The sequence below is a fragment of the Cajanus cajan genome, chromosome 5 (assembly GCF_000230855.2).
Source record: "Cajanus cajan strain Asha chromosome 5, NIPB_CcT2T_4, whole genome shotgun sequence".
NCBI classification, from domain to species: domain Eukaryota; kingdom Viridiplantae; phylum Streptophyta; class Magnoliopsida; order Fabales; family Fabaceae; genus Cajanus; species Cajanus cajan.
Genome location: NC_138521.1, coordinates 69,029,285 through 69,300,367, shown reverse-complemented (window position 1 = coordinate 69,300,367; position 271,083 = coordinate 69,029,285). Strand labels below are relative to the sequence as shown.

Genomic DNA, 271,083 nt, shown 5'->3' with positions numbered 1-271,083 from the left:
AAAACAACCATCAATTGATCCAAATTATACTATATGAAATGAAAATCTCCACATAAAATAGCATATTAAAATTATACTATTCCTATCATGGTCATACGCACTAGATTAATTTTATAAGCACTACCCTTACTTAGCATACTAGATTAATTTTATAAATGCCACCCTTACTTAACATACTAGATTAATTTTATAAATGCCACCCTTACTTGTATGAACCTGAACTGAAACTCGGGCAGAACCTCCACCTCTCTCCTTAAACAGGAACCGAAACTCGGGCAGAATCTCCTCTACTGGATTCTTCTTTCTTCCTCTCCTCTTTCCTCTCTCTTTCTCCCTTTCTCTCTCTAGGAATTTTCTCTCTCAAGGCATACATTTCCAACACCCCAAGGCCCCTATTTATAGCAAATTTTCGCCACCTAACCAGAACGGCCCGTTCCGAAAACGGAACGCCCGTTCTGAACCCTTCAGAACAACGTAAATTTTTCGACTGGAACGGCCCCGGAACGGCCCGTTTCGAAACCCAGCAGAACGGCCCGTTCTCCTTTCGGAACGGCCCGTTCTGCAAGGAGAACGCCCTGTTCTCCAAGCAGAACGGCCCGTTCTGCAAGGGGAACGCCCCGTTCTCCAAGCAGAACGGCCCGTTCTCCTTTGGAGAACGGCCCGTTCCGGCCCTGTACTGCACAAACCCAGTACACACATTTTTCTCTTTTGGAACGGCCCGTTCCGCTTTTGGAACAGCCCGTTCCAAAATCCGAAAATGCCCCAAAAATTTTAATAAAAATTACGAAAATGCCACCGATAATTACTAAAATGCCATCCAATAATAAAATTACAAAAATACCCCTATACCTTTGAAAATTTACGAAAATGCCATAATAATAAAATGGGTATTACAATTCTCTCCAACAACAAAAATTTTCGTCCTCGAAAATTCACTTACTCTAAAAGAGATATGGGTATTGATCCTTCATCTTTTCCTCCAACTCCCAAGTAGCTTCATTAGTAATCTCATCCCAAATAACTTTCACCAAATTGATAGATTTACCTCGCAACTGTTTAACTTTCTTATCTGCCACTGAAACTGGCTGTTTCTCAAAAGTTAAATTTTCCTTAACTTGTACTGCCTCTGATTCCAAGACATAACTTGGATCGTGAATATATTTCCTCAGTTGTGAAACATGGAACACATCATGCAGATTAGAAAGGAATGGAGGTAATGCAATCTGATATGCCACTGGTCCAATCCTCTTGAGAATTTGATACGGTCCAATAAACTTAGGATTCAACTTCTTAGCTTTGATAGCTCTTCCCACACCTGTGGTAGGAGTTACTTTCAAAAACACATGTTCTCCTTCTGAAAACTCCAAAGGTTTCCTCCTTTTGTCTGCATAAGACTTTTGCCGACTCTGAGCAGCTCTCATTCTTTCCTGAATTTGTTTCACCTTTTCAGTAGTCTGTAAGATGATCTCTGGCCCCACCATCACTGATTCTCCCTCTTTAAACCAACACAAAGGTGTTTGACATTTCCTCCCATACAGAGCCTCAAACGGTGCCATTCCTATACTTGCATGAAAACTGTTATTATAAGTGAACTCGACCAAAGGCAACATCTCTTCCCAATTCCCTAGATGATCCAAAATACAAGCCCTCAGCAAGTCCTCCAAAGATTGGATAGTCCTCTCAGACTGCCCATCAGTTTGTGGGTGATAAGCAGAACTGAGCCTCAACTTAGTCCCTAACGCTTGATGCAAACTTTGCCAAAATCGGGATGTAAAACGAGGATCCCTATCAGAGATGATACTGGAGGGCACACCATGTAATCTAACAATCTCCTTAATATACAATTGAGTTAACTTTTCCAAGGACCACTTTATATTCACCGGAAGAAAATGAGCACACTTAGTTAATCTATCCACGATCACCCAAATAGAATTACAATTCTTAGCAGACCTTGGTAATCCAACAACAAAATCCATGGTTATACTATCCCATTTCCATTCTGGCACTTCCATCATTTGTAACAAACCTCCTGGTTTTTGATGTTCCACTTTAGCTTTTTGACACACAATGCAAGATGCAACATACTCAGCTATCTCCCTTTTCATTCCATTCCACCAAAACATTTTCTTCAAATCTTGATACATTTTTGTCATACCTGGATGTACACTTAACTTACTTTTATGACCTTCCTCAAGTATCAACTTCTTCAACTCCTCATCTTGTGGAATACAAATTCTACTCTTGTACCTCAAAATTCCATCTGTACCTTGTTCAAATCCTTCAGCTTTCCCAGAACTCATCAACTCCTTAACCTTGTTCAAACTCGCATCCTGAACTTGTTTTTGTTTCACCATCTCTAAGAAATCACTAGTAATGGTAGTCATACCACAACTAATAAAATCTGAGGCAATCACAACATTAAGATTCATATCCCTGAATTTCTCTACCAACTCCATCTCTTTAACCATCATGTAAGATATATGAAGAGATTTTCTACTCAAAGCATCTGCCACCACATTTGCTTTACCTGGATGGTACATTAACTGAAAATCATAATCTTTCAAAAACTCAATCCACCTCCTTTGCCTCATATTTAACTCTTTCTGATCAAACAAATATTTCAAACTCTTATGATCACTGAACACATCAAACTTTGCTCCATAGAGATAATGTCTCCAAATCTTCAAAGCAAAAACCACCGCAGCCAACTCTAGATCATGCGTAGGATAATTCCGTTCATGAGTCTTTAACTGCCTAGATGCATAGGCCACAACCTGTCTATCTTGCATAAGAACACATCCTAAACCTTGATGAGATGCATCACAATAAACCTCAAAAGATTTATTAGGATCTGGCAGAATCAACACTGGAGACGAAGTCAACTTTTCCTTTAACTCTTGAAAACTACTCTCACACTCCTCCGTCCATATAAAAGGATGATTCTTCCTAGTCAGCTGTGTCAAAGGCATAACTATTTTAGAAAATCCTTCTATAAATCTTCTATAATAGCCAGCCAATCCCACAAAACCTCTAATTTCAGTAACTGATTTTGGACGCTCCCACCTCAAAATCGCTTCCACCTTAGTAGGATCAACTGCAATTCCTTGTGCAGAAATCACATGACCCAAGAACTTAACTTCAGATAACCAAAACTCACATTTTGACAACTTTGCAAATAACTGTTTCTCCTTCAATACCTGCAAAACTACCCTCAAATGTTCTCTATGTTCTTCCATAGATTTAGAATAAACCAGAATATCATCAATGAACACCACCACAAACTTATCCAGAAAGGGTCTGAAAATCCTGTTCATATAATCCATGAAAATAGCTGGAGCATTCGTCACTCCAAAAGGCATGACAACATACTCATAATGACCATATCGAGTCCTGAAAGCAGTCTTTGGTATGTCCTCTTCCTTTACCCGAATCTGGTGATACCCAGATCTCAAATCAATCTTGGAGAAAACAGAAGCTCCCCTCAATTGGTCCATCAAATCATCTATCCTTGGCAAAGGATACTTATTCTTGATTGTCAATTTATTTAACTGCCTGTAATCCACACATAACCTCACACCACCATCCTTCTTCTTTACCAATAATACTGGTGCTCCCCACGGAGAGACACTTGGTCTGATCATCTGCTTCTCCAAAAGCTCCTCAACCTGCTTTTTCAATTCAAACAACTCCGCTGGTGCCATTCTATAAGGAGAAATGGACACTGGTCCCGCCCCTGGTATAAGATCAATACTAAACTCTAACTCTCGCTTTGGTGGTAATCCCGGAACATCATCCGGAAAAACCTCTGGAAATTCTCTAACAACATCAATACTATTCAACAACTTTTCATTCTCTATACTAATAAAAGATAAGATCATAAACCCAAGAGCTCCATTCTTCAACAACCCATCCACCTGTCTATTAGAAATAAATCTCTCCTGTTCATCAGTAGGAAAGATTAATTTCTTCTCTGAACAATCTATCAAAATCCTATTGGCAGAAAGCCAATCCATCCCTAAAATCACATCCAAATCGGATAGAGGTAAACAAAACAAATTCACTTTATAACAACGCCCTTCCACCTCCACTGGACATCTCAAACAAACCTCAAAAGTCAAAATAGACCCTGAAGCTGGGGTAGAAACAACTAGATCCACACACAAGGAACTCACAACCAAATTTAACCTTCTCACACATTCATAAGAAATAAAAGAATGTGAAGCACCAGAATCAAATAAAATAGAAATATCATTACCATCAGCTTTGCCCTTTCCTTTTACCAGCTCAGATGTCGTCTCAGCTTCAGCACCTGTTAAAGCAAAGACACGACCTGCTGCAGTAGGCCGATCCACTTTCTGGTTCTCTCTAGCTGGAATATTTTTGACATTGCAATCTTTAGCCATGTGACCCACCTTGCCACATTTAAAACACGTATAGTTCTTTGTAGGACAATCCCTTATCATATGTGGGCCTCCACATCTATAACATCTAACAGCTCCTGTAGTAGTCCCCATTGGTTTCTTATTAGCATTCCCAATTTGAAACTGAGATGGTCTCTTTTGAAGATGTTTCCCCCTACCAAATCCAGATGATCCCTCTGGACCCTTTTCCATTTTATTTCCTCCTTCAAATCTTTCCACTGTTTTTGCCTTTTCAACTAAAACTGGAAACTCCATAATTTCCATAGGGACAATAGTCTTTTTCAGTTCAAATCTTAAACCCTCACTAAACTTCCTGCATCTCCAGGCTTCAGTGATAGCTTGAGAATAATATCTAGCCAAGTGTTCAAACTTGACCACATACTCTTGTACTGACATATTTCCTTGTTGCAGTCTCAAAAATTCAGCTTCTTTAGCATACCTAGCACTATCTGGAAAATATTTCTCCAGAAACACCTTTTTAAAGTTATCCCAATTTACCGCTTCACCTCTAGCCTCCATCATAGCTTGAGCACCCTTCCACCAGAAGCTAGCCTCACCCACCAACATATAAACAGCATAAACTAGCTTCCTCTCCTCGGGACACTGCATCACCATGAAAATTTTCTCCATCTCCTCAATCCATTGATCAGCAACTTCAGGTCCATTAACACCTGTAAATTGAGGAGGATTCCCTTTTCTGAATTCTGACAAGCCCCTATATTCATCAGGTACTTCAGTCCTAGCTGCTTCAGCTGCAGCCCGGTTAGTCTCCATCTGAGCCAACAAGGTATTCTGTTGTCCAATAGCAGCAGCAATTAACTCCATAGCTTGAGCAATTTGCCGCCCATCCATGCTTGAAGAAGAATTAGAATGATTTCCCCTACCAGCCATCCTAAAAAGGTCAAAGAACTTTATGAGTTTACACGAAACTCAATAAGAAATTCCTAATCAAGATTAAGAAACTCATGAGTTACTCATGAAGTTCCTTTCATTTCCACACAACGGAAATGCAACAAGACCATTTCCCACAAACCCTAAAGAGACTTGACCAGCTTTGATACCAAAATTGTAACGACCCGCCCTAGGCCGTCACATCAATAACCAACCAAAATAAAATATATAAAATAAAGAAAATAGAGCAAAAGCCAGCTACGCTAGAGTGTAATTATACAATAACATATAAATTGTTTCCAAAATATATAATATAATCTGCTACGGCAGAGTCATCATCCTTATTAAAGTTATACAGTAATCCAAAAGATAATATAATATAGACACCCTAGGTGCTGGTCAAGCTCTAAACCTTGCTACTACTCAAAGTAGCTATCAGAAGACTTCTTGCTATCCCAAGCCTCACACCTGATCTGCTCCCCCACAAAGTGAGATCATCACAGTCCAAACCACATGGAAAACATGCAAGGGTTAGCACATATAAAACCAACCATAGTACATGATAAAATATCATTAAACAGATATTTATCCATAATATATATATATATCCGCACCAAGGAAATAAACCTTATAAATAGTTATTTCCATGCCAAATATAAATCAAATCTAAAATCCAATGCATACAATCCACACCATTTGTATACATATTCCACATCCAGAAACAAAGTCACACCACTGTATAATTATTCCATGATCTCACACCAACATATCCTCACAATGTTGGCCTCAACACCATCCACCAAGTGTTGACACGCACGCTGAAACATATCAGCAACACAGGAATCACACCTGACCTCTCATGGAAAATATACAGCTGGAATTACGTCGTCACGTAACCCTGGTGATCATGGCCACTTCATCCATCGGTATGACTCGGCCTGGCCCCCATACCGGTAGCAAATAGAATACTTAAAGGAGTACTTCAGAATCCACCTAACATCTGAAGTGGTTTATCATATAACCTTTGGAAAAATTCCACATTGGAATCCTCACCATGGGATTCCCAATTTCCTATTTTTCCAAAGATTATATCCTGATCTCACCAAGAGATCTAATCCATACCATAACCTTACTCCTTTAAGTCCTATTTACTTTTCCAAACCACATACACAGCATATTCCATAATTAAACATAACCATAACCATGCCAATTTGTCAATATAATAATAATATAAATATCCAAAACAACCATCAATTGATCCAAATTATACTATATGAAATGAAAATCTCCACATAAAATAGCATATTAAAATTATACTATTCCTATCATGGTCATACGCACTAGATTAATTTTATAAGCACTACCCTTACTTAGCATACTAGATTAATTTTATAAATGCCACCCTTACTTAACATACTAGATTAATTTTATAAATGCCACCCTTACTTGTATGAACCTGAACTGAAACTCGGGCAGAACCTCCACCTCTCTCCTTAAACAGGAACCGAAACTCGGGCAGAATCTCCTCTACTGGATTCTTCTTTCTTCCTCTCCTCTTTCCTCTCTCTTTCTCCCTTTCTCTCTCTAGGAATTTTCTCTCTCAAGGCATACATTTCCAACACCCCAAGGCCCCTATTTATAGCAAATTTTCGCCACCTAACCAGAACGGCCCGTTCCGAAAACGGAACGCCCGTTCTGAACCCTTCAGAACAACGTAAATTTTTCGACTGGAACGGCCCCGGAACGGCCCGTTTCGAAACCCAGCAGAACGGCCCGTTCTCCTTTCGGAACGGCCCGTTCTGCAAGGAGAACGCCCTGTTCTCCAAGCAGAACGGCCCGTTCTGCAAGGGGAACGCCCCGTTCTCCAAGCAGAACGGCCCGTTCTCCTTTGGAGAACGGCCCGTTCCGGCCCTGTACTGCACAAACCCAGTACACACATTTTTCTCTTTTGGAACGGCCCGTTCCGCTTTTGGAACAGCCCGTTCCAAAATCCGAAAATGCCCCAAAAATTTTAATAAAAATTACGAAAATGCCACCGATAATTACTAAAATGCCATCCAATAATAAAATTACAAAAATACCCCTATACCTTTGAAAATTTACGAAAATGCCATAATAATAAAATGGGTATTACATTGTTTACATGCCTCGGCCACAATCTGTGCTTTTTCCCGTGCTTCATCGAGGACATCAAGCTCGGCTCGGAGCGAAGCATTGTTAGACTCCTCATGGAAGTGCTGTCTTCGGAATGATGGCTCTCCGACTTCAACCGGGATCATGGCGTCTGCGCCGTAAGTCAGGCGAAAGGGTGTCTCTTTTGTTGTTGATTGTGGTGTACATCGATACGCCCAAAGGACCTCTAGCAACTCTTCGGCCCATGCCCCTTTTGCCGAACCGATCCGTTTCTTTAATTCGGTGAGGATAACCTTATTGGCCGCTTCGGCCTGGCCGTTCGACTGGGGGTGTTCAACTGATGTAAACCTATGCCGGATGCCAAGGTTTTCAAGGAAAGAGTTGAACTTTTTGTCCGTGAATTGTAGGCCGTTATCCGAGATGATGGCATATGGGATGCCGAAACGGGTAACTATGTTCTTCCAGACAAATTTCTGGACATTAGCGGCGGAGATGCAGGCAAGCGGCTCGGCCTCAATCCACTTTGTGAAGTAATCGACAGCTACGAGGAGAAACTTAACGTGTCCCTTCGCCACCGAAAATGGGCCGAGTACATCAATGCCCCATAAAGTAAACGGCCATGGAGAGCTGATGCTATGCAGTTCAGCAGCTGAAGCATGGATGAGGTTCCCGTATTTTTGGCACTGAACACATTTTTTGACAAAGTCGGCGCAGTCCCCCTTCAGAGTTGGCCAATAATAACCGGCCCGCAAGACTTTAGCTGCTAAGGTTCGTCCTCCGGAATGGGAGCCACAAATACCCTCATGGACTTCCCTCATCACGTAATCTGCTTGGTGACTATCTATGCATTTGAGCAGCGGGGTGGAGAACCCCCGTCTGTAGAGGTCCTCGGCTATCATGGAGTACCGAGCCGCCTGTGTTCGCAACTTCTTAGCTTCCAACGGGTCGGCCGGTACTGCGCCGTTAGTGATATAGTTCCGAATGGGTGTGGTCCATGAGGGTGATTCATCTATTGCCATGCACTCGGTTGTTACGCTTGGGGAGGGAACTTCAAGATGAATAGTGGTGCGCAGCTGTCCCGGCTTCCGGCTGCTGGCGAGCCGAGCTAACTGATCAGCTCGTTCATTATTGCTACGCAAAACATGGCGAACCTGAACCTCGCTGAATTCATCCTTCAATTTTTGGAATAGATGATAGTATTGTAATAAGTTCGCATCTTTAACTTGGAAATTATCATTGACCTGCTCGGCCACTATCTTTGAGTCGGTCCAGCATATGACTCGCTTCACATCCATCTCGGTTGCCAACCGCATCCCAGCTAGTAGGGCCTCGTATTCCGCTTGGTTATTGGAGGCACGAAAACCGAACCGAAGGGACTGCTCAATTGTGACGCCTGAGGGACTAGCCAGTATCACTCCTGCTCCGCTGCCTTGGGCGTTAGAAGACCCATCGACATGCAAGGTCCATGATTCGTCTTCAAAACGCCTCGAAGGGGTAAGCTCGTTAACAAAATCAGCCAAGTGCTGCGACTTGATTGGACCTCTCGGCTCAAAGGACAAATCGAACTCTGACAACTCGACCGACCATGCCATTATTCGGCCGGCAATCTCTGGTTTTCTTAATACTTTTGCCACTGGACAATCGGTCCGAACAATTATCTTGTGGCTATGAAAGTATTGTCTCAGTCGACGAGCAGTGTAGATGAGTCCTAAGGCTACCTTTTCAATTAACTGGTATCGTCGTTCGGCCTCCTGCAAAGTCCGACTGATGAAATACACTAGTTGTTGCTCTTCTCGGTTTTCTTGTATTAGCGCAGCGCTAATTGAGCTGTCGGAAACCGCTAAGTATATAATCATGTCAATGTTGGCAACTGGTTTGGAAAGGACTGGGGGTGTACTAAGGCGCTCCTTGAAATGTTGGAATGATGTTTCACACTCCTGGGTCCATTGGAATCGCTCGGTCTTCTTGAGCAAGAGGAGGATGGGTCTAGCTATCTCAGCTAGGCAAGGAAGAAAGCGGGAGAGCGAAGTGAGCCGGCCTGCCAACTTCTGAACTTCTTTCAGGGTACTTGGGCTTTTCATGCTTAGAATGGCTTGGCACTTGTCAGGATTTGCTTCAATGCCGCGACTGGACAACATAAACCCTAAGAACTTGCCGCCTGAGACCCCGAATACGCACTTGTCGGGGTTGAGTCTCATTTGGTGGTGCCGAAGCGCGTGAAACACATCAGTCAAGTCCTGTGCGTGTACAGATACGCTACTTGACTTTACTACCATGTCATCAACGTACACCTCCATACATCGCCCAATGTGGTCACTGAAAATTTTGTTCATCAACCGTTGGTAAGTGGCTCCGGCATTTTTTAGGCCGAAGGGCATAACTCGGTAACAGTAATTGGCTGTTTCGGTGATGAACGCCGTTTTCTCTTCATCCTGAGGGTGCATTCGGATTTGGTTATATCCGGAATATGCATCCAGGAATGACAGGAATTTGTGGCCAGATGCCCCATCGACGAGCCGATCAATGTTTGGTAGCGGATAGGCATCCTTCGGACAGGCTTTGTTCAAATTAGTGTAGTCAGTACACATGCGCCATTTCCCATTCGGTTTCTTGACCATTACTACATTAGCTAGCCAAGTTGAGTAGTGTACCTCCCGGATGAACTTGGCTTCTAGCAACTTACTCACTTCGGCCTCTATTGCCGCCTTCCTGTCCTCCCCAGCCTTTCGACGCCGTTGAGCGATCGGTCTTGCTTCTTTGCTTATGGACAATTTGTGACAGAGGAAACTAGGGTCAATGCCGGGCATGTCAGAGGGATGCCAAGCAAATAGGTCACTATTTTTGAGGATCACTTGGCTGACAGCCAATTGTTCCCGCTCGGACAGGTTGGCTCCTATATAAGTGACTTGAGACTCCAACACCCCTACTTGAATCGGTTGCTTGTCATCAACAGGTTCGACTCTTTCGTCCTGATCGATCCGGGGATCAAGGTCCACAGTCGAATGATGGGACACCGAGTGAACCCCACTCGGCCTCCTAGGTACCTCGTCTTTTATTCTTGCCAGTCGCAAACTAGCGAAGTAACATTCCCGCGCCGTCTTTTGGTCGGCATGAACCGTGACGACTCGTCCTGACTCGGCCGGAAATTTCATGGCCAAATGAGGGGTAGATACGACTGCTCCGAGCCGATTCAGTGATGGTCGTCCAAGGAGAATGTTGTAAGATGTGCTGGCGTGTACCACCACATATTTAACTGAAACATCTCGGTATTCGGCGCCTTCAAATCCGAACCGAGTCGACAACTTGATGTATCCCTTGGTCTTGACCCGTTCGCCGGAGAACCCGACCAAGGGTTCATCATACGGAACTAGCTCGGACTCCGGGATGCCCAACTGCTTGAACGTATTCCAGTAGAGGATGTCGGCCGAACTTCCTTGGTCGACCAGCGTCTTGCGTACGATACAATTGTGAATTTCGACGCTGATTACCATTGGATCATCCTGGTCCGGATCGATGCCTTTAAAATCAGCTTCTGTGAAAGTTATAGTGGGAAGGCGGCGACGAGCGGATTCGATGGCATGAACATGCCGGACAGCCCGCAGGTGTCTTTTTTGTGCAGATGAAGACGAGCCACCTCCAGCGAATCCCCCGGCAATGGTATTGATGACTCGTCGAGGCTGTGCCGAAGGCTCATCCTCTCTTCTATCTCTAGACCGACTACGTTCTCTACGAGAACGTGTTTCTGTCCTTTGTTCGAGTTGGTCGCGTCTCCGTGACCGGTCTTCGTATCTCGATCGGTTTGGACGCTCAACGAAACCTTGCAGCTGTCCCTGCTTGACTAAGTCTTCAATCTTATCCTTCAAAGCCAAACAATCGTCAGTTGAATGCCCACGGTTGCGATGATATCTGCATGACTTGGTTGTATCGGCCCGGGGAGGGGTTGATGCTCGTTTTGGGATGACCAGTATATCCGAGGCCAGTGCTTGTTCTAATACTGCTGACCGGCTAGTATTGAGGGGCGTGTATTGTGAGTACCTTGGTCCTCGAGGAGGCTTCTCGCGGGGAACCAACTCTTTCGATCGACTCCGAAAACTCGGCTCGGCCAGCTTGTCAGGTTTTGTTGACACTTCTACTCGGGCTTGGTTCCGGAACTCGGCCAATTCCTCCATCTGCATGTACTTGTCGGCTCGCCGACGCAAATCATCCATGTCTGTAGGGGGTTTCTTACAAATGCTGTTGGCAAAAGGCCCTGGCTTCAAGGCAGTGGTAAGGTGGTGTAGAGCTACAGCAGGGTTTAAGTCTCGAATTTCGAGCGCCGCTTTGTTGAATCGGCTCATGAATGTCCGAAGAGATTCCTTCTTCTCCTGACGAATGCTGATTAGTGCCAACGAGGTCAATTGATGAGGCCGACTGGTAGCAAATTGAATTGTGAACTGGGAAGCCAACGTACTGAACGAATCGATCGAGTTGGCCGGAAGCCGAGTAAACCAACTCAGTGCTCGTCCCTTTAAGGATGTTGGGAAGATTCGGCATAGAGCAGCATCATCGTTTGTGCTTAGAGTAACTTGAGTCAAGAACACATCCACGTGTTCGTCTGGATCGGTAGTGCCATCATACTTGTCTAAGGGCAAAGACTTCCAATGGTCAAGGAGTGCCATCTGCATGATGTTCGGGGTAAAAGGATGCCGATGTGCTCCAGCCGGCAAAGGCTGGATCGGTCGGCCGACCGAAGCATGCGCAGCTGGAGCGGCGACGGAGGTGTGGGGAAGAGAAGAGTGAGGGCCCTGCGAGTGGAACGACCCCTGTGTGTGAGTTGTCTCAGATGGTTTCCATGTGGGATCCCGGTATTGATTTTTCAGCGCAGCATTCTCTTCTCTCAATGCAGCCATCTCGGCAGCATCTCTCTCTCGCTGTTGTTTCATGGCGATCATTTCTTCCTTCATCTGGCGCACCATATCGGTCAAGTTTGTCTCCTCAACCGTCTCGGCCCCGGACTGATGTTCGTCTTCAGACTGTTGCCCTTCAAAATTAGTATTCCTTGTCTTTACCATGATTCTTTTACTCGTAAACTTTCAGTGCTTCTGCAATGCTATCGGTTCGGCCCCACGGTGGGCGCCAAAATGTACCTGCTTAAGGATACACTCGTAGTCTTCTTGGTAAGAAGGGCCGAACGGATACTTCAAACGGATTCTTCAGAGGGGGGAGGTACCTGCAAAAGGCACTCCAACGCTCAAGTCAGGATAAGCACGATATTCTAGGATAATTAATGAACAGTGACATACCTTGTTGTGTGTGACCTATTTATAGCATCTGACATGGGCCTGAGCGTGATGGGCCCTCTCAGATATTTACCAAATTAGGTAATACGGTACTAATTGGTTGTTAGGCTTTAATCATGTACTTACCTTTCTTAATTGTGATTACCGTTATGACTTGTTTAACTCTTCGGCAAGAGGCCGAGCCGACTATTCAATACTAGTCGGAACGGCAAATGACCGAGCCGTCTAGTCCGTATACGGCAGCTTGTATACTTCCGGTACGATCTATGTCGGAACGGTACTTGACCGAGCCGACTCGATGAGTGATGATGGTCCATATTGGCATTAACCAGACTGATGTCGGTTCTCGACCTCATGCCGAGCCGACGTTGATGGTGATGCTTGTACATGGCTTACTATGCATGAGTGTCTGACGAAATGGCACGTGTTGGCCCACGTGACCGATACGGTCTCTCCGGTACAATTATTGTCTCATGTTGGACTGCACCATGACCCAATAATTATTATTATTATTTTTTTAAGAATTTAATCAAGGGTTGGTAGGCCAACCCGGCTCACCACGGGTTCAACCCGGGTGAGCCGGGTTGTTAGTGAGCCGGGTTCAAATTTGACCCGTATTAAAATTTTTTAATTTTTTTTAACCCAACCCGGCTCGAACCCGTGGTGAGCCGGGTTGGCTCACCGGGCCAAACCCATTTTGACAGCTCTAGTGGTGATGTATCCTATAGCGACTTTAGAAAAATCACTCCAGCCTATAGCGACTCTGTTTGGCTAAATTTTAGCCAATCGTAGTTACAAAAAAAAAAAATTCACGTGTCAATGGTGTCGCTATATAGCGACACCATAGTAAAATGTCCCAAAGGTGTATATAGTTTCAAAACAGCCTCATTTACGTAAATAGTTTGTGAAAGTACCCCAAATTGATCAATAAACCAAATTATACTATAAACAAAGAATATTATCCTATTATGTATACACGTTACTTAGGCATATTATCTCCATAACCTTATCTTAAATTACCCTTTTTTTTCAATATTTTTCAAAAGATATATTTAAAACAACTACCAAAAAATTGCTCACACCTCTTATTATTAACTACTCACTTATTTTTTTCAAAATCTATACCAACACAAAATATTTTTTTTACATTAATTAATAATAATAAAATTACTCAATTTCATGTACAATTTTTTTAAATAATTTTCTAACTATAACAATTTCCCAAATTATTCATTCTTTCTCTATTCATTTTTTTTTTACTTTTTAAAAATGTCAAAAACTAACCTTACAATTAATGCTATGGGAGAGCTCAATTGTTAATGGCTCAATAATGCACGACAATAATTTGAAATTTCTTTCTGCGCATCCATATCTAAGCATAGTTCAAAAAATGGCGTAAACACTGTGCTTTGATCAATTATATTGAAATTTTCCGTCTATATATAAGTTTGTACCTCTTTAATTCCCATTTCCGCATATTAAATTGAACCTGGCAAAATTAACTTCAACTCCCGCCAATGAAAGAATCTCAAACGCCTCAGAAAACCTATGTTCGTTCATCGGTGAAGCGCAATCGCAGATTGAAGTATTCGCCAAACTTCAATAAGGTACAACACAATTCGCAAAACCTTACTCACATTTTACGCTTTGCTTCCTTCATATTCATTTTTTTCATGTTTATTTTTATTTTCATCTTTGGCCAGATTACAAGTAAGAGCTTGAACGCAGCATTGACATTCGTTTCAGAAGCTTATGAGGATTCCTCTCCGATCTCCGAGATATCGTATGCTAATCGCAGTGAAGACGATAATGTAAGTTTGAATTGAATTGATTATTCCGATTTTCAAGCTCAAATTTGATACGATGTGTCTGTACATTTTCTTTGTTTTATTCGGCTCGTTTCGTTTTATTCTGATAAAAATATATGATCTACGCAAAATTTGAATATGCATCGTGGTTTAGAGAATCACATTGATCACATATCTAATTAAGCTACAAGTAATTTCTGCGTGCTATTCACCATCACTGCTTATTCAAGAAAATTCTTAGATCTGATTAGAAGCAGAGCTTATGTTAAGTTAGGCTGATTTATAGTTAATAAACGCCTCGAACTTCGATTTTGGTGCAAATCGTTAGCAATTATGCTTAGTTTAGTACAATTATGAACCGTGTTTGGATTCAGAGAAAACAAATTAGATAGAAAAAATGCTTTGGAAAATAACCTTAAACGATTCAACTGATTTCATTCAAACTGCTGTGGTCTTCAACTCACACAATGCTGCTCATCAATATAAGAAGCTTGTGGATGAAATAACCAAGTATGTCATAGAGGATCGATACAAGAATACCGTGTTAGAGGACATCGATCGGTCCTATCAAGTGCTTACTGCAAAAAATAGAATAGTGATTCTGTTTCTGCATTTGGTTTATCGGAGTATTGGCTATATTTTTTTTTCACTTCCGATATTCATTGCCCTCTCAGTTGTCCATTGCCAACTTGAACCGTTAGTTGAACTATGGTACTTGATATACATTTAGACCTCAGAAAAAGAGGTTAGATATTCTGTTAAATGGCTTTGTAAATATATATCTCGAAAGTGAAATTCTTAGACAATGTGATGTCCTTGTTACACTCGAGTTATGTTGAATAACTGTAAACTCGTATAGTTTCATTGGAGTTGATATAAATGTATAAATATTTGAATGTTCCCCGTTGTTTCTACTTACTTTCGTAGGCGACTTATACCTGATACCTCACGTCTTGTGGTTCTGATATTGTAATTTTGAGCGTGTATGTATACATGATTTGTCTGGCCTCTTAGAATTAATATTCGGATATTCAATTGCCATCCCCCAGCGTCTGCAACATAAAAGCCAAAATTGTCATAGATTCCGGTGGTTAGCTGTAGAGATTTTGTTAGTCTAGTTAGGATGTATGGGTTTCCCTTGCTTGTATTATAAGCAATTTCTGTTAGAATAAACTCTTATCAGTTATCACAAAGGAAAATATGCTTATTGATGGGCATGTAAAAAAGAAGAAAGCGAGGGTAAAGAACAGAAATAGCTTCATTACATGCAATGCATCACAGGCGTGCCAATTGACACTTCTTTTGGTTGTTGTTGCCTTGTTGGTATGTAACCACTCGCTCATTTAGCTTCATATACTAAAACTCTTCACCCATGATCATATTTCACATTTAGTTCTTGCTTTATCTTCTAGATCAGCTTTTACTTTTCATCCCTCACTTAAAGGATTGGAAATTTTATTGTGTAGCTTTATGTTTTGGTATCTCTCGAGCCCCGAGCTTTCATCCAATGACGTAGGGGCAAAGCACTGGTCCCTTAAATTTGCACAAGCATTATGATATCACAGAAGAGGGAATACTAGGAGAAATATTTCAAAAAAAAAAAAGAAAGGAAAAGAGAGAGCGAATAGGAACATGTTGGGAAGCCTGCTCCGGAACAAGAAATTAAAAAGGGGCAGAGATGATATTGGTTATGATGAGGTAAATATGAAATGATTGAGAATTGCATTATAAAATATGTATTTGTGAGTGAGAGTAGGGCCCTATGATTTGAGAAAATGTGGAGCATGAGTGTGCAGAGGGTGAGGAAAGAATAAAAATCCAAAACCGCGACAAAAGAACAAAAGAGAAACACTCCAAAACACTCACCTTTTTGCTTATTAAATGTTAATGTTAATGGAAGAACAATATATAATGATTGCACCGAATGAAAAGAAATGAATTGTGGGGCCTTATTCTTCTTCAGTCAATGTGAGGATGCACCCATCCAATGCGGATCCATTTTCCTCGAAAATTATAATGTCATCGTTCATCCGTGTCAAACAAGTAGTATGACTTATTATAGCAGACAAGGATCTTGGTCCTTTCCTTGAAATTTCACCAGAAGAAACGACTGGGCTTCTCATCCTGCGCAAAAAATACTTGCTCTCTAATGATATCTATATAAGCAGTTAGTTCTCTGAGTCTGTGAAAGCAGTTGTTGCTCACTTCCGAGGAATATGACGTTTTTGAGCATCCAACTCAGGAGATGGCTGACGCAGGAAGCAGTATGGAGATTTGTTGGTTTTGTTTCAACCATTGTTGGGCTTCTTTGTTATGCTCTCAGCTCCTCCTTCGACTATCTATTCGGAGAGTGGAGCTTGTTGAAAATCTTCCTTTACAGTATTGTTAGTCTTTTAATCTGTCTCGGCAATATGTTTGCTAAGGCATGTCGGCACTCAACCACTCTCCGGTTCAAAGCTCATTCCTCATTCGTGGTTTTGACTGTCACATCTGTGTATTCCTATTTCGCTGATAAACTTGTGAATGGGAAACCAGATGCATATAGTTTGGTCTCGTGTGCTGCCTTTGCTATCATGTCACTCAGTCTCTCAAGACAAAGTGAGTGTGGATTTGAAGTTGATCTATTTTATTTTTTCATGGGATGTTTAATAGTACTACTCATGAAGATTACGTTGGCATTGGCAATTGTTGGAATAGGTTTTAGCTATGGTCTTGTTATTCTCCGTTCGTCCTTATCATACCCAAATGTTGGAGTTGGAGTCCAAGATGACGAACTCGCCCTCACCGAAACTAATGCAATAGTGCTTTACGTGGATCAACTGGCACTGGAACTGGCGCGTACCAATATCGATGCAACAACTCATGACTTATCTGAAAGAACTAGTAGTACGATGCAACAACTCCAATTAGGCATGGCAATCTAACCCGTCCCCGTGGGTACCCGCCCGAACCCGCCCCGATTTGGACGGGGAAAACCCGTGTTTATCGGGTTCGGGTTCGGGTTCGGGTTTTCCCCGATTGATAAAATCGGGGGCGGGGGCGGGGTCGGGGATGTTAATACCCACCCCGCCCCCGCCCCCATACCCGCCCCCGCCCCCGCCCCGCTTAATAATATAATTAAAAAATTATTTTTATATATATATAAACCAAAATTAAAAATATTTATATGTAAAAATTTATATTATTTTTCTTTTTTTTTATTTTTTTAAAATTATTCATATTTATTTAAAAGAAAAATAGAAGAAAAAAAAAAGAAAAAAATAGGAGCGGGGGCGGGGACGGGGCGGGGAAACCCGAACCCCGCCGGGGGCGGGGATGGGGACCTAGATTTTACCCCCGGCGGGTATCGGGGGCGGGGGCGGGGGCGGTTTAAATTTGCGGGGGCGGGGGCGGGGAACGTAAAACCCGCCCCCGCCCCGCCCCGTTGCCATGCCTAACTCCAATATTTGGAAGAAGGCTCCTCCGAGATGACGCCAAGACTTGGCCAGAGTCAACCTAGGCTGCGCGCGAAGAAGCCGCGCTTCACCGTTTACCGGCTGACGGGGAAGAGCGCGCGCGTGCAGAGAAAAGTGAGGCTCCTGAAACTGTTAGTTCCCGGTTGCCGCAAAAAGCTTCTGGCGGATATTTTGGAAGAAGCCAATGATTACATATCCGCGCTTGAGATGCAGGTTCGAGCCATGAGCGTTCTCGCTGACCTTCTCCGCGCCACCTCCTAATAGAGGAGAGGACGAGATTGAACAATCAAGGGGTTCGAAAAATTCTAGAGTAAAAAAATCTAAAGAAATAAGTGTAAATTGCAGCCTTCATATGTCATTCATGATTCAAGACAACTACTGCATAAGGATTTTAGAAATTATGATTCTCACATACATTCATAATAGTAAGAGAGACTTATCTTGATCCATGACAACCGTAATGAGAATAAGTTATTCAATCACGTTTCTTTATCTATCTCTTTCCATACTTCATATCCTCGTGTCACTTTCTTTGATGGCAAAAACGAGAGTCGTTTCTATGGCAGAGATAGAACCCAAAAATTCCTCTTATTCAACCAACTTCCATCAAGTTGGTTATCGGCGGTTATAAGATTTGAAAATAGTAACTTCCCATATTTGCCAATAGGTCCTTTTATTTTATTAAATCACGTTTAAGCTTTTAATTCACATGAGTCACATTATAATATTATTTAAATTTTTTCTAACATTCTCCCACTTGACTCATGTGATCTCATAACACTTCATGATTTAATAATTACATAAATCATAATGCGCATTAAAGACCTTAGATAAATTGGCTCCATCATAATCATAATTAAAGATACAGAAATAATAAGAGTCATGGCGGTTACATGTCATTTAATCAACACATTTCCTTCCATGTACTACTATATTATCCTTCTCCTTAATATGACCGTAAAATGAGAAGTTCATAATGGGTTCAAACATAAAGTCACTCTTTCATTAATAAACACATAATATGTTTTCCACATCATAATTTGCATGCATATACATAAAGTAGAAAACACAAATTTCAGAAACTTGCATATTAAATGAGCTCAGAGTGTCAAATAGGCATTAATAACAACATTAACATTCAACATTCACTGGTAGAAAAAATGCCCATATTCTCTACATGGCCAGTAAATACTTTGGGCGGTAACCCTTTTGTTAAAGGGTCAGCAATCATAAGATTAGTGCTAATATGTTCTATTGACACTCTATGTTTCTGAACTTCTTCTTTAACGGCAAAGTATTTCAATTCCATATGCTTAGCACCTTTGGAATACTTGTCGTTTTTAGAAAAGAAAACAACTGCGGAATTATCACAATAAATTTTCAGCGGCCTGGCAATACTGTCAACTACTCCAAGTCCTAAAATAAAATTCCGCAACCAATTAGCCTGAACTGTGGCCTCAAAGCATGCCACAAATTCAGCCTCCATAGTGGATGCAGCAATGACTGACTGCTTCGCACTCTTCCATGAAATTGCTCCTCTGGCTAAAAGATACACATAACCAAATGTAGACTTTCTTGTATCTATACAACCGGCAAAATCTGAATCTGTATATCCAATCACTTCAAGATGATCAGATTTCTTATAAGTAAGCATGTGATCCTTTGTCCCTTGCAAGTATCTTAAGACTTTCTTTGCAGCTTTCCAATGGTCCAATCCTGGATTACTTTGGTATCTACCAAGCATACCAACTGCAAAGCTAATATCTGGCCTTGTACATGTTTGAGCATACATCAAACTCCCAACAACAGATGCATAAGGGATATTTTCCATCTGTTTCCGTTCCAAATCATTCTTTGGACATTGCATAAGACTAAATTTGTCTCCTTTCTGTATTGGAACGGGAGATGCTGAACATGTATCCATTCTGAATCTCTCTAAAACTTTATTAATATAGGCTTTCTGAGACAAGCCTAACAGTCCTTGTGATCTATCACGAAATATTTCTATTCCTATCACATAGCCTGCCTCACCTATATCTTTCATTTCAAAGTTGTTAGAAAGAAACTTCTTAGTCTCACTTAATAGACCAAGATCATTAGTTGCAAGCAAAATGTCATCAACATATAGAATTAGAAATATAAACTTGCTCCCACTGACCTTCAGATATATACACCGATCAACAGTGTTTTCCTTAAATCCAAAGGACATAATAGTATCATTGAACTTAATATACCATTGTCGGGAAGCTTGTTTAAGTCCATATATTGATTTCTTAAGTTTACACACCATGTGTTCCTTTCCTTCTTCAATGAATCCCACTGGTTGATCCATATAAACATTCTCTTCTAAATTCCCATTCAAAAAGGCAGTTTTAACATCCATTTGATGTAACTCAAGGTCATAATGAGCTACTAATGCCATGATAATTCTGAAAGAATCTTTCTTAGAAACCGGAGAAAAGGTTTCCTTATAATCAATGCCATCCTTTTGAGTAAAACCTTTGGCAACAAGTCGAGCCTTGTGTCGTTCGATATTGCCATGAGAGTCACGCTTAGTCTTAAAGACCCATTTACACCCAACTCTCTTGCACCCTTCAGGCAATTCCACAAGATCCCATACATCATTTTGTGTCATTGATTTAAGCTCATCATTCATGGCATCTAACCATTTTCCAGAATTATCACCATTAATAGCTTCTGAAAATGAAACTGGATCATTATCAATGCTTAAGTCATTTTCTGACTCTTGTAGATAAACCACATAGTCATTTGAAATAGCAGATCTCTTTTCCCTTAGAGATCTTCTTAATATTATTTCTTGTGGTTGTTCTACTATAGATTCATTGTTAACCACAGGATCATTAATTTGTTGTTCTTCTTGATTGTTGTTTGGTTCAACAACATGGGGAACAACAATTCTTGAAGTAAAAGCACTAGTTAAAGGAACTTGTACTCTAACTTCCTTAATCTCCACATTTCGTGAAGTTTCACTCCCATTGATTTCACCATTTTCAATGAACCTGGCATTTCCAATTTCAACAATTCTTGTACTATGAGTAGGACAGTAAAACATATACCCTTTTGATTTTGCTGGATAACCAATGAAATACCCACTGATTGTTCTTACATCCAGTTTCTTTTCTTGCGGATTGTATATTCTAATTTCTGCCTGACAACCCCAAACATGTAGGTGTCTTAAACTGGGTTTCCTACCTGTCCACAATTCAAAAGGTGTCTTTTGAACCGCCTTACTAGGAACCCTGTTTAACAAATACATGGCAGTTTTTAAAGCATACATCCACAATGATATAGGTAAAGATGAATTACTTAACATGCTCCTAACCATATCCATTAAGGTTCGATTACGCCTTTCTGAAACACCATTTTGTTGTGGTGTACCTGGCATTGTGTATTGAGCACAAATACCATGCTTTTCAAGGAACTTAGCAAATGGACCAGGATGTTGTCCACTCTCATCATATCTTCCATAATACTCACCACCTCTATCTGACCTGACAATTTTCACCTTTTTGTCTAATTGCCTTTCCACTTCAGTTATATAAATTTCCAAGGCATTCACTGCTTGAGATTTCTCATGCAGTAAATAGACATACCCATAACGTGAAAAGTCATCAATGAAAGTGATAAAGTACTTTTCTTTATTGAAAGAATTAACATCAAAAGGTCCACATATATCAGTGTGTATAATTTCAAGAAGCTGAGTGCTTCTTGTGGCTCCTTTCTTTGTGTGTTTTGTTTGTTTACCTTTAATACAATCCACACATACATTTAGATCAGTAAAATCTAAATTTGAAAGAATTTCATTCTTTACTAATCTTTGTATCCTTTCTTTGGAAATGTGTCCCAAACGCTTATGCCACAAGTAAGCAGAACGTTCATTCACTAAACTACGTTTAGTGCCAACATTATGATGCAAGGTCATAAGAGTTTCAGCATATAAATTATCAAGATTCAATTTATATAAACCATCACAAAGTGTACCAGATCCAATCATACAAGTACACTTATATAAACTGAAACAATTATTTCCAAACCTAAAAGAGTATCCAGCAACATCAAGTTTAGACAAGGAAACTAAATTCCTAGAAATACTAGGTACATAAAAAGTATCAAACAAGTCTAAATGAAATCCAGTGTCAAGGATTAAACGATAAGTCCCGACGGCTTCCACTGGAACTTTCACTCTATTCCCCATGAAGACAAACTTCTCATTTGGGCTTATGGTTCGGGTTGTAAGGAATCCCTGCATCATATTAGAAACATGAGTTGTACATCCAGAATCAATCCACCAAGTATTATGGGGAACTTCAGTTAAGTTAGATTCGAAACATACATAAGCATTATGCTCACCTTTCTTTTCGAACCAAGCTTTACGTTTTGGGCAATCCTTCTGGAAATGACCAGACTTCCCACAGAAATGACATTTGTCAGTTTTCTTCTGGATTTTAGTAGAGGACTCAGCAATCTTTAATGGTCCCTTTCCCTTTCCATGTTTCTTATTAACTTTCTTTTCAACTCCTTGATTATTCACATAATGAATGGAGTGATTTCCTTGATTCTTAAGTCTGGTTTCCTCCTGAACTAACATACTGTGCAATTCATGCACATTCCATTTGTCTTTCATGGTGTTATAGTTCATTTGGAAAGGACCATACTTAGACGGTAATGAGTTCAAAATAAACTGCACAAGGAAATTTTCATCTACTGCCATTCCAAGAGACTTAAGTCTTGCTGCAATGTTTGTCATCTCAATGACATGTTCATGCATAGTACGAGAACCATCAAACTTCATGGTGGTTAAGGTACTCATTAATGTCCCAGCAAGAGACTTATCAGCAGTTTGGGAGCGCTCTTCTACAAATTTCATAAACTCTTTTGCACTTTCAGTTTTGGGAAGAGCAGACTTAATGTTATTTGCTATGCTCATTCGCATAAACATCAGGCTAAGTCTGTTTGATTTTTCCCAAGCCTTATAATGGGTTTTCTCTTCATTGCTACTATCATCAGTAATAGCAGCAGGTTTTTCAACTTGAATAGCTAAATCAAGATCCAAAACACCTAAGTGAAATTGGACTTGTTCGCTCCAATCAGAGAAATTCAACCCATTAAAAACCGGAACAGACATAGCATGAGAATGCAAAGATACAGGAACAGATACTGCAATTAACACATGCTTAACATTATTACTTTGAGTCATAAATTAAACATACGATACAAATTCAAATAACAAACAAGCATTCTATGCATACTAATGTTCTCCTTTGGGTGATACATTAATACACAAAACATAATGATGCTAATAATATTAACATTATTTGGCAAGACATATGCACTAATTAGAAATATTTATTATCTTTGGATAAATAAATAAAACTAATAATGCATACTCACTACCAACAGTCATATCCATTAATTATAAGAACAATTAATCAACCTTTGGGTGATCCATAAATGTCTTATAATAATAAACTTCAATCAACCCATAAATCAATAATTTATAATTTAGCATCCATTCTATGGGTAATTGAAATAAAATTTGTTATTAATTTGGAATTAACTAAAACATAAAGATTTGACCACTTTGGTGATTACAAATCTATCATACATTTAATCCCAAAATAAATACAATCTTAAGCAAAATACACACACATGTTTTCTCTTGATATTCATTTCAAAACATTCCAAATTGAAAACAATCTCGAGAAGCACAGCGAAAACATAATAGCATGATTCCAAACAATTTCCAATTAAAATTAAAATTCATAATAAAGAAAACAATTTGGCAATTCCATTTCAGTTTCATCATTTCCATACGCATAAGCTATAAATGCAAATTGAAATTGACATGACAGGGAATATAGGAAAGCATTCGGGATTTGTTTTTAATGCAATATTTTATTTCAAATCAAGTGGATTGCATATTGGAAAGCATTCGGGTTGCACACTTCATTAATGTTTTGTACTTTTATCAACTTATTTTAATTCGGCACCCAAAGTCATGGTGTTGCTACTTTAGCATGATTTATCTTAAAGTTAGGGAAAGACCAATTCGTCCCCAGAACATGGTTTCATGCAATAATTCATATTACAAATTCAAGGGTCATTCGAAATTGAATTCATAACATTTTCCAAAATCGAATTCATTCTCAGTATGTACAGCGGGAAAAATTGTTCCAATAAATTTCCAATTAAAATTAGGGTTCATGAAATTGGAAAACATTATTCATGGAGAATCATAAATTCAACAACCTAAAGCTCTGATACCACATGTAAATTGCAGCCTTCATATGTCATTCATGATTCAAGACAACTACTGCATAAAGATTTTAGAAATTATGATTCTCACATACATTCATAATAGTAAGAGAGACTTACCTTGATCCATGACAACCGTAATGAGAATAAGTTATTCAATCACGTTTCTTTATCTATCTCTTTCCATACTTCATATCCTCGTGTCACTTTCTTTGATGGCAAAAACGAGAGTTGTTTCTATGGCAGAGATAGAACCCAAAAATTCCTCTTATTCAACCAACTTCCATCAATAAGCAGTTAAGCACTGACGGTTCGTCAATCACATACCACGTTAACAAATCATTTTCTCTATCCCAAGCAAAAAAGAAAGAAAATCCAAATCAGAGAGCAAGCAGAGATAAAAATGAAGATATCAGATTCCTTTTCTTTTCGTGTGGACCCTTTTGTCTTTTTTCCTTTTTATTTATGCAATTTTTTTCTATATTAATATGCTTTTGTTTTATGGGCCGTTGCATTTTTTTTGCTCCACATGGGCTAAGCATGTTTAAATTGGACAACTGTTTCATTTTAGGCAGATGATAAACACACCTTCACTCTCGTATAAACACACCTCTTTTTTTAAAAAAAATATATAAAATGTCTAAATTATCCTTTTAAAAAAAATGAAATTCCTAAATTTACACCTCCTTTCCCCGCACCCCCTTTCCCCGCACCCCACACTCCACACCCCTCTTCTTCCCAAAGTCTCTTTCCGCTCAATGTCATTAAGCAATATACTTTTACAATCATTCTGAATAAAAAAAAGGACTAGTCCCACCATAACCAGCATAAGAAAGGTTCTTTTACAGTCATTAGCATTCCGGAAAGTACTTTTACAGTCATTAGCATTCTGGAAAGTACTTTCCGGAATAGTAAAATTATTGTTCATATAATTCCGGAAAGAACTTTCCGTAATAGTAACTTTAATATTATGGAAAGTACTTTCCGGAATTATGTAACAAAACATTTTCAGAAAATACTTTCCGGAATAAAAATTTAATATTATGGAAAGTATTTTCCGGAACATTTTTATATAATTCCGGAAAGAACTTTCCGTAACAGTAAGAAGAAGAAGAAGAGGAGTGTCAGAAAGAGAAAGAAGAGGGGCGTGCGAGGTGCGGGAAAAAAAAGAAGAAGAGGAGAGTGCCAGAAAGAGAAAGAAGAGGGGTGCGCAATGTCAGCAGGTGGTCTTGTAAGAGAAAGACTCTTACTTGTTTTATGGAAAGACACACTAGTACAAAAATGACTTTAAAATCGGAGTTTTAAAATCAGTCATAAGGTAGCCATTTTAAAAGTGACGCGGTGGCCTGTACTGCAATAGAACGGCCCCAGAACAACCCGTTCTGCAAGCAGAACGACCTGTTCTGCTTTTAGTACGGCCCGTACTGCAAGCAGAACGGCCTGTACTGCTTGCAGAACGGGGCGTTCTGCAATCAGAACGGGTTGTTCTTCTTGCAGAACGGCCCGTTCTGGTGCGGGGAATGGGGGTGCGGGGAAGGGAGGTGTAAATTTAGGAATTTTATTTTTTTAAAAGGGTAATTTAGATATTTTATATATTTTTTTAAAAAGGGGGTGTGTTTATACGAGAGTGGAGGTGTGTTTATCATTTGCCTTCATTTTATATAGGCTAATAGGCTAATACACCTTTTTTTTTTAAGTACACCTTTTTTTTTAATACACCTTTTTTTTTTTATATAAGTACACCTTTTTTTATTTTTTTTAAATTCTAAAATATTCATAAATTTTTTTAATTTTTAATTTTACATCTCTAATATTTAATCTACTATTTTTCTTTTTACATACCTTTTTCCTTCTCTTTTCTAATTTTCACATATACTATCTTGTCTTTCTCTAATTCCTTACATATTTCAATGGGTAGTTTTAGTTCTCTCATTTTTTTATATATTACTCTCTAATTTTCTTGCCTTTTTCACTTTTTCATATGTATTCAAATCATAAATTTGGTAGGTGACAACATTATAGGTATGTATAGTTTTCTTGACAGTTTCTATTAAACTAGATGCACATTTTTTCTTCCAACACTTCCTTTTCTTTCACCCTTCTAAAAACTTTAACATTAAATTTAGTTTATGAAAAAGACATTTTCACTATTCTAAAGTACTATGCAGATAATGAAATCAGTGAGAAAACTGAAAGAGGAAGATAAAAAAATAATATAAAACTAAAAGAATTAAAATTATCTATCAAAATAGGTGGGGGTGAAGAAAAATTAAGGAGGTGCATGTGAAAATAAGGGAAAGAGATATGTAAAAAAAAGTGTTAAATTCAATGTTAGGAGTGTAAAATTAAAAAATTAAAAAAATTAAATTAAGGATATTTTAAAAAATTTATTAATTTTTTTTTTAAAAAAGGAGTGTACTTATAAAAAAAAAAAAGGAAGTGTATATATCATAACCCTTTTATATATTAGCAATCAGGCCTTTTTTTTTAAAAAATTTGAACTATAGCAGAAAAACAAAAGGCACGTTTGTTTTTGAATAAGCATGCATGAATTGGATTATGAAATAGAAAAACAAAAAACAAAACGAGACTGTATAATTCTATTCTGGGATTGCTGTTATGGTTGGAACTGAGTCTTTTCAAGCGACAGATTTTCTGGTGGAGAGAGTTATGGTTGTGTCAGTGGTCATGGTTAACTGATGTCTGCAGGATCGTTAATAAAGTGACAGCAACAAATGATTAGGAAGTAACGGCGTTAATTTTGTTGGTTGTTAAAGTTGATAATTTAATTTAACTTTTATTGTGCTGTTGTAATAGAGAACTGATAAAGTTTACAGATTGTATTGAAGTGTTTTGGGCGTTAAGCCTCTTTGATCAGGACAAAGAAAAAAGATTTTATTGAAGATAATATCATAAATTGACTTTCCCAACTTCAATCGGCAAGATAGAAAATGAATTAAAAGTGACAGGTGGTTTTCGTCAACCTAGACGTGTTTTTCTTTAGTTTTGTGATTTCATTTTACACTCAATTGGCCCACTGCTTACACTCCTTAATTTGTTAACTTATTTCTTTTTCTTTTTGTAGGCATATTTTCTTTCACCTAATCATATGGAAAGGTACATCTATGCAAATTCTGATTCATACTAGGCCGTATTAATATATATATTCTTCAGTTGGTGAATTTGATTTTTTGGGGCCTCCCAATCCCTGTAGAAACTGAAACCAGGGATCCTATTATTTGTTGGGTCAACTAATGATGGTTTCTTGATAGAGCAGTACTCTTTGTTTGGGCCCAGAAAAGTAGGTCCAACATGACATATATGGACAACTTTTGGCATTGGACTCTAGTGGGGGTCAGTAGCAGCCCAGCTAACAAGCTTTTGTTTGTTATAAACCTTATTTCCAACTGGCGAACTCCATATAATAGATGGTGACGTAGGCAAACTCGTATTCCAGGTGGCTTCCATGACACTTCAGCTTCCAGCTTAGTCCATGTTCCATGATACTTTTGGAACTTGGTGGAGGCTGATAGGTAACCACATCTACATATCTACCCACTTAACTTCCATTTTGTTTATTTGTTCTGTGGTCAGGATTATATTAGTGATATTTTCACAACCCATGAAGAGCTTAATTGGTGCCCTATATGCCAAACAAGAAACTGAAAGACGTCGTGTACTTAAAGTCAACTCTTAGGGTTAGGTAATTTAGCTAGGGCTATTTCATTCGTGTAGGTTAATTTTGTGATGAAAGGATGCAAGCCAAATGGGTACATAACCAAATATCTTGTCTATTGCGTAAAAGTAATAAATATGAATATAATTTCATCTTGATCATCTTAAGAAGTGCCTTTGTGATAGAAAAAGGATAAGAATGCTTTTTAATTCATGTTATAATGAAATGTAAATCACTTTTTATCTTCCATGTCATTTTGTGCTTTTGTTTAATTTGCTCCTTAACTAATTGGCGTGCTCTTTGATTAGGTTTCTTTCTAGTGGATCATTTGTTTTTGGAACTATTTCGCTTCCTACTGCTTTTGCTTGAACATTTTTACTGCATTGAGACTCACTCATTGGATGAAGATGAGCAATTACTGTTGTAGTTGTAAAAAGTAACTGGCATCATAACCCAACCCGAATATAATAATACTACTATAATCAATTTTGTTCGTCTTATGATTTTTTACCCCCCATCTAAAACTATATAAAAGAGTGGAGCGCAAAGTTTAAGACCACTGAAGTTTTACACTAAACTCATATGATCATATTTGTTCATTCTCCACTGTGTCTTTATTCTTTTTATATCTCACCAGAGGTGCCAAAACGGACTATACGTACGCTCTAATATGGGTTGTGAACTAAAACTAACAAGATAAAATAAATATAAATTTAATTCATCAACCCTCTAAAATGAAATACAAGTCTGATAAAGGCCAGATTGTTAAGGTATTTTTTTCTTCATGTTTTTTAAGGTTAAACTCAGGCTATGCCATAATTTAATTGCGTTAAAATTAAGGACCAATGTTTAATTTGCATTTAATATTTAAATTCTGGGTTTTACATTCGGTTTGAGTCAGCTCAATTGGTCTAACGCACTTTTCCACCTTTATATCTCACCAAGTCCCTTCATATAAAAAAGCTTTGTCTTTTTTATGTCACCAAAAGCCTTATTTATGACTGTGCATTTTTATATATGTTACTTTGAGCTCAAAATAAATAAATAATCAGGTTTTATCTTAATGAAATGATTTGCAAGAAAACAAATAGAAGCAATTTTTTTGCCAATCAATTATTTGAATTATAAAATGCTATCCACTAAACCCATTGAATCGGATAACATCTACCCTGTTGGTGATTTAATTTGCGCAATTGGTGGCTCGTTTGTTCAGCAAGTGTCGAGTTATGGTCGCAAGAGTTAGGGTTTGTTTACGTATTGGTTGATTCTTAAATATTTGAATGATTTTGCCAGAGGTGTGTCCATAGATATTTTTTTTTATTAAAATTTTTAATTAAATTGAACTGATTCATTTTATGAAAATAAATCAGTTAATCAAATTATTTTATAAATAGATCGATTTAATTTTTTTAAAATATTAATCAGTTTGATGTGATACAGATTTTATACAAATATATGGATTGATTTTTCTGAAGAACTGGTCCATTTTAAAATGGATCATTTTATACAATTTTTTTTTTTAATTCTCTTCAAAATACATATTGCAAGATTGAACTTCCTTTTTTTCCTTTTCCAAACTCACATAATCTTCACTGTGCTTAGGAACCTAATTCTAAAAAAAAAAACACAAAAAAACCAAAGCAAATATTTGCACCTAGCTAAATACCAAGATAATACGATAAGTATCGTTATTATACACATATCTTTAATATCAGATCCATTTGACGGGATCCAACCTTTTAATTATCTTTGAGCTAGGCACACATTAGGTCAGTGTCCGAAAATTTTAAGTCAGTTTTAAATTTTTACACAAAAATCTCAACCACTTAATTAATAATTTTACGGGCTATTTATGAGACATATATAATTTTATTGTACATGTAGATATGTGTCATTTATTTTTAGCTAGTTTTGGATTACCCTTCACCGCTGATGTGCACTTATTATTATAAGTACCTTGTTTGTTCTTTTTATTATCCCTTCTCTTTGGTGGTCGCTGTCTTATTGTGTCTCACACAAGGTTAGCAACCTCGCTGGCACCTCATAATGCCTTGTAGTGATCGTTAAGCTTTTCAAAATATGGTTACTCTACATTATCCCTGTTGGCTGTTGTCACACACATGGTACCATGATTTTAACAAGAATGATCGAGGAGCATGCTTATGATTGCCAATTACTATATATAAACATAAACTAAATCATCCATGATTATATTGATTATTGGCATTTGGTTCTTGTTTTATCTTCTGGGTCAGCTTTTACTTTTCACCCCTAACTTAGGGTTGGCAATTTTATTAAGTGTGTAGCTTTATTTTTGTTTTGGTATCTCTCGAGTCCCGAGCTTTCATCCAATGACGTAGGGACAAAGCACTGGACCATTAAATTTGCACAAGCATTATGATACCACATATAGGAGAAATATTTTTTTTAAAAAGGAGAAAAAAGAGAGGGAATAATATTGGGAGGCCTGCTTTTAAACAAGAAATTGAAAGGGGCGAAGATAATATTGGTTATGATGAGGTAAATATGAAATGATTGAGAATTAAATTATAAAATATGTATTGTACGTGAGAGTAGGGTCCCATGATTTCAGAAAATGTGGAGCATGAGAGGATGAGAAAGGAATAAAAATCCAAAACCGCTACAAAAAAACAAAAGAGAAACACTCCACACAGCTCATGCATGATGCATTCACCTTTTTTTTTGTTTATTGTTAATGTTAATGGATGAAGAATGATTGCACAGAATGAAAATAAATGAATCGTGGGGTCTTATTCTTCTTCTTCAGTCAACATGAAGAATGAAGATGCAGCGCCATCCAATGCGGATCCAGTTGCTCAATGCTCACATATCATGAAACCAATGTACTCGAAAACTCTCGGAAATAACTATAGTTTTGGATAGCAATCGCGTTGATTGATATTGTGTACTTGCAACACCAAAGTTAGATCCGTGGGATATGCAAAGGCTTGGCTTGGGTATATTAAATAAACTATATATCACTATTCGCCATGTTAAAAGGACACATTCGTTTATCCGAATGAAATCGGATTTCAATTTTCTAAATAAAATTTTAAAAGTATAGTTTAGAGGGAAAAAAACATGTGATTCAAGTTCTATGAAAATTAATTTCGTAAAAAAATAAGTGTATAAATAGTCTAAATGGAAGTTATTAAAAATACAATCAAGCTCTAATAAAAATATTAAAAAAAACTTTTGAATTAAGCTGAATTGGTTTTATGAATTTATTTATTAGAACATTACGATTACAAGTAGAAATAAGCAAATTACTATAGCCTAATTTACATGTTCCGGTACAAGAGAATAATTAAGTGGTTTGAGACTATTATGATTTGCATTAATTTTTACATGATATGTAATAAGTATTATTAATTCTGTCTGATAAATTGGAATTTTTGAATACTTGTTATATAGAAGTTGGTCAGGTTGAGAGACATGTGATATACTTTTGAATTACCTAATAAATTTTATTGAGTTAATGAATGTAATTTTTAATGAATTTCGATCTAATATAAAGTTTAATTTAAATTTAAATAACGTGTTAAAGGATGTGTGATACTAGCTCTAGTAAACTATTCGCATGCTACAGTAACATATTAAGTAACAATTTTTTAAATAAATAAATATATATATATATATATATATATATAACTTATATACAATTTTATATTATCTTTTAAGTATGGTTAATATTTTTTTACAATCAACATTATATTTTTATCTCAATAATTAGCATAATCAAAATATGTATTAAAGAATTATTTGAAAGCAAAACTTTTAATTTAAAAAAAAAACACTAAAAGTACATAAAAGAGTTGTATGTAATTTTTGTATTTTTTTTATTATTGATTGGATCTTATTATTTTTTTATAAAAAAAAAAGGTTATGGCCACACACTAATTTAACGACTCTGTATAGTCACGAATTAGTTTGAAAATTATTAGTATGTATTTCATTTTTTTAATTATATATATTTTTTATTTTAAATTGATTTTTTTTAAGAAATCTGTAAAAGAAAAAATATGATAAAATATGCCTTACTAACAAAATAAATAAAAACTAGGGTAAAGACGTTTATTTGTGACTACAAAAATGTTGGTTGTGACTTTAGTATTTTTTATTTTTTATTTTTTATTTTTTGTATTTTTAATCTCAGATAAATTTATATTAATTATAGACTGTACGTAGCAGTCGATATATAAATGATAAATTTGATAGCTTAAATTGTTTTTATTATATTTATTATTTATTTCAAAGTTTATTATTTACCCATTGTCACATATTAGGCTATAGTCCATCTTATTTTATATGATAAATTTCACTTTACTAATAAAAAACAATAATCAAAGTCTTTTTACTAACCCATAAAAATATATTAAATTCAAACCATTTTAAATTACATTAGATATATTAGATAAAAAATTTTTAAAATGGAACTATAAAATGGATAGATGATAAAATAAGAGAGATGATGATATTAGATCAAACATTGTCCCTTCCAAAACCAATTAAGTACAATATATAAACACTGTAATGTTACAAATATTTTAATTTGTTTTAGTATAAAAAAATACATCTTATGTAAATTTTATGTTTAAATTGTTTTGACAAAGAAGCAACAAATAAATGAAAAATATTTTTTGACATAATTCCTTTAGGATCTATTATTATTATATATAAAAAATACATCTTATGCTAATTTTATGATTAAATTCTTCTGACAAAGAAGCAACAAATAAATGAAAAATATTTTGACATGATTCCTTTAGGATCTATTTAACTTATAATTAAGCTAGTTAAAAACTCGTAAACTATAAATCAGGAGATAAAAAGTAAAAAAAATAAAATTTATTTATTGAATTAAAAACATATGATAAGACTAAACATAAAATGAATTTTATAATGAGAGAATAAAAAAAATGAAAAGATAGATAAAAGACTTTGTAAATTAAAAAAAAAGGTAAAAATAGAATATAAATAAATTAATTTTTAAGGTTTATAAGTTTTTAATTACTTCAATTAGTTTATAAAAATAATTTATAAACTTTTTGAACAATATCTCATGTTAAATAAATTTATTTTAGTCAAACTAGTATATAATTTTTTTTTCTGATGAATGACACTAACTTAAGTTTCATAAGTGTATACACTCTATTAAATCCTAAGCGTATTTTCAGACACACTCAGAAGTTATATTAAATCCTAATTAATCTAAATTAAGTTGAATGAACTTGCTTAATGAGATAAAGTTTGTATAGTTTTTGTTTTTATACTCAAACTTAATATTTTGTTTTAAAAAATTTGCATTGTCTCTAACTTGGACCAGAGTATTATCCTATAATAACATAAATTTAAAGTTTTTACATAATTTCTATTTCTTTCTGTAACTTATTATTCAGTAGACAATCATATGTGATTTTTTTTTGGTAGAATTAATATTTTTTTTGGTAGAAATCATATGTCATGTTTGAAAACAAGTAGTTAAAAATATTAATTAAATTCAATTTTAATTTAATGTCGATTTAAAAAAAAACTTCATTTAATAATTTTATTAATTTATATAATTATCGATTATAACATATCAAAATTCTAAATTAGTGGAGATAGTTAAAAAAAAAATATTATCATCATCACATATACAAATAACAAAATATAAATGTTAACAATAATCATCGGTGAATTTAATATATAAAATCAAATATACAAATATAATGTTTTTAAATATATATTAATAATTTAATTAAAGTTAAGAAGTATATTTACCTATTCTCATTATAATGGAAGTCTATCACTGATTTATCGGCGTTATTAAACATAAAAAAGTAAAAATAAAAATGGCTTTTATCATTTTATTTTTATTTTAGTTTTTTTTTTCCTTCCCAATGGATGATATTAAGAAGTATCTTTACAAATTTTGACTCTTTGAGTCGGTTATAAGATACAAGTCTTGGTTATATTTAAAACTCTTCATCTCTCCTGGATACATAATAATATATTATGTAGGAATCAAATATAGGTCCCCACAATTTCATTCTTATCAATTTTATGATAAATTAGTCTTTTCATCGTAGAAATAGACTAAAATAAAGAACTGAAATCATTGTAAAGTTAAAGAAATTTAAATACTAAATTATATACACATAAATTTTTAGGCACTAAATCAATACAAATGTCTACTCTTAAAGAAAAAATTGCGTATTATTTACTACAAATTCACAAGTTCATCTGGGTAAACTAAAATTATCAACCCATGTTTGAAATTTGTGTGATTGGAAATGTTATTCATGTCCGAAAGATTTCCTAAATCTTCGAACCCCTTTGCCTCCTTTTATATGCACGTCTCACTATTGTACAGAAAATGTCTCAATGGACCACCTTTACCATCTTCAAGATTGGTCCTTTCGCTCTCAATCTTGCTGGATTTTTTATGCTATTATCTTCAACGATGTGTTAGACATGTTCGAGAACAGATGGCATAAAATTTTATCCCAATATGTCAAAAAATTGTGATGCATTCAAACTCTTTTTTCATTGGCTTAGTTGCCAAGCAAAAGATTGCCCACGGCTTTTATGTTTGAACTTTTTTTTTGCTCTCACTTTTACTTTCAACACAAAATTTACCATAGAATACTTTTAAAAAATTGTTAAACGGAAAAGAAAGCAATTAAAATATATAAAAGACTTAATATAATTAAGTTCAAGTTTCATATTTTTAAACATGTCAAATTTACACTTAATTCGACTTATTTAAATAAATAATTTAAAGTTGAATATCATAATTTGTTTAGAAAACGAATTTAAGCTTCAACTTGTAACTTAATTTAATTTATTTACCCCTTAAATTCTTAATTAGTGTACAAACTCTTATTCTCTTAGAAAATTAATTGTTGATATCCAACTTCATGTAAAAAATATGATTAAGTATATTTTTAGTCCTTAAAAAATGGACTCTATATAATTTTAGTCTTTAAAAAAAAATAGTCCTCCAAATTTATATAATATTTATTTTTAATTATTTTTTAAAGACTGTTAACTTTAATTATTAAAATAAATCATCTCAATATTCAAATCCTCATAAATTTTATTGACATAGAAGTTTTTTAATTTAAAATATTAATTATTTTAGGTTAAGTTTAGTCTTAGGATAAAAAATAATTTTTCACTTAAAATTTTTCACTATTCACTCTTAGATGAGGTATGGAAATTTTAGCAATTTCCTTTTTATTTGAATAAGGAATCTTCTATCAAATTCTAATCAAATATTCTTACAAACTTAAAACAAGGTTTTTTTCTCTACCATCATCTATGTGACCATAAACGTTAAGTTTTAAGCTTTCATTAATAATTCTCTAAGTTCAAAAATCTCTATTTTTAGCAACATGGTTACACTTTAGGCAGTTCTCAAAGTTTGTAATTTATTAATATTTTTTAATAAATTCATTATAAAATAATTATTTAATTTAATATTTTATTGTTTAAATCAGTTTTTTAATAATTTGAAACAAGTTTTGATACATTGAGTCGAAAGATATAGCATTTTTTATTTAAAAAAAAAACTAATAATTTGTATAAAGAGGAAAACGTCACCTGTGTGTGATATATTTGATTTATGATTTATGATTTATGGGAAAAGGGTTTACAGGCTGGCTGGGCTTTAATTAGAGACAAGTGCCAAAAGTTGAAGGCAGTCCAGTAAATATGTGATCGGCCCAACAACACAGTAACAGTAACAGTAACATAAATAAAATAAAAAAAGAAAAAGAAAAAGAAAAGGACGCGTGGTGTTGCATTGCAGTCTCTCTCTAGTCTCTATGGCTATGGGTATTGTAAACCCTTTATATGTCTTCTCCACCGTTTCACCCTCCCCGTTCCGTTCTCTTCTTTCCCTTCCACTATCTCAGAACCTTCATTGTTTTTATTAAAAGAAAAATAAAATAAAAAAGAATCCCTCACACACACACACTCTCTCTCTAGACTCTAATGCTCTTTCAACCTCCTTCTCTCTCTCAGGGCAGAATCTCAATCTACGGTTGTTGAAATGGCATCACCACCATCACGCATGCTCATGACCAACACCAACACCAACACCAACACCAACACGGAGCGGTCACGTGACAGCAAGAGACGGAGAAAGAAGAAAGTGCAACAGCAACATCAACAGCAACAGCAAGAGGAACAGAGCAAGTGGAAATCGCAAGCGCAGCAACAAATCTACTCCTCCAAGCTGCGCCAAGCCTTAGCCAGAGTTCCGCGCCGAGCCAAAGCCGTGCGCGAAGCCGCGGACAGAGTGCTAGCCGCCACGGCCAAGGGGAGGAGCCGGTGGAGCCGAGCCATCCTCACCAACCGGCTCAAGCTCAAGCTCAAGCTCAAGCTCAAGCTGAAGCTCACCAAACAGAAGCGCCACAGAATCAGGCCCTCCAAGAAGCCGCGCCTCACCGTTTACCGGCTGAAGGGGAAGAGCGTGCAGAGGAAAGTCAGGTTCCTCGGACGGTTAATCCCCGGTTGCCGCAAACAGCCTTTACCGGTCATTCTCCAAGAAACCATTGATTACATACCCGCGCTTCAGATGCAGATTCGAGCCATGACCAATCTCGTTAACCTTCTCGCCGCTTCTTCTTCTTCTTCTTCTTCCTCACCACAATAAAGGACACGCCTTTATTTTATGTATCTACACATGCCATGCCATGTCTCTCTCCATTTTTTTATTTCTAATACTATTTCCCTATTTTCCTTCCCCACCCAATACGCTTTCTATTTCCCCCATTATCTCAATCTTAGGTGCTCATGTTTTATATTTATTTATTATTGGGGAAGGATATATAATGAAAAAACAAGTTTGAATTGTTGAGAAGGGCTAATTACGTACAGGTCCTGGTTCTGCATCAAAAGGTAGGGGAATCGGCTTCAAGTACCTTTTTTTCTCAACTTACGACCCTTGAGAAAAAAGAAAGTTACAGCATTCATTCCTTGCCCAAATCGTTGGTAGATTAATAACAATATTCATGATTAAGCAGGTGGCTTGTAGGTGAGAAGAAGCTTGCATAACAGACCACCTTTTTTCTTGGGGGATAAATAATAATGTTGTTAAGGAAAGGAATTGAACCGGTAACTAAGTAGGTTAATGAAAACGGGTCATAATCGTATATTTGCAAAGGTACGTGGGTAGGTTTATGATTAAAATTATGTACATGTTGTGCTTGTGCACTTACCTTGTTCTGTTTCAATTTGAATATTAAATAATAATATATACCACGACCTGAAATAAAAATCTGATCCAGGTCATGCCAACCTTTTCTTAATTGTAAGTTGTGAATTCGAGTTAGTAGTTGGTAATTTGGATATACCTTCTAGCTATACTGATACTGGGTCCGAAGGTTGATACATGACAAACATTCACATCTTGCTGTTATTATTACTATTGAATGACAAAGGATGGAATGTATTCTAGTTATATTTTTCTTTTAGTTTTGAAAGTGTCAGGTTGTGGATGCCTGAGAATTTATTGGTCATTATCTCAGCGGAGCACAGGGAAATAAGGTGGGAAATTAAAGTGAGTGAGGCAAGGAAATTGAATGGACTCAATGGCCAACTCCACTTCTCAAAAGTTTTCCCGAAAACGCCAAAAACATGCTTATTGGACACAGCAGAATGGCCTAACATGCCATGTGACTTGTCGCCCACATCTTCTTACACGACCCCACTTACGTTTTACATCATCTACTTCTCCTTTTTATCATTTTTCTTTTTCTGCCCAATAGATCCTTGTCAAAAATAAAAGCAGTTGTTGTGAAGGGTGAAAAATTGAGAAAGAAAACTGAATTTGAATCTAGGCGTGCGTATCTGAGATGCTAAGTTTAATGGGTCACATGCCCTTCAAGGTGGGGCAATGCTCTCTGAAGGACTAAATAGGTCACTTTCACTGAAGGACTAAATAGGTCACGCTCTTTGTGTGGCTCAGAGCCACTTAAGGGCACACGAGTGCCTCAGTTTCATCGCTTTCAGTAGTACTCACCACCCCACAACTTTGATCAGAATCATAAAATGGCTTGGGTTAATTTACTAGAGGACCACGCAAAAAAGAGTGAAAATTTTGCATGTCACTCTCTTTTTAGGAGGGGCACGGGTAGCATTCATTGCCAAAAATTCAAGTGATCAGAGAGGAATTTAATACCTTCCCATGTGGCTATTGAATCCTGCTTTTCATGAAGGGTAATTCAATTGATGATTCTGAAAAGTAACACACACGAAGGGAGAAATCTGAAAGGAATTTTGAGAGAGAACTATAAAGAAACGGAAATAGGTCTTTGTTGTATGTGTCCACATCCAGCACTAACTCAAAAGTATGATCATTTTCAAAGCAAATGGCAATGGTCACTAATCAATCTGGCGTTTTCTTAATCAAACTCGTGTCACCAACTTCCAACACAAATGTTATTTTCATAGCGAAAACATATTCATGAAAGGGGTGAATAACAAAGTAAAAAAAATATTATTCCCTATGTGTTGTCTTTTCCTCGTGCGCTTGTTACCTCTAAACGTTTTCTTCCACCCAAGATATATTCGATTAATTTACCTAATAGTGGACCAATGATTAATTCCCCCTTTCTGTATGAATTCTATGGCTATTCCCTTGCAAGCTTTAATCAAGTGTTAGTATTCTATAAGGAGTAGCACAGTAAAGTAAAAGAACAAGGGATGCTGAAAACCAAAGCATTTTGATATCCATTATATTTTGTCACTCAAATAAGTGGACATAGATACTTTAAACGTTGCTCTGATAGCGTGAAACAAAAATATATACAAGTAAATTAAGCAGTAAAGCGTCTAACATAAGATTGTTGCACTGAAATGAATAATGTTAATTGTAGGGACTTTTAACTGATATCAGAAATCACCTGATGTATAAAAAATAATTGTCTGTTACACTGACAAATTGAAGATTGAGATGAGTTGGATTTTCTCACATATGGTCTAATGCTCTAGAGACAATATTACTCTGCTTTAGTATAGCGAAGAGTAATTTACTTCAGGTTAAAGTTTTTTTTTTCATTTTTTTTTTCATGATACATGGGAAAAAACAGCAAACAGAACTATAGGGAATTAAGACTTGAGGTGAATTTGGTGTAAAAAAAAAGACTTAAGGTGAATGACACCATACTTCAGGTTAAAGTATAATTCATTATTCCCAATTGTAATCTGAGGATCCTACACTTCGATTAACACTTTCAATTGATACTTTGGGTCGAGATAATATATTATATGGATTAGGCTAAAACTTAATTCAAAACAAAAAATTCAACCTAAATACCAATAATAGTTAATCATGTTGGCATAAAAAAAAGTTGTATCATAGTTTTTTTTTTTTCATTCATTAATAGGAATGAATTATATTGAGATTTTTTAGATTTTGGTGAAATTGCATGCAAGCTCTTTATATTTTAATGTTTACATTAACATTCCTTCAAATAATTAATGTGAACGAGATTGTAATAAATGTAAAAACAATACATATTTTATCTCTCTTCTTAATAATGCCATAATAAAATAATACTAAAAAGTAAATACTAATTAATAGGGTTATTTTTTTAGTTTTTATAAATAAGAGAAAGAATGAAATATAAGCAAGGGTTTTTGTTGAAATGTAGCACCTACAATTGATTAAAAACAATGAATGAGAAGAAAAAAGAAAGAGAGAGACTTAAAGTCCTCATCTACTGCGAAAAATTTTATGACATTTTTCGATGAGATTCCTAACACAAACTTTCCTTTCTCATTGTTTTCTCGAGCATATTTAAGATGATGTCACCACTACCACAATCTTCATATGATTATTTGAAAGCTTCTAACTTTTTTGGCTTCATGGGCAATGTTGGATCTTTCCTATTATATTTCTTTATTTAATTTACACCAAAACATTGTTGCCACATCCACACCATTGTCATCACAAATAAACCACCCGCTTCAATTGTTGATCATTCTCAATGTTCCCAACAGCTTGAAGGTTGTCAATACTCCACTGTCGCCACCAACAAAGCAATAAAAAAATAAAAATAAAGCAAAAGATGAAACCATGGACTTAGGCAATTTAAAGAACTCAATACAAAAAAGAAAAAAAAAACAATTGACATTGATAAAAATGATGAAATTTGATTTTACTATATTGTTCTCACATGTATTAGACAATTGGTTATTAGGTTTTAGTTTGTGTTAATCTAACAACCAATATATTTCTTTAAACCTTAAATCATTAGGTTTGAAGGTCTAAATCTTTTGATTAATCTCATAATTTCTTGTAAGGTTAATCAAATAACTTGCATTAAGATTAGGGGTTAAAGTGTGGCAACAGATTGAGCGAGACTATAATTAGTCTAAAAATAATAAATTTTTTATCTCTCTTTTTAATAAAAATAATAATAAAATAACTAAAAAATAAATATTAATTAATATGGTTATTTTTTAAGTTTTGAAAAACATGGGAAAGAGCGAAATATAAGAATTTTTTTTAAACATACCACCTGCAATTGATTAAAAACAACTGATGAGAAGAAAAAGAAAAAGGGAAACTCAAAGTCATCATCTATTAAGGAAATTTTTGTGCCATTTTCTGACAAGATTTCAAACATAAGCTTCTTTTTCTCCCTTATTTTCTCGAGCATATTTGAGATGATGTCACCACTACCACAATCTTCATATGAAGATCCAAAAGCTTATGATTTTAACTTCATGGACATGTTGGGTCTCCCCGATTATACTTCTTCTTTATTTAATTGGAACCAAAACATCGTTGTCACACCAACACTATTGCCAACCTAAATAAGCCATCTGCTTCAATCATTGTCCATTCCCAATGTCCCCAATAGCTTTAAGGTTGTCACCCAACTCCTTGTTGATTTTGTCCTCTTTGAATGAAGTCGTCACCAACAAAGCAACAAAAATAAAAATGAAGTGAAAGACGACACCATGGGCTCAAGCAATTTAAATAACTCAATACAAAAAAAAAAGAAAAAAAATGACATTAATAAAGATGTCGAAATTTAATTTTACTATATTGTCCTCACATGTACTAAATAATTGGTTATTAGGTTTTAATTTGTGTTAATCTGAGAACCAATATATTTCTTTAATCCTTAAATCATTAGGTTTGAAGGTCTAAATCTCTTAATTAATCTCATAATTTCTTGTAAGGTTAATCAAATGACTTGCATTAAGATTAGATTTTAAAGTATGACAATAAATTGAATGAGACCATAATCAATGTGAAAACAATAAACATTTTATCTCTCTTCTTAATAATATATCAATAAAATAACTCAGTCATATAAGAATAACACCTACAATTTTTTTAGTTTTGAAAAACAAGAGAAAGAGTGAAATATAAGTATGATTTTTTTATACATAACACCTACAATTGATTAAAAACAATGGATGAGAAGAAAGAGAATGAGAGAAACTCAGTCATCATCTATTGAGGAAAAAATTATGGTATTTTTTGATGAGATTTCAAACATGAGTTTCCCTTTCTCCCTTGTTTTTCTCAAGCATATTTGAGATGATGCCACCACTACCACAATCTTCATATGACGATCCAAAATTTTATGATTTTGGCTTCATGGATATGTTGGATTTCTCCGATTATACTTTTTCTTTATTTAATTGGCACCAAAATATCGTTGTCACATCAACGTCACTGTAACCCCAAATAAACCACCCGTTTTAATTATTGTTTGTTCTCAATGTTCCCAACGACTTGAAGGTTGTCAATATTTCATTATTGTCCAACTCCTTGTTGATTTTGTCTACTTGGAATGAAGTCGTCACCAACAAAAACAAAAAATAAAAATGAAGCGAAAGATGACACCATGGGCTTAGACAATTTAAAGAACTCAATACAAAAAAGAGAAAAAAAATTGACATTGAAAAAGATAATGGAATTTGATTTTACTATGTTGTCCTCACATGTATTAGACAATTGGTTATTAGATTTTAATTTATTTTAATCTAACAATCAATATATTTCTTTAAGCCTTAAATCATTAGGTTTGAAGGTCTAAATCTCTTGATTAATCTCACAATTTCTTGTAAGATTAATTAAATAACTTGAATTAAGATTAAAGGTAAAATTGTGACAATAGATTGACCGAGACTATAATCAGTGTGAAAGCAATACATATTTTATCTCTCTACTTAATAATATAATAAAATAACTCTAAAAAGTAAATACTAATTAATATAGGTTTTTTTTAGTTTGGAAAAATAAGAGAACGAGCAAAATATAAGAAAGATTTTTTTATACATCATACCTACAATTGATTAAAAATAACTGATGAGAATAAAGAGAAAAAGCGAAAGTCAAAGTCATCATCTACCAAGGAAAATTTTGTGACATTTTCTGACGAGATTTTGAACATGGGCTTCCCTTTCTCCCCCATTTTCTCAAGCATATTTGAGATGATGTCACCACTATCACAATCTTCATACAAAGATCCAAAAACTTTTGATTTTGGCTTCACAAACGTATTTGGTCTCCCCGATTATACTACTTCTTTATTTAATTGGCATTGAAACATTGTTGCCACACAACACCAATGCCACTCCAAATAAACCACTCGCTTCAATTGTTACCCATTCTCAATGTCCCTAACAGCTTGTAGGTTGTCAATACTCCATTGTCGCGATACTTTTTGTTGATTTTTTTCCTCTTCAAATGAAGTTATCACCAACAAAGCAAAAAAATAAAAATGAAGCAAAAGATGATATCATGGACTCAGACAATTTAAAGAACTCAATACAAAAAAAGAAGAAAAAATTGACATTGATAAAGATGTCAAAATTTGATTTTACTATATTGTCCTCACATGTACTAGACAATTGATTATTAGGTTTTCATTTGTGTTAATCTAACAACCAATATATATAATTTTTTAAACATTAAATTATTAGGGTTGAAGGTCTATATCAATTAATTAATCTCACAATTTCTTGTAAGGTTAATCAAATGATTTGCATTAAGATTAGGGGTTAAAGTGTGACAACAGATTGAACGAGACTATAATTAGTGTGAAACAATAAATATTTTATCTCTCTTCTTAATAATATAATAATAAAATAACTCTAAAAAGTAAATACTAATTAATATGGTTATTTTTTTAGTTTTGAAAAACAAGAGAAAGAGTTAAATATAAGAAAGTTTTTTTTATATACACAACACCTACAATTTATTAAAAAAAACTAATGAGAAGAAACAAAATTAAGGAAACTCAAAGTCATCATCTGGTAAATTTTTTTTTGTGACATTTGTCATGATGCCCATCATGCCACCACTACCACAATCTTCATATGACGATCAATAAGCTTTTGATTTTGTTGGCTTCATGGACATGTTGGGTCTCCTTGATTATTTCTTTATTCAATTGGCACCAAAACATTGTTGCCACATCAACACCACTGCCACCCCAAATAAACCACCTGTTTCAATCATTGTCCATTCCCAATGCCCCTAATAGCTTATAGGTAGTCAATACTCCATTATCGTCCATCTCCTTATTGATTTTGTCCTCTTCAAATGAAGTCACCACCAACAAAGCAACAAAAAAAAATTGAAAAATGACATCATGTACACATGCAATTTAAAAAACCCATTGTCCCCAACAACTTCGAGGTTGTTAATACTCCATTGTCACCCAATTCCTTGTTGATTTTGTCCTCTTAAAATGAAGTCATCACCGTCAAAGAAACAAAAAATAAAAATGAAGCAAAAGGAGACTTCATGGACACAAACAATTTAAAGAACTCAATATAAAGAAGAAGAAAAAATTTGGCATTGATAAAGATCTTTAAAATTGATTTTACCAGATTGTCTTCACATGTACTAAACAATTGATTATTATGTTTTAGTTTTTGTTAATCTAACAACTAATAAATTTATCTAAACCTTAAATGATTAGGTTTAAATGTCAAAATTACTTCATTAATCTCATAATTTATGATAAAGGTTAATAAAATGTTTTGCATTAAGATTAGAGGCTAAATTGTGACAGTAGATTGAACGAGATTATAATAAATGTGAAAACAATAAATATTTTATCTCTTCTTAATAATAAAATGATAAAATAACATTAAAAAGTAAATACTAATTAATAGGAATATTTTTTAGTTTTGAAAAAAAAAAAGAATGAGTGAAATATAAGGGAGGGTTTTTGTTGATACATAACACCTATAATTGATTAAAACAATGGATGAGAACTGAGAAGTAAAATAAAGAGGGAAGCTCAAAGTCATCACCTATTGAGAAAAATTTTGTGGCATTTTCCATTTATATGTCAATAATAATCATTAACTAGCCATGTTAATCTTTTAATCAAGTGCACCAAGTTATTTTGCTTAAGTGAGGCTTCATCAAATTTATTGTCCCTTAGAATGTTGGCTCACTTAAATGAGTTGTGCTTTTTTGCTTCAATTAGATCATTTAGTGAATACACTTTATTTTGGACTTGTGCAAGTACAAATGATGGGTGCTTAAGTGAGACTTAACAATTTAATTTCCTAATTTTGTCTCCCTTAAGCAAGAGTATGACTATTTGTTCAACAATAACATTCTAGTTTCATTTAATCGATCAAAATTTGGTTTGCTTAAATGAGAGATATTTTTAGGCATTCCTACCTTTTATCCATCTTGTTTTCTTTAAAATGAGATTATCTCAACTAAAACTAACAAAATTTAAGTTAAACACTTAGAAAACCACAACAATTTATTAATAAAGAATAAAAAATTAAGATTATACCAATCTTATAAATCGAAGAAAAATAAAAATGTTACTACAATGATAATATATTAATAAAATAAAAATTTAACGACAGATTAATATTATAAGTTAAAAAATAGGAAAATAAATCACTAAAATGATAATATTTTTGAAAAAAAAATGATAATACCTTAACGATCTAAAATAGTAGAAAATAATATTTAAAAATAAATATAATAAAAATTCTGAAAATAAAAAATATTTATACTTATTTATGTACGAGTATAAGTCTATATATTAATATATTTATTCTATATTGTTTAATTAAAATACATGAAATTAAAATATTTTTGAAAATTTTATTTTGATTAATATTTAAAAATAGTTTTTTTAAATATTTAATTGTGATTTTTTTGTATGAATTTAAAAAGAGATAAATAATATTTGAATAAATAAAAATAATATTTGAATAAATAAAAATAATATTTGAATAAATAAAAATAAAAGATAAAAATTAAAAGAGTAATCATAAGTTATAAGAATTTAATTATAATAATAACAGATTAATAATATTAAATATTGTATCAATTAAATATACGTATTTATATACCATAAAACAATAATAAAGAGGATATCAAACTATGTTTATTATATGATACACCGAAATAATAGCCCAGCCAAAATTTGTGCGCTAAACTCTTGGAACTATAATCATAATTAATGAGAGAAGTAGGCTCCACAAAGCATCAAATTATTAATTAATGAATGCTCAGCATGTGGCTCAAACCAATTTCATTAAAATCAGTATGTGCTCTCTCGCTGAGAATCCAGCCATCCAAATCATCTTAAATGGTTTCAAATCAAATTTATTAAGAAGATTGAAAATTAACTAAATTGTTAATAAAATATTTTTTATTGATTCATTTCATTTTCATAGAAAAAGTAAAACCAAATTACAATCACATACTATACTATATTTTTTTTATTGACACAAGATATACTATATTTATGTTAATTTAGTCATATTACAATTATCAAATTCACATAATAATGTGTTTAAATGAGATAATTTATTTTTTTAAGAATTTTAAATATTTTAGTATGAAATATTTTGCTTGAACGAAGAATTTGTAAAAAAACTTAAAATTAAATACTTGCAAAATTTCTTAAAATAATATAACTTCAAATTTTCAAAAAAAAATAAATAAATAAGAATTTGAATTTTTTCCCTCCATTTTCTCCCTACCTTCATTTCCTTTCTTTTAATATTCACATAAAAAATATCAATAATTTTCTTTTAATTATTGAAAATTAAAAAATTAAATTATTAAATATTATCTAATATTATTTTTAAAATTATTAAATATTTAAAATTAACTAATATTTAATTTTATAAAATTAAATCAATACATATTTGTTTAGAATCAATTTCATCCATGATGAAAATTAATTAGTCTTATCAAAATTAAGAATTTAAATTTTTAAAAAAATTAAATTAACTTATTCAAACAAAAAATTAAAAAAATGATAAAAATTGAATCAAAATAATTTAAAATTTCTCGTCTAAAACTTGGAACTATTTATCCAATTGTACTCCAAGAAATTTCTCGTAGGAGGATTATCCATTAAACGAAAAAACTGATGCAATAAAAAATCAAACCTATCTGTGCGGACATTATTAGTACTAGCTCTCATACGATCCCATTTATTCTCCCTTCCTTTTTAGATATGTGAGCACAAAAAAAAAGCTATGGAAATTTTTAAAAAGTGTACTCTCTCTTTTTACAATTATCAAAAAAAATTATTTTCACTATTATAAAAAGAAAAATATTTTGTGCGTATGAAGAAAGAAAGAAAGTTATTTATATTAAATTTTACTAATTTTATAATATTTTTTAAGAATTTTATTATAAATGTTAAAAGAAGTAATGTATCTGAAAGGTCATGTATTATATGACATATTTTAAAGAAGGAGAAAATTTAAACGAGACGATGTAACTTTAACTAATTATTATATACTTAATATAATTTTATATTAAATGTAAATTTTTTAAAATTTATTGTTCTATTGAAAATCACTCTAAGATCATATATACATAATTTTATATTAATCTAAAATGATTTGATATTTTATTTTTATAGAACAAAATTAATGTAATATATACAATTTAAAATATACTAAATATGAACATTTTAATTATCTTCGAATTGTTGTTTAATTTTAACAAAATTTGATATAAACATACAAGATGATATCAAATTATAATTTAATAATTAGATTGACAAAATTCATATTTAATATAACATTATCGAACGGTATAACAATTAGATCATATGTTGTTTGAACCTTTTTTTTAGAGAGTATTGTTAATGCTTTGTTTGGGGAAAGGGGAAAATTGAAGGGAATGAAAAAAAAATAATATGAGAATTGATTTGACAAAAAATAGGTAAAAAGTAATGTGAAATTTGTAGTTGTTTGATAAAGTATAGTTAAGTAAGAAATAGTGAGAAATTGGTATTCAAATATTATATTTTATATGGTTAAATTTTTATGTAAAAATATATTATTTAGGCAATTATATTTTTACTTTTTATTAACTAACTATTTAGATAATAGTGTAAGGTTAATTTTGTTCAAACATTTTTGTAAGAAAAATTTCACACAAATCCACCCGGAAGAGAATAGAATTAATCCACATGGATTCTATTATAATTTCATCACAAATATATTTGAATCATCTCCCCCAAATACATTTTTTTTAATTCCTTGATAATCTCTTTCTTTCTTTTCTATTTCCTACTAAATTACCTCTCCTAAATACATCATAAATAATACATATTTATTTATATTTAAAAAATGTCCTTTTTTTTATAATAGAAAAATAGAGGGAATAAACATTTGAAAAAACAAAATAATTTATTAATATCCTTCTCTAAATCAATGGAAGGAGCTTGCCTTACCCGTTAAACACCAAGAGAACATAATAAAGTGGTAAAATAAAAAAGTAGCCACTTGTTGGCGGTCTCATAAATATGGTTGTCACTCTATGGAGATGGAATATCAGAGGATTTCATTTTCAAGCATCATCCATAACGCATTGGGTTGAGTCCTCTTCTTCTTTGCCGACAACATTTGCATAGTTTGGATAAAATATTGTGAAAACAAGCATTTTTGTTCCTAGACTCCTGATTTTTCATATCCTATTTCATAAAAAATGGCCCATCTTTACATAATTAAAAACATCGGTAGAGTTTTAACGATGCAATTTTTATTTTTTATTTTTTTATTTTTATAATGGATATGAGGATATAGTGTGGGGTAATAAGGAGTGGTGGTTTGATACCTTGATGTGTCACTTCACCTGATTAATTTGCCTTACTTGTTGAATCATTATTAATTTTTTTAAAGAGATTCACGAGGAATCGATTAGTGACATCCAATAATGGTCTCACATTATAAGGAACATGTTTATTCGTTTTGATTCATTGGATGTTATAGCTAACTAGGCACATTATTGCCTATTAATTAAGACAACGATTGCAGGTATGGTGGGATTATGCTTGTGGTGATGTTTTTCCATTAGCAATACCACCAGAAAATTGTGAATAAGAAATTGCAGCTTAGCATCACAATATTGAACTAAAACAAAACAAATGTAGACAAATGGCAATGGTGAAAGCAGCTATCAAGAAACTGGACTCAGCCATTGTGTTGGTTTACATATGTGCATAGCAAACCCGTCTCTCATCAACAAATATTTTCCATAATGCTCTACTAGTTTGTACTTGTACACCATTAAACAAATAAATAAAAGACTCATAGTGTCATGTTTAATGATACCATAAATTAAGAAAACTGTAATATGCTAAAATAGATAGAGAGGTAGCGTTTCTCACTTCTAAATAATGCATGTCAAGTAAAAACACCATGAAACAATTTGGTTTTTGTGCCATTATTTAATTAGACTTGCGGAATATCTTTGATAAGGATCAAGCTAGAACGCCGTAATAAAAAAGTTGAAATGAAAAGAGTTTCACCATCCAACCCCTAAATTAGGAATTTTCTTTTACAAAGTAAATCAAAGGCCAAAAAGCGAATAAAAAATTACCACCTACTATATTTTGAATAAAGTTACCATCGGTTAGCGATATTTCACTTCCACTGTGCATCACAGCATCACCAGAAATGGAAAACGAAAATAAGACAGACAGAGAAGCATTATGAAAAAAAAAGGGGTCATATTCTCTCACATGCTGCGCACTACATGCTCATATAAAAATATAATGTACTACTTTTTGCGATGAGTGGAGTCATGGAGTCATCAGCTAGATAGTGAGTCATGCATCCTTTTCTAGGGGTAGGTTTGAAGATCATAATACGACCATTAATGTTTTTTATTTAATTGATTGGTCCGTTTTTTCCTTCTTATTTTTTATACATAAAAAATTACCATATTAATTAAAATTAATTATATTGGAGTCAAGAAAAATTATTAAACACAGTGATGTATTTTCTTCAAATATTTAACATATTGAATACTAAAACAGAAAATTAGATGTATGTGGTGGTGGGTTGTATAATTATCACTCAAAAGTGAACAAATTCTACTTGTTAGGTTGGATTGACAGCCGCCTTGTAATGGACCCAATTAATTGACCTGGCTAGCTAGTGTAGTGTCTAATGCATTGACAAGGTAAATAAATCTTGGTGTGCACATGTTCATTCTATGATTCGTATCTTTCTGATTGCAGTTTTCGCAATGTTCTTTGTCCACAAAATTCTCCCAATTATTTCCAAAAGATTCTCCAATGATAAGTTTCCCTTCTTATCCTACCATTTGCATGCTCCTATTTCCCGTTTTGGCTTCCTCAATCTCAGGCTGTATTCCGGGGAAAACAAGGCTCAAATATGAAAAAAAAATGATCCCTTTTTTCTTCTCTTAAATCCCATTTCAAGATTCATGGACGGTGTAATTTGCTAATGTTTGAGAAAGGGATGTACCAAATATCATTTTTCAAGTAGAAAAAAAAATTAAAAAAAAGAAACGAACGAGGAATTTCTCCGTATATATGTTAATGTACTATTTGGCTATTTGGTCCAGCTAGCTTTGACAACGCAACCACATGAACCATTTATTGACTAGTAGTAACATGTGGCCGTGCCATTAGCTATCATGGGTAGATAAAGCGCAATTTATTAGGTTATGATTATGGTACTCATCACACTCTCTTCACCAACCTTAACAGAATAAGTCTTGTCTTTGAGCTTATGTGTCTTGATATTCTTTAAAATCTTTGATAACCTCTGAATTTACAAAAACAATATTCATTTTACTCCTTTTTATACAAAATGACTGAACAGATAAAAAAAAAAAACCAAATAAAATGATTTTTTTTTTAATTAAAAAAAAAGATTCTCGAAATTTTATGGGATTAAAATGTCTGACTGATACTATTTTGAAAATTAACTTGAGAGTTTAGTCCAACCTAACACATCCTGCAACTGCATTAATCGACAAACTAGGAGTTGCATTGAATCAAACATCTTGAAAGAAAAGCAGCTACTTTATATGAATTAATTATATCATTGATATTACATAACTGCAAACCAAATCCAAGTTCTGGGCTGAGGCAATTCCTTTCTGTTAACAAAGTTATGGACAAGTTAATGCTTTATTTACAAGCCTTGTCGACATCCATCATCATTTTCAACAATATCATGAAGCCACCAAACTGCAAATGACAGAATAATCATGTTTTGAGTTTGTGGCTCTAGTTGAAATTCCTTCCATTTGAATACTCTTTATCGAGATGAGACTATTATATATAAAAGATAATGGGAGAAGAGTAGAGATGGGAATTGTAAGACATGGAGTATTGGGAAGTTAAGGTTGTTTAGAGAGTTGAGACACATCATGTGCAATTGGATTGGTAATCTCGTATATTCCACTCAATCCTCCATTGAATCCACACAACATTTTAAGATTGTGTTTAAGAAGTTGTGAAAATAAGATTATATTAATAATTGATTATTTATATAATTAATTATTATTATAATCTATTATAATTAAAATAAATTTTCGTTTGAATAAGTTTATTAAAAAACAATTTTAATATATTTAATTTTATCTGAATAAAAAAAATCAGTTATTATATAAAAAATAAAATTATAAAAAAATACTGTTAAAAAATAATTATAAGTTTCAAATTTTCAGGTTCATAAAAATAGTTTATTTTATTTTTTAAAAAAAGACTTATAAAATTAAGTTATTGATTCCAATGTTCAGCTTATTTTATAAACAATTTCTTTTTTTTCAAATAGTTAAAAGTGGGAAAATTAATCTCTCCCACGCATTCTCTAAATCATAATTTTATGTTGTATTAAGTTTAAGGGACTTTACGCAAACCATTTTCATTAATCAAACTCTGATATAATCACACGGCCGAATTTTACGAGAGCACTGGGGAAGAGCCCAAAAGGCCCATTGTGTGTGGCCTGTCAGCCATATTACAACCAGGATGTTTATTGTAGGCCCATTACCAAGCTGACACAGAATTAACCCATAATGAACTCTCCCTGGGCTTTGACCCAAAGATAGGAACAGAAAAAGGCCCAAAACAAACGATCTGGGGTAAATGAACGCAATTGCATTTCATTTTAATTTTTCTTAGAACGATGCTGCTGTTGCTGCTTCTCACTCAATCAGGCCTTGATGTCAACTCTGCGCTTGCTTTTCTCCAATGAAGGTCTATTCTTTCCCCCAATAATCAATGTATTATTCAATATTCATGTTTAAAGGACTTTTAGATTCTCAAAAGCTTCTTTTTTATTTTTATTTTTTAAAAGGGCCTGCTGTTTGCATTGCTGCTTGATCCTTCAATTGATTTTTTTTTTTAATTATGGAATTGGATGAGTATAATGATACAATTTTTGATTACTTGTAAGATTAAGAGAATATATGTGGGTTGGAAGGGAACAAGATGCTAACAGGTGTGAGGTAATGGGATGAGAACTTTGAATGTTCTATTGATTTTAAAGATCAATTGATGTGAACGTATATTTGATGGTGACTGGTGTGAGGTAACAAGATGAGAAGTGAAGAGTTTCATGCAGAAGTATGGTAGAGCAAGCAACTTCACGCAACCCGATTGAACTTAATGTGTCGTGCTGTTTTTAATGTGAATTTTAGAATGTATCTGATGTGATTACTCTTTATATCTTTGGATCTATCGTGCTTAATTTCTCATTTTTGGATTCAGTAAGTGTACACCTCCGTATAATTAACTTCATATTTCTACGTTCATGAAATGGGGATGTAGAAATAGGCTCACGTCTACTAGGTTCCTTCCTATTTCCTTGATTTTTCTTTTTATCATTCATTATTGTACATATTGGTTGTATTATTTTCTTATAAATATGATATCAGTTCAGCGTTTTTTTCACTGAACCATTAGCCTATATTTCTATGCTTCTAAATCTTTCTATGTTAACAGGGACTTATGCATTGCATTGTTATTAAGTGTTAGTTCTACAAAGAAACTAGGTTTCATAAGTAGCTGTTACCTTGAATGTTGAATAGATACTTGAGTAACTAAAAGTTCTTTCTTACTCTTAAACAAGCAGAATCTGTGAGTTTCTGCCATGCATGTTTCATAAGATTTTATGAATCACCCAGCACTTCTTCCTGCAGGCTTCAGCGAAACAAGTTGGTTGAAGTGAAGCTTGCTCAGCAAAGGGATCTTCAGGTTTCGTTGTCTGATATAATATAGATTGTACCTTGCCATGATGTGATTTTTTTTATTTTTTCTTGCTATGTATGGTCGGTGAAATTTTGATTTAAGGGATAGAAAAATGTAAATCTAATTTTGCTTCAAGCTAGAATCAGTGGAAAAGAGTAAGATATTGACTGCTCTAAGAGAAAATGTGAATTTGGCATTTTAAAGTCCTTGAAGCTCCTGCTGGACAGGATCATGCAGCAACCTCTATGCTCTGTGATGTGTCATAATCATAATTCATGCTATTATTATTTTTATAACTGACTCACAGGTTCCACATTTTCATTTTTCAAAAACATTTGTAGGCTGGAACCACACCCTAACATTTGTCTCCCAGGATTGTATAGCTGATCTGAGCAGTATATGACTCACAAAATTGATTACATGTGTTTCAGAGGTTGGAAGATAAAATATAGGTGATTGATTGCATTTCAGCTTTTTGTTCTCTTCCATGATGTAGATGAGGGCTCGGGTTGTGGCTTTAACTAAAAATTTATCTCTAATTATTGATCCAAGTGATATATAAATTTCTTGATTTGTAATTTTTGTAAGAAACAGAAATTGTGGGTTATTCTAGATATTCTATAGTTTCTTACAACAACAACCAAGCTTTTTCTCATTAGGAAGGGTTAGCTACTTGAATGAAACGGTGTCATAATATTCTACTGTGAATCATGTCTATAGGCAAATCCTTGAGTTCTAAATCCTTCTATTGTTTCTTACCTTGTTGATTTTTAGTTTTTGGTCATTGAGATCCATGGTCAACACAGATGAATATTTTAGGATAGGTACTGCCTCCTTTGGACTTATACTAATCTGCTTGTTTCAGTTTTTTAGTTTTATGCATCTGTTTATATTTGCCTTTGATTTTTTCTGGCTTTGGTTTCTATATCATGAATTTTATAACATATAATTTTTTATTTTTTATTTTATGTTCACTGGTATTTGTCAATTACTAATGCCTTGACATTTTATTCATCATCTCAAACTGATGACTGGAAGTCTGTTTTTGTGTGCATACCTGGATACCCATCATAACATACATACAATGACTTACCTCTTCCCCGGCAATCAACATACATATTCATGATTGAGCTGAGTGCAATGCTTTTCTTTCCTATTTATCCACTTGCTATATTCTTGCACAAATGTGCACATTTTGCCTTTGGGATAGACCTTTGTAATTGGCTTTCCTGGCTGGGCTTTGCTAGGATGAATCATGCTTAATACTGGTCTAGTACAAATGATATGAAGGTTTTTAATTATAATGGCATTGATACTCATTTTAATTTCAACTAGAAAATTCCCAGTGTTAAAATCACTGTCTATAATTGGTATTATACTTTCTTATTTACTGATATTGTAAAATGTTTTACACTATGAATAAAATTTGAACTCATTGTTGAATCTGCCTAATTAACTGGAACTAGAAGGTTAATTATTTTTTTTTTCACCAAGGATATCCTCTAAGAGTAATTTCTTTCAAGACGTAGAGATTATTGAAGTCGATTTTATCTCTCCTAATAAAGTTTTCTCCAGACACTGATTCCTTTTGGAAGGTTTAAGTTTCACTCTACCTAAATGCAGGAACTTACTGCTGATGTTGAAGTGTCAGAAAGAATATATTTGCAAGCTCGCATTGAGGAAATTGTCTCAGCGTGTTTATAGCTGGGAGAAAATGTTATGTTGGAATATTCATTAGACGTTGTGCTTCCTTGTTAGTTTTAGTATTTTAGGTGTTATGGCTGTTTCTTCTAATTTTAATTCTTTCCTTACGTAAACTACATGTGAATTTATGGTGCAGGCTACTGATCCTCTACAGAAGAACCTGGATAATGCTAAAGCCAGTTTAGAAGTTTTTTTTGCTGATCTACAGTTCTCAAGGGACCAGGTTACAGTAACCCAGGTCAGATTGCCAATTGTCAGGTACCCCATATCTGTCTGCATTTGCTGCATCTACCCGTCAAACTAAATCAATGGTATCAGACTTGCATTGCATGGCAAAGAATTGCAAGCACTTCACTACCTCTTAGGGAGTGCTTCGTAGGATGGGTGAAAAAATAAATGGTAGGAAATATAGAAGGGAGTGAAAATCGAGAGGAGAGGAATTGATGGGAGAGTTTTAATATCACATTTTTACTTTCATCTCTATATTTGGAAAAAATATATTTTTAAAAGCATGACAAATATTGCCATTCGCAAATTATCATTGTCAATGTTGTAAACCCTCTTGGTATCAAAATCGATTCCCACATATTAAAAAAAAAGTGACAAACTCATCGGTTTCTTCTTTTATTCTTAGTTATTAAGCAAGCACAATTTTTTGTTGTGCAGTTGTTGCTAATTTGCATCTCCTAATTGACATGAATTAGTTGTAGTTCTCGATCTTTTTTCTTTCTTTCTATATTTGATCAGGTTATAATTGTTGTTCATAATCGGAGAATTCAACCAGCTGTTGCCACAACGACTCGAGACTAGGAAAGAAAATTTTATACCTGCTTCTAAAGCTAGGGATTTTATTACATGATTAATTTACTAGTCTCTGTAACGCGTTTGGAAAGATACCATATCCTGGTCCATGGACCATTGGCATGTTTTATTCAGTGCAATCACATGGGTGTTTTTTTATTTTTTATTTTGATTTTGTAGTGTTGGTGATAAGGTTTATTGTCTGAGCAAGCTGGTATTTGAATTCAAAATTTGGACCAGCGCCCAGCGGGGTAATCGAAAAGGCCCACAGAATCTTTTGATTGAGAATGAAACATGTCGTTAAAATTATGCAAAATGAAGGGACAAGACGTGTTATTATACATGGTAGGGATGAGTAAATCCATTTGTACATGATGTAGATAATTGGTACTGGTCTAATAATACAATTTGTGGAAAGCAACAACGTAATAGAAAACAGGTTAATCCAAGATGTTAGACTTATGGTTTGAATGGTTGAGTTAGGTAAAGTGGCACTGTTATTCATGTGCCAACACAGGATTCGTTGTTGCGTTATAGCTTGACATATGGTTTAATATTATATGGTTAGCAGGCTAATTAATTTTATGGGCGTAGACTCATCACATGGGGACCCATAAACAACGGTCTGTCACACAAGTCAAAAAGCAAAATCGACCTTTGAACCAGTCTTATTATTTATTTATTAATATATATTTTTTGCACTTGTCTTTTTCTTATTCAGTTGCAAATATAAACTTTTTGCCAAATATCTGCAGCAATGCCTCAGAATTTTATTAGGGAGAACCACATGATCGGGACAGTGAAGTTTGCATAACGCTATGATTATGATACATTTGGGGAGTTAGGGTATCTTTGACTTGAAAATTAAGAACTAATTTCATATAACATTGAGATTTATTTAAGGAACCAATTTCTCTCAAACAATATATCTAAATAAGAGTCGTACTTGTTGAAACTATGAGAGATATCCTACAAAATCTGAAAAAAATAGGGAAGGGAAGAGATTTAAATCATTGAGAGATATTTTTGCATATATCTTTTGTTTTACCTCAATGACATTTTATGTCCACAAAAGATAGAGTTCATGATAAAATTGTGATCTATATAAACCTTTAAAAATTTGTTTTGATAAGTTCCATGATCAAATTTATAATATGATTTTTATTATAATACAAATTTATTGAATAAATCTGTTTGGTGTGGGATTCCAAAGTTGTTTTTCTAAACACATCCATATTCATTAATGTCTCCTCTCTTTTTTTTTTTTTTGGCTGGTTAAGATATGTCAAGTCATCATACCCTCTACCAAGGCAGTGTATTTTGAGTTTGAGTTGTGTCTATACTAGATACGTTGAAATTTGGTTGTTTAAAAGTTCGTGCCGGTCCAAGTTTGTCACCTATTATTTAAGCCGTGAAGTCTATCCTTAGATTCTGTGTGGCTTGCTTTTATTGAAGCCAACTCTTGTTGTATCAATGATTCAATAGTTTGTCAAGTATTATTATAGGGTAACAAAGTTGAAAAGGGCTTCGTGGGCCAACGATGTGTCACCTTATGAACCAAAAACTTATCTAGAGCTTTTGGTTGGTGAGGCTCTTGTACCTTAAAATATAATCGTCAGTCAGTTCTATCTCTGTCAAAGAATAGGTGTGGTTGACCTTGGCCCATTTAGTGATGGTTCAATCCTTCACATTGGCACGTAATTCACACATCCTTCACAAAAAGTCACCCACACCCCTTTCCCTTCTAGACATGAATTTCCATTTTCGTGATATCCACTTCCACTTTCATTCTGCCCTTGAAATTGGGTTGCTTGTTCTTCATCAATGTTATTGTTTGTGAATTATGATGATGATAACCCGGATTTGGCCATCATAAGACCTCCTCAACTATTGTGTTTTGAATTAGTCGTTTCATGTGATTGAGGTTTGTAGTATGACCTAATTATAAAGGTTAATATATGTTTTTCCCTCTCAATGTTTAAGTCATAAAATGTTTAACAAAATAAAACAAAGAGGTTGATCATGATTTCAAATTGGGAAAAGATGGGTTGGTTAAATGTGAAGTTTGAGATATTTATGTTTGTATCTATATGTTGTTACATTCCGAGTAGAAATCTTTTTATTTTTTTTTATTGATAAATCGTGCAATAGGGCACATCTTATTCAAATAAACAAAATTTCATATCTAAAAAGAGATTTTCATGGGCATATGCTTCGTAATTATGTCACTTTCATTACTATTACTGGAAATTACTGAGATGGACGCTTTCATTAGCGTGGCTTATTCTGAAACACTAACTATTCTGCACAGATTAAATGCATTCTCACAACACCCCACCCGGAAAAAGAAAAGAAAAGGAAAAAAAAAAGAAAAAAGAGTCCGCATACGTACCAATATTGGTATATGCTAGTTCATATTTATCCACATTAAGATATTACTCGGGAATTATAATTTATCCAAAACCATTGCAATTAACAACATCCACATATTTATGGTGCAAATAAATAAACACCCCATCTATATCTTGCAAATAATTGAGACACGAAGTGACATAATATGCTTTTTTAACGCAAAAAGAAATGACTGGAATCTATCTTAAGTTGTAATCATGAATGATATTATTGGGCGTAAGTTCTTTAAATACAGATCAAGAACACACCGAACATTAACTGATTATACGCAACGACAGTGGAGTATAAAGTAACCTGCCATATACTGGTATTTGTTTATTCGTAATGTTTTGAAGAATCTATAAACGTGGTATTCATTAATAATCTATTTTTGCTACCTCGTGAAAAGAGTTGTATATAATTAAGAAATAAAGAATTTTCTAGCTGCAATGTTGCGTAATTATGAAATAAATTTCAGTACAGTATTTTATAATCGATGGTGCAAAAAAGATTACAATAATTGGCGGCAAAGAGAGTTGAAGATGAATTATGCATGTGAAACAATGAAGAATTGAAATTTGATGATAAATGGAAATAAAATGAAGGCATAAATAGGAGCGGCAAGTGTAAGTGTAAGTGTAAGTGTGCGTTGTGTGAAGTGATAGTAGAAAATAAGTTAGATTGATTTGGAAAAGAGAAGTAGCATTAGCATTAGCATTAGCATAAATATAAGATAATATTAATAGGAAGGCCATGGCTACAAAAAGCACACATCGTAGAGACGTGCACGCAATCCTATGCCCATTTGTCTCTTTCTCCTCTACGCGTTTTTACCCTTTTTTAGTTAATTTAATTTAACGTACCATTGCCATTTGCTAGATACATATAAAAACTATATACATGTTGACTTTGACTTCCCATGTGTCCCCACATCCCATTCCTCATGCACACTCCAAAGCCAACTAAACACCTTAAATTATTGGCCAATTTGAGGTGTATGAATATGAAAATAATGATTATAATATACTCTGAGTCTCATCTCATGTATATTAAAAAAGAGAAAAATAGAAAATATTGGAAGCAAGAGGCGCCGCAATCATCGCCTGCGTGTTCTTATTTCTAGAAAATCGTGAACAATATGCCAACGCGTTAAGTCTTTTTCACACCATTTTAATCTTTCTATGCTGTGTAGTAAAATTCAGGGAAAGCGCGGGAAATATTTGGTACCATCTACGTGTTTTTTTTTAATATCATCTATTTCAAAAGATTTATATTTATTCATACAAGTTTTTAGTAGATAATAAAGGGTATGGGTTTCTTAAATGAAATTCTCAACGTAGTAGGAGGAGCTTCTAAAAACATTAGCAAGAAAACTAAATGACTTGCTGTTGCTATTGTATAATCTAACAATTTTAACTTTTAAATATTTCATTCATTTTTACTATTATTTTTTATATATATATATTTTATGAATCTCACGTCCAATTCATAATTTTTCCCTAATTTAGATATAATGAACCGAAATTATTGATTTATGAAGTGACATGAAGTATTCCTCCGTATCATTTTATTTCACGTTCTGACATTCTTTTCATTATACTTTTTATTGTCATTTTATAATATTAATAAAAGATTACTTATTTTCTATTATATATTTATAACCATTTATCGTAAAATGGAAAATATTGTTTTATTAATATATATATATATATATATATATATATATAATATTACATAATAAATTTTATAAAAATTATATTTCTTGTAGTTTAGTTTCTGTGTTAAGGAATTAGCTCCTAAGTGAGCAAGCGTATAAGAGGTAATTTTAGTCATTAACGAAATAAATTAATATTCTATTATACTTATGATTTATTATAAATGTGCCTGAAATATCAATATTAATTTTCTTGTAGTTTATAAAAAAACAAAAAAAAAATTTCAAGACTTGGCAATCTCGAATCAAATTAAAGACGATATCCCCACCAAAAATAACATGACGTACATCTATTTTGAACACTGTCTGTGCAATTATTTAATTCAGCATGTTAACCTTTTTGATAAACTTTGTTTAAGCAGAGATAACAAGGCTATATGGGGGTAATAAATGTTCTTTTATCATGTTCAAGGCAACAACAGCTAGAGAAGAAAAAACAAACGGTATCTTCGACAGAAACTTCAATAAGATTTTCTTGATTAAATCGGATGTCATTTTTTTATATGTTGCGGTTGAAGGAATAATGACTAATATTTTTATATGAATTAATTCTCATACTTGATTAATATTATAAAACTGTGTATTACTTTGGTCAAAAGTTGTTGCATTGTTGGGTTGACTATTTTAGAGCAATAGACTACGGTTACAAACAAAACAAAAGTTCAAGATGAGAAAGAGCTATAACATTGAGAGCTATTTTATTTTTTTTTAAATTATTGAAAACATGTCAGATATTGAGAGCATCTAAAGCAATAAATTAAGTTTTAGAATAAAATCAGAGCACCTAATTTCTTCTGAAAACATTTCGAAGGAAATGGAATATTATTATGAGAAGTGTAGGTGCTTTTGGAAAATTTAGCCTAAACAGAAACTTATAGAACTTGTTCACAAGTATCGTTGGCCTTAATTAAAGTATAATCTAGTATGGAAATCATAGATGGTGACACACATCTAGAACACAGCTTTATATTATTAAAATTACAAAATGGGTTTGGTTTGGTCGTTTTAAAAAGGACTCTGACAAAAAAATATTCGAATCATAGGTAGATTAATCAATTTGCTTTCACATTTGCTACACCCAAATATTCAAATAGGAATAAATGTTGTTCAATGAATAACTGAGTTGATAATGTTTCTAAATTAGCACCGTCTTCAATAACTCTAATTAAGCAAGTTACATGAACCTCAGTAGAGAAACCACCGAACCTAAATCATCAAATATTCTCCAATGTTTTAAATTTAACAAAAACGAGTCTAATAAATTCTATAAAGTTAAAGTATAATGGTCGGTCGTAAAATAAGGATAATGGAAGTTTCAATTAGAAGATGGCAGTTGGAAGTTGCAATTGAACTTGGACACCGTCTGATTTAAGATTGTGAGAACGAAGTTTTTTTGTATTGACACATAATATAATGGGGCATTGCAAATTTTCTCAAAAAAAACAAAAAAAATAAAATAAATATATATATATATATATATATATTTGTTTCATGCTAACATATTGACTAGTCAACTTATTCTAGAAGAAACATAGCCTCATACCATGTTTCAACATTTCATCCACCTAAGTCAAAGAATAAGTTTTGCCTACATTACCTTGTATTTGTATTCTTTATTACATTCTTATAAAAAAAAATACAAAAAGTATACGTATATCATAAATATATAGCGGTGATGTTATTGCATCTGAAAATCCATTTATGACCACTTATTTATTTTGTTCACTAAAATATTGAGTTAAAGTTACTTTAGTAATCAGTCGGTGAAAGATATGTAAAAAAGTATTCATTTATTGAAGGAATAAATATATTTTAACATTTTATCAATAAAATTTATTAATAATATTTTTTTATTGAAAAATTTACTAATTATGTTAATATTTTACTATATTAGTTTCATTTTATTTAATATTTTGGTCGTTCTGTTTCAATTTAATTATTATTTTATAATATAAACGTAACAACAAATGTTATTTTTCTATTATATCTTTAACTATTATTAATACAATATTAAAATATGTGATTTTTTTTTCTTTTTAATACTTATTTTATTAACAGAAATCCAAAAAACTTTAAAGGTGTATCGAGAAGTTATATAATTTTTTTATAAAATAATATATATTAAAAATATGTTTGGTGAAATCTCTTCAAAAGAAATTTTATGAGAACAAAATAAGAAGAAAAAATAAAATAATCTTCTTTATAAATTAAAATTACTACATAATTTATTTTGTAAAAGTTTTCTCTTATTAACTTCTCCAAAATTATATTTTTAACTTATGTATAAGTTAATTAATTTTAACTTATAAAAAATTTATTTTTATTTTTTTATAATTATTTATAAAAAAAAATTATTCAAATATACTTTAATTATATTTTTTGTGTTAAAATTTTAAACATCGCATAAAATGGAACTAATAAAATAATATATTATTTAATTAAATTTTCTTTATTTTTAAATATTAAAAAAAGTTAACAAAAGATAATCTAATCAATTAAGATCATACTCATCTCAGAAAACGTGAGTTGAAATCTCATTTCCAATATAAATCTCACTTCCAATATAAAATCCCTGTTGTTAGATAACTTATAAATCTTCTTGGTGTGATGAGTATCAAAGACCAACATACATAAACTTTTTCCTACCTCTTCCATGTATTTCAAAAAGATATTATTTTATATTTAATATGTATTAATAAATATTTAGTAGTTTTGAATAAATAATATCTTACATATATTAAAGGTGTTTTAAGACACAATCTACCTTCCTTAAATCCAAGTACTTAACAGCACCCAAAAAGTTAGATTTAAATATTTAATTATGTATTTCAAATAAAAAGCAGAGTCCTATTAATATATAAAATATTGATTGAATGCTATATTCTCCTGTGATATTTTAACTATATGAGATCTAGTCATTCAAAAAAAAATCCATATTATATATATATATATATACATTATTATTATTATTATTATTATTATTATTATTATTATAAAGTAGAAATTTAAAGAATTAAGAGTGAGATTTTAACACTTGAAATGTCAAGTTAGTTTTTTCACTTGAGAATGTGTTTGTACTTTATCATATGGGTTAAAATTCAAGTTATTTGATGTAGAAAAATTATCATCATACATAAATTTTCTTTTCCATTTCGCTTTCATTCCATTTTTTTTTCCTGTCTGCTTTTTTTCATCACATCATCTATCATGTTTTCTTTTTACCTTAATTCTTTTTTGTCTATTTCTATTATTTTTTGGGATGTAAACAAAGTCTCACATCGTTCAAACAAGAGAATGAACATGAGTTTATATACACACATTTGTCTTCATTGATTGAAAGGCTTTTTGGATGATGTCCAAAAGCAAGGAGACATGTGTGTATGTGTAGTAACCCCCTAGTGCACAACAAGTGGTATCAGAGTCGATGGTCTGAGGTGACCGGCTCGACGAGTATGATGACTGGTAGGGGTAGATCCAAGTTTGGGATCTCTTGTGTCGAAACCGTTCCTAACGGTGGGTTCATGTGGAAGAGAGGCTTCCCAGTAACATGAAGGGTTAGGAGGTGGCCCTCTGTGGGGCCACCATCGGATACAAGCAAAATTCCACATCGTGAGGTGACCGGCTCGACGAGTATGATGGCTGGTAGGGGTAGATCCAAGTTTGGGATCTCTTGTGTCGAAAGTCTTCCTAACGGTGGGTTCATGTGGAAAAGAGGCTTCCCAATAACATGAAGGGTTAGGAGGTGGCCCTCTGTTTGGCCACCATCGGATACAAGCAAAATTCCACATCGTTCAAACAAGATGATAGACATTGGTTTATATACACACAAATGTCTCTAAAAGCAAAATCGTGAGGGTTTGGACCCAAAGCGGACAATATCTCACCAATATGAGCTCTGTGGGGCCACCATCGGATGCAAGCAAAGTCTCACATCGTTCAAATAAGATGATAGACATTGGTTTATATACACACACATATCTCTAAAAGCAAAAAAGCAAAATCGTTTGGACTCAAAGCGGACATACACATGTGTGTATGTGTAGTAACCCCTAGTGCACAACATTATTTTCATCCCAATCTATTCCAAAATGGTGGATGAATATCACTAATCCCTAATTTACCAATAACCTCTATATAATAAAAAAAATAATTACTTTATTCTAATTAGCTAGGAAAAATGACTTTCTTGTTATCGAATCTTTTCTTCCATATAATTCCCTTTCCATTTTATCTCCTCTTTTCTTGTTCCAAATTCAGGATTTTTTAAATGATTTTTTTAACGAAATTTTACTAATTAAAAATATTATAATTAGATTGTAGACTTAATATAGGTAATTAACTGAATTCAACACTTTATTAAATATAAGCAAAGACAATAATTTGATTTGATTTTCTCACAACACTGTTATTTATTTTCTTTTGCAATCCTAAATAATAAGAAGAAATGAATTTATTCTACAAGATGAAAAATATATATAAGTTAATTAATTATACTATTATAATGGTTTTTCACAACACTCTCTAGGCACATTAGTATTTCCTACATTTTTTGTATTTATCGGGACATTAATGTGACGAGTATTGGAAAATCTCTGTTTCGTTTTTTGACTCGAAATTGATATATCGAGGTGACCAGGTTGAGTTGTTGTCGCCTATGTTTCAATCAAATAGCGTAATCTCTAATTTATGTACATAAGGAACACATTTGCCACAGAGTAAATATTGTTATCCTATACTCACTACAACAAAAATTGTTTTTAACGACAATTGTTTAATGGCAATAATTTAATTGCCGCTATTTAATTATATAATAAAAATATTAATGACTAATATATAATAGCTATTAAAAGTGTATTTATATTACACTAAAGTTTACTATTAGCGACAATTATTTATTTAAAAAAACTAGTCCCACATCGATTAGAGATAAGATAATTAAATAGTATATAAGTGAGTAATAACTATCACCTTATAAGTTAATTTATAGGGTTGAGTTAGACTCTTAATTCACTATAATAAATTAGTATCAAATCACCCACTATTACCAAAATTAAAAAAATAAATTAAAAAATATATAAATAGAAAATAACCCTCATCTTACAAAAGTCACTAAATGGATAGAAAGGAGACAATTGAAAAAATAACTTTTAATAGCCTTTAAAATAGCTACTAAAATTGCCACTAAAAAAATAAATTTTCCCGACAATTTAGTAGGTCTTTACCAGCATTTGCATTTTATATAAATGCCGCTAATAGTATTAGCGACACTGGATACACCAGCCATTATTTAAATGCTGGTAAAAAAAATAATGACCATTTATATGGTCGCTAAAGAATAAATTAATTGCCACAAAAACCTAATTTTGGTGTAGTGACTCTCCCTATGATACCATCATACCAATGACCTCTAATATACAACATTTTGAAGTTGATCTCTATGCATGCACACATCAGTGACGGAACTTAGATAAAAAATTTGGAAATGTCAAATTAATTTTTTTATATATAAATTAAATTTTTTATTAATTAAAAAAATATTCTTCGTTTTTTTTATTCAAATTAAACATATACAATAGTAAAATTTCAAAAATTTATATCATTTACTAATTATTTCATAAAATAATCATACAAATATAATATTAAATATAAATTATACATACACATAAATATTATGTTTGAATATATAAATCACATTTAAAATTTGTATAAACAGATATTTTTAAATATGTAAATTATAGTTTAAATTATGATATATAGTTTATATTATATCACAATATTATTTTTATTTATTAATAATTTATTTTTAAAATATTAAAATATAATTAATAAATAATCATAATAAATAAAAAATAATTAGATAAAAAATTAAAAAAGAATTTAAAATGTTTTTGTCGAAAGAAAAATTCTTAAAAATACTCACATAAATTTTTATTTTTAAAATATAAGAATTGATGTGTTTTATGTTAATTTTCTTGTTTTATATATAATATTTATGATTTTAAATTCATGTATATAACAATAGTTATATTTTAAATAAATTATGTCTACTTACTCAAGATCTTAGATTTGTCACTAACTTAACTATTTAAGTTAGAAGACAAATATTGGAGAATTTTATTATAATTTAAAATTTAATTAAATATTTTATTTGATTATTTTTTCTGTTACATAATATTTTATTAAATTACTTTGTATTTTAATATTTTTAATTAATTTTAATTAATATTTTAATACCATTAAAACAGTTATACTTTTAATTGATTTTATTGACCGGGCTTCTAACTTGCAGCTAAGCTACACGTTCGGAGATATTTTTAGTTTGCTTTTATTGACACAATTATTTTGCTTTGCAAGATATTATTGTTATATATCGTAGTTGAAAGAGCTGCACGTATGTATCATTAATATAAATTAATAAATAATTATAAAATTATTTTATAAATTAATAAAATAGAGTATTAAATTATGTTTAATTAATTTTTAAAAAAAAATAAATTTAATATGTTAAATTTTAAATTTAATAATTAAATTATTAAAATTTGATATAAAACATGAATTATTAATTAAAATAAATAAATCTTTTCTCATATATATATATATATATATATATCAAAAATATATCTCATAAAGGGGAAAAAATCTTTTCCATTGTGTAACAAATAAAAATAAAATAAAATAAAAACTTTAAACAATGGAACAAACCCTATTTGTGTAAAAAAGAAGAAAAAAAATTTAATGAATGCTCCATCTTTCTGCCACGACACACTAGTTATTAGATGCGCAGCTATGTGAACGTAATTAATTTTCTTTTTTTATTTATCATTTTCATCCCTTTCTTCAAATTTTTTTTAGTTGTTTTGTTATTATTATTTTATTATTATTATTTTAAAATTAATGATTCATTAATTTTTTTTTTTTTTGATAATTAATGTATATTTATTAAATAATATATTTATTCATTTTTATTGTATCTATTTATTTTTTAATCACCTAAAAAATATGATAAAAAAATAAATAATAAATATTTTAAAAATTAAAATATTACTTTTTTTAATTCTTATTTATAAATCTTAAATATTAAAAAAAACAGGGAGGGAGTAGTTAATAAACTTCTTTTTTGGAATTCCTCAAACACCGTTTTCTTGTGTCAATTGCACTGTCACATGAATAAATATGCAAATTTAAATAGCAGTTCCGACTTCCGATACATTATTACTTGACTTATATATAAGAGAAAAAATTATTTCAAATATAAATAAAATTCAACTAATTTAATTTTATTTAATATTTTTAATTTAAAATATTCCTAAAATAATAAATAAGAGCATTATTTTTCATTTAAGTATATTTTATATGAAATTGTAAAAATTAAATATGTTTAACTATCTTCCATAATTCATGTGAAATTAGTATTATATATATATATTTATTTATTTATAGAGAGAAAAAAAAATTGCTTGAAAAATATATTTTGGTAGATTTACTATACTTAATAATTCATATTCTATATAAAAATTTTAAAAATTATTTAGTATTTTGTTTCATTAGTTCAAATTGAAGGACAAGCACCAAAATATTTTATACATTGATTTACATTAATAAAATAAAATATAAAATAATTTTTATTTTTTAAAATTTATTTTGACTTGATTAATACATTAAAAACTTTTAATTTAACAATTGAATTGTTGAAATTTGATATTGAACATAAGTGAATGAATCAGTGAAATATAAAATATTTTTATGATTATTCATCAATTTGAATTAAATTAATGAAGCAGAAAATAGTTTTCAAAATATTTAAAAAATTCCAAACTTATTTATACATTAACAACTTTTAATTTAACAGTTAAACCGTTAAAATTTAATGTAAATCATGAGTTATTGAGTAAAATAAGTTTAAGCAGACTTATTCATAATATATATATATATATATATATATATATATATATATGAAAATGGTTTAAACGACACCTATGTAACTTTTATTAGGTATTACACTATTTAATAACTTTATATTAAATATAAATTTTATAATTTTTTTTTTACTTTTAAATCATATATACAAAATTTTATATTAATTCAATATGATTTGATACTTCATTCTTATAAAAAGATTGATGTAATATATATATTTCAAAATATAATAAAACATGAATATTTTAATTATTTTCAAGTTGTTCAATTTTAATAAAAATTGATATAAACATATAAAATAATATGAAATTATAATTCAACGATTAAATTTATAAAATTTATATTTAATATAAAATTATTAAATAATATAATATTTAGTAAAAATTATACTGATGTTAGAATCTTCTTTTATAACTATAATGAATTCATCAACGGTAGTGTGATAGAGACAGCGAAGGAGAGCTTTCAACAGCAGGGTACTAAATATTAATAGGTCAATTCAAATAATAATAAACACTCTTTAACTTTGTTCGTGTAATAAATACTTTTATGATTTAAGCATTAAAATCAATTCATTTAAGGCAATTAAATGCAAATGTGTTAGACATTACTATTTGTTTAAAAAGCGCGTTCAGAAAATTATTTTTGGACAACTCAAGATGTTATATTTATTCATGAAAGAGGTGATGTAAAATAGAGTTTAGGAGGCAAATGTTGTAACGAAACTATACTTTTTAAAGTATCAATGGTTATTGCAAAGTCTATTTATTTATCCTTTTCCCATTAGATTACACAATAGAAACATAATTTTGATAGACTGAATCGAACTGGGACAGAAGGTACGTTACAAAAGAAGAGTGAAAGTGAAGGGTAAAATTGGCATAATATGGATGTTGAAAGGATTTGCCGCCAAAAGGAAAAGGAAAAGAAGGAGAAAGGGGACAGGAGATCACATGGTAATCATCAGAGAGTAAACCCTTTACTTACATCCCACGTGTACACTCCCCCGTTCACACTCTAACCGGTTGCCAGTCAAATATACGCGTCCAAGTGGGTCCCACCAGTGGTCCTCTTTTGCACTAAATGCTGTTGCATTTGCCATCCACCGTGACATCGGAAACGGGCACATGTCGGTCACTCCCAAGGCGAGCCAACCTGTTTTCCAGATTCTCAGCCCTAAGTTATGTCCAAAAAGAAACCAAATGTATAGAAAAAATTCAACTCACGTCTATTCAAAATAATTAAAAAAAATATTAATTATCTATTTATGTATCAAATTTACTAATATTAAATATAATAAAGTATATTAAAATAAAATTAAACCTCACGTTAATTAGAGATAAGATAATTAAAAAGTAAATAAGCGGAAGATAACTCTCGTCTTATAAATTATTTTGTAAAATTGAGTTAAACTCATAGTTTACATTTTAATATGATATTAGAGTTTAAAAAAATTCAAGTACTACATATTCAAGATCATTAAAAAAGTCACCTACCATTAATTTATCTATATATCAAGTCTAATAATGTTAAATGTGAGGGATGTATTGGAAAAAAAAAAAATCAAAGTCCTATTTTCACTAGAGAAAAAATGATTCAAAATTATATAAGTAGAGGACAACTCTCACCTTACAAGTTAATTTTATAAAGTTGAATTAGACACATAACCTATAATCTAATATGCTATTAAAACTATCTATATTTATTATAAAAGAGTTACACACCATTGATACATTAGGATGACAAGTAAAAATGTACTTGTAGCACTAGTACAAAAGAGGTGTACTACGTCGGATATTTTGAGCTTTTTACGTCAGAAAACATACCGACGTAAAAGCGGGAGACGTAAATTTTACGTCGGACCTGCAAAACCGACGTAAATTTACGTCGGACATTACGAAATCCGACGTAAAAAAGTAGTAAAAAACAAAAAAAAAACATAAGAATGCAAGTAGAACGGCCCGTTCTGCTTTCAGAACGGCTCGTACTGCTTTTAGAACGGCCCGTACTGCTTGCAGAACGACCCGTTCTCCAAGCAGAACAGGCCGTTCTGCTGGAGAACGGCCCGTTCTGCTTGGAGAACAGGCCGTTATGCTTGCAGAACAAGCCATTCTGCTTCGTGGAACAACCCAAAAGAAAACGTCCACAACCTATACAAATAGAACAACCAAAAAATCGAATAAAACAGATAGCGAGAGTAGCAATGCAAAGTAGAAAAGTGCTAACGAAACCTTGATTCATACCCGAGGAGCAACAACAATGTGCGAATTGATGGGGTTATTTTTATGGTATTTGTCTGAGAGGATATTTTATGAGTTATTTTTATAAGGTTATTACACAAACATACTCCACAATGATGAGATATTGTCCGCTTTGGGCCTTCCGCTTTGGGCCTTAGCCCTCACGGTTTTGCTTTTGGTCATCACCCAAAAGGCCTCTCAATCATTGAAGTATGTTTGTGTTATATAAGTTGTTATTTCTTGTTTTATTTTATCGATGTGGGACTTGTTTGAATCCCAACAATCCTCTTTATTTTATCGATGTGGGACTTGTTTGAATCCCAACAATCCTCCTCTCAAACAAGGGACCTAACCTTTCATGTAGCGGAATCTGTCTTTATATGACACATTATATTTTATGAGTTATGAGGGGTTATAGGGTTATTGGTTGTCACCAAATCCAACTTGCGGCTCTGATACCACTGATGGGGTTATTTTATGGTATTTGTCTGAGAGGATATCTTATGAGTTATTTATTTTTTTATAAGGTTATTACACAAACATACTCCACAATGATGAGATATTGTCCGCTTTGGGCCCTCACGGTTTTGCTTTTGGTCATCACCCAAAAGGCCTCTCAATCATTGAAGTATGTTTGTGTTATATAAGTTGTTATTTCTTGTTTTATTTTATCGATGTGGGACTTGTTTGAATCCCAACAATCCTCCTCTCAAACAAGGTTGTTTTATTTTATCGATGTGGGACTTGTTTGAATCTCAACAATCCTCCTCTCAAACAAGGGACCTAACCTTTCATGTAGCGGAATCTGTCTTTATATGACACATTATATTTTATGAGTTATGAGGGGTTATAGGGTTATTGGTTGTCACCAAATCCAACCTGCGGCTCTGATACCACTGATGGGGTTATTTTATGGTATTTGTCTGAGAGGATATTTTATGAGTTATTTATTTTTTTATAAGGTTATTACACAAACATACTCCACAATGATGAGATATTGTCCGCTTTGGGCCTTAGCCCTCACGGTTTTGCTTTTGGTCATCACCCAAAAGGCCTCTCAATCATTGAAGTATGTTTGTGTTATATAAGTTGTTATTTCTTGTTTTATTTTATCGATGTGGGACTTGTTTGAATCCCAACAATCCTCCTCTCAAACAAGGTTGTTTTATTTTATCGATGTGGGACTTGTTTGAATCCCAACACGAATGAGTAACAAAGAGTTCATCCCTCTGCAAAAGACAAAAAAACGATTCAGTAACAAAGGAGAGGGAGATGGTTTACAGAGAAAAAAATGAAAAGTGATGAAGAGTGAATGCACGCGGTGTGCCTCACGCTCCCTTATTCAAATTTGCGTCAGACACAACATACATTCGACGTAGATTTGACTTTTTACGTCAGACCCTACCAGGTTCGATGTAAAAAAGTTCGCGAAAATTACAAAATTGCCACCGCATTTTTTTTTCGTCGGATTTTCGTATTTTCGACGTAAAAGGGGTGACGTAATATGCTGATTTTTCACTAGTGTAGATAATGTTCGAACTCGTCCTGACTTTGACGATGTATATTCAATTTGACTAAATACAAGTACGTGTAATATCTGATTTATTAAATCAGATACGAGGATGAGGATGGGTATATACATATCCGTCCAATACTCTTACGCATATTTGTACCTATTTTAAATTTAGAAATATTTAATTTATTTTTTTTAGAATTTACTTAAATTTTATGTAACTTCTTCCTCTATTTTAAATTTGTCAAATAAGCTTAATTAATTTAACTTTGTAATTACTATTATATGTTAAAATTATTTTTTTATATATTTTTTTTACAAAAATAATATTTAATTAATTTTTAGAGGGTTACGAGGTGAATATGGGTATACCTGATACTTAATGTGTACGAGGATGGGGACACAAATTTCATACCCATCAAGTATAAGGACAAACATGAATATAGGGTACGAGAACAAAGATGAGAATGGATATAGAGAAATTCGTACCTATCTCACCCTGTTATCATTCTTATTGGTACACACATCAAGCCTAATGTTGTTAGGTGTAGAGTACTGGGAAAAAATCAAATCTTGCTTATCTTATATATCATTAAAAGAGGCCATCTATCATTTATCTAAGTATTAGACTCAATAGTATTAGATGTGAAAGAGTATATTAAAAAAATTCAAATCTCATATCGATTAAAAATAAGACAGTTAGAGAGTTTATAAGTGAAGGACAACTTTTACCTTATAATTAAGTCAATTTTGTAGGATTGAGTTACACTTCAATCCACTTTCTTAAGAAAGTGGCGAGAGCTAAACTTAAAGGAAGAAGGTCCAAGCTATTAAGTAACCCCAACTAAATAAAAGTCCTTTCACACAACCAAAATAAATAAACAAATAAACCATTTATTTAAACAATAAAACCCTAAAGCCCCATGTTATCTTTTCATTTTGTTTTTCTCTTTAAAAAAATTTATTAAATGATATGAAACTATTAAGTATACGTACCAACCAACGCTGGTTGATGTAAGTAGTAGTAATTTGTGTCAAATAACCAAGTTGTCTTGGTTTGAATCTTAGTTTTTGAGTATAAAATATACTACGTTACATTGGAGGAAAATACTTATCCTTGTGTGTGTTCACGATTTTTGAGAGAGATTAGTCATTATTTTTGACAATAAATATTTCATATCAATATAATATTATGATTATAAAAAATATATATGTACCACTAAGATTAATTTAGTGGTGGAAGACTAAAGTAATATGCACATGATCTTAGATTTGAACTCTGATATCATCATTAAAAAAATTATTACCTCTAATCCTAAATATAAGTAACTAATTGAAATTTTCTTTTGTCTTAATTATTATAAGCAATAACCATTAGGTTTTAAGGTTATATAGGATTAAATTTCTTGTATACTCTTCATTTATTGTTAAATTTATTTCTTATTCATTTACTTATAACTAACATTAAATATAACGATCATTTAAAGTCAATGGTGTATTTAGATTAAAACTCGAATTTATGATATAAATTAAAAATAACCATATTAATTACTTTTTTAATCTTGATGATTTGTTATATGTTGCTTATAATTAGGGTCGAAGATAATGTATATTAAGTATACATGATTTCAATCAATTTTCACTTGACATATAATTATACCTTTTTAATTAATTTAAGATTGAATTAAATGTATTCTACAAAAAAAATTATCTTGTAGTGATACACATCCTATAGTGACACAATATTTTTTACTAAAAACTATTTCTACCTACATTATAAATACAATATATATTGACATATTATTAGTATAGGTATAACATATAATGACACGTATCAAATAGATTTATACCTACATATATTATATCTATAATAATAACACTTTTTATGTTATTATATGTAACATTTCTTATAGTGATAATATCAAGATGAGGTTAAAGTGCGACACATAAATTGAATGAGATTATAAGCGATATGAAAATAATAAATATTTTATCTCTCTTCATAATAATATAATAATAAAATAACATTAAAAAGTAAATAGTAATTAATAGGGTTAATTTTTTAGTTTTGAAAAATTAGAGAAAGAGTGAACTATAAGTAAAGCTTTTTGTTGATACATAGCACCTGCAATTGATAAAAAAACAATGGATGAGAAGGGAGAGAAAGAGGAAAACTCGAAACCATCGTCTACTACAGAAAATTTTGTGGCATTTTCTGATGAGATTTCAAACATGAGCTTCCCTTTCTCCCCTGCTTTCTCAAGCATATTTGACATGATGTCACCACTGCCACCCTCTTTGTGTGACGATCCAGAATTTTCTGACTTTGGTGGTTTCATGGACATGTTGAGTCTCCCCGATTATACTTGGCACCAAAACATTGTCACCACATCAGCACCACCACCACCCGAAATTACCCAACCACTTCAATCACTGCCCAGTCCTAATGCCCCCAATAGCTTTGAGGTTGTCAATACTTCACTGTCACCAAACTCTTTGCCGATTTTGTCACCACCGAATGAAGTCACCGACAAAGCTACAGAAAACAAAAATGAAACGAAAGACGAGACCATGAATAGTGACAAAGGAGGAGAAAACAATGATCAAGACAAGATTAAGAATCAGTGAGTAATAATAATAATAATATTTTAAATTAATTTTATTAATCTTAATTTAATTTGTTAATTTCCAAGAAAAATAAAGGAATTAATTCTATATGTATGTTATTCAATGCGCTTGTATCAAATAATAATAAAACGAAGATAAAGTCAGTTACAATTGCAAAAAGACAAGGTTTTGAGTTTTGACAATTGATGGAGATTATATTCATTGCACTTAAAAATTTAAAATGGGTTTCTTCATCTGTTGTTGCCACTGTATTTTCTCACCGATTTCATCTTCTCGTACTTTTGATTTCTTTCATTTGTTTTCATTATACAAACCCAACACACACACAAAAAAATAAAAGAGTTATTTATTATTTATTATTTATTATATTTTATTTTGATACAATTCCATGCTTAGGCTGAAGCCAAAGAAGAGGAACCAAAAGAAAAAAGAGTCGAGAGTCGCATTCATGACAAGGAGTGAAGTGGATCACCTTGAAGATGGCTACAGGTGGCGCAAGTACGGTCAGAAAGACTTGAAAAACAGTGCACATCCCAGGTATATTATTGGGAATTGATGTACATTTCATCTCTCAATTCTCATAATTATATATCTTAGGGTTTTGATTCTGTCTGTGGATTGATGCAAAACAGGAGCTACTATCGTTGCACCTTTCCGAACTGCGGCGTGAAGAAGCGTGTGGAGCGTTCGACAGAGGACCCTTCGGTGGTGATGACAACTTACGAGGGCACGCACACGCACCCTAGCACCGTCCCGTTACCACCAAAAGTGGGGTTGGTGCAGAAAGCAAGTGGGTCTGGAGGCCCAAGCGGAGTGGCTTCAGCAAACTATGCACTGCGACAACAACATTCGCAACGCCAACAGGAGTTGGAGCAACAAGCACTTGCAGCGGCTGCGTTATATAACTCCACCTCGACGTCACCTCTGAATGTTGTTAACGCCTCTTCTTGCATTAACTTTGGAAACATGAACATCTCCTCCATCACTGGCTTCCTCAACAACCAAGAAAATCGCCAAGCTTTTGTGCCCTCTAGAGTGGTCAATCCTCCTCCTCATGCTCTTTTGAGGGACAATGGTGGCCTTCTTCAGGACATTATTATGCCATATCGCTCATGAGGAATGGAGATCGTCTCTAGCTAGCTCATCATACCCATCATCCATCATCCATCATCATCATATACTCATATTTCGCTTAATTAATAATCAATAATCATCCAACTTAATTATCAACATATCATGAAAAGTGAAAACCTTTCTTGGACTCTTTTGTGCTTTGGAGGGTTGCCATACAGAAACCTCACTGCAACCCTTGTGTTCGTATGAGACGATTTCTAGGTTCTCACTTTTTATAATAAAATATATATGGATAGACTATATATGTATTTTTATTTTCCGGCTTCAATTTTTCTTTTCCCCCTTTCTTCTATGGGTTAATCTTTGCAACTAGATATTTATTCACCCATGAGCCATTTTCTTTTCTTTTCGAAAAAGATATTAATATTTTTTTTCTTTCATTTTTCTCTTGTTATCCGCATTGTTTTATTCTCTATTAGTATTTCTCCGTAACCATGATCTTTTGGTTCGATAGGATTTTTCGCAGTGGAAATCCCAATGTTAGGATTAAGGTTTTCCCTTAATTTGTTCAACTAAACACACATAACTTAGATATAATTTCTTAAATATAATTGATATTATTTTCTAAACAAAGTTAATATTTTACCTTAATATGATTATAAATGCATAATACTAAGGTAAAATTGCAATTTTAATTAGAAAATAACATCAACTATATCTAAAAAATTATATTTAAATTTTATTCATTTGTTAATTAGAAATGTAACACGTTTTTTTTTCTTCAAAGTATCACTTTAAATATTTTTTTTGTTGCTTGCTAAAATTTAATAAAAACCATAATTTTTGTAGGTTTTATTTTTTGTTCAATACATTTTTATCTTTATTTTGAAGCTTTTAATAACTTTTATTCATTTAGTGTGGATGTTAAAAAGTGTGCTAAAAAATGTATTACTAGTTAACACAGCTAGTTAAAATTATAATAATTTCTGATTTTTCAATATCTTACTAATAATAATCATTTTTTTTCTAATATGAGTATTTCTAACTTCCTGTGTTAGAAACTAATCTTGCCCCATGATAATTATTGTCATTGGTTCGAAAAATTTTCACATATGATAGGAAGCAAATATAGAATTTCCTACCATATAGATTATTTCACAATATATGAGTACATAGTGTCTAACCACTACATTCATTCTTTGAATTACTAATAATCATTTATTATATATGATGTAAAAAAAAATCATTTATTATTGACAGAGAGAACAGTAATACATTTTTTCTTAGTAAAATAAAAACTCATTCTTATTAACGTTTAGTTTAGAACTCTTGAAACATTAAATAAGGAATTTAATACATTATTAAATTTTTATAGTATTTCAAAGAATAAATATTAAACTATTTTCGTATTATAATATAATAAATATTTTTCAACTTTATTTTTTTTAATATAGTAAATGATTTTTACTATATTGAATACTTTCTGTGTACTTTAATTACTTCTTATTAATAAAGGCATTAAATATTTGAATTTATTTTCTTTACGATGAGTAAACTTCAAAGATGCGCAATGTAATTAGATTGCATTTATCGCTGATTTAATTAACTTAGTTTAAATTAAATCTATAAATATATCATCACTTGTGCACTTTAAATATTTTTTATTAAAAATAAGGCTTTTTTTGTAATAATTATTAGTAAAACTTGTAAGAAAAATATAACAGTGCTACTCTAACATGTGTCTTTCACTTTCATTTTCTCTATACATCCCACCTCTTTAATGTCTATAAAAAAAAAATTTGGTACGTTTATTTTAAAAGGTAATGTGTTTTCTTATCTTTGTTACACGGTTACAAATTTTATTTCAGAAAATACAATACGTTTTTGAAAATGAATTTTTTTATCATATTCTCATGTTTTTATTCTCAAGGTGAATATGTTGATTTTCATAATGTGAAAATTAAAACTTTTATCTTTATTCATTTTAACACCTACTTTTATAAGAACATTCTTATCCCTATCCAAACACATTTTTGTTAAAATACTTGAAAATGTCATTCTCATCATTATATTTTTGGGAATGAAATCGATAACTTGAAACGAGCTTCTTTTCATCAGTATGAATTGTTTGACGCATTTTGTTTTTTTTTTTTTACTGTATCAAGGATTGATGTTCAACTTTTGTCTTAACAAGAGGTATTATTTTACTTTTGTCAAAGATTTTATATCAATTATGGATAAAAAAATTATATAATATATAAGTGAAACACAATTATATTATGTTATAAATCAGTTTCGTATAAGGTTGAATTGGGTACAAATTTATTTTTTAAGAATTTATAAAATGTGTAAACTTGGAAGTTATATATCTTAATATTAATTATACATTTATAAATAATCCAAGTGGGTCCGTTTGTTTACACTTAAAAGGAAGTATTTTTTTATATAAGTGCTTTTAAAAAAAATCTATAAAAATATATAAGATTTACTTCTTAAAAAAAGTATAAAAAAAAACTATTTATTTTAAGAAAAGAAGTTTAGACAACCATATTAGAAATAAAAAAAAAAAGTATATTTTATTTAAAAATGTATTTTTATAAGAAAAAAAAAAGTATAAACATACCAATTCATTATCTAAGAAAGAACTACTCATTATATATACATTATATTTTGTTTGAAAAAACATTGACTTAAGCGCACCTTCCACTTCAGGATGTTTCGAAATTAAAAAAAAATAAAATTAACTCACAGCAAATTTTAAAACTAAATAAATAAAATCAGTCAGTACTTATATAACTGAAAAACCATAATACAAAAAAAAAAAAATGAAACTTCTCGTATTAATTAAAATTAATTTTTATATGTCAATTTTTTAGGATATTATTTTAGAAAGATAAACTATATAAATTAATGTTAATTTATAAGAAAAAAAATATTATTCTATATCTTGAATTTTTTAATAAATATTTGTTAAAATTATCTAAACTAACTCTCATCAACTTATGCTATATTATGCTGAGTGCCGCGATATGTTACAGTGCAACGAGACTATCATTGGATAAACAAGAGGCAGCAAGACAAATATTGCATTGTGCAGTTAGTTCATAAGCATTTGTCTTGTTAGTTTAAATTGGAAGTTGCTAATATTTTTTAGGAGGATGATATGAACGTATTTTATATGGTTTACTATATATATAGTTCTAATGTGATGTGCGAATGATTATGAAATAGAGCTGTACTATTATTTAAAATTGTGTATATATCTGTGATAGTGATCACAAATAAATTAAGATTTTTGGGTGATGATAAAAGAATCTTCCTTAAGCTTAGAATTAGGAGTAATCGGAAATTAAACAACAGCATAGCTATGTACGTCTCGATGATATATAAATATATACAAGCCTTCTAATTATCTTATATTATCCCCAACAACAACAAAAAAAAAAACACTTTTGTGGACATGCATGCATGCCATTCACAAATTTAAAAGAAAGAAAGGAATCATGGGCATGATTAAAAAAGTGATGGCTAGTTTAGACATCCAAAAAAAGTTAGTTTATTGATAAAATGTAGAATTAGCAGAAAAAGAGAGGAAAGTTGAAGCAAAAGAAGAAAAATACAAAGAGGTAAGGTTAAAAAGGAACAGAAGAGGATTGTATTGTAATGCAAAAGAACATGTAAGCTTAGCAAGCAACGGTTGGTTATCACTTATCGTAGCATATGGCTTCGGAAGAGTGTGTTTGAAGCAATCATGGAATATACCAAAACCGCGTAAAGTGCATTTGCTTTCAATTCCTGTTTCAGTGAACGCCAGCCGTACGATCACCTAGGAGCGACACACAATCTGATGCCGCCACGTGTACTCCACCGCTTGTGGGCCTCTCTCTGGCTATTGGGCTCCACAACCTTCATCGTGAGGTGACGTTCCCTGCTCACAAAATATATTTATTTAACAAAAATCTTTTATTTAGTTTTTATGCCTTTAAATTACTTTATCTTATTTACAAAAATTAACAGTTAAAATACTATGAATTTTTGTTAGAGCTTTGTCAAACAGTGCACATTCATGACTTTTCAATATTTTCTGCTAGAATAGTGAAAAAACATATTTCAAAAATGTAGTAAATTACGTGTCTGTGAAAACTTAGAGCACCGAAATTGCGGTCAATTTAATTGAAAACTAGTGTTGTTACTTAAAAGTGATTGAAATTTTTGTATGATAGAAATAATTCTGTTGGGTGCATGCAGAAAGAAATCACTACAATATGTATGGTTTTATTTTCAATTAGAATATGAAAATAAAATTAAATAAAAAATAATAATCCACCTAACTTAAAGGCCCAATAAATTTTTGAAGAGCATTTATGACTCTCTCAAGTCTCAGCAATCCATCGTCTGGGCTCTTGCCCCGTTTTGTAATGTAAAAAAAAATCTCAAAAATAGGAGGGAAAGTAAAATAATAGTATCATTTATACTATAATATTTTTAATATGAAATGAAACTTATACGAAACTCGTCAAATGAAGTGTGTTTCAACTTATCTATTCAGTCCATCAAATTCTGTATTTAGGGTACAATAGAATAAAAAATAAGAATAATGAAACACCAATTCATTGAATTTTAGTGAAATTAAAAAAAAAAAAAAAAAAAAAGTGGCATAAATGCAGGTGGGGATGGTTTTAAGATTGAGTGATCTCTGGTTAAAAATTTTAATGAGGAATGGGTGACGTGGAAATGACGTGAGGACTTGACTGGGAGAAAGTGTGAGGCATGGAAGGCACGTGCCGAAGCTTCTAACAGACGACGACGGTGGTAAGTGGTAAGTGGTAAGTGGTAACAAGGCGCAGCACACAACGTTGTACGCGTTAATTGTTTTTAATTTGTTTTTCTGAAAAACTTTTTTTTTTTTTTTTTTTTTTTTTTTATTTAATTTTTGGTTCCCTTTTAGTAGTTTGAAACTAAAGTAACTCTTTCTATTAGCTTTCTCTCCCTCAAGTGCTACTCGCTGGATTTTATCCTTCAAACGTAAGCGCTGTCTGCACGAACATGAACACGAGCACGAGCACCAGCATGAGCATGAGCATGGGCATGAACTTCGCTTTCTCCACCATCTTTGACACCATGCCACTATCTTCATGCGACGATCCAAAACCTTCCAACGTTGCTGGCTTCATGGACATGCTCGCTCTTCCTGATTATTCTTCTTCTTTATTTGATTGGCCTCAAAGCATCGCCGCCACGTCAGCACCACCGCCACCCCAAACCACCCACGCGCTTCCCTCGCCGCCCGGAGGCTCCGAGGTCCTCAACACTCCGCCGTCGCCCAACTCCTCGTCGGTTTCCTCCTCCTCGAATGAAGCCTCCGCCACCGCCGCCGCCGCCGCCGTCAACAAAGCAACGGAAAATGAAAATGAAGCAGAAGAAGAAACCATGGAGGCAGGCAAAGGAGAAGAAGACAAAGATCAAGACAAGACTAAGAAACAGTGAGTTTTGACAATGGATGGAGATTATATGTTCATTGAATTTAAGATGGGTTTCTGTCGTCGTCTATTTTTGCTATACTGTCTTTTCTCACCGATTTCATCTTCTCTTACTTTTGATTTCTTTTATTTGTTTTTATTCTACAAACCCAACAAACAACAAAAACATGTTAATTATTATTTGTTTATTTTGCTAAAATTTCATGCTTAGGCTCAAGCCAAAGAAGAAGAACCAAAAGAAGCAGAGAGAGCCAAGAGTTGCTTTCATGACAAAGAGTGAAGTGGATCACCTTGACGATGGTTATCGGTGGCGCAAGTACGGTCAGAAAGCCGTGAAAAACAGCCCACATCCCAGGTATGAATAATTATTAATCAATATTATGTGTACATTTCATTTCTCGTAGTTATCGATATAAGTTTAGATTTTTTTTATAAAAAAAAATACTTTTTATTTTATAAGGTCCCAAAAACTTTTTAAAATTTTGATCGGAATGTTTGTTGTATTTGTGGATCGGCACTCTTATAACTAAAACATAATATTTCTTGGTGTGTATGCAAAACAGGAGCTACTATCGGTGCACTACTGCGAATTGTGGTGTGAAGAAGCGCGTGGAGCGTTCCTCAGAGGATCCTTCAGTAGTGATGACAACGTATGAGGGCACACACACGCACCCCAGCCCCGCGGCGTCACGAGTGGGACTCGGGTTCGTGCATGAAGTAAGTGGGTTGGGAGGCACAACTGGTGTGGCTTCGACAAACTATGCGTTGCGACAACAACAGTTACATCGCCAACAGGAGTTGGAGCAACGAGCACATGCAGCAGCTGTGTTATATAACTCCACCTCAACGACACCTTTGGATGTTATTAACACGTCTTCTTGCATTAACTATGGCAATACGTCGTCGTTGAGTGCCTTCCTTCAGAACCAAGAGATTCATCCAGGTTTTGTACCATCTAGGGTGGTGAATCCTCATGCTTTTGTGAGGGATGATGGGCTTCTTCAGGACATTATTGTGCCAACGCAGATGAGGAATGAGGGTAATGAAGATCATGCGTAGGTGATGATCATCAAGATGTAATCATATTTTGGATCAATTAGTTCATTATTTAATTAATGATTCAACTTATGATGATATTAATTATTTTAATTATTTGCTTGTATATTAATTATATTATATATGTTGGTATGGTATATGTATGGTTGGTTGGTTCTCTAGCTAACTGAACACATGATGGAAAATGAAAACCTCTATGGGCCTCTTGGGGGTGTTTTTTCTTAATTTGTTCAATTACTTGCTTGCGGTGAAATCTTTTAGCTAGTTGCACCTTTTCCAACTCAGATACTAATGGCAGAGAGACTTTATGTGAGAAAGAGAAAGTCAAGAACGTAGGTTAACAAGCAATGGAGCAAGGAACTCTATCTATATGATGAGGGAAATTTAAGAAAGAAAGATGAAAACTTTGTATGAGAGAGTGTTATGATTGCCCCATGACTTGACACAATGCATGAGGTATGGTAAAAGTTGCAAACATTATTACTTGAGTAGTACCGTTTAGCTTTTTGAATGATGGCTTTTCTCATCATCTTCCCTATAAGCTACATGCAAAGATGGGCTTCAGCTATTCAATGATGATGTGTGCTTCCTCTGGGAGGGAAATAACTAGAGCATGGATCGTTTCTTGTTGATAGCAGAAGATATATGAATGATGTGAGATATTGGTTTACATGGTTCTCATGACCTAGCATAGCATATAAGTTTAATTTGTAATATAGCAGAAGCCATTGGCCATGCTTGGAAATTTTTAGAGCATATGAATTGCCCGCTATACTTGATACTCACTCGACCTATGAATATAGTGCATACCAATTAATCATCCACCTAGCATTAGATGATATGACAATATATATTGAATTCTACCCTTAGTTTAATTGCTTTCTATCACTTCTCATATCAATATATATATATGGACTACTTAAGTTGAACGTGTGTGGGGATTAGATTAATTAGTTGATGCTTAAGGGCACTTTGTTTAAGGGACATGTAGGGGGATTAGATTAATTAATTGATGCTTGAAGAAAATTGGTGAGTTTCTCCTAAATTACGTTTAACCAAAATTTTGTATAATTGTCGTAAAATTTAGCTATATGCAGTTCTAACATGTCATAGTTTTTATCTTGCAAATATTAATATTCAATACAAAATTATCTATCTTTTAAAATAACTATCCATAATCAATTTATGCAGGCTTTTTTAATTTTCTGCGCTGTTTCAAATTGAAATTCGTTAAGAGACTATGGAGAGTTAAATTCCAATGATATTCAATGTCTTCAAAATAGAGGAGGGGCTTCAATGTTTGAAAAAATTATGTAGAACTGGAATTAATTCTTTTGCAAAAAGAAAGAGAGAAAGGAATATTGCTGTGGTGGCTGGGGATAACAATGTGCTAATTGTTAGACACCGTCCAGGAATACGATGAAGGAAGAAAGATAAATCATACAAAGAGATTCTTTACAAACATTGCATGAAATGATGGATCAAGAATTTAGTAAAAACATTCTACTTTCTCCCTCCATGCATATATATATATATATATATATATATATATATATGGTCAATAAGAATTTAGTTAGTAAAATATCTTACTTCGAGCATTTTTCTCTAAATATTTTCATACCAAATAACGCTACTGAATGGATGAATTTGGAAAGAATTACAAACATGATTGAGTCAAGTTCGTTTTGAGTTTGTTAAAAAGTTTTAAAGTTTTTATCTTTTATCCCCAACCGTTGTAATTAATTTCCTGTTTAAGAGATTTTTTAGCTTTCAATTATTGATACCTCAAAGGGTTTATTAATTTGTCATAGATACTCTTCATTGTGATTTTTGAGAGGTTTGAAGTGAATTTATTATTAAAATTCTGTGGTTTTAAATTTGCTAAAAGTGAGAGAATACTTTAGATTGACAATTAAATAATGTGTGTATACTCTTAAGATAAACTAGAAGTCTAGAAGTATTCAGGAGGAAGATATGAGTTTGAAACCAGCAAGTATACAAATAAGGATTCTCTCACTCTATTTCTTTATTATTGTAAAAAAAATGTCTCAACATGAGGATTTTAATAGAGGAACACTTTAATTAAAACATGCATGGATGTACGACACACACAATACTAACTGAAAAGGAAAGGTTTAATGGAAAGGTCAGAACTGTAAATGATTTTAAATTACAATTCACAGTAGGACTATGGAAGGATTTAAACACCGAGGTGAACTTCATACTATATTTTAAGATATCAAATTTATTGGATCTTGTAATTCATATTAATATTGCTCAAGGTATTTATGTTTATTTAATATTAAACTTTCATTCACAATTGTATATAAATATGGTAGTATGAACGCAAACAGATAAGGAAGAAGAAAATAAAAAGAAGTGGTCACTTTTTAAAAAATGAACAGAAATTCGATTTAATGAAGCTTTACCAATTTTTCCACAATATTGCTGGTGATGAATATTCTCTGCCTGAAGCTATGGAGAAAAATGTTTTGTGATCCATTTAGAGTGTGACTTTGTATTGTATTCCCAAACTTTCCAGCCATACAACTTTATGTTATCGAATTGCAAAAGGCAACAGAAAAATCGTATCTACTTGTAATCCAACTGGTGCAGTGCCAATTAATTTGATGCTTTATAATAGAAATCGAATCAAGGAAGTGAAAGGAGCTAGGTCTAGTCATTTGCATACAACCCATATGATTCGTTGGAAGCATCTGAATCCAAACTCCAGTAGAAAGAGTTACACAATTCAATAGCCAATTAAATGTTACCATACAATAAACACATTTTGCATGGAAACAAGATTTACTTTATATTTTAAATTAATGCCTATATTTGGGTAGCCTTATCTTCGATTAAATGAAACACACACCCATTAAGACAAGTTTCAAAATTGGTGGAAAACTGATCGGGTGAGTTTGTCAACAATTTCGTTATTCCTTACTTGTTTTGCAAGTTTAGGAATATGTCAGACAAAAGCACTGTGTGTTAAAAATGTGGCAACCAAGGTGTTAACTTCTTGATAGAAAACTCTTCAACTTTTCTAGCTTCATAGTCATTTCAGATAATTATGATTCTTCAAGAAAAATAAAAGCCTCCCAAACTAGGAGGGAGAAAAATGGATGATTCCGAATCATTAGAATATTTTGGTGCCGACCGTTAATTGGTCGTTCGAAATTATTGGTCAACTAATGAAAAAGTTTGCTTATAAATCATAAATTGTATAACGCATATTGTGAATGATTGAGGTAATGAAGAGTGAAGATAGATAAAATATTTTGCTGTATCATTCCACAGAACATGTTTCAGGAAAGAGAATGAAATAATATCTTAGTTTATGGACTGAAATAAGTATAGATATATCTAAGTCAAATGGATATAACTTGGGCATAAAACCAAACATAATAACAAATCTTTCACGTACAATAAAAGGTGGTTCAAATGGATGCTTATAGTATTTTTGTGCAGAAACCATCAGACATTAATCTTTATTAATAGTTAATTTATATACTTCGTAAAAGCGTTTTCATCATAATTTCGATTAATCTATATTAAAAGTAAAAATAAATAAAATTAAAAATTAAAAAGAGTAAAAATAATAAGATGGTGGAAAGTAAAAATTAGATGTGTGAATGTTGAAAACAATTCAAATTTTTAAATTTAAATCTCTAAAATATTATTTAGATTTTAAAATATATTGATTCTTTTATGATATTATTTAGAATTAAAATATATTGTATTTGTTTTAGATATTTGTTTCTTTTTTTTAAATTATGATGTAAAGTCAATAAATAGAGATTCTTAATATAAGAAGAATCACCTAACCTGAAGAGGGATTACCGCCTTAAATGAGAGAAGAGGTCATATGAAGGAGGATTTTCAAGTTTCATCAAAAAACTTGTGAATGAGGGTTTTCAAGTTTTGCTAGAAAACTTGTAAGAGAGAGGTTTACAAGTTTCACCCATAAAACTTGTGAGGAATGGGTTTTCAAGTTTTGCCAAAAAACTTGTGAGGGAGAGGATTTCAAGTTTCACCCATAAAACTTGTGAGGAAGGGGTTTTCAAGTTTTACCCACAAAACTTGAAGATGAGATTTTCAAGATATATATATATATATATATATATATATATATATAATACATTTCAAAATAGATAATGAACATCTGTGTGATCTTTTTTTTTTATTTCTTTTGTAGGATTGAGTAAGGTCAAAATTTACTATTCCAAGTGTTAATGTATATACCTTTATTAATTTTACATTTTAGAATATATGAGTTATCACAGTTCAAAAATTTTAAAATCTAGCAAACATTTAATAAAAAAATATCAACAAACAAATATTTTCTACAAAAATAATTATCTAATTCTAATTCTTTATTGCACTTGAAGATATGTAAGAGATCACTCACTCTTATATAAAAAGATAAATAATATCAACCTTCTATTTTTTCATAATAATCTTTATAAAATTTAAATTTTGAAAATAAACAAACATACATAAACAAAATAAATATTTGTCATAATTAGTTTTTATTAAATATTGGATGAGATAAATAATTTATAAATTACAAATAACACTTGTTTAATTAATTAAAAGTAATTGTATGACGAACATTATAGGATTTTAACACCTTTCGTACATGTAATCAATTCTTGAGCTTAGAAATTGGTTTTCAAAAACCATTTTATTTTTGTGTTTTTTCATATAACTTTCTTAATAAAATCCTTTGAATTTTAATGTATTTTTGTCATCTGACAGGACCTAGGTTACTCCAACATATGATTATAGGTTTCTTAAAATTAAAAAAAAAAATGCATACATAAGTAACTTTTTCTTGTGAGTTGCTAATATCACTACAACAAAATTTGTTATTAGTGACAATTATTTAATGGAAATAATTTAATTGCCGCCATATGTAAAAATATTAATGGCTAATATATAATAGCTACTAAAAATATATTTATATTACACTAAAGTTTACTATTAGCGACAATTATTTATTAAAAAAAACTTAAGTCCCACATCGATTAGAGATAAGATAATTAAATAGTATATAAGTGAGTAATAACTATCACCTTACAAGTTCATTTTATAGGATTGACTCCTAATTCATTATTCTAAATTGTATCAAATCACTCATTGTTACAAGTTCAATAGTGCTATAAAACAATTAGATAGTAACTTTCACCTTATAAATCTCACATCTCTTAAAATACAAGACAATTAAAAAATATATAAATAAAAGACAACTCTCATCTTACAAATCTCACATCGAGTAGAGATAAAAATGTATATAAGTTATGAATTTAGAAAATGAAATTATAGGAATAAATTATTTAAAGTAAAGGAGACAATTGAAAAAAAATAACTTTTAATAGCATTTAAAATGGCTACTAGAATTTCCACTAAAAAAATAAGTTTTTTCGACAATTTATTAGATCTTTACCGGCATTTTATATAAATGCCGGTAATAGTATTAGCGACACTGGATACACCAGCCATTAGTTAAATGCTGGTAAAAAAAATAATGACCATTTATATGGCCGCTAAATAATAAATTAATTGCCACAAAAAACTAATTTTGGTGTAGTGTATTTATGTGTGTACATGTAGGAGAGAAAATGTGAAATATTGTACAGAGAGAAAATATATTTGTGAGTTAAAATAATTTTTGGATAAAAAAATTGTACTGGATTGAAAATTAAATTGGTTGCTTAAAATTGAAGTTGCATGAATGAATCCACTTAAAAATATAAAGTGAAATACTTATTTAAATAGCATTATAAATACTCTTATATCCTCCTCTTAATTATTTATTATAGAGAAATCTATGTTGGTGGCAATCAATTTGGATCTATACTTTCTATTTGATTAGTGCAAAAATTTAGCCCAAAATAAAATAAAAACATTTTCATAAAAGAAATTTCTGACTAAAAAAAAAACTATTGATTAAAGATATAAAGAAACATTAAAAAAAATTTATATTTATGGTTGAGGGCAATTAATAGACTAAAGCAACTCAAAAATGTTTTGAAATTCAATTCGATAACTAATTTGTTAAATTTGATTTATAAACTAACCTTGAGTTTGATAAATAAATTAGTCGAATTTGAGTTGGATATGATTTGGTTCGTTTAGTCTATGAATTTAGTTCAACTTATAAATATATAATTTATATAAATAATTTTAATTTAATTTCAACTTATTAAAATTTGAAGAAATATTCAAAACTTAGTTATAAATAATAATAATAACAACAACAATAATAATAATATAAAAAAATAGGAACCTTAGGGTTTCATAATTATGAATTGAGTTTTCAATTACAAGACATAGTAATTTTTATTTATGCATACTTTTGTTAGAGTTATATTTTTTTGGAGCTATATATTATAATCTTGCAAAACTAATGAAATGAGTTTTAATGTCATAAAAAAACTTTAACAATCTAAAATCTATTAATGATTAAAACTTAAAATGTATAGGATTCAAAAATCTAATTATTAATTCATTTGATTCGAGTTAATCAGTTAAATCAAAATATTTGCAAGCTTGAATTGAATCAAATTTGAATTGGAAAAAAAAAGTTCATGCCGCACTTAAGTCAAGAATCAAACTGAGCCAAACTTTAGCAAGTCGAGCCAAACTATGTTGAGTTTGGCTCTACTCATCTCATTTTCAACCCTATTTGGAGTGGTTATCTTAGAGTACTTACATCTTCTCTACATATAATTGACTCTAATGTTTTCTCTAATAAACTTTGTCGGTGACTCCTCCAATTTTATTAGCTCATTATAACTCTAAGTGCAAAATTGAGTACACATACTTTGTGAGTAGCACTGTCAAAGAGAATAACAAGAAAAACATGTACTTTTCTGGATGACTATTACCACACACAAAAAAGGCATTCATTCTAAAGAAGTTAGCAATAAGTTAATTCACAGAGGAAGGTTAAAGGTTGATTTGTGCAAAATAAGAGAAAAGAGATGAATAAGAAAAAGAAATGAGTAGGAAAAGAAGTTAGTAAAATTTCTCTACTTAATAAAATGTAATTCAACTTCTAAATATTCTAAAGTTGATAGTCTTCCTTGACTTGTTGAAGATTGTTTGAATGATTTTCTTGATTTACTCTTCATGTATTTGTCACCACCTATTATTATCTCAAACATCAATATAGGAGGATTAATTAAGATAAGAACTAAAAATAAGTCAGGTTGAGTTGAACTAGTTTAAATGGATAATATTTGACTTAATTTGAAACCTGACTTGAACTTGACATAAATATTTTTTTAGTCCAAACTAGATTTAAATTAGTGAATAGTTCAATTCAATCTGTTAGTTCAAATTACATAAACCAAGAGTAAAAATTTTTGAATTCTATACATTTCAAAATTTTTAGTTTATTTATAAATTCTAGATAAAATGATTGTTTGAGGTTTTTTGAAAAAACAAAACATAATTTATTCTATTAACTTACAACCTAAAAAATTACTCTCCCTTACATAAAATAATAGAAAACTCAATTTATAACTATGAAACTTTAAGGTGCATATTTCTTATCTTATTATTAACTTATAACTAAGTTTTGAAGATTCTTTCAAATTTTTATAAGCTTGAAAATAAATAGAAAGTAAATTATATATATATATATATATATATATTACATTTATATGTTGAGTTAATTCATGAATTGAATAAGTTGAATTATAATTTATTTGTGGAACTCAATTTTTAGTTTAAGTTTAACTTATTTAATTCATGAATCAAGTTCAGCAAGTTATATTATAAAATCAAATTTTAAACTAATTTTAGTTTAAGTTCAATTTATTTAATCCATGAATCAAGTTCAATAAGCAAATTATAAAATTAAATTTTGAACTATTTTTATGTTGATTAAATTCATTTCCTCCTTTCTCTTGGCATACTTCCCTAACTGATTAATATAAGGTTGCGGTTAAAATGAAAATGACAAAATCTCAACAAAGGCATATGGGAATGTCATTCTCTATGGGACAAAAGTAAAAAACTTGATCAAGATTTGTCGCAATGGTCCTCATTCTACCGCTACAAATTCTATGCCAAGGGAATAAGCTCCTATTAAATGAATATCCAATGATCCAAAACTTAATCATATATAAGTTCCATATATGTTGCAAGAAAAATAACATCTATATCAAATGGGAGAATAATTTCATTAGAATTTCATACAATGATCTAAGATTGAGAAATAGCCTAGCTTAAAGTGCACAAATATTGCCAAATCCAAGTTAGAGAATAGATAAACGCTACAATACACATCTAATTTGATCTTCATAAGTATAAAAGAAAAAATTCACTCTTAAAAAATAAATAAGATATTGAACATCTAATATTAATGCACAATAATCTAAATTTCCTAACCTAATTTTGAGTTTTAATAATAAATATTCTTCTTAAAATTATACCTTAATTTAGATGAAGATTAGAATGGATCATCTTTGTAGGTGGTTCACCATGCACTACTATTTTTGTCCCTTAGATTAATATGAGACATGGATTATAAAAGTGTACCTTCAACATTATATCTTAGCAATTCATCTTTTCCTAGTGCACTATCGTCAAACACGATTTTCGTGGACGATGCTACCACTTTTTTTATTCTTTCCCTCTTCTTATTCTTCGCCCATACTTGGGTCTTGTTTTTGTTTTGCATGTTTGATGCAAAAAGGCAAGCAAATGCAAGTCTCATGTTACAATAGAGCAGGCAAGTGTAGACCACGTTGCGAATGCATGCAACAAGGGTGTCAAATTGCAAAGCACAATGTGGCGCGAGGTAGTGGATCACGACCAGAGCATCACCAAAGGCAATTTCCAGTGACGACACCATTTTTACTTATTTTCTCTTTTGTTCTTTTTCCATGAGTGTGAATTTGTCACTTGAGTACAGAAATGTTGCACGAGTGCAGATCTTCCACGATGCACGAGTTCAAATCTATCACGAGAAAGTACGAATCTGCTACAATAGAGACTCACAAGTGCAAATCTACCACGTGAGTGCAAATTAATATTTCATGATGCAATGGCTCATGAGTTCAAATTTGTTGCAACAAAGTACGTATCTATTGAAAGGAGACGTGAGTGCGAAGTGTGAATTAATGCAGCAAAGATGTGCTAGTGCATCCAAGTATGGTTTGTTGTTTGCCTAATGGGTGTTCTAGAATGGAACAATTTACATGAACAACTTGTTTAGTGTTAGACATCGAGATATGGAATCTAACCGAGACATTCTTCCTTCTTTAGGGAAGAGAAATGGAGAAGCAAAATTATAAGTGGATAGGCATTCTAGAAATGGACAACAACATTTCAGTGGTGGTAGATAGTAGTGAAGATTGTTAGGAAGAAAAAAAAATAAAATAATTATAATATTCTAGTATACCCTATATTAATCTAACAGCTATTAATTTTTGTGCAAGATAAACCACATGTCAAAGTGGTTCACCTTTAACTTTATCTCAAATTGAATATAAGTCCTTAATAATATAAAAAAGTTGGACTTAAATCTATCAACAATATTCTAAACATGTCTTTAACTTTATTATTACTAGCTCCCATAATGTTATAGGAGATAATAATGAAAACATCCTTCAACTCAATCATAAATAATTCTATAAACATAAGATCTACGAAACTATCATTAAGCACTAAGGCCCATAGCACTAGATGTGCTTCAAAATGATGTTTTTCATATTAATATATATTTCAAAAATGTTTATTTTAGCTTTTATGTAAAATTTTATATTTTACCAAATATCTGATGAATACATGTTTAATTAATACATTTGCATAACAAATTTGTATTCATTGGATGGGTAGTGAAGAATTGCTACCCATATTCATTCATATTTCTTATGTTTAATGTGAATAGTAAATGTAGAATGTAATTAGACTTTATTTTAGGGAAAAAAAATCAATATAATTTTAACATGCTTATAAGGACTACAGAGGAGAATAATTTTCTTTTTTTAAAACTAGTTATTAAACACTTCCAAGGTAGACGCGCTGCTTGACCTTGTACGTCATTTTTACATTAGAACTGGGAGCCAAAGAGTGAAGGTTATAAGCAGATAAGATCACCAAAATTATTCACAATTTTGTAGACGACTTGTGTATATGAACTGAACTTTTAACTGCTTGAATGAGGACAGTAACAGTAAATGAAATTTTCCGCCCATCTATAACTAATGGCATTCAAATGTTTATTAGTCATCTCTATATATTAAAGAAAAACAATTATCTTGAAAAAAATGTTTTTAAACATTTTTTCTACATGAAATTTTTTAATAATTCTCTTGGCTTTTATATATTTTAATTTTTATTTATCATATTTATAAATTAAATCAATCATATATATTAAATTTAAACAATTATCATGAAAAATTTGTTTGCTACGAGAGAATTGTGTTTTTTTTAACTACTTACCTATTCCAATTTTATATATATATATTTACAAGTCAATCCCTGTATATTTATAGGATTAACCATATGGTTGAGAAAGGTTTTGGAATAGATAGAAGTATAAAACCTACAATTTAATTCTCATTTTATCAAAAAACAAAAATGGACACGTTAACATTTTTAAATATTTTTCTTCAACAAGAAAGTTTATAAAAATTCTTTTAACTTCTTATATATTTCAATTTTTATCTATCTTTATTTATAAATTAAATGAATATTTTAAAAGTAAAATATCAATAATTAAAATAATCATTATATATGTAAATATAATTTATATATTTAAATACAGTATTTATTTGTGTGTGTATATATATATATATAAAATAAAGATTTAGCCTCGACAGGCTAAAATTACAAATACTCCAACTTGCACGAAGCCTATGATCAAGATGCTGGCTGCCCATTAGAGACTAACATTCCAATACGCTTGTCCAAACACGTAGGGGCTGCCGAACGTTATTGCAGTGAATATTAATGATTACTTGAATCGAGCATTGCTTAAAGTTTTATGGTGAAAGAAATCCAATAATTCCTTGGGCTGCAGTGCTACGAGAACGAACAATTGTTCATGGCATGCTACTTTCCAAAACCACATGACATGTTTAAACAAAACTAACTAGGGTTTCTTAATTTTTACTACAACAACCACGTTTCACCAAGTCCTCAATAGCCGTTATAATTTTATTAGGATCGCAAGCACCGAAGAAATTTTGCAAGTTTTCTGTCCCTAAAATTAATGGTTGAGTTATAATTTATATTTAAGCAAATATTATGGTACAAGACGATGATCTGGGTAGGGCATTTCCCTTGCATGTATTTTGAATCCCACATCCTAGGGCAGAGTGATTAGCGAAATCTGGACAATGAGGGCCAAAATAACTCGGCAATGCAAATAAACTGTTACAATTCACTTGGGATCAAAATGAAGCCGGTGGGCCCCTCCCCTCCTACCTTTAAACATTAGATAAGAGATCCTGTTCACAGCCATTTAAAATCTGCAACATCTGTTATGTGCCGCCTAGAGCTCAACCCATCAAAGTTCAAACTCCTGGAGTGAAACGAAAAACCCTATGTTAGCACCCAAATTATAAAAATAGTACAACATAGCCTATCCAACATCTTTTGACATTCACAGCAAATGCAATTCACAAGCCCACCATCTCCAAACATCCCATCAAACTCGTAATAACGATAAAATGTGTCATTATCTAAATTAAAAATGACTGCAGCTTCAGTATTTTTAAAAATTCCAAAATAATTTATTCTCGTTTTTCAATGTAATATAAAAAATAATGCATTTGTTGATTGAGAATGAAGCTATTTTAGTAAAATTGTATGAAAACATTATATATTTAATGCTGTTGTTAATCTATGTAAAAACTTTGAACCGCAATCATTTTAAGACGAAGGGAGTAATAAATATTCATTATTCATCATATGAATTGCAAGTTGCAAGCATTCAAAGAGGGGATAGATGAGTGAGTTCAAGGACACGAACCTGCAGGCTTATTTTTCCACATCAACTCTTGTGTAGAATGAATACCCTGAAATGGATTCAGCAATTATGATTAGACTACAAGGGATAATAAAATGAACGGAAAGTGTGTGAAATGAAACTATAATACCTGTGAGTAACGAACAGGATCACCACTAGAAATGACCGATGCATGCAAGTGTTTATAACCAACTTCCTGAAAAGCAAACAATTTTCAATCAAATAAAAAAGAGAGACAGCTAAATATTAATAATACAAAGAGCAATAGAGGCCACATATATTAACTTGAGTTTTTATTGCGGTTAAGCAAATATGGACAAAAATAGTATTACCTGAACATTTTGAGGACCCGCAGCTCCATATGCCTGGAACTAAAATAGGACAAAGGAAAGTCACCAACATAAAATCCCTTTCAATGTCAAAATGAAGTATGTAAATGTCAGAGATGCTTACTGAAGAAGACAAAGGCTGCTGTATTTGTTGCTGAGGGAGAACCTGTCCTTGGAGATGACTTTGGGGTTGAACCTGTTGGATATGTACAGCTTGTTGGGCAGGTAGTATTGAAGGTTGTGTCTGAATTTGGGACTGCTGAACAGATGACCTTCGCTGTTGCTTTTGTTCATATAACGTCAATTCCTCAGGTTTTTCCCACTATAGGTTGGTTCTAGCAAACGTTAGTTCCACAAATATAATTAAAATAGCTAAAATAATGGCAACTCAAATTAATACTTACCCGACTTTCACCAATGACACTGTTATAGTAATACTTGAAGCCCTCCGGAGAGATATGTTCTGTCCAGTTACATTTGGCAAGAGCCATGTTCTGGCTTATTGCAGCTGGTAAGGCAGAAGTAGCAGGAGTGGATGAAGGCACATCTGCAGCTGGTGCAGCTGCATGAGTGCTGGCCACTACTTGTGCTACATTTCCAACCCATTGAGACTACAGGAATACAAAATCAGCACACAGTCATTATTATGAAAGCATCTGCTAATACGCCCAAGAAAATTATAAATGATGCAGCCTAGATCATAGCATAATGAGAAAACTAAAAAAAGAAGAGATTTTGCGTACAACCAGTCCCATTAGACACCAATAAATTAGGTCTTATCAAATCAATTTGAAGAATACAATCCATGGAAAATGCAAATATCAAGAAATTTTCATTGTACAACTGATTTGCACCAAACTTCATAGATCAGTCTGATCAAAGCAAATTAAGCAAGAATACTGGTCAACTTGTGACACCTTGTACTAGGAGAGATGTGGAACAGCTAACAGAATTCAAATTAAAATATAATATTGGCAGAGTTTAACAAAACATACCTGCTTTTTAGTAGTTTCTGCATTTTGCTGCAATGTCAATGCTTGACTAGAAGGTTGCATCATCTGCAATTGTTGTTGAAGCTGGGAAAAGGCCTGCTGAGATGAATGAAAACTTGCTTGCAAAGTCTGTGTCTGTTGTGACAACATCTGAGCTAATGGAGAAGGGGATTGCTGAAGAGGCTGAAGTGGCTGTTGCTGCACAGAGGGAGGAACTTGTTGATTTGGAGTAGTAAATGCAGTATTAGATTGCTTTCCGGTATCAAGAGGGGTCTGAGGAATTGCAGTAGACAAAGCACCCTGTTGAGCTTGGGACTGAGATGTTGGAAACTGTGCACTTACTCCATGCATCTGCTGAGACAGAAGAGGACCAGCAGAGAGAGGGGGGCCATGCTGCCTAAGAGATGTTTGTGGGTAGGGAACAGGTGCTTGAGGATACATCTGGTGGGAAGGTGGCAGTTCCTGAGATGATTGAATAGGTTTCTGCATTGGTGATACTTGTTGATTGACTGGTGGAATTTGTGGCATGGGCTGATTGAAATTCTGAGGGGGAAAAAAATAATAATACATTTAAAGCTACCAAAGAGGAACTAAAGCCTAATTATTAATTAATATCAAGTCTAAATTGTGTGCAAGGAATCTTAGTAAACAATATACCTGTTGTGACATCGATGGCACAGACTGAACTTGATAACGACCATCTATGGAGCCACCCAAGCCAGTCATAGGACCACCCTATATTTGTTAAAGCATACTATAAGCAACAGTATTTGTGAATGTTGTGTAGAGCAAAATACAGATACTTGAAAAATAAAATAAAATAAAATAGAGAAACAACAACAAACAAATGCATTTAACTAGCAATTAGGAGCCAATATTTTGTCAAATATCAAATTTGATTCAAATTTAAATATATTACAGGAAAATTCTAGTGACACACTCTTTTCAAACCCGCCCCACTATATCTTAGTTGAAATACAATCAATCCCACTAAATGATGTTGATTAGTTAAGTCCTAATCCCTATTTAGTAGAATCCAATTGTATTTTATCCAATAATAGTGAACAGTTGTCAAGTTAACTCTCTGTCAAACTATTTCCCAGATAAACTCAGCCAAAGTGTAAAGTGTAAACTCGCATGAACTCTCGGGTTAAAAAGTGAGTCATTGAGTTTGAAATTAAATGTAATTTTTGCTCCCCATAGTCACAATGTTTTATTAGGATCAAATGATTTGAAGAAATTAACTCCCTTTTTAAATGTTTTCACTTTATTAACTTGAGATTTTATTAATTTATATATGATTTGGTCAATTATGTAGTTTGGTCTTATTCAGTACTAATACTATCATGCTATATTATTGTGGTTTGCTACTTTGCTTTATTATGAAATTAAAATTTTGAATTATTGTTGTCTTAAGAGTATTATATTATACATATATGTCATTAATGTATTTAAATTAAAAGACATAGGAGGATAATGTGTATTCAGGATTAGATCTATGTTGACACATAAAACTCAAAGTATTGTTTTTCATTCTTTTGATTACATTAGTTGACAACAAAAAAATAATAATGTCAATGCCCTACTGGGCCAAACTCCACTGTAGTCTGCTGAGTGCCAACAGTTTAGCAGCAAGAAATCATAGCATCTACCCAAAATGCAAAACTAAAGCAACAATAAATATACATTTTAAAAATGAAAAAGGTGGGATGTTGGTGCATTTTGCATTAGATATTTGGATTTAAGGTAAATCAAATTTATACTTACTGCATTTGTAGGCAATGCCATGTCACCAGATCTTGGAAGCAATGGTGGTCCCATGCCATGAAGACCAGCATTAGAGGAAGGCCCCATATTAGGCGGATGCATTGGACGCCAAGCATTAGGGGGAGGCATACGATCACCCATAGGATCTGTAATATTAGACGGATGTCTGCAAATAGGAATTACAGAAGAAATTATTGTAATAAGTCCTAACCTGACAAGAAGGTAATAGGGGAACCATACAAAAAGTAGAAGGAAGAAGTAAAGGTGGGAGGATACCTTGTGCCTGGTGCATCAAATCTAGGACCGAATCCTGGGCCACCAAATGAAAGACCCCTAAAGCAAGACAAACAAAATTTTAAAAAACTACTGTGCATATATACATAACATGCATTTGAATCGTGGCACATCTAAAGGATACATGGTCAGAACAACAGTTTGGTATTGATATTTATCTTTATTTTTGCATCAATACAGAAGTTGATTCATATTCCAAGCACACATGTCAAGAATTCTTCATGTAATTATGTGTAATTGTGTAATAAAGTTCAAGGTGAAAAAGAAATTCCTTCCCTTCATCCCTGATGAACAGAAGTATATAAGTGACAAGAAAGAAGAAATGACTTTTTGGAGTAAAAAATCAGGATCAACAAAAAATCTATTCCGTCAACTTGTACAACAAATCCTAGACTTGTTTTAGACCTCTTCCATTTGAAGAGGTGCCTTTTTAAAATGTGAACTATCCAAACTAAAGAAAGCAAACATCCCAGAATTATGGTCCAAATTCAAATTGCCAACTAAAAGAATACTTCTTGCCTAGGATTGATTTCATATTCATATCAGTGAGCACAAGTCAATTTCTGGATCAAGTTTAAACAGTCCGTTGCTCCATGCTATGTTTAATTAGTTAACCTTAACCTTAAAATGCACATTCATGCTTAAAGATTATCAATTAGACAAGACAAACCTGGAATCTCCTTGACGAGGCCTTTTGGGATCAGCAAACCGAACAATTAGTGGTTGCTCACAACCCTATGCAGAAAAATACAAGATTAACCGGAATGCTTTCTTAAGGAGAATTATTAAAAGGAAAAAAAAATATAGAATTTTTTTCTTACTCTCATTGTGTAGGTTCCATTAAGTCCATTAATAGCCGCCAGAGCCATATCTCTGTGAGAGTATTTAACAAAACCACATCCTTCAACCAAAATAAGAGAAAATATTATATATTGAGTATTGACATCAAACACACATGCATACAGAGACACAAAAATGTAACCCCAGAATAAAAAATTGTGATGCCTCCAAACATTGAAGGGAATGGTCAAAAACAATAGCACACATTGCACCAACCAATTCATACTTTCCTCAAGAACATTTATGAAACTGAAGCACACAGAAACCAACCCCTCACCCCCATGGTTCCACCCCTTACATGGTTTCCAGCTAATATCCCATATGGTAGAAAACGTACCACGACTTTGTTTCTTCTCATCACGCATAAGATATACATCTTCAATCCGACCATATTTTGAGAAAATCTGATGCAAGAGACAGTGAGACACCATCAATCAGTTCAATGTTAATAATAACAGAGGCATCATTAATCACAGGCATCAGGTCCCTTTGCCAAAGTTTCCCTTTTGCAAGACAACACAAAAAAAAAAAAAAAAAAAATACCCCACTAAAAATACTTGTATAACAGCCTCTACTGTAAAATTTTATTGCAGCAAGAAACATACTTCCTCAACTTCCTTTACAGAGGCCTGTTTGTTCAGAGAACCGACGAATAATTTGTACTCAACGGCACCTATCATGTAAATTAATGTGCATAAGCATGAAATAATCAGTATAATTGTCAGATGACTAATGACAATGATGCACTGACAAATACAAAAGCACATCCATGCATAAATTCTTCACCTAGAACAGCCTAATTTTCAAAAAAATCAGTTTCAGAGCATGTTCAGATGGAAATGGTATTGCTAGTTTTTTCTTTATCAACTAATTAGCTGTTCTAACCAAAAAGTAAATTTCAATAGCAGTTTTAAATATATTTCGGTAAAACACCAGGTGAATGTGAAACTACTACAATAGACAAGAGGTTTAGAGCATATGAATGAAGTTAATAAAAGTGACAAGCATAACGTCCCTAGAACTTCAATTAATTAACTATGACACAAGTTTCCATACGTAAAAGATGTTTCAAACATTTCATCAGATTTCATAAGGACCCCTCATGCAGCAGGTTGACAATCAGGCCAGAGAAAAGTAAAAAAAAAATTATGTAATCATTGTGTATTGTGTATATTATACATGTAGCAGTAAGAATGTTCAAGCCTAGCAGTGGCAATAAATATAAAATACTTACCAAGGCGTTCCCGTTCACCATCAGCATATCGCACTTGGATTGGACCAACACCCTAAATAATAATATTTAAGTGTCAGTAAATTACTAACTATAAGCTCTCCTCACTATTTATTATGTAGAATTCAGAAGCACGACTCACTCCAGGAAGAGTATGTTGATTGTGCAGTGCTCTAATTGCCTGATCAGCTTCTTCTGAGGTACCATATTTTATGAAACAGCAACCTGCATGACAAAGATACTTTATACCAGTTACATTAAAATATAACAGCCCCCCCCCCCCAAAATAGGTATCAATAAAAATAGATCCACAAAAAAATACATCTGACAGAAATAGGATAGAGGAAAACTAATTGTAATTGCAAAAAAATACTTGTAGCTTTACAAAACCCGTATAATCAATGTGTGACAGTAATTGTAAAAAACTAAGCCTAGCATTGTCTATACTCGATTAAATGAGATTGATTGTTCTAGTGTACTTTCTAACAACTATTTAGGGAAAGAAAAGACTAAGGAGAATTCATAAAGAGATAAAACAGAAACCACATTATATTTGAACACCTAGCTTTTAATAAGGCATCAAAGCCATATAAAATAAAATTTTCAACTGACGTCCAAGAACCAAGATAATTTCATAACAAGCAACCATACACAAAGCTACCAAGCATCAACTAATCAAATGATAGTTCCACAATAATCTTATTAGAGTATACTTGATTCTATATTTCTCACAAACATTTCTAGAAACAACTGCCAGTGCAGTGGCTTTAATGCTCTTATAGATTGAAAACTTAAAAAAGATTTAAAGGCACTAGAATTTCATGCACTTGAAATTTGGTTCCACGCAAATGTTGCACACATTCTATGCAGGTAATCCACATCAAATTAGGTAGGATCTTATGTGTCCAATAAAGAATTCTGTATTGTGCAATCCATCCACAAACAAAAAAATGGCTTGCAGCCAAAAGTTACTTGAATTTCTCGGTCAATGACCAATAACATGCTGATTTATCAGCATTCAATGGGGCAGCTAACTAGTTACTGCAGCCACAGCTGAATTTAACAATATATGACTAGCACATCATCAATAACTGCTTTTGTTAGAGCAAATAAACTCCTATTTTACATCTCCCATCAGAGTTTGACATATTCTCTGGGTTTATACCTCCCCAAAGCACAGAAAAACTGATCATTAATAATATTACCCATAGAAAAACTACAAACGGGTAGAGGCTTAATTAAGGCCACCACATTGCATAGATCCTCACAACAGCACCAGAAATACTATCATTTACTAATATGTCCACACAACTGCACCTATATAATATAAAAACCAGACTGCTTTCTTCCTGCGACTTGAAATCATACAAGGTTGCAATAAATTCTTGTGATGAAGCACAACTGTGATTCCAACTTTAGTATCAAACAAATAAAGGCCAGCGCTATGCAATATTTCAGAGCCGCTGAGAATCAAACCTTCCATGATGACCATTTGAACAACTATATTTCCTTCCATTAAACTTTATGCACCAACAGAATAGTCACTAAGAGTATAATGGGCCAATTGGCACCAGACCCAGTCAAATAGAGAAAGAAATACCTATTCATACCTGTCGTACTTTAAAATAAAAATGTATACATGATCACTGTTGTTATCCTAAACCAGTGCATTTCCAATTGTAAAACAACCACATAGCTTCTTAGAAAGATTTGCAAGGGGCTGCATTATTATAGGCAATCACAAACATCGTGTCACCAAGAAGCAAAATCATTGTTCAAAATGGGCACCATTCTAAAACCATAAGATATAGGAACATCAAATCCAACATGGAAGCATAACAATAACACCAAAACTACTTGCCTAGATTTTACATAAAACACAAATTATCAGCCATCAATCATGTCTTCAACAGATACCGCCCTGCCACTCATAAGTTAGCTAACGAAGTATCAATTCCAGCAAACACCACACACTAATATCAATCATCATCTACATTTAGTCATCCCAACTTCATGGCCGCCATTCATTCAATAAACACTTATTCACCAAAATATGAGAATTATTAATCCTTCAGAAATACATTGTGATTAACACCATTAAAATGTAATAATCCAAGTTCTTCCTCTGTTCCCTTTGTACAATAACAGACTGCTAAAATTTTGACATAAAAAGTCTACAAGCAACCAACTACAATCAAATGTTTGGGTAATGCCCCCACTGCTGCAGCTACGATTGCAAGAGCAAGATCTTTTGGTCCTCCAAGATCCCATCTGTTTACAGGTTTACATATTGTGGCTCCTTCAGTTATGACATGACGAAGGTTAAAAAGGATGGAACCCATACTAACAAGTCTGAACTTGTTGCAAAACAAACTGAGATGATGATGAGCTTATTTTTCTCTACCATCAGCCTCTCAAAAAACCTGAAATAAAGTGTATATGAATCAAAATATCCTCAGAATTTAATTAAAACAAATACCTTGATGTTGTCCTGTCTTTCTATCTTTGATGAGAGCAACCTCAATCACAGTCCCATGTTCTTCAAACAATGGCCGAATCTGGCATTAAATAATCAAATAATTCTTAGAACTTAGAAGATAATATTAGTCATTAATAAACCAAACTAAACGACAGTCAACATCCTTCAATGTTATAAAAAATAAGAAATCATTAGAATATAACTTACATCTTCTTCAGTGGCTGTTCGAGGAACAGATCCAACAAAAAGTTTGGCAAAACTTCCACCATCCAAACGATCTGAAAGGGAAAATGTGTTATTTGTTTCCATTACAACAGTGCTATAAGTGATATCTAAGTTAGAGAGACGATAGAATTGGTAAGGCAAAATTACAGCAATAATTGAAACTCTAGGTGGCTTCAAAACATACAGCCACTGCCAATGTTATTTCTTTTCGTTACACCAAAGCTAAAAGTGATATTGAACTTATAGAGATGTCAAAAGCAATAAGGCAAAATTACAGCAATAACTGAAACAACTCCAGTTTGCGACATAACATACAACCACTACCAAGCATTATACCACCCCACTAAATACTACTCCAGATTGACAGAATAAGTAAATCACCACATATCTAAAGTATCTGAGAGAGAAAAACTCATCATTAGTTTCCATTACACCAATGCTATAACTGATATCAAACTTAGAGAGATGACAAAAACAGTAAGGCAAAATTACGGCAATAACTGATATAACCAAGGTCATGACAAAACATAATAAGTAAATCACCACATATCTAAAAAATATAAGAGGGAAAAACATGTCATTTGTTTTCATTGCACCAATGCTATCAAACTTGGAGAGAGAAAAAGAACAGTAAGGCAAAATTACAGCAATAACTTATATAACCAAGGTCATGACAAAACACAATAAGTAAATCACCACATATCTAAAAAATCTAAGAGGGAAAAACATTATCATTTGTTCTTCTATTACACCAATGCTATGAGTAATATCAAACTTAAAGAGACAACAAAAACGGTAGGTCAAAATTACAGATATAACTGAAACAAGGACGTAACAAAACATACAACTACCACCAAGCCTTGTGCCACCCACTAATTGCTACTTCAGACTAAGACAATAAATCAATCACCGCATAATCTTGGGGCAGCCTCCACCCCCCCGACGTAAATTATAAAGCAACAATGCTCCAGCATCCCCATAGCCCCAAAAATAAATAAATAAATAAGCTGTTGTTTGCCACAAAAACAAAGGCCAGAACCGGCATTGTAAAATATCCAATTATTGGCCATATAAATTAGCACTCTTAAACCCTAACTCCTACCAATGGTTTAAAGACTATGGCCTCAATTTGATAAACTCCTCCATAAACACTCATCGAAGAATAGGATAAAATGAATTAATTAATCTTCTCTAGTAAACTAAAATCAATTTCCCACATTAGTTAAAATCAACTTCTCCCATGTTTTCCTCTCCTATAAACAAAATGCTTACCGAGAAGCTTATCCAAACAAGACCTGTATGCTGAATAATATCCGGAGAAAAGCAAAACCTATATGCTCATCATGCCCCATGTTAAAGCAACCCTAAAAGCAATAGCTATATGCTCAATTCAAGATGCCCCATGTTCAAGCAACCCTAAAAGCAATAGCTATATGATCAACACGCCCCACGTTCAAGCAACCCTAAAAGCAATAAACATTCTACGAAGTTGCAAATAATACTACCAAACGTCAACCGCAACAATTGAAGTTCTTCGAAAATTATAAAAAAGAAAACCCTATGTTTAACCCTCAACATTCTCGAACCAAACAAAACAAATAACAGAAGAGGATAAAAAAACTCACCGGGAGAACCACCGCGTCCGGAGAAAGGAAACCCTCGTTTCTGGCCGGCAAGCGGCGGTGGCGGCTGGTGGCCGTTGAATCCGAATTCCCCAGGACCCTCGCCGCCCATCGGCCGGAAGCCCCCGCCCCTGCCGGGAGAGCGACGCGGCGGACTGTCGAAGGCGCGGTGGTGCGGGGGGGCGGCGGAGCGGAAGCCGCCGGGGCTCCGACGCGAGTTGTGGTAGGTCATGGGAGAATCGGAGAAGCGCGAGTGGGAGTGGCCCCTGTTGGAGTGACGATAGTTATCATTGTTGTTGTTGTAACGCTCTCCTCTGTGCCTATCCAGCTTGGCTTAACACGGCGAAACCCTAACCGAAACCCTAGAGAGAGAGAGAGAGAGAGAAAGAGAGAGAAAGCGAAGTGAGTGCGGAGAGAAATGTGTTCCTTTGCTCTCCGGTGGAGTGACACCTTTTCTGGCTACGATGCTACACACAACAATCATAAATTCATAATTAATAAATAACGAATGAGACGACGAAGAAGAAAGGAACGACGACTTGACCCCTGTTTGTTTGTGCCAGCAGACTGTACCATTTCTACTAATGGGCCGGCCCACTCACTCCCTTTTTATCTCGGCCCTTTCGCTACTTTCAATACTATTTCTCATTTCTTAAATCTAACTCTCCATTACTCACACTCTCTTTAATATAATTCTTTAATTTAGGCTTTTCATTTTTTTTAAATCTATTATTGCCACATGAGATTTAAGTTATTCACGCTAACTTAAGTTATTAACATATCATCACTTTCATTTATTTTTTCATAATCAGGTGTCATTTTTTTCTTATATGCTTTATTCTTATAAAAAAAATTATACTTTCATTATAATTTTGTGTTTAATTTAGTTAAAAAATAAAAAATATGTTTAAACTAATAACTTTTTATATTAAGTTTTATTTTATTTTTACAATCGTATGAAAATTTCTTTTTTGGCATATTTTTTTTCATAATTATACATTAACAACTTCTATAAAAACTCATTTATATATATATATATATATATATATATATATATATATATGTATGTATATATATATATACACATATATATTATTTAGTAATATATATTTCATGAATTAATAGTAATGTATTGCATTTATTATGTCTAATAAATATATTGCATTTTATATTATGATTAAATTTAATTATATATCATATTTAATAAATTTCATGAAATTTATTTGTAAGTTTATATAAATACTACATAAATATTTATTTTCAAAATTAATTTACTTTTACATAATATATATTTATAGAGAAAAAAAGAGAAAAAGAAAAAGACAAAAGGAGGTAAGGAAGAAGAAAGGGAGGGAGAGAAAAAGGGTTAATATAGAAAGATGTTAATAAAAATATATACCTCGTAAGATAGGAGGAAAATTATCGTGTTTATATTTAAAAATTTTGGAGCCTATTTATAATTGAATGGTTATAATAGCTTTTTTTATTGGCCAAAATCAAAAGTTCATGGCAAAAAAAAACTCTCTTAACTCTTTGAGTTTGTATACACGTGAATTTATAAGTTAAAATTCAAAATCATTTTAGATCACATTTTTAATCCGAATATAATGGAAAAACGTTAAAAACTTTCCTATAAATGATACAAATCTCAAACCACAAGTATTGTTCCTCTAATAAAGCCTATGATCACCTTTTTAAAATCATTGGCACAATTCAATCACCTTCCATTGTGTACTTTAGACAATCCTATGAGAAAAATGATACTTATAAGATCTTCAAATATTGTTCTTCTATACTTAGCAATTTTATTAGCTTTATTTGTCCCACCAAGTCAATCTATTCTCTCCCACACTAGTTTATTGGAGCAAATATGCCGTCAATCACCTCATTATCACCTTTGTGTTATAACTTTACGATCATCAATTCACCATAGATCTAAAGAAGATATTGTCGGATTTGCTCGTTTAACCCTTGAGATTGTCAATGCTAATGCCACTATTACATTAGAACATATAGACAAGATTTGTATGCAAGCAGGGAACCCTAAACTAAAAAAAGCCTTGAAAAATTGCAATGTTTCATACAACATGATAGTTAAAGTCCATTTGCAGGAGGCTTTAAATGCTATGAACAAGGGTGATTATAAGGATGTACAACAAAAAGCTTATGTTGCTATTTTAGAAGCTGAGTCATGCAATAATAAATTTAAGAACCTACCTACTTCACCTTTAAGAGATACCAATCGATATGTGCAAAATCTTTGTTCTATTACCATGTCAATTGTTGACAAATTGGTTCAACCATATCAACCAACTTCGATCTAAGATTTTTTATTTTTGGGTGTTCATATTCCATGCACATACATCACTTCAGCTCCAACTCTATTTGTAAATATTTATTGTAAATAATTTTTTTTACACGTCTAATGCATTTGTTTTTCTTTGTATTTTTTACACATCGCATATTTTTTCACTTTTACACTTCCCTTTAAAAGCATAGGCTAGCCGAGAATGTGAAAAAAAAAAAAAAACTGTTTTTTTAACATGATCATCTAATCCAACATGTATAACAAAAATTAAAATACTACTAGTAATAATTAAATATATGGATTGATGTCTTTGAAAGGTAGTAATAATATAGTGAAGATGAATAGATGTATCCCCTCACTTTAACTAAAATATTATATTCTGTACTACATAATTTTGTGTATTGAAATTATTGATAATTATTTTAAACATGTATATTTTATTATCTGTATATACAATAATTATTATTTTTTATTATTTTCTTTTAAAAATTGTCTCCACTATCTTAGAATCTTATATCCGCAAATACTTAATGAAGTTTGAAAAAACAAAATATAATAAATTCGACTTTAATAATTTATGTGCCGTATACAATACGTTTTCTAAAGATATCAATTGTTATATTATTGTTTGCTTGATTGAGATTTTGTTAGTTATTGTGTAAACCCAAATATGTTACAAGTCTTCTTTTTTACACATTGATTTATATAGATTCACCAATCAAGTATTATAATGTTGATTTAAATTGTTAGCGGCCAATTTTTTTTATTGGTTGACATGCATCTAAAAAAAAATTCATATCAATTGATATGTGAAACAATTATCATTGATGACATATAATTATAATTGCAACGTGCTTAAATTGACTTTCATCAAAGTGTTGATAGTGTTATAAATAATAATAATAATAACAATGACAGAAGTGAAGTGATGATAGGAATAATGGTTGTTAACAATCTTTTAGTTATTATTATTTTTAATGAAGTATTTTTTGAATTTTTTTAAAACTTCTTATTTTTAATAGCATATAATTTTCATCTATTGATAAAAAAATATAGATTTAAATATATTTTTTGTTATTTAAATTTAAAGTAAATGTATTTATAATATTTCAAAATTAGAACTAATTTAATTTGAATTCTTATAAAACAAATATCAAATTATATATAATAAAATAAATCAAATGTATAATAGATTTACTATACAACAAATTACATGTTACATATAAAATAAATATAAAATAACTTAATTAAACTCATATTACAAATAATAAATTTAAAAACATAAAAAATTAGGTAGGCTAGTGGGCTAAAATACCTAGCCCAACCAATCAATTTTTGACAAATTAAAGGATCCTAGCTTATTTTGTCACCTCTACTTATACTCAAATTTTGTTATAAAATTTATCAAATATTATCGCATAAAATTTATCTACTAATATATTTATTAGTTAAAATATTACATTATTGATGACTTAAGAGACTAAAATAATATTAAATTACAAATTAAAAAAATAGTTTTAAATTTAAAAGACCAAAAATAAATTTATTTTGAATTTGAGAAACTAAAAATATATTTAAGCAAAAAATATATCATTTTATTTTTTAAATTAAATTTAATGAAATATGTATTTATTAAAGTGAAGGAGTATATCTTAGTGGACAAAATGCAGAAATAATTATTAATTAAAAAAATAACAATTCACAATTAACAATAATGATAAAATTAAATTCTTATAAAATAAGATATAAAATTAATGATAATCTCAATTATTAATTTTTTAATCGATAATTATTAGAACACATTATTTTTTACGGTGCAATTCTCTCACTTAAAGAAAACAAATATAATTTAAAATAATGCACAATTTAATATCATTTAAAAGAAATACACATGATATATTAAACTATAATATTTATATTTAATAAAACATTTATGAGTTTTGTTTCATATCTTATTATTTTTAACAATATTTCCTTTTCATTACCGATAAATTTGTCAATTTCTTATTTTAAAAATCAAATATTAAAAACAACATCATATTGCAATATATATTGTTTATTATAGATTTAAAGTATCATTTCATATAAATTAAAATATTTTATTGATCGAGAATGTTTTCTTAGAGACAAGTCTTCAATTATATTATTTTAACTATTCTTTCAATAATAATATCTGTAAAGATTATTCTCAATTATTTATCATTTTTAAAATTATTTAAAACTTATCAAAAAATAAAAAAAATTATATTAACGTATAAATTATATTATTTATTTAAATCTTAAATATAATTTATATGATAAAAATATTTTTTTATTAATTTTAATTATAATATATTTTACAAGTATTATAAATTTTAGTTATATAAAAAAAATACAGTATTTATTAAGCTTAAATTTACTTTTGGTTTGTATAATTTCACAAATACACAACTTTAGTCCCCTAATTTTTTTATTACAAATTTAGTCTATAATTTTTAAAATTAAATAATATTGATACATTGTCGTCGGTTGGTATATCATTTAAAATTAGATTAAAAAAAAATACTAGTGTGTGTCTGAGTAGTATTAGTGACGTAAAAAATAATATTATTAAAAATTTAAAACATTTATAGATCATAAATTTTAATTTAAATAAAAAACATGACATATCAATAAATAATATTTTCTTTATTATTTATTATAGAAATCGAGACACTTCGTATCTTTAATAATTACACACAAATAAATATTAGAAGATTGCGGATAATCATTCAAAGAGAATATAAATATGTTTTTTTTATATCCTAAAAATATAATAATCCACTAAAAATTGAAGATAAAAAAATTATATGTCTCAATATCTCCATTAAACTACTTTTATAAAAATAATTTTTAGTAATAAATTATAAAAAAAAATATCTTTTCTTATATATAAAAAAATTTGAACTAGTTTTATCTCATTTAATGATATTATTTATAAAATATTTATCTTTTATTATATGATATTTTAATGTATTACTTTTTTCTTGATATCTGTAATAAAGATAAATTAAAAATACTATAAATTTAATAAACTTTAATATAAATATGTGACATCTATTTTTTAATTTATAATATAAAACAAAAACAATATTTTTTTATCTAAATTAGTGTAATTATATATTATTAATCTATCTATACATATTATAAATGAAACACCGAGTCATGTAATTGTTTTTGGTCTTCACTTTTTAGTGGATCATTATATTTCTCAAATATAAAAATAAATTATATATTTTCTAAATAACTACACTCAACTTTTTAATATGCAATTTGTATATAATTTTTAAAGATATGAAGTGTCTCGATCCTTCTAGTACTTATAAGAGGATATATTTTAATAATCATTTTTTAATTTTCACTTTTTAATTAACTATTATATCCCTTAGATATAACAAAAAAATTATATTTTTTCTAAATAATTATTTTTATCCATAATTTTTAATATTTGTCTTTGTATATTATTAGAGATACGAAGTGTCTCAATCCCTTTAATCATTCATAAATATGTCAATAATTTTTATTTCACTTTGACTAATATATCAATAGTGAATTAATATTATTTAATTTTTAAAATAAAAAACCAAAATCACGAAATGAAACTAAAGGACAAAAATGAATTTAAGTCTACTAGTGATAGCCAAAATATAATGAGTTAATAATTTATATATTATTAGTGTAAAATTTTTTTATATTGGCAGTCAATCAGAACTGTTAATAATATTTTTTTATTATTTTAATTTAATTAAATTAGTAAATAAAAAGACATTATTAATAACTCTGATTGACTGCAGTATAAAAAAAATTCACTGACAGTATACATGTAATTAACTTAAATATAATTATAAATGGTGATGTTCATAAACCCTCGAAGGTGTGAAAACACTGGAGATAAGTAAAACCCCAACTTCGCTCCTCTGCCCTCACCGGAATACTTCTCTCCACATCGCCGTCGCTACCGGAAATGGACGCCGACAACGCTTCCAACAACGCCGACGCTCCTATGCAAATGGATTCCGGCGACTCTCCCGCCGCTCAAGTACGCCCTCCTAACTCGCTTCGCTCTTTCTCCTTTTTTCTCCGTTCGCTTTTGTGAAACAAAATAAAGTAAAATAGAAAACCGAATCCACTGCTTAGCGGAGAACTTCGCAGTTAGGTCTCGTGGTTGACTTCACGCGACTAGGTCACCGTACTAGGCTCGAAGGATTGTTAATTTGTTACTCTCTAAAGGATTAACCCTAACTATGTTTCTTTTAATTGGATGAGTTTAATTTGATATTTCAATCGTGAGTGTGAATATTCTTGATGCTTATTCATTGGTTCGGTTTTGAAGGCAAAAGACAAAGAAAAAGAAGAACTAACAGAGACTATGAACAAGCTGCATATCGAGGGATCCTCGTCTGGGAATGGATTGCCTAACTTCAGAAGAAAACCGGTTATTATCATAGTTGTTGGAATGGCGGGTAATTGCATTTATACTTGGTGTTGGAATTATTTTCTGCATTTGACTATTTTATACTATGATTTATGAAGGAAGACTAAGATAAGAATAAACCTCATTTATGTTTTAGGGAGCGGGAAAACAACGCTTCTCCATAGTTTGGTTTGTCATACTCATTTGAAAAACATTCGGGGTTATGTGGTGAATCTCGACCCCGCCGTCATGACACTCCCATATGCTGCTAACATTGATGTAAGAGACACTGTTAAATACAAAGAAGTCATGAAACAGTTCAACCTTGGTCCTAATGGTGGAATTTTGACTTCCCTGAACTTGTTTGCCACCAAGTTTGATGAGGTAAAGTTTGCTCGTTAATCTCTGAAACTATCGTGAGTTGTGGCATTCTTATTTGTTACTTCTTTTTAATTGATGTTTTACCCACAATGACATAGTGCTTTCAACGGGTGATCTGTGATCTTATTTGTATCACTGATTTAATGATACAAAGAAGAATATATGATACCTGCTTCTTTTTTAATTATTGAATTGGAGAGCTTTCCTCGAGCTTGTTTGATCTTATGTTCTGGATTTACTTTTCCTAATTAAACTCTTGGTTCAACAGTTGAGATCATATTGTGTATGTGATCACATTTTTTTAATGCTTATGCTCTTCAATTTCAGGTAATTTCTGTTATTGAAAGACGGGCAGATCAACTTGACTATGTTCTAGTGGATACCCCTGGTCAGATTGAAATATTCACCTGGTCTGCTTCTGGTGCTATCATTACAGAAGGTTTTGCATCCACATTTCCCACTGTAGTCACCTATGTAGTTGATACTCCTCGTTCAGAAGATCCCACCACTTTCATGAGCAACATGCTGTATGCTTGTAGTATCCTCTATAAGACAAGGTTACCTCTCATCTTGACGTTCAACAAGGTTGATGTAGCAGCGCATCAGTTTGCCTTGGAGGTATTGTTTATTTCAGATGAATTTTCTTGTGTTTAGTTTTATTGCAAATGATGCGTTGGTTAGATTAGTTCGTTCATTTTTGTTTTGTTTTGTTAATAATATGAAGTTTTGATCTACCAACTCACTAACATCAGGTTGTGGCTAACTAGTAAAACCAATTTGCTCAACAGATTATCTTATGACTTCAAATTATATTGCCGTTTAAACTACAAAACATAGTGTAATTGTTGGCCTTTTAGAACTAGGTCTTATGTTTAAACTTTAAACAAGAGTGAAACACAATGACATGTGGGCTGTATCTATGATTTGATTTGGCTTTGTAGTAGAAGATTTCTCAAGATCAGAAAGCGTAACATTCAAGTTGATTTTATCATTGTCCTATAAAGTGGGAGTTGGATATAATTGTTATCTTTTGAAGGATTTATCACTTTGGCATATTTATTTGTATCTCCCTTCTATTGCATGTCTTTGACTTTAACTAGTATTGCATGTATACACATCTGTCAAAAGGGCTAATGTTTATTGGAGCTTGACATTTTGCTTTCAATAGGAGAAAATGAAGTTAAGGTTAATAAGTAATTTAAATTGAGAGATTGGAGTGAATTGCAAAACAGTATTGATGGAGATAATTATTAATTTTTCCTTTCACGTTGGAGAATTTATTGTATAGAGAAATTGGACCTTTTGCCATTATAGGGTTTATGGGCCCTCCTTAAAATCCCTTTTTCGTATTTAAGCGTAATTACTTGTTTCTGCTCAAAAAATATAATGGGCCTTGAGGCTACTCTATTTGTAGCCTAATTTCTATTCATGGTTTCTTCATTGGTTTTTTCCCTGCCTATCAAACTTACACGATCTGTATTTGTACCAAAAAGACTTGCACTATCTGTCTTGTTTTTGTAGATTGCACCAATTTTTATTTATTTATTTTTTAAAAAAAAATTTATTGAGTATCCAGTGGATGGAGGATTTTGAGGCATTCCAAGCAGCTGCAAGTTCAGATCACTCCTACACGTCAACTTTAACTCAGAGCCTTTCTCTTGTGCTAGATGAATTCTACAACAATTTAAAATCAGTTGGAGTTTCTGCTGTTTCTGGTGCAGGATTGGACGCCTTCTTTAAGGCTGTCGAAGCCAGTGCAGAAGAATACATGGAAAACTATAAGTATTGTCTGAGCTTGACAGTTTTATTTATTTATTAGCTTTACTATTTCTCACTTAAATTACCATTGACTTGGCATATATAAAAGGGTGTTTGAAATGGCTAACCAAAAAACTTCATTGTATCGTGCAACTATTAGGGCTGATCTTGATAAAAGACGTGAAGAGAAGCAGCGTTTGGAGGAAGAACGCAGGAAGGAGAACATGGATAAGCTGAGGAGGGACATGGAAAAATCTGGGGGAGAAACTGTAGTCTTGAGCACTGGTTTGAAGGACAAAGAAACAAGTAAAAGTAAAAGCATGATGGATGAGGAAATGGACGATGAGGAAGATGACGATGACGATGATTTGGGTATATATACTGAAGAAGAGGATGCTATAGACGAGGATGAAGATGAGGAGGTTGATAATTTTGGCTTCTGATGTGATTTATCACCAGTTGGACTGCATCAGATTTGTATAGCACCTTGACTTTCATTTGGTACATGTATACAATCTTGAAATTTCGAGTACTAATTAATCAACCAGTTTATTTCATATATGCTGTCAGCGGTATTCCTTCTAGGTTTTTTTGCCTAATGATTTTGCACTAATTGCAGAGACAGCTGTGCTTGATTTTGATGCAATTTGTTTTTGAACTGATAATAGTTATAATTATAAATGGCCGGAATTTGCCAGAAATCTCTAGTGATTCTGTCTCGTATGATAAGGTTTCTGAGAGGCATTTCCACATCCATCAGACCTGAACTTGACCATAGTTAGGGGTGTGCAAAAAATCCAATTTGATCCGAACCGATCCATAACCGATCCGATCCATATTGAAAAATCCGATCCATTTTGAAAAAAATTCCGAACCAAACCACTTTATAAAACCGGTTCAGTTATCCGATCCATTTTTACAAAGTGGATAGGTTCGGTTTTTTAGAAAAAATCGATCCATATATGAGTAAAAAGTGGATAACTGCACCGTACCGAACCGATCCAATTTCAAAAAAACTGATCCATATTTTAAAAAAACCAAATCAATCCACTTTATAAAAAAATAGATCGGTTAACCGATCCACTTTTATAAAACGGTTCAGATCGATTTTTTGAAAAAATCGATCCATGAACACCCCTAACCATAGTTATCCTTTTTAGTTTTTAATATATATTAAGGATTTATTTTAGAACATGATCCCATGTCAAGAAATATGGGCCAGATAATTGGATGTGTACTCATGTTATTCTGTATTTATGATGTTTCTGTGGGTTCTCCATTTGTCATGATGATCATATGGGTTAAACAAATTTTTTTTCTTTCTAAATGTTTGTTTTTCATTCCCTAATTTTAAAATATTGACTTTTGATTCTTCATTTTTCAAAATATGTCAAAATTTACTTTCCTTGCTATTTTCGGTAACTCAATTTAATGATTATCCTAGTCAGCAAAAATCATGTCATGTATGCTTAAGTGACCCAAGGTTCATATATGGTATTTTAAATTACAAAAACATAAAGTTTTACTATTATTTTTTATGTTAGGATTTTTATTCCCAAACATTTTTGCTTGAAACAATTAAGGATTATGAGTTCATATATTTGTAGGTAATTAATAGTGTTAATTTTGACATTTTGGAAAATGGAGGATCAAAAAGTAGGTATTTTAAAATTAGGAGCTAAAAAATGAATACTTACATATTTAGAAGGTGGAAAAAGATGTTTAACCCTAATCATATTTTAGATTTTGACTGAACATCGAACCTCTCTGAACCGAGTACTGCGGAATGTGCAGTCTCTTCCTTGTGAGGAATGAATTCCTAGAGAAAGGAAATTAGACGAAAAGAAATAGGAGAGGCAGCAATAAAAGGAAAATAGAGTTCAAAGTATTATTTGAACGGATATAAATTAGGAGAAATCTGGATTTTTTTTCCTGTTTGAAATGATAAAACAAAGTATAAAATTAATAACTTTTATGATTTTTTAATACTAATTAAAAATAAAATTTATCCTAAAAAATTACTTTTTCTCTGTTGTTTTTAATATAAAATTATTCATTAAACTATAAAAAAAATTATGTTAGAATACAAATCAAAAATAGAGAAAACCAGCTTTCTTTCCTCTTTCGTTGGAGTTAAACGTGTATTTTATCTTTTTTCATTTTTCTTTTGAAACAATTAGTAGAAATTTTGTATCTTTATATTATTATTTTTCTTTTATTTTTACAAATCCAATAACATCTTCACAATTATTTTGGTAAATCAATGTATTTGTGTATTCCTTAACCAATAAATAAGAAGATCTTCAATCGATAGTGGAAGAGATTACCAACGTGTAGTTTTGTAAAGTCTTTTACATAAACATGGATTGAGATCCAATCTTTTTAAGGTTGCTTAAAAGAATCCAACTATAAGTGTTGGACTTTTTTGTAGGGTAATTCATCAATTTGATCCCTACAATAATATTATTCTCTTTTCTAAATAGTCCCCAAAAGTAAATAAATCATATAAATTATCTTTCATGTATTAGAAATCATATTAAACAATCTATCAAATATTAAAAAATCTTTCAAATTAGTCTTTGAACTTTAATAAAATATATAAAGGTAAAGAGTAAATTGATAGATATTTAACACTCTAAAGATTACTTACAAAATTTTATTACTTTAAGACCACTTTAATAAAAATAAAAATACAGAATACAAAATAAAAAATAAGAATGAATGCTAAGCGGGGAAAAAAATTGAACAAAATATGTCCAACCTTTTGAAGAGTTTTAAAATGAGTATAGATGAGAGATAATAGTGAGTTGGGTCTTTGGGTGAGCAATCATGATTAGCCTCTTAGAGCGAATATATGAATTTCATAAACTCTCACCAAATTTTCACCGCTTACGTTAGGCTTTGTTAATTTAATACCCACAACACCAGAATTAAGTAATAATATTTCAAAGGGGAAATAGATGGTTTATTAAAAAAATAAATAATATAACACTGATCATACAACTTTACTTTACAATAATGGAGGAATCTAGAAACACATAAAATTATTCTAACAATAATTGATATAATCCTGAAACTCTTTATGGCCCCCACATTGGATTTGTATTGGTTGTTTTCATTCCCAATAATGATGATTTTCAAATAAAACCCCACAATTTTTTAAGACTGCCTAACAGCCTCAACATAACATATCTAATTATCTGCCACATTAGATAATTTTTTATTCCTTGTCCATATCTGAGCATCAATTTGGTCGGAGTATTAAATTATTAGTCCAATCCACTCAATTATGCGTATATCTATGTATAATAAATACTAGTATAAGATCAGAATGTTAAAATTAAAGTAACTCATGTTATCTGCATTTACTCCAACCATTAAATTAATACAATTTTAGATTTATAGTATTGTAACATTAGTTCAATCTACATTAATTCGAAAGAAAAGTAATTGAATAAAAAAGTTCTACTATACTAAACTCATCAGTTAATTGTCAAAATTAATGTTATTCCATATTAATAATATGATTATTGAATATAAATTTGAATTCCATTCATACAATTTAAATTAATATTTTGTAACATGGATGAATCGATATTAGTTTTTACATCGATTAAAATAATTAATAGTTTTGTAAATAAAAATATAATTTAGTAAAAATTCTAAAATTAGACAGTCAAAATACTTTAGTAAATATTAATCGATGGCAAAATTAATATATATTTTAGATCAATGATATAACTAAAAAATTGTTATTCAGACTAGTCCTTTATTGTATAGAGCCAAAAAATTATACTCCTATTATTCATCAGGGTGATGTTATAATATAAATTAATATTTTGACACGTGCATGTCACAAGTTAATAAGTTGAGTAACTTAAAAAAAACTGTGGATATTAATTAAAAATAATAAACATAATTATTTATTTATGTGGATAATTTGATGGATTATAATTAGGAAGGAATGCAGCGCAGAGGGATTGACATGTACATAAGGTAAAGAAGGATATACATACTATCTGAATCAGCATGCGAATAAAAATCTTAACAAATTAGAAAAATACAAAAGAAAAAGGTGAAAAGAGATTTGCATGAAATGAGACAAATGAGTGCCACGTAGTTATCAATTCCAAATCTCAAATCTCAAATCTCAAATCTCAAATCTCAAATCTCAATCGTCATCATCCAAAGCTGCAAGTACAATTGCATCATTAAACTTCAACGCACTTTTTTTTTTTTAATTTTTTATTTTTAGCATAGTAAATAATAATTATAAAAATTAAAAGATAGTAAATAAACTTTCGGTTACACTAGAAGAGAGAGAGAGAGTGTGTGTTAGCAATTAGCATAGTTGAGTTGAATTGCGAGAGTAATGGCGAAGCACGAGGAGCTTCCGATCCCGATTTACGATAACCTAGAGCCTGTCTATGGCGGTGGTTCCTCGCTCGAAGAAGCTCAGCTTCGTTTCGATACTTTTAAGTCCAAATTCCTTGAAATCTTCGGCCATCCTCCTCAAATCTTCGCTCGCTCACCTGGTTTCTCTCTCTCTCTCTCTCTCTTTCTCTGTGAATTTCTATTTCCTTCAAATTATAATTACAGCAACGTGTTGGAACCTACAATTTGTATTTAGAACGGAATTAACTATTTCACCTGATAATTGAACGTGTTATTGTCGGCACGTGTATGCTATTGTATGGATGTGTGATTGTTGTAAGGTGTTTTGCGGTGCAGGGAGAGTGAACTTGATCGGCGAGCACATTGATTATGAAGGTTATTCGGTGTTGCCTATGGCTATTCGGCAAGACACAATCGTGGCCATTCGGAGAAACGAGTCTGAAAAGGTTCTTAAGATCGCTAACGTGAATGGTGGAAAATATTCTGTTTGCACTTATCCTGCTGATCCTCTCCAGGTGGATCCTCGAATCCTTTTGGTCAAGCACTGTATAATAATGTGAAGCTTAAAACAGCTTTAAGAAGAGGATTATTGTTACTGTTATTATTTATTCGTCTAACAAATTTTACGATCAAGAGAATGAGAGAAAAATATAAAATATTGGTGTGTAAATTGATGTATTAATAACACATATCTTCTAAGAATGTTTGTTTGCTATTCATTTTTTGTCAATAAAATTGTTCTGTTTTGTTGATATTCATTGGCTGTGTTTTTCATGCAGGAAATCGACTTGAGGAATCACAAATGGGGCCATTATTTTATTTGTGGGTGAGTTTATTTCATATTTCTCTTGTCGTTTCCTCGTTTTTTTTTCCGAGGTATAATGGCAAGCTCAGTTAGATGTATGAGCTTTTTGTTTGTTCTCCTTAATGAACCTTGCTTAACGCTGCCAAGATGATTCAGATTATTGATCATTCGAACTATTAGTCCTAGTCCTAGACTAATGCGCATTCTGGTTACTTTTATAAAAAGGAGTGGTTGCAATTTTATTTTAATGATATATTTACAATCTGTACTGTAAAATTTGAAATGATATGCTATGTATGAATGAAGGAGCGTTGAATAATATAATAGATAGTGGTTTTGTTTTTTGGGTGAAAAAGAAAGGGTGTAGAATTGTTTTTTAATTCAGTATTAATTGATAATACAATCTGTAGGTACAAAGGTTTCTATGACTATGCAAAATTGAAAGGAGTGAACGTTGGTGAACCCATTGGACTTGATGTTCTTGTTGATGGAATAGTGCCGACAGGTGTGTTCATTAGTTTTGAGTTAGAATGGTGCTACTGACGACATGCAAATTTACCTCCAAGTGAATGTTGATCATTATCTCTGGTTTTCTATTAGAGATTACAATTTGTCTGTTGATGGCTTTAAATTAAAAGGAAAAAGGGCATCTTTTTTACAGGTTCTGGACTATCAAGCTCTGCAGCGTTTGTCTGTTCATCCACAATTGCTATTATGGCTGCTTTTGATGTGAACTTCCCAAAGGTATGCCTTTCGGGCTGGAATTCATGTGTGTGTAATAGTTTGTGCTTTGAGGAGCAAATTCTGTTCAGGTCTTACTGAATGTTGAATGCATAAATTGTTTGCATATATAGCTTATAAGATTCTATTTTTTATATAGTAATTAATCATAATTATGATAAGAAGATATTACCGGAATTTTGTGTCATTAAAGTAACAAAAGAAAAAATATTTTAATTTTTTAGAAGTGAAATAATTTAACAATGCATCAAAATCTGATATCAGTTCACCACTACATGATAGTATTACTGGAATTTCACATATTCACCCTTGGAAGGTCAGATCTGATTCATATTTCAAACTATTTGTGGCTGTTGAAACTGATGCTTTATAAATCTCTATGCTTCCATGATTTAATTATTTTAGTGATCTTTGTTACTCAAACAAGCTAAAATTCTATAATTTTGTTTGTAGACATCTGAGATACATCTTGATTATACCTTCTAGATGGACAATTTAACACTGCTTTAATTGTATGCATGTCTTTGTTTTGAAAAATATTTTATTGTTGTATATTTAATATTTGCTTTTTATTCTGTTTCTGACATAAATTATCATATATTGTTGACAGAAAGAAATTGCACAAGTTACATGTGATTGTGAACGACATATTGGGACACAATCTGGTGGGATGGATCAGGTTGAGCTCATCTTTCGTTACAGATATTATCTATTGTAATTTTAATATGAACATGCCCCAGTTACCTCTCCAAGTATAGTCTTTTCCTCCATATCTCCTCGTATGGGATGGCACTCATAACTGCTATGCCACATCTTGCTGATGGGCACTCGTTGACTTATGTTTTTATCTAACACCAAGTATAATGTTTCAGGTGAATAATTGAACATGTGTATATGGTGTTGTTTAATCCATCAATCAGAATTGAAATGTCAAATATATTCTATCTGTTAATTTGATTTCACTTTACAATTTATAAGGTATGAATTTTGAAACGCAAGCGCTACAGTGTATAAAATACTACATGTTTAAAAGGAGTTGTTTTTGGGTAGGAAATGATGCTGCCAATTTAATTTATTTCAATTATTTTAAGGATGATTAATTGTGGGACACCATGCTTGTGGCCACAATTTGAAAAAGATAGTCATTTCACTGTAGAGGTATTTTGTACAATGTAACAGAAAGGGAAATCACTAGTGGCTTGGGACGTAAAGAAGTTGACATCATGGATGATCAAGGTCAGAAGGACAAGGAAGTAATTGAGCAATCAAGGAATGAGGAGCATGTGAATTCGGTTAGCTCACAAGGACAGGTGGCAGCAAATGATGGGTTGGGAAGTGAAATCAAGGCCAAACGTGTGAGTAGGCCTAGTGTGCGGATGAGGAATGTTGTGTGGCAGAGAAATTAGTTAAATGTCAGGATGGGGTAGGAGAGAGGGTAGGCAATGTTAGAAGAGATATTCTTCTCTTTCTCTCTGTGTACTTTTCTTCATTGCTGATGTTATTGTACTGCATTTCCATTTTAATCAAGTTGAGTGATTCCCTGTGATCCCGTTTGATCTCATAGGAAGTGCACTCTCAACATTTAATCCTTGATTCCTTGTGTTCTTCTTAATTCAGCCATTATTACTTGTTAATTGCATATTCAGCTTGTTACATACAATTGACCATTAATGCATTAATCTGCTTCCAACTGGCTTTCATTAGATTTCTTGCAAATAATTTTTTTTGAATAGTATATATAGGACTTAATTATTCAATTTTTTCTGTTCTTCTTAGGATATTCTGACATTTTACCTGGAATTAAATATTTTTATTTGGTTTTACTTGACAGGCAATCTCTGTCATGGCAAAAACTGGGTTTGCAGAGCTGATTGATTTCAACCCAATTCGTGCAACAGACGTGCAACTTCCTGCTGCTGGAACTTTTGTGATAGCTCATTCTTTGGCAGAGTCTCAGAAGGCTGTTACTGCTGTCACAAATTATAATAATAGGGTTGTTGAATGCCGTTTGGCTTCTGTGAGTCCATTTCATCCTAATTAATGTTACTCTTGTAGACTTGTACCCACTCCCTAATTACTATTTCTGGAGCAAAACATCTTTACTACTGTATTTTGTATAGTACACATTTATCGGATGGGAGTGCATAAATAGCTTGGTAGTCTTTTTTGTTTGTCTACGACAAAGAGAGCATGGTGATTTAAACCAACTTATGAATTCTTTCAAACTACCAAAACCACTTGCCACTAGTGTACTCCTAGTTGCTTTGATTTGTCAATTAGATTTAACTCGCCTAATTTCATCATTTCCTGGAAAATATCATTCGTGTAACTATTTCTAATTTCTATTATTGAATTGAACTAGAAAAACCTGTTCTTTCCAGATGTTTTTGGTCCTTTCATGTTGGAGTTAATTGTTGTATAAATGTGTATGTCTGCGTGTATGTATGCGTGCATCAAAAGCTTAGGGGCAAAGGCAACTTGCAAGTCTTTTTGGTTTGCCAGTTATATTTATTAACTCAAAACTTATTGTGAAATTTTCCAGATCGTGCTTGCTATAAAGCTAGGAATGGATCGAAAGGAGGCAATATCAAAAGTGAACACGCTGTCTGATATTGAAGGATTATGTGTATCATTTGCTGGTACTCGTAACTCTTCTGATCCTGTACTTGCTGTAAAGGTAATTGTACCTGGTATGATGTCATCCTTAGAATTAGCTTTGCACAGCATGCTATTTATTTTTTATTTTATTGAGAAAATTTCATTTCAATTGATATGGACTTCTTTTCTTCCTTCATAAAAATTTCATGCCTTTTCCTGTTTTAAAAACTTTCCTTTTGGTGCAGGAATATTTGAAGGAAGAACCGTATACAGCTGAACAAATTGAAGAAGTTACCGGAGAAAAGCTGGCTTCATTTTTGAACAATAATGCAGCGTATTTAGAAGTTGTAAAAGTTGCAAAGCATTACAAGTTACATCAGGTTCTTCTTCTAAGCTCTATTAATAAACTGGTTTAGTGTTCATTTCTCTGGATTTTATTTTAGCCCGGTATAGAAGTTACTTTCATCTCACTTGCATAAAACATGAGGCAATCTGAATATAAGCTTTAATTAATTTGCACTGCAACTTGCATAAAACAATTGCTCTGATCGGCTAGTGTTAGTATCTCTGCACTCACTTTTTTATTATGTAGTTAGAAGGTTTAATGCATGACATACTCCAATTGGTAAATATCTAAAAATTGCTTGTGTTTCCTTTGTATTTCACCATTGCCAACAAGCATCTCCATAGTAAGGATTAACAGCTAATGCATTGTCACGTTTATGTGGTGTTATTTAATTTCGACACATTTTGTTTTGTTTGTAGAGAGCTGCTCATGTGTATTCAGAAGCCAAGAGAGTACATGCTTTCAAGGATGTCGTGTCCTCAGATCTAAGGCAAGTCTTGTGGGTCTAGCATGCATATGTGCTGTCTGTTCTCAATGTATTTCTCATTAACATTTTTATATTTCTTAAAAGTTAGGAGTTCATACTTCTAGGAGAATTAATTATTCGATAATTTGTAGGTAAAAGAATACGAACCTATTGTTAAAGAGTAATTTTAACCCAAGAAAATTTCAGTTAAAGATGAATGAAAAATTTAAAGTAATTGAAAGTCAGATTGCACATTTCTAAAATCACAATCTTTTTGTCCCTAACGATGATTTTAAGATAAATAAGTAATATTTATTTTAAGAACCTCTAAAAAAAACTTAGAGGTGTCACACACTAATATTTTTGGATATTATATGAGATGGCCACTTAACCTTTTAATAAGCAAATAAGTAATTAAACTTTATTATATAATAACACGGATTAAAACCAATATTTCTAAATTTTACACGGATGAAAAACGAAGTAAAATTTTTACAGAAACTAAAATCAAAACTTGCTCATTGCTACATATTTAAGCTTCGATATTATTATATGCTTGGCTTATAAACTTTTCATTTAAATGTGACATCAAGACAACTAGGCAAAACCCATCAAAATGTTATTGTTCCACATCCGGCTACTATACATATGTAGCTTGCAGTCATGACTAACATGTGCATTTGCACTTTGCTATCTGTAAACAGTTGGTCTTGGGTGTAAATTGGACGAGGAATGAGGATCACTCTGAATTTCTTATAACGAGACTTTCTTTATTTTCATAAAAAATATGCTTTGAGGACTAATCCCATTAGTTTGCATATATCGTAATTCTTTTGTAAGTGAGCTATGTATGGGTTTCTTTTATGTTAACTACTCAATTATTTTCAGCAACGAGGAGATGCTAAAGAAGCTTGGCGACCTTATGAACGAGAGTCATCATAGCTGCAGCGTTTTATATGAATGCAGGTATTGGGATACTGTTACTGTCATTTTAAAATAATATATGCACTGTCAATTGTTCGGTTCTCTCTAAAGGATTATTTTATAAGGCATGATTTGTCATGTGAGCTTTTCCAACCTTAAAAATAAATGAAGAATACTTATTGTAAAATGTAGTTTCATTTTTCAGCACTTAATTTTTTTTTTAAACTTCTATTTGATAAGCATTGATATTTTCTATTATTCATGGAATCAGCTGTCCAGAGTTGGAAGAACTTGTAAATATTTGTCGTAAAAATGGTGCTCTTGGGGCAAGGCTAACCGGAGCTGGATGGGGTGGTTGTGCTGTTGCTTTGGTGAAAGAGAGCATAGTCCCACAATTTATCCTTAATTTGAAGGTTTCTTATCAAATATATAATACTTAACAACCGTAATTAATCATTGGAGGTTTGGAATTAACAAGTTGTCAATACTGAATTTTATGTCCATTTCAGGAATGTTTCTACCAGTCTAGGATTGACAAGGGCGTTATTAAGAAGAACGATCTTGGCCTTTATGTATTTGCTTCCAAGCCATCGAGTGGTGCTGCTATCTTTAAGTTTTAGTGATCTTCGAGTCGTTTCGCATCCGATGGCTGAAACTTTTTTTTTTCTTCTTAAGATCTAAATAAAGACTAGATGCAATTTCTGATGTAGTAAGATTAAATTTTACCCTATTTTCTTTGTTAAGTTATTTTAGTTGATTCAACCAAAACAAATAATGATATTGCCGATCGGCATTGAAGCCATCTTCTGTAATGGAAAAATAAATGTTATCACGAAAACAGCGTTTAAACTCTGAAGTAGTTGCTATGATTACGTAATAGGCAAAACACTTTAATGTTCTAGTATACGGTTTTCGTGAAATGGTGGCAACGTAAGATATGGTTTGATAATATAAAGAATTTTACCAAAACAAATTACTAAATTAGGGATAAGAAATGTGTATAAACTCCCTTACTTTTATTCACTAAATTTAAAAGATCAGTTTTAAATTTAAGAGTCTTAAAATAGATTTGTTTTAAATTTGAGAGGATAAAAATATATTAAAGCTTTAAATTTATAACCATATATTTCTAAAATTTCACTCAATATATATAACTACAAATTCCATGTTAGGGTAAATGTACAATTAGGAATTATGATTGAATTGGATGTATTATGAATTGTTGTGTAAGCTAAATTCTTTGTGGTGAAAACATGTGGTTATTGGTTTGAATTTGAACTAATTTGTCTAAATAAAACACAATTGAACCCGAGAGGGATGATGTGAAGAAGTTTTGAAAATTCATGTTCCGCAATTTTTGTAAATTTGCTGTTAAGTGTAAATTTGTTCTTCGAGTTAAGCGTGAAACTCCTACAGAAATATAGTTAAGACTCTACTTTTATAACACTAAATGTGATAATGGTCTCACAAAATGCTAGAACCACGACGTTGACAACAAGTTTTTGGGTGCTAAACGTGGGAGGGTAGACATTATGTGTTGAGGTCATAGAGAGTGATCCTTGTTAAGATGCTAAGTTCACTAAACACCATTTAACGCCAAGCATAAAAGTGTTAACGTGAAGCACAGAAAGCTCCATTATAAAAAATTGTGCTAGTTGTGATATTAAGCGTGAGTTGACTCACATTAAGCATGAGATTTACATAAAACTCTTGTTATAGACTAAGACTTGAGATAATTCAATTTAAATGTAATAATTGAGCCTTAATTAATACAACTGAACATGAGACGTAGGTATTGAACTTCAAGAACTGAGGTATTTGAAGTGCACTATGAAAGGAACCATTTTAGAATAATTGAACCAACCATGAAAATAATTGAATTAAGTAATGAGATAATGAGAATTGTATAAATCATATTAAATGTGCGACTCACATCAAATATATAAATTTATGTTTTTAAGTTATTAACGTGAAATCTTATGTTTGGGAGGTTACATTAAGAATCTTTGGATTTAAACTTTGGCGGTTAACATAGTTTGGGAATTCTAATTATATTCTATAGATTTAGTGCGACATTATAATCTTAGTGAGTCATTAATAGATCTTTTTTTAATGAGAGTATTTGATGTTGAGCACCTAAATCAAGTGACTCTATCTATTTGTAGACATTCTTAGGCTACATTCATTGAAATGAGATTTCAAACTTGACATCATATGCATAAGTACATTATAACAGAAAAATACTAAATAACATAGTTATAACTCTTGAATGTGTTTGATATATTTTATGTCTTGTATTATCATTATACTTGTGGTTGTCTATTTCATACCAGAATCATGATCTCACTCCCTATTTTATTTGTTTTATTTGTCTTTAGATTCAATGTTATTTGTAACTAATGATCAAATGAATGTTGATGTCAATAAAGAAATTTAGTCCTTAATATTTTTTTACATTAGATATAATGTTTTGATAAAATATTACATCGATGCTTGTGTTTATTTGTATTTAATTATTTATGTTTTTTTAGTTATTTTTGTTTTGTATTAACGTATGACTTTTGAAATGTTAAGTTTATTTATTTAACATTCTATTTATCTGTTAGTTTTAATATTATTTATACAACTAGTTGTAAAATGTGATATACCTTTACCATTAGTGAAACCTTTTAATAACTTTCAAATATTTTGTTTCTTTTTTATTGTAAAAATTCTTTTTTATTTTATTTGTCTAAAAGGATGGAGAGTGTCACAATTCACACGATGAAAGTCCTATGAATTAATTTATTGACAAGCCAACTTTATTTTTGAAAGAAATTTATTTATTGTCTTTTCTCCCAAAAATATTTACAAAATAGTTTATCTAAACATATCATTAGTTACTTTGGAAAGCTAAAATTGAACTAATTGAGGGCAGTCGCAGCCACCGATCTCAAATCTTTTTAATTTATTTCAAAAGGTCAAGAATTATGATCCAACCTCTGTAGCATCCTACCATTCGAAATGAATGTTACAATAATACTTGTATGGGAGGGGTTGGGTTAAGGTTAATTAATTGTGATGCCTATGTGGCAAAGCATGAGCTAGCTAGAGGAAATTCTCAAGAAAAATGTTTCGGATAAATATTTAACAATACACTACAATGACTAAAATGTTAGTTATTACAAATAATAAAACTTTCATATGAATATTTAACATAATTATTAATGTATTTGTTCTTAAATTTCAAATACTCAAATATTAGTTTGACTCAAACCAAGATGTAAGTTTTTCATTGAGGTGTTTCAAAAATTTTAACAATTATAAACTAACCATTCACTACATACTCAAAACTCAAACTCTAAAAATTACTAATTAAATTGAAATAATTATCTATTAACTAATTCACTTACTTGGTGTTATCTTTTACAATAATTTTATCATTCATTGTAATTTGTGATTTTACTTTATTTTAATAAAATAATACAATTCTTTGAAATTCAATTTCAATTAGAACAATACTTTCAAATCAATTTTATCAAAATTTAAAACAAAAGATCAGTAAATGAATAAAGACTACAGGAACTTAAACTCTACATTAAAGCAACATAATTTGTAAAATCACACTAGTCATGTGTGTCAGTTGACACACTTTCTAGTTTCTTCTCGAGATAGTCAACTTGATAAAATCTTTAATAAGACATTTATTAGTATATAATATAGGATGGCAGAATAAAAATATTATTGTAGTGTTAATGATGGAAATATGTTAATGTGGTGGCTGTGATCTATGGCAAATCTTGAAATATTAGAACCCACGTGCTTTTGTACCCTAGTTATTAGATGTGGGTTCAAACTGCACGTGCTTGTGCAAAACTCCTTATCACCACTTATTCCTATCCCTATCGATTATTAACGATACACATAACAATAATTAATATAATGTCCAAAAGATCATGGCATATATTAATAATATGATTTTGGTTCTTTCATATTGTGGCAGAGATATTGTTCATGGGGACCCAAAATTCAAAACCCTCATAACCCTAAGCGGCAAAGGACCCTATGGATCTTGCTAAATCAATATTAATTAATGCAACCGATCTTATAAAGGAACAGTGTTTATTCCTCAAAGGTTTACTCTCTTTGTTTTTGTGGAGAAGAAATAGGGGGGAAAAGAAAAAAAAAATGAATGTGTTTAGTAGAGAATAAAGAAATAAAAAGTGTGAGATTAATTATTTTATTATATTTATTATTCCTATATTTTTATTTTTTACTTATTTATTTTTTCCTATCAAATAATGTCTCAATTAGGACTGTGTATAAAATTCAAGCTGGTCCATAAACGACCCAATTTAGATAAAATTATGGTTCATTTAGAAAAAAAAAATTGAATCGATTCTTTTTTTTATAAATTAGATTGTTTCAATTAATAAAAATCTATATAACCACATCGCATATATCTAATTTTAAAAAAATTCAAATTCATATTTAAAAAAATTAAACTGGTCAATTTAAAAAAAAAAAGAGATTTATTGACCAACCCATTTTTATAAAATGGATTAGTTTATTTTTGTTTGAATTTTTGAAAAATCTGATTCGAATACTAATATTCCTGCAGATGATTATAAATGTCATTATCATTGATCCTTTACAAATACATAGTTTCTTTAAGTTTTTTTTTTAAGAAATAAAAAAGGACAAGTTACAGCAACAAATCATTAAATAATTACTACTGCTTTTAAAAGAAAACAGTATGAATGTACAAATTACAAAAGTTCATATTTTCTTTTGATACTTAAAATTTTAGAATGGGATGACCGACGGTTCCTCAATCTAAAAGGAAAAAGGCACAAAAAATTCCTTTTCGAAAGAATAGAAAAGAGAACATTCCTTTTAATATTAAACAAATCCTTATTTTCTTTTTATGAGCACCTCATCTCTATCACACAAGTTCCTATCATTGATTAAATAAATAGCATCAACGAGACAGAGAGTGGCTATCACAATTATATAGTCTAATCTAATATCTAAGTCCTAAACCACTTGAACCCCTTTAAAAAAAATTGCCATAACTTGAAATTCGTTAATTCGTTTAACTAAAATTCTTTAATTTTAACAAACTATGACTACAAAGTGTTAATAATTGAAGAATATGGATATACAAAATAAATTGCTAATAGATCCATCTAGCTATATATTCAATTAAAATTTAATAAAAATGGTATAAGGGTAATGTTGGAAATTAAAATTATAAAATTGTTAATGAAGAATGTGATTAATTAAGTAAATAAAAATGCCATTAACTTTACTCTTCTTTAATCTCATGTTTAATTTTTTTCTTCTTCACATGTATAGTTATTTATTCTAGAGAATTATCTTCGGGCTATTGTCGAATAATAATAAAAAAAGTAAGATATATTAACTCTTTTTAAGATTTTTTGAGATCGCAGATAACAATGTGTGTGTGTGTGTTTTTTTTAACACTTACAATATTTTCTTTATAAAAGTATATGGGTTAATATTTTATAAATAAATTTAAATTTTTGATATTTTATAAAAATGTCGGTGACATGCTTTTCAAATGAGTGAGGTCAGTATAAGAATAAAAAAAATAGATATAGTTTGACAAAAATTTGAAAAGATTCAATATAATTTATTTATTAATAGATGCAAATTTTCTTACAATAATTTGAACAATAGTTTGTAAATTTCGATAGAAATTAGTCATAAGTGAAGGTAATGAATATTTTATATGAATAATATGTTTATATAATTAATTTGTAAATGTGATCCAAATAGTACATATAAAATAAATCGGATTAAATTAGAAATTAATTGAAAAGTGATTCTTAGTGATAGGGAAGGAATTCATACCGTAGGAGTCTCACTTCGCCTCCAAACATGTGTTCTATGAACATCCCCTTCTTGTAACCAGACACCCTATAATGTCATTATATTACCCATTTTAAAATCAATTAAATAAAAAAAATAAGGTTTATTTATTATATTAAACCTGATACTGGGAGTGCTTTCTTTGTTTTCTTAATTAACTGCAACACCTTAAATTTTTTTTTGTGTTATTTAACTAATATTAAATTATTACAAAAGTTAATACATTGGTGACTGAAGTAAATGTAAAACTCATTTTAAGTAAAAATAATTTCAAAAACCCCAAAGTCTCACCATTTTTGACTTTTTTATATTACCAAAAGTTTATAATTTTTGTATGATAAGATTATATTAGTGTTTTTTAAATATTAAATTGTTAGGTATATCATTTTTTTTTAAATTATTAGGAGTATATATAAATGAAGCTTAAGAATAATTTGTGGAATATAATTGGAGAATTAGTGCAGAGTCATTTCTTTTGATATAATTATAAAAATGCATGTGTATAAATAAATATCCCAAAAAAAGTGTCGGTGAAGAAGTATCCATAAATGTAACGCAACTGTGTCTAAAGAAGTATTAGGTAAGAAAAACGTGTAAAAAAACAAGACAATAATTAATAAACTAATAATACGTATTTTCTTAATTCATTTCTTTTACGTACGCGTTTCTTTTGCTTTTAAGAAGAGGGGCGACACAATCATCATTTCTAGCTAAAAGACTCAGTCAAATGAGTTATAAAGTAAATAGTTATCCATTTGATATGTGACAGAAAAAAAAAATCTCACAAGTAATTAAGTATGAGCAAAAAAATTTAATTGAGAATTTATTTATAATCCTATTTTTATATCACGTGGATAGTTTAGTAAAACAATTTGTTTATTAACTGATATATTAATTAATTCTTTAATTAGCATAAGTAAAGATATAAATGAATAAGATTGGATTACGTTTAGATGAATATGTAATCTGATTAAAGTTTAAAAGGATTGGATTAAATAGAATTTACGTATTTTTGAATGTAAGAATTGAAATGTTTGAAAAAATGGAGAGTGGAATTAAAAATGTAGTTTTTGAGATAAAGTTTGAGGAAATCCATTGGATGGAAAAAGGAATAATAAAAAAAAGAGGAAAAATGAGAGGCAGAGGGTGAAAGTGAAACGTGAAATGCAGTGTTGTGTTGCCAACTGTCGGCGCTTCTTCCTTCCTAGTATTTTCGTTCTGTACTATAAATGTGCCGTTTTTTTGAAGACATCACATGGAAAAGAGAGAGCAAGAAACTGAAATTTTGAATTTTAATTGAACTCTTAGAGTTGCAGTGTGTGAGGTAATGCTGTGAACTCCGTTTCTCATGCTTCTTTGTCCCTCATCGGATCTCGCCTTCTTTCTCTTTCCCTCAAGCAAGCTATTCTCTTTTCCGCAATCCCTCCCTCTAACCACTTTTAAAATTTCAACTTTTAAGTCTTTCTCCAATTTTTATAATGCCCACTTATTTTCATTTCTTTGCACTTTTCTTTACTAATTCCAAAAAAGAAAAGAACATTGCTTTGTGTAATTGATTGAATTCTGTTTCTTGTTATGATGCAGGGTCACCCCATTCCTATTTCCTGGGTTTAATCTTTTTCTTTTATGATAGGCTCAGAAAGTGGTTTTGTGTTGTGGATTGAGTCAAACGGAAACACTTTGGAGGACAAAATTTTGTAGGTAGGGTAACAACCAGGGAGAGAAGTTGGATTAGTTTTGTGATTTGTGGATTTGAGATGGATCATAGATGTGCCAGAGATGAGGATGCTCAAGTTGATCTTGAAAGTGGGTTGGCACTGGCTGAAGATGACTCAAAAGAAGGAAAGATATTATACACCAAGATTTCATGTGGGCTTGTCGGAGATTGTCTAAAAGGTGAAGATGGGTATAGTGGATGCTGCAATGAATCAAAGTTAACTGTAGTTTCAATGGACATGGTGAAAGTGACAAACAAGTTGTACTCAGTAGAGTTTGGAGAGAATAACAGTACCCCGGTAGCAGTAAAGGAGAAACGCAAAAAGTCCAGTAATAAGAAGGCTTCCAAACCTCCAAGACCTCCAAGGGCTCCCTCACTGGATGCAGCTGACCAAAAGCTTATCAGGGAGATCAATGAACTTGCCATGTTGAAGCGCGCAAGGATAGAGCGAATGAAAGCCTTGAAGAGGATGAAAGCTGCTAAAGTAGCATCATCTTCCAGTAGCAGTATGTTTGCTATGGTTTTCACTGTTGTCTTCTGTATTGTCATAATACTCCAAGGTAATATTTGTAATGAAAGTCATTTATATCATGCATGTGGCATTTTTTCTCTCTCTTAATATTCTGTACTATATAACATCATAGGGGTTTAACTTGCAGCTATCGATTAACAGATGGTTAATGATAGGTGTGTTGGCAATTGTTGGGTTGGGTATTGTTTTGCCTTGTTCTGTTGCTTTTGGATTGTGCCCTGTTGGGTCTGTTTTCTAAGCTAGGCCATTTCAAATTTTGTTGACTATTGTTTCAGTATTATGTTTGGTGAATTCATGAAAAGTCCCATGAAATACTGATATGTTGAAATTCTATTCACAAGTCATCGTTACTGTTTTTTTTTCTGTTCTATTTTTTTTTTTAACATTGAGAAAAAATACAAGACAAATTAAATATAGGTTGGTTCTAATGGTTCTTTATTCAACTATAGGTTGGAAAGTCGAGTTATGGGATAATTTTACTATGAACAGGGAAAAGGAAAGAATAAAAATGAAAATAAGTCTTTCACTTTTTTTCTTGTTTTCAGTGTATAAGAAGTCTTTTACTTTAAAACACAGTCCTGTTAAATAATGAGCTCGGTCAAGTATATTCGCTCTTTGGTCATGGTTCAGTATTTGATATTTGAAGACATGGTTTCAAGGAATTCTATTGTGACATATTAATCAAAGTTTTCAAGACTATTGGGTTCTTTCATTTTTTCACATTATGATTTCGGGTTTAATCTGGTCATGTAGATCTAAATAAATAACAATTTTTCCAACAAGCAACTGAGAGAATCATCCATTCCCTCCATGCATTTGCTCCTTATTTCCTCTTTGATATGTGTTCAGAATGCTGTGCAAAGGGCCTTTAGTTTGCTAAACTATTGGCAATTGGAACTATAACAAATCAACCATTTGTTGGGTATAAACTGTTGTAGCATACACATGGCCATTGAAATGTTGAGAATGCTCTATTTCCACTTATCTGATTATGCTGCATCTGTATTTGAGAATGAAGTAATTGTCTTCTATTTTATGGTCTACAAATTCCGTATATATTATGAATCAATCATCAAATGGTTTTGCTACTATGCAAGATGAGAATCAAATTCATGAGAACAATGCCTCCCAATAGTCTTCATTTTTAAAATGTTCTCTTTACAGGCATGTCATCTGGAAAAGGTGCAGTGGCAACATTCCAGGAATCTCCTGTACCTGCAGCTGCAGGAGTAACAGAAGGTGGTCTGGTTGATGTTCAACACCAACTCAATCCATCTTCAAGTAAGCCAAATGCACCTGTTTTAGAATCTCACAAGTAAGTTGAGATGCACAATGTTCATTGAACTTCCTTTGTCAGCACCTTTTATTTCTTTTTCTACCTCATTCATAAAGAATACAAAGCCGACGCAGCAACCTTGTAAACATAAACAATTAAACATTGTTGCTTGGTTTACTTTGCAGAATTGTACAGCAAATTACTGGTTCAGATTTGCTCGCAAAACTGAGAAGAGATGCAGGTTAATGCAAATATAGTGACACTGACACCAAGAATGTTGCTGTCATATGGTATTGTACCTCATGCTTCTCACCAAAGATTTTTTTCTTGTCTTTCAAATGTATTTCATTGTTATTATGAGACTGAATGTGTTGGGCAATTGATCCCCTGTAAGTATATTATTAGTCAATTGTGGGGTGAGTTATATCACTTAAGTGGTGTTGCTGGTAGTTTCCTCCTCAGCAACTGCTTGTTGCATACACTCGTTGAAATTTAGAGTTCTAGGAGATTTTGCTTCCGAAGCTTCACAATCATGTGTAATAATCACCTAACTAGTGTTATGTAACTATCTCTATTTATCATTTTTCAATTGTGATGTGAGGGAGAAAATGCAGCGTTTCATATGATTTTATTTAGTGTCCTTCTTACTATGTTTCCCTATACATATCCTCTCCTAAGATGTTCACGAAACATAGGTTAGTATGCAAGGGGGAACTGAAATTCATTTAATTGATAATGTAGAATTAACCATCAAATTAACTCGTGCATTTGCAAGTAAGCAAATGGCTCGCTAACTCACTAACCAAGTTAACCAAACTCGTTCGCAATATGGTTTTACGGTTGCAAGTTGGAACAAAGGTGAATGCTAATAATAAAAATGATTTATTATTAAATAGTATTCGCTAATAATAAAAATGATTTATTATTAAATAGTATTCTTTATCACATATGAAAACTAATTAATTTTCGTCGAAAAAGTTTGACTCAAATGAATGAATACTTCCTTTGAATTTATATTTTATACATACGATAATTTAAATATATATATATATATATATATACATTATAATATAACTTTTATTTTTTAAAATATATTATTTTTTGAATAAAAAAAAATATATGTATAAAATGATAATGAGGGCAAGTATCTCTACTGTGTCCAATATAGATCCGTCCTTACTTGTGATTTGAGTGATTAAAAAAAGCTTTTCTGAAATTATATAAATTAAAAAATTAGTTTTAAATTTAAGTGATAAAAAATAAATCTTCTCTAAATTTGAGTAAGAGAAAGCTTATTTAACCCAACTGTAAAACTCTTTCATTGAGGGTGTATTTAAATTAAATTTTCTCTTTATGTAATGCTACAATGTGAACTCTGATATCACGTGGAAAAATATAATGTTAGAAAGTGATGAGAGAAAAATGATTTCAATGGAATCACAACGTGAGATGTATATCAGCACAATAGTTGTCTAATTAATTACCATCGGACATATTAATACGAACTTACAAAGCAGAATCAATCTACCGCATGCGCTGACGTCATATCACTACACAAAATTAATTTTATTATTCATTAATTCAGGTCACGGTTGTTTAAACCAAAAAGAAAAACAAATAAAATTATGTACAACAACTTTTTAGAACTTTATAAGTTTTTTTTTTTTTAACTATTAAGAGAATTGCTGAAACATTCTTTTATTATTTTTCGCGAAGAAATTAAATCATTATTATGATTTTTGAAACATATTTTTTTAATTAAAAAGTACTTTTCTTGATTAAAAAAATCAAACAAACAGATCATTACTTTTTTTTTTAATTAGTGAACAGTATTGGATTGTGCAATTCACTTTTTCCCCTCAATACATTTTCCCTTTTTTGTGAATCTGCACTCGTTCAGTTTCGTCATCCCCTCCTGGATCGTAGTTTTATATTATACAATATTACAATATTACAACCCATACCCAAAGAAAGGGACTTCTAACTTTTCCTTTGAAAGAGAGAAATTTCTCTTTATTGTTCAGACAAAAACAGTAAGGTGTGTGACATTGGTTGTATTTAGACAATGACGAGTGAAACATAATAAAATCAAATTAAATTACAGTAGTATTATTTAGATACATTATGACAAAGCAGAATAAATTATTCATTCCATTTAAAAGGGAAGAAAAACTAAAATTATTGAACAAAATAGGATAAAATAAATTAATAACGTGTTTGGTTCCACGTTTTAGATGTAAATTTTCACATCTGAAATGATTTTAAGAAGCTAATAGTTATAACTTTAAGTTATAATTCTTAACGAGTTTCCAAACATGGTTCCATCAATCCTTTTCAGTTTCCCTCAGTCCCATGAAAAGAATGCATAAATTTCGATTTCAAGATAGGTGTGGCTCTTGCAAGCTTAACGCTGAGATGCCATCATGCCAGTTTGGACTCGACCGACTATTGTGCATGTTGAGTAGCTAAGCATGTGATTTCACATGTGACTGCTTCTCTCTATCTGTGATCCGACAAACTAAATTAAGAAAAAGTTGACAAAACAATCTTCAGCATATTGGAAATTGACAAATGCAACAGTTTCCATTCCATAACCGAAGAAACTTTGGATGCAGAAACAATTCAATAATGTTGGTCCTCAATCCTCATTCACTTTTCCTTCTCATTCAATTTTCACTTTGCCATCATAATTACGTGACTATCCTATTTCCTATCCTATGGAATGGTAACAACACCATGATATAAGGCCACCACTCTAGATTGTCTATGGTCAAATCCGAGACAAGCATATTCCCAGTCCTAGGTGCCGTAGGTTGTCTAATTTTACTGAATTGGAGATAGTAACCACTCCCTTAAATTGTAGGTCTATTTATCCCTGTTTCGAGGCTGTGCTGAAATATCTTAGAGTAAATAATACTGTCATTCCTTTAAGTTTTTGTAAGATGGCATATAGTTAGCTAGTTTTTTCTTAATATTTATGATAACACGGAGATATAGTGCAATGTTTTTAAAATAATAATGGGATAAATGTAACATATAAGAAGTGGGAATGTCATGGTTTTTTACAATTAAAAAGGAATTAGTGTAGAGTAGAAAACTAAAGAATTTATCTGCAATTTTGTGAAAAAGGGTATTATTGTAATTTAATCTATCTTATAATTATATGCATATTTGTCATAAAATATTTTTAAATTTCTTTTTGAAAAGTTGATTAAAAAATGATTATTTTCCGGAATAAATTGAAACAAAATTTAACCAAACTATGATTTAAAGGCGAACCAGGCTCATAAAAGTGAGACCAGAAAGGTTGTAAAAAAAAGTATGGTTTATAAAGAGCATCTTTAGAGTACACAGAATTATATCATATAACTATTTGTACAAACTCAAGCATCTAAAGCATTTATTTATGGAATAAGAATACGAGCACTAGTAATTACTAAACACTACAATAAATGAGGCTGAAAAACAAATCAGCCATTTAATAATAGTTTAACTATTGCTGCAGCCACATCCACGAGCTTCTGCATAATGTCATTTCTGTCACCTAAGGGTGCCTGATTTGAGCCAGAAAATTTCTTGTCGCAAGCATTTACTTCCTTCTGAGCATCTAATATGCAGTAACTGGCAAACCCAAATCGACCTTGGCTAATGGCATCAGCTGCTTGTGGAATAATGTACTTCACAACTGGGATGTATGACTCAGCACAAAAGGCCAATTGTTGCTCCAATTTTTCATCTGAGGTTTCCTTGATCAACTCTTCAATGTAACCAAGTGTGTCAGTGGCATTAGCCAGAATGTCATTGACCATTATGAGGGCCATACCCTTTGGATCACTTTTGGGGGCTAAAGGATTTGAGTGTAAGATGGAGCTGCAAAGGTCATAAAAGGGTGTTTTTCTGCATATTTGGTCTACCAAATCACCATCCTCATCCCCATCAGAGGAATGAGTAGGTGTGAAGAGAATACAAGATAGAAGAAGAATGTGGAGTAGAAAAGATGACATATAAAGTGAGCTTCTCCTCATTTTCTCAAGTAGGGGAATGAATGACCAAGCTTCTTTCTTGGCTGCTATTTAAAGTTAGGTGGGTCGTTGGTGAGTTAAAAAATTGAGATTTGTTTGTTACCAATTGATAAAAGGGAAAAATAGTTGGACCCCTTTAATTGGCTGTGTTCTAATCCTTTCTATGTGCATTTGTGAGTCTTTTCGTATATAATAATTGGTATTGGTCACAGGTGTGTTGTTTGCTTTTTGTAACCATGGGCTACAACTACAAGTGCTGTTGCAATTGTGTCTACACTCCGAGTTTAAGGATAGATCCTTCCTTGTATCACGGATATCTTGTTTTGTGATGGCTTTTAGTGCCAACAGTTCCACTGCTTCAGTTGTGTTCACACTCCTCTGTAGGTTGTTGTAAGATGACAAATTAGAGATCTTTCGAGATGATGTTGAGTTCAATAAACCTTCCCCTTGGGAATCAAAGAAAGAGGGGGCAAGGGACATTACTGAGATTTCCTTCATTAAAGACAAGATCTTGATGATTACATGTGTTAGAGCTTTCTTGTTTTTTAAACATCACACGGCAGAGTCATTAAAAGGACACACTAACTAACACCAAGCATAATTGGCATAGCTTCAATTTAAGGAGTCAGAATTATTAACTTTTGTCTTGTTTCTTTTCTTTTGGTAACAGGCATAGCATCTATAGTTTAATACCCTCTATCGCCATTGAACAATTTTCAATTGCTTTCAGCTTCCAACTTGCTTGATCATTTTCCTTATTTAGACTAAAGAAGAGACTTCTAAGAATTTTTTTTTTTATATGTAGTGCATTTTGAATCTTGAAACTATTTGATTTGAATTATATAATATTATAGGGTAGTGGGTAATTTTTTTTTCTTGATTTCACATTCACTGTGTCTTTCAGAGCCAACCAATTTTATAAGAGGGTGTTGTTCACTTCCTGTGGTGGGGATCACAAGAAGACAAAATAGGAAAGGTTTTTGAGGTTCCAAACCAAGGGTTGCCAATGGCCAAGAGAAGGTATCAGTAGAAAAGGGCCCCTTACTTCGAAATTGAACCAAACATACTTAAACTCAATGAGGTCACACCACCCTAAATGAGTATTGATGTCAAAAAGAAAAGGACGAACCTATATCCATAAACTAGATTAATCAACTAGATTAAGACAAATTAATAATATAAACTAGTTACATGAAAACTTATGTTTGATTTTAATTATCTTCCATATACACGGGGGGAAATTATTCACTCTGTTTTAAAGACTGGGGGTTAAACCTTAAAACTTAAAATGTTTAAAGGCTATTCTCTTATCCAAACTCCTCTCTTTTTTTTTTATTATTTAATTTTTATATTCTTGTCTTCATTTAAGTTTGGATAAGGTTATCGATATATTCCAGTGTTATTTATAATCTTCTCTTTTATTTTATTTAAAATTTCATTTTTCTCTTCATTTAATTTTTTCTTTAAACAAAAATCAAAATTCAGGATGAAGTTTACTCGCATTCTTTATCTTTATTTTTATGTTTTTGAATTTTCCCTTATGTAAATTTTTTAAAACAAGTCAAAATTATTTAAGCGTACTTCCTTTCTATATTGTATGAAATAGTTAAAAATAAATAAATACATTTGCTTTTATTCTCATGAAGTTATTAAAAATATTTTATAATTATGATGAATTATTTTTAACAACATATCTAATAAATGAATATTATTTTTAATATATATCATTAAAATTAAATTTTGAAAACTATTTTTACTTATTAAAATATTAAATGTAACTTAGACAATAAAATAGGCTGTCAACTACAGAAAATGGATAGTTGAAATATAACTCCAAATTGGACATATATCCACCTAGTACGATCAAAAAGATGTATGGATGTTGAAAATATTACGATTAAATACCGATGTAATGCAATTAAAGAATTCTATTGAGGTTAAGAATGATATCATTAAATACCGACTTAGTACGAATAAAGAGTCATAACAAAATTGAGAACAATAGGATGAAATATAGACTTAGTATAATTAATTAGTCATACTAAAATCGAGAATGACACAATTTAATACCAAAGGAGTATTATTAAAAAGACAAAATTGGAGAACAAAAATTATAAAATTAAGAATTAGGAGAAACAAATTATTAATGGAAGTATGGTAACAAATTTGCAATTTAACTTTCTTTTACTAATTTATTAATTTTATAGATATTTAGTCTTTTATAAACACTAACATCTCGTATTTCTATAAATAATAAATAATATACTTTTTTATTATGTATACATAGTAGTTAATATGAATATGAAAAAGTGATTAGATGAAACGATTAATATGGATGCTAAATGTAATAGTTGTAATACCCTCAAATTTGATGTTGGTTTTACTTCGTGAAACTTCAAACGATGATATTTTACATAATTTCTTGTTAGTTAGAATTCTTTATCGATTAGAACCTTCGATGGGTAGATCATTTTTATATGTCTATTCGCTTTTAGTATCAACAACTGACCCTACAAATTAATACAAAATATTTTAGTGTGATTTATCCTTGATTGCATATTTTTTGAAAAACTTCTCAAAAAGTCTAAATTATTCCAAGCCAAGTAAATGAATTATTGAAAAGTAGATCTTGTTGATATAAGTTATACAAATTAATTTCTTTAAATCATTCTCGATTGTACAACTTCATACTTATACAATCTTTAGATTCTCTCATTTTGATGTGTCCAAACTATTACAATAATTACTAAAAACACTAGTGCATAGGAATTATATTGAATTGTAAGCAGATGTTTTGGTGTGAAATTGTACAAGGTTTCAATATTAAAGTTATTATTTTGATCCACTATTAAATTAATAGAACGTACTATCATGGTGATAAAAAAAAGTTTAAAAATAATAAAGGTGTACACAAAAAATCCATATCAAATTTTATCTATCGTTGTAAATATAGATATAAACATTTAGATACTTAGTCATTAAAAATATTACCTTATGTAAATCTTACCCATCTTCGTCCACGAAAGAGATAGGCATATCACATCGCATGGCACATACTTATGAAACAGAGAAATCAGAAGAGAGTAGACGACGAGAATTGTGAAGCAGCGAATGCAATTGCGTATTTTATGTTTCCAGCATGCGCTTAAATGAATAACATTTTTATTGGACAGAGACAAACAAACACATAACATAAGACATAATTATAATTATAATAATAATATGAGATTACTATAAATATTAAATTGCATTGCATTGCATCATCCTCAGGGCTTTCCTCATGCAGTTGATGAATCTTCTCCAACGCATTCTTTGCGTTGCTTTTTATTACACTAAACATGATAAGTGCTAGCCCTGTGACATCTGCATCTGCATCGCTGCTGCCAGGGTCAGATACGAGGTATTCCACGCAAAGGTCACGATGGGGTGTCTGTTTGCATGTTTCTTCGATCAGCTTATTGGCCTCCTTTTGTTGCCGTGAAGTATTCACCGCCGATAGAAGTGACTAATCTCCTCGTTACATTAGAGATATCTCAAAGGGTGAGATAGCTCGCCCTAAGATTTAACGCAGTTGCATACACAAGACAAGATTCGAATCCCTGACCTTACTTAAACGTAGATCAACCCCTACTATTTAACTACACGCTTGAGATTACCTTTGTCTTGCTTTAGGAACTCAGAACAATGAAAGAACATGCATTGATTTCAGTTAATAGTATATGTCTTTATATGATTAGGAGTTAGGTCGTAATTCTAGTCTTCTACTAAAACTATATTGTACTTGTACAGGTTGGTTTTATTATGTTACAAGTAAGCAACCCTTTTTACCCACGTAGGCATGAATGATTGATTACTCACAAGAGAGAAGTTGTGTGATGGATTGAAGTAGAATTTTGAAACAAAGGTAAACAAATCATTTGGTCTCTGAAAGGGACATTTATTTAAGGGGAAAAAATATATTCAACTTTAGTCTTTGTATATTTTTATTAGTACATATTAGTTTTATTTTAAACTCTAAAATTTTTATATAAAAAAAGGTAGTAGAATCATTCGTAAAATAAATAGATTAAATTAGTTCTGAATCATTAATAAATTTATTTGTGAATGAATAAACATATTCATTTGTTACCTTTAATAGAAATAAAATATTATTCATGGTAACTAAATAATTAGTTTAACTAATACCAATTGGAAATTGGAAATTGAAAAAAAGTGAAGCAAAATGAAAGGTGCGCAGAAATTAGTGGTCAACATCATAATATAATTAATTTTATCCAAAGTAAATTACATTATATTTGAGAAATGATGAATTACATTGTTCATTTTTCTTCTTCTTGTAAGCAGGGTCTTACGCACACAAAAAAAAGAAGGGAAAAAAAAAACCTCATTTTTCCTTTGTTTTAAAAAAGTTACACTCTTCGACCCTCCTTTATTTTGGTTACAAACACTGTTTTTTAAGAGTTTATGAAAATGTGATTGTGGAAAAAAAAAAACAAAAAAGAAGTTTATGAAAATGTTAGATAAGACATTATTCCTTCTTTCTTTTCTTTTTTCTTTTAAAGATATTTTGGTTACAAACTCTGTCAATAAATGAGTCATTTTCTATCAACTTAATCATTAAATTGGCCAACTTTATAATAATTTAGTTCTTTCAACCTGAAGCCGACCTTACTTGTAGGAAAAATTTCTCATTAAGGACTAAATTATCATAAAAGATGAATTTAGAATTAAATTATATATTTACCAAATTTTAGGAATCAAATCAACAGAAAATTATTATCCTTAGAAAGAAAATTATATATTTGCCCCTTTTTTTATAATTACTAATGACACAAAAAAAAAACTCTATTTTACTATTGTGCATACTAGAACTCTTGAGAAATATTTGATCATTGAGTTCAATGACCTCGTCAATGAGAACAAAAAACTAACAGGCTAAATCTATGTCTATGACAAATTTAAGGACTAGTTTATCATAACTGTATATATTATTATCGATCAGCTTCGAGAATAAATATTAAGAGATTAATAAATAAATAAAATAAAATATATTAATATAGAAATGTATTGATAACATTTTAATTTTTAATAATTTCTGAATTTACTTAAATTCCTTGACTTTTTTTCTCGAGGGTAAGATAATTGGCTCTAAGATTTAATGCAGCTGCATACATAAGGCAAGATTCGAACTCCTGACACCTTGCTTAAGCGTGGATTAACCCCTACCACTGAACTACACGTTTGGAGTTACTTAAATTCCTCGACTATTATCTTAACGGGTAGCAAAATAAATGAAGACAATCGAATAGCGTGATAAGCAGGACACGTTACCACTCACCACGAATCAAGACAATGTCACGTTTGCATAACGTGTTATGAGTTGTGTATATGGCTAATGATGAATCCAATCGTATAAAAATGAAGACATTGCAAGTTTTGGTGTAGAAAATGCAGAACATGGTTTTGGAGAATGAAAAAGAAAAAGGCAGAAAATGTACATTATGTTATGTAGCAGCTATTAGAATGCGGTTGTCGTAACAGGAAGGTCAGAGTGAAAGGCGTACGTCGTGTCTTTAGAGTGACCAATTGATGATGCTATAATAAAGAGTTGTGTTTAGAAATTGAACATGATCTCCAACCAGCCCAAAACAGCAACAATCACCAGAAAAGGACAACCCATTCCATAGATTAATTTCTTTCACTTATCCTTATCACTTCTTTCAGCCCCACCATTAGTAAAGAAGATTAAGACACGCATTCAAGGAAAAAAGAAACAAGATATCAGTTGTGCACCTTATGCCTATCCGCAATTCCCAATAATTGAAAACAGGATATGGGTCTCTCTCTCTCTCTTTTTTTTCTTTGTTAACTTGGACAAAAAATAAACTTGCTTCCAAAAGGGTATGCGTCTTTCTCCAATAATACATTAATATCATGTTCAAGGTCATTTTTAAGGTTTCTTTTGTAACGGGGATTCTCATTTTGTGAAACTCTAAAAGAAAAAAAAAACAAGTTTTTCTATCTTTTAACAAGATTATAACTCTTTTTTTTTTGTTGTATATGAATTTATAAATTTTTAACTACCTAGGTGTGTTTGTTTGGATTTTCCATTCCAACACGCTAAATGTGTGAAAACTGTTATACAAATTCATGTTCCAACCATTGAACATAGTCTTTGTGATTATGACAAACTTACTTTTTTTATATTTAGTGTATAACCTTCTTTCGGACAGAATTAGCTTAAAAATGATTAAAATAAAAAAATAAAATACAGTCTATGCAACCATAATTGCAATGACAATATAGTTATGGATATTCTGCAAATCTTGATGTTACAAGCATGTAATTCGGGTCGCGAACCATTTTAAAAACATTTAGCAAAAGGAAATGAAACTTTCCAAATCTCAATGAAAATCAGAAAGTGATTAAAGATCAAGTATGTTACTAAACATAACATTCTATAACAGCACTAAATTAGACAGCATTTTTGAATAAAAGTTAACACAAGTTCCAAGAATGAAGCATAGGTTTCATTTGAGCAACTAGAGCAACAATCTGACAATAGCCGCTGTGACAGCTGCAACATCATGCATAGCATTGTTCTGTTTGGTGAGGGGTGATTTCCCAGAGAATTCATTCTCACAATACGTAGCCTCATTGGCAGCATCATTAGCCCCATCTTCAGCAAACTTGGGGTCCCCCTTCTGCAGAGCTTCAGTGGCTTGTGGCACATCAGCAATTAAAATTGCTTTGTATTTGTCAGCACAAGAACTCAAGGCTTTCCTTTGCTTAGGCCCTGATCCAACCCTTTGCAACTCATGAATTATTTTTAAGGCATCGTTTGCCTTTGCCTTAATCACTTTGACCATGATCAGAGCCAGCCCTGTGACGTCAGCACTGGAGCTCTCAGGGCTTGCCTTGAGATATTGAAGGCAAACATTGTAGTTGGGTGTCTTCTTGCAAGTGCTCTCTATCAGCCTTTCATCGTTTCGATGCAAGGTTCTGCAGTGGCTCGATGGTATTATTGAAATCATAACAACCATGGCTTGGAGAGAAAAGAAGACAATTAGGGACTTAGAGTTTGTCATTGTTAATCGTTGGAAGACAAAATGATAGTGCCTAAGTTGCATAGATTGGAATGGAATGCTCTAGCCCAATTTATAGTTAGGAGCAGATGCAGTGGACCTACCTTTTGCTTTATATTTTTGCCAAAAAGGAAGAGGGTTATTCACCTTTTCCTATTTAAACATCTTTTTCATCTAAAGCCAAAAATTAAGATTAATCTATTCACATACCGAAATATTTTTAAAACAATCTTTAATAAGTATTTTTTATACGTATAATGTCATGCGATCAAAGTCACAACATAAGAATAAATATCAGCTTATATATACATAATTATCTTTATCTGTAAAAGACATTTTTATTTGAGTAAAAGATTATTAGGATATAATCAAAATCACACATTCTTAAAACATAAAAATAGACATAAGTTTATATATATAATTATTTTCATTAATAAGAAGTTCTTTGAAAATGTTCAAAAGCAAAATTATAATAATTTAAACATACTCGAGAAATATGTGTGTGATAAAAACTACCTAATATACAACACATAAATTAAAAATTTAAACTCTTAATACATATTTATTAAGTAAAATTATTTATTAATCATATCACATTTTATTAATTATTTAAATATAGGTATATGTTAGAAGAATTTTAGCGATATATGTGCAGTTTTCGACATACATGTTGGTTCCCCAAACCAACTTGTTTTCATAATAATAATTAAGATTAATATAACTTTAAGTAAAAAAGTGTGCAACTCTCATCTTTTAAGATTATCTTTGCTGAAGCTCGCTTTCTGTGCTTAAATAACCACCGTTCTATGTTGGCTTCACAAATTTTTAATTTATTGCGGCTAAATTTGAAATTCAATCATGAGTTACGACAAAGATCCTAAATTATTACTCTCTATGAAAGTAGATCACCATCGGATTTTATTACGTTTTAAAATTATTTTGATTACATGCATATTCATTATAGATAATTTAATTAAAAATTATAATAAATTAGTACAAAAATACTATATTTAAATATATATAAATTATATTTAAAATAAGAATGTATAAATATTTTTAAATAAATAAATTATATTTTAAATTTATAATAAATAAATTTTTATATTGTAAAAAAAGTTATTTATTAGTAATTTATTTTAAAATATTAATATTTAATTAATAAAATAATTATGATAAAAAATTAAATTAAATAAAAAGTTAAAAGAAATCCATACAAATTATCTCTTTAAAAAAATTCTTATGTAAGATACATATTCGTATTTAATATATATGATTGATTATAATTATTGATTGCAAATTAAAAAAATTAATAACTTTAAAATTTACATATTTATTGGTGTCGAAAAAATTATATACTTATTTATATGTATTTTTTAATTAAAAGATATTTTTACTTTTTATTTTTTATTTTAAAGTAACCTTTAATTCAGATGAGCCAAATTGACTCTATGAGCTTTTTCTTCCACTATATATATCTTAATTATTATATGCACAAAAGAAGGTATTTAATTAAAATTGTTTGTGATGTTAATTTGCGGCTGTATTTGCATGTAAATGATTGGCTCTATAGATGCAAGTAGTAATACACTAATACGTTAATTAAAGAGGAAAGTGCTAAAAGCACAATACATGGTTGCATTGCATCCCTCACCTCACCCTCTTCATAAATTTATTGATACATTGATCAATAGAATTTCAATACTTTATCACATTAGCTTATCAATTAATTAACATATGATATAATAATGAAATATTTTTCTTTTTAAATACTTGTGTAAAGGTGGAATTTAGGCTGTCATCACTCATCATATACAAAGTTAAACTCGTTTTAATACGATTTTTTAAATTATAATTACTCTAACTATTACATATTTGGGATGATGTTTAATAATGTTTGCTGAATTTAAATAATTTCTTTAATTTTCTTTATTATGTTTTTAAGCCTAATATATAGTATGACATAACGTTTCGGCACCATTTTTAAAACGGAAAAAAAGGGTTAGAATTAGATAGTTGCATATATAGCTAACAAGCACACAGGCATGTGGAGGATGGATGCAAAAACGGAATGGTTTTGCGAATAACGGGGTTTCTTTCCTTGTATTTCTCATGCATGATGCGTTTTCTATACACACGAAACCATCAAATCCTTGTATTTTCTTATGTTTTGTCTGAATGTGTGGTTCTTTCACAGTGGATAAACAAACATAAAAGATATCGATGATGTGATGTGATATCATATGTAATAAGGCAAAATTGTGCTTAGCTGTGTGATAAGGACTTTTACGTTCCATTAATCACAACAGCATCACATGTCTCTTGAGTTTTCAGTTCACAATGTGGGCTCGTAAACATTTTCTAAATTAATCATTCAGGAATTATTGATTAAAACGTACAAACTTTATAATATATACTTTTTACTAATAACATAATTAGAAAAGGATACATCATTTTAAAAAAAAAATAAAGTTAGACATGTTTAGTACACCATTTAAATAATAAAATATTTTTTATACATCAGAAATATTAATTAAATAACTAAATCAAGATCTAATATAACATTTATTCTTTCAGCTAAAATGAATAGATTTAATTGAAAATAACACTTATTCTATTTTAACATTCTGTGAAAGCTTTTTCATATAAAATTTCATATCTAGTATGTTAATCAACATACACATTTATGAAATATAGTGTAAAGTAAGAGACTAACCCCTAAAAATGAGCTTTTTCATCAAACTAATAAAATACTAAATTACTATTACAATTACAAACTTAAAGTTATATTAATATTAATAGATAAAAGTATATTTGTTACATATACGTGTGATGTCAAAATAAGTTTAGTTTTAAATAAATTCAAATAATTTTATAAGTTATTAAAATATTTAAAATGACTCAATAATTTTTTAATTTAATAAATTCTCATGCATTTTCAACCAATACATTTTTTATATCAAAAATCGTTTGTTCAATTATTTCGATATTTATACTTCTCAATTAGAAATTGGTCTTGTACATAATTAGAGATATTGCTTTATTTCTATAAGATTTGACTTAGTACGATAAATTATGCTTCTTTATCAAATAATAAAAGTTATACTTCTTTATCAAATAATAAAAAATACATTTTCATGCAAACTCGCTTAAGAACAGCAACAACTGTTTTCTTCATGAAATGGATAAAGGCTCTTTGAACATGGCAAAATTGTCAGGGGCTTGTTAGACGTTAATTAAGTATAAAATTTTCAACAAATACTTGTATGAGAAAGAAATATAAAAAAAATAATATTATAAGTTAAAATTAATTTATATATAAGTTAACTTGTAGAATTTTTTATATTAATTCTTTTAAGAATAATTAATTAATTTATAGACTAATTTTACTTATTGAAATTTTTATTTTATTTTGTATTTTTATTTTATTCTTTTATAAGTATTTTAGAAAAATTTTACTTAAACAGGTTTTAAGATAATAGTTAGTTGGTTAGTTATTTTAATTGGTTAATCAATTAGTTATTAATAAATTCTATAAACAAAATATATATCATACATTATTATGTAACTTTTTTCATTTTCATTAAATTTTTTTCTTTGCTTATCACTAAACTCAAGAATAATGCTCGTAATTATCAAAAAGCGTTCAACAACAACAAACTTTGCCAAGGAGATGACCTCACGATACTTTCTCGACGATTATCATCTTTAGAATTTTTAGGTTAAATTATTCATTTGTTCTATATTTGTCTTTGTTTTAAGTTTAGTTCTTATATGAGCGAATATAGTAAATTTTAGTTGACAATATTTTGTGATTGCTTATAACTACTAGAAAGATTTTTGTAGTTGTTTTATACCGTGTGAAAATTTTATTTGGTGTTAATACTAGTTACCAAAGCTTAAAATGCACGAGAATAAAACTTAAAATGGAAATAGTAATAAAATAGTTGGGATCAAAATAAATTCTTTATTCTTTAACTCATAATCAATCATATTAATTATCTTTACCAAAAAAAATCATATTAATTATCATTAACTTTAAATTGATATAAATAGTGAAGGATTCATGTTGTTTAATTAAGTGACTAGAATTCGAATATTGATTTTTGTAAATTCAAAAAATTCAAATTGATTTATTAGAGTTACACGTAATTTTGAGAACCTTTTAACTATATTTTTTAGTGATGAGATGTTAGAGAACAAAATAACTATATGTATGACTTAAGAAAGTGTCTTGTTTAAAAACAACTTTAAAATTATTCTTTTAGCATTTCCAAGTTCACTCTAATAAGTCAAATGTTGGCCATTAGAAAAATGACCATGAAAACTCCGGCCACCGCAAACTTGACGTGCACAAGTACCACCAACCCCTCAAACTCATGTCTTCTCTTATTTACTTTTCACTCTTGTATTTGTTATGATTATTTTGTTCGTTTGTTTGATGAAAATAATTCATGAATCATTTAAATCTTCTAAAAAAATCATTTAAAAATTTAATTCATTTGATCCATTTGAGAGAAAAAATCTAATCATTCATTAATAATTTTTTAATGAATAGATATTCGATCCATTCATAATAATATGTTTTAAAAATTATATTTTTTAACGTAAAAGTCTTTTAAAAAATATTACAAGTTACTATATTATTATAGAATCTTTAAAAATCTATTTTTTTATGTATTAAAATAGTCTTTTAAAATATGAATATAATGCACTTCTTTTATTAATCAAACATACTTAAAAAAATAGTAGATGAATTAATAATAAAATTAAATAGATGGATTAAATCCATTTTAATATTATTATATTTGTATAATAGATGAATTAATTGAATTTATTTATGAATGGATTAAATGGATGATGAAAAAAAGTAGATTGTTTTGCCACCCTAAGCTAAGTTACACTTTTTTAGTGTTATAAACATGGAAAACAACTAAATTTTCCAAAATATTTGCTTATCGAAACAATAATAAATTTTAATTATAATATAACTTATTTATTAAAATATTTGATTATTATAATATAAAATATTTGATTATATAAAACATTTCCTCTATTATTTATTATAAGAAGAAAAAAGTATAATTTGACACATTAAAAAAAATTAGTTGTCTGTATTAAATTTTATTAATTTTTTAAAAATTATCTTTATTATAAATGTAAAAAAATTAGTGTAATTGTAAAAAATTTAGTTATGTATTAAAGAATGAGTAATTTTAGAAAGATATTATTAATTGAAGTAAAATTAGCTAAAATATACTTGTATTTAAAAATAAAAAATGTGTGTTCGGTTCATTTCTTATTTATAAATTATAATAGAGAGAAAAGAAAGTAGTGGTTAAGATAAAAGGAAATATATGTTACAATAAAAAAAAAAAGAGAAAAATGAATTAAAATTCGAACATGTACGGGTTCGGGTAGGAATCCGAAAGAATGGTGCGGAAAAGAAAACCCTAACCCTGTAGTCGCCTACTTCAGTAGCACGTGACGCACGTGACTGGGAAAGTAGGAGTAGCGAGCGCCGCAAGGCGCAATCACACTATCTCCGCGGAAACTCAAATGCTTTTACGTTAGCCATTGGATTGGGTGCCACGTCATCGATCCGCGTGAATTCGTGTTTCAACGGCTGAGATCAGCGCTGCAGAGCAACTGGGGGAAGCGAAGGGAAGAGGCTGGTAACTAGACTGTTTTCTCCATTCTCTCGTGCTTGATTTTCCATCGATATTTTTCCCAACAAATTTCGAATCCTGTGGAGAACGTGCTTTGCTTTCTGGATTTCAAGATGAAGCTCACTGAGGAATTGAACGAGCACGTGGAGGAAAACGAGGTCGTGCTTTTGAGCGAGGAACACGACGAATATGAATCCGAAGATGAAGTAGACGACGGTGAAGACGACGAAGACGACGAGGATGACGACGACGATGACGAAGGAGACGACAATGACGATGAGGATGACGACGACGAAGATGATGCTCCTGACGCCGGTGACGACGATGACGACGAAGAAGGAGAAGAAGAACGCGACGTCGCGCGCGGTGGTGAACCTGACGATAACGACGACGACGATGACGACGACGACGACGACGACGAAGACGATGAGGAGGAGGAGGAGCAAGGAGAAGAGGTAGTTGACTCTGATTTTCTTTATTAAATCTCTAATTTCCTGAAATTGTTATTGTTTTGGACGCAAATACCGATTCTGGATTGTTTATTATCTTTAGTATGCTAATTTTTCACTTGATTCGTTTGGGTTCCTTTTAATTTATCGTATTTTTATTTTCTTCAATTTTTATTCTGTTTCGAGCAAGAGCCTAGAACCTAGGGATTCTTTACTAACTTGTTCTTTTAATTCTCTACGGTTGTTTTTTAAGACCTTGCATCTTTCTGAGTTTTTTTTTTTTTTTTTTAGAAAATGATTTATGAAACATGTTCGTTGAGCTAGTTGTTTTTTGGTGTTACATTATTATGTTTTGCTTTCTATTTTTCTTTCTGTTTGTAGGACTAGTTGTGTTTTTCTTCCCTGCTGCCATGTCCTTTCGGTTTCAGAATTACGTGCATTAGTACGGTTCAGTACTGATTGGAAAAGAAAGGGAGAGTGAGTGTTTATGTCTCTGTTTATCCGAATCTTTTTAATTACTAGTTTATGGCTCGCTTTTAAATTTACTCGAGGATTTGAGGCACCCAAGAAAATTTTCTCCGTTTTATCACTTTATGTGTAATAATATGCAGTATATTAATATCATGAAATTGCTCAATTCCTCGAGTTCACAGTATTGTTTGTTCTTTGATAATTCCTTGGTTTATATTTTAATATGCTTGCGAATTTCTTGTTCTATTGATGCCAACCATATGGGGAAACAATGAGCACCTGTTCACTTGGAATATCCGTTGAATAAGTGACCCCGGCTCCTTTATTGGTGTTGTTTGAATCACTTTATTTTTCACCAATTTTGGCTTTATGGTTTTTTTGGGGGTTGTTGAGAATCTACGTAATAGAATCAAGTTTCTGTTAAAAGAACTAAAGAACATGTTTCAGGTCATATGTCATCCTCAAATCGATATGAAAATGAAGAGGTGAAATAATTTTTGTTTGGCTGTATCTATACTTATTGTCAAACAAACTATACATGTAATTTTCTTTTTTGCCATGTCTTCCTGTGCTTGTATTACTTTGGATTTGACACATGAAACTTGTAGGAGGATTTGGGAACAGAGTACCTTATCCGCCCTTTAGGCACTGCTGAGGAGGAGGAAGCATCTAGTGATTTTGAACCCGAGGAGAATGGCGAGCAGGAGGAGGAAGATGAGGAGGACGAGGATGGTGACAAGGCTGGGGTTCCGCCAAAAAGAAAAAGGTCAGATAAAGATGATTCTGATGACGATGATGGAGGAGAAGATGATGAGAGACCCTCTAAACGGTAGAGCTGGGTCCATTCTTTGCAAGGGCTTAAACTAGTCAACCATAGGTCAACATATCTCCCTTTGTCCTTTTAAAAACATTCAGAGAAAGGTTCAGGGAATTGTTTCATTCTCTCTTGTATCATTATGGTGCGACATTAGTAGGCTTATTATTACTTTCATATGCTTGGTGCATAGTTTATAATGGGTTAAAACGTTTGGTAGAACAAATTTTGCAGACTTGAATGTTATCTTCAAGGTACATTTTAGCTCCGTAGATCTTTATGCATTACTGTATTTGATAGTGATACTCTAAAAATGTTGGTAGGTTTCTTCTGGCTTTTACATTACAGTTTTTCATGACAATCGTTTAATACTCATTTGTCTCTATTACTTGTGAGAGGGTTGCTTCATGGATTCTGAACTTGTGGTTGTTGGATCGGTCAGAGAACCACTTTTCTTTTCCAGGCATTCAAGAAGTGAATTCCTCATTGACCATGATGAATATATTGGGTCTACAACGAATGGAAAATTATGTTTTACCCTTTGGTGAAAATACGTGCCAGTCATTTTAGTTTTGCTTTGACAAGCTTCAACTACAGGATCGATTGGTGAAAATATCTGATACATTAAAGATATTGGTAGAATTCGTTTGGCTTTGCAGTATTTGGGTTGCAACTATTCATACATGTTTCTTTAGAATATTGACAAGGTGCTGTAAGAAAGAGGTGTATATGCCATAAAGGAAAAACTATCATAATTGATCGAGTGCGGTAAGGTTCAGATTGCAGGCAACCATACCCGAGTGAAATGAACCTATTGGCTATTGCGTTGTCTGCGATTTCATGCCCATTATTCCAAGTTTTGTCCGTTCAAATGAAACATGCAGGCACGACCCAAGCCCAAAGCCGTAATTAAAGCGAAGAATACCAGAATTAGTTCAAGAAATCTGTTAAGATTATACTTGTTCTTGGATGACAACTGGGTGGGACTAGTATAAGTTTTGCTATGATCGTCTTCATATTTTATATTCATATCCATTCCATACTTGTTTACAAATTAAATGTCTTTTTTGTAAAACAAATATAATTTTTTAATATAAAATAATTATTACAAAATTATATTAATTAAGATTTATTTTTCATAAATTTAAAATAAAATTAAAATTACATAAATATCAAATAAAATTTTAAAAAATAAATTAAGTTTTTAAAATTTTTAAGTTGGTATGGATCCAAGATGGATAAGTGTATATTTATTCTCATCCTTGTACCTGAGTTAATAAAGTCTTAAAAGTCAATTCTGTATTTAAAATAAAGGAACGAATTACTTTAAATCATATCTAATAGATTAATTAACAATTTTTTCATTAATAATGCACAAAAAAATTGAAATCTTAGTTCAAAACAAACTTGTGATTAGAATAAAATCTATCGATAAATAGATATATTTATTATCATAAAATTTAAGAGTATAATAATTATAATGCACTTATCATAATATTTTGGAATTATTACTTTAAAATGAATATTATATACTTGTTTTAACATGACTATAGAAAAATCGAACATGAAAAATATAACATGATCGTTAAATAAACAAAATTCAAACATTTTTAACTTTTATCATAAACGAAGTTTATTAATATTTTTTTTATCATATAACAAAGGTAAATAAAATATATTTCTTTATTAACAAATATTATTATACATAAAATATATTTTTCAATATTTATTTTATAAGTGATAAAAAAGTATTTAAGGATGTACATTTGATACCTTTAACTTATGCTCTAAATACAAAGGATACATTTATATAAAGTGTGATTTTATTTCATAGCTTAATGCCCAAGTGTGCGTGCTCGAAGCTCAGTGTGTAATGTGTACATACTACACTGGCTATTGTTTTTTTATTTTTGAGTTCGTCCATACGGGCTTGAAGCTTGATAATAGGGGGCTCCGTTTCGTGTTATCCTTTGCGTTTTTGTTTAACAATAAAGAATTATTAAAAACTTGTAGAAAAGGAAAGAGGGGATTGAGCAGTGAGCACACTGATTTTAGCAAAAGTACTGAGTACATTAGGGACATGGACACCTTCTAATTATGGTGTATACGGCGTTTTAATCCATTAGAAAATTATGATTCATGGAAGTTTTAAGAATCGTAGGATTTAATTATTTTAATTTAAAAAAAAATAAACAAAATTTGTTTACTACTCCACCCATGTATGTTTTAATTAGGGACGCAAACACCCTTTCTTGTTTGTGGGCATTCCACGAGAACAGTGGGATCTGCATGTTTTATTAAAATATAAAATAACATTTATTTAATAAATTTATGTAAAGTAAAACTTAATTTTATTTATTTTGTATTTTAAAATTAATCACTGATCTTCCTAGGATCTAGGAAGAGTAATGGAATTTTGTGGTAGTTGGAAGCGCGGTGAATTGAATCGTAGAAGGTTAGGCATAGTGGTGTCGGTGAAGTAGATGTGGGACACGCTCCTTCATTTCCACTCGATTGGACAGGTGTAGTGCCACCATCACAATCAAATCACATTAAGGAAATGACATTTTTTTTAGAGCAGGAAATGGCATTTTCGGTATCTATCGAAGATGGATACTTTTTCCTTTAACTGATATTTTGTCTCCATTAAAATTCATATTTTTTTATTAAATAATTGTATATTCATATTGTATTTTTATTATAAATATAAATTTTTATTATTATTATTTTCATCTTCTTCAACACATACGCGCAGTGCCAGTGAGTTTCCACTTTTATCACATGACGTCACTCTTGTATTTACGAACCGAACCCAGCCATATGAAGCATTTTGCCTACTGAAAATCCTCCTCTTTCGCATTTTCATTTTCGCAAAACTAGGGATCACACTTCTTCTCCACCAGATCTGGTGGCGAATCGCCGTCCAATCTCTCTCTCTTCTCCGAATGCCGCTTCAGTTCTCGTGACTTGCGGTGAATCGGAAATCTTCTCTGATTTTTCTTCCTCTTTCTCTTTTCCGATATGCTTCTCTCCAGTCCCGTTACTCCCGGTCAGGTACGTCTTTCGGTTCAACCTTCTCGCGCCCTCAGATCTTGCACCGATTCGTGTTTCTAGTTACTCGGTTCTGCTTAAACATCAAAAACACTAGTCGAATTGAATTTGGAGCTATCAACACATTCTAGCGCGGAGTTTGGCGTGTTGTGTTTGTACTTTGTGCGTGTGAATGATTTTTCGGTTTCTGATGCTTGCAGGTCTCGTTCTTGCTCGGGATCGTTCTCGTCGTTGTGGCATGGATATACTCGGAGATTTTGCAGTATCTGAAAAACTCTGCCTCGTCCAGAGCGTAAGTTCAATCGATTACTCTTTCGCGGCGTGAGTTTTTTTAGTTGCGCGTGATGGTAGAATGCTTGCATTTCACGGTAGTGCAGCGTCTGCGAATTTCGAAATACGATAATCAATCAGTCATAACTGCTGAGTTATCTGTTGAGGTGTTGAGTTAAGTAGTTAGCCACAATAGACTTTTATGATTGTTATGATGACTAGTACCGTTATGCAACTTTTGTTTTCCTTTCTTTTTCCGCAATTTTTAATAGAGTTTTGCAATTCAATCACGATTCATGAATGAGTTAATTAGTGGTAGAGTGAAATCTTTTGGGAGATAGAGATATTATTTTTGGCCTGTACTTCTATATATGTTACTTTTTCCCAATGTGTACGGGAAGGTCATTAAGAATTTGTTGCCAGTATTTCTTACGGAAGTTATTCTCGTTTAGTGGGAACTCAGAAATCAATTTAGTTGAAGTGCGAAGTGATGTTGTTAAAGATGAAGACAGAGCAGTTTTATTGGAGGGAGGAGCTCTACAGTCAGGGTCCCCGAAGGCACGGAGCTTAAGTACCTCACCATCAATTATCAGGTTTGTAATGTCTTGTTTTTGCTTGCTCATATTATGGTTCTGTATTTCATTATTTCTGTCTTTGCTTAAATGTAGAGTTACGCACTTGACCTTTTCATTATTTCTTCAGGTTCCTTTTGATGGATGAGTATTTCCTTGTTGAAAACCGTTTGACACTTAGAGCAATGTAAGTGAATTATATGAAGGACAAAATGGAAAAAATCATATGAACTACAGTACCATAGGAAATGAAAAAGTTATTTGTATATGTGGATCAAACTAATTGTTTTTCATTTCCTCTGCTCTTTGTCTGTGACAGGTCCGAATTTGGTCTCATTTTGGCTTACTTTTATTTGTGTGACCGTACCGATTTCTTTGCCTCATCAAAAAAGGTTTCTGATTTCATCACTACGTTTGTTGCTGAGCACTATTTTGTGATTGGAAAGTCAGTTCAGCAAGCAAATATTGCTGCACTTTGGCATCGCTTTTTAGCTTTAACCAAACTGTTACCTTCGTATTGTTTCAACAAAATTACATCCTTTGTTGCACTTCATATTTCTTTTGTTTCTGTAGCCGTGATATCATACACCCTCATATGGTTTTTCCTGTATTAGATTTTCAAACAGATACAAGGAAAAGATTGCAGCAGTTATTAGTATTTATGTCATAGTACTTCCTAAATATTGGAAATCAATTTACATAATTCATATGGCGAGACAGATAACAGAAGAAAATAAAAATTGATCACTTTATTTTTGCTAGATGAAAATAAACATAATTAACTGAAAAGTGGAAGGTAGTAGAATAAGTGGTATAAGATAGAAATACTCCAATCTTCCCGTATTTTCATGATTTTTGATGAAGCTCCCTCTATTTTGAAAACCTATGCTGACCTCCCCTAAATTTTCATGGTTTTGAAATATTTCTGTTAAAACATTTCTGTTGAATAATTAACTGACAAAAGATTGAACTCAATCATTAAAGTAAAGCGGGGAAAGCAGAGAAAGGACAAAGGAGTGAATTACTTGTTGCATCAATGCACACATAAAGCACAATGTATTACCTTAGCATGTACCCAATGCTGTTGGTCATGGGCTAGAAAAAATCAGTATTCCGACTTGCGTTTGCTTTATCCATGAAAGCAGTAATATATGTTTGAGAAATTTGCTTTCTCATATGACTATTTTGCATTAGTGATGTGAGCTTTTGTCGATGATCATCTGTTTTGCAGAGTTACAATAGGGATCTCTTCCTATTTCTCTATTTTCTCCTCATCATAGTTTCGGCAATGACTTCCTTTAAGATACATCATGACAAGTCACCATTGTCTGGGAAATCCATCCTTTACTTAAATAGGCACCAGACTGAAGAATGGAAAGGCTGGATGCAGGTTGGTCACTTTTTGTTAATATTACTGAAGTACTTTATTCTCTTATCATTTATGATGGAAAAACTTTCTATGCAACTCTTCTGATGATTCAACTCTTACTGTACTTGCATTTAATATTGTAAATTCTTCAAATTTAACATTCCATATTTCACTCATTTGACATCTGTAACAGGTTTTGTTTTTGATGTACCATTACTTTGCTGCATCTGAAATCTACAATGCAATCCGTTTGTTCATTGCTGCATATGTTTGGATGACTGGATTTGGGAACTTCTCATATTATTATGTTCGTAAAGATTTTAGTTTAGCAAGATTTGCACAGGTATGCAATTTCCTTGAACTATAAAAGCTCATTTTTAGTATTTGGTCTGTACTAACTGCAAACATTTCTTACTTTTTGTTGTTGAGCAGATGATGTGGCGGCTTAATTTCTTTGTGGTGTTCTGTTGTATTGTACTTAACAACAGTTACATGTTATACTACATCTGCCCCATGCACACTCTTTTCACTCTTATGGTTTATGGGGCACTTGGTATTTTCAACAAGTATAATGAGATTGGGTCTGTCATTGCTGTAAAAATCATTGCTTGCTTCTTGGTTGTGATATTAGTATGGGAGATACCTGGCGTATTTGAATGGGTTTGGAGCCCATTTACTTTCATGCTCGGTTAGTAACACTTATGATATTTGACTTCACTGCTGAAGGCACAGCAAATTATTCTAAACAGAAGGTTTCTTTAAACTTGCAGGTTATACTGACCCAAATGCCAAATCACATGTTTCACGCTTGCATGAATGGCATTTTCGCTCAGGGCTTGATCGCTACATATGGATAATTGGAATGATTTATGCATATTATCATCCAACTGTAAGTTTCTCATTTTATGTTTTTGAAATAATTGAAACAAAACTAACATTTGGATCCATCTTTTCTCTGATTGAGTGATGATTCTGAAGTTGGAAAATATCTCTGACTTCTGTCTCCTCTTTTCTTTCTTTTTCCTCTAAGTTTAGTAACTTAATGGCTGTCACATGGTATTATAGGTTGAACGATGGATGGAGAAATTGGAGGAAGCAGAAGTCAAGCTTAGAATATCAATCAAAGCAGCTGTTGTGCTGATATGCTCATTGGTATTATATTTTTTTGATGAGATTACTGTATAAGTATACCTTCGCTTTGTTTTATTTTATGGCCCTGACGTTTGAATTAATTTCTAGGTGGGTTATTTATGGTTTGAGCATATATACAAGATGGACAAGCTTACATACAATAAATACCATCCTTATACCTCATGGATTCCCATAACGTATGTCCATTTTTCCTTCATTTATTTTTTGGGGCAGAGACCTGATGAAGGGGATTCAAAACCTTTAGTTATTAATGTGCCGCATTTTTGACAGGGTTTACATATGCTTGCGGAATGTTACACAAAGTTTTCGTAGCTATACACTGACTCTTTTTGCGTAAGTTGTGTTTGTAGAAGTACAATATTTTATTCATCTCTCTTTTTGCGTAAGTCTTTGTAGCTATACACACTCTCTCAAAAAACGCACATGAACATGCCTTCTTATTTAATGAGCTGATTTATTGCTAAGTGCTCTCAAGTATTTGTATAAATTTTGATACTTTGTTTTTTAAGGCTGGTAATTTGTTAACTAATTTTATAATGCTTCTACTTTCTGCTAGATGGCTTGGGAAGATTACACTGGAGACTTACATCTCCCAGATCCATATCTGGTTAAGGTACTTATAAGCTGATGTCCCGCTTTTAGCATTTATTGATGGTTTACTAGATGTCACATATTTTTCTCTTAATGAGTTTAGGGGTTATTTGGCGTACATGTAGTTAGTTGCCCAAGCATATTAGATTCCTAGGCATGAGATGCCTGGATACAACATGTTTGGGCATGTAGGGTTTCACATGTTTGGCATAGTATAATAGATGCCTAGATTCATTAATGTTTCGTGACACTAAATGTTGAGCATTTAACTTGGAATTATTTTAATGAGTTTTTCTTTGGTTTGAATGTGGGTGTGGGGAGATGGAGGTATAACTTTGAATTTCTGAAAATATCTTGATTTTGTGTTTTTAAATAGAAGAATTTCATTTATATCAATTTACCATATCAAAAACATACCAAGGAGCATGCGTTGTGCCCAGAAGAAATTGGGGCAATGATGATTTAAACTGTTGGATAATTACCTAGTCCTTGATGGGTGAGAGACATTTTACTAGAGACATTTGAACTATTGGATAATTACTGGATGTCAAGGGGAAAATGTTTAACATACATTCATGCACAATTACTATGTGTACGTGTGTAATAATTTTTGTTATTTACCATAATATATTAAGTCTTCCTTTCTATGTCGTTGCCTGATTTTAGGTCAGGTGTTCCAGATGGTCAACCAAAATTGTTGCTTTCCCTGATCCCAGACTACCCAATGTTGAACTTCATGCTTACTACTTCCATCTATGTTGCAGTAAGTAAAAGCACATGCTGGATTGAGATTTTTATGTTGATTGATTCTGATTTAAACATTCTTTGCAGATTTCCTATAGGCTCTTTGACCTGACTAATACACTGAAAATGGCATTTGTGCCCAGCAAAGACAACAAGCGTCTTGTACACAATTTAATTACAGCAACAACAATTTCAGTTGTTTTATATTCTTTGTCCCTTGGATTCCTTAATATACCTCGAAAGTTGGTAAGTGTTATTACAATAATTTGATCTGGTCTGGTTCAATTAAATTATCCTTACATCTAAGCAATTTGCCGTCAATTTGTTAAGCTCATACTTGCTTCCATACACAAACACGTAAGTACATACATGTGTATGAAAGCATACAGAACAGGGAATGCAGTTTTCTTATGCAAAATTATAATTTGGTGGTAACACATGATAAGGAGTGTAGTAAGTAAAAAGGCAGCTTCATGCATACCCTGTGAATAAATTGTGAGGCTTGTGGTGTTATATCATGGCAAAGTTGGAAGCTATGCCACGACTATAAATGAGATGCAGCCCACTTGTGTAGAACAGTATAAATTTTATTGTTTTGCATTTGCGTTTTATGCGCTATACATTTACCTAAATCTAAGTAATTGTAAATTTGCAGGTTTGAAAATGTGAACATGTATATATTGTTGCAAGCTTCTATGCTAGTTACTTGTGGACTCGGAAGAATACTGGGCAGTTGCTGCAATTGGTTTGTCAGGCCAACTCTTTACCGAAAGATGCATTCATAAATTTTTTTTCCTAAACAGTAGTAGAAGTGAACTTGTACCAAAAAAACGAAGCAAAAATGAATCATTCTAATAGGCTTATAGCTGCAGTTTTAGAGGGTTGGAAGTTGTATAGATAAGAGGGTGGGCGCATGGCATCGCATTTTTTTAATATATATTATGCAGCCTCATTTTTTTTATGTCAAGTGTTGTAATTTAGTCACACTTATATTACCGTCTACTATTGGGTGAATGTGAGGGCCAAACAAATCCTCACCTATACGTGGGGTTAAAAATAACGGTTGGATTGGATCAATTATTAAAATAAATGAATGTCTGAGATTGAATCGACCTTTCGTGTATCATGACCATGCATTTATTTTAATGATATATCCAACTTTTATTTTTAACCCCTCATCTTAGAATTCACCCTACTCTATTATGTCAAATAGTGGTAAGATTTTTGACTTGTAGTTTCCTGAAACTCGGTTATTACAAGGAACTATAATTTCTGCTAGTTTGTCACTATTGAACTAACTTGTAATTACCAAATCTGTTTCGGCAGCACAACAGGGTCAAGTCGTGGTTAGTTTTTTTGAACGAGCAAAGTACAGTCTAACATGCTTCTAGGCTTTTGGATTATGCCTAATTTTAGAAGTTTATTATTAATTATTAACTTGGGATTTGTATCTCTTAAAACACTTTTAGGAGAGAGTAAAACATGAAGAGAAAAAATGAAATTAATTTCATCATAAGCTAGAATTAGTCGTGTAATTTTATAAAATGAAATTTAGATAAGTTAGTAGGAAAGAACTTATAAACTTTTTTTTTTTTTTTTTTCATGTTTTCTTCTAATAAAAGTGCTTATTGAAAAAATTACTGAAACAAGTCCTTATAAAACGTCAACTATACCAGGTGGCAAATTTAAGCGGTTACATTATTTCCGTACGTCAGAGGTCTCGGATAAGTTATTGCTGGCAAAAACCCATATATAATAGGCAAATTGATAAGATTCTCGACAGAGTAGAGAATATTAATCCGATCCTTTTAAACTTAGGTATTGGTCATTAAGTGTTATTTAATACAAACTTAGGCTCCTAAATAATGTTAAAATGCACATACATAATTGAGGGTCGACGTGATGCTCATTTTCAACCATAAGAATTGTCCAATATGTACGGAAGATCAACAGTACGTGTTAAATTTAAAAATCCATTTGATTCATTGGGCTGATTTAAGGTGAAGAAACTTTTAATTACGACTATGAAAATTTAAATTTATGAAGATATATGCACGAGTACAACAAATTAATCAATTGACTGATATGACTGTTTTCTTTAAGTATACTTACTTTGAATGGGCCTGTTTTTAAAAAACGACTACAGGTATCGGTATGTGATATTTCTTTGATATTTGCACAATTCATGTTGCATTCCAATGCAATTCATCATAGAATGCCGCCGCAAGTGAGAGATCCTATTCTCGTCGAGAAGCTATATCTAGCGGACTGACAAAATAAGTTTGGTAAAAAAATGTAAATGTGACAGTAAAATTTAAATCGGAGGCAGGTAATATAAAAGACTCTTATCTATTGTTTCATCTTGGTCCATAAAATATCAGGGTTTGTTACAAGTAGAGCTTTCAAAGTTTAAAACTAGGATAACAATGAGCTATCCAGTAAGTATATAAGTGCATGCATTCTGTCAAGATACATGCAAAGCAGCAACATGAGCCAACAATTGCCTTCTTTAAGATGATTCTCCGTCAAAATATATGAACAATGTCGTATGCAAATCTATATTCAGTCAAAGAAGCAAAGAATAATAGGCAAGAATTCAGGTACGAGATCCACAGGTTCTTGAATTTTTTTTTTTTTAAACTTATCACAAAGTTTGTTACTTCTATAAAATTAAAAAGTATCAATTCCCCCAGTACTACTCATTTATCATTATTATCTCTCCTAAATATTTGATGGTGTAACATTCAATCACAAATTGACACAATAAGTTTGTATGGTTTTATTTTAACTAATATTTTAGTCTGTAATGTACATGCATGCTAAATATTTATTATATATAACTAAAATTTATTATAAATTATGCATACAAATAAATATTTAAATATATAAATTATATTTAAAATTTGAAGAAATAGATATTTTTAAATATATAAAATATTTTAGATTTATGATAAATAATTTATATTGTAACATAATATTTTTATTTATTGATAATTTATTTTAAAATACTATAATTTAACTCAAATAATATGATAAATAAAAATTATATTAGATAAAAAGTTAAAAATTTTCTAGAATTTTTCTTGTTGAAGAAAAATTCATAAAATCACATAAAATAGCTGTTTGTTTTTTATAAATAGAAATTGATTCAAAAGTCACATTTATCGTGATTTATGATTTTTAATTGGTTAATAGTATAACAACTTTTAAACTTGACATTATAATAATTTAACGATCATGCATTGTTCATATAAAATAATTTTACATTATTAACTAATTAAAATACTGGTATGGTTTTTCAAGCCAACAAATTTACAACACATGATGATTTCGCAAGGCCTATTTTCTCTTTTTCTCTTTAACTTTATTCTAATAAAGATATATTTGTCAAATAAAGATATTCAATCATTGTAATTCGTGTAATTAATAATTTTCTTCAGAAATGTGTATTACCTTAAAAAAATATATCATGAAACAGTTGAAATATTATAAATTTAGCGAGTTAAATTTTTATAGGTTGTAGGTTAGAATCGGAGGGTTTGAATAAATTTTACTAAAAATGCTTGTAGTAGAAAAAAAAATGAAGTATATTTTTCTATAAGTTATAATTATATTATACATAAATTTTTTTATTTTTTTAAAACTATGATAAAAATATTTTGAAAAAATTAAATTGGGTGAACTTTTACAAATCGAGTTATATAGGCTAATTTTAAATTAAAAGATGTCCTTGGTAAGATGCCACTAATTAGAAGCAACAAGAGTCCAGATAACTATAGCGGGATAGCCCAAGTGGAATAGGCATATTGGCAAAGTGACAAGGATCTTTTTAAGTATCCATTACGGATATAATTTTTAGAGGAATTTTACACCGTTTTATTTAGTTACCATGTTTGAACTTAGGAACACTACTCAACTTCTTCCACATTCATGAGTGAAGTTCAGTTGAAAGTTTGGAAAAAAAAAAAAAAACCAATTAAATGATAGTCTATACACTATACAAGTATTTCATTTTGAACTAGAAATAGCAAATGAATGGATCGAAACTTTTTTAGTTAGATTATAATAAATCAATTCATTAATCATTTGTATCCTCTAAATATTTATGTAAAAAAATCTAATCTATTTTATTTATTATTCAATTATCCATCACATATAAAAAAAATAATGTTTTAATTTTTAATTTTTTTTTAACTTAAATATACTTTTAGTACCGTATTTTATTTCGTTCCTTGTAAATTATTTTTTAAAATAGATGTTGTAAAATTTTTACTTTTCATTTTTCTCTTTATTATTTTATTTAAGTTCTTATAGTATACTTAATTATTTTTTTCTTTTTTGTCGTGAATATTTTACTTTTAGTCTTTACTACTTTTGTTTCAAAGGAACTAACTCAAAATAAATAAAATATTATAAAGACTAAAATGACAGAATAGATATTTTATAATGACTAAAAGAAAATAAGAAGGACTAAATAATTTTTTTACTAGGAACTTTTAAAAATAATAATTTTACAAGGATACAATAAGAAAAATGATTTATTATAGAAATCATAATTATATTTAAATCTTTTAGTTTTGAAATATTATTTTTCTCTTTCTTCTCTATCTTTTCTTTCTTTATTTTTTAGTTATTACAGAATTAATGTATTTTAAAATATAATAAAAATCACTTTGAGAATGTTTGATTATGAGAGGAAGAGTTTCACTTCATAAGTTTTGCATAATACCAATTTAAACACAATTAAATTGTTTAATATATATAGAGAATCAAATAATAGGACTTGTATATAATTCAATAACTTTATACTAAACAATATAATAGTTGATAAAAGTTATACTAATATCATTTGAACTTTTCTTTATATATATATATTACTCATATTAGCTATTTTTATAAATAATTTTTCTGGTCATTAATTAAATCGGATCTGCCTTAAAGATTTTGAAGTACTTGTGAGGCACCAAAAAAACCTGTGATTGGTGCCTACGCAATGTATATAGTAATATTAGACGCAGATCTTTAGTTTAAAATAAGGGCATTTTGTTGTATTATGATAATCAGTTTAATGCAACATCTACACATATTGCTTATTTAATTATAAAATGCAGCGAAAGAGAAACATAAGAAAGTTTGAAGAGATAGTTTGTTATGTTGCAAGAGAGTAAGATTGGGCAAGACGACCATTTGCTCCTCTAGGGAAGAAGGCACCGGGGACACTTGCATTACCTCCATATATTATCCTCAATATTTCTTCTATACTCCTTGGATATGAAAGTGAATATTTGTCAGCAGAAAGCACATTACCTGAAACTTTGCCCTCAGCACCTTCCGATGGAGGAACAACAACACCCTCATCTTTTATTCCTTCTCTACCTAACCTATTTCTTAGGTCTGAAATACGATTTGTGAACTCTGCCACAGTCACTGCATATGGACTCACTAGAATGTTCCTACGTTCAAATAAAAGTGCTCGAAAAACTGCATCTTCGCCAGCCTCTACTCCTCGAATGCCAGCAACAATCTGCACATATATATATATATATAATTGGGTCATAAAATATATATGTTAGATATCTTTACTAGCTAACATATGAGGTTTATTTTGTGAACATATGTATATTTTTTACTTTATAAAAACTATTTTGTTAATACATTGTTTTAAACTTTTAACCCTTACCGACTTGTATGTCTCATTTTGCAACGTTGGAGTGGCTCCGACCAGGCCAGTGAGGCCAACATAAGGAATCACGTAACACGCAAGTAGGAAGTTGATGGAATTGGCATAGGGGTCGAAAGCTGGGACCAAAGTTCTTCCAAACGCTTGATTCATGATGTCTGCAAACACTTCCTTACTTATATTCAATAATGGCCTAGGGATACCTTCTACTAAGTTCTCTATGCCCCTGCAATGAACATTTGTGCAACTTTTCAACTCTTTCCTTTTTCTTAGGAGCATTTGATCCCAAAACCATCAAATCATAGGTTGTTTTCTGTTTACGGTGGAATTTGTTTTAAGGATTCTTTTTACTCGGACTAGCACAATCAATGTTTCAATTTAGATATGTTAACGTTCTTATGTATTTGGAATACAGTGCAAAGAACAGAGACAGAATGGAAACTTTCAAGAATTGCTTGTCTCTAAATATTCTTTAAGTATTATCAAGCAATAGTGTTCATGTATGTAAATACTTAAATGCACAGAATGAACAACACGTATATTAGCAATGCAAATCATAGTTCATTTCGTACAATGGTCAAATTACATTACACATGAAAACATATTGATCAAAGTATATGAATACACTACGTGATTAAACGAAGAACAAGAAGACTATTCTACTTCTACTCCTAAAAAGAGAAAATAAAAGTGGTCGAGAGTCAGTCATACCCAAAAACGAACTTGTGCACGAGAGCCATATGTGTGTGTAGGCAGAGAATGTTTCAGAAGCTAATTCAAGTATGAGTTTTTCCGACCTCTGTAAAGGTCCGTAATCCTTGTATTTATAGAGCAATCAAGAGCGGTTAATTCTGTGCATGTACGCCTCTAACTCATAACTGCTATCCACTATATTTGCTACGTGGTCTTGAATTATAACTTCCTTTAACCGCTCTTCCCACGTTTCTTGTTTCTTCGATTGATTTTTTGGTAACCGTTTTGGCTTAACCTCCATGTTCTGAGAGAGTCTCAATTTTTCAACTATTCTCGAGCAACACTTGCTTGTTCGATTCTATCTCGAGTGCTCCCACGTCCCACGTGAGATTTGTCACAAGTACTCAGCATGTGTTGATTTTACTTCTCGGGCAGCGCTATCAATCTTTTTCGAGTCCCATAATTTCGAGTGGATCCAACAAGTGCCCCCCTAGGAATTCGATCTTGATATGTATGCTGATATAGCAAGTTGAGTTCCTATGGATTACTTGAGGCATACTTCTTTCGATGATACCCTAATCTGACTCGTATTTGGATTTTGCATTTAATGTATATGACCGTTGAATTGATATTAATGGCAAAGACGGCTCGTGTTTTCTATTCCTTTTCTGTTACCAAAATATTTTGGCGGCTGTTACAATCATTTAATTTGAATTTCATTTATGGGCTCATTCACCTTAAGCCCATTAAGACCTTTTTTTTTTTTTTACCTTACGTAAAACCACTTTTACTATTGTCTTTCTTCGCGCCTAAGGTTCACTACTCCGTCTCCGCTCCTCTTCTCCGGCGAACTCTGCGTTCTTTCGTTCTCTTATCTTGCCAAGTTCCCTGCTTTCTTCTTTCAATGGCCTCCTCCGCTGCCTCTAGCTCTGCTGCTATAGTTTCTACGGCTTCTCCTGTTACCGCCTCTGCATCAACTCCTGTCCAGACGACATCTCCTGTTTTGACCACTACCGCTGCTACCACCATGGCTCCTACTCAAGCGGTTCCCTTGCTAATAGCTAATGCTGAAGTTCAAAAAATTCTTGATGGGGATGAAACCTTTGTCCCTATTCCTGGCATGGAAGAAGCAAGTCTGAAAATCTTCCAATCCCAGGTATTGCTCCCTTTCTCTCTTGAGAACGGAGATGTACATGCTTTCTTAGGTCTGTTTGTAGGGCAAAATAAGAAAAAATTTGGCAATACTTTATTACCTGAAGATGACTCTACCCTCCCGTTCATCCATTCTGCCAAGATAGATCTTACCTTGTTTAATGACACAACCAAGATATTTAGGGCTTTTCCCCCTGTTAAAGATAGGCACTTCCAATGGTTACTTCGGGTAGAAAACGCAATGGAAACTTCTTGGTCTGAGACGGGTATACTTGATTTTATCCAATTAGCTAAGTTCGACCTGCACTTTTTCGACCCTCAGATGTTGCTATCAGCCATTTTCTTTTGGAATCGAGAAACTAAAGCTTTCGAATTCCCTTGTGGTTTTGTTGGCCTCACCTTGTTAGATATAGCTGCAATCACTGGTTTGTCCCCTGTTGGGGAAAGATTTTACCCTGGTGCTTTCGAAGAGGAGATTTCGATGAATGAGCTTTCGATTACTTGGGATAAGAAAACTTATTTAGCTTTCATCAACGCTCATATGGGGCAACCTGGTTCTACTGTCTCGCCTTCTGAACATATAGCATTTTTAATGTATTGGTTATCAGCTTGTGTCTTTTGTACCCCCTCACTTCAAGTTCCCAAATATTACTACGTTCTTGCTCAAGCTCTTCATTTAAAAAAGAAAATCTGACTGAGTAAACTTCTCTTGGCCTCCTTGTATACTTGTCTCGATGAGGCATCGGAAAGCCTTTCTCGTGAATCTGGGCCTCGAAATCTCTCTGGTCCGCTGTGGTTGCTCCAATTATGACTCAATGCCATTTTCGAGAAGAAACTGTCTCTTTCTTCATCTTTTGCTCCCTCCTACGAATTCGAGGGCGCTCGACTAACAACTCTAACTCCTCGTAAGCGTTTGATTGACAACTTCGCAGTGTATATCCGCGCTATCCTTAGTTTTTCTGAATTTTCTGAAGAACTCGCCCCTTTTATTCGACATACTTTATCTGGTCCATCATGGCTTCGCGGCACTAACCAAGTTTGGAATATAACGCCTGATGCTCTCGAGATGTGGTCTAGGATTCTCTCTTGGGATATTATTATATCAGGAATGCGACAAAAGGATGTGAGAGTCTACCCATATCAACCGCAACTCTTTACTAGACAATTTGGTCTTTGTCAAATGAAACCTCTTCCTCTTCGACGCAAGGAGAGCATCGATGCTGATATCTGTGTCGAGAAAGGGAACTATGAAGAACTTCTAGACCTTGTCCTTCGACCCTGCAAAGAACTAACTCTTACACCATGCAATTTTTTACCCTCTTTCTTAACCTCCAGATGCTACCTTCGATGGTGGTGTGACTACTGTGTAGATAGACTTCTTAATTTTGATATTTTTCTGAAGAAGCTGATTAATTCTCCTCTCTCTTGTTCGTAGGGGCCCAAGCAATCAGGTACTTTCAAGAACCAGCTTATAATTTATCAATTTGAACAATTTTTTAAAGTTTGTTATCGACCTGATAATGTGCACCGAACCATCTTTGACGCTTCGGTATCCTTATCGAAAATGGTACAACGGAATATCCGCGCGAAAAAGGTAATAAACCCTCAAGGTAAAACTGATTTCGAAAAATTTTGTCCAAAACATATACCTCCTCTTCCAAATGCTCTTTTTGGTCTAGTTAAACATTTATCTCACCCTCCTTGGGTGAAAACACTTGATCCGTTTTACCTTGAGCGCAAAGAGATTCCTGTAAAGAATCGAGTTACCTACGCGAGGTGTTCCGTGTACGATTTTCCTCGAAGCAAATGGTGTCCATTATGTTGGGTCAATAATGTTAACCCTCCTCCTGGTAAATGTCTTTCCTTTTTCCATATTTCTTTTCGAGTTTGTTTTAACTGGTCTCAACTCTTTCCTCGAATTTTGTAGTTGCCATACCTCAGCGTGTTCCACAACATGCTGAGCAAACTCCCGAGTGGGCAAGTGAGGACGATGAAGACATGGAGTCTTCAAAGAAAAGTCGAAAAAGAAAGACTGCCGCTGAAAAGGTCTCACTTCGCTCTAAGGTACATTTCTTTTAGACTTCTCTCTTTCTTTAAACTCGAAATATTTGTCTTACCTTCCTTAAATCTTGATTTCTCTGGCAGAGCATTGAGACCTCGAAAAAACAAAAAGTAGGGTCTGACAGCACTAAGACCGTAAGTGAATTGTCAAAATATTGAAGTTGTTTTCTCATTCGCACTTTATAACCAATTCATTATCTTTGTTGTCAGATCTCGACTACGAAGAAACCAGACAAAGGAAAAGGCAAAATGGTCGTGTCTCTTTCCAAGAAACCCCCCAAGCCTGTTGGTGAGAAACTACTCAAAGACGCCATGAAGTCCGTTCCGAAGGTATTTCGCTTTTTTTTTTTTTTTTTTTTTTTCATGCATATTTCCTTATGTCTTCCATATTTTTGACTTAACATTAACACATAATAGGACACTGAGATCATCCAGTTAGATTCCTCTCAAGAAATGTCTCGAGAGTTGCCGAAGGATGTGCCTCTGGTGACTGCAGCGACTCCTCAAGTTCAATCTCTAACTCTAGGCCTTTAACCTCCTTGCTTCGATTTTCTAACCTCTAATTTTGTATGCAGCTAACTCCAACCCAGTTGAACGTCGTTGAAATTGCCTCTGTGGTAGCTTCAATCGAAATACCTCCTCAAATCGAAGAGACCAGGACGGTTGAGTCTGACCCTACCGCGCAGAATCAAGAGAATTCGGCACAAGGTGAACCTTCCTTCGAGTTGCAACCCCCTTTCAGCCCGAATAAGGGTATATCTCTTTTCAACTTAACTCTTGTGTGATTGTGCCTTAATGAAAACCTCATATATTTCTTTTGTTTAGGTTCAACTGAGTCTCCAAGACCGTTCACTACTTCCCCTTCAACTCAAGGTGGTCCTACTTCTTCGATCCAAGGGCTTTCATCAGTTCCCTCTCCGGATTTCGATTTGATGAGCTTTTTCAACGATGGAGATGAAGATATCTCCAGTATTTTTGAAGTCTTGGATAATTGGACCAATGATCCTTCTGAAACGGAGAAGGAGAAAGGAAAAAATGTTGAGCAAGTTTCTGAGACCCCATCGTATCAACCTTTGCTTAATTCTTTTCGATCAAAGGCTTATGTTGAGGACCTTGATCAAGCTTTCCTTATTCATGGGTTCAAGGCAGAGGTTCAACAAATGATGGACGATTTACTGTGTTATTCGAACCTTCCTCCTGAGGTCCATTCTGAGCTGCAAGAATTCGTCAAGCCTTTTAGTCTAGCATGGGACCTTCGAACTCAATGGTCTAACGCTCATCAAGAAGTGGCTCAGGTCGAATTTGAAAACGAGGAAGATAGGGCTAAGCTCGAAAAACTCCGTGATGACTTGATCTCCCTCAAGGATTCAACGGCAGAGATGATTTCCTCTTTGCAACAATTGCAAAAGGAAGAAATAGATATCGAGACTACTATTAAGGCTATGCAGCATGAATTGGATAAGACTCGCTCCAAGAAAGATGCTGTCAAGGTTCAGAGTCAAGAAATCAAACAGCGTCAAACGAGCCTTAAGGAGGAGGGCAAATTGATTTCTTCTAAACTTGCTAAGGCCTTGGAGCAGAAGAAGCACCTAGAAGCCCAATGTCGTTCTCGAAGAAAAAGTTTGGACGATACCTATAAAGCTTTCAAGGATTTTAAGTCCAAATTCTGTAATAAATAGATTTTCTTGTCTTATCCTCAGTTCTTTTCATTTATTTTTTAACTTGTATCGAACAATTAACATTCCATCCTCAGGTGAAAGCATTTTAAGTATTTTCCATTTATTACTTTGCTTGCACTCGAATTTAACTCCCTAATCACATATGCATTACTTGAATATACTTGTTCGACTACAAAAGGACCTTCCCAATTATATGACCACTTCCCTAAATATCGAGATTTCTGATCTATGGTTAGGATGATTTTTAAGACTAAATCCCCGACTCGAAAACGCTGCATTTTCACTTTCTTATTATACGATTTCTCGATTTTTTCTTTTTGTTGAACCAGATTTTGCAACGCAATTAGCCTTTCTTCTTCTAAAGAAATCAACTCATCATACATTAAATTCCAATAATCCTCGGAAGGTAATTCATTTTGTTTTTGTATGTGAATTGATTGTAAATTAATATCGATAGGAAGGATGGCCTCATGTCCATACACCAATTTATATGGAGAAGTCCTTGTGGCATCTCGAGGTGAATTCCTGTAAGCCCATAGAACTTGGACCAATGTTTCATGCCAACTTCGAGGCTTATTCGATATATGTTTTTTGATTAGTCCAATTACCACTTTATTAGCAGCCTCAACTTGACCATTTGCTTGCGCATAATATGGGGTCGAAGTTATCAACTTAATTCCCCTAGACTCATCATATTGAGCAACTTTCCGACCTGTAAACACAGTACCTTGGTCAGTAGTGATTGTTTGGGGAATCCCAAACCTCGTAATAATGTGATCTTCAACAAAATCAATAATGTCTTTTTGCTCAACGTCTTTTAAAGGAATAGCTTCAACCCATTTCGTAAAATAATCTATAGCCACCAATATATATTTATGGTTTTTCGAGGAAGGTGGATGTATTTGTCCAATTAAATCCATTGCCCAACCTCGAAATGGCCAAGGTTTGATGATTGAATGTAATTCACTTACTGGTACCTTTTGTATTGGTCCATGTTTCTGACACTCTTCACAGCTTTTGGCAAATTCGATACAATCCTTAATCATAGATGGCCAATACACACCTTTTCTCGACAGAACCCACTTCATCTTTTGCCCAGCTTGGTGTGCTCCGCAAATACCTTCATGTGTTTCTGCCATGGCTATATAGCTTTCATGATTTCCCAAGCATTTAAATAAAACCCCGTCGAAACCTTTCTTATATAACTCGTTGTTTAACAAGACATAATTGAGAGCTTGAAGTTTAGTTTTCCTCTCGACCTTTGAATTGGGGTTTTGCAAATATTCGATTAATTCTCTTCTCCAGTCTTGTTGACTCGAGGAACCAACATTTAGAATTGACATCCCTAAATAAGGTATTAACTCACCTTCTATAAGCGATAGACGCTCAAAACATTCTTTACTCACTTTATATCCTGAGGCCGTTTGGGCTAACTTATTTGCAATAGCATTTGAACTTCGAAGAATATGTTGTAATTCAACTTCATCAAAAGTGTTAAGCAATTGAACAACTCGAGTTTTAGCTTCAATTAACTTTTCATTTAAACATTTATATTCTCGTGTTAATTGCTTGATGACTAATTGCGAATCACCTCGAATCAATACATTTCGAGCGCCCAATTCTTCAAGGATTTCAAGCCCTGTTATTAATGCCTGATACTCAGTTTCATTGTTCGAGTACTTTTTGTTCGTTGCAAATGATAATTTAGTCGGGAACCCTTCGGGGGATATAATTAAAAGGCCTATGCCAGTGCCTGATCCGTGTTTAGAGCCATCAAAATATAATTGCCAAGGTTTTGTAGTTAAGTATAGAACATCCTTTGTTTCTCTCGAGTGATCAGCGAGAAAGTCTGCAATTATTTGCCCCTTAATTGATTTTAACGGCTCGAAAGTTAATGAATACTCTGTTAATGCAAGTGCCCATTTACCGACTCGAGAATGCAATATAGGTTTACACAACATATATTTAATCACATTACTTCGACAAAATATTACAACATCACGAGTCCTAATATAGTACTTCAACTTTGTACAAGCAACATAAAGACTTAAACATAATTTCTCTAAAGGGGTATATCTAATCTCTGCTCCAACTAACATTCGACTTAAATAGTAAATGACTCTCTCGATGCCATGTTCATCATTTTGCGCCAGCATGCCCGCAATAGTCGAATCATTAGTTGAAATATACAACTTCAGTTGCTTCCCTTCAGAGATTGGTGCAAGCACTGGAGGATGGGCCAAGTAACCTTTGATATCATCGAACGCTTTCTGGTGCTCTTCATGCCATCGAAATTCTTGCTCCTTTTTTAAGCGTAAAAGAGGAGAAAACACTTTAGTTTTACCAGACAAGTTCGATATGAATCTTCGTAGAAAGTTTACTTTACCTAGGAGAGATTGAAGTTCCTTCTTGTTCGATGGAGATTTAGTCTCCATGATAGCTTTCGTCTTGTTTTGATTTACTTCAATTCCTTTCTGGTGTATGATAAACCCTAGAAATTCTCCTGCTGTAACACCAAAAGCACATTTTAGTGGATTCATTTTCAAACCATGTTTTCTCATTCTCTCGAAAGATAATTTTAAATGGCTTAGGTGATCCTCTTTTTGTTTCGACCCAACAATTATGTCATCAATATATACTTGTACAAACTTACCAATTAGATCATGGAATATTAAATTCATTGCCCTCTGATAAGTAGCACCAGCATTTTTTAGTCCAAATGGCATCATCACCCATTCATAGACGCCTAAGGCACCTGGACATCGAAAAGCAGTTTTCGATACATCGTTAGCTGCAATATAAATTTGGTTATACCCAGAATAACCATCTAACAAACTCATAATTTCATTATCTGCAGCGGCATCTATCATATTTTCAGCAATGGGCATAGGGTACTCATCCTTGGGAGTTGCCATGTTGAGATCTCGAAAGTCAATACAAACTCTGAGTTTCCCGTTTTTCTTTATAACCGGCACTATATTCGAGATCCAGTCAGGGTATCTCGAAGTTCTGATGAACTTTGCCTTCAGCAATCTCTCAATTTCCCCCTTGATTTTCTCGATCACTTCAGGAGCAAATCTTCGAGGACTTTGCTTCACGGGTTTCTTTCCTGGGATCATTGGTAGCCTATGCTCCACCAATTCTCGATCTAGTCCTGACATTTCATCATAATCCCATGCAAAGCAATCTTTGTATTCATGCAACATTCGAATTATCTCCTCTTTCAGCTCCCCTTGCAAGAACTTGCTAATGTAAGTGATTCGCTTATTTTCGATAGTCCCCAGATTAACCTCTTCGAGAGGATCTTGGGATTCTAACTTATGTTCTTCATTAGTGGCCCTCTCGAACCCCAAAGGTGAATCATCAAAAATGCAGTCCAGTTTGAGTTCTAGCTCTTGCTCTTTACCTTCTTTTGTCCTTTCGATCTCTAGGTCTGTTTTTCCTTTTGCTTTTCATTTTTATCTGAGACTCCTTGGTCTCTTTGATTTTCTGTTTTTTGTTTTTCTTCATTCTTCTTTTCGATTTCGAAGTCCTTTTCTTTTCTCTTTTGTTTTTCTTTTTTCTTTATTGACTCGAAATCCATCTCTTCTTTCTTTTTTTGTTTTTCTTCGGCCAAAATGGCCGTGCTAACCTCATTGTCAAATTGATCTTTCTCGGCCAAGTTGGCCGTTTAATCGGCCATGTAGGCCGATATTCGAGTTAAGAAGCTCGAGTAAGGATCTTCGTCCTTCATGCATCCAGTGGAGCCGAATTATTTTCGGCTCGAATCACGAATCCTCTCTTCACGTCCCAACAAAAGGTTTTCTTGACGCCTTCCTCTTCATCCATCACCCCAGAATTGTAGGCGTCGAATGGTTTGGTCTTGGCAAATGCTGTCAGTTGTTGATCAGCAAAATACATGCCAACTTCATAAGTCTTCTGATCAGCCTCGAGAACCTCCAACCCTTCATCTTCATTCCAGAAGAAAATCCTCTGGTGAACCGTGGAAGGAACAGCACCTACCCCATGTATCCATTCTCGACCTAGTAGGACATTAAAATTGCCTTCGATGGCGTCACTATAAACATAGTAGTCCTCTTCACACTCCCAATCTGCACATCCAACAAAATCATACCTTCAGGATGTGAGGACTTTCCTACGTAGTCCGAGATCATGATGTTTTGAGGCTTTAAATCAGCCAGAGATTTCCCAAACCTTTTCAACATTGTTTTGGGCAGGATATTCACAGCGGCGCCTCCATCGACTAAAACCTTATTCACCTCCTGCCCCTCAATCATCAAAGTTAGCAACAGGGGCTTGAGGTGTCCTTTCATTTCCTCGGTGGGAGAGTCAAACACAGCTGAGTTGAACTTGGGTACAACCCTCGAGATTTGATTGACCCATATAATCTTGGACTCATAATTGGGGTCCTCGAAAACGTCTTCCCTGTTGATATCCTCTTGTTCATTCACGAATTCCATAGCACCAGCATACTCCGAAGGTAAAATGGAAACTACCCCGCAAATATTTTCCAGAGAATCCTCGAAACCGCTCTCGAAGCAGTCCGTTATCATGTCTTCATCGTCTTCGATGAACTTTCTAGAGGACTCCCCTTTTTGAGGAACTGGAATCGAAAAACGATTTCCCCCCATACCTTCAAAGGTTGTTTTTCGCATCCTTTGCTGCCTCCTCCATTAGGTTTTGGTTAAGTTGTTAAATGGCTGTCGAAAGCCACGTCCATATCCCCCAGCTGAAATTCTAACATTCCCCGTAGTCAAATTCAAAAATTTTCCTGCATTTCCCTGTACCGGGTTTCCCATGCTAGTCATTACTTGTTTACCTCGACCCATTATAGGCCTAGGTGGTGCATTCCATCTTCCAACAGGTACATTCGCGTTCGGCACAAAAGTATTGCCGAACCTAGATGAGTTATACATCTCCATCTTCCCAACTGGGGCATTATATTGAGGCATATGAACTTGCCTCATGGTCAAACCAGCATTCGACCTAGCATTGGGTTTCGCTTTCTCACGCAGCTTCTCAGCTTTGTAATTCTTCATCATTTCTGACTCTTCGAAAGCCTTAGCCGCTGCCCTATCGAAGACAACACTGCATCGAGGACACAACATGACCTCTTTATCAGCTTCTTTTTTCTTCGGCAGAAACTCCAACAGACTATCCCCTTCCTTTGGGTATATGGGTTCTTGCTCTTTAGCAAAATCCTCCATTAACTCCTCGAGCTTCTCGTCAGAAATGGGCTCAATGCTATCATCGTCCTCAGCAGCAACTTCCACCATGTTGATGGGCATCGAAACTAGTTCAACGTAGCCAGTATGGGCAGCAAATGGATCAACATCCACCTTCATTTCCTTCTCTTCAAAAGCCAGGCGACCATCAGTAATCGCCTTCTCGATGAAATCCCTGAAACGCACACAACTGTTAGTCCAATGTCCATACATATTATGATATTTGCAGAGTTTCTTTCCTTTTCTTTGCTCGAAAGGTGGAATTTTATGATTCTCTGGGAGTATAATCTGTTTATCTTTTAGCAAGGTATCGAATATCTTTTCTGCCTTACTCACATCAAAACTATATTTCTTAGTCGAATTTCCTTCTACATTATCTCCCGGTTTTAACATTTGACACCGATACATAGGACCAGGGCGTAACTCTGCTAAGTTAACCTCAAAATCTTCAGTCGAAATCTCGTAATTAGAATCGTCACTTAGCTCGGAGTTTTCTAAATAAGCCACTTTTTCTTTTCGAACAAATCTATCAAATTTTCTCAACCTTTCTTTTTCTAACTTAATTTGTTCGATTCTTCTCACCTTTTCGGTTAACTAGGCCATATCTCTCAACTGTTCATTTACTAATTTTTTGCGTATCGAGAAATCTAATCCTGTTGCTGCGATCCTAACTAATTCATGTTCAGGTATATTAGTATAACATCGCGATTTCAATTGCCTGAACCTATTTAAATAATCATCTAAAGTTTCCTGGCTTTCCCTCTTAATGTTCATTAAATCAACTATACTCACTTTCGTTTCTTCTCGGAAGAAATGTTCATGGAAACTACCTTCTAACTGAACCCAAGTGTGTATCGAATTAGGGGGCAGGGTTGTGAACCATGTAAAGGCATGCTTAGTCAATGAACTTGGAAAATATTTCATTTTTAAATACTCATTGTTTGCCAAATCCCCACATTCGACCCCATACCTAGCTATGTGTTCGACTGTTGACTCAGTTAACTCTCCCGTGAATTTTGAAAACTTCGGTACTTTTATTCCTCGGGGTAATTCTACTTGAGTTATATAATCTGGGAAAGCTGACACAAAGTAGGGGCGTTCATTTCGACCCACATCGAATCCATGTCTATTAAGTATCCTCTCTACTATTTGGTCTAAATTATCCTGTGGGTTTCTATTAGGTCGAACTACATTCTGATGAAAATTCTCATGCCCCCCAGGATTTTCCATCTCATTCAGATTTCCACTCATGGCTCTCGAAGGTGACCCCTCTCCTAATTTATCTCCAATTTTATTTATCAATTCATACAGAGGAGTCATAATATTATGCATTTGTGTCGACAACAAATTGACCATGTCATGATTACTGTGGTCCATTTGTTGTCGAAGAGTCATCATGGCTTGGTTACTAATACCCGTAGGTACATAACTCCCTGGTCGAATCAAAGAACCCTCCTGACTTGTTCCTATATGTTGATACGGGTCTTGCATAACAAAACCCATGCCATTCGGCCCAGGATTATAACCCTGTGGGGATACATGCATTTGTGAATTGGGTCCTATTAACGGTATTGGCATTTCGACATGCACAGGTTGGGTATTTCGCCAATTCTGTGGCATACCCCAGGGATACTCTCTAGTGACATTCGCTAGTTCCTGAGTAACATTTGTTTGCCTAGCTGTGTTTTCGAGTAACACAGGGGATGAAGACGTTGCCCCCTGGTTACATTAGTCACATTATTAGGATTAAAATTTGCTTGTTCTACATCTACGTGATTATTGTTGTTAGTGCCTGTTTCTCTATTAGACGTAGACATTGTTCTTCCACTCCTAAGTCTCATGCAACATACATACCCAAAACTAGTCCAATTATGTTAGATTTAAACAGTCCCACCGGGCGTGCCAATTTGTTTACGGTGGAATTTGTTTTAAGGATTCTTTTTACTCGGACTAGCACAATCAATGTTTCAATTTAGATATGTTAACGTTCTTATGTATTTGGAACACAGTGCAAAGAACAGAGACAGAGTGGAAACTTTCAAGAATTGCTTGTCTCTAAATATTCTTTAAGTATTATCAAGCAATAGTGTTCATGTATGTAAATACTTAAATGCACAGAATGAACAACACGTATATTAGCAATGCAAATCATAGTTCATTTCTTACAATGGTCAAATTACATTACACATGAAAACATATTGATCAAAGTATATGAATACACTACGTGATTAAACGAAGAACAAGAAGACTATTCTACTTCTACTCCTAAAAAGAGAAAATAAAAGTGGTCGAGAGTCAGTCATACCCAAAAACGATCTTATGCACGAGAGCCATATGTGTGTGTAGGCAGAGAATGCTTCAGAAGCTAATTCAAGTATGAGTTTTTCCGACCTCTGTAAAGGTCCGTAATCCTTGTATTTATAGAGCAATCAAGAGCGGTTAATTCTGTGCATGTACGCCTCTAACTCATAACCGCTATCCACTATATTTGCTACGTGGTCTTGAATTATAACTTCCTTTAACCGCTCTTCCCACGTTTCTTGTTTCTTCGATTGATTTTTTGGTAACCGTTTTGCCTTAACCTCCATGTTCTGAGAGAGTCTCAATTTTTCAACTATTCTCGAGCAACACTTGCTTGTTCGATTCTATCTCGAGTGCTCCCACGTCCCACGTGAGATTTGTCACAAGTACTCAGCATGTGTTGATTTTACTTCTCGGGCAGCGCTATCAATCTTTTTCGAGTCCCATAATTTCGAGTGGATCCAACAAGTTTTCTTAAAATAAAGACAGAAATGCTGATATAACACATTTTATCGCACAATTCATTCAATTGGTTAAATTTTTTTATTAAAAATTATAAAATTTAGTAGTTTCACATCTTATTTAATAAATGAAACAACACATTGATAATTTAAAATAATTTTATATATTATTATTCAATCACAAATCATTTATGATAAGTGGTAGACTTTTATAATAAATAAATAAATAATCATACTAATATCTAACAATATTATTTGATATTTAACAATGTAAAATTATTTTACACTGTGAAAACACGTATGACCATTAAACTCTTAATGAATCTCTTTTACTTTTATAAAACTAATAAATTTTAACTAATAAAAATTTGTGTTAAGAAGAGTATATTGGTATTACTTTTGAAATAAAGATGTCAAAAAAGTGAATTTTGTAGTTGGAAACTAGAGAGAGAACCTTATATGTCCAATTGCTATTAAACCAAACTGAAAGGTGACATTTTTTATGTCAGGGTCCAGATTGGCCCTTCTGCCTCCGATGGGAGGGGGTCCTCCGTTGGCTAACTCTGGAGCATAAGCATCCAATCCACGACCCTCAGCACCAACCAAGAAAAACTCAGCCTCCAAAAAATCTAAATTTAGGGCAAATTCTAGAAGGTCACTCTCAGCGGTTTGGCTTGCACTGCCATTGGTCTCCAAAGAGTTAGATCTGGTAACCAGAAAGGGAAGGACCAAGGAAGTTAACAAAACAGTAATGAACAGAGTGTGAAGTGCCATGTTTTATGATCTCTTTTCTAGATGGCAATGCTAGTGAAATTCCCATTCACTTAAACATCTATTTATAGAGACCAACCTAACTTTCATTTGTCAATAATATCGTAGATTTTTATTTTTCAAACCTAGTAACAAATTAGCAAACAAGTACAGGGTATTTTTTTCAATTCAAATGGAATTTTAAAAAATATATAAATTCAGGTATTTAAAATTAGAGTGTGTTTGGAATAACTCTAAAAATTACATTATTTCAATAATCCATTATAATAAAATTAGTCTCGCATAATTTTTTTTACCATCCTAATTTTTCCAATAATTAATTATGAGATTTGCTAACTTACATCTACCAATTTTTTTATAAAAAATAAGTAAGCTGACATACACCTGTATACATTTTAAACCCTAAATTTTTTTTTTTATATAAAATGCAAAATAATAATAATAATAATAATAATAATAATAATAATAAGGTGTTTATAAAGTATAAGCATTTTTGTGTATATTTTAGAAATGAAGAAGTTTAATATAATGCAAGAAAGGTGTTGTTAGGGTTTGTTCATGTATTGTTTTGGTCAATTTCGATCAATGCCATTATTGCGTACCAACTAAGTACTAGTACGGCTAATAAAGAACAGGTAATTAATGTTTATGTTTGACATTCATCTGCGGGGCGTTTGCTCACGGATTAAATTATATTTTTGAAAATTATATCCTAGATTTTCTTTTATCCTGAAGATATTCTTATGGGTGTTTGTATTAATGTTTATTTCCTTTGAAGAGTACTAAAGCAATATGAGAGCAAATTTACATTCAACGTGCATTAACATGTAAGAAATGAGTAAAATAAGCATGCATTTATACTAATCTTATTCGTATTATATGATTCTCGTTAGCCTAAAAATTTCTCGCATATAATAGAAATTGAACATGAAATTTTTTATTAAATAGATTGTTTATACAATATATGAATGTAAGATATTTAATTACTATGTCAATTTATTGGATTAAATGATAATCACCCTTATATATTAAGTCTAAATGACTATTTTGTGACATAAAAAGGTTTATAGAGATTTCTCTTTAAAATAGTATTTTAGGTGCTTTTTTCAAATGAGTTTTTAGGAGTTTTTTTTAACTTCTTATTATTTCAATTTGTATTTACCATATATATATATATATATATATATATATATATATATATATATATATATATTTCTAAATTAAATTTAATAATCTTAAAATAGTTTATCAATAATAAAAACAATTTTTTTTACTAACTATTAAATATTTTCACAAATATAAAATTATATATGTTTAAAAATATATTTATATATGAATTTTAAATTAATAAAATTTATATATTGATATATATATATATATATATAAAATATTATTTATATTCACAATTCATTATAAATTTTGTTTATATAATAAGTATTTAGTCCGTGTACATGTTAAACTACCAATTTTTTATATTACTAGAAATATTTTTTCAATTAAAAATATTTGGTAAATAATTATTACTTTTTTGGAAATTTTTATTTTGAATTAAATATTAACAAATTTAAAAAATGAGTTATAATAAAGTGAAAGTGAGAAATTATATAAAATAACTCTTTCTCATAGAAGTGTAACATTTTCACCCATTCACATGATAATAAAAAAAAGGAAAATATGTAATATAAATTCCTAAGAATAAATAATACATATGAATATTTTTTATAATTTATATTCAAGACGAAAATATTTCATTCTCGCAATATTTTCGAAAATAATTTTTTAAAACGTGAAACACATTCCTAATTTATATATTTTGAAATTTCAATACTCAAGTATTTAATATAACTATATAATAGAATTATTTATTAATTTGAAACTACTTTATACAAGTTGATTTTAGAGTTTGGTGGACTTTAACACAAGATTGCTCCCTTGTCATGCACACACATATGGTTCTTTATAATTGTCTCTAACTACGTGTAACGTCAACATTCCAGTGGAATCTCAATTCAGCATTGGATCTTGAATTGTTTTGAGTGTCACTACTTATCAATCTTAAAATGGACCAACCTAATTACTCGTTTACAATTTAATACTATGAAGGGTTTGGCAAGGAACATATAGTCCATGCATGAGGCAATCTTGGAACGAATTAATGTTCATAATTTATTTATTTATTTTCTATCAAAATTACAATAATAACATCAAATTCGAATACAAAATAACTTCAAGCGTGTGGTTCAGCGGTAGGGGTTGATCCACGCTTAAGCAAGGTCAGGGGTTCGAATCCTGCCTTGTGTATGCAGCCGCGTTAAATCTTGGGGCCAGCTATCCCACCCTTTGAAGTGCCTCCAACGTAGCGAGGATCCTTTGACGTATTCTTTTCAACTCCATCACTAATGTTCAAAATTTGATTTTAAGGGGAGTGTATTAGTTTAAGATTTTATAGGATTTTAAAAGTTTTTTTTTAGTAAAAAAATCCGTTAGTATTTAAAGGATTTTATGTCACTTAAAAATAATAAAGTGATATTCAATCTGAATTTTCAAAAGTTTTTTAAAGAGTCTATTAAAATTCATTAGTATTCATTTGATACTTTTTATAACTTAAAAACAATTCATTGGAATTAAAAAATATAAAGATTTTAAAAGATTGTTGTATTAGACGGATTTTGAAGGACTTTTTTGTAGTATTTATAAATATTAAATTCATAAAATAATCTCATTTGAACCCATCAGATTTTGGAAGATTGTTTGAAGTGACTTTTCAAGTGCTTCAAGAATTTTCAAGTGAGTTTTGCATTTTTTTTTACTATGCTCTTATCTTTTCCATTTTTTTCTCTACTAATAATACTGCATTACTATTCATATATAATATTGTACTATTGTTCTCATTTCATTTCCCTATTTGGTGAAACTCTAGTATATAAATGACAGTATCATTGAGTTGTTCTATTTTTCTATCCGTTCTCTTTAATTGACTTGCTTTTAATTTACTTTATTTAGTTGAGTTTATTCCTCAGATATATAACAAAGAAAATGTTTGAAATTTTAACTTTTGAGTAGTAATTTTTTTTAGCACACATCAAGAAAAAGGAAAGGTGAAAGTTAAATTTGATATCATGATCTCTACAATCAATTATAGATCTTCAAGATCTTGTGATCAATTTAGATTTATTAGAACAATATATATATATATATATATATATATATATATATATATATATATATATAATGAATTTGAGTTAGGGTTTTTGCAAGTAGAATAAGATGAGAATGAATCTTAATTGGAGGAAGAACCCTCTCAGTATAAAAACAACGATCTATCTTCCTCCCTTGAGTTTGTTATTGTTATCTTTCCTCTTTTTTATGACTTAATAATTATTTAATTTATTTTTTATGATGAATTTTATTTTTTAATTTTTATATTGTGAGATTAGGATTTTTTATATTTTTAAAAGGAAATACATTATGGTATCTTACAATTTAATACTAAAAATATTTTTTTGCGAGTGAATAATTAAAAGCAATTAAAAATTAAAAAAAATGTCTTTGAATCTTTTTTAAATTTGAATGTATGAAAAAAAAATCTTGAACTTTTATCGTATGTCAAAAATCCACGAAATTCTACAAAATCTCGCAGAATCTATTAAAATCCTGACTTAAAAGTCTTATAGAATCTATTAAAATCCTGATTTAAAGTCTTGTAGAACCTTACAAATTCTTAAAAGTAATTAAAATCTTACAATTTTTTTAAAAATTTATAGAACTTTTTTAAACTAAAAAAGTCTTTTAGAATCCTAATCCAATATACCCCTTAGTTTTTAAATTAAAAATTCATGATTAATAAAATTGTGTATAATATTTAAATAATTTAAGTTTTAATTTTTAAACTATTATTTTCAAAGAATTATTATAATAAATAAAAATTATTACCAAAATGTTTTTTAAAAATTATTTATAAGATTTTTTAAATTTTTAATAAATATCCACATATACCAATGGATACTTGCAAATATTGAAAAATTTTGCAAGTATTTACTTAGCAAGTACCCATGTGAATATGATGACAAATAAAAAACAAATATTTATTTGAAGGAACAAGTAACAAGAAGCTTCATACCACTGGTACAAGGTACCTCACGGTTGACATTTCTAGTCATCATCGTATCATCATGTGTTGCATATACAAAATAATGATCAAATTATTTCAAAACTAAGTTCTCCTAGTGTTATTTTATTCAATAAATCATGATTAAAATAAAAATCTAATAACTTCAACAATAGTGTTTTCAGGAAAAAACTTAACCTCTTATATTTTTTTCATGTTATTTGTAAATTTAATTTAATTTTTTTATTAATAATTATAAATTAAAATAAATTTATATCACAATATAAATATATTATTATAAATATAAAATATAATTTATATATCAAAAGTATTTTTTATATAAACTTTAGTTTTGTAAGAAGTAATCGTTTATCTTGTACATTAAATAAACTATTTATACTAGTAAATAAATATTGACTATTAGATTACATATAATTAAAACCATCCCATTTTTTCTAAAATTTAATTTGCATGATTGTTGGATCAAGGACACGCTATTGTAAAAGAAAAGCAATATTTTTTTTTGAGAGGAGAAAAGCAATATATTAAACTGTTGAGTTAATAAAATTTAATAGATTCAAGGAATATATTAAAAGTAGTAACTTTAGCGAGAATTTTTTATAGAGTAACTCAATTTTCCTCTATGTATGAATTAATAATATGATTAAAAAAATAAAATAAAAATAAAAAGTTTACGTATTTTAATAAATGATCGTAGAATTTGGTTCCATATATCCACTTATTATTATTATTTTTTAGTTTGGAAGCGTGAGTTATAACTACGAATTTTTTTAAATTATATGTACGATGATGTAGCTGGTTAACATAATCTAATTAGAATTAATATATAATAAAAAAATTAGTCCTTAAAAAATTGTAAGATATTATAACATTAATCCTTAAAATTAAAAAACTGATAAATCTTTGAAATATTAAATAAGTTTATAAATTTAATTATTTACTATTATTTATGACCTTAAATATATAAGTGGGTGGTTGTTTAGCTATACTTACACACACAAAAAAATCCCAAAATTGAAAATGAGAAAATTATCGATTGTTTCATACTACAAAAATTTGTGAAGAACAATTATATGTATATTTAAATTTTTAAAATAAAAAAATACGTAATATTTTTAATGCTACAAAATTTTATTATGAGAATTATCATCATAATTTAAATTTTTTAAATATATTACTCTTATTTATTAATTTTTTAATTCTCCCTTTATATTATATTTTTTAAATAATTATTATATTAAATTTTATAATAATTATCTTGAAATTTATATTAATAGTCATTTTTTTATTGACAATCTAAAACTTTTTTGTATCAATTGAATGATATTACATTAGTACATTACTATTAAACATATATCATATTATATTATAGCAATTATTTTTTGTCACTCATATTTTACAATTTTGTTAACTTTTAAAACTTTATATATTTTATATTTTATTAGTTGATTGTTGTTAATTAACATATTATATTGTTAAATTATCATTTATATGTCGTATTCAATAATTTACGATAAATTAATATTATATTAATAATGAAAATTCTACAATAATAATTAACTAATAAAGTTAAATGAAATATGATAATAAAATATATAAAATTTTAAAAAAGTTACGTGTTTCTTTATCTCCTCATCCACTACTGTCGTCTACGATCCAGTTGTTCACAAGTAATGTTAAATAAGTTAAAAAAAATTATAAATATAAAATGTAACTTAATATATTAATTTGTACCTTGTATTGAATGTAAAGAATAATGAAGATTGAATGAAAAATTAGGATTTAAGAAATAATAGAGTAGAAAGTGAAAAAATAGAATTTAAAAAATATAAAGATAAAATATGATTATGTTGATTGTAAAAGATGAAAAATCAAGAATGAAAAATAAAAAAGAATAAAATCATCAAAAAATGACTAAAGCGATGAAAAAGGAAAATGAGAAAAAGAAGAAGAAAGAAAAAGAAAAATGATGAAAAAAGGAGTGAATAAAAAATAAATTTAAAAATAAAACTTAAAATAAAAATTTAGTTAAAAAAATATTTTAAGAATTTTATTTAAAAAAAATAAAAATGTATTTATAAAAGATAGGAGGTGTATATATCATCAGCCTTATAACATTAAAAAAGTAGGCCCAATTTTCATAACCGGGTTAACGGGAGAATGACCGAATTGGGTTGGTAGTGAAAAGGTTGGGCTATTTCTTAAACATCGCATTGGACCTCTTTTTTCAGTTTCAGAACTTAACGTGATATTGAAATGTAATTTCATGAACTAAATTAACTATTTTGTTACATGTTTGTATCTTGTAACCTCGCTTACTTAATCTCAAATGCAATAACTACATTATACACTAAGGAAGGAGTATTATTCTTGGATATGTATGTATACGTATTTTATTATTATCATTTTCAATCAACATTTATCAGAGACATTATTCTTACATCATGGCGGTATGTGTATTATTATTGATGTTGTTTGTGGTTATGTTTAATACGAGGATCACATATAACTACAATATTAATATATTTTGCTAATAAATTTTTTCCATAAAAATATAATTAAGTAGTAAAACTTGATTGTAAAACAAAAATTAACATTTTATATCTAATAATATAATGATTTATTATTTTGAATTGGTAGAGGAAGACTTCTTATATTTTATTTAACAAAAGCTCGAATCCTTCCCTTGAATTCGAATATTCGCATTCATATTTTAGTCTAATAATTTATTTTGAAATGTATATAGATTGATATGAAGAGTAGTACATTCAGTATATTATAATATATTATATTTATTAAATTTGATAAATATTATATGCATAGTATAATAAATATATTACTTACTAGTAGCACCAATATTAATTACATATAGTGCTTAATAAATAAATAAATCAATTTAATTAATATTATATAAAGAAGAAATCACTTTATTTTGTTTAATAAATATAGTAAATAATAATATATATGGAAAGAAATGTGGTTATTGATATATTTGGAAAAAATTTCAAGAATAACATTAAATATTATGCTAATTTTTATATTTTAGTGTATATTAGTTTGATAATATATTTAAAATTTGAAATGGTATGAAAAGTGAAAAGCACGTAGAGGATGGGGAATTTGGTTTTGGTGGCATATTTTAGGATATTCGGCGAACCTCATCATCTAATAAAGCACTATAAATATACAAAGTTATATAAACAAGGTGAAATAGAGATCATTCATAATGCAGAAAGCAGAAGCAATAACAGAGGAGTTGAAGTCCAAAGCAGAGGTGTATCATGGTGACCAAGTTTGCAGGGACAAGTTCTCTTTGTTGTTGGCACAAATAGGTCTTCCCGATGCCTTGTTAACCATTCAAGACATTCAAGAATGTGGTTTTGTCAAGGAAATAGGCTTTGTTTGGCTCAAGCTGGAGAAGAAGAGGGAGCACAAGTTTGACAACATTCTTGTGTGCTATGATAATGTGGTCACTGCTTATGTGGAGCCAAACAAGATCAAGAATCTCACTGGGGTCAAGGCCAAGGATTTCTTCCTTTGCTTCACTTTGAGTGAGATTTATGTCAAGGCCAATCCTCAAGAAGGACCCGTTATCACCTTCAAGTCTATTGTTGGCTTCTCCATGTCCTTTCCTTTGTCATTGTTTAAGGAAGGGTTTCCAAAACAAGAACCAAACAAGATGATCAAGTTGTAAATAGTGCAAAAATAAATAAAATTGTATTTGTATGTATATATCATGGATTATTAATTCATAAAATTAAGCATCTGATTATAATGATGCGATTTATATTTGCACTTCTTTTTTTAATGATTTATTGGGTGTAGTTTGTGAAAAAACAGTGAATCTATGAGGTACAAGGAAACGAATATGCCGTACGTGTATGAATTGCTTGTTTTAGAATATGCCAAGAGGTGCTTATTATTGTGGTATCTTTCTTTTGCATGGCACACGAGACAAGTCCTTTCTTGGAGGGAAAGGGTCATCGTTTAGACTTGATATATACTTCATAGAGTCGTGTTTCTGTAATTTTGTTTGAAAGGAACATTTACGATGGAGACGCAAAGGTATAGCTACCTTGTGTCTTTTGGTTGTAAACTCTTGCACAAAACATTCGTCATACATCTGTGCTTGGTTACACCACTTGGAGACGGCTTCTTCAACCTTACACAAAAATTTCGTCATACATGTGTGATTACGAGCCAATAAAATTTGTCTTTGATTAGAGCCCTCAAAATAAACTATTCCTATATCAGTTCAATGTAAAGCACTAGTTATAATAGATTAGATTTTAAAAGTTTGAGTTTAATTCTGTCTTTTTAATTAATCTCCAAACTCGAGTATATGTAAGTTGTAGGCTTTTCAGACCAGCTCAACATTTTTTATTTTTTATTTTTTCCAAAATTCAAGTTAGATAATTATTATCATAAATATTTTTATTGGCATATTTATTTTAATTTAATAAATAAAGTATAATCTATCATTTATAAAAAAAAATTGTGAAAAGTATTTATCTATCTATATATATATATAGAATATTTATCTATGTGGACAAATTAAAGTTTATAAAAGTGATAATTTTTAGGCCTTGTTTTTAATTATTAAACTTTTCTTAGTCATTTAGTAAAAATCAATAAGAAATCAAATAATATGTGATCCAACCGAACTAGTCCAGATCCATTTACGACACAAGTTTTATTGAAATATGCTAAAATTGTCTGTTTTTAATTAAAACTTATAAAATTATTTCTAATCAATAATTCATTGTAATATCAATGTCATATATTTAGAAATTATATTTTCATAAAATTTACAACCTTCTATTTAATATATGTAATATTAAAAATAAAGTGAAAAATAAGGACTTCAAAAATATTAAAATTAAGAGTGATAAAGAGTTTTAAAAAATAAATATAAGACACTAAGTATCTTGTTGAAGGAAAAACAATCAAAAAATGAAAAAAAAAAAAAGAAAAAAAAAAAGAGGCATACGAAAAGCGATTAGAAAATGATAGAGTAGTAGAAGAAAATGTGTAAAGAAAGAAGTAAACAAATAACCAATAAGATAATTTTTATATATATATATATATATATATATATATATATTTTTTTTTTTTTTCTTTAAATAAGTATTTAAGAAATTTTTTAAAAAGAACGTGTATATATATATATTAGAAAGAGGTGGTTGATATAACGTTTGCATAAATAAATCACAACTGGGCCAATAAATAAACCAGCCCATTTGAGCTTAATAAGAGTATTGAAAAATATATATAAGCCTCACATTTGGCAAAGGAGAGAAAATTAAAATATGAGTTAGAACTTAGAAGAGCTTCAGCTATTTTTGTTTTTTTGGTTAAAGTATCATTTATTGAAAACGCCCAACAACATTTGCACAAGTTCAGGCTGATAAAAGAAGAGCATTTCAACGATGCACAACATATAAAATATTAAGTCTAGATTTGTTTATAGTGAGACTTTTCAAACTTAAACACTAATTAGTCCAACCGTACATTGGGTCATCATTTTACAGTTCAACACTTCACATAAACTGTTAAAATAGGAGATCAATGAATCGCAGTGCTATCCTACTTGAGATCAATGTGTGTGTGTTATAGTTTATTTATAAGAAACTAACACGTTGATTTCATTAAGACACTAACATTTTGGCATTGCTTTTCATATATTAAAATGGAAACACAGGGTGTATTTTCATCCTTGTGGACCCAAAATGGTGGTACAAGAACAAGTCGTTGATTATCCACGAGTAGGAAGATGTTTGTCTGTTAAGAAAGCATGAATAAGGGAAAGAGCCTCACTGGGCTTGTTCAGTGGCACCATATGACCAGCTCCTCTCACTGTCACATATGTTAACCCTTCATATTCAACTATTCTTCCTCCAACCTAGGTAGGTACGTAGAAATACATGAGTAATGCTACATACATAGCCAAATGTAAAATAATACTAAAGTAAGAAAAACATATTCTATTCTAAACTATGTTCAACTATACATGTGAAATTTGTTGGCTTGACCAACACTTCACATAGCATACAAAATAATATTATAAATTTCAAAGGTAAGTTATGTTTTAGTTTAGAAAAACTGAAGGGGTTAAGGAGCATGAACCTGATTATGATGGTACCAAGTTCGCCACCTAGACTTGAGAGGTAATCCGAGGGCCTCAACGCAATATCGTGTCCCTATCACTGGACATCTTCCATCTGTGTCTCCACTGTACCACAAAACAAATTTTGTTATCTTTTAACATAAAATTAGAATAATAAGAACTCATATCTTTAATTTTGTAGTCACATGTCTCTTTAGAGTATTCAATGCACATTGTTTATATATAAGGCATTAAGGCTCAACAATGTGTAGAAATTATGAAGCATATGACCATAGTGGCTATGTAGGGTTTTTAGGAGTTGTTTTATTTACTTTTTACTTTTTAGGCGTTGTTTTATTTTTATTACTAAAAAGAGAAAGAAAGAGAGAATACAGCTAAGAATACCTGTAAATCCATATCTTAAGCCCACCCTTGATGAGTTTGGTGTAGATAGGTAGAACCGAAAAAACAGAGAAATTGTAGGCCCCGAATATAGAATTACTAGAAAATGATACACAAATTAACATTTAATATTCATTAGTAAAAATTAAAAGAGAGCAATGAAGGACCAAATTCTAGTGGTTACTTGCAAACACTCCATGTTCCGTTAGTGGCTCTTTTAGTATCTGCATGAAAAGATGACTGCACATCTTTTCTATTGAAATATTCTACTGCATAATTGGAAAAACAAGGGTCATAGCCCCCAAAAATTCTCATCCTCTTTAGTCTATAATCATTTCTCATCTGCAAGAGGCAAATTTTCCCTCAACTTACACCATTTGATATGAAAAATTAGTGATCACAATGTAGAATCTATAAATTTGTGACATTAATTATCTACCTTTGTAAATGATTCAGGGTCGTTATTGTTGTTATCATTAGCTATGGAGGATGTGCTGTTTAGACGACATGCCGGGGCATAAATGTTGTATATGTCAATTTCTAAGTAATCTTGGAAGACTGGGTCCATGGCATGATTGCATTCATTAGACCAATTGAATTGTTTAAAATCGCATACTTGTTTTGCTTTGTCGTATTGCTGGTCTGATATAACTGCGTGGCTCCATGCATATTCCAGCAGGCCTTTATAGTCATAGTAATCATTAGTTTCTGGATTCCCTACCTGAAGATTTGAATATATCCACTTAGAAGGCAATTATATCATCTGGGTATACATGCTCTCCTATAATTTTTTGTTTTGGACAAAATTTATCTGAATTTCCTTATGTGCTATTATATTAGTGTTGTTCTCTAACTAAAAGTGAAGTTTTATCTCAGTAATCTACATAATAAATGTTTGTATTGAAGATTGGCATTGATTATTGAGGTTTAATTTTGATCAGAAAATAACACTAAATAACAACTAAAGATCCGCGATGAAGTTTTACTTTTTCTTTTCTTTTCTTTTTGGTTAGGGGGGATTTACTTACAATAAAACCTTTAAGATTAATAAAGGGGTATTTGTAGCTATCTTTGTTTCGATCAAAGATCAACTCTGCAAGCTGAGGGATATAGTGACCTGGAAAATATGGAGAATGAAGATGTGGTTATGCTAGTAACGTATTTGTGACACAGAGAGATCATAGAATGGTGAAGTTAAACACTAACCAGCATAGCTTTCTCCTGATATAAAAAAGTCCCTGGATTTGAACTGTGGGAATCTTTGTAGCCAATTCACCAAGAAATTGTAGGCATCCTCAGCTGATTCCAAGTAGTTTGTCAAATATGGGCACTTTAATTAATCAACAAAATCAGAAGGTAATGGAAACTGACCAACAAAATGATCCTCTAATATGGTGGGGAAATCAGAAGATGTGTTGGTATAAGAAAATCCTACTCCAGCAGGGGACTCCACAAATAACAAATTTGCTTCTGCGATTGTTTAAAATTTTCAAGTCAGTAAAAAATATTATCAATCTCTCCCATTCATTTTTTATTATTGCAGTACTTATTAGCACAGTATTAATTATATATAACAAGAGATATTCAAAAGAACAAAATTCAAAGGTGGAAATAATATACATATGATATGCATAACCTTGATTCCACGAGTATTTGTTGAAATGTAGTCCTTCCCCATTTTTGCTGACTAAAAGAGGTCCAATCTCAACAACTGCACCAGTCCCAATGGAGGAGCATCCGGGTCCTTCCAAGCAAACCAATCAAATGAAATAGCATCAATTTAATAATATCTCTAATTATATACATAACCTTAGAGGAAATATAAAAAACTATGCAATGGTGGTTGACATGTTACAAGCATGATAACAACCAATCACAAACCTCCATTGAGCCAGAGAAGGAGAGGCTTCTTGGAGGGTTCAGATTGAGCTTCAAAGAACCAATAGAAAAGAGCCCTCCCATGGTTTTCATTGACGGTGATGTAACCTGAAAAGTGTGAGATTGAGGGGCTTGAAGGTTGGCCAGGAAGGTATATTATTCTATCAGATTCATATGTTACATTTATTGCAGTTGCTTTACTAAACAAAGTAATTAAAAGAGAGAAACATAGTAGCTGGAGACACAAAATAAGATTCATATTCTCGTGCCACTAAAATCGACCTCTTTGGCCAAAACATTGTGTTGACCACTCTTATAGTGCAAACAATAGTGACAGTGAGCTCAATTGGATTTGGTATTGTCGGAAGTGGTCAATGCATACATACTTGTAACCGGCCTTGGCCACACGAACCCAACAGCATGAGTTGTTTGACCTCAATGATGATGCATGTCATGTCACTGTTTTTTATTTTTCAAAACGGCTAAGTTGATTGTCACTATTTTCTTATTGATAAGGTTGGCTAAGTTTATTGTCACTACTCACTGGCACTTCCTGTGTCAATCATCGTGGTGGTCCCTTGAATTTGATCAACTGGATTACATTACATTAATGTTTTTGCGCTTATGTTTATGGAAAGAGTGCAAAGGCAAACTTGCTAAATTCATCAGCATGCTCTTCCAAAGGCAAAATATTTCTTTTAAGGGACATTAGTCATTAATTGTGTTGACACTGCATCTTTGGATGGACTCACTTGTATTTTTGCTAAATTCATCAGAATGCTCTTCCAGGCGAAATACTTCTTCAAAGGGACATTAGTCATTACTTGAGTTGATAGACTAAGTAAACTATACAGCCAAAATTCACTGCATCTTTGGATTGATTCTCTTGTAATTCTGCTAAATTCATCATTATGTTCTTCCAAAAGCAAAAAAACTTCTTCTAAGTGTCATTAGCCATTACCAAATTTCGTGATCATCAATATTATTATTATTATTATTGTTATTATCACTATTATTGTTACTGTCGTTGTTAAAATAATCATTATTATTATTAATATTATTGTTGTTGTCACTACTCATCACTATCAATATCATTATTCTCATTATGTTCCATCCATCTTTACCTCGCCCACCTCCCAACTTTCACCATTAGCACTAAAAATAATCTTTTTTAATAATAAAAATAGCTTTTTTTTTGCAGAACAATGTAAGCATTATGTTATCTTTGAATTTATTAATATGTTTTTTTTATTGTAATCTATAAACACAAATACAACAATTTTATTTTATTTTTAACTAAAAATTTAATAATTATAAAAATCAGTTTAACATATTTTTATATATTAAATATCTCTTATTAGAATTATATATATATATATATATATATATATATATATATATATATCTAAATTATATGCCTATGTAAATACATTTATAAGGATATATTCTTTAAAAAATATGCACTTATATAAATTAAAATGATATAAGATATATGTGAATATAAAATTATTTGCATAAAAATTAATATCATAATCACTTTTATATATTTTTAAAAAAATTATATGTATATTATATACGTGTGTATATGTGTACTCTCATGTACATGAAGCATTCATTTAAGCAAATTTTGGGCCGAGATTAATTTGCGAAAATTTACTTTAAAGTTATTTTGGTGTCAATTTTTCATGCATTGTAAATAATTCAGTCCTCCTCTTTAGATCTCCAATGTCTTGTAAGGCACTTTCAATTTGATTTGCAATTCCTTCCTTAATTAGTCTTTCTAACCCTTTATCGTTATATATTCAAAGTTCTTTATAATGTTATGCTTCGATATAGTTTTTTTTTATTCTTTATTTAATTTTTGTCGTGATTTAATCTCCTATAGCTTAATTTTAGGTTTGATTGTGATTGAAAAATTCTTTTTAAACTTTGAACCGAATTTAGACATCCAATAAACTTTGTATTAATAAATCAAACATGATTTATTAGTCATATTTTGACCTTTTATCCTAATATAATTACTTACCCAAGTTATTCAGGAAATTTAATTACAGAAATAAGGCTCATACTTATAAGAGATTAGGATTAATTTGAGCATTTTTATAGTTTGATGTTAATAATTGAAGTATTAAATGAATAAATAGCCTTTGTATTGCATAAAAAGAAAGTTGGGTGAAGTCCAACTCTAACATTTTCATTATATTTGTTAACTAGTTATTTTTTGACCAAAACATTTTTAGAAGATTTTTTTTAAAAGAAATGGTTTTAACCGTTGTTATCACTCTTTTATATATATATATATATATATATATATATATATATATATATATATATAATTTTTTAAATTGTTTATCTTTTTAAATTTATTATTTATTATTTTTATTTTAGATTTAAAATATTTTTTTTATAAAAAGTTTATCAAATAGATAAAAATTACCTTGTATTACAATATAAATTATTTATCTTAAATTTATAATATAATTTATATGTTCAAAATATTTATTATATTTGCAAACTAAATTTTATTCACTTTACTTATTTTATAAAAATCCCAAAAAGAGTTTTTAATTATATTTTCTTTAATTTTTCTATTTATTTAAGTTTTTAATTTTTAATCTTCTATTGATTATATGAACCACTATCAAATTCGTTGGGCTTAGGTAGTATAAACTATAAAGTGTGTTTAAACTAACTATGCGCAAATACTCAATACTTGTATCTCATATATTTTTAACATCTTCTGATGTATTTATATTTATTAAATTATGAGTTTATCTATTAAAATATTAATAATATTATTAGTATTAATTTATTAATGTTATTATTAATAACATTTTTTTTACTCCGTATTAACAAATATATATGCATTTTGATTCCTAAACCCTAAACAAATATAAAATTCAGACTCACACACTAATTAACATGGTATGGTAGTAAGTTGATAAATATAAAATTCAGACAGGATATGAATAGTATTTTAGAAAACTAGTTGAGATATATGTCTTTACATTAGAATTGGATTGTGTTAGTTATGTAGCGAGATTGCAGGTTAATGTGATGTAATATGAGTCGAAATCACTTGTTTTGTAATTTTGGCAGTTCTTAATAAAATTAATTTTGACTTTCAAAAGAAAACCTTAAAATAATTTGATACTTTTTTCTTCTTTCAATTTTTCAATATCACACATAATCGCGTTGTGTGATCAAAAATTGATATTTTTAACGAAAGATTAACCGAGATCAAAATTATGATAAGGGAAACAAAATCACAGGAGAAGAAAAATACATTTAAGCCAATATTAATTTATGATGCAGTAAAAATAAATTGAACTAATGTGATTGTTATCATTCTAAAGGATATTTGAAGTTAAGGATGTACACATATGATTGTTGTTGATTTAATGAGTGATAGATAGGAAAATGGTGAGAGAAGTGGATTTATGATCCAAGTGTGTGGGCTGTTAAGAAAGCATGAATAATGGAAAGAGCCTCACTGGGTTTGTTGAGTGGCACCAAGTGACCAGCTCCTCTCACTGTCACATATGTCAATCCTTCATATTCAACTATCCTTCCTCCAACCTGCATTGTTTTCCCATTCTCTATCAATATATCAAAATAATACATTTATGATTATCTTAAGAATCAATTAGGGGCTTCCAAATTCGAAAACTAAATTATATTTTGATTTAGGAAAATTGAAGTGAACCTGATTATGATGATACCAAGTTCGCCAACTAGATTTGAGACGTAATCCCAGAGCTTCAACGCAATATCGTGTCCCTATCACCGGTACTCTTCCATCCGCGTCTCCACTGTACCACACAACTATATTAATTAATTATACATAAATATCTTTTTATACACAAAATTTAAATACTTTATCATTATTTATTTATGCCAGTCATGATATAAAAATGATGATGCCAAAAAAGGAATCACCGTAAAGGGTATATGGATATTAATCCCTACATACAGGGCACATGACCCTTTCGCCGAAAGCAAATATTTCCCTTGTCATTCAATGCACCTTGTGTAAATCATAAACCATATTTTATTTTATGAATCGTAAAGGGCATGGATATTAATCCCTACATACAAGACATGATCTATATTATTTTATCACAAACAAATCAACTCATATTTTAAGACATACTTTACGATCTCTGAGAGAAGAGACTTAGTTAAATCATAAAACATATATAATGACACAGAAATAAATGTTATAATTTCATTTTTACTAACCTGTAAATCCATATCTTAAGTCCACCCTTGGTGAGTTTGGAGTAGATAGGTAGCACCGAGGAAACAGAGAAGTTGTAAGTCCGCAAAATGGAATCACTAAGCAATTAGACACAGAAATCAACATTCAACATTTCAATAATAAAATTTATTAAGTGCAATGAAGGACCAAATTCAAGTGCTTACTCGCAAACCTTCCATGTCACCTTAGTGGCTCTTTCAGTATCTGCATGAAAAGATGACTGAACATCTTTTCTATTGAAATATTTTTCTGCATAATTTGAGTAACAAGGGTCATAGCCCCCGAAGATTCTCATCCTCCTTAGTCTATAATTTTTTCTCCCCTGAAGAACCAAATTTCCCTCAAATTAAACCAATTGATACAGAAATTAATTAGCGATCATGATTTAAAATCTATAAGTTTGTGACATTAACTAACTACCTTTACAAAAGATTCAGGATCATTACTATTGTTATCATCAGCTATTGAGGATGTGCTGTTTAGACGGCATATCGGGGCATAAATGTTATATATGTCAATTTCTCTGTAATCTTGGAAGACTTGGTCCATGGCATGATTGCATTCATCGGACCAATAGAATTGTTTAAAATCACACACTTGTTTTGCTTTGTCGTATTGCTCATCTGATATAACTGCGTGGCTCCATGCATATTCCAGAAGGCCTTTGTTGTCATAGTAATCATCAGTTTCAGGGTTCCCTGCCTGAAGATGTGAATTGTGAACATATCTACTTAGAACTTAGAAGGCATTGAAATCAATTTTTTATCCTTTTCTTTTCTTCTTGGTTAGGGAGGATTACTTACGATAAAACCTTTAAGATTAATAAAGGGGTATCTGTTGGTGTCTTTGTTTCGATCAAAGATTAACTCTGCAAGCTGAGGGATATAGTGACCTGGAAAATATGGAGAATGAAAATGTGGTTATGCTAGTAATGTATATGTGATAGAGAGACAGTGAAGCTAAACACTAAGTCACTAACCAGCATAACTTTCCCCTGATATAAAAAAGTCCCTGGATTTGAACTGTGGGAATCTTTGTAGCCAATTCGCCAAGAAATTGTAGGCATCCTCGGCTAATTCAAGTAGTTTGTCAAATATGGGCACTTTAATTAATCAACAAAATCAGGAAGGTAAAGGAAACTAACTGACCCACAAAATGATCCTCTAATATGGTAGGGAAATCAGAAGTTGTGTTGGTATAAGAAAATCCAATTCCAACAGGAGACTCCACAAATAACAAATTTGCTTCTGCAAGGGTTTTAAATTTTCAAGTTAGCAGAACAAATCAACAATCTCTCTCCTTCTTAATACTTATTAGCAAAGTTATAATTGGATGTAACAAGAGATAATCAAGCAAACACACTACAAAGACAAAAGAATAAGGAGACAATATACATGTGTACAAACCTTGATTCCAGGAGTAGTTGTTGAAATGTAATCCTTCACCATTTTCGTTGACTAAAAGTGGTCCAATCTCCACAACTGCGCCATACCCAATTGAGGAGCATCCGGGTCCTTCAAAACAAACCAATCAAATGAAATGGTATCAATATATATAATAAGACCTCTAATCTAAGTATCTAACTATGCAGTAATATGAAAATGATGGTTGACATGTGACAAGCATGAGAATAAATAATGACATACCTCCATTGAGCCAAAGAAGGAGAGGCTTCTTGGAGGGTTCAGATTGAGCTTCAAAGAACCAATAGAAAAGAGCCCTCCCATGGTTTTCATTGACAGTGATGTAACCTGAAAAGTGTGAGATTAAGGGGTTTGAAGGTTGGCCAGGAAGGAGGTTTATTCTATCAGATTCATAGGTTACATTTATTGCAGATGCTTTACTAAACAAAGTAATTAAAAGAAAGAAACATGGGAGCTTGAGACACAGAATAAGATTCATATCTGCTACTAAAATGGACCACTTTGGGGAGAACATTGTGTTGATTACTTACTCTTATAGTGCTATGAGTAGTGAGTGTGAGATCAATTGGAATTGTACACTTGCCACTTGATGATGCATGTCACTAACCCTTCAGCTCCAGCCATTGTGGTGGTCCGTGGTCCCTATTATATCACATTCATATTTTGGGTTTATCTATAACCAATAATAATCTGTACACCACAAACTATGTATATTGCTATTATGTTTTAATTTGTATCATTATTTTATTTTATTTTTTAATTTTAAAAATAAAAACATAATTATATACTCTATTGCAGATATATTTAGAGAGGTGACTCTTTTCCACCTGTTGTTTATAAAAAGAGTGCTGAGACAAGCTTATTCTACCAAAAAAATTAGCTGCATCTTTGGATTGACTCGTTTGTTTTTATTCTAGACCAGATTTGTCAGAAATGTTCTCCCAAAGGTGAGATGTTTCCACTAATGCTTTGCTCTGTTTGGAGGATGCGGAGAAATCGAAAAGAATAAAAAAGAAATGGTAAAAATTGATTTTAATAAGTAATAGGTAGTAAATATAGTTAAATTTGTAATTATTTAATAGAAATAAATAAATATTTTAAAATTGTATTTTATATAATTAATTTTTTATGTAAAAATAAATTGTTTAGACAATTATTTTTTTGTCCTTTAGTCTTTCACTGTTAATTAACTTTTTTTAAAATGTATATTTAGATAATAGTGTGGAATAGTCTTATCCAAACTTTAAAAAAAAAAATCCATATAAATTTACTCATAAAAGATGTGAAATTGAATTCATGATGATCTCATTATAATATCCTTTTATATCCACTTAAATCTTTTTCTCTAAATATATATATTTTTAATTAATTTCTTCCCGCACATACCATAACAATCATTACTTGATAGATTAAATTAATAATTAACTAGATTTAGACGCATTTTGTTATTTTAATACATTTATTAAAAAAGTAAGACAAACACGTTAATAAAAATTTGAAAAGGGCGGTGATATTTTCGTAAGATTAAAAATATTGTCAATATTATTAGAAAAATCAAACAAGTGGTTGTGAAAATATTTATTGATGAAATTAAAGTTTTACATTTTTTTCTACATACATGATTTATGAATTATGTCAAAATAATCTTAAATAAAAATATAGATAAAAAAATATTACAAAATAAATTAGTAGTTATTATTGATAGAGTTGACAACTAGTTTTTCATTCTTAAAAGATACAATACAATAGTGAGAAAATTTTAATACATAATAAATGGGTACAAATGTATAAAAGAATGTGAAAATCAAAGAGATATCTTATTTATATGTAATATAAATTAAAAGTATATATTTGAATAACTTTATGTATATTTTTATCATTAAAATAAATTTATGTTGATTATATATTTGAAGAAAAACGAGAAACAAACAACAATTGAGTTAATCTAGCCAAGTCAAAATTAACTCTAAAACAAAAACTGGAGGTATGTGACTTAAAAATTTAAACTAAAAACATTATAGAAATTTATTTATACTAAAAAGATAAAAATATTAAATTAATATGTAGTAAAATAAATAAATTATCAAGTCAACATGAGAATATAAATAATTAAAAAAATGGATCAGGACTGTAGTTACTTTTAGTTTTAATATTTTGTATTTTTCAACGAAAACATTTTTAAAAAATTTTCTCTAACAAAAATATTTTTATTTTTTTCTTCATTTTTTTTTTATATCTTTCACATATTTTTCTATTTTTTGTTTATAAATTAAATTTAACATAGTTTGAATAAATATCAATAATTAAAAATAAATTTATATAAATTATTTATCATAAATCTAAAATATAATTTAAATGTTCAAAATATTTATTTATTATAAATTTAATATAATTTATATATTTAAGATCATTTATTTATGATACATTATAATTATGTAAAAGAAAGATGAAAGATTAAAATTATAGTAATGTAAAATACAGAAAGTATTTAGCAAAGTGGAGCATTGGAAAGCTTAGTTGACAAAGGTGCAGAGTGGTGGGATTCCAGTGTGTTCGGAATCCTAAAACATAGACACGTACAACACACTTCTGCAAATGCAAATGCAAATGTAAGATTGGGATTAGGATTAGGATGGTGACAAAATAGAATATATTATGACTTTAAAACCATTAATTAACCTTCCTCATAAGAATCAAATTTTAATTAATGCTGCTTAATCTATAGCCATATTTTTAAAATATAAATTTTGTTGATTTTTTTTCTTCCAAAACAATCCGTCCTTCTCATATTTTATTATTTAATTTATTATTTTTTAAAAATTTATTTTTCAAATTTCTCACATCTCTAAATAATTATTCAAAATTGTTTACATTCTAATTTAAACACACATATTTAAATGTAATTATTCTTATCATTTGTTTTATTTTTAATTTTTAAAAGTATAAAAAGATGCAAAATATCTTTTTTACACAAATTTAATTCCTTTAAAATAAAGGAATGACATAATTATTGATTAAAAAATTAACGATTGATAATTATAATAAAATTAAATATATATATAAGATATAAAATTAATTATAATATTTATTATTAATATTTTAATCAACTATTATTATTAATTTTATCTTTTAAAATAATTTTTTTTTCTTTAAAGAGTCAAATCCTTTATACACAAGTGATATCACCAATGGAATTGGGTTGAAGATGAAGTTAAGTGAGATGGTTTAATAAAACATTTCTTGTTAGAAAAGAGAGTCCAGAGGGTTTGCATTCAAACACGTAAAACATTTCTAAGATTCAATGTCGAATAATCTGTGGAAATTCAAAGGATGAACATGGCTTGCAGGTTGGGTCCTCAAGTGATAGTGTACAAGCAAACCCCACCTCGTATTAGCCTTTATATATATATATGATGTTAATATTATGGAGTTACTATTCCTCATTTCATTGCCGCATAGTCTTCTCTTTTTGGGCTTAGCCTTCTCAATTTCCCAAAAGAATCACGATGAATCTTTATTTTTTTATACTCAATTCTAGGTCAATTTTAGTTAATGTATTTTTTTTCTTTATTTTTTATTTTTTTAAAATTCGTAAATATTATATTTTATTGTTCGTTTTCAATGAAAGTTTTCCTTTAAATTATATTTTTTATACAAAATTCAAATTCAAAATTTTACTTAAGAAGATCAAGTTCAATATCATTTAAATCAATGATTTGTTGGTTGTAAATATTGTTTTTGGTCATTTTAAAATAAGTAAATTTTAGTTTTGTTTTTTGTAAAATATTTTTCTTTGATTTTTATCTCTCTAAAATTGAAAATCATTATTTTTAGTTTCCAATAATCATTTTAAGTAGATAAATAACATTTATTTTAAGTATTTATAATTTTTTTAATATGTTACACACTAGTATGGTGTTACTAACACTTATGATTAATACTTGAAATAATTACTTAACTTTTTACTAAACAAACAAATAGTTAAAAATAATTACATAATAATATGAACTAAAAATAATAGTTTCAAATATTAGAGGATGAAAAATAAGAATTTTCTTTTACAGGAACTAAAATCAACACCAACTCATTTTATAAGGATTAAAGACATTTAAATAGTTTAATTAAATTATGCTTTTAGTTTCTCAATAATATTTTGTTTGCAATTTTAGTTATTTTTACTTCATAATTCTTACCATTCAATATTTAAATTAAGCAATTTTAGTTTAACCATTAATTTATTGATAGTTAATTAATATTGCTTTCAATCCTTATTATGAGACACTTTTAGTTAAATCACAAGATCAATATTATAAACAATTATGTTAATTAATTTTATTAAATTTATAAAACAAAATTATGATAGACTAATTATACCATTCTTACTTCTTGTCATCAAATTTTTATGAAGGAAGTAAATATATTATTTCATATTAAAACTTATATACCTATACCAATAAAATTGATAAATGACAATTAAATAATTTAAAAGAAGAAAAAATATTTATTTATCAAATTCTCTCTTTGATATTCAATTAACAATAAATATATATTCTCACAATCTTTAATAAAATAAAATTAATATTTTTAAAAAAAATTATAAAGTCTTATAAAAAATGACAATAATTTCTTTATGTCTTTTAATAAAGACGGAAGGGAACAGTATTTTGTGATCAACGTAATAACTAATTAATTAGAATTTCCTTCCCCTTAGATACAGTCGGGGTTAGGGCATGAATGTAATTATGTAAAGATCAAAGATGAATAAACAACTTAAATCATGTCGAAATTCATTCATATGTTTGTGTGCACTGCATTATATATTATCTAAATAATGCAGCAAAACTGGAATACATGCTATACAAACGTGATAACTAATGCTGCCCCGACAACACTGAGGCTCCGAGCAATTTCATCCATTTCCAGAAGCGATAAGTTCCCAGATCTTCTTCTGTCTCTTGTGAGGGTTGCATAATTAGAAAGCTGAGACATTTGGAAGTTTGGCTGCACATTTTAGAACATCTAAAGTGAATTAGAGCAATAAAGAGATGAAATTCTGTATAATATACAGATATGTATGCCATGAACTGTATGAATTGGGAATACTTGGACATAAGTATATCACTCCATAACAAAGAGGAGATCATGGTTCCTTGGAAAAAAAAGAAGAAAAAAAGGGTCTTACTTACATTAAATGATCAGCAACTTGCATTCTTTACGCATGTCTAGGGTACAAGACATGACATTCCACTAACAGGGACAAGATTACCCTCCAGTGATTATCTTAATATGATGACTTCTTGGTAAAAATGAGACAAATAAGCTTTACAATACTCCCAGTACAATATTACAGACATAATGAAACTTAGACTTTGATGTATCTTGTATTGAATATTGAAATTGAAAGCGCTCATCACTCAATATAGAATTTGGGACGAGACATAGGTAACTTATCAATTGCTAAGCTTCAAGAGGTTGAAGAATTAATTTGGCATTCTTCTTTTGCGGTTTTCTTTTCCTTTTTAGGGAGAACAATGAGAATGGTCGAATAATGAATCTTGAGAAGCGGCTCAAGTTATCCTGGAGTCCATCCATCTGATAATGACCAAATCGCCAATCTCGTTCAATATAAGGTCGCTGTACAGGTTCATCAAGTCCACCTGTCACGAGAAGCAAGAAGACATGTTAGACACTTGTACATATAACCACCATAAGAAATTTCTAACAATGTTCATACCTCTGCACATAAGCTTTTAAATGTTTCAAATGAAGCAACTTTGCCAACATTTTCTTTTCTATTAGTTCTTTATTCAACATGATCACCAGACACAAGGTGTTATATTTCTTTTAATATATGGACAAAGTGCTAAGGTATCAACTGCATTATTAGGTGAGATCTTACTAAGCTTTAGTTTATATGTGTGCAAGACAATAAAGGCAAGATCTGAAACTGTATGGTCATATCACGTATTAATGGTGCTGGATGTGTCGAAAAGTGCTAAGGCAAGATCATTTAACTTGCACGATGCTGGAAATGTTCTAGGCTAAAATTTGATTAATGGTGTTGGATGTGTCAGGAAATTTAATTGTGTTGGATAGAAAGGAGGTCATTCCATTTCTTAAAGCAAGCAGCAGTGCTTGATTGCAGAAGTCAAGTATTATTCCGTCCATAGGGTACTCATAAAATAGAAGTGTGAGAACTAAAGTCATCGACGAATGAATATAATAGTCATCTTAAACTTGATGTGGTCCAAATTACAAATATTGGTTTATATTTAAACGTAATAAATCAGTCATTTAGGATTCTAGTCAAACAGGAACCACGAAATAACTATCATAAATTTAAATGACTAAATTATTGATAAAAGTTCCACAGCAAAAAAGATCTGTGCATTGGAAAAACAAAATGTTAAAACAAAGGACAAAAAGAAAATATATAAAATCCAGAAGAAACACACAAGCCCACAAATCAATAGACAGATTGTTAGTTGAAATTATTGGAGTAAATAATTACCTGCGTTAGTTGAAATTATTGGAGTAAATAATTACCTGCGTACATTAGACGGTGTTTATCCACAGCCCGATAAAATGGTCTTGTTTTCTTTGCTTTTGCAGCTCTTTGGAGTTCATCCCATGCTTCTTCACGATCTTCCCGTGTAACTTTGCCTGTTTTTACAATCTACAATGAAGAACCCATAGGAATTGTCATCCAGAATTTAGACAAAGCAAATATAATGCAAAAACAAATGCAGACAGAGAGTTCAAACTTTAGAAAACAGATGGTAAGATGGACGAGGGATCCGTGCAAGATTGTTTGCCCGATCAACTGCAACAAGTCCAAACTTGGGACCATATCCATCGGCCCACTCCCAGTTATCAGAAATAGTCCAGAATAGGTATCCAAGCACGGGCACACCCTGTAGAACAATTTACAAAAAGGTTTAACATGAAATCGGTGTTTATGAAAGAATAACACAATTTTTTCAACCAAATAAAATTTTAATTCATAGTCAAAACCATGATCATGGCAGCATAAACAGCAAGCAAATGCTCAAAGATATATGGCCGGCGGATCAAATCTGTCTCATCTGAAACCCCATTTTCAGTAATGATGAAGGGAATGTTTAGATGTTTGTATCTTTCATGGAACTGAAGCAACATGCGGTATAAGCCATCAGGGTATACGCCACGACCAGATTCACTGTACTCGTCATTTTCCACCAGCTTCAGGCCTGCACCCGAAATCACTTCCTGAAATAAATGTGAGACTTGTCAAGTGCTTATGCCAGATATCATGCACGGCGCTCTGTCAAGGTTAATAAAGCAAACCTGCCCATAGTAATTTATTCCTATGAAGTCCAGCTTGTCAGATATTCCATCAATGTATGGGAAGATAGTCAATGAATTAGCCAGCGAAACAGCAGCAATATCAAACAGACCATAGGGTCGCATAAATGACACATGATGTGCTACACCGACTATTGGATTTGATGAGTTACTGCCAAAAATATATTATAGTTCAGACAATTACAAAAGTAAAATTAGAAAAGAGCCCAAAGTGATCAACTCCAAATGTTTAGCCTTATAAATGTGAAGGGATGAGAAAGATTAAACAATTGATTGCACTAGCAAGATTTAGTAGCCAAAAACTCAGAATGGACATAATCAAAAGCTAATAAAAAAGATAATACAGATAACCCCAAGAGAATTTTATAAATATCATAAAAACATTGTTGAATGTACAAAAAAATTTAAGTTCTATCAGTAGGTTTCTAATGATCTATACGCCCAATATAAACTTGTAACAAATCTGAAGCTTCTTTTGAGAAAGAAACACCTTAGTTCGTGGATGTAGTCATATGCCTTTGAGTGTGCGATAGACATCCAATGCATGGCCTGCTGGAAAACACCAGTTGGAAGTGCAGAAGTAGCAACCTCAAGCATATCAGGATGACCACCAGGCCAAGCTCCAGCACAATAAGTTAGCATACAGAAGACATGGGGCTCATTAAATGTTACCCAATAGTCTACCAAATCTGCAACACTGTTTACAACAAGCCTGCATGGAATGGGGGCATGCGAGAAAGAATTTCATGAGTATACTATCCTAAGATGAAAATCTCAGAAAATAACTTGAGCTAAACAAGAAGAAAATTGATAAACATAATTCATATATAGAAGGAGAAATTTCAGCCTCCAAACCTTCCCAAACATGTTTTAAAAATAATCATGCATGGAATTAGTAGTTGTCAGTGAAGAGATAAAACATGGTTAAATGTGACATAAAAAACTCTGAAACTGTAGTATCATAATGGAGTCAAGATGGAGAATTTACAGAGGAAGATGTCATCAACTTTTCATTTAACTTTCAAATGATTTTCTTAGTAGTTAGCAGGGTTTATTACTGTTTCAATAGGAAATACACACACACACATATTTTAGTCCACCTGCTATATTGATTTAGCACTCACTATTCCACTAAGCCTGGCATCTCGCTTCACCATCTTGTGTAATTATAAATAAACTTCACATAGCTTAATCTGCACTAATATATTCCCGCTATCATACTGCAATATACAAAGAACCCAACCTATTTAATTCAATACTATTTTAAATAATGTTATTCTGTTTAAATCGTTGAATGAAGTATTTGTCTGTTGACATATAGTCAGTCATAAAAGCTTATTTTAATGGAAACTTGTATGCCATGAGTCTGTGACAGGTTAATATACCAGTCTACTAGTGAACAAAGATTCGAACATGAGATAAAGATGTAATTTTGCAGTAATTGATTCCCCACCATAATTGGACAACGATTTAGCAAAATTCGATGCTGATGGGAAAGGATCTACCTATAAAATTCAATAACATTTTTTTGTTACTGCCATTAATGTCCTCGACCAGATAGTACCCAATCAAGTAAATATATATTCATCAGATAATATATATACACTTCATTTACAGCCATAGATTGGCTGGCATGGGGTAGCAGTTAATCTCACTTGAGTCCGTCTGTGGCAGGTAGAGTAATAATGGGATACAGACATGAGACAACAACTAACCTGGTAAAGTCCATGAAATAATCCACTGTCTTTTCCAGCTTCCAACCTCCATATTCACCAGCCCAGGGTGGAAGTGAGTGATGAAAAAGAGTGAGCATGACCTTCATTCCATCTGATCGAACCCTATTGATTATCCACTTATACCGTTCCAACGCAGCATAGTTAACCTAAGAAAGAACAACAGGCAAGTCACTTATAATTCAATTAGTTGATAAAGTTCAACATTAAAATTGAAAATCATATTCATAAGCTCCATTAGAGAAACAATCCTTGACTAGGTTTTATTTACCTCCCGACTAAGTTAGATTAATCTAAGGTGAAGCTTGAGACATTGGTGAGAAAATAAAAAATAAAAATAAAAGCTATTGACTGACATAAGCTTAACCATGAATGGCACCATAACTCATCATCATTATGAAACGTCAGCATCTGACTTACAGATTCGTTAAGGCTGTTTACTGGCTCCACTGGCATGATCCTTGACCAATCTATTCCCATGCGAAAAACACTCACACCAGTATCCTTGGCCAATTTTATTTCTGTTTCAGGATCAGACCAAAACCTTAACCTCTCCTCCCTGAAAATCAGGCATTTTTAAAATTCTATTAAGCTATAAAACTACAGTTTTTTTTTATATATATATTTTTGGAGGGGGGTAGGGTCGTAATGGAGGATATATGTTAGAGTGAATGGGAAGAGAGAACAAATTTTTCCATTTTGAATTAAGAGATTTATGTCATGTTTTTGAAAAAAATATTGGAAGGTTACCTTTGATGATAACCTATGATTTTATTCCTTTCATTCTAAATATTACTTAAAGAATATATGCATGGAATGAAATATTTACACTCCCTTCTTCCACAGCCATCCTAAACAACCATGGAAGTCAAAGATCCATCTCTTGCTGCAATTAACATCAAAATACAATTATCTCTGGGCTTACGGGCGTGGAACATTATGCCAAGCAGTTACATTAGGACGCGGTTCTTCTTCTTCTTGCCCTTCCACTTCCATGTACTTCTCAAGTCCCCTAATCATGGCCTCCATCGCCACCTTAAGAGGCTTCCTGCCCCGCGGAGATGTTACGGCCTGCTGGGACCCACCGTCGGCAGAAGCAGAACCAATCACAGCATCCGCTCTCTGCTTCCCCTCCGAGTCACCACCACCTTCGCCACACTTTTCCTCAGCAAACTGGATCCAAGCATCATCAAGCCTATCCTCAACATGTGCTGGCGCTGTCGCCAACCCAAAGAAAAATCCATCTTCGCCTTCTGCAATAAACAAAAATTAAAAAACAAAAACAAAAATAAAAAATCTTATCCTCAATCGCATGCTTTCATACAAACAATTTAAGAGTTTCATCTTCATACACCTTAATAATTTACACTTTAAGTTGTGGTCACGATTTCAGTGGGATCCTTAAATGACTGGTGACATGACCGCGTTTGCGATGATTATAAATTAATTAAATTCCTGACAAAACCCACACAATCGTAAGATTCGTTCAATTAAAACTATCCTAAACATGAATTTCACCATCACTACAATGATTCATGTCAGTCCTTACTGTATTTTAATTAAATTCGTAATTAAAACCACTCAATCATAAGATTCATTCAATTAAAAAACATGCAAAACATGAATTTCATTACGATGATTCGACGACAGTCTTTACTGTACATTATTAAATTCGTAATTAAAACCACTCAATCATAAGATTCATTCAATTAAAAAATATGCTAAACATGAATTCCATTACGATGATTCGATGACACTCTTTCATAATTGGACCACTCAATCATAAGATTTGTTCAATTAGAAACTATCCTAAACATGAATTTTATCTGCGATGATTCAATGACACTCTTTTCTGCCTTTTAATTAAATTCACAATTAAAACCACGCACTCAATCATAAATCACAATATAGTTGCTGCAGAATTGAAGACGTAAACCTAAACTGCCACTTTACGTCAGGTCGTTTACATTAGTTAGGCATAGAGAGAACGGAAAATGAGAACAAAGCTTTGGAAGGGAGAAACGCGATATTAATATAAGAGAGAGTGTCTAATTGTAAGTTACCGGCGACGTTAAAGAGTGCGAGAGTGTCGGAGGATTCGTCGATAGGGGAGCGGAACTTGCGAAGGTTCTTGTTGCGGAAACGGGAGTAGGAGAAGGCGTTGACGGCGACGGAAAGAGTGACGAGAGCTCCGGCGAGCTTGGTTGCGGTGAGGAAGAGTCCGGCGAGCGTCATCGAAATGCGTGTAGTGGTAACTAACTTTCGCAGGTCGCAGCCATAAGAATGGTGGAAGCGCACGTAATCTCCACGTCACTTCACCCAACCAAAACCAACTCCACTTATCACTTAACAACACGCCAAGATTCCTTCACCGCCGTTTTCTCAACTTCGTTGCTTAGATGAGACTGAGACCGTGAGAGTGAGAGCCAGTGTTCCATCCACGTGGCGCATGCCATCGACGACTTTCTCTACCTATTTTTTATTTGGATAATGTTACTTTACTACTTTGGATTACTGCTAACTACTAGTAAGTTCATTTTTCTCTTTTAATTTACATTAATTATTAGTTTCAATATCTCACTTAATTTGCAGTATTTTATAGAAGTATTCTGAATTCTGAATCAAATTTCTGCTCGATGATTTGACCATGAGTAATCGTACATGAATTATTTATAAATAATTCAAGTCCTGTTATTTGTATCATTGATTTTTATATTCTACTTAAGGAAGTCTTTGCTATGTTAAGAAGAATCTTTCATAATGAAACTTTTCGTGTTTTAAATAGAGAAATTTGAAGGAAAAAAAAATATTGTAATCTTTTCTTTACATGTATAAACCTTATACAATATCTTTAAGCAAAATCAATTTAAATGTCACCACTCTTAAAATGAATGCAACGTGGAAAATTAAAACAAAATAAAATATGTTCCTATAGAGCATGCTAATAAATTCTGTTCGTAGGTTCAAGAAAATCAATTACGCTAGCGACATCTCTTGTTCCACCCTCATCCAAACATTACAAGCATGGTTATATACTCAAAAAAAAAATCACCATTGAAAATAGATAAGAAAAATAAAAATAAAAAAACAAATAAAAAAAGACCCACCCATGAACAAATCTCCGGAATATTTGAATTCTAGTCCAACCTTTGACACCATTTTTTTTTTATAGTATTTGACATGAATTTTGAACAACTCAACATTTTATGTATATCTTTTTCTTTTTCACAATGTTAGATGTATAGAACAAAATATGAAATTGTGGGGGAAATTACCATGGATGTGTTGCAAAAGCTAAATTATCATGAATGCGCTGCAAAAACTAAACTATTACAATGGTACATATATATGTTGATAACCTATATATATAAGGTAGTGTTTGTTTCCAGTGATTTACTGTTTACGAGCAACGAAAGACGAAGAAAGTGAGTATTTGTTTCCGGTAATTTGTAAAGAAAGAAAGGCGAAGAAAAGGGAGAGAAGCGTCGTCCTCGCACAAAAGCGAAGAAAAGAGATGAAAGTCACGTAAGATTTGTGAAAAACCCGATAATACCCTACCCAAAAACTGAAAAAATGTGAAAAATTGAAGCAAAAATATGCTAACATAATCGATTATGCACCATGCATAATCGATTATGGGCTGGCATAATCGATTATGCCTCAGCATAATCGATTATCCCAACCCATAATCGATTATGTATGCATACATAATCGATTATGCTGCCATATCTTCGCTTCCAGACGTTTCCAGAACGGGCCGTTCCAAAATTGGAACGGCCCGTTCCAAAATACTAAAACAAGGCTAATTTAGTATCCTGGAACGGGTCGTTCCAAAACTGGAACGGGCCGTTCCCAAACTGGAACGGGTCGTTCCAAACTAGTAAATTGGCTTAAAAACATTAGTTGAGAACGGGCCGTTCCAAATTGGATAAAATGCACCCCCAAATTTGTAATGTTAAAAATTTCTTAATTTTTTAATTGGTAAAAATTAACTTATACAATTAACAAATGTATCTTCATTTCATTCTAATTTATGTCAATGATTTATCAATTTTTTTAATTTATTAATTAACTTTCAAAGACTTTATTGTACATTTTTTTATATTAAGAAAATTCTATTATTTAAATATTGACATCAAAAACTAGAAATATACAAAAAATAAAGTAATACATGTTTATAAAATTAAAATAATAACACTTTCATAAACATTAATAAAATAATGTTAAAAAATATAATTATCATAATATATTTTGTTATTGTTATTTATTATTATAAATATTATTATTATTATCATTATTATTAATATTATTATTATTTATTATAATTAGTATCATTATTATTTATTATGATTCTTATTGTTTTTCTAATATTTATTATTATTCTTATCATTATTTATTATTTTTTTAATAAATTATAGCTATTAATATAATTTTATTTTAATTATTATTATTTACAATAAATAATATTATACTCATTTTTAATCCAAAGATAAAAGTGTAAATTATATATTCATCTATTAAATTTTTAATTTTTATTTATCATTAAATTTAAAGCAAATATTTAAATTAAATTATTTTTAAATTAATATCTTATATTTATTTTTTTAGTTAAAATTTTTATATTTATCTTTTAATTATAATAATTATAAACCTTTTTTTAACCTAAGGACAAAATAGTAATCATACAAAATCATCAATTAAAAATTTTATTTTTATCTATCACATCAATCAATTCACTCACAAACTTTCACAAATTTTCTCTACACTTTCCACTCACTTTCCCTTAATCCAAACAACCTCACTTTCCATTCACTTTCCCTTCAAATCCCTCCTTTTTCACACTCCTTTTCCATCTTCAAATCCAAACAAAACCTAAAGGAAGAAGGAAAGAGAAAGGAGACCATTAAAAATCAAAAGGGGGCAAGAGAGTCCTCAAAGAACGTGTCATTTTCTTTTTATGATATGTTTATTTGTTGTATATATATGTATTATAACATTTTGATTAAATGTCTATTATAACATGTTATTTTTTTATTATAACAAGAATAAAGTTTATTCCACTAAATTATATTTTTATAATAAGCTTAAGACATCTAAATCATGTAAATATTCCACTAAGCCAACTTTAGTACATTAATAACATATTAAGTTTATTCTCATATTATAATTACTCTTTCAATTATAATAAAAAAAATTTAAAAAATCAATAACATTACATATTGACTTAATTGTATCTTTAACCCTCATTATATTTTAACTAATATTTCAATTTATTTTTATTTTAAATATTCGTATTTAATTTCTGTGAATTTTTAATTATTAAAATAAAGTTCATTATCTCAGAATTTGTCTAGAAAATCATATAAATATATAATATAAAAAATTGACATGGAATTAATTTATAAAATAAAAATATTTTTTATTAAAATAAAAGCAAAAAAAAATCAATGTTTAATTTTTATTTAAATAATTAAATAAAACAAAATAAACCTATGGATTCCGTTGGGCTTAATAGCATGGTGGGCCACGAGGCCCATAACAAAAGTAAGTATTTTCATGCCCTCGCGTTCTGATTAGTCTTTCTCTTTTCTCCAACATTTCGAAATTCTGAACCCACCAGCGTCGGCGTCGGGTTTGAGAATTAACTCCCTCCGACACCGTTCACGGCGACTCCGGCCACTTCGCCGCCTCCAATACACTCGAAAATAACTCCGTTAAATAGTCATGGGTGACAAAGACGAAGAGGCGTCAATGCCAAGGGACGCGAAAATCGTCAAGTCTTTGCTGAAATCAATGGGCGTGGAAGATTACGAGCCTCGCGTCATACACAAGTTTCTAGAGCTATGGTATCGTTACGCCGTCGATGTGTTAACGGACGCACAAGTCTATTCAGAGCACGCGGGAAAATCCGCAATCGATTGTGACGATGTTAAGCTCGCGATTCAATCCAAGGTCAACTTCAGCTTCTCGCAACCACCCCCTCGTGAGGTAATATTAACTATTCGCCAATTATTCATATCCCTTTCCAACGTTCAATTTTGTTTCATGTACAAAAAAATTGCGTATTAATGTATTCCAAGTCAAAAGTAGTCAATAGTGCAATTAGGAGTTCAAACCCTAAGTTCATGCGTATGGAAAATATGTGGAGAGAAGTCAAAGTCAAACTCTTAAATGGATCTTAGTACTTCGAGTGACTAGTCCTTGACTTCTGGTTAGGGGATATCTGGGTTTAGGCATTCCTTTTCCCCAATTTTTGTATTTTCTACCTTGTTGTTAAAATCTAAACATGTGTTGTTGGTTTAATTGGGTGTGCTGATAGTAGTGAAGTTTGTAAGTGGTAAGGTAGTGTGGAAGAGGTTGGCTAGTATACAGGAAGTACAGATGTCTATACTGTAACAAGTAAAATCCACCAGAGGACTTTCTAAAGTTAAATTTTCATTGTATGTGTTAGGTTTGGTAATTGTGTGTCAATGGCCACGCTCGTGAATATTTATGTTGCCAATAGTAAGTGGACAATGATTGTCCTAATAAGTGCTAATGGTAACCAAATCATGTAAACTAGTGAGAAAAAATGTACTCCGTGCTTGTGTTTGAATACACACAATAGTGGGCGTAGTGTGCAGTTATTGTTATTCAATAACAGTTTCAAGAATAAAACTTATATATTAAAAGACTTTGTGACCTTTATTAATTATTATTCTGCAGTTTTTATTTTCATTTAAAGAATTAAAGTTGTTTGAATAATGTGTACGTAAATAGGAAATTGTTTTTATATATTGGCATAGATATTAACATGTGATAAATTTGATAGTGTTATTGGACATGATAATTGTACTAAAAGAAGGTTGTGAAACTCACTTATGAGTGTAGTGCAAACTAGTTGAGTGTTTGTAGACTTGGCTCAAAAACTTGTAGGGGTTTTCTTTCAATAATACAAATTAAACATTACAACTTACAAGTTCCAAAGCGATGAAATTCTGTAATAGGGACACATAGAACATTGTATTATTGTAAACTCAAAATTGATGGACAAAGATAATTTGCCAGAACAAAATGGTGAATGATGAAATATAAATCACCATGTGGGGTGTGAAAGTTGCTGTAGAGTTTCAAAAGAAACTGCTCAAGGTGCAGTTGTAAATCTCACCATTAAATATAATAAATTTAATTTAAAATTAATTTATGATGCAATAAAGAAATAACGAATTAGATTGATGCAGTTACACCCATAACTGCAGAGGATCAAAATCTGTTGCTGTATGATGGAGATTGAGCCTGTGACTGGGTTCAAGCTGGGACACTGGTTTGTGGAGGAAGGTTATTTGCACCGAGTTTGTTACTGTGAGATAGAGATGGTGTTGGAACTAGGTTCATGCTGAGATATTTCATGAACTCATTCACACTAACCAGCTTGAGATCCGTTGGAAGCACAGTGTGTTCTTTGAGGCTTGAACAGCTCATGCATGACAGAAAATTAAAATTAAGGCCCTGACACCTAAAATGCTGTGGTTTTGCACAAGTGGGTTGATCATTGCGTTTGATATAGGTTTAGACTCTGACCAAGTGTGTATGAATTATGATACTATGAATGAATCTGCTCGAGTCTGCCCAAGTTTGTGCAAGAACAAGTTTTCAAGTGAGTTAATCAATTTTCTTAGAATTGTAAACCTGTACAATTATACAAGTTAACTTGTCAGTTTGATAATGACAGTCATGGTACTAGCACCTGTATTATACAGTTTTATTAAATTTTCTTTTAGATTATCATACTGGATTAAGTAAGAAATTGCACATAAGCCTTGTGTAAACTCTAGTTTTCTGAGGCCCACCCTTCTGTGTTGCAGTTTTATTACTAGCTTGCAGAAATTAATCTTTTGTTAATTTCTAATTGTCATTTGTTTGGAATTGTGGCTGACATTGACGTTTAATTAGTGGGACGGGGTTATCACTTACATTCTAAATTATCTAGAAAGTAGAAACCTTTTGCTGATTTTCATTTTGGTAGTTACCATATCATGCAATCTGGAAATATTTGGTTGCTTGAAAGGATCTGTCTCTTTGGTGACCCAATAGCATTTGCTCTTCTCTTTAAGCAATAATATGTTATCTTGAAAGATAATGTTTAATGTAATCAATTGCCAGGTGCTATTGGAGTTGGCTCAAAACCGCAACAAGATACCATTGCCAAAGACTATAGCAGGACCTGGCATCCCACTTCCACCTGATCAGGACACATTGATCAGTCCTAATTACCAGTTTGCACTTCCAAACAAGAGGCCTGCGGAACCTTTAGAAGAAACAGAGGATGAAGAAGCCACCATTCCCAACCCATCTCAGGAAGAAAAGGCAGACATGCAGCAGAATCCCCATCAAAGAGTGTCATTTCCCCTGCCCAAACGCCTAAAGGATTAATTTTAAGTCCTATCTGTCACTGTTGTTTTAGTCTAGCTCTTGCTCTTGTGTAATTGTTGTACAACAGTGGTAGCAACAAAAATCTATTAAAATGGTAGCTTGTTGCCTTGTTTATTTTATTCTGTAAAATCCACTAGTTTTGAACATTGAAATGGAATGGCTTCCACCCGGCTCGTTATGGTCAGTATATGTTAATATGTGTATTGTTTCGAAGTCCTTGTGAACACCATCCTCACCGCAGCTATATGTGGTTGGTTTGGAGCCATGCAAATTCTGAAATTAAATTTAATTTAAAGTATTTATAACGAGTTTAATTTTTTACCGTATTCTGATCAATTTGTTTAAAGGAAAAAGTGAGTTATGCGTATAAATGCAATTTCAATTGGTAAATTTGGATTGAATAGATAACAATTTGTTAAAATAGGACTGTTGTACGTGCTCCTGTGACTTGTCCTATGATGCAATAGGCAAATTCAATCATAGGCATAGCTGCCAGTTTCTGTACACCCTGTTTATAATGTGTTTTGTAATTTGTTCTTAGGCTTTTTCATCGGAACAAATAAGACATACATGCTGATACAATAAGTGGTGCCATATGTTGCAAGATAGCTGTCGAATCAAGATAGCTCACTACTGCCTGAAGAACATAAAAGCTAATATAGGATTGCAACGTGATACGTTGATGTGACCCTAAGCTATTAAAATTTCAGTTTTACTGTACATGGTGTGTATCTCTGCATGCACACATCTACCATGGTATCAGGCAAATTTGGACGATTCACCAAAGGTACTCCTATCAACTCCACTTGAGTTGGCTTGTATGGTCTTCTTGTCGCGTTTTCCTCATTGCACCCCTTTTTTTTTATAACAAAATTACCCTTCTCCAAAACAATTTTCCAAAATATATTGTTGGAAAGATTTGATTCATCATGAAAATTAATTTTTGTTATGTGGTTATATTTTTATACATTACCAAAATCAGTTAATATAAAATGCAGGTAAAGGCCGCGAGGGAGGAGGATGGAAAAGCAAGAGGACGCTGGTTTTTTTTTTTTTTTTTTCTTTAATAGGATAGAGTTACCCTAGTGGATCCATTTCTATAAACATAAAGTGATATTTTTTACACCGATTTTATACTCAAGTCAGGATCAAATCCTGCTCATTAATTAAAGAAAAATAGAAATATCAAATTAATTGAGAATTTTTCATGTAAAAGGGTGCAAGTGAAGGATAAAGTGAGATTACTATTCCTATTTTACTATTTAAATTCTTTTAAGGACAAAAAAAAAACATGAAAATCCTAAACTATTCTGACTTTAAACTATATTCCCCCGTTAAGTAGTTATATAACCACGAACAAAATTTTAATTTTGAACATTAATGTGTGATTGATAGCTTAAATTTATAATTCTGACTTCTGAAGAAGAGTTGTCATTTAATAAGGTTCTTTATAAAACAATTTATAAATGGATAAAAGTGAGAAAAATGTTAGTATTATTATGAATTTAATTATTAACGACATGTAGCAGTTTTAGTACCAAACAATAATGACTTTGTGTTTTGTGGGTTTGTATTATTATGAGGGCCAAATTCTTCAAGATAAGAGAAGCGCTAAGCTAAGCAATACGAGTTTTGTACACCAATTTATTTACGAAAATTCAGGTGTTTACAATGTAACACGTTTAATTCGTGTGGGTTAGTTGATGAGAAGTTTTGATAACGTAGTAGTAACATTTTTGTTAAGGTAAAGGCATTATAATTTATATTCCTATCTGATAATGGGGTCCCAAACACTTCACAAACAAAAAGATACTTCTGCCCCCTGGTTCCTCGTTTTAGTTACAAATGCCCAACTTATTACATATATATTCGCAAACATTTTTTTCATATATAATTAATCACTTTTTTTTTTTTTTTTTACCTTTTCTAAACAACTGAACATGACATTTTTCAAAATAAAACATAATTCATACCTTAAGTTTTCAATCATAATTTTGCTCATTGTTTTATCCAATATTTCTCTAGTCTGCAACAGAGAAGTTTGTGAACCAATTGGGATAAAGTCTAGCCAAATGGCTACTTTTTTATAATAAGGTGCACCAAAATTTCGTTAAAGAAAGTACTTATTTTAGTGCTCGACCATGCTTTAAATCAACTAATCAAAGAATGATATCATTAGAAAACCAAAAGAAACAGAAAAACAAGAACAAACTAGCTTATATAATTTGAGTTGATATTTAGCTGTAAAGTAAATATATTTAAATTATTTTCTCTTGTTCATGAATGAGATTTTTCCACACAAAAGATCACCTTAATTGTTATTTTATATTTTCATCAAAAATATTAAAAACTATTTCAATTTTATTCTAAAAAAATCGATATAATGTTTTTATAAATACAATGCGCATCAGTTTTTCAGCAATCAATAAAAATAATATAATATCATGAAGTTATTTATTATGTTTGTTTATATATATTTAGTCTCTATAAAATAAGAGAGTGTTTATTTTAATGTTGTACAAAAAATTATTTGATTTTTATGTCTAAAAGGATTAAAATAATTGTTTTTGGTCTTTATTGTCGTGTGATGTCAAGTGACCACCTGTAACATTACTGGTGTTTATGTTATAATTTTATCACGTGATACCTTTAAAATATTTTAAATTTTAAAGATATTTTTTTTATTTAAATATCTTAAAATAAAGATTAAGTTATATTTTTAGTAATTTTAGTTTATTTATTTTTAAATACGGATATTTAGTCTCTTATTTTTAAAATAATTTTGATTTTACTGTCAATTTAACATTATTGTTCGTTAAACTTTGATGTTGTTTAATCATCTGTCACTATTCAAGTTTAAACTAACATAAAAATAAAAAATTGAAAAATAATATATAAAACATTTTATTTATATATACTTTTATGAGTAATTAATATTTATTTTGTTAATAAAAATATTATTTATATTTAAAAATAAAATAAAATATTATATTATTTAATATAACCTCACTTAAATATGAATAAATATAAAATTTAACTATTAATACATCTGAAATTTAGTGAATTAAAAGAGTTATTTAGTGGAAAGAATGCATATTAATAATGGTAGTTAGAAGGAATTGGCAGTGATGACAATAACATATCACCACAACTGGATAATGGCTGCAACATGACCGTGCAAGCACAAGATGATGATGGACCTCACTTAACTAATGTATGCATCCCAAAATTTAATTATTATCACATCCATCCTACCCCATTCAATTCAATTTAATTTCTTTTTTCCTTCCAACTTTATATTTATTTCACTTCCTTGGTTTTAGGTAAATCGTTTAAAATTTTCAAAATGTATAATCAAAATACATAAGATAAATTTATTAAATACTCCCACTATCTAATAATAATTTAGTTTTAACATTTAAAAAATAACGGATGTTTTCACTTTTCAATATAATATTAATTATATTTTTTAATTTATTCTTTCATAAATTATTTAATCATTACAATTAAAAGTAATATATTTATTAAGAGATTAAATTATTTTAATAAAATTATATTAAAAAGTGATATATTTGTTATTGTCTTTAATTTGTGTAAAAAAAATTTAAAATGCAACCATCGTAAAATAAGAAGAGTACTAATAATTGTGAATTTTAGAAAACTATTTTTTTTCTTCCTATTTCTCTTTATATTTAAAATACATCATTGTTGATTTTCTAGCATCAAGGGAGAAAAGTGTTGTTTCCCTAATCAGAATGTTTCCTATATATATTTCATTATTTTATTTTGAAATTTTAATTAACTCCTTAGTTTATTTTAATTTTTATCCATTAAAAAGTATGTCTTAATCGTTTCAAAATGTATGGTTTTCTTTAATAAAAAAAATTGTTTAAATTGATGTATTGGAAATAACATTCAAATATATAAAACAAAAAAAATTGTAAAACATTCTCTTTTTTTAGGAAATTGAAAAATATTATTGCATCTAATTATGTTTTGAAAAAATATTATCCAATACCCACTAAATATAACCATCTTTAACTTATTTAATTCATCTTAATCAATTTATAAAAGATATTCACTCGACATTCATTTAATTCACTAAACACATATTTTATCATATCATATCATTGTCAAATGATCTCAATATAATAGTTAATAATTCAAATATAACAATTAAATATTTACATAAGAAATCACATCACTACAACTCATACATAACTCACAATCATATTTATAGCATACTCACATACCACGAGTAGTTATCAATATTAATTAATATATAATAATTATGCATGTTTGTGGTTTAAACATAACAATTACACAACATTATTTGATACATCTCAAGACATAATCATTATGAGATCGTTTAATTATATGCTAACACCTTGACTATAGTTACTGAGTATTCAAATCAATAGTTTAACTACTTATTAAATATATTTAATTTTCACAACTTTACATAAAATATATATTATATTGTTTGAAATATCCTTAACTATATTTACGATAGATAGCGCTCTCATTTAATATCATATAAATATTTTTGGATTAAAAATATTAAATAAGTTTGTTTTTATTAAAATTTGCTTATATTTTAATATAAAAAAAATAAATAACTTTTACTTATATATAATATTAAAGGGAGTATTAAAAAAAATACTAAAGTAAATATAATAATATTTTATTTTAATGTTCATTGTCCACCAATCATTGTACAAAGTAAAAAATAATCTCTAACGTTGATTTACGTTAAACTTAGTTGCTTGTTTTTATTTTTACATTTTTTCCCTCGTCTTTTAGGTTAAACTAATGTGTTGTCTTCTTCAATTCGTGTGCGGCCCCACGGCCACTCTCTTCAAACCAAGGTGATATTTTTATGGACCACAAGCATTTATGTACATTTTGGAAACACTCATGAAATATGGACCTTTGTTACATGTATTCCTTTAGTACTTCACTTTAGATTATGATGTTTAATTACTATGGTTCTCCAAAGGTGGCAATGGTTTTTTCGAGTTCCAATGGGCGTTGGCTTTTCAATCTTTAACATTGATTTAGCCAATTCCATGATTGAAGTATTCTTTTGTCAGCCTTTAAACTTGGGAAAATGATATACGTTCAATAAATTTGTATAAAAGGTAATTGAATCTAATCGATCAAACTAAATAACCATGTGATATTATTTGATGATCATCGTTATGTACTTCTCTTTAGAAGATTTGGATCGTATGTAAAAGAAAAATAAATATGTTAGTCTAATATCATTAACCTCAATATATAGTTGGTTTTTAAGTTATATATAATACCTAACGTACTTAACTATTAGAGAACCTTTTGAACTAACATCAACTCCAATAAACGTATCACAATATTTGATGCCATTTTTTTTTTTTGAAATAACGCGAAGTGAAAATTATGAAATTTATCTAAATGGAGAGTTTATTTCATGGATTAAAATTGATTTTCAGGATTATGAAGATAAGAACATGATATTTTCATGTTTGTTATGAGTTTTTAAAAATTATTTTTAGGTATTGTCCATTTATGAAAATATCTTTCCACAATATTTTTTTTACTTTTTTAATCTCGTGTGTTGATGGTGTGAGAATGTGATATTTTTATAAAAATATTAAAATTCAAATTTTAATACACTTGTGACTTTCTCTTTTAATCATTATATTATTTAAATTAATTTAATATTAAAAACATTACAAAAAGTGTTAAAATATAACTAAACACATTTCTAATAATACTTAAAAAGAATATTTCTGGAGAATATAATTATTAAGAATGCAATATGATAGCTCAAAACAACCGTCACCTAATAATACTTCTCCTACCCCATTACACAATTACCAACACCATTAACTTATAAGAAAATAATAGAATAAATATACCATAGAAAATTGAATTAAATATACTCTCTAGCTTCTACACTTTTAACATCTTCTTGCAAAAACACCGACCAAGTGTTTGGGATCCTTACAGGTACACACCAGAATTCAACTCAAGTGGAGTAGACTAGAGGATATTTCATTCGAATATTTCTCCCTTTTTGAACTAGTGTTGGATAATTACACATCAAAATTATATTTCAAACAATTCAACATTCTAATATATGTAATTTTATACATTACTTTTGTACGTTGTAAGATATAAAAAATGAATTAAATGAATAGAAGTAATTAAAAATGTGGTTTTAGAAAATCCAATTGAAGAGATGCTGGAGAAAGAGAGTAGTGTGTATGGCTTTTGGTGGGCAATTATTTGTGGGATATAATAGACAGTGTACAATGAATTTTTTACTAAAATAATTTTTTTTTATAAAAAAATTACCAAAAAAACATCTGTACCATTTTATTTACCCAAATAGAACCTTTTACTGTTCACGTTCAGAATTCGGTTCCCGGAAAACCGAATTCTGAGCTATTATTATTATTTTTTTAATTTTTTTTTGCGTTTTTGGACCTGAGAATGGTGTAAAACTGGAATCAGAACGGCCCGTTCTGAATGGAAAACGGGTCGTTCTCCTTGCAGAACGGACCGTTCTGCAAGGAGAACGCCCGTTCTGCAAGGAGACTGCCGTTCTCCATTCAGAACGGGCCGTTCCGGATGCAAAAATACATACATGACGAATGCATCAAAACTGGCCGTTCTGCTTGGACGTTCCAGTTTCAAAAATAACAGATTATTCGTGCAAGCAGAACAGCCCGTTTTACTTGGAGAACGGGCCGTTCCAGTTGCAATATTTACCCACAACCCGAACTACAAACAGAAAAGAAAAAAGAATATAAACACTTCTCAGAATTCGGTTCTCCGGGAACCGAATTCTGAGCTAAAAAAAAAATAAAATTGAAGTTCAGAATTCGGTTCCCCGGGAACCGAATTTTGAACATGAACAGTAAAATGTTCTATTTGGGTAAATAAAGTTGTACATATGCTTTTTTGGTAAAAAAATTTTTAAAAAAAATATTATTTTAGTAAAAAATTCGTGTACAATCGCTTTTGATGACCAATTATGTTATGTGTGTGATATAATAATTCCATCTCGTGTATTAATAATTGATGGGCAAACAGGACTCTATCTGGACCCCTTTTCACCAAACAAGGACGACCCTAACCCACCACCAATGTACTTCCAAACAAATGCCTAACTAGCTATAGCTACTCAATTATAAAATAATTAATCTTCTCTAATTTAAACTATATTTATTTTTAATTTCTTAAATTTAAATTTTATTTTATTACTCTATGTAACTTTAAAAAACTTATTTTAATCTTTATATTTAAATTTTGTTAGAGAAATTATCAAATATCATCGCATAAAATCTATCTACTAGTATTATTATTAGTGAAAATATTATATTAAACCTAATTGATGGTCCATAAATTAATTGTCATAATTTGTCACTTTTAAATATATTATTAATAATTTGAGAGACTAAAATAATAATTTTTTTAAATTATAGAGACTAAAATTAACAATTTTAAATTTGAAGAATAAAAAATAAGTTTATCTTAAATTTTGAGAGACTAAAAATATATTCAAGTTAAATAATAATAAAATCAATGAAACCATTGCTTTATCAAAAATAATAACCTAGGGCGTTGAATTGAAACTTGAAAATTATAACTACAACTTTTTTTCTTTCTTTCATTCTCTCTATCTATCTATCTATCTATCTATTTATTTATATATATATATATATATATATATATATATATATATAAATACATATAACAAATAACCATATCTGAGGTAGGTATAACTAATATTAATGACAAAAGATTTTCCCTAAATATTTAAGATGTGTTTTAATAAAATTAACTTATAATGTCACTGAATGCTTATAAAAATATGAGTGTGTTTAATAAAATATTTTTAGAAAATTATAAGTTTTTTTTTTTACTAATTTATAAGTTATTTTGATTAAAATAAAATTTGTTTAATACAAAAGTTTATACAAAACTATTTTAGGAGATTATAACTTATTTTCATAAGCTAATTAAAATAATAATTTAATTTTTTTTTCTTTTTTCTTTTTTACTCTCATCAATTTACTTGAAGTCTTTTTTTTATCATTTTAAGTTTAGAATCTATTGTTTATCCTATCATTCTTCCACTCTCTTTATAAAAATTATTTAATGTCATTTTGTATTTATCAACTAGTTTGTCAAGTAATTTTACTAAATATTTTTAATTTAATTAATGAACTTATAAGTTTTCAATTTTCAGTTCTTAGCTTAAGGTTTATGAGTTTTCAACCAACCTATAAATTAATTTTACCAGCACGCATTATATAATCTAAGAGTTTAAAAGTTGGAAATTTATAAACTAATTGATTAAATTGAAAATATTTGATAATATTAGTTAATAAATTAGTTGGTTAATGTAATAAATGACATATTTAATTATTTAATAATAAAATAAGAAAATAATATGTAGACAAAATAATTTATTAATTAAAAAATTAATTAAATAATGAGAATGAAAAAGAAAAAAAAAGTTAAGAACTTATAAATTAAACTATATAAATTACTTCAAATATTAACTTATGAAATAAAACAAGTTTTCATACCAATCAAGCTTATTTTAATTTAAATAACTTATAAATATAAAAAAAAATTATAAACTCATTAAATATGTTGTTAAACATATTTTTAATATAATTATATACTCAAAACTGGTGATTTCGAATTAAATTATAATAATTTGGTCAAGTTGATTTATATATGTTAGTCGATAGAAGTAGAATCTCAAACCGAACCATAAAGTAAAGTAAGATAATTAGTGCATCTACTTACCCGTTAAGATGAACGTGAAATACTGGAATCAAGAAGGAACTTTCTCTCTAATACTCGGGAATAGTATATAGTTTTATGTCAATTTTGTTTCATAGTGTCCAAATTGCATTTGGCATTCAAGTATTGGATAATCTACTTAGGGCATTGGAAAAAGCAAACCTAACTCTTAAGAAGTCAACCAACAAATTAAATTAAAATTTGCTAGCTCAAGGTATGTTTAGTCTTGCTTTGAGACTTCCTAATTAACTTAATTGGCTATTGTATTTTTTTAATCAAACATTTGGTCAATTATTGTTCTGTCCGATAAACCTAACTTCACACCACAGCTGCGTTGAAATATCCAATAAAATTTATAATATAAAATTTTTAGTAAACGCCACCTATAGATATGCATGGCATTAATGCTAATTTAAAAAAATATTTAATTCAATAATAAAAAATAAACAGATATTTTAATTTTAATTTTTATGTTAAACTATTGATGTACAAATGTGAATAAAAAGTCTCATATTAAATAAAAAATATGCATAAATTAAATAATATATAAATGAGAAATATCACAAATTTAATATATTAAAAAATTGAATTAGGATTCAATTTTTTTTATTTATTTAGAAAAATAGTTTTGATTTTCATATATTTTATTTTTTAAAATATTCCTTATCATCGTTTAGTAATGACTTACATGTATCTAATCATGTGAGATTGTTATTAATGGTTCGTTTAAACTAATAGTCCAATAATGTACAAAAAAAATTAATAGTCAAATATAGAGGAAACTATAGACGATATAAACGTAAGAGTAAAAGAAGTTTGTGTTATTTAGGTGGATAAAGATAAGAAAAACAAATTTTTACTTATTTGGAGAGTGAAAAAGACAAATAAAAGCAATAAAAATTTAATTAATTAAAATTTTGTTTTATTCATTATTTTTTAAAAAAACAAATATAAAATGAAAAGATATATAACTTTCTTCTCATTTCATGAAATTTAGGAGAAAAGTGTTTTCTAATGAGTCCTATTTCTGTAGAATAACTTTGTTTTTTTATCCAAACAAAGGTAAAAACTTAATATTATATTTTGTTTTTTCAAATGACAGAAGGTGAGAGCATCATGCACTCACTTGCTCCTTTTCTATAGTATCACATGATCAGTATACTTTATGTATTATATAATTATGTTGCAGTCCAAGGTACAAGTCAAAGAAGGTGAATGACAAAAAGTCTACTGTTTTTCTTCCACAGTTGTAAACTTGTAATTGTTTCACTAATCATACAAAATGTAAATACATTCACATTGATAAGACTATAAGAGAAGACTGATGTTATTTGGAAACATATTATTTCAAAAGATTATTTATAATTAAAAAGCTTTTAATTAGTTTAAAAACAAAAGTGAGGTACAGAATGAGTGTGGCAAGATGGGGTCATATTTCACTATCACCTGGTGTCTCAATTGGCAATTCCATGATTGAAATATTCAAAGAGGAAGAATCATGAATGTAAAGATTGCATCTGCAAGGATGCAGATGCTTTACGGATTTGGGTACAAATAGGGTAGCGAAGAAAACGAAGTATAAACAAAGTGTTGCTACGGCTATCATTAGGATCACCACATCCGAGGTATTGTCCGCTATAACTCGTTAGACCGTCACGGTTTTGTCTTTTAAAAGGCGCTTCGGTGGGTTAAGGAGGAAGGGTGTTTATAAACTACTCTTAATCTCGACTCCTAAGCGATGTGAGACTTTTAGACATATACCGGAACAAGCCTCTCAATGCTAAGGAGCAAGAGTGGCCTGAACCCTCTTTCTGGCGGCAATCTCCGACAAGAACACAAACCATTGATGACATGTGAGTACTCACAATTCGATACCACTAGGATTTGATAGCCAAGTCTGGGGATTCTTAGATGGCCTTAGTATATAATTTGGCTCCTGCTTCCTCAATCCACTAATCAATGACTTTATCTGTCTTATCTTGATACCAAATTTTTATCCAATTCTTTTCAACCTACAACTCCAAAAACTGTTACTGTTAGTAATATTTAAAAAATTATTACTTAATTATGTATAAATATTATTAATTTATTTTTTGATATATTATCAAATATTATATATAATTTATATTAGTACAAAATTTTAATAATATTTTTATGTAATTAAACAATAATATTTTTTAAATGTTATCAAAGTGATGTTTTTGTAATATTTTAATGATGTTACTAATTTTTTGTTAATTTTATAAAATAACAATTAGTTTTAATATAAATGTTGTTATCAATTATTATACTTTGTCTCCTAAACTCTTACAAGTTTTTTAAGAGAAGATTGAAAATATTCTTAATTAGTTACTACTAATTATATATCAAATGTTGAAGTTTATTTATTTATCTTAAGTATAACTACATGATTATATATACTTTTTTATGAGTCATTAATTTATTCGATATGAGATTTTAATTATGAAAAATAATTAGAGATGTGAAAACTATACTCTTTATGTAATATTTTTTTTACTCGGTGTGAGATTTTAATTTTTTAAATAATTAAAAAGAATAATATTGAGATTAATAAATGTTACTTATAGCTATAAAAATATTTTTTTTAAAAAATGTTGCAAAATAATCTATGTAACTTTTTTTTATTCAATGTAAGATTTTAATTTTAAAAATAATTTAAAAAAATGTTACTCTATCTATAATAATATTTTTTATAAAAAAATATTATAAAATAACTTATTTATTTAACATATAGTAACATTTTAACAAATATAAATCTCTAAAGAATCAAAATATAGTAGTGAATTAGTGGTCGAGTTGAATCTTACTAACCTCTACAATAAAATGCTTAGTACATAAGTAAGTTCATCTCAAATATGCTAATAAAAGTTTAATTTTTGGTTGTATGGAAAAAAAAACTTTATTGGAACACTTGGCTTTGAAAGAAAATAATCTGTCCTAATGGTTGAAGGATAATGTTGATGATATATATATAATGCGACAAAGTTTAGTATATGATATTCATTCTCTGGGAATGTGACAAGCAATCTATATAAAATAAGTGTAGGTAAGAGTATAAGCGGGTCAAGTTGAATTGAGTTTAAATGAATCTGTTATTCGATCCAATTAAAATCTAATGTGTTATGTTGGGTTTGTGCAAATTTTTTAAATCAAACTCAACCCAATCACAAATATGTTGGATTAGGTTAATCAAATCAACATAATTAAATTTATTTATTTTTTGTGAAAATTTAAATATTTTAAAATATATGTAAATCATTTGATATATTACTGCAAATATAATATTATCGATTATAAAATAAATAATAATACAAATAAAAATTTTAATACAAATTTATTAATTTATTACATTATTATTAATTTAAAAAAATCATTTATTAGTATAAAATTAAAATTAAAATAAATATATTATATTATTATAATGTTATCAATTTAAAACACAAATCTCGTTATTAAGTAATGAAAGTAAGTATTGTCGTAAATAAATAATCATTCAAATATTATTATTATTATATATAATCAAATCTAAGTTGGATAATAGGTTAAGAATATAAAATCCGTTATCCAACTCAAATAATATCAAATTTTGATCAGATTAAATTGAAACTAATATAAATAATAATAAAAAATTGATAAAACTCATTAGGTGAATTTGGATCAAATGAAATTCGCAGATTAATTGTAATCACTTACTTCCCTGCCCCTAATAGATGAAAAGGCCAAAACACCCATAGTTTCAAAGGTACAAAATAATGCAAATTAGCGTGAAAGAAAAATTCTAGAAGTGATGTATTCATGGTTTACTTTTGTTTTTTCTTCATTTATTATATTCATTTTCTTGTCTATTAAATAATCCAGGTTAATGTCCTCGTGGGATCCATGGTCCATGATCTATACTCAGGCTCGGATGTATATTCATAACCTCACTAAATTTTTTCTCTCACTATATATATAATATAGATTATATTATATTACATTTTAATTATTTTTAATATATTTAATATATTAGTATTTTATTCACACTTTTTTATTCTAAGTAATTATTCTCATCGATAAAAATTGTCTTTAATTTTTTTATTAATATAATATGTTATAACTTTTAGATTAAAAAAATATATTTCTTGTACAGTGATGTTATAATTTAATTTATTAAAATATCCTGTTTTTCAATTCTTTTAATCTTATATGATAGTTCAATATGTGTTGACAGAGGATAATTTACTTTCAAAATAATAGATATTATCCCATAAAAAACATATATATATATATATATATTTTGTCTGGAAGGTGCATAAATATGGGAGTATCGCAAGAAAGAATTCACCACCTTCCTTCTCTTGATCGTCTTTCTGGATCTTACTAACTCACACAAACATGGTGTTGGAGTTGCTTTCTCCACCCTGCGAGCTTCCCGTTGTGGACCTCTCAGGCGAAAGGGCAGAGGTGGCAAAGGTCATTGTGAAAGCGTGCGAAGAGTTCGGTTTCTTCAAAGTGATAAACCATGGTGTGAGACATGCAGTCGTAGCTGAAGCTGAAGAAGAAGGCTTTACTTTCTTTAAGAAACCCATGGCACAGAAGAACCTTGCTGCACCTGCTTATGGCTGCAAGAACATTGGCTTCAATGGGGACATGGGAGAGGTCGAGTACCTTCTATTCGCTGCCAACACTCACTCCATTGCCAACATATCCAAAACTACATCAACCTTCAGGTATATATATATCTTCTACTGCATGCTTCCTTTCTCAATTATTTCTCCTATCTACATTTTTTATTTATTATGCATCATTTTTTATTCGGAATTACTATATAACGCCTTCTATATATCTTCATGCTCACACAACTCCTTCAATCTCTTTGTTTTTAAGACGTCTTTCATCATCATTTCAGTTCAACTTAATTAGGTTAAAAAACAAGTTACAGTAACAGATATTTGATCACAAACGTTTCCTTTTTTTTTCTTTTTTCACATTGGAATGCTTGATTTTTTATTGAATATAATTTTAAACTGATATTCAAAACATATATAATAATTAAGACTTGGGGATTGAATTCTACTTCCTCCATATTTTATGACAACATATTTTATATCTTGTCATGTGGAATTGTGTTGTAATTTAACTAAATTTTAACATTACATAATTTAATTTTTTTATTTTTAAAAGGCAGATATAATACTTTTTAGATATTATTTTAACTTTGGTTCCTATGTCGATTTTAGTGTCCAAATCTAATTTTTTTATTTATTTATAAAACATATAAAACCTTGTGTTTTTTAACATGTTACTTTGACTTTCATTGTTAAGTGGATTCTAACGATTAGACATGATTTTAGATAAACTTTTTAATAAGAAAAACATATAATTTTCTTGTTAAATGATCATATGAAAAGTAGTATATTTATATGTTTTATAATCTTGATATTTTTTTTATAATGTTTTAATAAGCATTATAATAAATAATTTTATACACTTCCTGCAAGCTACAACACACTTATGGTGACTGAATAAGTACAATGTTTCGTTTTGGATCTACCTTACACTGCATAGCAAAGAACGGAGAGAGAATAAATGCTTCAAAGTTTCAACGTTTTCCCTTTGTACCACTTACACAACAAAGCCATTATTCATTCTTTAAACAGGGTGATATATAGTGCAACTGATTATTGTACAAGTCGAGCTTCTTGCTCTATTTGTTTTTCCATAATTCAAAAATTGTTATGAATATCAATTAATACTGTTAAAAGTTTGTTTACTAGTCATACCACTTAGAGCGTATTTATTTTACTGTTTAACTAAATTTTTTCACTTTTCAAAACAAAAACGTAGAATTAAGAGGATAAAACGTAAAAGTAAACACACTTATATATACGTATGTTTCTTTTGTTTGAGAATAGTAAAAAAGAACATTAGAACGTTAGAAATACGATGCACTTACTTTTTAATCGATAACTACATGTAAGTCTTGGAGTATTCTAAGGATCGTTCTCGTTGATAAAATAATATTTAACAATGGAAGTCATTTTTCATAAATATAAAGTACTGATTTTATGGGTTCAGTTTCACAATTATCTTATGCAACTCAATTTTTAAATGCCTTTCTAACTTTGCGCCAACTAACATATACTTATTAAAAGTTGCAACCTCAACATTTTCGTTTGTTTGGAAGTTGTGAAAAGTGTAATAGCGAGTATTTTAATGAATATTTGTAAAACTAATTGGAATGAAAATATGAAATTGATATTTGTTAAAATAAATTATGTAGTAAAATGATATTTAGATGGTAAATAGATTTAATTTCAGTTATATTATAAACGTTAGACAAAATATTTTGTAAGTAGAATTATATTAATGTATTTGAAGTAATTTTAGAATGAAAATAAAGAATTAAGGTTGCACATGGGACTACTGTGGTGGGGCGGCATGTCAGCGACACTTGACCTTTTCACTTCAAAGAAATGGTCTTGTCAACAGTCAACACTCAACACTCATCACTCAAGAATGCTGCAATCAATTAATTCTGTTTATAAATAAAAGAAAACCATATAAGAATCACAAATGTTTTCGTTAGACACAACAGAAAATACAAATTATAATTCTTCCCATAACAAGTAATTATATTTTAATTTTCATATATTTCTATGGCATAAATTTATAGATTGTTATTCTCAAATTCTTAAAATTAAAATTATTTCATGAAATATATGTTTATAAAATTAATTTTGATTATTATCCAACGTACTATGTCAGGAAGAATAAGAATAATCGTGTGTTTCAATAAGAAATTTAAAAAAATTTCAAATTTTCAAATTTTAAAATATTTTAGTTTTATTTTTATTATTATTATTTTTAAATATTTTGTATTGATAAGTTAATTTAAATTTTAAAAATTTTAAATTCTTAATTTAGATATAATAATTTAATTTTTTTCATGAAAAATTGATTATATATATATTTTTTGAAATTTAAGGTTAAATATTAGTAAATTTTTAAATATCAAATATTTAAAAAATAATATTAGATATATTTATATTTTAAAAATAATTTTAAATATTTAATAACTAAAAAAATTATTAATATTTTTTATGTCAATTTAAAAAAAAAAAAAGATCAGAGGGTAGGAGAGGAAAAAAAAAACAAAAGGTAAAAAGGACAAATACTAAGAGAAAAGAATGGAGAGATAAGAGAAAGAAAAGAAATAAAATTAAAAAGAGAAAAAAGAAACAAATTAGAGAGGATAAAAAGGACAAAGAGTAGAGAAGGAGAAAGGGGAGAGAGAAAAAATAGAATATAAGATGGAACAGTGAAGGGAAAAAAAGAACAAAAGATAAGCTATACAAGATCGATAAAAGATTTATAGGTAAATTAAGAAAAAGAAAAATGCAGAATTTAAAATTTTATTATTTTTAAAGATTTTATAAATATTTAAATTTTAAATTCTTTGTAAATTTTTTAACCAAATAAAATATTTTACAGTAAGATATTTAAAAAATAAATTACTTAATTTAAAGGTAAAGCAGTAAAGCATGTTTGAATTTGAATAGCAAAATGGTTTGGATAAAGATTTGAAGCAAGAGATATGCCATGTGTCTGAATTGTGAGACATATATCATCAAGAACGTCCAATCAAATCCAACCTAGCTAGAAGCTGAAATAGTGAAATGAAACAATACAATTTCCCAAAATGTAAAAAAAAAGAAGGTCTAGTATGTAATTTCCATAATAAAATACTAAGCTAGAAGTGTCTGGTGAGTGAGTAAATCAGGCCCAGATAGCAGCGCATGAGTTGAGTTCAAAATCAAAACCCATCCTACTAAGCCACAGCTACCTTACCTCTATAGCTAATGATGGAGCATTTATAGGCTCATCTGTCATATCTACATGTCAAGTTTTGTGAATTTTATATTCAAGATATCCAATTTTTATAATGAAATATATGTTAGAAATATCACGTTAACCTAACCGGCAATATCATTAAAATAAAATGTTAGTAAGGCATAATGTTTACCATTTGTTTAGATGAGTTGTAAGAAAAACATCACATGAATCAACATGACACAAAGAAGTTATAGATGAATATAGTAATATTGAAAGTGATCGATTATGATACTTGAAAAAAAAAAAAAGTTATAGATGCATATAGTAAATAGGTAGTTAAAAAGAATTGTTGGCATATGGGAGGATTGATGTTTGATTTGAAAAAAGTAGTGTTGTAATTGCATTGCAATGGACATGGCAGGTGTAGGTTGAGTGCATACATAGAGGCAGTGAGGGAGGTGGCATGTAAGATATTGGAGCTAATGGCAGAGGGCCTGGGGGTCCCTGATAAAATGTTTTTCAGTAGGTTCATAAGGGATGTTGAAAGTGACTCAGTAATGAGGCTCAATCACTACCCACCAGACAAGTCACAATATAGCAAGGTTGGCTTTGGGGAGCATTCTGACCCTCAGATCTTAACCATTCTCAGATCCAACGACGTGGGTGGCCTCCAAATCTCCCTTCAACATGGACTCTGGATCCCGGTCACACCTGATCCCTCAGCTTTCTATGTCAACGTGGGTGATCTACTACAGGTACCCGTAGCATATTCTAATGTTTATGTATTGTATCAGCATCACTATTATAAGCTCTTTTTTTATTATTATAATTTTTTAGCCCCATAATCACATACCCTTCACTTGATTCGTTTTCCCAAGGGGGGCCTGCTCTCTATGCTCTGCCATAATAATCTTATAGAAAACCCACTTGCTAGCAACTGAAATGACATGGGATTTGATGTTTTTATTTTCACTACTGAATTTTAGTCAATCAATCAAATCAATTGAATGTACTAGTTTTGAAATGATTTTTAAAACGTAATAATTGTAGCTTTTATAAAAGCATGCGTGATGACAAGTTAGCGTTCAAGTCTGGTACAAGAGTTGGAACAAAAAAGGTTTTTATACTATATAGTGTTGTTGTTGTATTAAGGTTATGACAAATGGGAGATTTGTGAGCGTTCGGCACAGGGCTATGACAGAGTCACACTACAAGTGTAGAATGTCGGTGGCATATTTTGGGGCTCCACCTCTGCATGCAAGGATTGTTGCTCCCTCAGTTATGGTTACACCCCAGAGGCCCTCTCTTTTCCGACCATTCACTTGGGCCGAGTACAAGAAAGCCACATACTCTCTCAGGCTTGGAGACACACGCATTGACCTTTTCAGAAACCCTAAACTCTAGTTTGTCTTGTCATGCTACCTTTTGCCATGTTTTCCTATGCTTGTCTAATTGTGTCAACACTTTTTGCATGGGTTGTGGTAGAAGTCGACTCGACAACGGTTACAAAAGCTACTATGTTTCTAATTGCTATTTTCATTTTGTTTCTTAATTTATAATTTATAATGTTTAATATGGTGGAGTGGCATAAACATTTTCTTAACATCTTCTTTCATCACTCTTTTTTATAAGATAAAATGTGTCTTTTCTTATTGTGTCAATACAACACGGATCATTAGTTAATATGTTCGAAAGGTTTTTGTTTTGATATTTTAATCCTATCTTAAGTTTGAACAATAATGACATGAAAGTATTTTTTAATGAAACTTTGTTATGGAGACAAATCAAAATTTTGTAAAGACTAAAATCAAACATTGAACTTCATAAGGTCTTAAATCATCCTTAAAAAGAATTAGGGACAAGAAACCACTTGTCACAGAGAGAACACAGTGAAGCAACATAGCACATATGTGCAAATAGAACACTCGAAACATAAATATACGTGGAGTTACCCCGCATAAAATAAATGATGCAACAGAACTGTGATACAGTTAGCCATTATCACCAAATAACAGGAATATTGAACGGATTAAATTCTGAAAAGTGGTATCAATCATTTATTATTGTAATAAATCAGTTCACCTAGACTTAACACTCCAACAGTTCATATAATGACTCTTGACATTAAACAAGAAACTTAGATCTCGCAGCAAAACGGGCACACTTCTTTCTACCAGTTTTGCTTAGCATGCAGACACAGTTCTGAAGAAGTTCAAAATCCTCCTCCCAAAACAACAAGGATGCCTTTTCTGGATTCTCTAGAAGCATCTTTGAAGTCAAGAAACCAGCAATGGTCCAAGTCTGCATCAACCGCGATTGCTTCCCAATGAACCTTCCATTTCGGGTATCGTAATATTCAGGCCATCTATCCATAGATAGCCTTTTCTCTGCTGAATCAACTGCTTTTTGTGCCAAATCAGGCCTTCCCATCTTCATGCAGGCTAGTGTGAACTGAAGTTAAAGATACCATACTAATTAGAAATATAACAAAAGTTTAATATTCATAAACCATCAATGAAAAAAAAATTGTAATGTCAGCTAATTCGAAATTGTCCTAAATATTACTTTTTAAAGTAATTATCACAAAAGTTAACAATTTTATCATATATATTAATCCAAGAGTGAATGACTTTGCAAAAAATGCATTTTAATTAAGTTCATATAATGATAAAAAGAAAATTGTAATGTAGGCTTTCAATTGGTTTACCATTCTAAAAAAGAAATATAAAAGAAAGACACTTGATTTTACTGAAAAATTATAATGAATAATCACAAAGATAATATAATCCAAACAAATATAAAAAACTCACCTGCCAGAGAAGGGTCGGCCAAGATCCCCCATTATGATATGACCAAGGGCTGCAATCAGTTTAACAGAAATTATCGTTGTAACTTCCAATAGGAGGCAAGGGAGAGATAAGATAACAAACAAATACTCAGAAAAGAGTAGTGCAACAGCCAAATCCTTCATGATACCAGAAAGCACAACTATCTGTGGCGGGATATTGAATCATTGACTGTTTATTTCAACGGTGAACATGACACAATTGTGAACTTTTGTATCAAGAAGGTTCTGGTCGTAGCATTACTCTGCGAAAATCACAATCAGGTGAAAAAGAACAAGTAACTTAAAAGAGCCTTACGTGTTCTTGGGGTCACAGCCAGTGATTATACGCCATTCTTCACCCTCAAGCGCTGGATAACAAATCTTGAGAGGCATTTGAGCAATGATATCGTCCCATTTGGCCTCAATTAAATTCAAAATGCCCTGGTTCTGTTTTGTTGTTCCTAAAGAAGAAACAATAGCCCAAAGGTTTCCAAGAGTGAAAAACCTGAAGTCCATATGAGCAGGTTGCAAATTGCCAATGAAGTATCCACCTTCATCAGAGATCCAGTCTACCAGCCATGAAGGAATTTGCTCTGGATAGATGTTAAACTTGTTGACAGCATCAGTAGAGTACTCTTCCGTCTTATACCGATAAATTTCATTAATCTTCTTCATATCAACCCAATAATACTCTCTCATGTGAAAGGAGAGTGCACTCAAGCGATTACTAACAGCAGCCACCAGGTTCTTAGTTGCATCATTAACTATCAGCATCTCACGAGAGCAGCGTAAAGCTGAGTAAAATAATGCCTGCAAATGAGCAATTCAAGCCCACCAAAGGAGAACTGTACATAAGTAAAGAGGCATATATTCAGACACCCAGGAAGCAGTAGCAAAAGTTCAAAAATGGTGAATCAGTTTTAATTTTTAATATGAAAAATTCTGTCAGTCGTTGTCCAACAGTGAGTAAAAGAAAATTTTAAAATTCTCAAACATTTTGTTCTATGGCAAAGAATAAAGTTTTCTTGAATCACACTGCCTCACTTTTTCTTGCTCAAATAATCTAACTTAAAGAATGCAGTGCTCCGAATACAGAGCAGGAAAGCATATTATCCATGGAAAAATCCCCTCATTCAGTATCATGCATTTGGAAGAGCAAATTAACTGATACTTCCTACTTCCTTGTATAAAAAGTGATAACTAGAAATCAGCTTACCTGGATCTCAAGAGGGTGACCATGAATACCCATCCTTCTATCAATCATGCAGGAGCCATCAGTGACTAATAGAGAAGGAAACATGTCAAATCCGTCAGTCAGGCACAACTTAAGGATCAGTCTTATGCCTGTTTGGACATCCACTCTATCTTGCAAATCATAGTCACCAGTTAATTTCCCATAAGCTCTCAATAATATAATCCACCATAATCCTGTTAACAAAGTATTTAGCATAAACTTTAAAATTTTGGCCTAAATCTGGATTGTAAAATTAAGAAGTTATGCAAAGAAATATTTTGAAAAGGAAAAAATATAGTAAGACTATATCAGAAAAATTATTGATGACAAAGTAGGTAACATTTAAAGTAATAGAAAAATGTCTTGGATTCCACGGCAATAAATAACTTACCTGAATCAACAGGTGCAACACGACCAATAGCTGATTCACCAAAATCAGGATCCAAAACTTCCTCAAATGCTTCATTGCTTCCGTCAAGAGGCACAGCTCTAACCTTGAAGCTTGCTGGCATCAACCCTTGCCCTGGGCTGTAGCAGTCAACAGTCTTCTCCCAACTCTGGCAAACATAAACTTAGAATTAAAATATTAAATGAGCAACAAGTACTCCAAAAACCATTAATTAAAGTCGCATAACAGCTTCATCAATATTGTTTGTTGACAACACCTTAAAAAATATTCCTTCCCTCCCACTCATTGGTTACTTGTTTTTGTAGTAGATAAAATTAGCAAAACTTAGCTAGTGAGCCATTTACCGGGATTCTAGTTTAATTTGGGAAAATATGATATAAAATCCGTGAATAAGAAGCATTTTTAGAACATGTTTGGCTTTAAGTTGAGAATCTCCAGACCATGATTTGAGCAAAAGCTACAAGAGACAAGCTTTTGCCCAAACCATGGTTCAGGGCTTTTCTAATAGGAATCCAAACACACTTGGACATACATTTCTTCAGCGATGTCTAACATAGGAGAATTCAAAATAAGAAAAGCAACAAATATAACCAAACACGTGATGTCTTATCTTTCTATCATTCACATAGAAGAAACAATCTGTCTCTAAAATTCATTAAACTATACAATTATTGGGTAGGCAAGCAAATCAGTAATTAATTGTGAAGCATTAACTCCAACTATATTAGCAGTCCTGACAGAAGCAACTCTCTAACAATGAGCATTGCTAGATCAAAATTTTACACGTACTAGAGACTGTAGAATAACAGCTAATAAATTTATGCAGTAAAAATCTAATTGAGCTGTTGAGGTCATAACATACCTGTAATTGCAACGTGTGAAGTAGAAAATTCTTGACAATTTCCCCTTCACCATTGAGCAAAAAGGCAAGTGCTGATGGAACGAAATCACGGATAAAAACTTGATCATAGTTCAGCGGTTGTTTGTCAGCAGTATCATTAGCTGCAACAGTGCCAACCGGATTCCCACAGTAAGTGACAACAGCATCCTCAAGCAATTTCCAAGCTTCCTTTTCAATCTCAGACACCTCCCTCTGAACCTTATTCTCACTCAAATCCTTCAAATTATCTATATTTACACTTGACTCATTTTCAGAGACCTCCTCGAAGTCCAAGTTACTTTGGTCAGTCTCAATTCTATCAATTACCAACGGCTTCGCATTCAAGCCATTTTGAATGTAAATCTTCTCAAAGCTTGTATCGCGAGCATGTGAATCAACCGATGTAGAATGGTTCCTAATATCCGACGCTACATGCGGTACCAAGGACACAACTCTAGGCCTAAAACTACCAATATTGACACAAAAACTAGTGCTAAAATTCCTATAAAGACCCCAATTCGAACCGGAAACACTAAAATCTCTCCGATTTGAATTGATCTCATGTTTATACCCTAAAATCTGAGTATTACAGGTATTGTATTTATGCTGATGGGTTGAGATGTGATGACCTGATCTGGACAACATACCCATGATTATTGAATCACTGACTTTGGTTGGAGAAAACCCAAAAAGCAATGGACTTTTATAGCTACTTAGGATTCTACAACAAGGCTTCATGGTAGAGATTCCAATACAGCTACCACTAGTCATTTGTATGATCAAATAACCACAGCCCAGAATATGAAACTGCTCTGGACTAATAAAACTCAAGACTTTATTTATTTACTACACTTCTATGTATATGGGGGGGAATATAAAAAAGAATGATTATAAATCTAGAAATGGAAATTTCTGAGTTGATTAGTAAGAGAATGGTAATGGAAATTTACAGTGATTTCTAGGTTTACTTACAGTTTATGATGGCGAAGTTGTTGAGATCGAATGGTTTGAATGAGAGAGCGAACAGTATTTGAGATTTGAGGAAATGAAGAATGAAGCTCAAAACGCCATTTTATAAGCTCTGAGAAAGGAAAGTTCGTAGGAGGGAGGAATAGTTTCCGAAATTGATGACAAGTGTAAATACATTATTGTCCTCCGCACGTGTTGGATGTTTGTTTATTTGGTTACAGATTGATTTTACAATAATAGCCTTCGTAGGTTCAATGAACAAGTCCCAACCCAACAACGGATAGCAGTTATTAAGAAGATATAGCAAAAACATGACAGGATTTGTCGGTTTCCTTTGGTGATTGACATGTTCTAACTTAACTAGTCTTACATCTAATGTAATTAAACTAGATGAACTATTAAAGTAAGATTTTAAAATTATGTATGATTCTATTTCATTGAGAACTGAGAAGGGTGCAGCGTGTTGGAGGCTTACACTGTTTGAAACACAAAAAAATGAGAAATTAAAATAATTTTATATAAATGATTAATTTAAAAAAAAAAATAGATGCATTGTTTCTGTCTTCAAAGTGATACCTTATTTTGGCTTTTCAAAAAAAAAATTTAACTTTATTTGCTTACTTTTCTTTGGTGCTTTCTATTATACTGCCTTGAGGCGTATTTATTTTGGTAAGGTGATCCTTTCCTCATCCTTATCTATGTATTTTGATTTTTAAGGATTATTTTTCAAAAAACCACTTTAAGAAGGGCAAGTAAGTGAAATTCGGAATCCTTGGACATTAGGGAAAGGGGTAAATTGGGTATTGGAAAAAAGTGATGACGTGGTGAGGATAGGCATGTTCGAAAGAATGGAGGGCAAAAGCGTAAAAGCAGGTACACAAGAACTGTAGATATTTGAATGGATCAGAAAACAAGTTGTGGGCCCACCACCCTACAATTCATTAGAAAAGCGCCCATTTTAATTTTCTTTTTCTTTTTTTAGCCCAAAAAGCACATGTTGTAACTGCCACTTTCTAAGGTGCACGCCGCGTAAACTACACGTGTTCACTTCTTATTGGCCACCTTTCACGTTTCTGTTCCAAAGGCTAAAATTTCTTGTATGTCTGAGAGCAACTCTAATGGGAGTTGTTTGTCCCATGAAGCAACTCAAGTCCCGATTTTTTATCATTGGAAGACTCTGACATGGCAACATGAGTTGCTTGAAGAAGAGAGAGTTGCTTCTTCAAGCAACCGTTCTTTACCAGATTTTAAACAAATCTTATTGAACATATTTGGAAACGTTCTAGAAATAATAATGAAAATTAATTTCGTATAATGTCTATGCATTTATTATTATTTTATTTTCAATATCTACTTATTCTGTATTTTTTTTTCGTAATTTATTTTTTTTCATTGTAGTGCAATTACCCTTTTTAATAAAAATTTAAAATTAGTTCATAAATGATTAGAAAAAAATTCTAAAAGTTGAATTTCTTAAAGTTTCTTATCATTAGAGTAAATTTGTGTTTGAGTTGCTTAATATTGACATGACACACTCGAGTTCATTTTTTTTATTTTTCGATGCATGAAGCAACTCAAATGAGTTTACGATATTAGGATATTACGATATTAGAAATGCCCTGAAATATTACGATATTTTACATTCTCTCTTCCCACGTGCAAAACTTATTTGTGGCACGCGTCATCACTTCCGTCGTGGTCGTGGTCGCGTGTGTGGACAAAAAACATTTGCGCACGTTAAAGTTGCCACTAATTACACGAAAAGAATCTCCTGCAACTTCGAACCACCATTGTTTGGGCCGCTATGGACTTTCTAATTTGGCCCAGTAATAATTGGGCTTCATGATTGTTTAGCCGTGTTTCAATAAAAATTATCTATAAGAAGTTATATATAAATATAAAAAAATAAGTATGAGATTTTTTATAAACTAAAACTAATTTGTACTTAAATTTAAAAAACGTATTTTGAAGAAACTAACATGAAATAATTTTTATTAATTAACTTATGCATAATTTTAATTTTTGAAGAAACTTGATTCATTTTTCGTTCTATTTTTTTTTTCTTATAGAAAAATTTATCTAAATAGACTCTCAGTTTAGTATTTTTAATTTATAACAAGTGATATAGTTATAACAAGTGATAAAGTTGTGTAACTATAAGCTGTCGTAGAAGATGTAAGAAATGAACCACTTGAGTCTACAGTTGACCTAATAATGAAAAATTAAAATAGATGTATAAGAATTTAAGTTTGATATTTGTTGTGGTCATTGTAAAAAAAAAGGAAAATGAAAGAAATATAAGGAATGCCCAACCCGAGTCTCGACCAAACAATTAACTTTCATTTTGGCGGTTTGGCATCAAATAAAAAAACTGAAACTAAGAAGGCCTACCACAAACCAAGGCCCAAAGCCCAGATATAGAGATATCATAATTCCATTAACAAATCCACATTTTTGGACCTCTTTGGTTCTCAACGTTCTTTTTGGGTCAAGAAAATTGGCGGTTGATTTTTGCATCATTTTTTTCACTTTTTTTTTAATTACACTTTTTTATTTTTATTTTAAACATTTAGGATTATGTGTAGTTTCTTTTCTAATTATAGAAAATTAGATTTAAATATTAGTGTCATTATATATTATTTAAATATTTATGTTATCAAATTAATTTTAAATATAAAATATATATCAAATTACTGTTTATGTCATTATTTTAATTCTGCACAAAGATAAACATAATAATACTCTAAACATTTTAAAAATATAATGGCATGTTAATTTCTTTTTATGTCTAAAAGTGCCCACTTGTATCAACCTGTGCTAAGAATGGCCAGTTAATATTAAAACAATATTTAATTAAGGGTTAATCTTTAAACATATGACAAAGTACGCGTGCGACCTTAGGTATACATAATAACAAAGCGTCCATAATATTTAATAAGCTCTTGCGTAAGCAGTGATATAGTTTCACATCAACATAGAGATATATAATATGTAAATATATTACTTTAACTGTATTTTATGTGTTAAAGTTGTTATGCGCTATTTTCCCCTTGTCTTGTTTCTAGTCAAAGCACTAATCTCTAATGATTAGTTTAATAGACTAGTAATCTTTAATCATTGACAAGAATAAAAAATTGAAATTAAAATGTTAATACATTCTTACTCGACCAAATTAAAATAAAAATGTTCACACATTCGTGCTCAACCAATTATACATCTCAAATTATTTACAAGTAGTGTGACATTCTGTACACTTTGTACCCAATTAAAAATGATAATGATAAAATAAAATACATACTATATAAGAGACCACAATGGATCTGAGCTCAAACACATATAATTGATAATCATGAATCACCCGAGTCATTCATTATATAGCTGAAAAAAAATTGTTTGATAATAATTAAAATCTAATTATAATCAAAAGGCCTTATATATGTAGTTAAAACCTAATCGTGTAAAAGTCATATAACCAATGAAACAATATACGTATGGCTCTGTTGTTTGTGTATACGAAACTAATAATGAATTCAAGTCCTTTAAGCAAGTAGTTATTATGGATTCAAATTTTTAACACTTGTATATAAAAAAACTTGTTAGTTAGAAGGAGCAATCTACCTTATATGGTGTCTTCAACGATTTTCAAAAAACAAAACTATATGTGAACAATCAGGAATATTTTTTGTAATCATATGCATACTAAAATATAATATAATATAATATAATATATATATATATAACGTTAAGCAATCCATAACCAATAAATAAAAAGAAAAATAAATTAAAATAATTCATGTTAAAATGTGTTGTATTAGTTAGGAGTATGATCAGAATACGTCTTATAAGACCTGAATAACGTTTATCTATTTAACTAACTTTTGAGGAGTTAGGTCTGATATATTATATAATATCAGAATTTATTCAGTTTTAATATTGAGTAATTTGCAAATATTCAATCTGCAAAATTCACAAACAAATTATGGAGGCATGAACGTGAAGAGCGTGTTATATCTTATATCAAGTAGAAATATATATGATAAAAATAATCCTTATTAGACTTGACTCAGGTCTAATCCATTTCTAATGGCTCAATTATTGTCATAGTCTAGGAAGACTAACTAACAGTACAAAAGAAATCAACACTTAATCACGACATTAACGAAATTGAATATCGATTTCGAATTGTTTCATGACGTAATATAGAAGTTTGTCTTCGTTCTTATCCAAAGCTTAAGCATAAAAAAGAAAGAAAAAAAACGTGTTCCATACTGCTAACCCAACTTACACGCATACTTACGATCAAGACTTTACTGCTGGACATTATTTTTTACATTAACAATAATTGCCGAAGATTTTCTTTTTGTTTATTAAGCTCCACTACTTATGTGAAATTGTAGGGCAAGTTCTCTTATGTTATAATAAGGGTTATAGAAACTGGTACGATATGTCACTGTAACAACGTTAGTTATGCAATGATATGAAGAAAAAAAAATCCTTAAACACCTAAAGGAAAATTGAATGAGAAGATAAATGAATGATTGATTATATATATATATATATATATATATATATATATATATAATGATAAAAGATGAAACAATTATATTAATCAAGTGAATTTTAGACTTAATCCAACTTCATATAACTAACTTCTAAAATGAAAAATATTTCACAATTATATGCACAGTATGGGAAATCTTCAACAAATTCATTTACTTAAATATAGATAAGCTCCAATTTTGACAAAAAATATTAAACTCATTGAGGATTGAATGAACTTGGAAGAATAACGGTTGGAAGTTTTGTGTGGAGGATACCACTATCCGAAGATTCTTTTGTCATTTGATGCATTAATTTGCCCATTTAAATATTACATGTTTCATTCTAAGATCATAATTCCATTAATTTGTCTAAATTTTGGACTAAACAACCTTTCTAGTCAAGGAAATTTTATTGAAGATTCTTTCAAAACCACAACTTGACATGAGTCAAAACTTCATATTTTCACATACGAATATATATATATATATATATATATATATATATATATATATATATATATATATATATATATATATGTATTCTTAATATAAAAATATACACTGACCAAGTAATTAGGTTTGTAATTATTAGTTTTGTAACATAATTAGATTTGTGATGCAAGCATATAAATTACACTCGTAATGTTTGGGAAATTAATAAACTCGTTATTCATTAATCATTTTCTTATATTAATAGTGGGTTGTTTGTAATGAAAGTGAATAAAATAGAACATTACGTTATAAAGGTTTAAATATTTTTTTTTAGTTTTTTTTATAGTTTTACTTATTTTAATTTTTATAATTTAAAATAAATATTTTTAGTTTCTATATTTATCTTTTTCAATCTTTTTTAGTCCCTATGTTTTAAGATAGATCATTTTAGTCTTTATACTTGTAGATTTTTAATGTTTTAATATTTATCATTAATTTTTTTTGTAACATTATCGATTATTTTTTATTGATTTGGTAGATATCTTCAATTTGTGAGGTAAAGAAAATGTATTTCAGCGATATGCGCAACAAGGTGAAAGTACAGAAGAGATAAGATGAGTTGAGAGACCTAATTTAAAATAATTTTAACAATATAAATTCGACATAAAAACAAGATTAAATTAATACATTTGTTAAAAGAAATATTGAAAAAATTAACAACAAAAACTAAAAGAATTAAAAAAGATATATTTTAAAACTTAAAAAAATAAATATGAAGATTAATTAAAAAAAATTATTTTAAACTATAATACTAAAACATAAAGTAAGTAAAATTATAGTGAATGAAAAAAATATTTTAAACACAATTTTTTTATGACCCTTAAAACATGATTCTAGTTAAGGTAAATTCGCATGTGTATATTTATATATAGACGGATAGAGATACTTAGAGGGATATATTTGAATGATACGAATCTGAAAAATCAAGCACCTTAATGTTTTCTTATTAACAGACAATATTTTTCATGCGCTAACCACTATCAATGCAAACCATGCACTTTTCTTTTCTTTTTTGACCCTGCCAACATCGAATTTCATGCGTATACGCAGTCAAATGAGTCGTTTGATTTCAATTAGTAGAGTTTGATCATAATTAACAACTTCCATTTATGTGATTTAAACCCTAAACGTATTCAAATCTTAGCCTCAAACCATGATTAACAACAACAAAAATCTCTTGCATAAGAATGATATATATAAATTCAAAACATGTTTTTACTTTAAAAGGAAGAACATGGCATGCATGAACTCTTTTAGTTTCGGATTGGAAATATCTTCTGTACATTTTGAGGCAATGAAGTTATAAACAAGTCACCTTAACTTTTTGTAAACTTGTGGCTGTGAGGGGTTGGCCTTTTTGAAGAAAAAAAAAGAAAGAAAAAGCTTGCAACCATGATTTTCCACCCCATTCACAATGCTTCACGCAATGAATGATCGATGAAAAGGATGTACCATGGACAAACTATGTTAATGAATTTGAAAATGGTAATGTTTAACTCTGGCTCCCATGTGGCTATGATGAAGGAAAGAGGTGTTGTTCACTTAGGTTGTGAGTAGAGGATAAGAGGACTAGATGTAGTAATTTATAGATTTTGAATCTCAAATTAATAATCCATGGTAGTTATGGAATAATAACTTACCTTGAAAAATAAAGGAGATAATATATATGTTATAAATTTAAAGAGTATCATATTAAGTGACACATTAAAAAGAAATTGACTTGTAGTAATAAATAAAAAATATTACTGAAAAATAAAAATTGTTAATAAATATCTATTTTATATTAATTAAGGGATGATCTATTCGTTTATTATTTTAAGTTCTATATACAAACGTAATAAACAACTACAAGTATAAATATTATATGCGGAATATTTTTATTTTTTTTAAGAATTTTAAATTAAAAATATTAATTTTCTATGTTTTGTAATTATTTTAAAAAATGTCAGGAATGTAATTTACTAGAAATCATTTTTATCCCATTTTTTTGTAAAAACATTTTCATGAAGAGGGGTGGGAATTCAACTTTTTTAAATTCGGAAAAAGGTTTTATATTTAAAAAAATTATAATATTCCTTTTTAAAATTATAAATTGCTTTTTTTTATTTATGTGTCTCTCTCACTCTCATTCCCTATCTCTCTTCTTCTATTTTTCAACTTTTTAAAATAATTTAATGTCATATTTGTAATAAGTTTTGAATAAATAAATATATCTAATAAAATTATTCTAGTAAAGAGATCTTTGTAAAAATTATTTATATATCTCAAAATATAATATTGTAACTAAATATAAAAAATTTAATTTCTGAAAATTATATATGAATATTCTTAAAAAAAATTATAAGTAACTAAACAAATTTTAGCTATAGAAATCATGAATTTTGGAATTTGTAATTTTTAAGAATATGATTCCTAAGTATGAAAAACTCATCCCATAATAAATATTTTCTTAGAGTTTTACTTTCAATAAATACTTATATATAAAAATATTGTTTAGTTTTACTTACCGTCATTATCTATAAAAAAAAATATATGTAAATATATGTCATTTTCTTTATAGCGTTTTTATTAGTAGACTCGTGTTTATGGTTAGAAGCACTTAACTGGTTCTAGGTTAGCAGAAAAATACAAAGTGCACCAAATTTTAGAATAATTTTAGAACATTAACAAAAATTATATTACTTCTACACTTCATTCACTTAGAAAAAAATAAAATAAAAAATAAAAAATAATGTGTTGAAACATAATTTTTTTATCATGTAAAAAAAATGGTTTAATAATGTATTCTGTTTTTTTTTTTAGTTCGTCCCTAGAGTATCCACTGCCAATAGTATTCTATTTTTATATGCAAACATCATTATTTAAAAAAAGAAAAATTGCATGTATAATTATACAACTTTCTATTTTCCAAGCGGTCATTTGAGAAAATCTTGAATTTGGATCCTCTCCTGCAATGTTTTCTTTCCAGCAATACTAATAATCATTGAATATATCTAATGGCTCAAATTTAATCTTATAAAAATTATTTAAAAAATTACATTAATTATAATATTAAATTTGAGTCATTAAATATATCCAATGATTATTAGTGTTGTTGGAAAAAGGCTGGAGAGAGAAAATTGCATGAAAGAATCCAAATTCAAAAATCTTTTACATATTGTGTGTTATTTGTTTTGAAGTGTTTTTTTATAAAAAAAATTTACAAACAGAATAGGTATAATATCGTGGTAAAGTATGAAATCCAACTTCTTAGGTCAAGTCCACTTTGAAGAGCAGGTTATGGTTGGACATTCTTAATTTTCTTGGTCTCTCGGGCCCGAACAGAACACGACGCTGAGTAGTTTCAAAGAACGGTCGTGTTTGGGGAACCCATTACGATTCGAAGAAAGTTCAAATGTCATTGAACGGGGTCACTCAAAGTCTCCAACTTCTTTTAAACAATATTCCTACTAGATAACAACAGTAATGCTCCATGTCATTCTAAACAGGTAGTATTAGTATTTGTTATGTTTAGCCAAAATAAAATCAATTTTAATTGCCTGATTAATTCATAAGAAGTTTAATTTTCTCTAAAATAAATCTTAGTTTTTATTTTTGTGAATGAAATTTGCTTAACAGATAAATTTTAGTTCAATTATTCTATTCAATAATTTTATTTGTACCGGATAAGTCTAAAATTATTACCGATTCTCGATTTTATATATGATTTTATAGCACTCATCTAAATTGAATATAACTTTCGGTGGGTTGTGGTCAATCTTGTAAAACACGTTTCTTTGCAAAAAAAGAAGCTTTGAAGAAGTAATGTTGGAACATTGCATAACAATAAAAGATTTTAAATATATTTAAATGACTGAATCTTTAATTATAATGTTTTCTTATTTATATATGTTTGCATTATATTTTTAAAATGTATGTTTTTTCTCTATAAAAAATATACACGAATACTCTACACACTCATTATCTTAGGCATCAAAATCTTTTTTTCATTACTATATATATATATGAGGGGGTTATAATAATATCGGTGTAATTTTTATTAAATTTTACACCGCTCAATAAATTTATATTAAATGTAATTTTGTAAACTCAATCGTTAGATAGAAAGTTCATATCTCTTAGATCATATATACAAAATTTTATATTAATCCAAGATGATTTGATACTTCATTTTTATAAAACAAAATTGACTTAATATATTCATTTCAAAATATACTAAAATATAAACACTTTGATTACTTTCAAGTTATTATCCAATTTTAACAAAATTTGATATACATGTATAAAATAATATGAACTTTTAATCTAATGGTTGGATTTATAAAGTTCATAATTAATATAAAGTTATTGAGTAGTGTAATACTTGATAAAAATTACACCAGTATAATTATAATCCTTCTATATATATATAATGTATCATTTTATCAATTAATATATCACATCAATAATAATATATTATATTACGGATATCAGTAATCAATTAACCGTAATATTAAAATCTGTAAAATTTTAAAAGTCAAGTGATAAATAATGTGAATTTGAAAATTAAGTGACAAAATTTGAAATTTTAAAATTAGGATAAAAAATACAATTAAGTCTTTAATTTTTTCAAAAATAAATGAGTGTATACAATTTATTTTATCACATATATTTTTTACTAAAACAATCTTATTTAAGACAATATAGGACATAAAATGTATACATCTTTCTTAATCAAAATTGGAACACAAGTTTATATATATATATATATATATATATATATAGATAATAATAAATTTTCTCATCAATTTTTATATATTTAGTTTAACTCTTGTTGAGCATCTAATTTTCAAAATGTAGTTGAGAGCAAACTTGTTAATAAAAATAATTAAACATGTACTATCTAGTCTGGACATATTGATTTGAGCTATGTGATATAATTTTGATATATGAAGTCATATTCGAACAAGACACTCACAACAAACTTGTGATGAGATCAAAGCCAAACAATTGGATGAAACACTATTACCATACTCCCAAAAATCTCAAAACACATTCAAGGGTAATAAAGAAGGAGTAATATTTTCACATGATGAAGTCCTACGAATAGTCATTGGAGACTTTATAACTATCAGGTAGGAGTACAATCTAGAATCACACAATCAATCAGGTATATTTTATCCTAATCTAAATTTTTCTTTAATTTAAATGTCAAAATGTCTTTATACATCACAAATTTGGAGTAACGGAATGTTGCCTAGAAGCACTTACAAAATTATAGTAAGCCTTAAAAAATATTAGAGTATGAAGAAAAAGGGTAAAATTTTGATGAGAAAAAAGTGGTATATAAATGAAAAATATAGTGTATTGCGATGAAATAAAGTGTGGGAAAGGAAAAATAGTTACGTGGTGTGTTGTATTTTGGAAATGGCTGGCTGGGTGAATTGTCACGTGAGTTTATGGTGGGTCCAATCCCATCCGACGGAGCCTTGACTTGAAAGTTGGAAGTTGGAAGTCGCTTGCAATGGTCCCACCTTGAAACCATGTGGTTTAACGGTAGGGGTTGATCCATACTTAAGTAAGGTCAGGAATTCGAATCCTGTCTTGGATATGCAATCGCATTAAATTTTGGGACTAGCTATCTCACCCTTTAAGGTGCCTCCAACCTAACGAAGAAATTAATCACCACTATAAGTAGTATATATTCAAAAAAAAAAAAAAAAAAATGGTCCCACATCAGAAGATTGATTTGGTTTGAGTTTGAAATCAAACGTGGCTCTCAAGAATAAATATAAAAAGTCTTATTAGTCCGCACACTCTTTCTTTGTGGAGTCCAGTTATACAACACCTTTCTACTTTTCTTATTCCTATGCCCAATATCAACATGTTTCTCAAACCCCGTGAAGGATTTTTTTTTCTTTTCATTTTATACACAAATAAAAATGCTATATTATTGCCCTATCACTAAGTTATTTGAAAAAAAATTATAAAAATATATGATAACTCGAATTTTTCTCTAAAATATATTGAATCTCATTTGTTACATTTGAATCCATCGAAAATCCTTTCGAATTGAATCGAGTCATGATCATCTTAATATATTTTTGAATAATCATGATATCAATACGAAAACTCTAATATGTTTTTTATACATTCACTTTTATTTTAACTTTTTTGGATAAAATGTATGGTGAGTATTTTTTTTTTTTGTTTTAACTTAGGTCAAGTTATAAAACTTACATTTTATAGTAAAACAGTTCTCATAATTTAAGCTTATTTTCAACGGTTTATATAATTTTTAAACATGAAAAGTTGAGTTAATTATGTTTATTTGTTATTTAGAGTTTTTTTTTTGTTTGGAAAATTGTAAGGATTTTTTTTTCCGAAATAAGATCCAAGAGTCCAATACTGTACATTATACACGCGACCCGTTTTGCGAAAAAGTCAAGGTAATTACTAATTATTTCATTTTAAAAAATCAGTTAAATATGTAAAAACTTTAGGCTTATTAATTAAGAAGACACCCTTACATAAATACACGCCTGTATAACTAATTTTGTGAATAATATAACTTTTATAGTAAAATTACACTGATTAGACAAATATTGGTCCATGTAAACAAGCTTAAATTTATATACAACCAACTTCCTATTGGTTAATTAGATCTGATATGATAAATGATGTTAGTAAGACAATTTTCGAACTATAACAGAGTAAAATTTAACTACCCTCAAGGTTCTTAATTAAAACTTCATACATAGCCTAATTTATCAGCTCAAAACATTTATTAACAAGTGTGTTTTTTTTTTATAATCATATCATTTGTGTCATATATTATCAATATTAATTTTTGCAAGAAAATTTGGTTAACCTTTTTTACTGAAAACTTCTTTTTGATCATGTTTTTTTATTTGTAAGATTCGAAATCGATACTTTGGTTAAAAAAATCAAATACAAAGTTGGTTGTCATAGTTTTATATTTTTATTTAAAAAATATAAGTTTTTATATTTTTAATATATATTACTATCCTTAAGTAATTAATTATTATTTTTATTTGAGAAAGAAAAATAAGTACCGATGATGTAACAAAAAAGTTACCATCATTTAATCACAACTGATCTTGTAATAAGTTTATTAATTTTAATAAAAACCATACTAAAAGTCACTCCGAAATTGATTTGGGTTGGTTATAGTATAAAAACATCTATAATTATGTTATTGTTATTGTTACAATATTAAATTTTTTTTTGTTGAATTATATATTACCAAATTATTTATATATAAAAAGTTAAACATGTTAATTTACATAAAATTTTAAGTTAATGAATGAGACAATTAACTGTTTAAATGAAATGTTAAAATAAGTTAAGAAGTCGACTTATTTATAATTTATTTAATATATTACCAGATAACCTAAATCAACTCATAATCTATCACAAATTAAATTAAGATTTTAAACTGAAACAAAAAATGAGTTTAATATAATCCAACTATTTTTAAATGAGTTGAGTATGGATTTAGTTGAGTTTGGTTCATCCTTTTTAAAATCTTTACATTTTACAACATCCTGTAACAGTAGTTTTATTATTATTATTATTATCATTTCAATGAAAATTTTAATTTAAGTCTTCCTTCATTTATCTTCAACCTTCATTATTAATTCAACATTAATTATTGTAACAGGATTTTATTTGATAACGGTGTGATATAAAAAATGATTGATTTGAAACTAATTAACTATTAATAATGTGTAAAAAAAAAAAATACATTACAAGTGAGAAGTAAAAAAGAGAGGTCAACATTATGATTTTTTTTATATCTATTAAAGTTAATTTAACAATAATAAAATTGGACGATGGCAAGGATTCAGATATTATGATTTACAATAGAGGTCATACGGTAGGTGTTTTAACTTCAAGTTTTTCGGCTGTGAGTGCTTGGTTCCAGGAATATTTTTTATTTTTTAATTTTAAATTTTTAAAAATTTATAAAGAAGTTAGAAGAACACGTTGTAAGTTGTGAACATGCACACCATTGTGCAGCGTGCAGGACCACTTCCTTATTCTAGACACGCGCCCTACGCAGTAGATTCCTCGCCGCCATTGCCATTACCATTACCAGCTTCCTCTTTCTCTTTTCAACCATTCCTTAACCTTCTTTTCTAAAACACTTTCTATCACACCACAAAATATATATTGCCACTTTTTCATATTGCATATCATACATTTTCAATCTATTTTATGACTTCATTCTTATATTTATCTATTTTAATTTGTAAATATATTTTTTATTAAATAATTTTTTTAATAAAAAAAGTTTATTTTACTCCCTTAAAAAAGTTGGTTATGATTGATTAATGAAATTAATTAACCAATTTGGTAATTCAAAAGTCGGTTAACATTTGATAAGTTAATTATTTAATTAAATATTTGTTTAATTAGTTCATAGGTACGAAATGATATTAAAAAAACAAAATAAAAATAAGTCATTATTAGTAAATAGTTGACTTTTTAAAATATGTTATCAATAATTATTATGTTGATGATTTTTACACTTCGAAACTCTACTTATTTATATTGTGAAGTAAAAAAAAAAAAGAAAAATAAAGTTAAAATTTTGTAAAATTAATTTTAATATTAACATTCGTTAGTCCAACTAATTTACAGTTAAAAGAGAAGAATGACACATCAACTTAACATTAATTTCACATTGATTGTCATAATCCTCAACTATCATGTATAAAAATCAGTTAATAATATAAATATATAATCACATACATTAATATATTAAAAAATAAATAAAGTAAATTAAGTGAGTCAATCTATCATAAGTTTGACTGGGTGATAAATTATTGTAATTGAATTAAATCAATTTTTTCTTATAATATAAAATAAGTCACTATTTTTATACTATCTTACTAAGACGTGGTGAATTGAATTAACTCACAAATTTTGACTTATTTTAATGATCGTAATTATAATCATATACTTTTAAAGTCTTTTCAACCCATTGCATAAGCATTTGAGTTAATATTTTTTTTTTCATTTTTATTATTAGAATATCATTTTAACTTTTTTCATAAAATTAATTTCATGTTTAAAAATTCAAACACACGCATTTTATTTTACCCTCATCTGTCTCTCATTTTTACTAAATATTACCTTTCAACAATTTTTATAAAAAAAAACAAATGTTAGTATATTTCACACTATAATTTGTTTCTTATAAAAAAATTAGAAGAAACATTTGTTTACAAAATAAAATTATAATATAAATCTATTGCATTTAACAAAATTGTCTAAAAAAATAGATTAAAATTATTTTCCTAATTTTAAGATGATATATATTATTTTATGTTTAATATTATTAAGAAATTAAATTTCCTACTGAAACCACATCATAATTTATTGCTATTTTTGTTCTTCTTTGGCCCGTTGAGTGGAGGCTATTATTCCTTAAATATAAGACAAGTATTTATTAGAATAAAGTTGGGTGGTGAAAGCATGATATTACCGATGAAGCACTTTTGATCATGGATTAGACGGAAAGTAAATAAGTTTGGAGCCAAGTAAAAAATATATTGTCCGTACGAAACCCAACAAAGCGTGAGACGATTTTGGGTTCTTGGAGTCGTACTTAGGTGGCACATTTGAGAACTTTGGAAATATATTTATCCCTAATGGGCCAACTTAATGAGGTAGCCCACCAATAATAGAGCACCACGTCTAAACAATTTCCATTACTTGTCACCTTTTCTTTAACAATCTAGAAACTTTGGAAGATAGAGGCCTGATTCAGGTCCCGTGGACAAGGTTTCAAGAGTGGGATTACTCATAATGTAATATAATAACACTTGTAGGGAAGAAAATTAAAAAAGGTGTGTGTGGAGCCAAGTGTGCTAGCTTATCTTTAAATTATTAATTATTATTATTTAACTATGCACGATTCTGCATCTATAATGCCCTCGCTATAGCAACTAATCAAACCTAAGGAATGGAAATGAGGATCGAATCAACATAAACAAAAAATAAAAGAAAAGAAAAACAGAACAAAGTTAATAATTTCAAAGAATGAAATGATATGTAAAGAAAATGGACAAGTTACAATCCTTTTCACTGCCTCCATTAGAAAAAATAAATACAAGCTGAAAAATAACCCCCAATTCCTTCTCTTCATCATTATAATTAATCCACAGTTTCTAGATCCTATATATATATCTAGGTGTGTGCTACACATGAATTTAATTTATTCCTTGTTTCTACTTTCGCCTCTCTATATTTCACAAACAACCCTTTTTCTTTTTCTCATTTACAAAAGAACAAAACTTAAATGCAGTCGTTGATTTTAGTGTTGTTGTTTAATTAAAATTAAAATTTCACTTAACTTTAACTCCAATTAAAATCAACACTAAAGATAGTAGTTAAAAAAGTGCATCTAAGTTTCATCTTTTATAAAATAATCACCCTTTCCTATTCTCAATGTTTCACATGTTGTCATTCATGAGTTGCTGCTCTAGGAACAACATGTTTTCAACATTCCAAAAATTGTCGGAGGAGTCCCCACTTTGCATGTTCCACGGGTTGTTTGGTTCCACGGCTTGAAAATCGAGTCCCTGATGAGGAAACAACCCAGAAGGGCTTGTGATGCAATCCGAGTAGCTAATTTGAGAGGGTTGATAATAATCTGCACAATTGTTGTTTTTGTTACCACTCACCGGAACACTGTAATAGTCAGTGATATCAGAAATTGTTGAGACTTGAGTCCCAAACGAGTCTGATGATGACGCAGCAGTGTTACTATTCTCCGGGGTGTAACTTTGCGTCGTCACATGTTGTGAACCCACATACTCTGAAGGACTCAACCCCATTTTGTGGTTATGATTATGAACCTCAAAATTGTTGTTCCCATGTGTGTATGCATTGTTGGTCGTTGCAGTTGCTGCCACGGTGGCGGTGGTGGCGGTAGCCACGATGGTTGCGGTGGTCGAGGCAGCTGAGGCTGCTTGAATGCGCTCTACCAACCTTGGCATCCAAAGGTAACGCATGGTGTCCTTGAATTGTTTGCTATTCACGTCACATTTTAGTTGCTTGGCATGCTTTTGGACACGGGTTCTCCAATAGTTCTTGATCTCATTGTCGGTTCTACCCGGTAAATATTGGGCAATTTTCGACCATCTGAACCAATTAATAATTCATTGTTAATTCAGTTTAAACCTAATCCCATCAAAATCCAAAACTAAGACGACTATTAAATAAAAATAGTCATAGACAATAGATAATATAATACCATCATGTGACAAGAAAAGAAAAAAATGGAGAAACAAATTAAGGGGTATCAATATTTATTTATTATTTAATTTGATTTAAAAAAGAAGAAGATTAAAAGAAAGGGCATGCGTTTGAATGCATGGAGTTAATTACCGGTTTCCCCAGCGAGAATGGAGCTCGAGAATCAAAAGCTGTTCTTCAAGTGTGATGTTTCCACGTCGAACATCAGGACGGAGATAATTGAGCCACCTCAATCTGCAACTCTTCCCCGTTCGTTTGAGCCCTGCGAATATGATGAGATTGGTAAAGCTACCACTGCAAAGGAGGGAAAAGCAAGCATTTTTTTTCTTCTTTTTCTGAAAGATTAATGATTAATCGAGAGGATATGTATCCTTTTGGCTTTTTTGGCAAGTGGGTGCTAGCAATATTGATGATATCCAAAAATCAAGTGCATGGGTTAAATTGGAAAATTAAAAGATGGGATTGGGAGGCGTGGGTGAGGTAGCAGGAGAATCGATCACATGAGTATGACATAACAACATAAGATAAGATAGAAAATATGTTTTTGTGGTGGGAAAATAAGAATTAAAAGTTAGGAAAAGAAATATAACAATAATGTTACCGGCAGAGAGGGCAAGGGTGTTCCAGCGACCTTCGCCGTGAGTGGCAATGTAATTGATGAGAGCGAGGTCCTCATCGACGGTCCATGGGCCTCTTCGGAGGTCCATCTCGTCCTCACTAAGGCTAAGGGCGTTGCTTCCTTTTTCATCCATTGGAGAGAGAGAGAGAGATTGTTAGAAGTCACAAGGAAGATAGAGAAGGGTGGGGGGGGGGGGGGGGGGGGGCTTCTTATAAATACAAAGGAGAAGAGAGAGAAATGGGTTAATTAAGAAACCCTTAATTGTGGATTTGGAGTTTAATTAATTATAGTTTGTAAGTATGACACTTTGACTTTGTTCCTCCTTGCTTGTGTGCGCGTGCGTGCCTTAACTTCTCGGCTGCTGTCGCTGACCCCCGGACTTTCACAACTTAAAGGGATTGTAACCAACATCTCTACTTCATCATCAACTCTATACATATTAACTCATCTAATTTCATTTTTCTTTAATAAATAAATAACACATTTTATCCACCACCACTTATTAATTAATAGAGGTAATACAATAATTATATCAAGAAAAATATTATGTACAATTCCACTTGTTTAACATCTACTTATTTATCTCCTAACTTTTATGCAACAAGTTGTTCATTTCAAAGTTTATTTAAATCTCTTAAGTAAAATTTTCATTTTTATATGATTCAAAAATAATATTTTATTAATGATGACTTAAATCAAATTTTTGCAAAAATTAATCATTAACAAAAACTGATGATACTTTATAATTATAACATCCTGACCAAAAAAAAAAATTTAAATACAATTTTTTGTTTTTTTATTGATATATATTTTTAATTATAATTATCTTCAAAAAAAATTTGTAATTAACTGAATCTTGTGTAAGATAATACCTTGTTTTAATTTAAATTTGCTTCATGACTTTAGTTTCACTAATATTCATACTAAATATTTGCATTAAATATGTATTTAAGTTATCATGGTGAAACCCTGATTCTATTTGGAAAATGATGTAAAAAATATGTAAGGATCATTTAAGTTTATTCCAATGCTTAACGTTTGTTTTTTTTTAAATGAAAATTTAAATTTAAAATAAAGTGAAAACTGTTTATTAAATTTTATTTATTCTAATTTAAAAGAGATGAAAAAAGAGAGAAATTATTATACAATTTGTTAGAGATTTCATATTAAATAAAAAATCATAATTATATATAAGTGAGAACAATGTTTATCTATTTTATAGTATTAAATTAAAATTAAATTTTTTTAAGATGGTATCAAAATAAATTCTAATAATTATCATTTGTTAATAAGTTTATCATCATGTCCTCTACTATTGAATCTAGACCATCTACACATACTTAAATCCTACGTGGATTAGAAACGATTTTGTAAGATTTTCAGATTATTTTATATCAATTTGTATTTGTAATCTCAATCAATCTTCATTTAATATATGTAGTTAAAAATTAAAATCTTTAATATAAAATGAAGAATTGATAAAATTAATTAATAAAGTTTTTTTTTTTTACGTCCTTCGAGTATCCACTACCAATAGGAATGATTAATCTTCTCGTCAGGTTGGAGGATTTAACGTGACCGTATACACAAAGCAGAATTCGAATCCTTGACCTTGCTTAAGTGTAGATCAACTCCTACCGCTAAACTACACGCTTGGGATTAATTAATAAAGTATATATTACACTAAACCAATATTCCTATCATAGTGAAGCATAGAATCGTTATGAATCCCTCACTCTGTTGTGCTAGTCTTGTACATGTGCAGACTTCTTGTTGTAGAGGCTATCTTCTTGTCGCAAGCCATGCAACCCGCATATCTTCTGAAGGCAAGCTATCTATGGGGTTATGTGCATGGATCTACTTTGCCTTATTTTTATTAATATTATTGTTTTTTATTTTAAATAATGATGTACTTAATTAATTTAATTATATTTTTAGTCTTATATCTTAATTTTTAGATTTAATTTTGTTTTTTATCTTTAAAAAATTTAATTTAATCCTTCATAAGGAGACTGATATCAACACTTGATGTTAAAAAATATATATTAATTGTTATTGAAAATATAAAGAACCAAATTGAACCTAGACAAAAATATAAATGACTAAATTGAAATTAAACATAATCAACTATATTATCTCGAATATAATTCACTACACCAAACGAACACACAACCAATTTCATGTGAGAAGTGGAATCAAATTAACAATACAATGAAACCTCTCATTTATTTTATTTTTTTGACAAATTTTAGTTAATTTTTAGGATGTAAAGTCTTTGTCGAGCTTTGTGCATATATATTAGGATGTGTAGTTTTATCTGTAGACTAATTTGATGTAACTATTTAATGTAACAATTTTAACAAATGGAATTTCATATGTTATAATATTACAAGAAAATTATTATATAGTGACACATATTCTATAGTAACATATAATAAGTGTCACTAAAAATTACTTTTATCTACATAATATATTAGTATATTTTTAAAAAATGTGGATATAAATTATAGTGACACACAAAATATATTATTAAAATTTATTAAAAATAAATACCAAAATTTTATATAATTATATGTCAAATAGATATATATTTACATATACTATATTTATAGTAATACTTTTTGTATATCATTATATGTAATATTTTTTGTAATTAACGTGATTTGTTGTCATGTAAGATTTAAACTTCATAAATTATTATACGATTGTAATTGTTTTTTACTATATTTGGTTTTGTTCAAAATTAATTATTTGTGTTTGAATATTTTTATATTATTTTTTATCTATAAAATAATAAATAAGAGATAATACCTTCATGATTATCAAACAAAAAGTCAATAAAACTGTTATATCATTTATATGTTATTTCAACTTCAATCATACCACTTAATGAAATTGTGTTAATACGTGGTTCAATTTTTTGTCATTTATATTTTAAAATAAATTCAATTTGATGCTTTATCTTTATAAATAAGTTTAATTTGCTCATTCATCTTTTCAAACAAGTTTAATTTGCTCATTCATCTTTTCAAATAAGTTTAATTTAGTGCATCCATGTTTTCAATAAGATTCAATTAATTTTATTTATTTATTTATCAAAATCTAAGATTGTGGACACAATTAATGGCCAAATCATTTTTTTTCAATATTAACCATTACATATGTTACAAAAAGAACCATTTTTAGTTATTTTTATAAATATATGAACTATCAAAAGTTGCCAGTGTAAAATGGTTCAATATTTGTGTTTTTTAACTCAGAATCAAAGTTTGATTCCTAATAAGTATGACAAAACGAGTTAGTTCAACTCGTTTAAATTTATTTTGCAAAAAATAGGTCAAATCGAATTGATTCATCAAATAAAAACAGGTTAGATATCCAAGCTCACTCCACCTAATGGTGGGTGGTGGACTATAATGAGTTAATTAACCTGCAAAAAAATAAAAATAAAAAAGAAAAAATTACATATTTATTTTAAACATATCTCTTTCAAGATATTTCTTTTTTAATATCTAAATGATTGCTATAAATTTGTGTAGCTAAATAATAAAATAAATCTTAATTTACAATAGATTTGAATTGGTTCACAACAAATTACATGTGATTATAATAATAATAACTCTTTCAACAAATTAATTTGTTGCAAATCAAATTATACAAATTATTCACATAAATTTCATGTAACTTATTTAAACTTAAAATTAAAAATATAATAATAATAATAACAACAACAAATTAATAAATAAATATAAATAAGTGACGAGTTGACTTAGTGAACAGGCGAGCTAACGAGTCAAGATGTTCAATCCAATTTATCAATTTTTAAGAGTCTGACTTATAAGTTGTGATTCGTTTTATCATTCATAATTATTAACTTATATATTAAGTTGGAAAAAAAATACTTTACTCTCAGAGAAAATGACCTATAACTAATAATATCAGCGAACTTGAATTCCAAATACTAATTTTTAAAAATTAAAAGAATTGAATTTAACTTTTAAGTCATACCGAATTAGTTGCACTGTATAAGTGATAAACAATAATATTATTATTATTATATATTTAACGTTTATAGACACACTGTATGGAAACATTCAATACATTATATCAAACACACCTGCTCTCTCTTGATTTTTAAACTATTTGTTGTATAGTTTTTTCTGTTTTGAAAAAAGGAAGTATTTTTCTTTAAAGATAGAAAAGATTACAAAGATGATCGTAATGAGGATTGAACCTAAATCCTCATACTTTTAACTACCCCAATCTCTCCCCACCCAACTACTAAGCTAACCCTAATGGTCAAAAGGAAGTGTTTTAAGCAATACTTGGAAATTAATTTTGTATCGAGGCTTAAAAATTATTGAAGTGAGATTTGGTTTTCTAATAAAATATTCTCAATACGTCCGATCAAAAAATCAAACATCTATCAACTTGTTTAAAAAAACTAAACTGTGAATTATTTACCATATATGCTTACCTTTGTTGATTTGTATTAAGATTATTGGTTTGTTGCAGAATATTTATCACTTAAAAATATTAATAAAAATTATTTTAAAAAATATTTACTTCTATCTTACCTAAGGCTCCTAAATAAATAAGTTCTTAATGGTTTTTTACTTATTATTAATATTCCTTAAAATAATATAAAATTAATTTAAAATTAATTCTATTATTTAGTATTTTATAAAAAAAAAATATTTAAAATATTCTTAATATTTTATACAAAAATATGTACATGGCGTGAAAATATCAAATAAGCTTTAAATGCTTTAAATTTGTCAACAAAATGTATTAGATATTTTTGTGTTTGTAATGTAATAAATGCTTCTTTTTCAACAGTTTTTTTTTATTTTATAAATATCTTGTTATGACTCATAAATATATAATAGAATATGGTGAAAAGCAAATTACACAATAGGAAATAAAAGTATTTTAACCCAAAGAAATTTGTGGGTTGAAGTAAAATAGATCTGACATTTGAGAGGTTATAGATTCTAGACTCACCTATCGTTTTATTTTAGCTAGGGTGAGTAAATGTAAGACTTTAATTAATTTATAGCTAATCTTTTAGCTTAGGTTTCCTTGTTGGCACCTGATCCCACCCCGTAAAAATTAATTTTCCATGAAAAGAGTAACTTCATTAATTATTTTAATTTTTGAATTATATAAAATAGTATTTTATATTTACAATTACGTAACTCACCATATATAACCATCAGTGACACACACACTAGTCAAAATTTATACAAAAGAAATTTATCAGTCATTTTCTAATTCGTGCTTGAGAATTGAATAGCATTTGTCTTAATAAATTGAAATTTAAAGGAGAAATTACCAAGCAACTCAGGCACTAATCTGAGGCATTGCATGTGCAGCACGTACAACGATCTGCGTTTTGTATTTCAACAATTCTGTCATGATCATGCAAAGGCCAAGCTTTTTAATTACATTCTAGGACGGCTGCAATAAATGTTCCATTTACAACCCTTTGAATTTTGATGAGGAACCATTAATTAATAGTAAGTGCTTTTATAATCACACTTCCTTAACTTTACCTTTGCATTACAGACTCGATCGATCTTTTTGATCGACACTTCACAGTGTTATCTTGAAGAAAAAATTAAATAGGAATTGAAATGCATCAGGAAGAACCAAACCTACATTCAATACAATAAGAGTTATCTCCAAATTCTTTATCACTTTGCTGAAAATTAATATATAAAGATTTTTAAAAATAAACAAGATTGATAACCAGTTTGGACAATTAAATATAATTTCATTGAAAAAAAATTAGCAGATAAAGCTCAAGTAAATATTTTGTTCACGCTCAAAGAAGTGTTTAACTTTATAAAATCACATCTTTAATATTTTTTTTTTATAAAAATAGTTATTATTAACCAAATTGAAGATTTTATAAAATAATTAAGTTGAGTTTCTATAAATCTATAACTTGAAAACTAATTAATAAATTGATGAATTACTTTATTTAACATATAACATTTTTTTTAAAAATAATATTAAATATTTATAAATACTGAAATTATTTAAAAATTAAATTATAATGTATGTAATTATCAAGGTAATATTATATGATTTAATAAAAACAAAATAAAATTGAAAATGAGATGAGAGAAATAAGACTCTATAAATGAATGAAGAAACTTGAATTTCTACCCATGTTGTCTAGTCCTATATGTAGAGATCTCAATAATAAAGCAGAAAAATACACTCTTTAAGGTTCCTCTCTAGGGTTCAAAAAGAAGTGCAAGAACTTATCTCCGATATACAATTGACATGCCTTTTATATATAGTTTTTATTTTCTCATTTTTACCCAACTAAAAAATGCAATCTATACTTCTCATCTTTGTCTCTATAGTGACCTTTTTCTACATGTACTTACCAATATTCACTAAATTTAATACTCATTGTTGCTAATAAGTAAATTTAATTTTATTTCCCAAAAATTTATTGTGTACAAAAGAAAATTTATCTTCCTTTATTTTTACCTATCTATATTTATTTATCTATTTATGTATATCTATAATTATATAAAAGGAATATAAAGTTTTGGTGTACACGCTTTAACTCTTTTATTCTTATATCCAAAATCATTCATATTCTCTAGTTGTACATCATCCACTTTTATTTAATTTATATATATATTTTTTAAATAAATAATTATAAAATAAGTTGATCAAATATAATATAAGTTAGTCTTTCTCCTTCGTCTTAATATAATCCAAAAAAGAAAAAAAGGGGGAGAAGTTGGGTTCCATCGAATGCCGACAAGGATTACATATTGGGAGAGTATGACGCATCTATTAAAATATTACCACATCAGAATTTTGAGCTTTAGTGGACAACCTTATGATTTTCTTAATGGAGGTTTAAAAATGTGTTTTGGAAAAAGATTGATATTTAACACCACGATTCGACTCTGATTTTCAATAAAATAAGAAAAAATAAAGCATTTTCTTTGGATAAGATTGAAAATTAAACCAAGGTATAATTAGTGGGTGGAATCTAAAACTTGGATCAACATGCTTATTGTTTTATATTATTAATTGTGTGTAAACAAATACTGTTTTTAATTATCATGCTGCATGTCTTCATATGTGATTGTGATGTATGCACAAGAAAGATGAAACATTAATTTTTTTCACATGAGAATCACGTGGCATGTAAAAAATAAAAACTTAATTGTGTGCTTGCTAGTGTCGACTGAGAAGTTCGCATCTTTGTCACTTGTAGTATGAAAACATCTTTTTCCTTATCAAAATCACTCTTTGCTATTCCCAAGTATCATTCTGGTCGGGAAGCTTCATAATTAATTAATATTAAGCTATAATTAGCTAGGACGGTGCAAAATGCAACACATTTTAAAGAGTATCAAATAAATTAAATGGAGCTAAATACAGCTTGCATTCTGTAAAGCAGCATGGCCAATCAGTAAAAGAAAGGGCCAAATACATAAAATGTGTGCTATACAAAACTACAAAAATTTGATAGCACCACACAGATTAGGGAACCACATGCTAATCATTCATGGATGCTCTATATGTAATTGGAAGCAATAACTACAAAAAAAAAATAAAAATTATATATATATATATATATATATATATATATATATATATATATATATATATATATATATATATATGTGTGTGTGTGTGTTGGATTAAGGACATGTATGTTTAAGGGTTTGACATTGAAATTAGTTTAAGGCTTGTTTGGCTATTGGTTGTAAATTTTAGGATTTAATGTTTTTAAAAATTAAAGCTAGTTATAATTTTTTTTTAATCTCTAGGTTTTTTTTAATTAATAGTAAATTTTAATATAAAACCACATGTAGTAATCATTTTCTTGTTTTGTTTAGTTTGGTGAAAACAACAAAAACTTTAATGGGAAAATTGATAGAGGTGATAAAATAATAAATAGTACTTCATGCATAGATTAAAAATAATACAAGTAATTGTGATTGTGACATAAACAATGATAATAACAATAATAATATACAATAATGATGAAAAGAACATTTAATAATAATAATAATAATAATAAAAATCACGTGATTTATTTATGGTTGTTATAATTCAGTGGTAGGTGATTGTAATATAATTTTGATAATAAATAACAATACTATTTTACTCGTGATAATTGTCATGGTGTTAAGATCATCAAAAAAAGTAATGACAACGATAATAATAACAGATAGGTGGTTGATTTATGTTTGTCTTAATATTAAACTTGACAATAAGCAAGGTTAGAGTCAAGTTGTAAGAATTGGGAAGTTGGATGATTTACTATTTTGAAGATTAATTAGATTTTATTCAAGGAATGTATAAATGTTAAATTTTATAAAAAATATTTATAATTGTGTATTTATAAATAATTTAGAAACATATAATAAATAATATTTTCATTAGAAAAAATAATCTTAATATTTTAGAGACTCAATATCAATCCTAAGTTTTCTATATCACCAAAAATCTTAAAAAAAATTAATAAACATTGATACTTATCTTAATTTTGTAACGAAAAATTCAATTAATTATGTCGTTATAATATACTAAATTAGAATAAATATGTTACCAACGATAAGAAAAAAAATGAAACAAAGAGAATTAATATGGATACAATGATATTACATATCTATGTTCAAGTTTTCAATTTTTTATTTGTGTTTCATTCTCAAATGTTAATAAATATTTGAGGGTTTAGGGTTTCATTCTCAAATATTAATAAATATTTTTATTCTAATAAATTAATATAAAATTATTAATAGTCATTTATTTACAAATATAACTAATTTTAACATATTAAATATAAATTATTATTTTTTTGTAAATTTTTTTAGTGACTTTCATTCGAAGAGAGAATTTGTAGTGATTTTTTAACTTTTTATTTAATTCAATTCTTATTTATCATTATTATTTATGAATTAAATATTAGTATTTTAAAATAAATTATTAATAAATTAAAAAAATTATATATTATAATATAAATTATTTGTCACAAATTTAAAATATAGTCTATGTAATTAAAATTATTTATTTACATTGTATTAAAGCATACTATATATATAATTTATTATAAATTTGAATTATTAATAATAAACTATTGTATATACTAAAATACTAATTATATATAACTTTAAAATAAAAATGCATTATGGAAACAAAAAAAGTTATTGAAAAAAAAATGTAATAAAATAAATTTTGGAAAAATACCTATATCTTTATAGTAAAGAATATAAAAATTAAATGTTTTATAAAAAAATAAAAAATAATTTTTTTTACATAAAATTACAAAAATATTTAGTCAATATATATAATTTGTAATCGAAAAAAGCTTTGGTGAACTTGACACTAGAGTTGTCAAAACAGACCAATTCGACCCGTTTGACTCGGCCCACCTCAACCCACTTCTTAAGCTGGTTGACCTAGCCTGACCCACCAATTCTAAACTCCAAAAAATTTTAACCCGACCTGACCCACCACCTATACAACATTAAACTTAAATTAAAAAGTGTAAATAGATTAAGTGGGTAGCTCGGTCCACTACGAGTTTAATCTCGGGTGGTGGACCGGGTCGAAAGTGAGTCAGGTCACATCTTTTAACCCATTATGAATTTTTCTAATTTTTTTGTTCGATCTAAGCCATTTTTAAGGTGGGCCGAGTTGATCCACGGGCTGAAACTCACTTTAACGTCTCTACTTGGCACCCAAGCTATCACGTCCATCAATCCTGATAGTAGATGATAGTATAAAAGTAATAATAATAATAATATTAATAATAATAATAATAATAATAATAATAATAATGATAATGATAATAATAATGATAACTTTGATGATAATAATGATGGTAACAAAGAGTTGATTAGTAGTATCAATAATATTTTCTTCAGGAAAAGTGAAAACTAAATGATGATAATGATAGTAAATCAAATTTTTTTAAAAATTTTATTTTATAATTAAAAATAAAAGCTACCCCGAAAAGTGTTGAAAATTAAATTAAATCGAATTTACATTATATATTGAAATTTAAATTTAAAAAGCTTACCACCACTTCAAATATACCTTAAAGAATCCATGCTTTAAGCACGATTATTAACTTTGCACGGGGAAATTTTTCTTTCCGGGTTGAGAGAACACGTGAGTAGTTTGATAATAAGCAACCACAGAAAAATATGCAAGCAACCTAACTAGATTAATAGATAAGTAATTCATAAAAGGCACCATACTTTTAACATGAAAGACTCCCTCAAATGAAAGGTAAACAATAAACTATGGGACCAAATCTAGAAAAGCTTTCACTATAAAAATAGCCAGTATAATAACAAGATGTCATAAACTGACATACTTACTACTAAGAAAAGTAGAATTCACTGGGAGTAAAAATCAAGACAATAATTTCCCACAATGGTATAACAACCACCACTCAAAAATATGAATAAAACAAAATCTCCATCGTTAAAAAGCCCACGACCTTGATCGTCTATGCATTGCACATATCATTCCACTAGTTTATATATAATAATGTGTTTGTTTAGATAAATTTATTCATAAAATTTATTTTAGAATAAAATAAATAAATAATAGTAAAAATATATAATTATGATGGTGATGATAATAATAATAATATATTGATAGTAATCATGATAAAAATAATAATGATGATGACGATAATAAAGATAATAGTAATATTATGTAATAATTTTGTTTATACTCTTTTAATTTAAACAATTTATTTTGATCAAATAGTTAAAATTAAACATTTTTATTTTCATTTAAATTTTGTTTTCTTATGATACACTCTATTCTTATATTTAATGAATTGTTTTTAATTTATTTGTAAGATAATTTATATAAAAAAAACTTTTTTTTTCTTGTCTAAAAGTACTTTTATCAAAATTTATCCAAAAACAGACTCAATGCGAATAATATATTTTACACATGTAGATGGGGAGGCGAAAATAAAATCAAAAGAAGCATATAATGTGGCTATAATCAAGCAAGCTAAGGTATATTTTATTGTGGATATTTAGAAGATTGAAGACACATTCGAGTTTCGTTGATTAAGGCTTTATACATTTTCAAATGCATGATTAAGCCTATCTATTAAAAAGTACGTTCTAGTTAGTTAGGTAGGGGCTTTGTTTACGCCCATTAATTGGTCTCGAAAGAGAAATGAAATTCTATAAAGTTGATGGAACATTTCTCAACTTCTTATTCTGCTATAGCTAATCCTCTTCTTCAAGAATCTCTCTATTCTAGAAACGTTGCAAATCAAGTTCTATGTATTTCCGTCCACGTCATCAATCACATTTAATTTATATATCCAGTACCTTTCAGGGGAATTTTCAGTATCAGTATAATATTCTAGTTTGATGTGTTAAATTTTCATATGTTATATATCTAATGAAATATTAAATATATTATTGGAAAATAAGGAAAGATATTTTCTCATATGGCCCACGCCCACCCCACCCATTATTCCTTATGATAGAGAAAATTCTCGGTGTAAGTAAGCATGAATAATTTATAAACTTAAACTAATTTAATAAATTCAGATTAATTTTTTTTAGTATTTATATCAAATTTAATATAATTTAATTAAAATTCATAATTACATGAGTTGATAACATGTTTGATATTTTTTTACTTGTGATGAATATTGACCCAATCATATAATAATAATAATAATAATAATAATATTATTATTATTAAAGTGTAATCACTTGATTAAAATAATATTATTTATCATTCTTGTTTATCGTGTTCTTAAATTAATAATATTATAATAATATAATATATTTATTATTATTATTATTATTATTATTATTATTATATAAGTTAGTGTAATTACTTGATCAGTTATTTTGTTTAGTAATAAATATTGTAATTTTAAATTAATAACATTATAATAATATATTATATTTATTTTAAATTTTATTTTGTATTAATATTAATTGTTTGAGTCAATAACAATTTAACAAGTCAATAAATTTATTTTAAAATTTATTTTGTATTATTATTTATTTTATTGATAAATAACATTGTAATTAAAATAAAATATCAAATAATTTACACTATAATAAAATATTTAAGTTTTTGTAAAAAAATAAATTTAATTAAATTAACTTAATTGACCCAACTTAATTTAACTTATTTGTGATATTGAGTTGGATTAAATTATTTCTTTTTTAAAATACATAAATCCAACCAAACATCACTAAATTTTGATCATTTTAAGTAACAGATTTATTCAAATTTAATCCATGAATCCAATCCGTCTCGCATACACCTTACCGACCCTTATAACCTATGAAACTATCCCAACTATGGTTGATAACAGAATAGAATTTGCCCGATAGTAATTGCAAACTTTATCGACAGCATATTGATTGCTATATGACAAACAATACTATTATACAAAGATTAGAAGTAAGTGGAACATTACTAGTTAAGTATGAAATAAGTTATTTAAACCTTTTCAAGTATACAGCCGAGGAATTTATACATCTGTATTAAATACATTAAATATTCGAAAGAAGAGATTTTCTGTTTACAGTGATCGTATTTAGTTGAACAGAGTTGCCTCTCCTTTAAAAGATATATTATGAATTAAAAAAAAAAACCGAAGAAACAAGATCAATGAAAAGGAAAATTAACAAATTAGAATATTTTCGCAGGATTATAGTGTTATATAATTCCATATTAAAAATTGATTTTATTATAATATGTTGGTATGCACAGTGGACAGTGCAGTGTGAAAAGGGGTTTCTGCTAAAGAGACAAGTTTTGTAGGTATTGTGGAAGGATGAGTTCCTTCACCCCACAAGGAAACTAGTGTCAGAGGTTAAGTTGGATGGCTCTGACACGTGCCATCATATGCAACACTTTTTGAGGAAATCATGTCAAGCAAGCCCCACCGGCCACTACCAATGTCAGGTTTCATTATGACCATTAATATTAGTAATATACAGTAATATTTTAATTGTGTTACGTTTTAACTTATTGTTATCTTCCAGTAACTTTATGTTCGATATTAATACACCAAATTTAGGTCACTGGTTTATTCACTTTCATGGAAAGTTCAGCAAACTACTGAAGGGATCTAAAATGGACAAAAAGGAAGAACAGAGAGTGATAAAGAATGGAAAGGTGGGGAGAGAGGGGAAGACTATTTCAAGACGCGGTTACTGTATAATTAATGATAAAATTTGAAGATATATTATATAATTTTGTACTAAGAAAATATATCTACAAGTTCTTAAAATATGAATTTAAGTTTTATTCGATTCTTTAAAATTAACTATCATAAGATGATGATTATATCATTTATATACATACCACTTTATCATATTATTAGTTGATATGAAGTGAAGTTTTTGATATAAATTTTGTAAAACTAGATATATATATATATATAATAGTTTAATAAAGATCTAATAATAATGACTTACTTATATCGATAATTAAACATTTTTGAGTCGATACATTCAACAATAGTTTGAATAGATTCTAATATCATTTTACTTATATTGAAAATTGTGGGAATCATATTCTTTGTTAGGTATATTCGGGAGTATTGCAAAACCAGAGAATGTGAAACTAAGTGATAAAATTTCAGTGATATAGCAAGACTATAGGGAGCAGTGATTATGCCATAAAAGGGAACCCACGCGAACCCCAACTGTTTTAAACTGATAAAATTATAGTTAAGGTAATAATGAATGAGTGAAAATTGAAATTCAGAATAGGTAACTTTGTTGGGAACGATGGCACTAGGAATATTTAGGGTTGAATGAGAGTGACACTGACACTGACTTCATCCATAGTTTCCTGTTAATTGGTCAAAAGATTGCCGGATTTTCAGGATTTATTGCGTTGACATTTCTGTTATGGACGGCGTTCTCCATCGAATTGCAATTTGCAAACACCATTCTCTATGAGTTTGTGTAACATTTTGAAATTATAAAAATGGAGAATTAATTATTAATTATCTTAATTTGGCCTCTGCATTATCATCGATCCAAAGCGTCTTTGACCCAAATTGCGTTTTATTACCTTTTCTTTTTCTTTCTCCCTAATCTTTGACCTCTTTCAATTTGAGGCAAAGCGTGTATTGTATCCCCTCTCAAGTCTCAAGAAGTATACTTATGTTAGGTATAAAAGGTGTAGAACAGTATCATGAGTGCGTGGAAACTTAATCAAAGCAAAAGAAGACACAAAAGAAAATTGAACAATCCATTGTATTCGCATGGCTTACCATTTACTTGACGAATACTGCAATTATTTGCAAAGGATGTCTTCTGTGATGTCTTGTCTTAAACAATAACTAGACATTAATCTAATGGAATAAGATGCACACTGTATTGACTAGTTTCAAATGCAATCTATGCTCAGCTTAAGGAATTCTATATATTATTCTTCACCAGCTTCGTAATTTCGGCCAATTTTGTTGTTAGGCTAGTAATAAATCACTAGTAGGGTCATTAGCGAAACAATCATGCTTCAGATAGTTAATAAAAATTTAAATTTGATTACTATTGTTAAAGCTTTTATAATATAAAAGTAAATATAATATATACAATACAAAAAAAAATAATATTATATGCTAGTGATGACATGTGTTTTACACTAATAATTTTAGGATTATTTTGTCATTTTATTTTGAGTGTGTTTAGTAAAATATTTGAGCAACTTATACGTTTCTTTAACTAAAATAAATTTATTTGATGTAAAAAAACTTATTTTAGGAGTTCATAACTTATTTTTCTGAGTTAGTTGGAGTAGTTTATACTAACCTATAAGTTTCTACTTTTTTTCTTTCATTTTTTATCATCATTAATTTAGTTGATTTTTTTTACCTTTTTTAATTTAGAAATTATTTTGTCCACGTATTAGTCTCCCAGTCTCCTAATTAAATAAATGTCATTTTACATTAATTAGACAATTCAGCTAATTTGGTAAAACACTTTCAATTAATCAATTAACTTATAAGTTTCTAATTTTTCAACTCAGTTTATAAACTTTTAATCTATTTATAAATTAATTTTATCAAATTAAACACATCCTAATTTTAATAATTTGATCAAACCATTACAGTTTTAAGGACTAAATTAATCTTTTACTGAAAATGAATTATTACAAAATTGTTATGATATTTTTAATTTTTTTAGGACCCCAAAAGGTTAGTTGATTGATTCTTCAATTCTTTTTAATTTTTATATTAAGAATGGCCTAATCTTTCTCAAGCATTAGTAAATTTTGTGAATGATTCACACCAACAATATATGACAACAACAAAAATCACTTAAGCTTTTAAACAATTTTATTTATACATTTATGTAATATCCCGCTAGTTTAATTTTGATTAATAAGGTTACTTAATAATTAGGAAAAATAGATTTTTAATATAATAAAAGACTTTAATTTAAACAGAAGTGAACTTTTAAAAAAAATGGGCTTCTATGGCCTAATATGGAGACACCGGTTTTTATACCCTAAGTTTCAAGCCCATCTTTATTTTGTTGTCTCTTGTTTTATCTTTTTGAATTATATTATAGGTATTGGTAGCAAAAAAAACATTTTGTATATCTATATATTTAATTTTTAGGAAATTTTAAGAAAAGATAGTTGTTAAAATGTGTAGTATAAATTTAGGGGTAATAGTATTGAATGAGAAAGTAGAAACTAAAAGGATGATTACTAAAACCTATATATCCCTTTTGATAAAAAGATGATTGTTAAAGTGTGTAGTATAAACTTAGGAATAATAATATTCAATAAGAAAGTAAAAACTAAACGAGTGGTTAAAAAAAACTATAGTATAAATTATGAATTCATCATTAACTATGTTGTTCTCTCCGGATTTTATTTTATTTATTTATTTTAAGATCAATTAATAATTTTCTTAAGAGCAGTTGAAAAGACTGTCTTTAAGTTGCCAAAGTTAAAAGGGTTTTATTTAAATAAAAGAAGTATTAGTCACGCTTTTATATTTCTAATACAAAAAACACCCCTTTTTTGGTTATTTAAAATCGAGTTGATGTTAATGCATATGTCCAAGTACAGAGCCTACTTAACCATAATTAATGTTCAGTGTGAAGCATATTCTGTCTGTATATATCCTATTGAAAACAAGAAGGGGTCCCCCCCCCCCCCTCCAACATACACATTTGTATAACCTTTTACTCCATCTATTTTATATTATTTTGTGCTATCTTTAATTAATATATATCTAAGTGCTATTAAAAGTTCATTTGTATCAATTCGTATAGTTGATTTAAATTAAAGCGTGAGTTTTGCTTGAGTTTGTTTACATGCATGAACAGAAGTATCATGCTATAAAGTAACTTATAGAAATCCAAACGTGGCTTAATAAAACGTGGTAAAAGAAGCCGCCAAAACAAAACACAAAAGAAAAGGACGAGCACCATTGTCGTGTCCTTTCGACGCACACTTGGGCTTGGGAACTAAATTATTAAGGTTACAAAGCAATACTATAATCCCAAGCGTGAATCTGTGTTCCCTAGTCTTTGCCAGTTTTGTAACATACGTAACTATGTTGGTTTCAAACTCTACATTCGCAGCAATCACACGTATTAAAATAAAACAACCATTAATGTTTTCGTTCATGATTCACAAGCAGCCCCTCGTGAGAGCGTGTCGTATGTTTCTGTGCAAATTGAAAATGTCCACCACCATAACAAAATCATGATAATAATAACTTATTAGCTTTGCCTTCGTTAATTTAATATCTGTCAACTTGCATATACACTCTCAAAATTAGAGGGGTTGCCATTATCTAGTTACCTTTTCATGTTAGGGTTCACACCATGGGTGGTGGTGTCTCGAGGTTGAGGCCACGTGCACAGTGATAACCCCATGCCACGTACGACACATGTCGATAGTTTAACCAGAGTCTATGTGGGGGACCATTCATTATTTCATTTCATTTTAGTAAGTAAAACCCACTTTTGGGTTGGTGACCTTTTATTGAGATGTATGATATGATTGGATATATGGTAATGGTTTTTTCATCTAAAAGATTGCAAGACGATCTTTGGGTGAAACTATTCGTATCTACTTCATGGGTGATGTCGAGTTGTGATTGGTGCCACCAAGGTTTGTGTTATAGTAGGTGTACATGTGTATTGTTTTTGAGAGATTCGTAGGTTAGGATCAAAGATTGAGAATATCAAAATGTAGATTGTTTAGATAACCGTTCGTGGTTCCGTTTTCAGGTGGAAAATTGACCAGAATCAGTAGTTACTATCGTATGTGTCGTTTTAATTACTTGGATCCAATACAATGCCTAGTCAAAGCGTACATTAATATTCCCACTAGCTTTAATAGATGCTCAAATCAATGCCATTATAAGATGACCCTATAACAACAGTTCCCTTCCCCTTTCTTTGTTGTGACGTTTCTACATATGAATAGATGGAAAAAAAATTTAAAATGTGTTGTTCTTTTCTTACTTGAGCAAATAAATTAATGGAATATTATCAACTCCCACACTAAAATGATAGAGATTTGGATGGTAAGAACTAAAGAAGAGAGAGCGAGAAAAATGATAAATATATAAGTGATAGTATAGTAAAAGAAGAGAAAGAAAAAACAAAATAAGATGAAAATTAAAAGAATCAAATATATAGTTATGATAACCTTTAACAAATATTAGACTCACATGTATCATCGATTTTCACAAAATTAAAATAATGATTGATCAATAAAATTTACACGAACATAAATTAATTTTTGATTGTTAATTTTAATGTATTACGTGAATTATATTTTTAAACAAACAAAAAAGACAGCTTCCCGTTTTGAATCTTTTATCATTAATGATAATAAGTAAACGATAATTTTCTTTTTCATTATTTACGCAATGTTATTGTGTTTTTATTGGGGCGGGAGGGGGACAATACGAA

General features: G+C 30.5%; 25 protein-coding genes and 1 long non-coding RNA gene across 50 annotated transcripts; 14 read left to right on the top strand and 12 right to left on the bottom strand.

Moving 5' to 3' along the window:
- Positions 1-5,332: 5,332 nt before the first annotated feature.
- LOC145958158 (uncharacterized) lies at positions 5,333-12,496 on the bottom strand. Its single transcript, XM_083074644.1, has 2 exons — positions 7,460-12,496; positions 5,333-5,365 (listed from the first exon to the last, which is right to left on the bottom strand). Exons 1-2 carry the CDS (start codon positions 12,494-12,496, stop codon positions 5,333-5,335), a joined length of 5,070 nt encoding a protein of 1,689 aa, XP_082930770.1.
- A 1,106-nt stretch (positions 12,497-13,602) lies between these two features.
- Positions 13,603-29,350, top strand: LOC109811051 (uncharacterized). Of its 3 annotated transcripts, XM_083075834.1 has the most exons (4): positions 13,627-14,331; positions 14,428-14,535; positions 27,349-27,380; positions 27,541-29,350. In XM_083075834.1, exons 1-4 carry the CDS (start codon positions 14,242-14,244, stop codon positions 27,566-27,568), a joined length of 258 nt encoding a protein of 85 aa, XP_082931960.1. In that variant the 5' UTR covers positions 13,627-14,241; the 3' UTR covers positions 27,569-29,350. The 3 variants fall into 3 exon arrangements, with proteins under 3 accessions (XP_020230274.1, XP_029129734.1, XP_082931960.1); XM_020374685.3 differs by lacking the exons at positions 27,349-27,380; positions 27,541-29,350 and adding an exon at positions 15,023-15,804 and having other exon boundaries at positions 13,603-14,331; XM_029273901.2 differs by having other exon boundaries at positions 13,616-14,331; positions 27,349-29,350.
- On the bottom strand, positions 15,286-15,930 carry LOC145958439 (uncharacterized). Its single transcript, XR_014434243.1, has 2 exons — positions 15,798-15,930; positions 15,286-15,584 (listed from the first exon to the last, which is right to left on the bottom strand). It is a non-coding gene; the product is annotated as an uncharacterized LOC145958439 (long non-coding RNA).
- Positions 16,749-17,707, top strand: LOC109811045 (uncharacterized). The gene has a single exon (XM_029273899.2). The coding sequence runs from the start codon at positions 16,749-16,751 to the stop codon at positions 17,454-17,456; it is 708 nt and encodes a 235-aa protein (XP_029129732.2). The 3' UTR covers positions 17,457-17,707.
- On the bottom strand, positions 22,217-24,475 carry LOC145957680 (uncharacterized). The gene is made up of 3 exons (XM_083074099.1): positions 24,384-24,475; positions 22,359-23,165; positions 22,217-22,251 (listed from the first exon to the last, which is right to left on the bottom strand). Exons 1-3 carry the CDS (start codon positions 24,391-24,393, stop codon positions 22,217-22,219), a joined length of 852 nt encoding a protein of 283 aa, XP_082930225.1. The 5' UTR covers positions 24,394-24,475.
- A 6,276-nt stretch (positions 29,351-35,626) lies between the features above and the next one.
- On the top strand, positions 35,627-36,703 carry LOC109811026 (transcription factor bHLH148). The gene has a single exon (XM_083075833.1). The coding sequence runs from the start codon at positions 35,999-36,001 to the stop codon at positions 36,602-36,604; it is 606 nt and encodes a 201-aa protein (XP_082931959.1). The 5' UTR covers positions 35,627-35,998; the 3' UTR covers positions 36,605-36,703.
- Positions 36,704-51,287: 14,584 nt separating this feature from the next.
- On the top strand, positions 51,288-55,396 carry LOC109811054 (prefoldin subunit 3). Of its 19 annotated transcripts, none has more exons than XR_014434241.1 (6): positions 51,325-51,449; positions 52,394-52,448; positions 52,784-52,894; positions 54,066-54,195; positions 54,283-54,384; positions 55,128-55,396. XR_014434241.1 is itself a non-coding variant. In XM_083075831.1 (6 exons), the coding sequence occupies exons 3-6, from the start codon at positions 52,842-52,844 to the stop codon at positions 55,134-55,136; spliced, it is 258 nt and encodes an 85-aa protein (XP_082931957.1). In that variant the 5' UTR covers positions 51,325-51,449; positions 52,394-52,448; positions 52,784-52,841; the 3' UTR covers positions 55,137-55,396. The 19 variants fall into 19 exon arrangements, 4 of the variants coding, with proteins under 4 accessions (XP_082931957.1, XP_020230278.1, XP_020230279.1 ...); XR_014434238.1 differs by lacking the exon at positions 55,128-55,396 and adding an exon at positions 54,894-55,113 and having other exon boundaries at positions 54,066-54,182; positions 54,283-54,404; XR_014434239.1 differs by lacking the exon at positions 55,128-55,396 and adding an exon at positions 54,894-55,113.
- Positions 55,397-72,848: 17,452 nt separating this feature from the next.
- On the top strand, positions 72,849-74,888 carry LOC109811048 (uncharacterized). Its single transcript, XM_020374682.3, has 3 exons — positions 72,849-73,346; positions 73,747-73,887; positions 73,983-74,888. Exons 1-3 carry the CDS (start codon positions 72,868-72,870, stop codon positions 74,464-74,466), a joined length of 1,104 nt encoding a protein of 367 aa, XP_020230271.1. The 5' UTR covers positions 72,849-72,867; the 3' UTR covers positions 74,467-74,888.
- Positions 74,889-79,383: 4,495 nt separating this feature from the next.
- LOC109811023 (putative WRKY transcription factor 48) lies at positions 79,384-82,307 on the top strand. Of its 2 annotated transcripts, XM_083075830.1 has the most exons (4): positions 79,384-79,907; positions 80,116-80,259; positions 80,468-80,963; positions 82,152-82,307. In XM_083075830.1, the coding sequence occupies exons 1-3, from the start codon at positions 79,471-79,473 to the stop codon at positions 80,961-80,963; spliced, it is 1,077 nt and encodes a 358-aa protein (XP_082931956.1). In that variant the 5' UTR covers positions 79,384-79,470; the 3' UTR covers positions 82,152-82,307. The 2 variants fall into 2 exon arrangements, with proteins under 2 accessions (XP_082931956.1, XP_020230242.1); XM_020374653.3 differs by lacking the exon at positions 82,152-82,307 and having other exon boundaries at positions 79,385-79,907; positions 80,468-81,185.
- Positions 82,308-92,165: 9,858 nt separating this feature from the next.
- On the bottom strand, positions 92,166-103,249 carry FCA (flowering time control protein FCA). Its single transcript, XM_020374612.3, has 19 exons — positions 102,735-103,249; positions 101,092-101,162; positions 100,885-100,963; positions 98,548-98,630; positions 98,409-98,460; positions 97,780-97,847; positions 97,512-97,578; positions 97,156-97,235; positions 97,005-97,069; positions 96,317-96,373; positions 96,041-96,206; positions 94,931-95,008; positions 94,277-94,816; positions 93,686-93,892; positions 93,406-93,603; positions 93,285-93,323; positions 93,083-93,148; positions 92,956-93,001; positions 92,166-92,505 (listed from the first exon to the last, which is right to left on the bottom strand). Exons 1-19 carry the CDS (start codon positions 102,961-102,963, stop codon positions 92,498-92,500), a joined length of 2,199 nt encoding a protein of 732 aa, XP_020230201.1. The 5' UTR covers positions 102,964-103,249; the 3' UTR covers positions 92,166-92,497.
- Positions 103,250-108,921: 5,672 nt separating this feature from the next.
- QQT2 (P-loop containing nucleoside triphosphate hydrolases superfamily protein) lies at positions 108,922-112,169 on the top strand. The gene is made up of 6 exons (XM_020374627.3): positions 108,922-109,096; positions 109,391-109,520; positions 109,629-109,855; positions 110,180-110,470; positions 111,429-111,634; positions 111,771-112,169. The coding sequence occupies exons 1-6, from the start codon at positions 109,022-109,024 to the stop codon at positions 112,051-112,053; spliced, it is 1,212 nt and encodes a 403-aa protein (XP_020230216.1). The 5' UTR covers positions 108,922-109,021; the 3' UTR covers positions 112,054-112,169.
- Positions 112,170-115,823: 3,654 nt separating this feature from the next.
- GALK (Mevalonate/galactokinase family protein) lies at positions 115,824-122,741 on the top strand. Its single transcript, XM_020374628.2, has 13 exons — positions 115,824-116,145; positions 116,342-116,520; positions 116,785-116,831; positions 117,221-117,315; positions 117,472-117,554; positions 118,162-118,230; positions 119,383-119,568; positions 120,094-120,228; positions 120,395-120,529; positions 120,915-120,985; positions 121,850-121,927; positions 122,157-122,298; positions 122,395-122,741. Exons 1-13 carry the CDS (start codon positions 115,983-115,985, stop codon positions 122,503-122,505), a joined length of 1,494 nt encoding a protein of 497 aa, XP_020230217.2. The 5' UTR covers positions 115,824-115,982; the 3' UTR covers positions 122,506-122,741.
- A 6,182-nt stretch (positions 122,742-128,923) lies between these two features.
- On the top strand, positions 128,924-131,910 carry LOC109811024 (uncharacterized). 3 transcript variants are annotated; one of them, XM_020374656.3, is made up of 4 exons: positions 128,924-129,083; positions 129,344-130,036; positions 131,173-131,289; positions 131,470-131,910. In XM_020374656.3, exons 2-4 carry the CDS (start codon positions 129,517-129,519, stop codon positions 131,511-131,513), a joined length of 681 nt encoding a protein of 226 aa, XP_020230245.1. In that variant the 5' UTR covers positions 128,924-129,083; positions 129,344-129,516; the 3' UTR covers positions 131,514-131,910. The 3 variants fall into 3 exon arrangements, with proteins under 3 accessions (XP_020230245.1, XP_020230244.1, XP_082931955.1); XM_020374655.3 differs by having other exon boundaries at positions 131,173-131,323; XM_083075829.1 differs by lacking the exon at positions 128,924-129,083 and having other exon boundaries at positions 129,090-130,036; positions 131,173-131,323.
- A 2,681-nt stretch (positions 131,911-134,591) lies between these two features.
- LOC109811044 (Plant invertase/pectin methylesterase inhibitor superfamily protein) lies at positions 134,592-135,660 on the bottom strand. The gene has a single exon (XM_020374678.3). It carries the CDS (start codon positions 135,307-135,309, stop codon positions 134,755-134,757), a length of 555 nt encoding a protein of 184 aa, XP_020230267.1. The 5' UTR covers positions 135,310-135,660; the 3' UTR covers positions 134,592-134,754.
- Positions 135,661-141,710: 6,050 nt separating this feature from the next.
- On the bottom strand, positions 141,711-142,455 carry LOC109811029 (cell wall / vacuolar inhibitor of fructosidase 1). The gene has a single exon (XM_020374661.3). The coding sequence runs from the start codon at positions 142,434-142,436 to the stop codon at positions 141,849-141,851; it is 588 nt and encodes a 195-aa protein (XP_020230250.2). The 5' UTR covers positions 142,437-142,455; the 3' UTR covers positions 141,711-141,848.
- Positions 142,456-147,871: 5,416 nt separating this feature from the next.
- On the top strand, positions 147,872-150,063 carry LOC109811013 (uncharacterized). Its single transcript, XM_020374640.3, has 2 exons — positions 147,872-148,512; positions 149,586-150,063. Exons 1-2 carry the CDS (start codon positions 148,171-148,173, stop codon positions 149,808-149,810), a joined length of 567 nt encoding a protein of 188 aa, XP_020230229.1. The 5' UTR covers positions 147,872-148,170; the 3' UTR covers positions 149,811-150,063.
- A 2,466-nt stretch (positions 150,064-152,529) lies between these two features.
- RWA2 (O-acetyltransferase family protein) lies at positions 152,530-158,818 on the top strand. Its single transcript, XM_020374626.3, has 16 exons — positions 152,530-152,845; positions 153,043-153,134; positions 153,565-153,705; positions 153,815-153,871; positions 154,004-154,076; positions 154,916-155,074; positions 155,247-155,396; positions 155,486-155,741; positions 155,824-155,942; positions 156,119-156,205; positions 156,293-156,381; positions 156,476-156,538; positions 156,762-156,818; positions 157,463-157,559; positions 157,628-157,786; positions 158,196-158,818. Exons 1-16 carry the CDS (start codon positions 152,813-152,815, stop codon positions 158,199-158,201), a joined length of 1,638 nt encoding a protein of 545 aa, XP_020230215.1. The 5' UTR covers positions 152,530-152,812; the 3' UTR covers positions 158,202-158,818.
- A 3,871-nt stretch (positions 158,819-162,689) lies between these two features.
- Positions 162,690-164,214, bottom strand: LOC109811043 (desiccation-related protein PCC13-62). Its single transcript, XM_083074643.1, has 3 exons — positions 164,084-164,214; positions 163,221-163,446; positions 162,690-163,064 (listed from the first exon to the last, which is right to left on the bottom strand). The coding sequence occupies exons 1-3, from the start codon at positions 164,212-164,214 to the stop codon at positions 162,690-162,692; spliced, it is 732 nt and encodes a 243-aa protein (XP_082930769.1).
- Positions 164,215-184,888: 20,674 nt separating this feature from the next.
- On the top strand, positions 184,889-185,481 carry LOC109810984 (plant/protein (Protein of unknown function, DUF538)). The gene has a single exon (XM_020374601.3). It carries the CDS (start codon positions 184,919-184,921, stop codon positions 185,384-185,386), a length of 468 nt encoding a protein of 155 aa, XP_020230190.1. The 5' UTR covers positions 184,889-184,918; the 3' UTR covers positions 185,387-185,481.
- A 1,652-nt stretch (positions 185,482-187,133) lies between these two features.
- On the bottom strand, positions 187,134-190,416 carry LOC109810983 (serine carboxypeptidase-like 26). The gene is made up of 10 exons (XM_020374600.2): positions 190,082-190,416; positions 189,837-189,944; positions 189,572-189,670; positions 189,407-189,499; positions 189,229-189,317; positions 188,640-188,921; positions 188,385-188,542; positions 188,204-188,299; positions 187,819-187,924; positions 187,134-187,594 (listed from the first exon to the last, which is right to left on the bottom strand). Exons 1-10 carry the CDS (start codon positions 190,335-190,337, stop codon positions 187,448-187,450), a joined length of 1,434 nt encoding a protein of 477 aa, XP_020230189.1. The 5' UTR covers positions 190,338-190,416; the 3' UTR covers positions 187,134-187,447.
- Positions 190,417-193,344: 2,928 nt separating this feature from the next.
- Positions 193,345-196,295, bottom strand: LOC109811022 (serine carboxypeptidase-like 33). Its single transcript, XM_020374652.3, has 10 exons — positions 195,986-196,295; positions 195,746-195,853; positions 195,488-195,586; positions 195,319-195,411; positions 195,143-195,231; positions 194,760-195,041; positions 194,504-194,661; positions 194,321-194,416; positions 193,785-193,890; positions 193,345-193,657 (listed from the first exon to the last, which is right to left on the bottom strand). Exons 1-10 carry the CDS (start codon positions 196,275-196,277, stop codon positions 193,517-193,519), a joined length of 1,464 nt encoding a protein of 487 aa, XP_020230241.1. The 5' UTR covers positions 196,278-196,295; the 3' UTR covers positions 193,345-193,516.
- Positions 196,296-200,521: 4,226 nt separating this feature from the next.
- Positions 200,522-207,268, bottom strand: SFR2 (Glycosyl hydrolase superfamily protein). The gene is made up of 11 exons (XM_020374621.3): positions 206,904-207,268; positions 205,766-206,093; positions 205,261-205,399; positions 204,823-204,989; positions 203,598-203,819; positions 203,090-203,258; positions 202,778-203,011; positions 202,528-202,677; positions 202,310-202,439; positions 200,950-201,420; positions 200,522-200,764 (listed from the first exon to the last, which is right to left on the bottom strand). The coding sequence occupies exons 1-10, from the start codon at positions 207,073-207,075 to the stop codon at positions 201,221-201,223; spliced, it is 1,911 nt and encodes a 636-aa protein (XP_020230210.2). The 5' UTR covers positions 207,076-207,268; the 3' UTR covers positions 200,522-200,764; positions 200,950-201,220.
- Positions 207,269-210,412: 3,144 nt separating this feature from the next.
- LOC109811011 (transcription initiation factor TFIID subunit 9) lies at positions 210,413-213,573 on the top strand. The gene is made up of 2 exons (XM_020374637.3): positions 210,413-210,828; positions 212,983-213,573. The coding sequence occupies exons 1-2, from the start codon at positions 210,565-210,567 to the stop codon at positions 213,250-213,252; spliced, it is 534 nt and encodes a 177-aa protein (XP_020230226.1). The 5' UTR covers positions 210,413-210,564; the 3' UTR covers positions 213,253-213,573.
- A 12,566-nt stretch (positions 213,574-226,139) lies between these two features.
- LOC109811041 (gibberellin 2-beta-dioxygenase 2) lies at positions 226,140-231,529 on the top strand. The gene is made up of 3 exons (XM_020374675.3): positions 226,140-226,787; positions 230,315-230,648; positions 231,046-231,529. Exons 1-3 carry the CDS (start codon positions 226,453-226,455, stop codon positions 231,295-231,297), a joined length of 921 nt encoding a protein of 306 aa, XP_020230264.1. The 5' UTR covers positions 226,140-226,452; the 3' UTR covers positions 231,298-231,529.
- A 393-nt stretch (positions 231,530-231,922) lies between these two features.
- On the bottom strand, positions 231,923-236,306 carry LOC109810990 (alkaline/neutral invertase A, mitochondrial). 2 transcript variants are annotated; one of them, XM_020374607.3, is made up of 6 exons: positions 235,226-236,304; positions 234,346-234,511; positions 233,937-234,148; positions 233,037-233,530; positions 232,704-232,752; positions 231,923-232,344 (listed from the first exon to the last, which is right to left on the bottom strand). In XM_020374607.3, exons 1-6 carry the CDS (start codon positions 236,012-236,014, stop codon positions 232,018-232,020), a joined length of 2,037 nt encoding a protein of 678 aa, XP_020230196.1. In that variant the 5' UTR covers positions 236,015-236,304; the 3' UTR covers positions 231,923-232,017. The 2 variants fall into 2 exon arrangements, with proteins under 2 accessions (XP_020230196.1, XP_020230197.1); XM_020374608.3 differs by lacking the exon at positions 232,704-232,752 and having other exon boundaries at positions 232,201-232,344; positions 235,226-236,306.
- A 14,947-nt stretch (positions 236,307-251,253) lies between these two features.
- MYB108 (myb domain protein 108) lies at positions 251,254-253,312 on the bottom strand. Its single transcript, XM_020374651.3, has 3 exons — positions 253,115-253,312; positions 252,646-252,775; positions 251,254-252,399 (listed from the first exon to the last, which is right to left on the bottom strand). Exons 1-3 carry the CDS (start codon positions 253,263-253,265, stop codon positions 251,709-251,711), a joined length of 972 nt encoding a protein of 323 aa, XP_020230240.2. The 5' UTR covers positions 253,266-253,312; the 3' UTR covers positions 251,254-251,708.
- Positions 253,313-271,083: the final 17,771 nt, after the last annotated feature.

Bases quoted from the DNA above. Each gene is read 5' to 3' on its own strand.
- LOC145958158 (XM_083074644.1), bottom strand. From the start codon at position 12,496: ATGGTAAAGACAAGGAATACTAATTTTGAAGGGCAACAGTCTGAAGAC. The intron at 5,366-7,459 runs GCATGTAAACAA...AATCTTGATTAG, and splicing joins AAGCACAGATTGTGGCCGAG to GAATTTCTTATTGAGTTTCG.
- LOC109811024 (XM_020374655.3), top strand. From the start codon at position 129,517: ATGGATCATAGATGTGCCAGAGATGAGGATGCTCAAGTTGATCTTGAA. The intron at 130,037-131,172 runs GTAATATTTGTA...TTCTCTTTACAG, and splicing joins TATTGTCATAATACTCCAAG to GCATGTCATCTGGAAAAGGT. The intron at 131,324-131,469 runs GTAAGTTGAGAT...TTTACTTTGCAG, and splicing joins CCTGTTTTAGAATCTCACAA to AATTGTACAGCAAATTACTG.
- GALK (XM_020374628.2), top strand. From the start codon at position 115,983: ATGGCGAAGCACGAGGAGCTTCCGATCCCGATTTACGATAACCTAGAG. The intron at 120,530-120,914 runs GTTCTTCTTCTA...TTTTGTTTGTAG, and splicing joins AGCATTACAAGTTACATCAG to AGAGCTGCTCATGTGTATTC. The intron at 121,928-122,156 runs GTATTGGGATAC...TCATGGAATCAG, and splicing joins AGCGTTTTATATGAATGCAG to CTGTCCAGAGTTGGAAGAAC.
- SFR2 (XM_020374621.3), bottom strand. From the start codon at position 207,075: ATGACGCTCGCCGGACTCTTCCTCACCGCAACCAAGCTCGCCGGAGCT. The intron at 203,820-204,822 runs GTTAGTTGTTGT...CATTCCATGCAG, and splicing joins TATTTCATGGACTTTACCAG to GCTTGTTGTAAACAGTGTTG. The intron at 201,421-202,309 runs GTAATTATTTAC...TTCTCGTGACAG, and splicing joins ACACCGTCTAATGTACGCAG to GTGGACTTGATGAACCTGTA.
- LOC145957680 (XM_083074099.1), bottom strand. The intron at 22,252-22,358 runs GTGAGCATAATG...AATATGATGCAG, and splicing joins AGCTTGGTTCGAAAAGAAAG to GGATTCCTTACAACCCGAAC.
- LOC109811023 (XM_083075830.1), top strand. From the start codon at position 79,471: ATGAACACGAGCACGAGCACCAGCATGAGCATGAGCATGGGCATGAAC. The intron at 79,908-80,115 runs GTGAGTTTTGAC...TTTCATGCTTAG, and splicing joins CAAGACAAGACTAAGAAACA to GCTCAAGCCAAAGAAGAAGA. The intron at 80,260-80,467 runs GTATGAATAATT...TATGCAAAACAG, and splicing joins AAAAACAGCCCACATCCCAG to GAGCTACTATCGGTGCACTA.
- LOC109811044 (XM_020374678.3), bottom strand. From the start codon at position 135,309: ATGAGGAGAAGCTCACTTTATATGTCATCTTTTCTACTCCACATTCTT.
- LOC109811048 (XM_020374682.3), top strand. From the start codon at position 72,868: ATGGATGAGAAGGGAGAGAAAGAGGAAAACTCGAAACCATCGTCTACT. The intron at 73,347-73,746 runs GTGAGTAATAAT...TTCCATGCTTAG, and splicing joins CAAGACAAGATTAAGAATCA to GCTGAAGCCAAAGAAGAGGA. The intron at 73,888-73,982 runs GTATATTATTGG...GATGCAAAACAG, and splicing joins AAAAACAGTGCACATCCCAG to GAGCTACTATCGTTGCACCT.
- LOC109811029 (XM_020374661.3), bottom strand. From the start codon at position 142,436: ATGCAACTTAGGCACTATCATTTTGTCTTCCAACGATTAACAATGACA.
- LOC109811041 (XM_020374675.3), top strand. From the start codon at position 226,453: ATGGTGTTGGAGTTGCTTTCTCCACCCTGCGAGCTTCCCGTTGTGGAC. The intron at 226,788-230,314 runs GTATATATATAT...TGGACATGGCAG, and splicing joins AAAACTACATCAACCTTCAG to GTGTAGGTTGAGTGCATACA. The intron at 230,649-231,045 runs GTACCCGTAGCA...TGTTGTATTAAG, and splicing joins ACGTGGGTGATCTACTACAG to GTTATGACAAATGGGAGATT.
- MYB108 (XM_020374651.3), bottom strand. From the start codon at position 253,265: ATGGATGAAAAAGGAAGCAACGCCCTTAGCCTTAGTGAGGACGAGATG. The intron at 252,776-253,114 runs GTAACATTATTG...TCATATTCGCAG, and splicing joins CACCCTTGCCCTCTCTGCCG to GGCTCAAACGAACGGGGAAG. The intron at 252,400-252,645 runs GTAATTAACTCC...TAATTGGTTCAG, and splicing joins CATTCTCGCTGGGGAAACCG to ATGGTCGAAAATTGCCCAAT.
- LOC109810990 (XM_020374607.3), bottom strand. From the start codon at position 236,014: ATGACTAGTGGTAGCTGTATTGGAATCTCTACCATGAAGCCTTGTTGT. The intron at 234,512-235,225 runs GTATGTTATGAC...TATGTTTGCCAG, and splicing joins TTCACACGTTGCAATTACAG to AGTTGGGAGAAGACTGTTGA. The intron at 233,531-233,936 runs GTAAGCTGATTT...GCTCATTTGCAG, and splicing joins GTCACCCTCTTGAGATCCAG to GCATTATTTTACTCAGCTTT.
- LOC109811043 (XM_083074643.1), bottom strand. From the start codon at position 164,214: ATGGAGGTTAAGCCAAAACGGTTACCAAAAAATCAATCGAAGAAACAA. The intron at 163,447-164,083 runs GTACATGCACAG...TGTTCATTGCAG, and splicing joins AGCAGTTATGAGTTAGAGGC to GGGCATAGAGAACTTAGTAG. The intron at 163,065-163,220 runs GTAAGGGTTAAA...ATATATGTGCAG, and splicing joins AAAATGAGACATACAAGTCG to ATTGTTGCTGGCATTCGAGG.
- QQT2 (XM_020374627.3), top strand. From the start codon at position 109,022: ATGGACGCCGACAACGCTTCCAACAACGCCGACGCTCCTATGCAAATG. The intron at 109,097-109,390 runs GTACGCCCTCCT...TCGGTTTTGAAG, and splicing joins GCGACTCTCCCGCCGCTCAA to GCAAAAGACAAAGAAAAAGA. The intron at 109,521-109,628 runs GTAATTGCATTT...TTTATGTTTTAG, and splicing joins CATAGTTGTTGGAATGGCGG to GGAGCGGGAAAACAACGCTT.
- LOC109811045 (XM_029273899.2), top strand. From the start codon at position 16,749: ATGACGTTTTTGAGCATCCAACTCAGGAGATGGCTGACGCAGGAAGCA.
- LOC109810983 (XM_020374600.2), bottom strand. From the start codon at position 190,337: ATGAATCTTATTTTGTGTCTCCAGCTACTATGTTTCTCTCTTTTAATT. The intron at 189,318-189,406 runs GTTAGTGTTTAA...CATATTTTCCAG, and splicing joins ATCAGGAGAAAGCTATGCTG to GTCACTATATCCCTCAGCTT. The intron at 188,300-188,384 runs GTAACCACTAGA...ATCATTTTCTAG, and splicing joins GGAACATGGAGTGTTTGCAA to TAATTCTATATTCGGGGCCT.
- LOC109811051 (XM_020374685.3), top strand. From the start codon at position 14,242: ATGAAAGAATCTCAAACGCCTCAGAAAACCTATGTTCGTTCATCGGTG. The intron at 14,332-14,427 runs GTACAACACAAT...ATCTTTGGCCAG, and splicing joins ATTCGCCAAACTTCAATAAG to ATTACAAGTAAGAGCTTGAA. The intron at 14,536-15,022 runs GTAAGTTTGAAT...CAATATAAGAAG, and splicing joins ATCGCAGTGAAGACGATAAT to CTTGTGGATGAAATAACCAA.
- LOC109811026 (XM_083075833.1), top strand. From the start codon at position 35,999: ATGGCATCACCACCATCACGCATGCTCATGACCAACACCAACACCAAC.
- RWA2 (XM_020374626.3), top strand. From the start codon at position 152,813: ATGCTTCTCTCCAGTCCCGTTACTCCCGGTCAG. The intron at 153,135-153,564 runs GTAAGTTCAATC...ATTCTCGTTTAG, and splicing joins AACTCTGCCTCGTCCAGAGC to TGGGAACTCAGAAATCAATT. The intron at 156,539-156,761 runs GTAAGTTGTGTT...ACTTTCTGCTAG, and splicing joins TATACACTGACTCTTTTTGC to ATGGCTTGGGAAGATTACAC.
- LOC109810984 (XM_020374601.3), top strand. From the start codon at position 184,919: ATGCAGAAAGCAGAAGCAATAACAGAGGAGTTGAAGTCCAAAGCAGAG.
- LOC109811022 (XM_020374652.3), bottom strand. From the start codon at position 196,277: ATGTTCTCCCCAAAGTGGTCCATTTTAGTAGCAGATATGAATCTTATT. The intron at 195,587-195,745 runs GTTTGTACACAT...AAACCCTTGCAG, and splicing joins CAACTACTCCTGGAATCAAG to AAGCAAATTTGTTATTTGTG. The intron at 195,412-195,487 runs GTCAGTTAGTTT...TACTTGAATTAG, and splicing joins ATTAGAGGATCATTTTGTGG to CCGAGGATGCCTACAATTTC.
- LOC109811013 (XM_020374640.3), top strand. From the start codon at position 148,171: ATGAAGCTCACTGAGGAATTGAACGAGCACGTGGAGGAAAACGAGGTC. The intron at 148,513-149,585 runs GTAGTTGACTCT...TGAAACTTGTAG, and splicing joins AGGAGGAGCAAGGAGAAGAG to GAGGATTTGGGAACAGAGTA.
- FCA (XM_020374612.3), bottom strand. From the start codon at position 102,963: ATGACCTACCACAACTCGCGTCGGAGCCCCGGCGGCTTCCGCTCCGCC. The intron at 97,579-97,779 runs GTATGTTTCTTG...CTCTTGCATCAG, and splicing joins CTGTAAAGGAAGTTGAGGAA to ATTTTCTCAAAATATGGTCG. The intron at 95,009-96,040 runs GTAAGTATAAAT...TAACAAATATAG, and splicing joins TGGCATTGCCTACAAATGCA to GGTGGTCCTATGACTGGCTT.
- LOC109811011 (XM_020374637.3), top strand. From the start codon at position 210,565: ATGGGTGACAAAGACGAAGAGGCGTCAATGCCAAGGGACGCGAAAATC. The intron at 210,829-212,982 runs GTAATATTAACT...ATCAATTGCCAG, and splicing joins CGCAACCACCCCCTCGTGAG to GTGCTATTGGAGTTGGCTCA.
- LOC109811054 (XM_020374689.3), top strand. From the start codon at position 52,842: ATGACTCACAAAATTGATTACATGTGTTTCAGAGGTTGGAAGATAAAA. The intron at 52,895-54,065 runs GTGATTGATTGC...ACCTAAATGCAG, and splicing joins GGTTGGAAGATAAAATATAG to GAACTTACTGCTGATGTTGA. The intron at 54,405-55,127 runs GTACCCCATATC...TTGATTTTGTAG, and splicing joins GTCAGATTGCCAATTGTCAG to TGTTGGTGATAAGGTTTATT.